Source organism: Triplophysa dalaica, chromosome 4 (genome assembly GCF_015846415.1).
Source record: "Triplophysa dalaica isolate WHDGS20190420 chromosome 4, ASM1584641v1, whole genome shotgun sequence".
Classification (NCBI taxonomy): domain Eukaryota; kingdom Metazoa; phylum Chordata; class Actinopteri; order Cypriniformes; family Nemacheilidae; genus Triplophysa; species Triplophysa dalaica.
This window is the reverse complement of record NC_079545.1, coordinates 10260884-10504676: the sequence shown is the minus strand read 5'-3', so window position 1 is coordinate 10504676 and position 243793 is coordinate 10260884. Positions and strand designations below refer to the sequence as shown.

Here is a 243793-nt window from a genome sequence, read left to right as displayed (position 1 = left end):
AACAGGAACAAGGGTAACAGGAACAACTTAATAAAGGTTTCACGCTACAAGAGAACAAAGACAAGATACAGGGTACAGCTACAATGAACACGAGGATGTTTTAAAGGGGACAAACACAGGATAATTAACGAGGGGTAGGTGTCGGTAATGAAACACTAATGGGAAGGCTAACGAGACTGAGGGGCGGGAAACACCGACGAGACACGAGAAAGCGGATGACAAGCAAATATATAAGGAAGGCCATGTCTTTCTCACACAAAACCCAAAAGCTATGCCATGACTCCACTGCAAGACAAGAATAAACATGACATGATAGTGGAATCATGACAAGTTGAGTACACTTAGATGGAAAATTAGTGCGCGAAAATAGAACACTAAGTATATTATGGAGTGCACTTTTTCACATGATCAATATTTACAGGATGTTAATAGACAAATATGAACTGCAGAACTATGAATTCGATTAAAATGATTAAAAGGGGACACATTCATTACTCTGTTAAAGAATCAAACAATAAAAAACAGTAATATGACTAAATCCTGTTGTGTAGTTTTCATCAGTGCGACTGAAGACTTCTAATGCAGTCCAAATATTAAGATCATTCTGACGTATTACAATTTAAACAGAATGAAAAAAAAACATGTAAAATTGATGTCTTCATGCGATTTCCTGAATTTTTACTAATATAAAGACAGACACTAACATTCAGTCAGTTTTGACCCCCCTTGTTTTTGTTCTTCTTCCTCGCTCTCCCGTGTGCTGTCACTAGCCAGGTTCCATTACAGATTTGCGCAAAATACATTTTTGATTAAAACAATATCGCGTAAATTTCCATTCAAGTCATTCTGGGCGTACTTCTTCTTTGTATATTTTATGGCAGGTTGCAAATAAACGTAGTGCAAAGTGCCACCTACTGTGATGAAAGAATGAAGAGAAATGTCTATATTTTCATATGACCTCACTGTTCCTAAAAAATCTCCATACTGCACTCTCTCGTTTTCCTGCATTTGAGCCATCATACAAGATGAATGTTCCTTACGTCCTATCTTTCCAAATGTTCTGCCAAAACAAACCACGAATGGTCATGTGACTTTTCTATACGCCACGTAAATTGTAAATATGACAAAAAGTAGCCAGGTTTCCATTACCCTTTAAAAATGTGCAAGTATTTTTGCGAAATATAGCTTCATAAAAAAACACCTCATACAAGCGTGACAACTTTTTTGCGATACATCATTGTTTTTGCAAGATTGACGTGTTTCCATTGAGTGAATTTTCAATGTGCCATTTCAATTTGCGCATTTTGAAGGGTAATGGCAACATGGCTACTGTCAGCGACACGTGGTACTTTGTTTCGGACCTGTCACCGCTCCCTCGTGCACGACATGAGATTAAATGCATATCATATAAAAACGTCAGAATTTGGATGTTTTACACAATTTGATGTCATGTAAGTGACAATATTACAACTATCACATCCATATGGATTTTCTTTATCACAGTGAAAACAACAATAAAAACCTTCCTTCACCTAACATGATAATTTTCTGTTGATATGAGAGTTTTTTAAAAGTATGTGAATGTTATTGCTGTGCGTTTGCTTCAACAAAAAGTATTTTATGTATATAAGTTTCATGTGTTTTTTTAACCACTTTATGGTGCGTTTTTAGTTTTAGTTTCCAGCACACTGAGGCAGCTTTCGTTGACACATCTTGCCCGCACTGCGGGCAGATGGTCATACAGAAGTTGCGGTCACGGGTGGCTGTCTTTTCGTTGTCTTTTTTTACCATTTCGTTGCTACCCGGGCCGTGACGTCGGTGGCTTAGGCCCCGATGCCCGCCAGTGTTAGCAGCGTTAGTGATGTGGGGACCTCTGTGAACGTAAACACATCAGCAAAGTGCTCACGGGCCGATCGCACACCGTTTCGCTCTTCAGAAACGTTCCCCGACCGGAGGTGGCATACCGTCCGGATCCTCAGGCACGCACTCGGAAATGATGCGTGACGTAGATGAGATGTCACTCGCAGCATGGGAGGGAGACTGGCATCCGAAGTGAACAGAAGTGATGTCAGCCATGCTAATCCGGGGATACGTGGTTCCTGGGGTCAGAGCGCGGTGCAAACCGCTCCCACCCCGAGTGCCATTTTTTTCCCGGAGGTGCCTGAGGAGCTGTGTAAGACCTGGAGCGCTCCAGTCACGGCCCGCTCCAGTCAAACCAGCTCCAGCTCCCTCAGTTCCCTCGATGGTGGGGCAGCCATAGGCTCCGTCGAGATCCCCCAGGTGGAACGTGCGGCTGCGGTGCACCTCTGCCCGCAGATGGCTGCCACCTGGGGGAATCGGCCACGCCTACCGTCCAAGGCTTGTGGGTCTCCGTCATCACTGGTGTCGTCAAGGCTTGCGCTGCCGCGGGCCAGGCTGTCTCCTCTCTCTAGGCCATGGCCATCCTGCAGGTCCGCCCGGCCAAGGCGTTGAGGGAGCTCCACGAGGGTAAGGCCGACCCGGGTATAATGCAGGCCACTGACAGCGCTCTACGGGCGCTCAGGGCCTGGCGCCCACTTACTAACCGAGTTTTTCCGTTCTCCCCGGGTGTACTTGCAGCCGATCGCACACTCCACTGGACTGTGCCCGGCAACCCAACCTCACGACCTGGCTCGGCTCGTTTTTTTCGATACTGGATTTAACTAAAGGATACTGGCAGATCCCCTCATCTCGCCTATCCAAAGACAAAACCGCCTTCACCACGCCGTTTGGATTACACCAATTCGTGACACTTCCATTCGGCTGATACGGAGCTCCAGCCACCTTCCAGCGGCTCATGGACCGCCTGCTGCGACCACATGCTGGATATGCGGCGGCATATATGGATGACATAGTCATTTACAGCAATGACTGGGAACGGCATATGCACCACCTGAGGGCGGTCCTGGGTTCGCTGACGGCTAACCCTAAGAAATGTGCAATTGGGCGTGTGGAGGAAAGGTATCTGGGCTTCCACTTGGGTCATGGTCAGGTGCTTCCCCAAATTAATAAGACCAGCAGTTGAAACCGCACCGAGACCCAAGACCAAAAAGGAGGTGAGGCAGTTCCTGGGGCTGGCGGGATACTATAGAAGGTTTGTACCTAATTATTCGGACCTCCCCAGACCGCTGACTGACCTTACTAGAAAGGAGGCACCGGATAAGGAGCCATTCCAGCAGGCTTTTACCCAGGTGAACCGTTATTGCACTCCCCTGACAGAGGCGTCGGATTGGGGCGTGGGGGCGGTTTTGTCCCAGGAGACGGGGGGTGAAGAATGGCCGGTGCTGTACCTCAGTTGGAAGCTATCTAGGAGAGAGCAACATCGAAAAAGAGTGCCTGGTGATCAGGTGGGCCATACTCACCCTCCGTTATTATCTCCTGTGGAGCGAATTCACGCTCCATTCGGACCACGCTCCCCTCCAGTGGCTCCACCGCATGAAAGATACCATCGTGCAGATCACCCGGTGGTATCTGGCGTTACAACCCTTTAAGTTTCAGGTGATCCACAGACCGGGGTATCAGATGGTCGTGGCCGACCATCCAGGAGGAGGGGGGAGCTTGCAGGCCAGATGGGGCCTCGGCCTGAGTCGGGTGGTGGGGGTATGGGCAAGGGGGTGTGGTTTAGTGACGTCTGTACCGGGGAGGAGAGACACGGGAAAGACGGTAAGCAAGTAGGTTGATTGCAGATTAAGATCACCTGCGTCTCATTACAGTGATTGGTGAGGAGACAGCTTAAAGGCTCACAGTTTCGGAGGAGAGTTGAGAGAGACGGACTGGGAGACCTGACCACTGCCAGCTGGGGATCGTATCCGGCTATCGGAAGTGGAGATTCTTACGGACCATGATCCGGAAAAGTCGAAGAAGTTTTTGTTTAATTTGTATACCAGAGCGTATTGGCGCCGTGTGTTATGCACAAAATGAAAATAAAGTGATTCTTGGCTCCCAGTCCTTGCTGACCCCGCGTCCTTCCTTCTACATTCTTACGAACTTGATTACACAAACAAATATGTTTTTTTGTTCTACCTAAACTTGCCATTAGTTATGAGGTGGTTTACCTGCCAAAACAGCAGATCCTTCCATTTTCCGTCTTTGCTCCACATTCCATCTTCTGTTTACCTGTGAACGGGTAGAATTGCAAGGTGAAAGTTACTATCCAATTACTAATCTATTATGAAACATTGAAATTAAGTTCTCTGTTAAAATGTCTGTTGATATCTCCATATGATTCACTGTAAGCAAATTTAGAAAACATTAACAACAGTGAAATTAAGGAGTTTAGTCATTTCACTTTTACGTCCAGTTCGTCCTTTTTTAATAAAAGTAAAACACTATAAAATGTATGTTACGTTGTTAGGCTTCTTCTTAAGCTCTTTAGATTTGTCAAATAAGCTTGCTTACAACAAAGCTGCACTTACCATCAGGAATGTGATGTGTGATGCTACTGCAACTGTTGCTGCTGCTACTGCTGTCACTACTGTTGCTACTTTTACAGCTACTTCTGCTCCTATTGCTGCTAATACTAGCAGTATAACCAATACTGCAGCTGTTGCTTTACACACCATGTGCTTATACCTGTACGAGAAGCTTTCTGTTGACAAAATGTTTCGTCAAAAAAATTAATATATATAAGCATTGAGAGTATAAATAACATTAGCATACAAATTCTGTTTTTCAGACATCATACTGATACTTGATTGATTTGAAATTGGGAGAATTTGTAAGGTAACACATTGAATATTCCTCAAACAACATGTTTGTTGAAAAATCGAATGTGCAGTGGTTTAGGCGACATTATCCTGATGAATATTCTGTGATCATTTACTCACCTTTGAGCTGTTCCAAATCTGTCTAAATGTCTTTGTTCTGATGAATACAGAGACAGATATTTGGAAGAATGTGTATAACCAGACAGATTTTGTCCTCCATTGACTGCCAAAGGAAAAACTAATATGGTAGTCAAAAGTGCCCCAGAACTGTTTTCTGTCCAACATTCTTCAAAATGTCTTCTTTTGTGTTCAACAGAACAAAAAGATATATAAAGTGTGACGAGCAGGCCAAGGGCCAATCAGCGTCGTCATGGAAACCAAGCAATTACGCCATACCTGTTGCACGTCGTCAGCAGCTGAGGCGCATCAAGGGCACGCTTTATAAGCAGCAGAGGAACAGGAAGAAAGGGGGACTTGTTATCCTGAGAACTTCTTGATGACTAACCGTGTGCATGTTTCTTTGCTACAGAATCCAGCGGCTGAAGACGAGCAGACTCTCTTGCACGATTGCCCACTCACGGATCACTCTGCACGCACGGGACTTCCACGGACCACACCACGGACGGAGATAGGAGCTAATTCCCTTTTGTTCACCAGCTTCATCAAATTCACTTTTGTCACTTTCAATAAATCTCCCTCCGGGACGTGTAAAATTACAGTACTGTGTCTGTTGTGCTTTCTGCCCGTCACAAAAGTATTTTTTTATCTACTATGGAAGTCAATGGGGGACCAAATCTGTCTGGTTATAAGCATTCTTCCAAATACATTTTTCTGTGTTCATCAGAACAAAAACATTTATACAGATTTGGAACAACTTGAAGGTGAGTAAATGATGACAGAATTTTCATTCTTGGGTGAAGTATTCCTTTAAAGCCTAAACTAAGGGTTTCTAAGAAGAATACATTTCCGATCATCACATTACCTGATGGTTTACTAAAATGCACATAATGTTGAGGCTCATCAGTGTGTACATTAGACATGAAAGACAGCAACAATATAGAAGACACAAACTATTTAGCCTATTTTATTCTAGAGTTCAAGAAGGTCATGACTATTTAATTATCACTGTTTTAGTTTTAGTGTTTACAAACTTCAGCAACATTAGACCTCATGGGTTGAAAGTATTACTTTAATTAATGATAAATTATGGATGTACAGGTGATTATTGCACCAATAAATTAAATTATAAAAAAGTAAGATTACATAATACTAACGTTTTTTTACTCTTACTGTTATCTCCTCTGTTCTTGTTCCATTGTTGACCTGACACATGTAATCTCCAGAATCAGACTTTGTGAAGTGTTGCAGTGTTAAGGACACATTACCTCTCTTTAGCTCCTTAGGTAACAGACTTGCTCTGGTCTCATAGCCCTTTCCCTTAATCACCTGTCCTTTCTTAAAAAGACAAACACAGTCTGTCTCCTTAAACCATCTGATCTCCATGTCCATAACACCATGTGGTGACCCAGGTGACAGGAAACATGGTACAGTGACATCAGACCCCAGCGTTATCTTATCTCTTTCCAGAGTTTTGAGGTGAAAAAAATCTATGATGTAAAAAAATAGAAAAATCATATCAACATACATTTTTTTTGACTATTTTGTTAGTTTGGAAACCGACTTCTGTTGACCAAGATTACTCCACATAATATTAATTTTCAGAGTTAATGATGCCAAAAGCTATTGCTTCATATGTGTCTTATGAGGATACAGAACTAAGTGTGAATGCTTCTTGAATGACACTTGACATGTATCCCACATAAATTATTTATAGATCATAATAATTTTATTATTTGAATCATTGTATAATTATATTTATATTTTATGAAAGACAACGATTTTAAGAGTCACAAACTTTTCTGGTCTGCCTAAAAATATATTTTATTAGAATAAAAAAATTTGCTTTGTAAATTGTATAAATCATTATATTTCTGCTACAAAGGTATTAGTAATAATTGAATACAATATAAAATGATGCAACATAGTGGTGTTGTCGCATGATCTAACTCAGTGTCTACACCGACAGTTGCGCCGTAAAATTATAATAAATTTCTGATGTATTTTGTTGTGTCGCGCGGGCTGCGCCAGGTGTACAAACGGTGTAGGAAATCAGTCTCACTGTGCCCCTTTTAAACAATTTTGTAAGAGCAAAGTATCCCACACACACACACTATGAAAACAAAGATTTGAATAATAATGACACACAAAAATATATTTTGAACATATATTTCTAAAAAAACTTCAATTGTTGTGCTGTTCCAATTTCCCATTTTAGTTCTTAAACAGAAAAAGAACATATTGACAAAAAAATCAGCTCATTTTTTTTCTCTAAATCTCTAAAACAACACTATAAAATTCCTACTACTGACGAATTTCGTTGTGTACCCGCTTACTGTAAGTCAGACCACAGCTTTGGGTCCAAACACTCAAATATGCTATATATATATATATATAATATATATATGTACACTCATGGCACGCACACTGTACAACTTTCAAAAAAACACTCTTTACCCAGTGTTCGAATTGTTGCTCTTGGGGGGCCCTAACCAGCCCTAAAAAAAAACCTCGAAGCTGCCAGTACAAGCATGCATCACATGATAGTTAAATGCATAAACGTCTTTAAAATGTTGATAATCCATTCAAAGATATTCACATGACAAAGAGGTGACATATTTTAAGTTCACTTAATGTATTTGTATGATGGCAGGGCCTGCTTTGTATACTTTGTATCACTCATCAAAGACAAAATAGATTTATAATGTCTCGTGGGAACTTTTTAAGTTTAAGTTTTTAAGAACATTTTTAAGCAAGTTTACTTAATTTATTTGTATGATGGCAGTGCCTGCTTTGTATAGTTAAATTCATCAAAGGTAAACTAGATTTATTATGTCTTGTGCTTATGTTTCATATTTGTCTGTTTAACTGGTAAGCTAGTTCATGGTTACACAACTGTAGGTTAGTTACAACACATAGACACACATACAAAAACACAAATATGCTGCATTATTCCGCTTTATTATTATGATGGTAATTCAATTGTTGATTGTTTATGCAACTGTTGCTCTTTCGTTTATTTTATTAAGTTTTGCTGAACACTCTCACACCAAGTATGTTGTCTGTGTTGATTTAGCTTATTCGCCTTACTTTACATACTTTTTTGTTTATTAGTAATGATAATAATAATAACAACTTTATTTTATATAGCACTTTTAAAAGAAGCATCTCAAATCTCTTTATATATTAAGTAAAAATAGAGGGACAGAAATGTAACATACACTAGAAATCAATAACAGCAAGATAAAAACAATCAGATAAAAACCAAAAGGGAAACAAGCAATTTCACTAAACAAATTATACAATGAGAAAATAAACAAAAACAAGGCACTAACATATCTCACATAAAAGCTGCCCTAAAAAAGTAAGTTTTAAGAGAGCTATAAAAGCTATAACTGAGACTTTTGTTTTGTAACTGACCAAGCAATTTCACCAAGAAAAATGGATTCTTGTCGCTATAAATAAAAGCATCTACTAAAACTTTAAATAAATGTAAACTTCTCTTACCTTTTTTGTCACACACCTGTATTTCCTGGTGCCTTGGATGGAAATGTTAAACAATTAAATAGTTGAGGAAAATTTGTGAAACCCTGCCCGGCTTCTGCTACCTGATCACCAAATCATAATTAGTCAAGCTGTCATGTCTCCGACCACACCCCTCCAATGACTCATTATTATTTTTATAGGGCGTGTTCGAAGCTATTGTAAATAACTCCAGAAACGAACACTAGACTTTGTTCCATTGACTTTCATCCATTTGTATATGAATGCATAGACCAGAAATGCAGGCTCATCTACAAAACGTTTGCATGTCGCTGCGTTCCAAAGGTCAACTTTGGTGAATTCTGGCTGCTTTCATGCGATTCTGTCATTACCGTTATAAAACATGAAAAAGCACTCACGTCCTCATACACGTCCTCAACTTGCAGTTACAGCTTTAGGCTGGGAGTTTTCTGTAAGTTATAACTTTATAGCTTGTACAAGAGCACACATTATTATTGACAGTCGAACAAAAAAAGTGATCAGATTTGGACAGCATTATAAACCTTCTCAACGTATGGAATCACATATTTCTTTATCTCTCAGAAACAAGCCTATACAGAAATGAAGGTTCCCCATTATGACATCACAACTTCATCACACTTGTAGTCGCCCCAAGGCGGTGAGAACCGTGTCGGTGAGATGCTTACTACGATGAAAGACCACACTTGAAGTTAACAGGATTTTTTTCATAAAAAAAATGTTTGGAAATGTTAAGATGGTCATAGATGCATTTGGATCTATGGATTTATTTAACAGGCACACTATATATTGCTTGATATGTTTCCAAGGCATACTTTAAAATCAATATCAATGTTAGGTTTGCAAAAAGGTATGTGTTCATGCCCATTTTTTATGTTTTTGCTATATAATTTAAGCATAGATATGGCTCTATTCTTCCGATAGACCTTGCTTAAATTATAATTTCACTCAGTTTGATTTTGATAAATATAATGCTTTATAATTTCATTTTTTGTGTGTCTGCCATAGTAGGCCTACATTCACACATCTTGAAGGTCAAGTTTAAAGTTTTACTCGCATTGAGATAGTCGCACTTGACAAGATTGCAGAAAACTTGGATGTTAATGAAATAAACCATTGTGGCCGTTGTGAAGAAAGCTCATCAGCGTCTTCCTGAGATGACTGAGAAAGTTTGGCATGAACCACCACATCCTCACAGGGTTCTACACCAGCACTATTGAGAGCATCCTAACTGGCTGCGTCACTGCCTGGTATGGCAATAGCACTGCTCTCAACCGCAAGCCCTGCGGAGAGTGGTACGAACTGCCAAACACATCTTCGGGAGTGAGCTTCCCTCCCTGCAAGACCTCTACAACAGATGATGTTTGAAAAAAGCAAAGAGGATCATCAGAGACTCCAGCCACCCTAGTCACAGCCTATTCTCACTGCTATATTGCTACCATGTAGTTACATGTATAGAGAATTGCTAAATGTGTCATATATTTTACGTACAGAACATGTCTTATTGTCAGAACTGTGTTTTTGTACAGATATGTTTATTGTATTTATTGTCCTGTAACTGTAAGAACTGCATTATTGGCTGAAATTGCACACAAGCTTTTCACCTAATATTGCACTTGTGCACTGTAGAGTGACAATAAAAGTGATTTGATAAACAGAATGTATATGTAGTGTTCTACTTTGTTTGTGTTGCATTACAGTAAATAACTATCTCTACTCCTGCCAGTTATAAGCTGTTATTCTTGATTTACAGTACAATACTGACTAAACTGTTGCCAGTTATAGTCACTGTAAAGTCTCAGTTAATGTTAAATACTGACAACACTGTTGTGTTTAACTGTAGAAATGCCTGGAAAGGTCTAGCAGTGTAAATAAAGTTGACATTTCAGCTTGGTATCAGGACGTCCAAGTTCCATTCTTCTATCTCCTGAATAGAATTATACATTATAACTAGCTGTTCCCTTTCTGTCGGTCTCTCGACGTTGTGTCGAGAACGACAGATGGGGTTCGCCCTTGAGAACCAATCAACTCTGACTACTATAGAAAAGGCCAATGAAATTTGGCGAATGCAATTTGCATGCCGGGCTCCGCCCCCGGAAATCCGGTATAAAAGGAAGCCGGCGTGCAGCATTCACTTACCTTTTGTTCTTCAGAGCCTTCGCTCATGACTACGAACAGAACGAATTCTATGAATTCTTCTTCTTCTACATTGCTGGATCTACGACGTGTAGCAGCGGATCGTCCCTACCTGCAGCGACCTTCCCCTGGGCGTCTCGGCGGTTCCTGAGGTGTTAGAGATTTTTTCTAAAAAGTCCTTTTCAGGACTTACTGAGCATTCTCCAGCGCGGCATGTCCCGCTGTTCTCTTGGGTGCGGCACTCTCATAGAGGAGGGGGATGGACACGATCGCTGCGTTAGGCGTCTGGGCATCCAGCACGCTGAAGCAGCGTTCGTTGACACATCTGCCCGCACTGCGGGCGGATTGTCATTCAGAAGTTGCGGTCACGGGTGGCTGTCTTCCTACGGGAACCAGCCACCATTTCGTCTGCTACCCGGGCTGTGACATCTGTGGCTACGGCCCTGATGACCACCCACGTTAGCAGCGTTAGTGATATGGGGAACTCTGCGAACGTAAACCCGCCAGCTAAGTGCTCACGGGCCGATCGCACCCCGATTCGCTCCTCTGAACGTTCCCCAACCGGCGGTGGCATACCGTCCGGATTCTCACGCACACACATCGGGTACGATGTGTGACGCAGATGAGATGTTGCTCGCAGAATCGGAGGGAGGCTAGCATCCGACTCTGACGAATCCGAGCTCCACCCCCAGCGGTCGAGTTAGGAGGAAGCAGAAGTGATGTCATTCATGCTAACCCGGGGATATGTGGTTCCTGAGGTCGGAGCGCAGTGCAAACCGCGCCCACCCCGGGTACCATTTTTTTCCCGGAGCTGCATGAGGAGCTGTGTAAAACTTGGAGCGCTCCACTCACGGATCGCTCCAGTGAAAACCAGCTCCGCCTCCCTTACTTCCCTCGCTGGTGGGGCAGCCAAGGATTGCGTCGAGATCCCCCGGGTGGAACGTCCGCCCGCGGCGCACCTGTGCCGCGGACGGCTACCACCTGGGGGGAATCGGCCACCCCTACGTTCCAAAGCACGTAAGACTTTGGCATCACTGATGTCGAAAGCTTGCGATGCTGCGGGCCAGGCTGCCTCCTCTCTACGCCATGGCCATCCTGTAGGTCCGCCTGGCCAGGGCGTTGAGAGTGCTCCACGAGGGTAAGGCCGACCTGGGTATAATGCAGGATCTCCGTGCCACCGCTGGCAGCGCTCTATGGGCGACCAAGGCGGTGGCACGGGCCCTGGGTCGGACGATGTCCACGGTAGTGGTCCAGGAGAGACACCCCCGGTTATACCTTGTGCAGAAGGGTGACACCAAGGAAGTCCGCTTTCTTGATGCACCCATCTCGCAGGGTGGGTTGTTGGTAACACCGTTGAGGACTGTGCCCAACAGTTTTTGGACGGTGAAGCAGACAGTGGCAATTAGCCACATTTTTTTCATGCCGCGACTCGGCCGCCCAGAGGCCTCCGAGATCCCGCGTGACGTCTGCTTCCCTTCAACCCAGGACCCCTTCGACATCGGCTCCGGTTCCTGTGCCCCCACAGGCGGCACCCCGGTATCAGAGGTTGAGGGGAAAACCTTCACCCCGTCAGCAACCTTCTCGCGAGAAGGGACACTGACGGGAAGACCCCAGGGTGGACAACATCGGGCCCGAACCTTCACAGCCATGGCTCTGATCGGTCGGTACGGGACGACTCCTGCCTCGTCACCAAAGCCGGGCCCTTGTCAGGGCCTGGCGCCCACTTACTCACAGAGTTTTTCTGTTCTCCCCGGGTTTACTTACAGCCGATCGCACACTCCACTGGACTGTGCTCGGCGAACCAACCTCACACCCTGGCGAGGTGTGAGGTCATACACACACGACAGCTGTCACCACTCTCAAACCGACAGTGCGTGCCGTTGTCCCGCCAGGCAGGTAAAAAGGGCGGAGCCAACCTTCCCTCCGCCAGCCGACGAACCACCCCCTGTGGGAATGATGAAGCAGACCGTCCCCTTGGTCACCCTGTCACAGTCCCTGGGAGCTCAAGAGCTGCCCACACTGTCTCGCTGGCCTTGCAGGCGGTCCGTCTTGGTTACTCGATCCAGTTCGCCAGAGACTCTCCCAAGTTTCAGGGCATCATCTCTCCCTCTGTCAGAGGCAGGGATGCCTCCGTACTTCGGGTAGAGGTCACCACCCTTCTGGCGAAACAGGCATAGAGTTCGTCCCTCAAAACCAAGATGTTCAGTGGGTCACCACCCGCACTTCATCATTTCCAAGAAAGACGGCGGGTTGCCATCGGTCTGCGTACCCTGAACAAGCACCTTCACAAGCTGCTGTTCAGATGCTCACGCAGAGGCACATCCTGACATCTAGCAGGTGTCAGGATTGGTTCGTGGCAATCGACCTGAAGGACGCTTACTTTCATATCTCAATCTCCTTGACACCGGCCGTCCCCACGGTTCGTGTTCGAGGGGTGGGCATATCAGTATAGAGTCCTCCCTTTCGGTCTGTCCCTGTCTCCACACGTCTTCACGAAGATTGTGGAAACCGCCCTTTCTCCCCTTCGGGAAAAAGGTGCGCGGGTACTAAACTATCTCGACGACTGGCTTATCCTGGCACACTCGTGAGATCTGTTGTGTACACAGAGGGACCTGGTGCTCCGGCATCTAGATCGATTGGGATTTCAGGTCAACCGAGGAAAAGAGCCCAGTGCAGAGCATCCTCTTCCTCTGTATGGAACTAAACTCTGTCACCATGACGGCGCAGCTGTCCGCAGCACGCGCCCAGTCAGTGTTGAACTGCCTGGAACACTTCAGGCAGTCGGCGGTCCCCCTGAAACAATTTCAGAGGCTCCTGGGACACATGGCGTCCTCCGCGGGGATAATACCCCTCGGATTGATGCACATGACACTGCTTCAACACTGGCTACAGAGTCGAGTTCCGAGGATAGCATGGCACACCAGCAGCAGACGCATGGTGTTGACCCTCTGCTGCCGACGCACCCTAACCCCATGGTCTTCCATGACCTTCCTCCGGGCGGGGGTTCCCCTCGGGCAGGTTACGAGAAACGTCGTGGTGACGACGGACGCCTCGCTGCAGGGGTAGGGTGCAGTGTGCAACGGGCACGCAATAGCGGGGCGCTGGACGGGCGCCCATCTGCGCTGGCATACAATTGCCTAGAGTTGTGGGCTGTGCTGCTTGCACTGAGAAGGCTCCGGCCTCTAGTACAGGTACAGCATGTGTTGGTCCTCCGGGACAGCATGACAGCCATAGCGTACATTGCCAGGGTGGCGTACGCTCACGGCAGCTAACACAAGTTGCCCGACGCCTCCTCCTGTAGAGTTAGCAGGTGATCCGCTCCCTGCGGGCCACACACATCCCAGGCAAACTGAATCAGACAGCCGACGCGCTCTCTCGTCAGTATATGCCTTGCGGAGAGTGGCGACTCCACCCCCGGTCAAGCTCATTTGGGTGCTGTTCGGTCAGGCACAGATAGACCTCTTTGCCTCCCACGACACCACCCATTGTCTGCTTTGGTACTCCCTGACCGAGGCCCCCTCGGCATGGATACCCCGGACACAGCTGACCACGGGACGGGCGAAGCACACCTTTCCCCCCAGGAGCCTCCTTGCACAGACACTGTGCAAGGTCAGGGAAGAGGAGCACCAAGTGTTATTGGTTACACCGCACTAGTTTAACCACACTTGGCTTCAGAGCTGATGCTCTGGACAGCGACTCCCCCTGAACCATTCCCCTGACAGAGGACCTGCTCTCTCAGGGGAAGGACACGTTCTGGCATCCCAGATCAGACCTCTGGAACACCCATGTCTGGTCTCTAGACGGGACGAGAAGATCCTAAGATGGCTACTCCCCCTATACGGCTGAGACCATCACCCAGGCTAGGGCCCCATCTACTAGGCGGTTACACGCCTCTAGGCGGTGCCTCTTCTCGTCCTGGTGTCTTTCTCAACGAGAAAGACCCACTGAGGTGCTGCTTCGTGCTGCTTGCTTCTCACGAGACTGGAGACTAACATCTCCCTTCCACACTGAAAGTGTATGTAGTCGCTATTGCCACTCATCACGAATCAGTTGATGGAAAGTTTCTAGAGCAACACGACCTGATCACCAGGTTCCTAACGAGCGCGAGCGGGCGGAATCCGCCTCACCTCCACTCCATACCCTCTTGGGACCCTAACGTGTGTCCAAGAGCCCCTCGGAGGCTCCGATCTTCCTCACCTGAGTAAGACGGCCCCCCTGTTGGCGCTTCCTTCAAGAGGGTAGAGGACCTCCAAGCATTCTTTGTGTCCCCGGATTGCCTTTAATTCGGCCCTGGTAACTCTCACGCTATCCTGAGACCCAGGCCCGGATACGTGCCCAAAGTTCCCACTTCTCCCTTCGGGGTCCAAGTGGTGGACTTGCAGGCGCTCCCCATCGGGGAGGAAGACCCAACCCCATCCGTGTTGTGTCCTGGACCGCACGCAGAGCTTCAATAGCTCTGACCAGCTCCTTGTTTGTGTTGGAGGACAGCAGAAGGGGAAGGCTGTCTCCAAGCAGAGGCTGGCGCACTGGGTCGTAGATGCCGTTCCGACGTCATTCCGATCTCAGAATCTCCCATGCCCTTTGACAGTGAGGGCTCACTCCACACGGAGTTTAGCCACCTCCTAGGCACTGGCAGAAGCGCCTCTCTAGCAGACATCTGTGGAGCTGCGGGTTGGGCTACGCCCAAACACCTTCGCAAAGGTTAACAGCCTTCGCGTAAACCCGGTGTCAGCCCACATCCTACGTGGTGACATGTAGGACTGGCATCCGGGAGGGCGTATGCCTGCGAAAGCACCATCCCACCCTCCAGCAGGTTGGGTCAGTGTGCTATATGCCTTTTTTTTTTTCTTACCCAATCACATGGCTAAGAAAATTGGTACCTCACCAGCCTTCATTCTTACCCAGACTCTGGTTAAAAACAGGCATTCCATCCATCACTAAGCAAAGCACCCCCTGGGGATTGGTTGGGCAGAGCAACCTTTCCCTTAGGCCGGGATACCATATGACCTATCACAGATAGTTCTAACCGGCCTGGTGCTATCAGACGCAGTAACACCCCCACCGTGGGCTGTTCCGTCTGCTATACCCTCATGACTATGGTTCTAATGAGACCATACTTTTATCCACCATATTCCTCCCTACGGGTAGGAGGTGGCCTCTGTAGCGCTTCTCTGATTAAGAGTCGCGCTTACCCGGTGTAAACTGATCCGGACGGCCTCTCGCCCATAGAGAGCTAAGGCCCCGTTCGTGAAGGTTACCGGTCAGGGGTGTACCCATCTTTCTCCAGGAAAGCTCTGGAACCCCCCGACCACCACACTGGAAGGTTACAGTTTCACGAAAGCTTCGAGATGACACGCCCAGGCTTGTTACCGTCGCTTCGCTGACATTGTGACGCGATACAGCGTTGTGGCGTTTTCCATAGGCAACCCCATCTGTCGTTCTCGACACAACGTCGAGAGACAGACAGAAAGGGAACGTCTTGGTTACGTAAGTAACCTCAGTTCCCTGATGGAGGGAACGAGACATTGTGTCCCTTATGCCACGAACACGTATCGTATTCTGCTGCAGTTTGAGAGGTCTCAGGCTATTCAGAACAAAAGGTAAGTGAATGCTGCACGCCGGCTTCGTTTTATACCGGATTTCCGGGGGCGGAGCCCGGCATGCAAATTGCATTCGCCAAATTTCATTGGCCTTTTCTATAGTAGTCAGAGTTGATCGGTTCTCAAGGGCGAACCCCATCTGTCGTTCTCGACACAACGTCTCGTTCCCTCCATCAGGGAACTGAGGTTACATACGTAACCAAGACGTTATTCTGCACCCTGTCAGTGGGAAAAAAAGAAAAGTGTCAGAAGCTGTGAATTCTAGGGCTCTAGTACAGAAAGTTATAAATAGCCTTAAAACTAAAAAAGTATTTATTTTTCCTACTATGGAAGTAAATGGGAGATGAGTTATGTTTAGTTACTGACATTCTTTAAATTTCTTCCTTTGGTTTTAGCAGAAGAAATACATTAATACAGGTTTTGAAAAATCTGAGTGTGAGTGAATGATGACAGAATTTTAGGGTGAACTGTCCCAGGCAGTAGACAGTAGAGTTTTTAATGTAACATTATAACTTGTTTAAATTAACAAGCTTTATTTTAGGTCTGGATATAGGTAAAATCTCTACTTCACTAATGTGACTTTATAGGCTAGTTCATTTGAGATTAACAAAGGGGTAAGAGAATATGAGAATAATCGTCACTAAACACAGTATGCCAATTACGTCCACATAGCCCATATAAGCTACATGTATATGAATAAGGCCTAGTTCTAAAAATGAAGTCAGACATTAGACAAAGCCTATTTATACGTGTTTCTTAAGAGCTAGTTGGTCCAGTCTGTGTGAAGTGCTGTAAATAACCCACAAAGTTAAAATAATCGGCTAATCATCATTGTATTTTGAACTGATATGTGTATTGCAGTTTGTCGCACTTGAATTTTTATGTGTAAAGATGTTTTAATTTATCGGTTAAAATCCCCACATTTTAGGTAATGTTTAGTATCATGATTATATTCTTAGCACAAACAAATAGGCTTAGAGAGTATGCGTGCTGCATCACAGGAAATATGTCCAAAAGATCTTCATTTTAGTTTGTATTTTTCATTAGTGCCATAGAAAAAAAGCATTACGTCATTTAGAAGCATTTGAAAGGATAGTGCATTCACTTTACAAAGTCTGCAATCAAAGTCTTGGGCAAGCCTAGTTATTTATAAAACTACAATGACCCCATGTATGAGGCACCGTATAGGGTTTAAATCAAACTGCGCTTATGAATAGCCTCATACCTCATGTGATCACTGTTTGCTACTTCTCGATGCTCCATATTTATGTGCGAATACGCATGTCAAAGCTCATCTACGTATACCGTCAAGAAGTCTTCAAATCAACACATGGAGAACATAAAATGCCAGTTATATATTTATTATCAGTTCTCCCAAGCCAGCAAAGTGCAAGTTTGGTGCCAAAAACATAAAAATTCAAAAAGAAAACGAAAGGAAAAACAACAACCTTGGATCAGGTATAACAATACAATCAGATTACTCAGCAGGTACTGCACTCACTATCACCAGTCATCTCCCCTGACCGCTTCCTTGTGTGAGAATTTATACACATGGGTACAACCATTAATCAGCAATCATAACATGGGAAAGTATTAAAGACCATGAAAATGTCTTGCAGATCAAGTAAAAGTATTAAGAGATCAAGTAACCACAATTCCTTCAACACACACATTTAAATAACACAACACGAAACTTCATTTCAACAATAATTATAAGTAGTAAACATCAATAATCTCATCCAAACAGTTCCACCCCTTACCCACCATACTTGGTATCTCCCATTCCCATGATGCAACACAGCACAGGTACAAAAAGCATGACAAAAGTCCATTCTGGTCTTTTACTCAAATCAAGATGGCCGCCACCATGTATGCTGATCCATATGAAGTCAACAGTTTGTGAAAACTTAAAATGTCCACTGGGTTAGTGCTCAGGTGGCCAGCCTGAGACACAACAGTCTAGTTGTATGTTTGAGTGTATGTGTGTGTGTGTGGGTGTGTGTGTAAGCCGTCTCTACCGTCGCTGGTACATCAAGGTAATAAAGATTCTTTTAAAACCCAAGTATGTGTTAATGAGTCTCTAGAAAGGGCTAACAAGGGAAACACAAGGAACAGAGGGCAGCTCTGTGACAACGCACAAGCGATATAATTTTACTCCAGGTCTCCATCTTAAACTGAAATGGTAATAAAGACCACATTTACATTTAGCAGCCGCTTTTATCCAAAGCAACTTACAAATATTCATGGAGCAATAAGCGATATGTCATACAGGAGCAATAATACAATAGGTGCCAATACAAAGTAACTAGTTTCAACAAAAGCTAGACCACTACCTTGAGAGAAAGTTTTTTTTTTCATTTGTCTTTCATGCATTCTCCAATGAGATGGTTTTCAAGTACTTTTTTGAATATTGTGAGAGATGTGGTTGACCAGACAGAGTTAGGAAGAATGTTCCACCAGGAAGGACTTATGAAGGATAATGAGTGGGAAAGCGATGTACGGCCCTTATGAGAGGAAAAGGGGTGTCACATGAGCCCATTTGGGCTGTTGGAAGACATGGGGTGCTGCTGCGTTCCTCTACCAGCTGGAGCGGTTTGATAGCCTTTGAAGGAAGACCAGCAAGGAGGGCACTGCAGTAGTCCAACATTGAGAACATCAGGGCCTGGACAAGGAGTTTTGCTGTTTGCTCAGTGAGATAGGTTCTAACCTGTCTAATGTTGAATAAGGCATATCGGCATTACTGCGTTGGCTTTGCGATGTGATCATTGAAGGAAAGCTAATTATCAAATATGACTCCGAGGTTCCTGGCTGTTTTGGAAGGAGTGATTGTGGTATTGCCAAGTTTGATGGTGAGATCGTGTTGCACGGTGAGGTCTGCCGGAAACACAAGTAGTTCTGTCTTTGGAAGGTTCAGCTGGAGGTGATTCTCTTTCATCCAAGCTGAGATGTCTTCTAGGCAGGCTTTAATGCGAACTGCTACAGTGGTATCGTCTGGGTGAAACGAGATGTAGATCTGGGTGTCGTCAGCATAATAGTGATACGAGAAGCCGTGTCCCATATGATGGGTCCCAAGGATGTCGTGTAGATGGAAAAAAGCAGCGATCCAAGCACCGATCCCTGAGGGACCCCAGTGATCATGTGATCATGAGTAGTGGACAGCGAGCCCCTCAAAGACACCCTGAAGGATCTGCCGGAGAGGTAAGATTGGAAACAGCAGAGAGGAGAGCCAGAGATTCCTAGACATGACAGGGTTACTAGCATTATCTAGTGATTGACAGTGTCAAATGCTGCAGATAGGTCTAGTAGAATCAGGACCGACGATTAAGATTCAGCCTTGGCTAGCCGCAGTGCTTCTGTGACTGATAGCAGTGCAGTCTCAGTGGAGTGAATTTATGCAAGAGGATACTTTTCATAAAACAGTATCACCTTTTATCTCCATGTATCTGCATCGTGGTTGAATAGATGTTAGATTCATAATTCACCCAAAAATGGAAAATTCTGTCATCATTTACTCACCCTTTTGTAAAACCCTAAAGAAGATATTTTGAAGAATGTTGGTAACCGAACAATAGCGATACCCATTGACTCTCATTGGTTTTGTGTACCTCCATACAATAGAAGTGCCTAGAAGTTTACACTCTGCCTAATGGTTCAAATTTATCATGGTTTACATGAACTGATTGACTAGTCCATGAGGTAAAGTCCCATCACTAAAACAAAACTGCATGAACTGTGAGAAAAGTGAGAGTCTGCTTTTCTGTTGATGCTTTGTGTGTCTTTAGAAAAGTTTTATAAACTAGCATTGTTTCTTTCTCTTTTTTCAGCTCATTAATGGAATTGTCCATGCACATGCAGGTAATAATGAAAATAACATCTGTAAGAGCTGTGTCTCTGTTGATGTATCAGTTTGCTTCTTCTCTCTGTTTCTCAGATTTCCCAGCACTGCCTCACAGAACCAGTCAGGATCTGTTCGAGAAACCAACATTTAAACTGATTCTCCTCTCTTCAAGAAAGAAAAAGGATTCCCCAGTGATTGATAAAAAGGTGTATAATTCAGTCCACATACTTCTATAATAATGCTGCAAATCTACTGTAATAAGGTTCATTAAAAGGAAGGAGATGGGAACCGGAAGACATTTAAACATTTAATAAAGCAATAACAGCCGGCGGCCCCTCACGGCCGACCTCCGGCGAACAAAACAATAAATACAAATACAAACATGTTCGGGCCCGGTCCTTTCTCTTTGACGCACCAGTCGCTCGTTCTCTTATATGCTCCCAATCTCCTACGTGATTCGGACATTAACAATTACTCACCGGTCTCGAACCACGGTCTCGCCCCGCCTACTCCATTACATACCCCCATCGCCACTCACAGTTCCCATGGTGGGTATGCAGCGACGAGACGAGACAACGGAGACGGGAGCCCTCGGAGCCACCGCAAAGAGAGAAGGGAGAAAAAAAATTATAGTCCGGTTCCCGGACATGCTGCGCTCGGTCCTCAACCAGCTGGGGTACTCTCCTTCGGGGTGCCTTGCGGTAGACCCTGGGGCTTCGGTGGACGGCTCGACCGTCCGCCCCCTGGCGGCCGGCGGTGGCTCCTCCTTTATCGGGGAGTCAGGGAAGTGATTCGTTCAGTCGCGCATGCGCATTGCGCAACTCGCTCCGGAGGTTTAACAAATGCAATCAGAGCCAGAAAGAGAATTGATTAGTTCACCTCTCGAGTCTTCGGGTTCGAGTCGTTCGTTCATCACGTGACAGCCCTGCACGCTAAACAAATGCAGTCTGAGCCGGAAAGAGAATTGATTAGTTCACCTCTCGAGTCTTCGGGTTCGAGTCGCTCGGTCTTTTGTAATGTGATGTGACAGATTTGGACAGGGAAATTAGCTAATTTACAACCTTCCTAACAAACGGGTGAATAGCCTAGCCCTAGTGTTTGTTTATTGATAGACAAAGACAGTGAAATGACAAATTAATCAAGATAAGAGGTGAGGTGAGCTAATCATAGACTAAATACCCAGGTAAACACGTTATTAATCTTTTCTGTTTATTATAGCATTATAGTTTTGTATTGGTTTTAATGTGATCAACGTTTGCATAAGTAGTAGATTTGTTAGGAAAGTGACATGTTGCATTTTAATTACACTTTGCTAAAATGAACGAAAGGAACGATATGACTCGAAAAAAGATTTGTTCATTTTGCTGAACTAAACTCAAAGGTCCGAGTCAATAAAATGATCCGAACTTCCCATCACTAGCGCTCATTAACAATTTATCACCAGTCTCGAACCACGGTCTCGCCCCGCTTACTCCACTACATTTACATTAAAGATGCTAAAATAAACTAAATTTTTATCCACTGTCATATTGACCATCTGAGGGGAAAATCTCTGATTCTAATCAGATTTAACATTTATTATTTACTATTCAGACACTCACCTTATTGTTGCTGTTTGTGCTCTAAGTATTTTCTCCTGAAGAGTGGATTTGGTATTCTGTTCATGCAGTTGCATCTTTATCTCCTGTAGTTCACTTCTCAGTGTCTCCAGTTGATGTTTACTGCACTCTAAAAAATGTTGGATATTTTCAACCTGCTTGTCTTTTGACCGTGGGATGAAAGCGGATTACTTGGAGTAAACCCACGCTGATACAATGAGATTTCATATTCGAAAATAATAAATGTACAGATGAATATGAGGGTGAATAAATGAAGACAAAAATTTTATTTTGGGGCAGACTATCTGTTTAACAACATTCGCTTTGTTACACTTTAGAATACTGTTTCTTGCTTAATGTGTAACTAAGAAGGAATAACTGCAGAACTAATAGGTAAATCCTCACTAATACAGACATCTGCTCTGTTAACTACTTAGGAATATGTGTTAATCAGTAGCTTTCAAATTTACTCATTCCTCATAAGAACTACTATTAGTTATCAACTAATTTAGATTCTACATAAATAACAATGAAGTAACTATTAATAAACTCTCATATACACAACTGACCATCACAATAATCAAGCAGTGGACATTTCTTCGGTCACATTTCAGTATAGGGGCAGTTCTCGCGATTAACAAACTATTAACTATGACTTTTCCCCCAATAAACTCTTATTTTCTTGAATATTAATAGTTAGTAGGGAAGTTGTTAGGTTTTGTTATTGGTTAAGGATGTAGAGTATGGTCATGCAGACTATGTGCTTTAGAAGTACTGATAAAAGGCCAATATGCCAACATTAGGCATGCTAAAAACAACTAGTTAATAGTGAGAATTGCCCCCTATACTGAAGTGTTACCCATTCTTCTTATTTACTATTGCTAGTACTACTATTATGGAAATGCACTACTATTGGCACTATTACTAATACTATTATAGAAATGCAATATTTATTTCATGGAAAATTCATAGGAATCCATTATTGATGTATAGAGGATTACTACAAAATTCTGGGAGAATTACTAAGAACCTGGAACAGTATTTCAAAGTGGAAAACTACGGAACATACATTGTTCCCTATATTTCCACTATTTCCAATAAAGTAATTCTCTCGGAATTATGTAATTCTTTAAACATTAATAATGGGTTCCTTGTATTTTCACTGCAGTAATTCCTTCTTAGTTACACATTAAGTAAGAAACAGTATTCTAAAGTGTTACCGAAATATTCAGTTAAAGGTTCTTTAAAGAACAATCTCTTTCTTAATTTTTTAACTTTTTTCTTAACTTTAAAGAACCATTTAGACAAAAAAGATTCTTCTATGGCTTTGTGAAGCACCTTTATTTTTAAGAGCGCATTACACCCTTCCACACCAATCAGATAACTGACTAAAGACACTTTCACTTTGACTGTTTTAGTCTTGTATCCAAACACACAAAGTAGAAAGGGCAGTGTGTAGTTTAAAGGTTCAATAAATATGAAAAAAATTCACATATATGTCAGTGAAGAACACTGAGCGCACACAATGAATGAGTTTACACATAAACAAGGCTGAACCTGAAACACCACACAACAACATTCAATGACGCTGGGGTACATAACACAAGTGACAGGGACAGAACTACAATACACTGTTTACTAGACATGACATGACATGACACATGAAAACTGTACTGCACCTACAGTTATGACATTGTCCTGTAGGAGGAGCCAAGAAGAAGGTTGTTAAATAGTTTCAAAACTCTGTTGTCGTGTTCATTTACTTTTCACTTTCTTGATTTTTGTTTCGTCATCCGATTTCATGTTTATACTCAGACATTCTGCATGCATCTGTTATGAATACTATTTTTTTTCAAACTAACATCCTGTGTACACCAGATGCGAGTGGCACGATGCTTGTGTCTGGTGTAGACAATATACAATACTTGAAAAATAAAAATAAAAATGAAAAAGATTTTCCAGCATATTTTTAAAACTAGTTTTAACATTTTGTTTTTTTAAATCTTAAATTAAGTTTTAAAATTAGTATGAAAAATAGTCGGGAAAATCTCGGCATACTAAACACTGTGAGAACATGCTTGTTTAATACAAAGTTTTATAATAAACCAAATAGAAATGTGCTGTATTAACTTACATATACACTTTTCATATACATAAATGTTCTTACATATACATTTTAGAGGGCTGTCAAAACACAATTAAGTGATTCCAAAAGAAATGTTTGTATTTGTATAATGTGTGTGTGTATATATATTTATACATTAATACACAAACATACAGGTATATATTTAAGAAATATATGTAATTTATTTCTATATTTAAATATACCATAAAATACATTTAAATTTACATCTATATTTATGTATTTAATATTTGTTATATACATGTATGTGTGTACATATGAATATAAACAACACACGCACACACTATATAAATACAAACATTAAATATTAATTTGACCGCATATTTTTGTATTATCATTTGAAATTGCTTCACTCTTGGTGCTTCATTTAATTACAGTTTTTCTTACCTTAAAATGCAGAAGGACTTATAAAGTAAGTAAATATATAGTTTATAAGAATTTTTATAGGGATATTTTAAGAGAATTTTAGGTTTTTCAGTGCTGATTCATGAAACTCAGACATTACTAAATAATGTTCATTGAGTTCAGAAAGATTCTTCTTCAGTGTCTCTGACTCTCTGTTCCTTTCCTCCATCTGTTTGATAATCTCCTCCTGCATCTTTAACCTTGTGTCCAAAATGTTTCTCTGAAGTTTAGACAAGATGACCTTCATGTGTTTTTTCTCTGCCTCAAACCTGATCTCTCCAAACTCCTGCATGATCTTCTCCTGTCTGTGTCTCTCCTCCATCTCATTTCTCTCCCTCTCTCTCTGATCTTTCAGTTGATCAATCTCTCTCTTGAGCTCTGTCCTCTTCTGCACCACTTCCTCCAACTCTCTCATTAGTTCTTTCTTTTTCTCTTCATCTCTTTCTTCTCTCATCTGTCTCTCTAGTTCAACAGTTCGCTCATTGAGTTGCTTAATATCTACTTCATGTACCCCAATCTTTCTCTTTATCTTCTTCAATGACTCTTGCACTTTTTCTATTTCTTCCTTCACTTCTCTATTCTCTCTCTCCTTGTTCTCCTCTCTGTCTCTTATGATGTTTTTTCTCCATTGCTCTGATCTGAGACTCTACCTCCAGGTAGATCTCACTTCTGTAGGATCTCTCTGTGTTTCCTTCCATCATCTTCTCAATCTTCTCTAGCAGCTCTGAGACCTGTGAACCATCTTCACTCTGATGAATGTTCAGACAGTGAAACCTGTTCCCACATTTCTCTACAAGTCTCTGGATCTCCTGATTCCCTGATTGAACAAAATCCTCAATGTTCTTCTCTTGTTCATTTTCAGTGACTGTAAAAAGAATCAAGGTGTTCTCCCACCATCTCTGCCCAAAAATCTCCTCAATTTTCTCCTTCATCTCTCTCACTACTCCAGTAGATTGATGCACTGGTATGACCAGGAGGAAGGCGTGAGGTCCTGGAGCAGACAGACGGATACAGCGTCTTACATCTTGTCTCACTTCCTCCAGAGAGAGTCCAGAACAGAACCAGTCAGAAGTTTCCACCACAGTCACCTGCTTCCCATCCACCTCCTCCTGTTTGATCTCACTCTGCTGTGTCTCTGCTGATGTATCAGTCTGATTCTTCTCTCTTCTCAGGATGATGTTTCCTGCTACACTTTTCTCAGATTCAGCACTGCCCAGCAGAACCAGCCTGAGCTCTGATCCAGAAACCATCACTGGAGCTGTTTCTCCACTAACTAGAAAACAGAAAAGTCACCTACTGATGGATTTAAAGCTATCATATAGTATGTACATGTCTCTATCATTTCATGTGCCCAAAATGAAATTTTCCTTAATAAAGTATTGTTTTCTTCCATAGTTAACTCACTCTTTGGAGGATTCCACTCCATGCTCTTACTTCTTCTTACTGGTGTTGTTAAGACCATTTCTTTACAAGAAATAAAGCAGCAGAACAATTAGAACTGATCAAATGTTATAGGCCTTTTTGTATAATTACATAAAGATCCTAAAAAATGTGTAATTGAGCTTAAATTGGAATTTTTGTTTCTCTTTTGACATGAAGTTGGACTGATATGACAGAACAACTAAAAATTGTTTTACAGTTAGTACACTGTACTAAACTTTATAGTATTTCCAGTACTCTCAAAGTATTGAATGAATAAGTTATTAAATAAATAAAATCTTATATTCAATTATTCATATTTAAATTTAAATTTAACAGTACGGTAATAATAAACCTATTTAACCATGGTTTATATAAACCCTGTCTGAGTTTCTCACCAGAACTCTTCAGTTGTTGTTTCTCCTCCAGCTGTACTTGTAGTAGGCTGTTCTTGTAGCCGGTTTCGTCCAGTTCCAGCTTCATTTCCTTTAGTTCATTTCTCAGTGTCTCCAGTTGATGTTTACTGGTTTCCAGCTCTTTGACTGCGTTCTCCAGCAGCGTCTCTTTCTCACTCATCAGTTTATTTTTCTCTTCAATCTCTCTTTGTTTTTCTTCGGCCTCTGTGGTTGTTTGTTTCAATTTATCAATGGCGTTGTACAGAAGTCTGTCCTTTTCCTCTAAAGCTGTTTCTTTGCTTTTCTCAAGATCATTAATCTGTATGTCTCTTACAGTTAAAGGTTTCTCTGTGTCTTCTAGACATTTACATTTTTCATTCAACTCTGTAAAAAAATACTTGATTGTAAGGTTGTTAACAATCACAGTTTATTAAATTGCCAGTATGATTGATAATCATATATTACCCTGTCTGTGAAATCCATGATATTGTCTCATAGATTATAGGGGAGTTTCATATCAGTCTCTCACATGGCATTACTCATGCAGTACTAAAGACATTTAGGTTATTATGTTTATAACATTATGTAGGATGATTTATATAAAAAAACTAAACCACAAAAAATGACTTTTCTGGGTTTTCACAGGTAGGGTCACATTAATGAGAATTTTTCCCTGTTAGTGTAGAGGTTTGTGTATTTGGTTGTGAATCATAAGCTCCCAATAGCTGTACTTACATTTGATTCTAAAACAAGTATTGATTGATGTACTGTATCTTAATGTTCCAGCAACAGATTAAGGTTGAAAAATGTTTGTTAGTTAAAATTCTGTGCATTGTACACAATCAAAGAAAATTACGGCAGAGTGTGGCACTACAGCTTTCATTCTGAAATTTCACATGTGAGTAAACGCATTTTTGTGCAAACACATTTTTTCCCAGGAAATATATGATGGCAGTGTTTTGGTTGTACATCAGGATACTACTAATAATGGTATAATAAAGACTTGACTTAGTAAGTGAATCAAATGCCAATTCACTAACTGCTCTAAATTATTTGAGTGAGTTGATCAACAAAACATTATCAGATCTTGATATAGCAAAAAAGTCGACTGTAAGTTGCTTTGGATAAAGCGTCTGCCAAATGACTAAATGTAAATGACTGGACCACTAGTGCAATTTATGATATTTCAAAATCTTAGTGTATTTTGCTATTTGTGTATTCTTAACACTTGTTATTATGTTTTAATTAAATCAACAGAAATCAATAGATTCTGGACTATAGAAATCAGAGCACAAAAGATCTACAGATTCCCTCTCAGTCTGCAGATCACAGACCATTTCAACAGCTCCCCAATATACTAATATAAATGATGGGACACATGGAGACTTACCAGCTAAATGCGTTGATGACACCTCTTTTAGTCTCTCTACTTCAGAATGAAGCCTTTTTATTGTTTCATCTGAAACGAATAATAACTTTAGATGTATAAACAATGTTCAAATAATGTTATCACATACTGGATTTTTTACTCTTAATATCAGATGTTGCAATTCTACATCAGAGATGTTAAATGAAACTGTCACTTACCATATTGTTGCTGCTGTTGTTTGTGTTCTTCTAGAAGTTTCTCCTGATTAGTGAATTTGTTTTTTTGTTCATCCAGTTGCAGTTTCACCTCATGTACTTCATTTCTCAGTGTCTCCAGTTGATGTTTACTTTTTTCCAGCTCTTTGTCCTTCATTTCAAGTGTCTGTTTGTTCTCTAGCAGAATAGTGTCTTTCTCCTGTATGAATTGGTCCTTTTCTAGAAGAGATCTTTCTTTGTGCTCCTCTAAATGTGTGATTTTTGTGTCTTTTTCAGTTATGAAGTTTTTCAAATCGCCAGGATTCTTCAACTCTGAAACATTATTAGTATTATTAGTACATTATTTAATATTAGATTTGTAGTCATTGGTCTAAAATTTTCATTTAATTATTTGTTTTGTATTTACAAGTGTTTTTTCTCAGTGTGACCAGTTTACTCACCTGCCATTAAAGCAGACTCCTCCATTTCTAATCTCTCCTCTTCAGTCCATGTTCTGTTAATCTGCTGATGAAAGGAATCACTCACAATCATTGGTGTAATTTAATGCGCTACATAACATGTTCTTTTAATAAATAATTTAAATGTAAGTGTAACACCCTGTCTACACCGGAAGCAAGCGGCACAACAAATGACAATCAAACCCATTATTAAAAATAATTCTGTCAATTTTTGTTACCCTCGTGTCCGCTGTAGACAAGGTGTGAATCTATGACTGGTAATATTTGTGATTTAAGATGAGTCAGGTTCATAAATTCCGTTTTTCAAACAACAGAAATATGTTATTGAGAAGTGCATGATTGCAAACAGAAGAGTGAGATGAGTTAAGAGAGATGCTGCATTATATACAGGTGGAGTAATTTTAATAATAATCTGAACAGGACATCTTTGAAAAAAGAGAAATATGAGAAGAGTAGAGAAATTATTTCCTTACGTCATCAATGTGAATTCTGAATATACCTTCCTGCATCTCCAACATTTCTTGCACGCGATCTAAGTGAAAATCGTTTAAAACAGCAGAAAACAACAAGAAGTGAATAGAAAGGTTCTTAATACCATAAATGTTTATTTAGGCTCACAAGTATACCAATGAGTAACAATAACTTTATAATGAACTTAAATAGTATCTGCTTAACATAAAAATGGGGTTTTGGGACATTTGGCACCCAGATGAATCCTTGTCACAGTTACCAGCAAGAGTGCCCTTATGCTTTACAAGAGGGCCCTCTCCTCAGCCCCAACTGCCACTTCACACAATGTCTTTTGTCTCATTAGTCGGTATTAGGTTCTTAAATTGTTGGAATGCCGTTTCCGGGTCCAAGCATTTATTAATTTCAAGCGGGGCTACAGCTTAAACAGCTGTTAATGAGCACTTTTAACTCTCATCGCTTATTTAAATGGAGCATTTATTAACTCACACACTACAGTCTCCATGCAGGTTTACAGAATCTCTGACATCAACATTTGAATATGTCTTCTCACAAGACCGGTCTTGTGAGGCAGCCTCGGAAGAAGGAACTTGCAGTGACTTCTGGGACTTCAAGTGGATTCTTTACACACACAAGGCTGCATTCGATGTGTCCATGATTTCGAGAACACATCCAGGTACTTTCACGCGTTTTCTGTTTTTGTGTTCTTGAGTTTTAAACCGGACTTAGACGGTTATTGATGACGTAGATTTAAGATAGCGAAAACACAAGACCGTTGAAGATTTTTTGAGAAACAGCCAATGATCCTCTACATCTACATTCTGTTTCTGATCATTTTCATTCTGACAATATTAATATTAACACTGAGCTCATGAAAAGTGTACAGATAGCTATTAAAAAATACTGACCCCAACTTGATTTAGTACTATGTCTTTTTACTTGAACTGTTATTTCTTCTGTTCTGTCTCCACTGGTGACCTGACACACATAATCTCCCACATCTGACTCTCTAAAGCGAGTCAACGATAAGGAAACATCTCCTTTCTCCAGCACATCTGTGAACTGTCGTGCGTTCCCCTTATAGCTTCTCCCCTCTATCATGTGTCTGTTCTTATAGAGACACACACAGTCCGTCTCCTTAAACCATCTGATCTCCATGTCAACAGCACTGATTTCAGGTGACAGGTGACATGGCACAGTAAATCCAGATGAATCAGCCTCAGCTCTTTTAGCTGTTTCAGGAACAACAAGCTGAAACCCATCTGTAACAAAAAGAATCAGAAATAATTTATGCTGTAAATAAAAACTCTGACTTACATGTATAAGAATGAGACACAATGTGTGTAACAGCACATGACAGACTGCCCTTATGTGAATCAAGTGATCAATAATCTTATTTTGAAACTTACTGCTGCTAGCAGTTGCCATCACTCTCTCCTAAACACAAAACACAATCAGTAAAAGAGAATAAAGATATTAGACTGACTTCACAACATCATCACATCCGTAATTTAAGCATCAACACTACCAGGGGTCAATGTAAAAAATGTAAAAAAATCTCAATTTTACTTTAGTAATGTAACCTGACATAGCTTCATTTGTTATTAACAAAAGGGGTAAGGGCGTACACAGGCAAGGAATACAGCATGACAATACCAGAGTTTCAAACACAGCTTTCCAGACTCACATATAGCCTATATAAAATAGGCATATATCTAAAAATAAAATCGGACATGAAATGTATTTAAACGTGTACAATATATTTATAATAATCAGCAATATAATATAATCAGCAGCTTTTTATCCTTTTTGCAACTGATATTGTATTTCATTGCACTTGAATTTTATGTTTATCGATTAGATTAACAATGTATCACGGTTATTTAATTTATCTGGTAAAAACAAAAATGCTTACTGTAGTATTGAATCCTGCTGAGTCACGGGAAATACATCCAAATGATTCTGTTTATTTTAGGTTCGACCTGCAATAAATAAAAGATGACTTTTCATTCTTGCACATTAAACAACGAAAAAAGAGCATAACGTTATAATGTTACTTTTAAAAGAGATTTCACTTTCACTTTAGCGTCAGCCTTAACGTCACGCCCCACGTGGTCACTGTTTGCTACTACACGATGATCCATGTTTAAAGGAATAGTTCACCCAAACATTTGGTTATCATTTACTCACCTTCCAGTTGTTACAAACCTGAATACATTTCGTTGTTGTGCTGAACATAATGTATATATTTCTATTTCATTTTTTTATATTATATTATATTTATTTACACTCAGAGCAGGGAATTGGTTGTGTATTTAATATAACAAGCAATAAATAACAAATCTTTAACAAGCATCAAAAGCTGTCATCTATTTTCCTTGATATCAAAATAATTAGGATTAGAATAATTTACCAGAATCATATTTAGATTTTTGTCTAACATTAAAATCTATAGGCTGGATGTGATTTTTTTTGTTTAATTCAGCCTTTGTCTCGAACACAATATTACAATACAAATCAATATAGCGTAATATAGTATTTCATATAAAGCAAACACATTTGTTGTGTGACAAGAATGTCAGACGGTGAAACCTGTTCCCACATTCATTTTTCAGTGTCTCCAGGTGATGTTTACTGGTTTCCAGCTCTTTGTCTGTGTTCTCCAGCAGTCTCTCTTTCTCACTCATCGGTTTATTTTTCTCTTTGTATTTCCTCAACAACTTTGGTTGATCGTAGTAGTTTATTACTGAAGTGATACAGAAGTCTGTCCTTTTCCTATAAAGCTATTTCTATAAAGCTGATGTGTTTTCAAGCAATGTGATCACTCACCAGCCCACTCCTCACAGCACAATCCTCAGATACTGTACTGTACATTTTTATTCTTATTAAATTGTCACTGGGGTAAATGTTTACAAAACAATTAAGGAAAAAACAAAGACATTTAACAAACTGTAAAACTCAAATTTTGGCTTTTCAAAAACATTTTCGTGCAAAAATAAAGTACATGTCCTGACGTTTTGGAACCACTAGGTGGCTCTATAATAAAGACGTGGACGTGCAGCCATATCTGTACCAACAGTTCCTGTCGGTGATAACAAAATAAAAATAACGGTGTACGTTACGATGCAAAGAAAGACGGGACTTTGACACAACACAAGAATCTGTAAATGTGTTCACATGCAACGGTAGGTTCAGCGTTTAAAACATGTTGTCCCCGATCGTTCTCGATATCTGTTTAACTTGATAGTTAAAATGCGATACAAGCACACATGAGAGAGTCTAAAGTTCAACTTCTTGAAGTAATCCACTGTAGTTACATGTTCTATAATGTAGAAACAATCGTTTTTCATGCAACACCCAAAGGTAGTTGTACTGTTCACCTCAACAAGTTTGTTTACAAGTTTGATGATTCACGTTTAAATTCAGGTCCTTAGTTTCTTAATATGGATGAAGCGACTCCGTTCAATACACGTGTTTGTCAGAAAGAAGCGGATGATGTTTCATGTGAAACGAATCTGTTTGGAGAAAGAGAGGATGATGCTGTTTCCAAGATGTCTCTTAACAGAGAGAAAGAGGAGGATGTTGATCTTCACTATCAGATCCAGAGACCAGAATCTCCCGTTCTGAGTCTTGTGTCTATGAAAAGTGACAGATCAATGGCTGAACCGCTTAAGTTCAGTGATACAGGAGAACCCTTTCATCCAATGTGAGTACATTCACATACCTGCACAATATATATGTATAATTATAACCAGGAATATACAAAGTTGTTTTTTTAGTATTTCAGAAAGTGTGAAGGAAGGTTTTGTTCACCAACAGTTCCGGAGAGCACCATCACCACAACCAAGCTGTTTGTCATTAAAGAGTGACAGATCAATGGCTGAACCTCTAAAATTCAGTTATACAACAGAGCTTTTTCACCCCAGGTGAGTACATTAACGCACCTTATGAGGATGTACAGTAGTAATAAATATAAAATTGTTGTCTTAAGACTTTGTGGAAATTGTGTTTATCTGTATTTTCAGTAATCTAGAGAGAGAGAAAGACAGTCCACCATCTCCACAACCAAGCTGTTTGTCATTAAAGAGTGACAGATCAATGGCTGAACCTCTTAAATTCAGTGATACATTAGAAGCGTTTCACCACAGGTGAGTCCATTACTAAGATGGGTACTTTATTTTATAACATATAAGATGAGAGTTTTAGGACTTTATGAAAAAGTCATAGAATACATTTATATTAATTTATCTGTACTTTTCAGTATTTCAGAAAGTGAGGAGGACAGAGTATCATCTCTACGACCATGCTCCGTGTCATTTAAGAGTGACAGATCAATGGCTGAACCTCTTAAATTTTGTGTTAATGAACCCTTTCACCCTAGGTGAGATATTAATATAGTTAACGTAGTTAAATCTCTTACCAAGCCGAATAAAAATGAAACACAAATATCAAATACCAAACATGTTTTTTTCATTTCTTGTATTTATTTAGCCAATTTTTTAATATTTGATTATCTGATTGTTCAAAATGTGCTTTTTATGTTTTGTCTTGCTTTTCAACTTGAAATAGAATTGAGTAAATTAAAGTAAATTAATATACAAAAAATTGAGCCCTCTCCCATATTCAAACAGTATTATTGCTAAAAATATGTAATAAACACTCTTTTCGCCTACAATAAAAAAGTTCATTAAATAGATTAATTTAACATAAGCCAAAAGTATGAATAAACAAAAACTGCTGGATTATTATAGGCTACACTGCAAAATGATTTAAAGAAAAGAACATCCATGCCAACAATGCACACTGAGCTGACAGACAACCATTTCAGTTCAGTTTTGCAGCAATAATAAATCATACGCTTTATCACATCATTCATGTTCGGTAAAATTTATTCAACCATATTTCACTTATTTGCCCAAACATGCTTTTTTGCTATTTTCGGCCAATTAATTTCAGTTGCGGAACATCCAGAAATAGAATATATTAATATATTATAAGAAGGGGGTCTTAAGATGGTATGCAAACTATATGGAGCATTTTGATTATCTGTGTAATTATATTATATATACTAGATTTTATATGCAACTTTTTTTCTATATTTTCAGAGCTGCTCTCTGCCAGTTCCAGGCAGCATCATCTCCACAACCAAGCTGTGTGTCATTTAAGAGTGACAGATCAATGGCTGAACCTCTTAAATTCAGTGTTAAAGCAGAACCCTTTCTCCCTATGTGAGTTATTAATACACATTAATAAATATAGATTAGACTGTATGGAAATGGTATTGAGGATTTTATTAATATGTAAAATTAGATTTACTGTATATATTTATTTATAATTTAGCCTTGTCTTGTCATTAAACTAGTACATATTTAGATATATGAATTACCCTTAGAAGCATAATGTTTTATTACACTGGGAAAAATTGCATGTATTTCACCAATTATCCAGAATAGTCAGCAAGCTGACTAGTAAAACTATAGATTAGGATGTACGGTTGACAACTATTACCTCATAACATTTTCAGTATAAAATGTGCAGAGATATTACAGTTTCTGGGATTTTTTTCTATTTTATCTAGTTTACATCTATTATTTTTTCCCAATACATTAACTAGCGGAATATAGAGGTCACAACATACTGTACATATATAACTTATTTCTACAAACTCCTTTACACACATTATTTTTCCCTAAACAATCTACCAATGACATATTGCTTTATATTTTCTCTTATTTCAGTATGGAGCAGGAGACCGAAGAGCTGCAGCAGAACTCTTACAAACCAGCAGATGACATCCTACAGCGAGTCAAAGAGAATCACAAAACCAGCATGAAGAAAAAGTACGAGACCCTACGTGAAGGAATCAACATACATGAGAACAAAACCCTCCTGAACAGGATTTACACACAGCTGTATATAGTAGAAGGAGAGATTGAAGGAGCGAATGAAGAACATGAGGTCGTGCAAATAGCGAAAGCCAAAACCGAGCGCTTACAAGGCACTCCGATCAACTGCAATGACATCTTTCAACCCATATCTGAACCAAGCTGTGAGGGAAAACACAGAAAAATAAAGACTGTGATTACCAAAGGCATCGCTGGAATCGGCAAAACAGTCTCTGTGCAGAAGTTCATTCTGGATTGGGCTGAGGGTGAATCGAATCAGGATCTTGATTTTCTGTTTGCACTCCCTTTCCGAGAGCTAAACTTGGTGAAGGATGTCCAATACAGCCTTCACAGCCTTTTGCTGGACTTTCATCCTGAGCTTCGTGGTTTAGATTCAAAGATATATGATCTGTGCATCTTGTTCATTTTTGATGGTCTAGATGAAAGTAGGATTACACTGAATTTTTCAGACAGCGAGAAAGTTTCCAATGCGTCTGTAACATCATCCATGTCCACACTGATGTCCAACCTCATCCAAGGAAAGCTGCTCCCTTCCGCTCGCATCTGGATAACATCCAGACCAGCAGCGGCCAATCAGATCCCTCCGTCGTACATCAGTCGTGAGACAGAAGTTCAGGGATTCGACGATCCCCAGAAAGAGGAATATTTCAGGAAGAAAATCACCGATCAGCAACAAGCAAGCAGAATTATTTCACACATAAGAGAAACGAGAAGTCTTCACATCATGTGTCACATACCAGTTTTCTGCTGGATTACAGCCACCGTGCTTCAATACATCCTGCAACATGATCACTGCGCAGAAATTCCTAGAACGTTAACCGAAATGTACATACATTTCCTGATCATTCAGTTCAGTATGAAAAGACAGAAGTATGATGAGAGTGATTTGCGAAATGGGGAAGATCCAAAATGGCTCTTGCAGTCAAACAGCGGTTTGATTCTCAAGCTCGCTGAACTGGCTTTCAAATCTCTGATAAAGGGTAACATCATATTTTACGAGGAGGACCTTAGAGACAGTGGCATAGATGTCAAGGAGGCCTCTGTGTATTCTGGGATTTGCAATGAGATCTTCCGAGTGGAATCTATGATCTATCAAGCGACGGTTTATTGCTTTGTACACTTGAGCTTTCAAGAGTTCTTTGCCGCACTTTATGTGTTTTCCAGCTACTTATGCAGAAATTTGGAGGTTCTGAAAATGTTTCAGAAGAAAAAAGGCAGAGCAAAGATCAGATTCCAGCCCGAAGGAGACATTGCGCTCGATATGTTTCTGAAAGGTGTGATGGAAGAAGCGCTAAAGAGCCAAAATGGCCACTTGGATCTTTTTCTTCGATTTCTTCACGGCATCTCTCTGGAGTCGAATCAGAAGCTTCTCCAAGGTGTGCTCACGTGTGAGGTGGACGACCCGGAAAGCTACAAGAAGGTGATCAAAAACCTCAGATTAAGTCTTAACTTGAATCAAAAGCAGAACGTTAGTCCCGAACGATGGATTAATCTGTCACACTGTTTGCTCGAAATGAAGGACAATTCGATCCTTGAGGAGATTCAAGCTTCTTTTAAATCTGAAGCGAGAGTAAAATATCTTTCTCCATCACACTGTTCAGCTTTAGCTGAAATGATCCTTATGTCAGAAGATGTGTTGGATGAGTTAAGCCTCAAAACATACAACACAACGTCCATGGAGGCTCAAAGGAGACTGATACCTGCTGTGAGGAACTGCCGAAGAGCACTGTGAGTTTATAAGAAGTTCTTTTCAGACGGAGAGCGCCATCTTAAATTGAATCTGTCGAAATCACTTCATGTTGTATTATTTTTTAGTTTGGCAGGCTTTAATCTCACAGACAAGTCGTATGAAACTGTGGCTTCAGCACTGCAGTCAGAAAACTCTCCTCTGAGAGAACTCGATATGAGTAATAATGAGATTCTGGATTTTGGAATGAAGCTGCTCGCTGTTGGACTGAAGAGTCAACACTGTAAACTAGAGATTCTGAGGTCAGTTATCACTTATATTCGGAAAATAATATTAGCATATATTATGTATAGAGTTCAAACAGGAAAGCACACTTTAGCGATGAACCATAGTTTGTAAACTGCATCTCAACCTTCTTAGTGACCGTGTTTGTACTGTTGTATAAAATGAAGCGAAGAGATTTTTGTTATGACCTTCAGCACAATAATGTTCTTCTCTGAACCATTTTCTATATAGATTGAAATGCTGTCAACTCAATTTACAGTCGTGTGAAAGTTTGTCATCTGCTCTGCTGACAGCACACACATGTGTGAGAGAGATCGACATGAGTAACAATGAGCTGCAGGATTCAGGAGTGAAGCTGCTCGCTGCTGGACTGAAGAATCCACACTGTAAACTGGAGACACTGAGGTCAGCTATATACAGTCACAAATTAGATATTGAAAATAAATGAAACTTATTGTTGAGGCGAAAATTAAAGCAATACACAACAGATCTTCCTGTGCCTGTAAAACTGTAGGTAGAGATGGTTCACACATTCTTAGGTCAGTTTTTGGCATAGAAAATGATGCACACATCCAAAGATTTGAAGAGTTCAGATGAAAAAGCCTCTGTGTGCCATCTGAAATATTCTCACATGAGCATGTTTATCAGGCTCGTACATTTTGGTTCAGTAATTTCACTTCAATAGCTTTGGATAAAAGTGTCTGCCAAATGCATATATGTCAATTTTTCTTTTCATTATCATACAAGTGAAATAACAGAACATCAACAAAGCAGCCTGATAAAAATGCATTTTTTTTTTAAAAAATGTAGATGTCACTTCATTTCTAAAATAAAAAGGTTTCTTACCATTACACCAAAGGTTTTCACCATACAGACAAGATCAGGTGTCAATAATGATGATTTAAATACCCATAATCATTTTTTTATTTTTAAAGCATGATTTTCTATAGATGGTTTCATCTTAACATAAATAAATATGACTGCGCAATGTGCACATGCACACTTTTGTGACCTCAACTTAACTTCCGGTACACATTCACAAACAATAGAGTTCCTGTAGATTATTTCTTATAACAATCAAAAGAAACCAAGAAGAACTGTTGCTTGGCTAAACTTGTCTCTCCAATATTTTGAATATAGACTCTCATATCAAGCTCAACCACTAGATTTCTTTGCACCATTTGGTTTCTTTAAAGGCGTTAAAACTTCAGGACCCATTCAAAACAATGTTTATTTAATGAAATGAACATACAACTAAATTCAACAAATCGTTTATTTAATACAAAGTAAAATAATAATATAAATTAATATTAACATATATTATATAGAATATAAATTGTTGTACCATTAGCCAATAGCAAAACACAAAACAGAAGATAACTGAGGGTCAGGCGAGTGCGCGAATGTCCGATGAAAAGGTCTATAGTCAGGTAAATCAGTCCCTTTCAGATTTGTCACATCCATAAAAGTCCATATTTTTTAAAAATGGGAACATAAAAAGTAAAATATAGTAAAAGTTTTATCATTAATGTCCTTATGAAACATCTGATATTCAAATTTCAGGAAATGGAAAAACACTAATACTTTTTAAATGATTAAATACTGTTCTTAGAGCTGACAATCTCTTTTTAATACTTTTTATTGGCTAGATATTTGCAAAACCCAGTGACAAACATAAAGGGTGACTAATAATAATAATGAAAAATTGATTGATAAAAATATAAAAATCACGAAATATGGATATTAGAAGGTATTAGAAGGACAGCAGTGTTGTTCTATAAAGAGCCATCCCTTCTACATTTGTTGAGGATTATTGCCTCTGGTTTGTGCATTTTAATTTTCAGAAGTCTTTTGATGTATGTTAAATTTACAAACCTATCCATTTTAAATACATCCATAAACATGTATATTTACCTCACATTTAATAAAAGACACATGTATAGACATACACTACTGGTCAAAAGTTGACAAAAATGTTTCTCATGATCTTAAAAATCGTTTAATCTGAAGGTGTATAACTTGATGTATACATTTTTTTAATATATATCTATAAAATGGATTTCTCAGAATAAATAATAAAGAGTCTCGCAAAAAAGGAATTTCCTTCAGTACTATTTAAAAAGCTTCCCAGGTTGAGACTCGAAGAAGCTGAATGATAAAAAGCCAACTGGAATATCCTAAAATATAACAGAGTTCATTTATTTTGGATACTTTTAGTCACAACATAAATCCCACATTTACAACAGATTTATTCAATGATTTTGATGGGTTAACTATTATTCTAAAATGTGGAAAATCATTGAAATAAAAAATGAGTAAATAATCCTAAACTTTTGACCCGTAGTATATATATTATTCTGATGTCTGGACTTGTTTAAGGAAAATATCAGCAGATGGTTTTCAATCAATATCTAATGTTTTGACTACAAATGCCAGTCATAACAGTTGACTGCCTGACAAATGTTTTTAAAAACACTTGGTGTATATAAAGATATTATTTTATGTCTTGTTTTGTTAGATTGTCTGGCTGTAAACTCAGTAATGAGTCCTGTGACACTGTGGCTACTGTTGTACAGTCATCAAACAGCATGAGAGAGATCGACATGAGTAACAATGACCTGCAGGATTCAGGACTGAAGCTGCTCGCAGATGGATTAAATAATTCACAAAGTAAACTGGAGATACTGAGGTTTGTGTTTTAGATCCTTTTTAGTATTGTCCTGATATACTATGATCCTGTTATACCATCATTTCTAGTTGATGCGTTTTGATGCGTTTTGTTGGTAGAGCACTGTGAAGATTCTTTGACATTGTGAGTAAAACTCAGGGTTTTTCCTGCCTCAAAATGAGGCGGAGGTGGTGCCATCCCGATCTTGTACACACACACACACCCGAAGGCCTACCGTACCTTTAAGTGGCTGAACCAAAGTGACTTTGACATATTAAAAGCTGTAATAAAATTAGATGAAAATGAAAATTATTTTGTTATTAGATACATGACTTTTATAAAAAACTGAAATGTTTGTTCAATCAAATAATGCTTTTTTATCATTTACAACTAACTTTTCAGCCCACAATAGCCAACTGAATTAACCAGTCTTACTAAATGAGCAAAGCTCATTCACATCTTGCATTCTCTGTGGTGTACTTGAGCGAATATAAGAGATCATTGAATCATTTAGTGACTGAAAAGTTCAATAGTTTATATGAATCGGTTCAAATGAGTCATTCGTGTGCGAGTCGTTCTAAACGCAAATGTGCGTTCGTACCGGCGAACTCGCTGTGTGCAGTATACGCTATCCCAACTAGACAGCTAGAGACGTTATAATGATGTACGTAATCTTAATTTTTAGTACAAACGTACTTTGATGCAAAACAAACAGCCTTGAAACATAGCTAGCTCTTGTTCTGCAACTCTTTTTAGAGCCTCAGTGTGCTGATAATGAAACAGCGCCTCCATTGTGGCGTAATGATGCAACTGCGGTTACAAATGACAGTCTGGTACATGCATGCCACATTTCTTGTGAAGACACCTAACATAATTGAGGACATTTGACGGAGGCGGCCTTCTCCAATTCCTCTATGCAGGAAAAACCCTGAAACTGTATTAATTGATGTGTTTCTGTTTAGATTGGGTAGCTGTAATCTCACATATGAGTCCTGCGAAACCCTGGCATCCATTCTTCAAACTGCAAACTGTCACCTTAAAGATCTTGACATTAGTAACAATGACATCCAGGATTCTGGAGTGATGCTGCTGTCCGCTGGACTGAAGAGTCCACACTGTAAACTGAAAATACTGAGGTTTGTGTTTCCGGTTTTGATACTGAACTCTACATCAAATAGGTCTCTTACAGTTCTCTTGATTTATGTTTTTGCAGAATGTCCATCTGTAATCTCACCCATCGGTCTTGTGAATCTGTGGCATCAGTTCTACAGTCAAAAGACTCAGTCCTGCGAGAGCTAAACCTGAACAAGAATGACCTGCAGGACTCAGGAATTGAGCTGCTTTCTAAGGGACTACAGAGTTCAAACTGTAAACTGGAGATACTGAGGTGCTTATGAACAATAAATTTCACTTCATCTGATTTTTAAAGTTGTAACATTTTGGATGCTTTAAAAAACGTCTGATGTGACAGTAAATACATAGTAAACATTTTTAACTGTCTGTCTATGCAGACTATATGGCTGTTTTTTGACAGAGAAAGGCTGTTCTTTTCTGGCATCGGCTCTGATGTCAAACCCCTCACACCTGAGAGACCTGAACCTGAGCTGTAATGACACAGGAGAGTCTGTCGGCCGGTTGCTCTTTGAGAGAAAGGAGGATCCAACCTGCAAATTAGAAACACTTAAGTATGTTATGACTATTAAGATTCATCTAGTTGTGTGTATTTAATCTTGAACACACTCTGCTTACAGTATAGCTACAAATATTAATATGCATACATACCAAAAATGAGGCTCTGCCTTTGAAAACCCAGCTCAAAATCAACATAATGTTAAAAAACATTGTGTAACATTATAACTTTGATATCTTTGATATGTCAAAGATTGAAATCATAGTGAAATTAAAGCTTGAAATCAAACTTTGATGCTCGTGATCTCATAAGCAGGGTCACAAATGGTTCTGGAGGAACTGCAGTACAAAAGAACACTGGAATTAAAATATGATTTGTGAGGGAAGTGACCATATGATGCCACTTATTCTTTTATTTTGAAATGTTAAAATGGCGAAAATATCACTCTAGTCAAATATGTATTTTGTTGCAATATTATGTTGTAATAGTCTGACAGTCACTGTTGAAGTAACACCAAAACTTTACTTAAATTGCTGCATGTATAGTAAACAGTACTTTGTTCCTTTGCTTAATAAGGTCACTTTCTCTTTAGCTCTACATGAATTTTTGACTATAGACGCTTTCAAAGCAACAACATAAGCAAGCGTTTTTGCGCATGCCCGCTTTTATGGCCTAAACTTAACTTCATGTAAACACCCGCAAAGAATAGAGTCCCTGCAGAATATTTCTGACAACGACCAAAATAAATAAGAAGTAAAATACATTAGCTAGCAAGGTAAAAGTAAGTGTAGCCAGTATTATTTTTTACCTGGTAGAAGAACCGTTACTTGGCTAATCTTTGCAGCCTGGAGTGCAGCCAGTGAGTTTCTACATAAAAATTCACCATCACAGTGCAAAAAATAGGCATTTTGAATCTGTTTATGTTTGTCTAAATCGATCAAACCACGAGGTGTTTTTATTGTGTAGCAAAAGTTGTTGTTAATGAAGGTAGAAATGCTAGTATTGACTGAAAAAAGGAGGGGCCGAGTAGGATAACCTGCTATAACTCTTAACGTGGTTTAATGTGCTTAAGCAACCACCAGGAAAAATGTGTCGCTGCCACAGGAGTTCAAAAATTTTTGGCGCCAGCCTTCTGATAGTTCCAGGAAGTTAATGTCTGTCTTTAAATGCTTTATTTATTTCATCTTTTTCTTTAACTGGGTTAAAAGTTTGTCACAATTAGTCGCAGCTCCATGTGTAACTAATAACTTCCGGGAACTATTGAGAGCCTCCATGAAAAGCCATTGCAGTGAAAAAACTGTTCCATGGGAGTCATCTCTTTCAATGGCTCTGATTTTAAGTTAAGCTGTTTCCTCATAATAGACTTTTCGGGGGTAGAAACGCTTAACAGGATTTTTTCACTTTATCCAGTACATAAGAAAATTTCCTTTTAACAGCAGCTACTGTACTGTTTATTACAAGTAAGGTTTGACAGAAATTTGGGCTTCCCTGGTCGTTGTTTAGGTACATTAAGCCACGTTAAGCATTTTAGGAATTCATCCTACTTTGCTCCTCCCGACCTCATTGCCAGGTGCTTTTATCTCACTTTTTCAGTCAATACCCACATTTCCCATCTTCATGACCAACAACTTTTACAACTCAATAAAAACAAATTTTTACGGTTTGATCATTTTGAACAACCATAAACAAGGCAAAAGATAGCTATTTTGAGTTTGTGATAGTGATAGTGAATTCCTATGCAGAAAAACCCTCCAGGTGTTGCCTTGTGGCCAATCAAACTAGCCTAAACTCAACAACTAAAATCATGCCACTCGTATACATCAAATACATATTTTAAAGCCAATGTTATGCATTAGACACTTCAATCAATGAAAATAATTGTATAGCAGTATTCACTGACAATATATTTACATAATCGAATCCTAAAGTCCTAAAGGAAAGGTGGTTATACTTTCTTTTTTACAGATTTTTTGTCTTGATTTAGTTTTATCATTGTTAGAATATACATTTGGTAGCGTAAATTAGTGTAATACACACATTTAGGTCAACTACTATTTATGAATATGTCACATGCTATTTTATAGAGGATTGTGTATGTGACAACATGCCTTTTGAGGTGGTTTGTGTACTTACTCATTTTGTGCATGCAAGTCTAGAGCAAATGTAATAACACAACACAATGAATCAAAAAATGACAAAACATGGAATTGTGACATTGTGTATTTTTTTTTCAAGAGTGGAATATGAGGGACATTTTAGGATTGCTGCTGGATTTCGAAGATGTAAGTTTTCTCACATATACCTAGCATCAGCCTCACTGTAAATAAATACATTTGATTTGTTTGCAAAAACGTTAAGCTTTACAAGAACATTCAGCTAGTTGTCACTGACTTCTATTCGTCTGTGATCCTCAAACCCCCACAGACGTTAATGTTTTGCTGTGTCATCATCACTTTGTTATAATTATTCATCATCAATGTTCTGTAATCTCCATTGCTATAAACAGATGCCTGCAAGCTCACAATGGACCCCATCACAGCACACAAACATCTTGTTCTGTCTGAGGAGGACACGCACGTGACACACGCAGAAGAGGAACAGTCATATCCTGATCATCCTGAGAGATTTGAGTTCTTTCCTCAGGTTCTGTGCAGAGAGAGTCTACCTACATGCTGTTCATGGGAGATTGAATGGAGTGGCAGGAGTAAGGTCTGTGTTTCAGTGTCATATAAGGCGATCAGGAGGAAAGGAAAGAGTAAGGAATGTGAGTTTGGACACAATGAACAGTCCTGGATGCTTCTGTGCGCTGAAAACAGCTTTGAGGCTTGGCATGATAATAAGAGAATTAAAATTCGTCCACCTTCATCCTCATTTCGTTCTAAAATAGTTGGTGTGTATCTGGACTGGACGGCTGGTGCTCTGTCTTTCTACAGTATGTCTGACATGCACAGACTGACACATTTACACACATTTTACTCCACATTCACTGAGCCTCTCTATGCAGGTTTTTGTCTCTATTCTGGCTCTTTAGTGGCTCTTCAGTCTGTATTAGATTAAAATGTCTTCTGTTGGAAAAAACACATGTCCACTAATATGGAGCGGTTATGAATATACTTATCTGTTTTTTTTTCACTTTATATCATTCCATGTATGCCTCTTTCGTTTTTTTCCATTTAGTTTTCACTTGGCAATGTATTTATTTCAAAACACCTTTAAGTGGAAAACATTAAATTGAGTTACAGTATTTTTAGCAAGTGACACTTTCAAGGGGCTGCACGCCCTACTCCACTGTTTTCACACAATTAAACCAAACTGAATGCTCATTTTTTCAGTTTTACCCAGTTTATTAAAAGTTTTAAGAAAATGTCTAGTTTTTTTCTTTACATTTATTTACACTCGTAGACAGGTTTATCCAAAGTGACTTACAAATAACATTTGTACAATTTTAACATTGTCAATTTAACATTTTGTTAAAACAAAATGTGTCATATGCACCAGACTTACATTTCAATATATAATATTGCAATTTATTTAACAATCCAAGCTGTCCTTGTTTGTCTTTTTTGATGCATGTGTTTTGCTTTACAAAAAACTTTAAAGGATTTTCGTAGCAATAAAGAGTGTCACATCTTTTATACAAGTGTTTAACATTTACTTGAAGTATATTTACAGTTGCAGTAATAACATATTTTTGCCCTCTTGAGAACGTTAAGTAAAACAAATAAACAATTATTAAAACGGGTCAAAGAATAAAACTGCCTAAAAATGGGCAGAACAATTATGCAGATATAAAAAATATAGTAAACATTTTTTACATATAAATGTATTTTAATAATGAAATGTATATACATTCAGCAAGTTTCTTTAGTAAGTCAATTTGAATTTTTTTGCATGATGATTTTTAATGATGCATCAGTGATTAGACTTGTACAACTGCTCAATGACTGTAGCTCAGCTATGCTATTATTCAGAATCTTTTGGTGTTCCAGCCACAATCTTCTCAATCTTCACATGCAGTCCATGACCCATCTCCACATGACAAAGAAGTCTACTGATAAAAAGACAGACTCACTGCCCACTGTCCTTCACCCTACCTTATCTGATATAACACACATAATAAAGCCAGTTTTTTCATTGTCAAATTATTAATGGAGGTGTATACAATTATTTGACAAGTGTTTTTTGGTTTTGTCAGAAAGTGCCCTTCTGCTCTTTGATTCTCTAACTCTCCAGGCTCTTTCCAATAGAATGATGCTTCCTGCTGCGAATTAATATTTATGCTGTGAATTGCCTCTGTAAACCAGAATAAATCAAGTGAATAGTATAATCAAGTATATTAGACTTGTAACCTGCTCTTTGGACGATCCAGCTCTATGCTGTTTCTTCTTTCTAGAAATGGGAGAAAAATAGTAGAATGGTTCATCATTTTTGAAAATAGAATATTCTTACTGTTGACCTTTTATTTAAAACAAATTAATATATTTTTTAATGGTTTTATGTTATGATTATTATTAGATGCTAACGTAGCTTTTTAAACTAATTGTAAAATTATTTGGTATGAAGATAGCTTCTATTGAAACAAGGTATTGAGATGTTTTGAGTGATCTTGGCCCGTATTCTAAAAACATTTTAAGGCTAAAAGTAGCTCCTAACTAGCTGATTTAGGAGGAACTATAATGGGCATGTCTGTCCTAATTTAAGATCTCCTACATTTTTGTGCTAAGAATATTTCACAAAGCGTTTTCGCACTAAAACTAGCTCCTAAACCTGTGAGATGCTAGGGATAGTGAAAAGGACTCCTAAGACCAACTCACAGAAATCCTAAAATGGCTTTAACATCGGCAGTCTACCTTGAAACGTAAACATTTTACTAACAAATAAAATTGTTATCTGTTTCTGTAAATTAACTCTTTACTTGTTGAATTAGTAAGTGTATATTTTATAATCTTCATTTGAATACGGCAATCATTGTATATTATATAATATTTTATTTGAATATGACTACATTTTTATTTCAAGATCTTATCTTAAATATGTTAACATGAGACCTCATTCCATAATATTTACAGGATTAAATGACTGACAGAGACCCATCCTCTATTAGCCAATCACATGTGGTCAGTAAATTTGCTGACCTCATCCATAGCAACAAGGTCAACCCCGACCCTTACTCTTAGATTAAGATTTCTTTTGTTCCTTTGTAAAAGTTGCTCTCAGCAGCGTTGTGAATAGGTTTTAAGTGGAAACTCTTCAGTAAAAACTTTTACTGCTGTTTAAGAGAGCTCTAAGTGTTAAGATATAATGTTTTGTGAATTCGGGCCCAGATTACTAATGGTCAGTATTTAGAAAAAGTTAATATACAGAGGTAAAAAACATGTGGCTATGTTACTTTTGAGGTCGAAAATGCACAATACTACATGCAACATTCTCCATAGATTATGTCTGAGCAGATTTGAATTTAAGGCAATACAGGTACTTGCAATATCTCTATATTCTGCTACATTATGTTTGTGTTTAGACAAAAGGCAAAACTTTAAGTCACGGATGCCAATGCCAAATGCTGGTAAGTTAGCTCTGAACTAATCATTAAAGTGGTACTGTAGTTACCTGTCAATCGTGCATATCTTTCCATTGCCTCTCTCTCCTGCACACTACAACTTCTAACTATGGAAATAAAGAAAGGGTGCAAGTTACAATCTACTCATGAAACTATTAAATTACACCAGAAAAACAAAATGTCTGTTAACGTGTCCATATAATCTATTGTAAACTAATCATTAACACTAACCTGGAAAGTACATATACATAAAAAATAGCTGCAAAACTTATTACAGAATTAAATGGTTCCCCTTGACACTCTTGTTGCTACCAAAACTGTTAATCGGCAACTCCACAGCCCTAAATCAGCCTGGGCCCTTAGAATCGTCCTAACCTTCCACCCCATTACGGCGCCCATGGATATGTGTGAAAACATGCATAAAACATACTTGTTCAAATGATTTAGACACAAGTTGGATGCTCTGAGATGATGTTTAAAAGCACAGCAATTATTAATGATAATACTCTTATGACTTCTCTCCATTAGGACTGTAGGTTGTTTTCTATTCATCAATATTAATTAAATTTATGGATGTATTTAATTCCTAGGCGGCTATATTTGAAATGTCACTCAGGCAGCCACAGTATTTCAGTTATACAACACTGCGCCCATATCTATTTGAATGGGTAAAGACCAATAGCAAAGGTCACAATAAAAAAAAACATCTGACCAGGAATTAAAATGTATACTAAATTTTGTTTGTATTTTCTTTTGATTAGCTCTTTTGTGACAACACATCACAGTTGCGTCATATTGATATAGGGAGTATATCCTAAAAAGGTTGCACTCATCTGAATCCGAGTTTATATCTGGATCAAACAGAGGTGTGTGCATTAAATTGCCAACAATCCAGGTCTTCACTTTTCAAGCTCTTCTAAACTACTGATAACAGCTATAAATTTGCATTTAACCTTCTGTTCTTCCCTGTCCAGCCTGATTTAATCTTCCTGGGTTTAATTAAATTCCTCTTTTTCCTTCACATGTCTTTCATTCTGCAAGAAGATCTCACTGCTGTTTCTTTTTATGTGTTTCCTTCCATCATCTTCTCCAGCAGCTCTGAGATTTGAGAACCATCTTCACTTCAAGCTGTTCCTCAAACATCTCTCCCCCAAATCTCCTCCATTTTCAGAATATCTTATTGATTATATGATGCAATCTAAAAAATACTAGGGTGTTTGGACCCATTGTTGGGACAAATGCAGACAAACCTGACTGCTAGGTTAAATTACTTAATAATTTTATAAATTATGTTTTTAGGGCTTTAAAAGTTACAAATTACTTGATCATTTTCTAGTTTAATTTCCCTTGGATTCAAACAACCTAGCATTTTTGTGTGTACTGTATCGGATTAATCGAATGTCAATAATTATGAATAAAATTAATGTCAAAACATTCCTGTATTTTGTCACTGTTATGTAATATTTACTGTGAAACATTTCCACTGGAGATTTTTGACTTCAATGACGTATAATGTAACTTACTTGAACTGAGTTTTTTTTGCACCATTCATGAATTAATATAAAGTTATTGATATACATTTATTCATTCATTTAGCAGACGCTTTTATCCAAAGCGACAAGTAGGAGAGCAAACATTTTGTCAACAAGCTAATCAGTATCCTGTTTGTTTACAAGGCCATGCTACTAGGAGGATTAAAGGTGGAGGAAGCAAAGGAGAGATTTTCTTTTTTGACTTAGAGAGTTATTGGTTAGTCAAATAAATGTGGACCAGAAATGTTTTGAGCAGTTTTTTTAAACTAGTGAAGGATGCTGCAGTTCGGGTGGAGGATGGTAGTTCATTCCAATAATGGGGAACCGAATATGTAAAGGTTTTTGCAAGCGATCTGGTTCCTCGCTGTGATGGAACAACCAAGCTTCATTCATTTTCAGACCGAAAATGACAGGAGGGGATGTAGACCTGGAGCAGTGAGTTAAGGTAAAGGTTATTGTTCTGAAGGCCAGTGTCAGAGATTCAAACTTGATGCGAGCGGCAACTGGCAGCCAGTGAAGTAAAATCAGGAGGGGTGTTACATGGGTTCTTTTAGGCTGTTTAAAAACGAGACGTGCAGATGCATTTGGATCATTTGCAAGGGCTTGAATGCTGGTTGGAAGGCCGGCCAGTAGAGAAATGCAGTAGTCCGGTCTTGATATGCCAGAGCTTGGACAAGCAGCTGAGAAACAGGCTCCTACAGGAACAGTCTGATTTCCTGATACCTGCAAATTTGAGAGGTTGCTGCGATGTGAGAGGTGAATTTCAGCTGAATTTCATTTTTTTCATATTTTATAGTTCTTTGTTGTTCTCCACAATTTGTTTTTGTTTCTCTCTGGTTGTTTGCGACAGTTTTTCTGGAGAAGTTTGTCTTGTTCCTGAATTTTCTTTTGTAGTTCATCTTTATCTTTAAGAAGTTCAATTTTGTCAGTCTCCAAATGTTTAGTCTTCTTGTCACTTTCTACGTCTCTCTGTCTTTTCAAAGTGATTCGATTTTTTTCCAACCCTAACTCGGAAAGATAAACAAAAATATTTGCCTTTATAATTTATGCACACCACATTATATTGTTAATAGAAAAAAAATCTATAATATACAGCTTGGTATTGTATATCATCCTATATTTACATAAAAGCAGAAGGTCTGATATGTTCAAATCCAGTAAATTAAACTGAACAACAAAAGGGACTTTAACCCTCTCTTACATGGACGTACATCGACACCAATTTTCTTTCCATGCCATAAAAAATATTAACATTTTAGTAGTAACATTTCAGAACAGTTTCAATTGTTTGTTTTGGATTGTTTTATTTAATACCTCCTCTATTAACCATTTAACAACTCTATCAATTGCATCATCATTCTTCTGACACTTCAGTAATCCTGTGTCTTCATAGAACAGACAGTCCACTGTCAGTATATCTGTCCTGTTGACACATCTGCTGCTGTCTGGTACACTTTTCTCTGGGTCAAAAGTGTGATGTAGCACCACTAGAACCTTCAGTTTAGAGGCTGTTTAAAGAAATACCGAGAATTATTTAGAGAACTTAGTCTAAAGTCTGATTAAATGTTTTACTTTCAAAAAAGTATAAAAAAAACATATTGACAATCAAAATAAATAACCTGTGCAGAATCGTTTCAGTGCTGCATCAATATCAGTTCCAGCTTGTGAAATGATAGGACAGATAACCAATCCATATCTACAGCAAAAAAAAATTCACTGCACACCTGTACTAGTTTTGGAGCTCACTTTGTCCATCCTATTTTGCTCCGATGATTCCGAGTTATTATCAGCCTGTTAACACACAGAAACTCAGTTTCAGTGTCAGGATGGAAACTTGTATTTGAAGCCACTACTAAAGTGTAACAATTTCTTCAAGCTTACCTCACTTCTCTTGTCTCTTTGATCCTGAACTTGAATTGAATCTGTGGTTTTGTGGTTAAAGCAGTCATTAGTAGTTAAATCATGACAATGCTTGTCACTAATTGACATATTCACATTTTGATTATAACTAATCAAGTATAAAGTAATTATATTTTAAGCTCTAGCTTTGTTCTTGGAGACTGACATACATTACTGCACAAAAGTTGGTAAAAGATTCAAATGGACCCATAAAAGCACAAAAGTAAAGCCTTTCAACAAGCGGTCAGTTTGTCCATCATAAGATGCACACACCTGAACAAGTTTTGGAGCTCTCTTTTTCCATCCTTGAGTTATCCTCAACTTTCAGACACAACTGTGTCGGGAGTTGTTTTGAGTCTCTGGTTTTGTATTTAATTCAGTCATTAATAGTTAAATCATGACACTAACAACTGTTTCGTGTCATCATCACTAATATTGACAAGCCATTTCGAATCATTTACACAAATGCATTATATTTTCCCATATCTTGACCTCAGAGACTGACAAACATCGAGCATTAAACGGCACAAAATCCAGATTTATGTGAAGTCAAGATTTCAATATGCATACTTTTACAAGCAGTTATTTTCTGATTGTCCTCATAATTGTACATACGTGCTATTGTACAGTCCGAAATGTACAATACCAGAAGTGTTAACCACGTGCTGTCCTTGAAAATTACGCCTTTTTTTACTTGTATAACTTACAATTTTCGTTTATCGTCACAATATGTTTTATGTACAGTTGCTTTGTTACAAATAAAATGGCAAAAGGCGCTATATAATTAAGGTATGGCTGTCAAAAGATTATAAAAATGTAATCGCATCCTTTTCGTGAACTTATGATTAATCGCACACGTATAGTGAAATTAAACATACACAATGTATTTTGTTTAACATTTTTATTTTTGTGCTGTTAATCGATTAAAACAATTAACTAACTAATCACAGCTTTGATGTTTATAAATATACTTTACATTATAATAATTTCACATTTTATCTCCAAATGAATGTAGAAATAACACATTTCTTTAACAGGATCATGTTATGAATGAAAGCCAACATTCTAATATTGTTGGCTTTGCAACTGATGTCTTTATTAAATATATATATACATTCTACTGAACAAACCCATTATTATAAGTGTGCCCTTCATCATATACAGAAAATCAAGATCTCAGACACTTTACAGTCTGTACTGCTAAATACATGAAATACAAAAGAATCCTCTTTAAATCTACAAAATCACGTTGAATTCTTCCTTTCTTTTGATATTTGATTAACATTAGTGAGATAAGTTACAGCAGCACGTTTAAGAACGCGGCCCCTTTAACAGCAGGGATTTGACTAGAAGGGATACGTCTACGTCCACTGGGCATGCGCATTTCAATACCATATTATTTTTGTCACGCTGAAAACAGTTGATTATTATTTTTTTATCGTAAAAAAGGTTCAGGGTTGGTGTAAGAGTATGTGTAAGCTAATGTAATTTATTGTAATTATATCGCGAGATTTTGCACCACGTTCGGCCGTAGCCGTATCCCTCCAGCTCTTAACAGGTCTAAGATGCGCTTCCTGTTTTCACTACTGTTTGCATTAATATTAGACTTTATTTAACTGGTTGAAGACTGCTTGATAAAATACTAGTCAACATGTGCTTTCTGGCATAATCCTGTGTGTTTTTGTAGATTCAAGCACGAAAGAGAAGTTAGTACTTGTGCGCTATCTGGCAGATTTTGACGCAGCATTTACAGTCAGAAGCTGTCAATCAATACTTGACGTGTCATTACAACCACTTCAAATCGCGCATAAATAGTTTAAAGGGCTTTATATGAATAAGAGCGTGATAATATAATGGAACGCTACACAATGATGACTGAAAAAAGCGAATGTTGCGTTGAGAAACCTGGGAGTGGTGATCGTCGATCAGCTTCACTTCACAGATCAGGTTGACAGCGCCACCCGGTCATGTAGATTAATCCTTTAGATAGAATATTAAGAAAATGAGTCCTTTCCTCTCCGAGCATGCTACAGCTTGCAAAGCCAAACCACTACGGATGATCCAGAATGCAGCGGCCAGAGTGGTCTTCAACGAACCGAAGGGGGCGCCATGGGCACGTTACTCCTCTCTTCATTACATTACATTGGACCCCTATAGTCGCTCGTATCAAATTGAAGACTCTGCTCCTGGCCTAAATACCTTCACTGAATTGGCACCCCATTTTCTTCACTCCCTTATGCGTTTTTTTTGCACTTATGCTTTTTTGCCCTTATGTCGTTCCAATTGCTTCTGTTATTTCCAGTGTTGTGTTTTACTAGTTACTAAGTAAGTAGTTGCTGTAATTGAATTACTTTTCCCATGAAAAGTAAAGTATGGGATTACTCATATTTTTTCTGAAATTTAACTACAGTTACTTTTGTTGTAATTAAACTAAACACTTGTGTAATATATGTGTGTGCAATGGTGGAATTGACATCAAAATTCATAGTCTAACTTTAAAATCTGTGCTTTAATGTATAATTCTCAAAATTGTTATACTTTGGTCAGTTAATAATACTTTATGTAGTTTTATATCATTTATTTGAATGAATTAAAAGAGCCGTTTCATGTCTATCATTGAATCACTTAACTAATCAAGGTTGATGTAGGATATAGAAAGTATTCAGTTATAAGTAATTAAATACTTTTTGGAGAGAGTCATTTGCACATCAATCTATTTACACTATTAAATATGTAATTAGTAACTAGTAATTAATTACTTCTTCATAGTAACTTACCCATCACTGGTTATTTCCCCATCTGTAAATCGCTTTGAATAAAAGCGACTGCTAAATGACTGAATGTAAATATTTTTTAAAAAATTATCGCATACGTTAATGTTGACAGCCCTAAATTAAAGTTGACTTGACTATTACTCAATTGTTTTAAGGAAACAAGATCATTCAATCAACTGTGCATTTAACTTTCAGTCTAAACACATGCCTACACTCGCACTCATGCTCCATCAACAATGTCACCAAGAATAACTATGCTAGCAACAACATATAACTTTACCAAGGGGCTATAGAAACAATCTTTATATTCTCCAGCATGTCTCTCTGACCAGGAGGAAAGCATGAGGTAACGAAGTAGACAAACTGTCAGTGTCACATCTTGTCTGATCTCCTTCAGAGAAAATCCAGAAAAAAACAGACTCCACTCACTATAAAAAAAAACAGAAAACCGGGCATATCTCACTGATTGTACAATGTGTTTGATTGATCAATTGATTGTTTGTTTATCACTGCATTATATGCTTATATACATACTGTATCATTTGTAGAGAAAGGTAAAATTGTTTTTTTGGGTGTAAATTATTTTAAGATGTTCAATCATGGCTGCTGCTCTTAAACTGACATTTTCCCACAATAAATAATCTTTCTTCAGTATCATCATTTAAATGTAAAAATACTATAAGGATAGACCAACAACTTTAAATATATAATACAATTAATATTTAAAAACATTTCATGGAATTCTTCTATTTATGTAGTCTATATTATAATATTACTCTCATTAAAATATTGGTATTTTGTGCATAATGTTCATGGCAAATGATAGTCTATGGAATATAACACCAAACTGAAAGTTATAATATAAAGGCGATCTTTAAACTTTGTTTAACTCACCAGGCAAGTGTGAAGATGGCTCCTTTTTGAGTCTCTCTATATCTCTTCTTATAGCTGTCTGAGCTTGTCTTTAAGTTTCAATTTTAGTGTATCCAGTTGTTCGTTCATCTTTAATTTGTCTCTTTCAGCTAGATAGCTCTGGGTTTCTTTAAGACAAGAGAGATGTATCTATTATATTTTTTATATACTATACTATAATACTACACATTAAACTCTAAGAGAACTATAACTCCCGTTTTACAATTTCAAGCATGGACCACAGCTCATGAATTTGTTTTGACTTTAAATTTCAGATTATGTCTTGAACAAGTATGATTAAGTAAGATTTTGTTGTACAGCCTTCAGTTACAATATAAAGTCGCTTAAAATTAAATAGAATCTGAAATTGTCGAAAAAAAAGTATTTTACAGGCTGTTTAATGAAAGCAAACATTAAAAGTGGAACTGTCAGTCACATTAAAATGTACTGTATAAGTTTACATTTATTTACATTTACATTTTATTTATTTACATTAACTTTGGATTTACATTACATTTATCCAAAGCGACTTACATTGCAATATCCTATACATTTATACTTGTGTACATTTATATTGGTGTATGCAATCCCCTGGGATTGAACCCACAACCTCGCAATGCTCTTACCACTGAGCCACAGGAAAGCACTCATTTCTTTTTAAAAAACAAAAGCAGGACACTTTTTAAAACACTTTTATAATGTAGTTACCTGCCAATAAAGCAGACATTTCCATTTTTATTCTCTCCAGCTCAGTCCATGTGCTGTCTTTCTGTGGAACTCAAGAAAGCACTATTCGCATGAAAACAGTAAACTACTCATGACTAATTCAAGTACTCATGAAAACAATAAATAACATTACTCGCTATGACTGTCGATGTGTCCGCATGAAACAATAAACAATAGTGATGAAATCGTTTTATCATTTACTTATATACAGTCCAGCATCTTTAAATGATAGCAAGAGATTCTAATTAAAATATTTGTATGTTAGATTCTTTATCTTAGGCCTGTAAGACTTACTAAGATTACAGTTACTTTATGTAAATTATGTAAATAATTATAAATGTCACATTCAATAAAAGAAGCAGTTTGAGTACAGTAAACCTGCTCTTACCTTCATGAAAGTGATGTTTGCTACTGCTGTTGCTGCTGCTGCAGCTGCTATTCCTGCTGCTGTTGCTGTTATTTCTACTCCCCTTGCCCCTATTACTTCTGACATCACAAGCAGTACTGCCAATGCTCCAACTGTTGCTTTATTTACCATGTGCTTATACCGGTACAGGATGTTTTCTGCAAGTGTTGTGACAAAGTGTGATAAATGAGCATTTAATCAACAGAATGTCAAAATTAAATATGTAAAAAAAATACATATAAAGATTGGGCAATTTGAATATAAATTATGCTGATTAAACCAATGTACCAATTTTTATTGTAATCCAAAAGATTTCAGACCATTTCATTCTTAAAGTCAAGAAAATATAAGGAAAAACTAAATGATCACTGTTTTGGTGTATAAAACTATTCACTGAAAAATATACAACTTCAAATTGTTCTCCCAACAAAGGTAATAAAGTAACTTGAACAAAGTTTTTTTTTATGTAGAAGAAGAATGTGTTATTTTGAGTATGCTGGACAAAATTAGTCTAAATGTGGTACCAACAAATATTATTTTGATAACTGTACTTAGATATCTTAGTGATTGTCCAAAGCGTCAAAAAGTTTGACCAACTCGCCAAATTGTGTAATCTCAAAAACAATTCTAGTGTTTTAAAGTTCCCAGCATGCATTGTAGAATTTTCAATTCACTAGTTAGATTATTAAAATGCTTACTATTTTAGGGTTTGCTGGCTATATTGTTTGTTTCTGTTGTCATTGTAAGTTATCTTTAGTATTTGAAGTTCCTTTTTTAACTATACAATGTTTTATGATGTTTGATGATTGTTACCATGATTGAGGCTCATGTGCTCAGTGTTTAGGTCTGAAGTAAATGGCGAAGAGAGGCCACTACAAAAATGTTTAAGGCCCAATCTCACAGACACATCTTAGTTTAAACTAGGACTATGATTTAGTTGAACTAAAATGCTTCTACAAAAATGTGTCAGAAGAATACATTACTGGTGTGTATCTTGAGAACATACCATAGCACTAACATAATTTAAAATATTTCGGGGCAAATTATGCTCAGTTATGACTGGGAAAACATTCATTTTAATCTGGGACTATCCTTAAACCTTGTCTCTGAAACAAGGCCTTAAACACAAACAGTTTAAGCAGTTGCTTAAGTAGAGTGTGTATATAATAAATCTATTAACTGGAGTGTGTATATAATAACAGAACAATTATAAATTAACGTTATATAAAACATAATCTGTTTAATCTGTCAACAAGTCCATAGTTGAGTTAACTCAGAAATTTGATTGTTGCATATTTATTTTAAATTGATTCGACAATTCTTTTCAATTGACAGTCATGTGACTTTACTCAGTTAACTGAGCTAAGAGAAATACTTGGCCAAAAGTTGAGTAAATTCAAAAAAGATGTGCAGCGAGTTGCCTTGAAATTTTAAATTAAATCAACTTTTCACTTTTTACAGTGCGAACATTATGACATCACAGTATTGCGAGTACGATTGGAAAGCTGTAGGCCTGCTAATGTCTCCTGATAAACACCAACAGATTCAGTGCTGCATTCAGTCGAATACATCTCACAGCAAAGATAAGATGTGAAAGTTGTAGTTGTGGTGTATAGCGTGATCAAACCACTCTGTTGGCTTCTGCTTTACAGTAAAGGTTAAAAAGCTTTATTTCATAATATTTATCATTTTTATAATATTTAATCAATATAATTGTATCAGTTTTAATCATTTAAATATAAATGTTCCTTAAGAATAGATTTTATCAAAATAATTGTATTATAATTATATGTTCAATTTAATTATTTATGTTCACAATTTTTTTAAGTAGATTGGTAACAATTTACGGCAAGTATCTACAGTTGTTGTTAACACATGGCTACACAACTTTTGTTTTCAAAAATGTATTAGTAAATGCTGAAATCAAGATCAATAGAAGTGTTGCTTATTTACAGTAAATGTTTCCTATGCATTAACCAATATTAACGAACAAGTGTAAAGGTATATCCTATAAATGATTAAAGTATTCTCACGTTTTTCTACTTTTACGGTTATCTCCTTTGTTCTGTCTCCACTGGTCACCTGACATACATAATCTCCAGCATCTGACCAGGTGAAGCAGTGTAGTTTTAGAGACACATTGTTGTACAGTCCTTCAGTAAACATGCTCACTTTGTTCTTGTAACCCATTCCCTCTATTAACTGTTTGTTCTTGTAAAGACAAATGCAGTCTGTATCCTTAAACCACCTGACCTCCATGTCTTTGGCACCGCTTGGTGACCCAGGTGACAGAAAACATGGTACGGAGACATCAGACCCCAGTATAACTATCTCAAGTCTTTCAAGGGTTATAAGGCGAAAATCCTCTATGAAGGAAATAAGAGAGGAGAACGTCAAATTAATTTCATCTTCGTAATTACTATTTGTTAAGAAAGCGTCTTATGTTAAACATTTAACAAACAATAAAATGTTTTGTCAATTAGTAACTCCAAAGACAATATTGTCAATGTGTTTATTATTTTTCTAAAAGACAATGACTATAGGGAATTAAATTTTCTAAAGAGGTATGTTTGAAAAGCCATACTTGATCCTTAAATCTTAAATTTTTTTAGAATCATTTTACAATTTTGATTGTGAAAAAATTAAATACTGTGCTAACTTAATAAATACGTTTCTAGTATATAATAACTTATGCTGGCACACAGTTAAAAATGAGTCCACTTATCATCTCATACACAACAAATGTTTAAAATATAAAAAGTTGTAAATTAATCCTAACCGTCGAAGGTTGGTTCATTACCAAAACATAAGACTTCAGCCAGAGTGAGCTTTTTTTAAATAATTTCACATAGTTTTGTCTAATGACAATCCACAAAGGAATATCTTGCAGGGATTCCTATTTCAAAATAGTGATAAAATTGATAAAAACATACCTTCAAAATTACTGCTGCTACTTGTAGCTCCCATTTTTTCCCTAAACAGAAACAAAACAGTAAGGCAGTCAGTGAGAAAGTTAAACTTTATCTTCATTCATATGAATATAAAATAACCTCCACCAAAGTCTGGCTACTTGTTTACTTAAATTAAACATTATGTACATCACCAAGCAATTTCAACTTGCCCCCGAGGCAGTTTTTAAATGAATTCAAAATCATTGCGTTTGAATTAAGATTTTGGTCAAATTTTTCTAATTTGATGCTATTACAACCAAGATCCAACATAGCCTATGGCGCAAGTCTGCAGTGCAGCATACCAGTTCACTGACTGCTGACATGAAAGAGCCTAAATTAGTAAAAAAAATAAGTGCAAAGAAGGTGCTATGTGTGATTTAATGATAATAATAATACATAATCTCATTCTAAAATTGAATGAGAGAAAAACTGAGGTTATGGTGTCCACCCCCTTGGACATATACTGTCCTTCAAATGTAAATCTTGGTGCTCCGGCACCTTAGTTTAAGTCACATGTGGAAAAAGCTGGCCGTGGTTTTGCCCTAAAGCTTGAAAGGCAGGTTAACCAAGTTGTTAAGTCAAGCTTTCACAAGCTTCCAACCCTGGTAAATATGTCCTTTCTTTCATTTGCAAATTTTGAAAGACTAATCCATGGTTTTATCACCACATGGGTCGTCTATTTCAACTTTAAGGGCTCTGCCCAAGCATTATGCAGTGGGGCATTCAGGGTTTCACTAAATAAAAAAGATATCAGTAACATAGTTGCTGTTTACTTCCACGAATGAAAAAATACTGACTTCCACTAATCTTACAGAGAACTAAACTCTGCTTTCTTGATTCCTTTGAATTTGAGAACTGAACATTCAAAACATATGTTTGATGGCTGTGATTTCTTTTAACTTATTCACAATCGACTTCACATCCATTTTTTCGCAGTAGTTTTGCGACCAGGGTGAGGTTAAACTAAGTCTAAAATCAAAGTTTATCTTTTCTAATCATTCCGTTGCACCACTGGAAACTAATAGAATATTAAAGTACATATGCCAGAATATTACATAAGTTTTATTTCACGTTCTTTTTGTTTTAACAAGCTCCTCTTACCTTTTGTTCCTCACACTCCTGCATTTGCTGATGACTCAGGTGAATGGATTTGAATGCTACGAAAGCCTTTCTACAAGTACAAAACATTTACTTTCATTTTCAGTCAAGTCGTTTTGAATAGCCTTGCTAATAATTAGGCTACGCTGTATTAATAGACTAATAAATTATATATATTTTTATAGATTGACAAAGTACTTAATACAGACATGTTAATGTATTACATTTGAAGAGTAATACACATCAAATACAACAAAGGTCACTGAATTAAATTGTAGGTCAATCCATATTAATTTTATTACATTTGGTCAGTCATTTGGCATGCAGGCTACTATATCACCACCAGAGGGCAACAGAGTACTTACAAATCAGCTTTTGTTCACTTGAACCTGAACTAAATAAAATAATAGTTTGTAATATTATATATATTATATTTGCACAATTACATTTTTTTTCTACGAAATATATATCAGAAATTTAAACATACACCTTTAGATATAAGCCTAGCAACATTTTTCCACAATAAGGCTAAGAACAGACCCATGCAGAACTGTACTCTATACTTTCATGCAAAAATGCTGTACAAACAAAATTTCCTACGATGGTTTGTATGTACATTATGGATGTAGGATGTAGTTGTACATTATTTGGTGTTTTTTCGGTCCTATCGATAGTGTTCCCCATGTGAACCACTGGAGTAGTGCAGCAGCTCACTTTTTTGATGAAATATGAAAGAGAAATGTGAAAATAATGTTAATAGTTTTGAGTGTTAACTTTTAGCACATTATTTAAGGGGTGTGATAAGAATAGCCACGTTCTCAAAATGAACCAAAATCTGAACTAAAATTGCTTGTATTGTCTGAATGTGTTGAAATGTATAAGAATATTTTGAGGCACAATTAGTTTTAAAAAGTTAAAATAGTGTTTAAGTTAAACTATCTTTACGCTATTTGTAACATTGAATTTTAAGTTTACTTAATAGCAAATCGCAAATGTTGCTGACATTTAATTCAAATAGTCCGCCAGTAGCAGAACTGAAGATATAGAGATATAGAAAAGGCACCTGAAGCTGATCCTGGAACAGCATGTATGAGGCACTTTGACCCAAAGCTTCTATTGAGGATGAGTGAAAGCCAGCCTTCTTTTACAGAGAGGTCACTTCCTGTGATGTCTATTTGTGTCTGTGTGTATGTGATAGAAACAGAGAGTCAGAATGGAGCATCTGGCAGAGTATCATGGGGAAATCAGTAAAAAAAGAGCGGAAGAGATCTTGGGTGAGGCAGGCAGAGACGGCAGCTATCTGATCAGAGACAGTGAACGTTTACCGAATTCATACTGCGCGTGTGTGCTGTGAGTAACATCTCAAACATCTGTGTGTAGAATCACTGTTTCTGTGTGCAGTGACTGACATCTTTATTTAGTAACTGAGAATGTCAATATACAGGTGTGGTGAATGGGTGTACACCTACAGAGTTTTCAAACAAAAGGATGGCTACTGGACGATAGAGGTATGAACAGATTCAAGAGGGGTTTAAATCTGCTAAATCTTTATTATGTTGAATGCAAAAACACACACATTTTAGATGTGAGGGGGACAGAATGTTTTATTGACTGACATATTTGTATTTTATAGGTGTATTACTTTTTTTAGAAGTGACCTGTCACACTTTTGCCTAGAGGTCACCAAAACAGCATACTTGACAAATTAGTTAAACTGGGCAATTTTAAGTGAGGAAACCACAATGAACTGAATAGCCACAACAACCCAAACTGTGTCTGTGAGAGAAGGTTGTTTTTTAAACATACTTTTGGGTGTCTCTTGAGCGGCGATACCTATAGTACATATACATTAATGTAGACATGAAATAAACCTCTATTGAATGTGGAATTAAATGTAAACAATTATGTGATCCTACAGTAACTTACAAGACGCAACATTGTTACTGTACAATCAGCTACTATTGGTCTAAAAGTATGAATAGTCAAAGCAAGAGGGTCACATGTCAATTGTTGCATGCAAACATGTTTTGAGCACAAATGTTTTGGACAAGGTTTGAGAAAAAAGTGAAAGGGGTTGTCAGTGACCTCTACTCAGAAGTTGAATGGTTCTATAGTGCAAAACTAGTGTTCTATTTTTTCTGTTAGTGGTCACTGTGTTTAAGTGTGTATATTGGTCTGTATTTATAGACACTCACCACACATCAGCTACAAATTTGCAATCTACTTCTGCTGTATGTGTTTAGTGCACTTTAGATTTCAAACGCTACAAGGAAGCGGTGAGCTGTGCAACAGCTCTGATCTGCTATTTTTAATGTTGATCAGGTGCTAACAAACATTTTCAATTAGTTCATGCTGAAACTTTACCCAAAGTATTTTACACTGAAAAAACTCTTTAAAGCAATGCAATAAAAACCAAACAGTCTTTGAATAGTTTCAGATCTCCTAAATGCAAAAGAGAATTTACTGAAACCAAGAAACTTTAAATTTTCTTCTTCACAGGGGTATAACAATCCATGTGTTATTGTAATCCATTTGAAAGTGTTAAAACAGCTGAACTGTTAATAAATTGCTGTGTATAAAACAGACCTAATAAACACTCCCTCATAACAGTGTTTCGTCACTTCTAACGACTTTTGGATTGTGAAGTAACATTTGTTTTTTAATACATATTAATGTGGAGGCTCAGAGATGACCTATTTTTGTAGGCTGACCTGGAAGTAAGCGCCACGCTGGTTCCCTCGAACAAAAGCCTATGTATTTCTCCCAAATACTTTTGGAAGATCGCAAATAATAAGCTCTGTGATTAACAATGGTTTGGGTTTAAATGAACACAACATTTGTTTCTTTTGAAGCTGAAATACAATAGGCATAAGTAAAAGGCTAACACAATGCTATAAACAGGTTACGGCCAGGCCACACATACTCCGTGTGCAGTGCGTATGCGATCGTATTTGTTAAATTAAGAAATAATGGCAGATTAAAATGCTGTGTAGTACAAATATTCTACTGTGTTTATATTGCGTAAGGAAGGTGCTTGTGTCTAGATAGTGACAAGCACATGTTCCAGAAAGTACAAGACGGAAGTGTGATGGATAACACTCAGCTAATTATTGAGGTAGAGAAATACAAAATGATTTATGACACCCAGGACTGCTTTTATAAAGACATGAATGTTAAAGAAAAGGCATGAGAGGCAGTTTTATCGGCCATTGGAATGGATGGTTAGTTATTCTGAAACTCTTTTAATAGGCTAGGATAACTTAACGTAAGCATCAAGTGTTTTTAAGCAGGCTACCACCCTGACATCAAACTTACAGATAGAATATCATTTAAATAGAACAGTCTTTTCAGCTTTTGTGTTTAGTCCTGAAAAGGTTTATAATTCTATTTCTGTGTTGTCCTACACTTAATTCAAACTTAATTCATCTACTCTACTAAACATAAAACAGAGAATCACAATGATGAAAATGGCGTGTTTCATAAATCCTTTTTAAAAACGTACATTTCTACCAATTATATATCGGAAATTCCCATACCCATTGTTGACTGAATCACACAGAAGACGCGCGGACCGCTAGAGCGCTACAAACGCAGTATGTGTGTAAGCACCAGCATAATGGATCTGTTCTGCATACGTTTTGCTCTACGCACCCCATACGTACTGCACACAGAGTATGTGTGGCCCTGCCGTTACACTTAAGGTCGCTCAATATCAACGTCACCACCACCAAGACTCCGACAACTCTTTCAAACTTTATTAAAAATGTGTTAGTCTGTGAATGAATCCGCATCTACGTTTTAAGAGATCTGTGCCCATGTTGCATTATTTGTGAGCTTTATATGCACGATGACGTCTAAAGGAAGAAGTAACTTTCAGGAATTTTTTAGCAACCGCCGTTTTTAAGACACAATAAGGCAAATCACAAGCGGGTTAATACGGATGTGTTTTATGTCACAGAATCAAACGTAAAAAAAAATGTAGAGGTTTTGTTTAGCACAGAGCTTATTTCGGGCTGTTTAACAAAAGCCCATAGAAAAAAAACTAATAGACCTTGGAGCGATGGAACCGGAAGTTGATATGCTATCTCGCTTCTGGGTTTTGCATACAAAAATACGATTTTCTCGGTTCCCTATGGTCCAAAAACGTATCTTTTATAAATGCAGAATCTTTTATCAGTTTTTCATTTTTTTCCAGACAGCTCCTGGGACAAAAGAAAGATTCTTTAGAAAAGTCAGTAATCTTATTTCTGCTTTCAAGATCCCGGACCAAGGAATCATTTGTCCGCTTCTCTATCCTGTGAATAAACCAAAACATCAACAACAACACAAAGATTAACACCTCACAACACACAATGTATAGTTTTGTATATTTTTGTAAATATCAATTCTGCATTTTTTGTTTTTTTGCCCGGAGTCCTTTCTGACCTTCATTACTCTTCTGCTTTTGTTTTGAAACTCATGAAAGCTTGTTTCCTCTTTAAAAATATCAACAATTTCTTCTGATGTCTGTTGTAAAGCCTCTTCATGAGATTTAAAGAAATTAACTTTGCTTTCTAAAGAATTGTGTGTGATGAAATTCAGAGATAACCAGATGTACACCCCTGGCTGTTGTTTTTTCAGTTTAACAGACAAAAAGGTAAATCCATTGAAAATAAAACAAAATAAAAAAAAAGTGTGTTTGTGTCCTAAACTTTGTTTACAGAATTCACTCCGTACAGTTGATATTAACATTCAGACCTTTGTCTGCTTCTAGCTGATAACTAAAAATAAAATCTCAAACCGAAGAGAGAATTAGCTTTTTAAATCTTTGTGATCCTTTAAAAAATTGCATCCTACAGAATCAGTTTATGTCTGAATCAAAACTAACTTGACACGACAAACACACACTCACCCAGACACACATCCAGAAACAAAGACAAACAGGGTTACATTTGCATTTTTATTCATAAAAAGGCCACTGCCCAAATTACTTTGTTTTTAAATAGGCATGTTTTACAAACGGCATTTATCTGTGTACATAAAGCCAATCAGCCAAATATACACCACAGGAACTTGTTTGGCCAAAGTGAGGACATTGAACTTCTTTAGTACTTTTGTGAGAGAATTTGATCATTAATCAAACTTTACTTTGTCAGTTCATCAATGATCGTGAATATGACAAAGATGCAAACTAATATAAAAAACAATAATTTCCCACCACATTTTTTTTCTTCGTGCAACGTAATCATACTTGGATTGATCATTTGCGAAACGTCTGAAACATGTTGTGCTTTGGGAGCACCTATCACGCAAATCCGTTAAATATTTGCACGTCCTAATGCATTTACCTCTTTTCAGTGCAAATATATATCTCATATTAAGGTTACAAAGCTCGATGGTACAGCATATCCACAGAATTCACAAGAAAATACATTTAGTCCTAATTCTCTTGAGTTTCATGTATAAATAGTCCATTATCTATAAACAGTCTACAGTAGTCCATTAATGATATACAGAAGTCCATATCGAGTGTCCTACACACAGAACGTCTACCCACAGTGCTGCAGACTTTTAATAGATTTGGAAAAGACCCAACTCCAAGACTAACACAAAAATAACCTTCTTCAGCAGGCGATCCTTTCATTTCCCTACGCATCTTCCTCCTCAGGTCTTCTGCTAGTTTCAACACGGATCAGAAACCGGGAAAATGACCTCTCAACGTACTGGAATACGAATCCAAAACTTGCTAGCTTTGACACTCATAGTGAAACCAAATGGCATGATGTGGGTTTCAGCAAAACAAACAATAAATCACATGAGAATAAATAAACAACAGGAGCAGCATATTGACTGTAAACTGGGACATGTTAATGTCATTGTGTGTTTGTATCCTGGAGTATGTTTACAAGAATTCACTTCGTACAGTAGGCATTAGCATTCACGTTTTTGGCTCCCGCTAGTTGATCCCCGCCCACCGACAAACAATAAATAAAATCAAAATAAATAGTTGCATCGAACTAAGGCAAGTGACTAATACAGAAACACAGGTCGAGTATGTACGATATGTCTAAGCCCATTTCATGTGATCGTTTCTAGCAGACCAGGAAGGCACAATTTCCACATACATACGATTTTTTTCTACATTTGAAAAAAGGTAACTGTACAGTTTTAGCAAAAAGAACGAATCTGTTTCCACAGCAGCGGTTTCGAACGGCCTAATTCTCTCAGCTTCTTCAACACTGATTAAGCATAAACAACACAAGATGGCGAAGAGCTCTTGCCAAGACTCCCAAACACTGCGAATCTCTCCCAGGAGTTCAGTTTCATGATAGCAATGTAAGAGACACACAGGCAGACCGGTGCGAACCGGGAGACTCCGGAAAGCTGTTCGATGTTGACAGTTCCAGAGGTCTGCGGAAATGTTCGGATCCTGGAAGGTCCTTTGAACCATTAAGATTCTGTAAGCTGTCTACGGGTAAATCCTGGAACGCGATCGGACTGTGAAAATTCGGCGAGAAACACTTAACACAGCGGCCAATGAATTCACCCTCCGGTTGCTTCGACTTGATGTTCCCCTAAAGTCAAACGATGACTGTACACGATAAAGTGAGAGAGCCAGGCATGGCTGCGTGTGTGTCTAGAAAAGTCATGGGTGGATTGTTCTCCGTGCCCTCTGGTTGGCAAGCAAGGCTTGTTCTTTAGTAAGAACGGTTAAGCCACAGTAAAACAAGAAACACTACCTTACCCGAACTTAAAAGTGCATAAACAAACACAAAGGCCTAAAAATAATACCATCATCTGTCAATTTTTAAAGGCAATAGTCTTTCGCGATTGGTTTGGTTGGGGTTCTAGAAAAAGCTGAACATATGTAGGAGCTTGGAGTGTAATAAAGGGGTGTGTAGGCATGTAAGGAGGTGTGTTTAAGTGCCGCTGTTACCTGCGACCTGTTTCCACATGTCTGATCAGGTGAATATTGAAGGGGCTGTCTGCTAGCTCGGGATGTTGTTCGATGGGTAGAGCATAGAACCCGTCGTACCCTGAGACACGCCCCTCTGCGATGAGCTCATCCTTTTCTTTCTCGGTCCAAACCAAACTTCCGCTTTCCCCTTCCAGGACCTTCTTCTGTTCCCGTAGCCACGCCCCCTGCACGGCTCTTATTCGTGCTGCCTCCAGCACCCTCGTGCGTTCTTCCTCCGGCGATGCTCCATAACGAATATTAAAGCTAAGCGCCCCCTGCTGGAGCACGATGTCGGCAAAACGGCGCATTTCCCCGCCGACCATAGCGCTGATTTGGGACACCGAAACGTTTACGCCATTCTCCAATACTCTGACTCCGCCTCCAGCTCCACCTCCTGCCACGCCCAGGTCTGCCTCCAGCGGACCCGCCTTGGTGAAATAGTGAGTGTCACGCCCTCCCACTGTGAAATGAAGGCCTCTCAGGTAAACGGCGCTGTTCAGAACAGCCGCAATCCGACGACTGTCCTCGCTTGCCACCCCGATGATCTCGGTCGCCACCACGCCATCGCGGATAGCGAATTTCACGCCTTTTCCGAAAATGGACGATAGGGCGGAGAATATAGGCCTACGCCCCTGCTGGCCTCCAATTTTGCCATTGGCCGGTGTCATGGGGAGGCGATCCAATGAGATGAAGTTTTTCAAATGCTTTTGAAGATCACACTGGATGCCGAGGACAATCTGAGAGAGGGGAATTTATGAAAAGCAAACATGAATGTTAAAATTTGATTTGTTGAGTAACTAGTGTAGATGAGAAAGAAAATGAAATGTGGAAAACATGAAAGTACCTTGCTGGTGTCCCAGGTCTGTGTGCGAAGCTGTGTAGCCATCATCTCGTAGGTTTGCTCTGTGTTCTCCACCTTTGGTTTGGGAAACCCTGGAACCACGTTATGAAGCTGGAACCCAAAGAGCTGCAGCCAGCTACTGATATCTGCACATAGAAAGATAATCTGCAGTGAAGCTGTGAGAATTCAATTTGATGTAATGTATTTGCCATAAACCCGGTCATCTTTTTTACACAGAAACTGATTACAATCTCCAGGCGATTAATTTTACAGTTGAAGATATGAATAAACTAACAAAAGCCATAAACACACAGCTAACTAGAACTATGAATGTAAATGTTAAAATAAAACCTTCTCAAACTTCAGTTAAGTTTCATAAATTGTAATAATACCATGGCTGTGTCTGAAACCGCTCCTTGTCTCCTATATAGTGCACTATATCGTCTTTCCGCCATTTTTTACTGGTGTCCGAAACCCTAGTGAACTACTCCAATCCCTAAATTCTTTCCCTCTTTTTTTACCTACAATGCACTCTGATTTTGAGTTTACATTCGATGTTTAGCAGGAGGAGAGTGACCGTTAATGCCACGAATGCACGTTTATACACTTGTGACAGTTACTGTCGTGTTTTTGAGAATAAACAGATTAAATGAATGTTATTAGCGGTGGTGCTTTATTTTAAATATATTAAATAATTGTATTTAACATATTATTATTAAAAGTAACTAAACGTGGCATAAAGTTTTGTTCTCTTTATTAAAAAAACAAAAACAAAAACATGACAAAAACGGTGAAAATTTATTTTACCATTTTATTAAGCAATTATATAGAATGTCGGCGACAGTATTATCAGACGAAGGTTCTATTACCTCAGTATCTGAAATCGTTCACTCATTTTCATTTACTTCTTCTCCATAGAGTGTACTCAAATGTCATTCACTATATAGGGAATAGTGAAGGAGTGAGCGAGGGAACGGTTTCAGACACAGCACATGTGTAATGTATTTTAATATCATATATTCTGTGTCTTTGTTTTTCATTATTATAGCTCTTTTATATAGTTATTACTGTCTATCAATGGTTCTCAAACTTTTTCATTGTAAGGCCCCTTTGTGTAGGGTGCATCGCTTTGTGCCCTTTTATGATCTTTGTGACTTATGATCTTAAACTTAGAATTTAAATTAAACCCAAAAAATATTTAGTTATACAATACTAGAACATCTATTCTTGTGGTTGGTGGCCTTATTTTGAGGTTTTCTGAATTTTGATTGCATACAATTTATGATAAATGTCTATATCAAAATTGTGAAAGCCCTTACGAATCAACAATATATTTGAACATACTGGAAAGTATAATGCAATATATTGAATGATACATTTCCATATATTGAAACTATGTTTAGATATATTTTTGTATTATTCAAAATATAAAAAAATACATACAATATTTAATAAACTGATCGATAATATATAGGAAAATATACAAATATTGATCATTCATTCCACACAACAAAAGATGTTTGTCCAATCAATTCTTCTCTAGAATAAGAATATACCTCCCCATAATACCAACAAAACATGGTACACTGTGACACAACAAAGGCCTATTTACTAATAAAAAGGAAATATTCTGGTGATATGTTCTTCCCCAACTTCCAGTTTTAATAGTAAATACATCAACACAGGAAAAAACTTCACTCATCAAGCCGGTTTATGGGGTCTTCAAAATAGTTTATGGGTTCTTCTTTTATAGTTAACTTTACTACCAGCTGTAAAAGACAACAACAGGAACTGCACATATGATTTCTGATTCTGATGAATGCCATGTCACTGAAACTATTGTCAGGTATATAGCAGGAGTCTTAAATTTGCCTGGATTCATTGACCGGAAGACTTGTACTCTTTGGTACACTTTTGTACATTAAACACGATGCTGGTAGTGTAATAGTTCACAGCTGTAGGGTCACTATTAAAGGGGTGATACGCCCGAAATGCGTGTTTTTTTTGTCTTTGCTGTATTATAAGTTGCCCATGCATGTATTAGACACGTAAAATTGCAAAAATGTAAGTGTGGCAGCAAAATATGTATTTTATCTAGAAGCGAATGCTCGCCCAGACTTGCCTGAAACGCTTCGAGCAAACACCACGGCAAATCTCTGTCAGTTCGTAACACGATTTGACTATGACCACCCAAATGTATACGTAAGTAAGATGGGAGTACCTGTCAGTACAATTGCTTTGGAACCTGATGTTCCAATATGTTAAGAGGCGTTACATTTACATGCAGTATTGGACCAATCACTACACACTAGTGAACTGGCCAATCATAGCACACCTCGCTATTCAGAGCGATGAGCTTTGTAAAATATCAGCGCGTTTCAGAGAGGCAGATCAAAGAGGAGATACAAACATACACGGTATTTGGAAAATACAACGTTTTTTAACCTTAAATCGTGAAATGCATTGAATTACATCTAAAGCAAACAATGGTATCCGTTTTAGCTGTGTCATAAGACCCCTTTAAATAAACATGACTGAGGGCCGAGGCTCTTGAGGTTATGAAGATTCCATTTTGACACCAATGTTGACTTCAAGCAAGTCACTTTCCTATTAATTTGGCCACAGTACATTGCTTTGGCTATAACTAACAAATCTCAGTTCCGTCATGTGCTATTTTTCAACGTATCATTTCCCCTTAGGGAACTGACACAAAACATAGCTCATAAACCCAAAGCATGACGATGGTTTCACCTCACTGTCAAACAGTCCCTGTTTCTCATTCTAGACAAAGTACAGTACAAGCACAACTCACTAAACTGGACAAAGCAAGTTTAAAAAGTTTTTAGAGTTGGATTCAAATTTTTAATTCAAAATGCCCCCTTAAAACAATTCCAGAGTGCATAAAGTGAACATTTCTGATGCTGTCAACCAACCAAGTGGATTAAAAATGGACACTTTATTATATGGGCTGGGATGAGGATTTAAACATTTAGACTGAACAACATGAGGGTAAATAGATAGTCCCTTTAAGACACTAAAATTACTCAAAACCTCACTCTTACCTGTTGTAAACTTGGTCACATCCTGTAGATCTCCCACCGGATAGTTGTTCTTAAATGCGTACAAATTAAACGGCTTGGGATTCACACTCAGCTCCGCCCACAATTCGTGATTTGGAGTTGTCCATCTTCCGGCCACCACATCGTAGTCGCGCCGACCGAGGTGCACCAACCGTGTGAAGGAGTCATAGAGACCACCTTGAAACCCAAAGACAAGAGGGAACGTTGGGTTTGAATCTCTGTAAACATCTCCGTACGGCGTGTACCACAGTTCTTTCACCACGTGACCCCGACTGCTGAAAACCGCCAGAGGTGTTCTGGCGTTGTCGCACGCTATGTAGAATTCCTCTCCGCTGCTCATCTCCATGGCGATGAGGTGACCCTGAAGGTCGTAGTAGAGGGAAGTGATCTCTGAACTGCTGTGGTTGTACAAATGCGTCACTCGCGTGGGTTCCATCAGATCGGCATAGAAAAACTGCAGCTGTGCCCCGTCGCTAGTGCGGCTGGCGACTCTCCTCCCGAGCCCGTCGTAGCGGTACCAAACCTTCTGTCCGCTGTCTCGGTCATAGGCGCCCAAAAGCAGTCCATTTGAACCGTAATCAAAGAGCAGGTTGCCACGGAGACGCAAGAATCCATCCTCATCGGTGCGGTATTGGATCTCTCCGAGGCGTGTTATGCGGTCGCGTAGATCGTAGCGTAGCGGTGTCAAGCGTGCGCTGTTACCGTGACTCAACAAGTTTATGTTTCCGTTGAGGTCGTAGCTGTAGCGCCACTGTGGCCGGTCATTTATGGCGACCGTTTGCAACTGTCCGTCTGCGTCATACTCATATGCGTACCTTGTGATGTTGTTGTCCACGCCAATTCGAATATCGCAGTTGGTGACACGTCCCATACTGTCATACTGCAGCGTCATCCAGTAGGCGATGGCTTTCAGAATCTCGTACTGAACTTCGATCACGTGTCCATTAGGGTTGAAGATCTTAGTGTGTTTCATGGCATGAGTAGTGATGACCTGGTTGAGATCATAATTGATGACGCTGAATTTCCCAAACTGCTCGATGCGTCCCGACACGTCCACGTAGCGGTAGAGGTCGATGGGCAGCGGCGTTTCGTTGATCATAGCCTGCATGCTGGTGACTCTGAAGTTGTTATAGCTGTAGTCGAAGCGAGCGTTAACCAATCCTTCCTCGCTGAAGCGATATATTTGTCTGCTCACCAGAGGACCTTAAACCGAGAGAGAGAGATGGAAGAGGAAAATAAACAAGACACGGAGAGAATTTAGCAGCAGAGCAGCGAGTCACACAAAGGTGAGGTAAAACATGAGTTAGCTTTGCCAGAGTGCGAGATGGGATGAACTCCCCGCTGATTGTGATTCAAGGGACTTTTACATCAGCCGAGCAGAAGGGAAAGCGAAGGAAGTGACAAAAGGAAGATTAAATGTCAACTTGTATGTTTCTTGGTGCAAGAATGCAACCACGTAAGCAGTTTCTCTGTCCAACAGCTACCTGTCTCTCTGTCTGAAGGTTTAATCATCTCACCTGTTTGTCTGTGTGAAGGTACAAACATTCTGCCAGCTTCTCTGATGACTGATTCAAGTATTTGGTGTGTTTTATAGAAAAACAATCATTTTACTTTAAATATTTTGCGTTTTGCTGGGGCGTTATGCAACGTGAAGTATCTGTGAAAATATTTACAATTTTTTTAATCCAACATAATGCAAAGAACAAAATAATCTTGAAATCTTTACTATTGGCCATTTCAAACATTCAATTTAAAGTAGAAGAGGCCAACTTCGTTTTCTTTTGCAAAAATGTCATGTCAATAAAATCATTGATTTCTGTATCTATTATAAAAAATAATTTCAGTATTTAAAAAAAAATCATTAATTACAGTATTCATCAATTAAAGCAGTCATTTCAGAATTGATCAATAAAATCATAAATGTCAGCATTTATAAAAAAAAGTATATATAGTATTTATAAAAACAATAATTTCAGTATTTATAAAAAAACGTTAATTTAGGTATTTATCAAAAAGTCATGCATTTTCAGTATTTATCAATGAAATAATTAATTTCAGTATTCATTAGTAAAGTGACGGCAGCCGCGCGGAAATAGGGGGCGACGCGCAGGCGGTAGTATTTTATTAGCGTCGGCGCCTCATCAAGATGACAAATCTCAACTTTTCAGAAAGGTCATGTGACAAGAACCAACCAGCTAATATAGACAAGCTCAACGAAAATGGAAACACAGATGATTTTTTTGGTTTTTGATGCGAAATATGAATCAGGCCAAATGCTCTCATTGGTTGAGACGCGTGATGACGTCCACCCCAAACCAGTACAGATAAACAATCCTCCCTTTTGTGACCCTTGGTTTGTCTAAATGTTTCAGAGCCAGTGAGCAACCGACTTTCGAAATAAAATTATACTTAAAAACTGTGTTAATGCATAGTAAAATAATTGTCGGCGTTAATTAATTATAACGTTTTAACTTGCCCAGCTCTAATTCCTTTTTTTCTCATTTTTATGGTTATAACTACTTCACAGACAGGGGATTTCTTTGGGCCAAACATGAAAGGACATATTTAGGTTCGCATTAGCCTAAATAAGAAAAATATTTTCCATAAATATTTAATGTAAAGATTTCAAATGTCTTTGAAAGTTTTTCTTTTTACATTTTCTGTCAAAAACTGTAAAACCATCATCATCATATCAACCATCACTAAAATAAAATTCTATAAATGAAAAGTCTGAATAGGACTCATACTGTGACATAAGACTCATGTCCCCCACCGATACTGCTAATATGTGTCTGTGTTCGTGTGAAAAAGCTGTCGATCTGTTGCTCTGTACCTGTCTGTCTGTAGCGAATGGTGCAGACGAATCCTTCGTGCATCAGGTGAATGGTTTTCACAGCACCTGTTGCCTCATCATAGGTGAAAGTAACGAGTGTTGAGTCATACAGGATCTCAGCCAGCCGGGCCACTCGGCTGTATTTGTAGATCACACGTCTCCCCGTGCCCAGGTACAGACTCTGCAGCAGACGCCCATCGTGGGAATAATCCTGCGTGAAGCTGGAGGCTGGCGAGTCTGGCGGCGTGTAGGTGTTCCGGTAGTAGCCCACAGACAGAGAGGTCTGAAGGCTGTGTCTCACCATGCTGGGGAGGGTGACAGACAGCAGACAGTCTGTCTGATCGTACTCAAACGTGTAGCGACGCTGACTGTGCAACAACAGCTGGACAGACTGAGAGAAGAAAGAGGTAATAAAAAAACCAGAAAGATGGTTTAGAGACTTTAACGTTTAGCTGTAGGCAAACTGAAAAAGATATATTGCTTAAAATAGTAACCAATTTTATGATCATTATGATATTTTTGCATTGCGATATTACTTTAATTACAAGTAGGCACATTTTTCCCAGAAATCTCATTAAGGAGTATCTTGGTGTATCATGATGTGGTTTTATTTGTAATTATTCTCAGTGTGATTCTCATTACAATCTCATGACTGTAACACACTTTTTATAGTAAAAACTACAGAAAAAGCCATTAAATCCTCAAAACTACTATAATAATAATTATTATTTAAATAATATATTATTGTATGTAATATATGTGTGAAATTTATATTTATATGCATATATATAAATACACAAACTTAAATGTATATATTTACAAAATATATATGTGTGTTTACATTTTATTTATACATATTTATACACAAATATGTAATATTATATTTAAAATAGGGCTGTCAGCGTTAATTACCTAACGCATTCAATAATTTTTTTCAGAGCAAGGCGTTAAAAACATTTAACGGCATTAATGCAATATCCGTTTTTTCTGTCATCATTGTGTAGCGTTACATTATATATCATGCTCTTATTCATATAAAGGCCTTTAAACTATTTATCCATTTTGAAATGGTTGTATTGACACGTCCAGTATATATTGACAATCTTTTTTTGCAGAACAAAAACACAGTATTATGCCAGAAAGCACATTTTGTTTAGTATATTCACAAGCATGGTTTTCAACGAGTTAAATTAAGTCTTAAATGAATGCAAAGAGTAGTGAAAATAGGAAGCACATTAGACCTGTTTAGAGTCGCAGCTCTTAAAGGGGCCGAGTTTTTAAACGTGTTGCTGTGACTCCTGTCACTAATATTAATAAGATAACAAAAGAAAAGAAAAAGAAGAAATCAATATGATTTTGTAGCTTTAATGAGGATTCTTCTGTATTTTATGTAATAGTAGTAAAGACTGTAAAGTGTTTGAGATCTTTATTTATTTTCTGTATATTTCCTACCTGCTAGAGAGAATGGCACACTTATAATAATGTATCTGATTATTAAATATTTATATATTTAATAAAGGCACAAGTTGGAAAGCCAACAATATTAGAATCTCGGCTTTCATTCATAAAATGATGCTGTTAAAGAAATGTGTTGTTTCCACATCAATTTGGAGACAAAATGTCAAATGTAAAAGTATAATTAAAAAAAAAAGCTGTGTGTGATTAGTTTGTGATTTTTTGATTATCGATTGACAGAACTAATATAAACATGTAAAATAATTGTGTATGTTTAATATCACTATACGTGTTAGATTAATAGCAGTTAATCGCATGGAAAGGGTATGATTAATCTCAAATATGAATGTATGTAAACGTTTGTCATAAATACTCATGTATGTGTGTGCATTTATATATGATAGTTGACACAGAATAAATGTCTCCAATGGTGACATCAAACATTTAGGAAAAAAACTAACATTAAAGATAAATCTGTATTATGCTATTCTATATTATAAAATAATATATTTACACTTTACAATAAGGTACTAACAGTTGGTCTATGCATAAGCTAACATGAACTAACAATGAGCAATACTTCCACAGCATTTATTAATATTAATTCCTATTAATGTCAGAATTTTTTAACACATTATTAAAATCAAATATTGTTGCAGTTAACATTAGTTAATGCACCAAGAACGAACATGAATGACATGAACTAGGATTAATAAATGCTGAAAAACTCAATTGTTCATTGTTAGCTGATGCATTTACTAATGTTAACTAATAGCACCTTATTATAAAGTGTTAACTTTAAAATATTAACAGTTTGCCTTTTTACTATTTTCGCTATGTTACATCATGGGACACATATACAGTATTTTTGTCAACGATATACATAAAGTATAAACACACACGCCACACACATATGTTAATAAACTCAAACATTATTTTGGAATCGATTAATCGCACAACACTTATTTATACAGGACATAAACTATAAATATACAACAAAAACTTTAAATAAACCTTCTCCAGAAAGGTGTAGCTCCAGATCTTCCCATTGGCCCATGTGCGGGTGATGATGCGTCCATTATCGTAATCTCTGCGCTCGGTCCAGTTGCCTCTCTGTATGCCGGTGACCAGGCCATCGTTGGAATACGACACTCGCACTTGATTATATTTACTGGGTGTCCAGAGCACCGGCCTGCCCTGGTCATCGTACTGCACACGCAGGGTGAACTTCCGATGGTCGTCATAAATCTTCCCCACTCGACTTTCCTGACTGTAGTCTACAGACAACACGTTCCTGTTGTGCGCCTGAGCACGAGAGAAGCGGGCATGAAAGAAGGGTAAAACTTATGATCTTATTATATCGGTGTACACAGAAAGCACGCTTGCAATAAAATTGGCAATAAAAGAACAAAATTTCTTTCTCGGGGGCGCGGAGGGAGACGGGGTTGCTGTTATGGCCGGCATTATTCAGCGTATACATCAGCGAATTGACAAGGAATCTGAACAGTTTGAAATTTCTGGTTTCGCTCTGCATGATTCAGAAATCTCATTTTTTCACTGCGCAGATGATAGGTTGCTCCTGCGGTCGAGTTACTGCAGAGCCTGGACCCGATATAAGCTTCCAGTGCCATAAAAATATAATGTCCTGTAGTGACGCCTGTTAGAATTTGGCTGAATATATTAGAATCACTAATTGAGCCAGCTGCCCTTTACGGCTGTGAGGTGTGGCGTCCACTAACAAATCACATATTAGGCAAATGGGAGAAACATCCAACTGAGACCTCGCACACAATATTCAGTAAAAAATATCTTACAAGCAAATGGGAACGCCTCGAATAATGTGTGCACGGCAGAATTAGGCCAATGAACATTCATTCGGCGATCCCTATATCATTATAAAACCTTGCGAAGAGAAGAGTAGAGCAAAGCAAACAGACCCCCTGACTGAGCCGGTCCTGAGCTTGACAATTAATTGTACTAACATCTACACATCTCCTGAGACCAGAACAATTCCAGGAACCTAATTAGAATCAACCAAATCACAAGCGCAACGTGATTATATCACATATTTGCTACAGCAAACAGTGTCACAAAGTAAAACGCAATTTAATCTGGCCTTAAAAATATGGCACGATGGCAGTCTACCGTTCCTGCTTCCTGAAGTAAGCATCTACAGGGACTAGTAAAAAAAGTTTCCAATATGACTTTTATACTATAAAAAATGAACAACTACAGGTCACTTTCTGCATTTTTACATCATCAAGAAAACACCATGTCCCCATAAGGTCGAAAATGACTGATATAACACAACATATGGTTTACTAGGACACACACACAAATATGGTAAAAAAATCAAAATATGTTGCTAAATCCAGCTATTTGAAGGGCAAGTAGAAATCTATTGTTGCCGGCGAAAAACAATCCTTATTGTTCAGCCCTGATATTGTTTTTCTTATTCATTATGATGTTCTTCTCATCTCTTAATTATTTATTGTGCTGTGATCTTCACAACATCCTTTGTCTGCAGATGCCCTTCAGCAGCTCTGCCAATGCAATTGTGCTGTTATTTGTAGTTCCAGCAAAGCACGCCGCAAAAGAAACGGAGGACAGAAAACGGATACAAAAAGAAAAACAGATCTGTGGAGTTCTGACACTGTGTGAGATGTAGGATGCAGTGTCTTGCGTCTATGGTGTGGTATAGTATATATAGCACAGATCAGAGAGTGTAGTGTATTATAGGGGTGGGGGGTGGTCTGCTTTTACTTTTTGCACCACAGCAAAGTCCCTTTAGGGCAAACCAGTTCACATGGAGGTCATGGAGATCTTTTAGTCATGTAAGTACAGCTTCTGTCTATCTTAATGGGGGGCAAGGTTGAAATCACTAAACTGTCTGTGTGAAGTATGTTTCAATAACACATGTAAGTAAAGTCATAAATCTTGCTCCTTTAGCTCAGATCACATCAGGTTGATGCTGCTAGAAAAAAAAACCAGGAGAGGTTTTTGCCAATACGGCAACTGGCTTCTGAATGGTGACCTCCTGGGTGTTATGATTTCTGGTATATATATGTACACATTTTACCCTTGCATGCTACAAACAGTGTCACCCCACCCTACACACCCATTCATAAGTGGTGCAGTATGTTACCCTCAATCGACGTTCATAAGCTGTGTGATTTCCTTTGGCCTGCTCGCGTCTCTGTCTCCACTCTATCAAGCTGTGAGCCGGTTCCCCCGGCAATGTGATGTTGCACCTTCCGACCGTGGGATGGACCAGGCCCGACAACGCCCCCAGCAACAGCCCCGACGACACGGTGGGTTCAGTGCTGAGAGTCACGTCCATTCCACTGGCATACGTCGCCCACAGAGATCCGTCATCTCTGACGCCATACACACTTACAGAATGAGCTTGACAGACACAGAGAGAGAAAACTGTCAATATATCTCTGTTGCATTTTCAGTAGTTGAAAAGACGTTTGCTAATTTAGATTTTAATTTTGATTAACACATATCCACACCCTCACATACACTCTCTCACCTTGTCGAAGTGTGTAGACGGTGTTATCCGCAGAATGGTTTGTGGTTATAATAAAGTTTTCTCTGTTCGAAGCGGTTGCTTCCACTTTGACAGCTTTCTCCATGTTACCGTGGAAACTGCTGACCTCTCCAGTCGGCAAGGTCATGTTGATGAGATGCCCGTCAGAGTTATACCTGCACATGAACATGTTCTCCATTAGCTTGCGTTTGTGTGAGTTTCTTTGAGAACAACAGAAAGATGACGTTAAGGTTTAGGAGCATTCAAGGGGTCGAATTATGTTTTGGATTATCTTCTTATTTTTCCCTCTGGCCAATGTATCAGTTTAGTTTACGGTTTTTGTACCCACAACAATAACATTTTAGTTTCTTAAGATCATTTCGCACCTACAGAGCTTTTTACCTGCTCTTTCACACACCAGGGGCCGGATTCACGAAACTGTTCTTAAGACAAAATCTAGGATTGGTTCTTAAGATAAATTATAGGAAGTTCTCAAACATTTCTTAAAACGTTCTCAAATATTTTCTTGAGAACATCTTCGTTTTTGTCATAAGAATAAAATAATTTGAATGCACTCGCTTGCTCATGTGGTAACTGTAGATGTTTATCTAATAACCTTGTATGTATGTATGGAACAAGCACATAGGAAACTTATATATCATATATATGTACTGTATTAGCATTAAACTGCATTTACGACCGCATAAAAGCTAATAAAGAAAGCGTTAAAAAAAAATATGTATTAAAATATATTTAAAAAAAAATATGTAACTACGGCATAATACTTGTGACCCTCTCCATTTCGAGTCACTTTGTCCCAGAAAGGGATCTAGACCTTATCATTATTATATCATAATAATATTCCTTTATGGCAAGTAAATGTCAAAATTGCGATTCTGGCTCAAAACAATAAGCCAACCAAATATATGTATTAAACATTTTACCTTTTGAGATTCAAGACAACCTTGAGGCTGTGGTAATTTTAAGATGATATTTACGACCGCTTTTGTTTTGGAGAATTTTGGCTTCTTCTTAATTTTTTGATAAGATCAATCTGACTGTCTTAAATAGTTTTTTTCCGGGGATATGTAACAATCCTAACATTTTTCTTGCATTTGAATATAAGATAAAACATGTCAGTTAAGAAGAATTTTCTTCTTAAGAATGTTTTGTGAATCCGGCCCCTTGACGTATGTAGGCCGGTTTATTATTTACACATAAAGACATAATATAGATATCTCACAATAGAACCACTGTTTTAAGCAAACAAAAGACAGTTTCATAGAGTTTTCTTTTGATGGACTGTTTAATTCACATCCAGTATTTTTAGTGTGTTTGTTTTTTCCCAAGTGTCCCCATAAGGATAGTAAACATGAAATCACCTAAACTGAAAGCTCCACAAGGAGAACAACTTAATAAACATACTAAATAAAAGAAACATAATTTGACTTCAACCCACATACATAAAGCAAGCTGCAATTTTATCAAACAGAAATGGCAATCAGATGCAAAAGTTCACTTGCATTGGTTTTGTGACCATACAACAGAAGTGAACGGGGGCCAGTGCGTTCTTCAAAATATCTTCTTTTGTTTTTTATTCGAAGAAAGTCATACAGGTTTGAAATAACAACAGGGTGAGTAAACGATGACAGTATTTTCATTTTTTGGGTGAACTATCACTCTAACTTTAAAATGGAAATATTGTACATGTTAGGTTCGGTGCAGGCTCGTTGTTTATGGAATGACTTGACAGTCGGGCAACGTTTGATGCCCAGTCTTTTCAGTAGACACAAAGCAAAAAAGTGTGTGATGCCTACTAATTTCACCCCTTTCTTTTTCAGATTTGAAAAGCCATTTAGTGTATTGCAGCCTTTGGATTCCTCACATCTATATTCTTCCCCACGGACGGCCACGTGACGCACGTAAAAAGTGAAGCGCTATCATATTTCAGGGATCGCATTATGAAATGTTTTGTTGGTTCTTCTCTCTCGCTCCATCATTTCTAGATTGAATAGCAATTAGAAACACCCAACCCCTGAGATCCTACATCTTCTCTACCCCTGTTTTATTTCCATCCAATCAATGTCAACGCTAATTTATATCATGTACTTGTGTCTGGCCACCCACACCGATGCCGAAGACAGAAAAAGCTTTTCATCTGATCAGATTGCAGGGATTTTCAAAGGCGTGCGCTTTAGATGCAAAGACATGAGGCTACCATGTCTTCGTTCACTTGAAATGTTTAATCTGCCTGAAATGGGCCGGAAGCTGCTAATCCACTCGCCTTCTGTTGGAATTTTGATGATTTTGCAAAGTTCTCATTAGAGCTCCTCTGCAATCGTATATTAAATGAGATTTTCGTTTTTTTTGCATTGCATGTGCTCAGCTCTCTTCCGCAAAGCAAGGATGTTGTGGGCGTTTGCAAGGGCACTGTTTTGCGTTCTGCTGTTATTTACTGATAGCAACAGTGACGCATGCCATAGCAAACACTAACTATAGCTGTGCATCAAAAGTAATCTATATGTATCTTTGAACATTTACATTTTGTCTCTCTCTCCTCACTGGTTGCTGCTCACATGGAGAGACTGAGCGCCTCGTACCTCCTTCCAAACACTTTTACAAATGTTCATTCCCTCCAGAAGCCTGCAGTCAGGTAGTCATCACCTTCCTTAACTTTCACTGTTTGTCGCTGGTGGAATTATCTTCCCGAGCCGTATCCGAGCAGCCGAGTCTGTTCTAAAGACACATCTCCTCTGTGAGCGCTTGACTCAATCCTGTTGATGCACTATGTCTTTCTAGCTTTTACTTTCATGAGGATTTGGGAACTTTGTTTGGCGGCGCTTTAAGCCTGATTTATACTTTGAAGAACCAAAATCAAAATGTAAGTACATTCCTTTATCATAAAAGAAGTCTATAAGGCAAGTTTGAAGTCTTTAGGATGAATCACTCATGTCGGACATTCAAGTGAGTGTTTCATGTAGGTAATGTAAGGAGTCTAAGTCAAGTGACTCTTTTCTTCTCTACTCTTTTCTTCTCTACTCTTAAAAAAAAAAAAAAAAAAAATATGAATGAATGGTTCCGTATACTGTGTTAGGTTATATGAGACTAGTCTTCTTTTTGATTGCACTTATGCTTTTGTTGTACTTATGCTGTCCTAATTGCTTCCATTATCTACCCCACTTGTAAGTCGCTTTGGATAAAAGCGTCTGCTAAATGACTAAATGTAAATGTAAGTGTTTGAGGAGTGTTAGTCAAGTATCAAATCATTTAATGTCAAGTCTTGTGCCACTCACAAAAATCTGAACTTTTAGAGAGGAATTTACTTCTTTTTAATTGGCAACAAAAGAACGTTCACCTGAAATAAATCAACTAAACAATCTGAAGGCAAGTGTCTCTTGCTCTTTCTGAATGCCCACTCAATAAGAAATGTCTGCATTCTTCTATCAGTAAATGAACAGGTAACCACATCTTTTCCCTGGTTGTTAACCATGCTATTTTTTTACTAAAATTTTTTAGGGAAAGCTCACACATCCCTTCATCATTACACAGTCATGTTATTCAAAACCTGAAAATGGCTTTTTCTACAGTGAAACACAAAAGAAATGCGAAATCAGTGGTTCTGTCCACACAATGGTAGTCAATGGGGACCGATGTTGTTTGGTTACTGACGTTCTACAAAATATCTCCCTTTGTGTTTTGCAGAAGAAAGAAAGTCATACAGGTTTGGAATAACAAGACAGTAAAATATTATAAACAAATTTTCAAGTTAAAGTCTCAGGCTTGGGTTTTCAGGGATGACAAATATATGATGTTATTTGTTTAAATTAAATCATGTATTAAATATGAATTATTGTAAAATACTATCTTAAATAGGCAGCTCATTCAGTTTTGAAACTCTGCAGGAATAAACAACAAAACAAACAAAACATCATTTATCTCAGCCCACTAAGGCGTGCAGAACAAATCTGAGAGTTTTCCCTGAACCACGCGAGGATGCAGTTTAGTGATGGAGTACAGTTTCTTCTATAGAGTACGTGCCAGCAGGGGGCAATGTCTCTCAACAGAACCAACCTGCATGTGATCTGCCTCGACACAACACCCCGAGCTGCATGAGAACGTGTAGGCTTATATGTGTGCGTGCAAGTGTGTACTTTATGTGTGTGTGTAAACACAGCGTGCGAAAGGTCACCGAGTTGATCAAACAAAAAGGAGAGAAAGAGCGCGAGCAAAAGAAGCCCCTGACATTTTCACACTAAATTAGAACTTGCAGCTCAGTCTCAAAAAATCCCTGAAAACGCCCATGCAAACAGAATGCACACACGCACGCTCGCAGGTACCCAGACTCTTTTATACTGAAATCCGAAGAGGATACAGAGTTCTTTCTTTACTGGTTTGATTAAGGCAGAGTGATTTTCACTGCAGCAGGGTATCACGCAGGGTAAGAAATCGAAGTGCTCCACAGTTCTAGACAACCTGAGGTAACGCTGTTGATCACAATCTATTAGATTATTTTCTTTATGATAAATTCTGATCAAGCGCTATTAGATTACAAAATGGTAAAGATTAATCTATGCTGGGATGGAATATTGTTTATATAAAAAAGAAACTCGCCACTATTCCCGCTAATAAAATTGGCAATCTGTGCGTGTGCATGTGTGAAAGTGTGTGTGCGTGACGGAGGGCCAAATAGACACTAAAAGAAGCGACGACAGGAGATGACACACAAAAAAACGAAGACAGATCGCGCTATAACATGCACCTATAAATCAAACAATGAAGCAAACTCTTGTGAAGACAAAAGCGATAGAGACAAGAACAGGGCATCACTTACTCGTAGACGGTGGTCCAGCCGTTTTCATTGCTGATGGTGGCGAGCAGTCCCGTGTTGCCGTAGTAACTGATCTGCGCCAGGTCGTGCGCCAAGGCAGAGATGCGTTTAAGCATTCCTGCATTGCTAATGGTCAGCCAGTACACCTGCCCGCCCGGGGCTACCAGCCACAGGGGCACGCCATTAGCATCCCGCCTTAACTGCGCTATCGTGCCCTCCCTGTTTGCAATGCTGCTCAGGTGGCCCTCAGGGGTGTACGTAAAGTTAAGCAGGTAGTCCCCCGTCACCAGGCTGCGGGTGAAGAGGTGAGTACCGTTTGGACTGAACAAGTAGAGCTCCTGGTCTGCTACCGATGTGAGCTCGTACAGACCCTCGGGAGACAGCTGCGGATGGTTAGCGGCGAGCCGGCGAATGCGCACGTTCCCGAGGTCGGCGATATATAGGGAGCCATTAGGAGAAACGACAAGAGAGGAGGGAGACTTTAGCTTGGCATCGCGAGCGTAACCTCCATCACCTATAGATCCAACAAAATAAAAACAAATTTGGTCCATTAGTCAATGGGGGTTGGGCTTTGTGCATAGGGGTCATGACCCTAATGGGGTCAGTGGCTTAGGAAAAATAATTATTGTATAACTTCAAACCAACTTTTTGTAGACAAATTGAAATGTGAATTAAATGTTGATATCTTACTAAGATAAAATGAGCAAGATAAAGTTTAGCTGACTGTATCGAATAGTCATTCTGTGTAGGATGTCAATATTATGTTGACAAAACGTCATTTGATCTTTTGAAAGAGTAAAGCATCAACAGATTCAAAAGCAATAAAATACTCAACAGTATGTTTTGTTTATCTTATGAATTTCTTTTGTTGCATAAAATGCTACCCACAATCCAGGTAAAAAAAAGAAAACTAAATATAATCTATATATATATATATATATATATACTATAACTAAGTAGTACATTTTATATATTTTAGGTTCATATTTTTTTTAAAGAAAATATTCAGAAATTTTTGTAAAAATCCTCAAAAATCTGGCACTTTTTTTTTAGACGCTGGCAGAGAAAGTGAAAATAATTCAACATGATTTATGAAGCCACCATGTAAAACACATATTTATCATGCGGGTACATGCTGTAATGCATTCTGACTTCTTTACACTATTAAACATTCTGGCTTCCCATGCTTAACATGGTCAACTTGTTAAAAAAGAAGTTGGAGGTATGAAGTAGTATTTCTGTCCTTGATACACTCCCCCAGCACTCCAACTTGAAAGTTTTTTTATAGTTCTCAATCCCTGTGTCGTCAAAGGAATACTCCTTTTATTGGCCATCCTCCCGGAAAAGAGCAGCAAGGCGAAAGAAAGAGCCCGCCCACGAGGCAACCGCCGAGCGAGACTAAATCAAGAGTATCTGCACTTAGTCAAGATGGAATGCGCTGCAGCTTGTTACTCTTGCGGTAGTGAAGTTGAGGTGTGTCTGTTTGTTCACGGCATTTCAGTGATGGATGTTATATTAGTGATGGATATAACGCTGGATTGGAGATCGTTTGAAACTGATAGATGCTGCGGTCCCAGTGCTAAAAGATACCGGACATGAACAGCCTGAGGTAAGTCAAACTAAGTCATACGTCTGTGTTTTGTTGGCAATCGGTGTGTACGCTCATAATGTACAAAACATGAAGGGATTAATGTGATGATGTGTTGTATTTCTCTTTTATAAATTTGATCAAAGTAAATACTCTTTGAAGATATGACGTATCCAACACTACTGTATAGGTACTCAACATTAAAATGAGATTGGCAGAAACAGCCTGTGATACGTGATCTTTAATGGTTTACTCCTCCTTTACAAAAAATGTTGACATCGAAAATATGCGCAGGCTCCTTTAAAGGAAGTGACCTGTCTCACCTGAGAAACACTCGCAGCTGGGGTCAATCTTACAATCACATTCACTGGTGGCCCCCGCGATTACAACCATTTCTCCATTCGTGGACACTTGCTGTACACGGCTGTGCTTCCTGTCGTCAGTTTCGGCGATGTACAGCGTCCCTTGTTGGCTGACAGCAATCGCCTTTGCCCCCTCCAGCACTGAACGTACCGCTGCTTTTCCCAGAAGCACAGGCTCGATACTGGCCATGGGGCAGTGGATGGGTCGCCCGGCAACCACGCGCACCTGCTGGGACTCGCTGACCTGAAGCACCAGGTTGTTATCAAGCACGTACAGAGAGTTATCTAATGGACTCACTGCCAGATCGGTGGGCCATTCTAAACGCACCTGTGAAAACACAAACGTATATTATTAGATTCTGACATGCTTTGGGGACGTAGATGCTACACTCGAAGCTGAAAAAGATCCACCAAATCTGGTCCAGTAAAGAATGTTTGGACTTTTTTTAAGTCTGAGTGTCACATAATGTCATGCAGCTGTCATTTTACAGATGAACAGACTTGTTTTTCATTTGCTGTCGTATCTTTTGCCCAATTTAGTTCTACGTAAAAAGCAAAAAATCCACTGGCCAATTTTCGTTTGTGAAGTACTGTATTTAATTCTTGCATTCATTTCCATGTTAATCTAAAACAGACACTACTTCATAGATACTACATTTAGCATTTATTCACTTAGCAGACACTTTTATCCAAAGTGACTCGTAAGAGCATTTGACATTTTGCCTGTATACAAATGGTATATATTGCCACATTACAAACATTGACACATACAGTACTAGACGGTAATAGGCTATCTATAAAAAATAGAAGAAATATAGTAAAATAAATATATAAAATTAGCTCTGTACACTGTAGTAGACTTTGTGAGACGTGTTTTTATTTCAAATATGCTTTATTTGTCCTAATGTTGACCCAATTGCTTTCATTGTTTACCCAACTTCTAAGTCGCTTTGGATAAAAGCGTCTGCTAAATGACTAAATGTAAATGTAGACGCTTTTATCTAAAGCGACTTACAGTGCATTCAAGATATACATTTAATACTAAACTATACATTATATAATTTCATGTCTACTTAATTTAATATAACTGCTACTGCATGTATATATTCTTTTGTAATTTCCATGAAAATGACAAAAGCAATGTATACCCTTTCTCATGATGTAAAATGACACGTATTGTGTTACAAAATGTTGGTTAAAACATCCACCTCAAATGTACAGCGAGGTAAATAAAAATGCATATGGGCTATGTGTGTGTGTCCACAGCTGCCCGACAGCCGGACAGTATTCAGTGTGAAGTGTGTCATATATCCCAGGCATGCAGGGAATTATGCAGATTTCAGAGCTTCTTTTACCCAGTGGCCTGCGGCACCTCATTTCCCTCTCTCGTTCTCTCTCTCCTCACTGTCTGATTCTTATTCACACACAACACACCCCACCGGATGAACTGTGGAGAAGCGTAGCGTGTGTGTGTGTGCATGAGTGAGAGAGAGACGTAGAGAGGAAGGAAATGAAATAGAAATCAAGAGACGGTCTGCCAAAAATTGATGCTATTCAGTAGTAGAAGGAATTGTGGCTGACTTTAAAGGGAGAGCAGTCCTGCAGTTTTAATGAGGACACACCGTGTTAAACTGCAGGGAGAGAGAGCAAGAGTGAGAGGGTAAGAGAGACGGAGAGAGAGAGAAAGAAGAAAAATAACTGTTTTAAGAGCACTTTTAAGCAAAGATGTTGAATTGCTAGGAAATGTTTAGAAAATGCTTGAAGAGTTTAGTGCTCAAAATGGAAGGTGCAGAAAAAGAAAGAAAGCCCCACGGAGAGAGGCAGAACGAGAGGCGGATAAAAGAAAAGTAAGGATGTTGCTGCAAGCCGTATAATGTAACTCAGAAGCACCAGAGAGACCTCCAGTATCAGCATTTTCTCACTCTTGAGGTGAACACCAGAAACTGTGTGTGTGGGAATCCTGTTGAGCTAAAAGAAAGGTTGAAAGAAAGAGACAGTGAAGGAGAGAGATGTCTTCCGGCTCCTGCTGTGTGGGGTGGGTATGTAGGGTTTTCTTCATCTTTAGCTTCAGTTCTGGGTCTTGTTCAGACCATTTCTATAAGTGTGTGATGGGAAAACTACACTGGCTCCTGAGACATGGGATAAAAAAGGTTACCGAAAAGAAATAATAGGACTTACAAAAAAAGAACAACATATGAACAATGTAACAAAAAATACCCACGATACACCCGTGTTACTTTGTCAAATTCATAGCAGGTACATTTTGGAGGGTCCTGATGATTAGTTTTATATTTATATAAGCTTTAATATTACTTACAAAAATATCTGACACTGGGGACACAGCTGTAAAACCTAAAAACATGTTTGAAATATATTTTTACTGTCAGTAATGTTTACTATGTATTTTTAATACGGTTGTCAAACGATTATTTGTGATTAATCGCATCCCAAAAAAAGTGATATTATGTTATATTATATTATTTAAAATGTATCTCTATGTATTGTGCATATTAGTTTTCTATCTATAAACACATACACATGTATGCTTATATTTAAGAAGAATAGAAAATATTAAAACGAAACATTTATTCTTATAATTTAAATGATTGGTAAATATAAATAAATACATGTAAATATTTCCTAAATATGTTTACATGTATGTGGTTATAAATACAAAATGAATATTGCACTGTACACATACATATATTATGTAAACAGTTTTTCTGTATGTGATTAATTGCAATTTTTTTCAAATATTCTATAGTTTATAAAAAAAAACTATATATATAATACAATTTTAATTGTATTTTATCAATTATGTCCCATGTAGAGTATTGAAAAGTGATGGTATTGAAATGACCAAATGTTAATGTGTCACTGTGAAATTGGAATTGACACAAAATTTTCTTTGGCAATTCTACATCTTTGCCTTAAAGTGCTTTTAAAACTGCTTACAAATGGTAGCATAAATAGTATACTGTAATGTTATGTTATATTTTGATCTAATGTAATGATATTAAATACATACATTAAGCATTCATGCATGTATGTTTACCTGGCTAATGTCCATTCTGGAGTCACAGCTGATTGGCTGGGAGGAGGTGAGTCCGTTTGACCCAATAATAGTTGTTATCACTCCTTTGTCATCAATCTTACGGATCGTTGATCCGTCAACAAAGTAAATGAACCCGTGCTTGTCCACCGCGATACCTGCAGGACAACAAGACACATACACCATCATTTTTCTCTCCTTCAGTTTCAATGCGTTTTATTGCCGTAACAAATAACGTTACATTTGCATCGTCAAAGCAGCAGCAGCCTACCGGCAGATGATGAGAAACAGTGTAATAAGGAGAGATCATTTATATCTCTCTCTTTCTCTGACTGTCTCAGGCAGTAATAATCTGTCTGTGATCACACTGCTCGCGTATGATCTTAAATATATGCAGATTTATTCTAAATGGCATTAGGTATGCAAAACACAACTGTATTTTTTCATCGTTCATTCGTGTTTTTTCTTCCGTTTCGTATGTCTTATTCTGTTGGAATGTCTGGAAATCACCTTGAGTTCTTCACAGCGTCTTGAGTTTGCGTTTAAAGCGTGCTGTCAACAAACATACATTATTACAATTTAATTAAAGCAGATCTTAAGCTCAAATACACCTCCAGGCCGTTATCCCTAGCACACAAACAGGAAGATGGGAAACGCCATCAGTTATTGTTATTGTTCCTTTTAAATAAGCCTGTTCCACCGATCTTTCTTTTGTATGGCTTAAATGGAGCAAATCACAAGCGCACCTTCAAAACACCGTACACACATGCACAAACACAAAGGTTATGAATGTTATTTGCGGCGTGTGGTTTAGTGATATTTTGGCTCTCCAGAGGGATTTCACTCTGAACTGAGGCTTATATAACAATCACTCTCACACACATCATAGATTGTTATGGCAAATGGCTGTGTGTGTGTGTGTGTTTGTTTGCGGCTTTTTTCTCCCTTCTCTAATTTGCTCTCTTTATTCGCTCGCTCTCTCTTTCTCTAATGAGAATCAAAGAGATAAGCAGACATATTGGTTTGTTTTCACCAAGCCGATTTATTCAGTTAAAGATGGAGTCACAAAGACACATTTAATCAGATACAGGATGTAAACGGGGAAATACCGTTGAATTCTACTGGTCTGTACATTAAAATGACTGTACATCAACACAAAAAAAAGGAAAACCATTTCTATTTTTAGAAAATATAAAAACTTGTTAAGTGTGTTTACCAAGGAGGACGTTCTTAGTGTCCTAAGAGGAAAAATAGGTTAGATTTAGCTTTTGACAAATTTGAGTTGAAAGTATTATGTAGATACACACACACATTTCAGTGCAATGACAGCTCACACTGATTACTATCGTTAAAGGTAAAAACCTCCATATGGATAAATCACCTATAATGACACACTGCGTACTTCACTAGTCGCAGCCTACTTTTCAGGCCAGCAATTTGCAAACTAAGTATGCATAATTTATAATATCTCCAAGCTTTCCAATATGAAAGAAGTTGTACATCTATAACCAAATCTATTCTGTTCTAAGGGCTTTATAAAAGTTGGTATTTTAATTACGAACCAGAAGAAATCCAGATTTTAAAACTTCTCGTTATTTCAATGTTTTTGGGGTATTGATGCCAACTTACTAATTTGTTTTCTGATTTAGCAACTTTTCATATTGCCCTGCCAACTTTTAAAAAAAAGCTATTTTTATTATATTTGTTTGCCAATACATTTATATAAAATTGTATTTTTAGTGACTTTAAAGATAAAAAGCACACACTTTTGATTTTAGTGACATTTCAAAGAAAGAAAAAAATTACACACTTTACAAGTTATAAATGTTCAATTTATTTTAGTTGCTTTTCTGAAATGAAACGAAAAGATTTTTTATAATAAATCTTTAACAATTTATTATTAAAAAACGTATGTGTGTCTTATATGTATGCATTTTTAATAGTAAATTAATTTCATTTAATTGTAATACATAGATGTAATCCCATTTGTAATCAATCAGATTTGCATAACTTTAATTTATTAATTGATTTATATTAATTATTATTAAGTAATAAAGCTAATATAAATTTGTAATTTATATGTAAACACTTTACAGTTACATTTATTTTGTCCCAGATAAGTAAAAATTACAATTCCTCATTTCATGAAATATTGTAGCGTTCATTGTAAATCAGTGTGGGTCAAATTCATGTACCATCATGAACTTCGGTTAAGATCTGAAAATGCACTCTAATCACATGACTATACATCTCAAATGACGTAAATTAGACGGCATGGGTGGAGTATCCGTTAACTCCTCCCCTTCAACTTTGCAGTTAGAAACGCAATGTTCTAAATTCTGTTTCACTCGTAAGTGTCAAAATCTTTGATAAAATCTTTTTTACAAAAAGTAAAATGATCCCAACTTTCGGTTCATAGGGACTTTATTAATATTGTAATTCATATTTTGTGTGTTGGGGAGTAACTAGTTAAATGTAACAGTGCTATATACCCAACATACGATGTCTTTTACCCACCTCAATAACAGTGGAAATGTATAACTGTTATTTTGTAGCCAGACCTTTAAGGTATATTGACTTTTAAAAATAAACCCACTCTGAGAAATATTCACTAGTGTAAAAAAGTATGACCTCCGCCCCTGATTTTCCCCCTTTTTTGGTTATTGATTCTGAAATGGTGCACAGTTCTCTGACCCAGCGATCTACTCTGTTGTCATGACAAGCACTGTACAGCCCTTCAAAAGCAATCTAAATCGCACGCTATTGACAGTATGGATCACGATGTGTCAGAAATCACACATACAGTTTATACATGAGTGAACACACCCTTTCTACCTCAGTAAGCCTGTTAACAAATGCATCTTGTTATGGGTGCTAATTACAAGGCATATTACCCACTTAATGAGCATAACAAGCTTCATTATTCCTGCTGCCGTTGGAGGGGTATATACATACCTCCCTCTGCCCTTCAAAGTGTCTGGAAGAATGACACAGAGACCCCAGGTCCAAAATCTCCATTTCTTACTCATCTGCAAGATGCCAAATCCAAGTGAAGAGTTCAAAATGATCAGAGGAGCAGATAGCCATGACACACACATACACACACATTAAAATTCAATAGCAGACTATGTAAATTTAGATTTCAGGATCACTTCTCTCTCTGACCCTTCTAGAAACAGGCAGAATAGTGAATCTCTTCATGTTCTCCTTTTTCTTTCCCTTTATTTCTCTTAAACTCGGCTTGGCATCAGACCAGACAGTCAGAAGCGTATCCTGCAGGGAGCTGTGAATTAATGTCCCCTTTTCTCCTTTTATCTCTCTCCACCCTGAATCAAAGATTTCATTGAATCATGAAGTGCAGCTCGCTTAAATTTTGGTGTTTGAGCTTCAACATCATATGTACCGACACACAGAAATGCACACATACAGTATAGATAAAAACTATAAATTGCTCAAAGGTTGCTCGTTCATATGTAATGGAGTTATCAAATTTGTCTCAGATGTATCTCATTGCTACCCCAGCTGCAAGTTATTATTATAACATCTTACATCTTGGATGGTTTTTCCTATGGATTGGAAAGCAACATATTGTCAAAGAGTGTTTTATGTATCTGTGAGCATGTGCTCCTTTAATGTAAGTATTGATTTGCATCTGATTCTAAATCCTTTAAGATGCTCATTAAACTTATTTAATGTAAGCCATTGACAAGCATACCATAGTTCAGCTACAGGTATGAGGGATTTTAGTGCCAATTCCGTTTGCCTGATAAAATCATGAAGCGGTGCAATAAATTCACTTCAATGCAGGAACTCAACTAATACAGAACTGTTTGACAAACCCAGTGTGTGGATTCGGGGTATGGAAAACCAACGAAGAAATAAACAGTTATTACAACATTATGAATTTTCTGTACTTTATTATATTTGCTTGTCAGATTGTACGCGTGACCCGCTTGAGATTTTACCAGATTTACTAAACAGGGCAAAATAGCGATAGAGCGCAGTTTAAAAAAAACGTTGATGGAAGTGGAAATTTCAGCTGGTGATTTACTAACAATGCGCACATTAAAAAACACAGACGCAATATCTCATTCCCATAATGTCCAACGCGATCAACCAAGAACAGCGCAAATTTGTACAGGGTTGAAGACATGCATTTTTGGGGCGTTATATTATGCAGCAAGCGCAAACCTTGCAACGTGATTAATTTAAATACTGTCCTCCCATAAAGCTTGCATCTGAAGAGGAAACTCTTACAAATATATATGCAATAAGTTTAGTCGCAAAAACAGCGGTGTCCATGGTTTTCAGCGCTAATTATAACACATATCACATACCTCACACTGTGCATACAAAAAGGCAATACAAAACCCAACAAACTTTATAGGTTTGCCAAGAACTTAATTTTTTTTTACTTATAACCTGAAGTGAACAGTAATTAAGAAGATATTTATGTTGCATATCATGTTGACCAGTTTACATAATCATTTTTAACTGAACGTCAATTCCCGACTCGAGATCCTTTGCGAATTCCATTCCCCTCTCTCCAACCTGTACTTTCTTGTCCTTTTCATATATACTCTCCTATCCAATAAAGGCATGAAAATGCCCCAAAATACAAAAAAAATTATATTCCTAACTTTACCCTTACACATACAGTATATGCCATCAATTGCCGTGCTCCTATTGGTTCCCTTATTAGACATCCTTTGTAGAAGAAGTCAAACATAATTTCTGGTTCAGAGTAATGGTGTCTGAAAATAAGCTTAATATAGATGCAAAATAGTATTGTTTAAAATACAGTTATATAATTGGAATAATTACATTTATCAATTTATGATTTACAGAGGCTGAAAGAGTCAATCCCACCGTATATTTTCCTGTAATTGTTTGTCAAAACCGCACCATTTCTCCCTTGAAAATACAATAACTTTTCAAAGAACCTTGTTATTTTATATTACCTTCACATTTAGCTTTTTATTTTGAGTTGTTTACTGGTTCGCTGCGTGAAGCCCTGGGCCTTTGGAGGTTGAAGCAACCTGAATGCCACACTAAAGAGATCATAGTCAAGGAAGATGCTGGTGTGCTGCAGGGATCAATACTGCATCACTCTGACTTTCTATGTGTATAAAAAGATATTGATTATAAAAACATTCTGTATATTGAGATTAATTGAATCAACAGCGAGCCAAAGTCTACTGCACAGAACTGTCAAGACTCATGTATGAATGACAAATATCAGCGTTACAGATACATTTAGCGGAATTAACAGAGAACCGTCACAGAGATGTTATAGGATTAGTTCTGTTCTTCGGAAATTCTGCTATTATTTATTCACTCTCGTGTTGTGGCAAACCTCTGCTTTCTTTCCACCGTGATGCACAACAGGAGGATTTTCTACTGGTCCTTATCCTCCATGCAATTACATTGAATGGGGATTAAAGTTTTCAAGTTTCAAAATGGTGCACGGAGAACATTATTAATATAGCGCTAGAATCTGAGATGTCTGAAGTCATGTGATAGGAGAGGCTGGAAAACACTGACTAAATTGTTAATTTTGGATTATCCATCCCTCTAACCACTTCGACCGGAACTTTGAATTAAAGATGGAGAAGAAGAATCGTTCAGTATTGTGAATTGGATTAACAGATTCAATCAATTTTCAACCCAGAAGAACAATTTGGAAAATGCTGCTTCTGTTATTCATTCACAAAGATTCACAACTCAAAAGAAAGCTTAAACTTACATTTAATTTTAGTTATTGTATGGCTATATATATATATATATATATACTGTATATATATGTTGAAAAAGGATTGGAATGCCATGAGTACATGAATTTTACATTTTGGGTAAACTATCCCTTTAATATTTTGAATTATATGACAGTTTTTGGGTGCGATCACACAGAACGTGCTTTTCATGTTTGAAAACGCGATGCTCTTTTGGTGACTCTTAGAAAAGCCACCGAAACAGCTGTCCTGTCAGTAAAGGATTATGGCCGGGCTCCGGGAAACAACCACAAGTTTCTCCTCCACGTCTCCAGGTGTTCCGAGCATCGGTAAACTTCCGTTGCCACAAGGGAAGCCCCGCCCCCTCCACTCATTGGACAATGATAAAAAGTGCACATGACCTCAAGCGCTTTTCTGCTCAGAGTTGAGCTTTTTTCAACTTCGGGTGCTCAGAGCGCTCCTCCTAAACGCGAGGCACAGCAGGCGGCAGAAACGCTCGGCGCGCATAATCAGCGCCAATTGAAAACAATTCAAAATAGGCGTGTCTCACACCAAAAGACGAGTTCTGTCTGATCAGGCCCTTATGGCTCTTTTGCGTCTGTTCCTAAGCTCGAAAGCCCCATTCAACGTAAATTGAATTAAAAAAGAGCAACCACCACAATACTTTGAAATCCTCATTTCCTGCTTTGCGGTAGAAAGAAAAGCGCACAGGTCCGGACGACGTGAGGACGAATAAATGATGACAGAGTTTTCATTTTTGGCCGAACTATCCCTTTAATCCTTTATTGCGGTGTATTTGTGTGGAGCCCCTCATAGCCTGAGAACACAGAAGGTCGGATTGCAGTTATTGAAGTGCTCAGCATTTCGGTCAGAGCCTCTTAAAGATAATAGACTTCAGTGGAAAAACTTTAACAAAGCGAGAAGGGATATTCTACACCCAGAAACACAAAGGAAGGCTTTTATCCGTCAGTTTCGTGAAAAAAAAATGCATATTGATCGTTGAAGTGTGTGTAAAAGGCTTAAATCAGTTTTAAATGCGATTTACTATAAAGACAGTGATCTGAAACTCTGCATTCGCTTCCTCTATCTAAGCAGAACAGTCCGGAATCAAAGCGCAAACACACATGCAACACACACAACACACACATTACTGCACTGGGATTCTTATGAATTCTATCCTCAGGGGTTTACAAGTAAGTGGAGGCTTTTAACTGCGACAGTTGAGTGACTGAGTTTCTGTGAGCGAGTGAATGAGTCAGTGAGAGAGAAAGACTGCACAATGAGCCTTGAAGGATAAGAGAACATACGTGTCTGTTAGCCACTCCCCCATCTGTCCATCAGGTTGACTGACAGATTTAAAGAGACACTGGCGGTGATGGATAGGCGGGACTAACAGCCGCTCCGCCTGATTTAGCAAAGAGGGAAGACATCTACCATTCGTGGTTCTGAAAAATGCCACTATTTTTCTCTTTCCGTCTCCAATAACCACTCTCACCTATCTCTCTTGTCACATTCTCTCTATGTGACTTCAGAAACTATGGCTTTTTCCAAAATGCGCAAAACCTCAAATCCGCTTAGCTGCGTGCACGTCAGCCCATTAGAACGAAAAGGAGGAGAGCTTTCAGGTCCCCAACCGCTTGGAGGCGGGGGGCAAGAGAGATAGATTGCTGCCACCACCGATCGCCAGAGGTCAGATAAATCCTTTCCTCAAAAATGGCTTGGTTTATGATGCTTCAAGAGATTTTTTTTCACCATTTACTCATTCTCTTGTCATTCCCAACCTGTATGACTTTCTTTCTTCCGCGGAACACAGAAGTAGATATTTTGAAGAATGTCGCTAACCAAACACCCATTGGCCCCCACTGACTTCCAACGTATGGAGACATTCCTCAAAATATCTTCTTTTGTGTTCCACAGAAAAACACTTTCTGATCTTGAATGACATGAGGGTTAATAAATGATGACAGATATGAGTTGTGTGAACTCTCCCTTTAAGTCATTCACAGGATGTTGGCCACGCATTCTGAACACACGATCAGATTTCACCGTTTGCAAAATGACAGTGCAAACAGTCAGTCCTAAAGATTGTATTTCTAAAACAAATCAAAGCTGTGTGAAAACAGCAAGTGCCCATATGTGCGTGTCGGAGTCTTACCCCTAGGGTTGCTGAGAGCCGCTTCAGTGGCTTTGCCTCCGTCTCCACACTGGTTCGGATGGAAGGGTGTGCACTGCTCCCCGCTGCCAGCCACCACCTCCACGTTCCTGCTGAGATCCTTGGGCTCAGTAAGAGTCTTTAGGCGGTACAGCTTCCCGCTGCTGGTGTCCGACAGGTAGAGCGACTCGCGCACGGGATCCATAGACAGGTAATACTTATGAGCAGGACTGGAGCTGTGGAGGGAGAGTCTGTATGACAAGGCTTGGCAACACATACTGGCAACTTCCTTGTGCTGAAAACACTCTATAGTCTAAATCCATACAAAAAATGAACCACACATACAAGGTTGGAGTAAAAACCTTCCAGGTGTCAGTGCCTTTCACACATCTCAATCATTCTGTACTCAAATCCTGATCAAACCTCCACCCCTCCGGCGCATTAGACCCCCGACAGTCCATAATCTTCTCTTCCTGCTTTCTGCTATTCTGTCCTGCCTTTAGAGCAAATCTACCTTGCTGCCTGTTTTTCATTTTTCCTGAGGCGGAACAAAACTAGAGTCTTCCCAAAAGAGTCCCGCCAAAAATATGCGAGTGCTTTTGTCTTCTGACATCAGAACAATGTTATTGGCAATTGTTTACAAAAAGGCGTGTGTCGCACTCGCTCAGACGGAGCACAACAAATCCTCTGGTGCATCACCTGTGGCTTATGAGTCGTGCTGGGCTTGGAAAAATATGAGTCAACTGCTCTGACATTTAGTACCGTATCGTTTTGGTAGGGGCTAGATATAGCTTTGGTTACCGATTACCAAGGTCATGAGATGTGCAAAATCTGTATCTTTAGACTGTGAATAAAACGTACAAAATGCAAATTCATGAATGTAAATGGGCTTATGAAGGTGATGCAGGTTCAAGAACTTTAAGATCACATTCACCATCTGTAAGTGCACTTATATCCCACATACTCTTCAGCGTATATCCAATAAGTGGCAAAAGTCCCACCCCAAACTCTCTGTGTTTACAGACGGATTGAGGAAATGGAAATGTTAATACAGCATGTTTTTTGAATCCGTTTAATCAGACCTCGGTTTGATCTGAAGCTTTATCTCCAAAAGTCGGCTGAAGGTAGGATTTCCCCCTTGCTGTGGGATGTAATACTGTGCGCAAACACGCGCACACAGACAAAGATAAAGGATTACAGTTTGCTTGTCTGTGTAGTCTGTGGGGCAGAGGTCTATACCGCACTCTAACTTCCTCTCTGCGGGGGGCGCCGTTTTTAAATTCACATGAAACGCGGAAGATCTAGCCGATAAGAGGGAGACTGCGGTGCGACGCTGACGGCGCTTTGCTGAGAAAAGCCGTGAGTGTTCAATCCATCGACCGGAAAAACACCTCGGATGGATTCCTGACCACACGCCAAAGATTACAAGTAATGGTAGCCACCGTGTGACACACGCACACACATTCACACATGAATTCAGACAATAGTACAAACGCAGAGGTAAATAAACATGAATGGTGAAAAAAGTAAAAAACTGTGATTTTAAAAACAAAGTATTGATTCGAATTTCAAAGAAATAAAAACAAGCAAATTATGAAATAAAGAATGTGAAAAGGGCAATTTAAAGGAGTAGTTCACCCAAAAATGAATATTCTGTCATCATTTACTCACCTTTTGGCATCTCAAACCTGCATGACTTTCTTTCTTCCGCAGAACACAAAAGAAGATATTTTGAATAATGCGTTAACAGCGCCCCATTCACTTGCATTGGTTACAAAGGAACTGAATCCGTTACAAACATTTTTCACACAATATATTTTTTGTATCCTGAAGAAGACAAAAGTCATACAGGTTTGATAAATGATGACAGAATTTTCATTTTGAAGGTGAACTACTCCTTTTAATCATTAGAGAAAATGCAAGTGAAGTTTAAGGAATCAGGGAACTGTTTTTAATCATATCACTCAAATACTCGTTGCATTAATTACAAAATGCTCAAATTTATTAGAAGATAAAGAACAGTTTTTGTCTTACTAACAGACTAAATTTAGAAAGATTAGACCGCATCTCAACAACGAAACCGGTCCAAGTTTACAGTACCTGAATTCCCTGTTCTGTAGCCTTTAGAAATATTTGTGTTTGGAGAACTAAAGTGATGCAACCTTGATGAGTAATGTTGCAATACGCTGAATACATTATCATTCTTTTAATGGAAAAAAGTTCTTTAAAAAGATCTGATTCAAATCACTTGTTCACAGCGACTTACTAAAGGGACTGCTGTCTTTAACCGTGTTCTTTTGCATTTCACACACTTGAGACCTGAGTCACATTAAACCTTTACTTCCTCCAAGGTTGATGCATGAATGGATAGGGATTCTAAATAAAAACGATGAATTCTAGCCTGGATACAACAGTGTATTGACAAATGACAGATTCTGATGGTATAGATGGTATAGATTCTGAAAAGGGACATACCTGTGTCTTATGTCACGATTTCTGGATGTGCAGGATGACAAAAGTGAACAATAAAAATATAAGTTAACATTGTGCATATTTAGGTATGAAAGCATTTTTGTCATTGTAAAGGTGCTGCAAGTACATTTTTACTGACAAATTACCATCAAAATTGTCTTTGTGGCAGCACTAGACTCTACAAACAGCAAAAAATATTTTTTAGCCAATCAGAAGACATTGAGGCCTATCAATCATTTTGTGCATGTACATTACAGCCCATATATGGAAATCAGGAGGTTGAGCCAGTCGGGCCATTCAAGTTAATACTATGTTCAGCTTCATAAGCAGTTGTCAATCATTAGTTTGCTATGTAAGATGGCAAATTTGTTAACATTGCACATGACAATTTTGACGCCACTGAGATGACACTTCTGCTTCATCTTTGTGTAGGGTGGGGTTTTGGGATGAGGGGTGTTTCTAATGCAGGACATTTTCTAATATTTCATAAAGATAAAATGATTCACTAGCACGCACTAAAGTCACACAAGGAAACTGTATTGATTCGTGATCAGAACCACCTTGAATCCATTAACTGAAAACAAAAATAAAACGTACATTAAATAGAAAATATTGTGTAAAAAATCTGTGTAATACACATAAAACGAAGACATTTCTTAAATGCATATCAATTGTTAGCCGACCTGAGCTCTAAGATGCTGATGGTGAATCCGTTGGACAGAATCCTGCGGATGTAGTTAAAATCGCCAACGTACACGCTTCCATCAGAACCGCAGGCGAGAGCGATAGGTGCAAACAATTTCTGCTCGGCGGCCGGGCCGTTGCAGTTTGGACACGGGATCGCACGGACCGCCCCTGTGCCCATCACTGTTGAGATGACAAGGGGCTGCTGGGAAATAAACACATTCTCTCCATTACCTTTATGAAGGATACCTGCAGGAGAGAAAAAGAGCGAGTATTAGATTGAAGCTTTTATTTATTGATAATGAAATGTGGCTGTGCTAAAGGACCTTGTAGAAACATAAACCGAGGAAAGAAATGACACAACCCGGCATCTAGCGAGCCCACGGGAACAACAATGATTCACTGATCGGGAAGAAGGATGTTAGATTTAAATGCGCTGGGCTTTTATCTTGTTGTTGACACTTTGAAGGTCATGGGTTCTAAGCCTATTTTTTAGACTGCATTTCAGTCAGCAATTCAGTAAATAAAAGGTTGTGATACAATGATCGTGAAGCTATAACATTTATGTGGATAGATTTGATCTTTGACCACAGTCACCAAAACGAGGTTGAGTTTAGGAGGGAAGTGGACAAAATAATGTTACGTTACCCAGTACAGTTCTTGAAAAATGTAATGTGTGTGTGAGATGTAATGACTCACCACTCTCCAGGTTAAGGATGTGGTGTTGATTCAGTGTCCATCCCCCCAGGTTGGATGGCATCAGCTCAAAGCCCTGCAGCTGAGCGGCTCTCTTCTCCCAAAGCACAACGTCTGGACAGGATTCATACTCGTATCCAACAGAGACTGTTATTAATCCACACACAAACACACACACAAAAGAGAAGAAATTACTTTATGGCTTTTAGAAACTATTAGGCATCACTACCATCAAAGTCCAAAGCAGGCAAACCATAATCGGATAAACAAACATATATTTAATTATAAAATCATTTCAGAGTAAAAGATTTTTCTTTAAACAACTGCAAGAAGTGCACAGTATGGCCAGTAATTACTCTCATTAAGCGAGTAAACCCCAGCAGATTAGCAATTTGCGTAATAGGACAATTGCGCTACATTAGAAAATATTTCAACATTATTCATCATTTAAAAGTATTTTGCTTATAAAATAAGGAACAAACAAGGACACTATATAATCATATGTAAATACAGGGTTACGTTTTTTAACCAAATTAATGGTGACCTTTACATTCTTTGTGATTACCGTATAAAGATCATACAGTACAAACGCATTGGAAAAACCCGAAAGCATCTTTGAGGTCTGAATGCACCTCAATGTGAGATCAGAAAGAAGCTTGATGTGATATATGAATGCGGCACAGTGTGGGATGTGAATGTGAGATCTGAATGCGGCTCAATGCTATATAGACTGATGTTATCATGCCGGCTCATTGTTTTAGCCTGTACAAGGCACACAATCACTTCTTGATGATCATTTCCAGGACTCCTTGAATCCTTTCTATGAGTGCGAGAACCTTTACCGTGTTGTTCAATGGGAGTTTCAGGATCTGAACACTTGTGAGAAGCGAGCAGAACGGCTTCTGTATATGCTGGTAAATGATTTGTGCTTCAGTTACAGTAGTGTTGTCGTGATGTTACAGTGAATTTAATTAGGTCATTTAAAATAGCAACGCTTGAGCTGTAGCCAACAAAAATATGGTTAAAGTAATGATATTAATTATTAACTGATATTATATTTGCCTATTCGCAGGGCAGAGATCATGAGTCATGCAAAAATTTGTATTAGTATGTAACTATCTTATTACGTCAAAATGTGGCAACCACTACATGAATGTGCAGATACATTCATTTCTAAAACGATAAACAACATTTACATCACACATTTCTTTATTATGGCAGTCAAATGTTATTGGTTAATTCGTTTAAATTACCACTTGAAAAACAGTGTTTATTTCAATCCTAATGCCCAGCATTGACTGATTTTTCTGGCTCTCTGCAGTGTCTGATTGCTGTCATAGTGATGGATCTCAATGTAATGGATAGAGAGAGACAAGAGACTGGAAACAATATAGTCAAATAAACATTCAAATGAAACCTCAGCCAGTGTATGGTATAATAACGTACTGTAGATTAAATTTCATGACTGCTCATGTGCAATCTGTATAATTGTGTGAAAGGTACGGCTGTGTTACACGAATAATTGACCTATCGCTAAGCCCCTTCCCTCAAATGCAGATGAGCCAATGCCAGCTGAGCATCAGTTGCACGGGGAACTGAACTCTGAGAAGCATTGTAGAATCCGAAGCTCTTATAGTTTTGACCTACATCTGTAAACCCTCACTTCCAAATTAATCTTGTTATCTACCATATTTATTGTAAAATCTTCATTTGTCCCTCCATGATATATTTAAGTCCCAATAGAATGTTCCCCAACGAGAGTGTGTGCAAAATGTGCGAAAAACCTCTTGGGACAATGCTTTCAAATTGACACAGCTCCATGTGTTTGTCCGAGTTATCTTAGGGGGGCAGGGCTTAAAATCGGAGCACTATCCACTATAAAGTCTTCTTCATATTTTCACACGAGCCATTGCAGCACTCACACAACACTCCGGAGACATGTATACTTCACACTCAATTCTTGTTACATTTTAAGTGCCGAAGAATTATGATTATCTCAGTATCCTCATTTTTTTAAAGGTCCAGTGTATTAAATTTAGGGCCATCTAATGGTGACGTTTTGAAGTGCAACCGATGCCTCACTCCACCCCTCACCCCTCCCTTTTGAAGCACTACTGGCTGACACAGGACTAAGATGTTGTAATGTTTTCGCTTCTTTGCAGAAGGAGAAAACTTATTTAGGAAATGCGCGTTATAGAGCAGTTTGTCCGTCTAGGGCAGGGGTTCTCAACCTTTTAGACTCCAGGCCCCCCCACTGTATTCAATAATATCAAATGCCACTCTCCCGCTCACAAAACTCAACATTTCTACCCAGTAAAATATTTCAGAGCTAAACATTAACTGGAAAGACTTTATTCAATATGAAAATGGACAAATGATAAAAAATATCTTAACTTTAAGTTGTTTTTAAATGTATTGCAATGCTATGCCTAATTTTAAATTCTAAGTCATCTTGAGAGGAAATCAGCTGGTGCCCCCTTTTGGGCCACATTCCCCCGTTAAGAACAACTGGTTTAGGGCTACAGTAGAAAAGGGACCCGTGGCCAATGTAAATAGAAAAAGCTCGTTATGATGTCATTTAAACATAACGATTCATTATGTAAAAGCTTTATACACTGCTGAAGACATAGTCATGTACTGTATATTATATTGCATTTCGGTCAATAGACCCTTCAAAAAATACAAACTGGCCATTTAGAACATATTTTATCAAAAAAATACTGCACTCTCTCTCGCTCTCTCTCTCTCTATCTATCTCTCTTTCACCAACAACACACACATACAAACGCACGCACACACACATACCGAAATGTCTGTTTTTTTCCACCCGTGGGGGAAAAAATAGGCAAAATGATTTTTATACTGTACTAACTGCATATTTTATCCCCTACCCCTAAGCCTAAAGATAATAGAAAACTCATAGCATTTTTAGATTTAAGAAAATATTGTTCTGTACGATTTATAAGCTTTTTTGCCCATGGAGACCTCAATTTTGGTCCCCACGGTGACACAAATCCCCAAGTCCCCACCGGGAAATAAAAACATGGCCACAACACACACACAAACCCTCACCCTGTGTCTGCACCAGCCCTGTGACCTGCTGTCCATAGATGTCGGTCTTATTCCAGGAGAAAACGTATATGAGATTTGGAGCTGCAGGAAATGATTTGAGAAGCTGTCGACCCTGGACTGCCACAGACAGATGGACTTTGGCCAGGCCCGGCGGGAGGGTGGAGTGGGTCAGAACCACCCTCAGGAGAGAGCGATAGCCCGGAGCTCTGGAAGAGAGGTAGCTTAACTTCAGAATTGTACCGGGGATAACCACCTCCTCTTGGACCGCCTAGAGAGAGAAAGAGAGAGAAATGCAGGAAAAAAAACGCGGATGATTTAGAAAAAGGAGGGGGGAAGTGTGAAAGCAGATTGTGAGAGAAATTAATTGTACTTTCATTTACAGTTTGCACTTTCGAAAAGAACAAAAACACAGCCAATGACGGCTTTAATGTTGCCAAATAAACAGCTCATGAACAATAATACGCGGTTTGCTTTGAAACTGAGCGAGCTGTCTCTCTATATACCGCTAATATTGGCAGCTACCTCCCAAGGAAGCAACCCAAACATAGGCAGACAATCTCTTAATGGTTTTGTGTGACAAACAGTAAAACATAGTGGACACACACACACAAGGCAAGAACAAAAACGTATAAAATACTGTTTATATTCGCTCATTCACTCGACTCATGGATGAACACTTTCACTGAGCTCACTGCAATCCATTCTGGGATTGCATTTAAACAAGCTCAATTAAGGACACATAGTGGAATCCCGTAGGACAACAAGATTTCTCCGTTTACACTCCAGAAAAGCCCACCGCGTCTGGAGTGTGTCTAAAATGCCAGAAAATGGGCGCTTAACTGGGCAGCTTCCAGTATTTTGGAACTAAGATAGTCCTTCTTGAAGAAATGGAGAATGCATCCTGTGTTTGTTGAGAAAAGATGCGGCAAGTACCTGCAACTCAGGTACGACACTCCCTCTGTCTTCGCAGTCGGCGGCGAATCGCGGCAGAGGGGCAGAGAGAACGATGGCGTGTGGGCTAATCAGGTTTTTCAGGTCACAGACAGGCAGTTTGGATTCAGTTCGTTCCATAAACACACGGTCCAGGACGATGAACTGGTTCCAGGGAAGCCAGACAGATCGAATCTGGGACAAAAATGGGGCTCGTTGGAACAATAGAGTGACAGAGATTCCGCCCATTGCCAGAAGATCGAAGCTAGAGGAAACACACACAAACACAAACACATTTAGAAAAGATTTACACATTGATATTACTTTTAAAAACAAATAAAAAACAATGAAAATACGCAATATATTTATATTATAAATAGAAACTAATAGCATATACATATAGTGTCTATGTCAGGGGTGCTCAAGTCTGTTTTACCTGCCGTCCTGTCGGCTAAGCGTGTATCCATATTCAGGGTTATGCTGGAATGTGACGTTCACGCCGACTAGAGGAGTTCCGTCGGAGGCCAAAACCTGACCTCGAATTACACACACTCGACTACACATAGGAGAGAGGTGAGGGAGAGCAAGCAGGATAGAGTGAGAACAAGGATCCAACAGGAGAGATCGAAGCAGTCTCTTTTCAGTAATCAGAGAAAGATACAATATATGCCTGAATCGATAGCAAACTTCCTCAAGCTAGATGGCAAAAATCATTTAGGGAGATTATTTCGGGAGCCAGGCACACTGTTCACAGCAGTTAGCTGTCTATCATTTTATTAGAGTCCTATTTACCGTTCATTAAACGTTGGTTTATTTGTGTATAGATACAGTAACACACTCTGCTTTAGTGCCATACGTTATTGTTTACTGTATCAGGGTCTGTCAATTGATCTTGTGCATTTAGTGTGATCAATTACTAAAGAAATAATAATGAGATAAATGGTGCCCTCTGACCCATATGTATTAAGGTATTTTACTACCATCAATTCAACAACAGACAGCATGTGTTCAAAAACAATAATCCGATATTAACACGATAAAACAATACTCGGATTAAGAATGGACCATCTAAACAGAGCTTTTTGGTTAGTTTAATCCGTCTAAACTCAATCGTAGTAAAAACAAATCAAATTAATTTAGTTTTTTAGTTAACTATGTTAGTCGCATTATCGATGAATAGTATAGACATGTACACGCCATAATCGCACTAATACCAGCGCGTAGGAACTTTGGCGGTACTTTGCGACAGATTACACACGTTCGGCAGTGAACAGCCATTTTGTTTAACAGCAAACAATATGGCTACAAGCAAGAAAGCACATTTTTGGTTCGAATGCGAAAAAAGATGCCAACAATTCTAGAAAATAATTGAAACAGCCAAACTAAATGCAGTACCATGGCAAAGACGAACTGTTTGTTGATACATGAAAGTATGGATGGAATGTCAAACGGGACGTAATGACATATGCCATTAATCGAACTATGTAGTGTAACGTGTAAAATGGGAACATGAAAGGTATATTCTTAAAGCAACACATGTTAACACGTTTATCGTAATATTAGTTTACTCAGAATAAGGCAAATAATTTGATAACTGATGTCCATGTAAACGTGGTCACTGAGATGGAGCGTAACAGAATAAAAATAAATGACAGATTTGCTCATGTACTTAAAAACAACGAAATGGAGCGTTACAGAATTAACAGCAAGAGGAGACACAGCAACCAAAGACGTGTAAGCATAGATCAACAACTGAAAAATATGTAAAACTTTAAAATGAACACAAAATATGGACCTAAACCTGACAATCATGACAATAAAGCTAGAATTTAAGGTCCTGTGTATGAAATTTAGCAGCATCTAGCGGTGAGGTCACGTATTGCAACCACCCCCCCTTTCGAAGCACTACGGTGGCTGACACAACACTAAGATGTCTTCACGTTTTTGCTTCTTGTGCTCTGTTTACGGCTACTGTGGAAACGGGTGTTTGTTTGTTCACTGCATTTGGGTGATGAATGATTTATAAACAGTGGACATAACGCTGGATTTGCAGATTGCTTGAAACTGATACATGAAGCCATCCCAGTGCTAAAAGATTCCGGACATGAACCGCATGCGGTGAGGAAACTGATGTCGGTGTTTTGTTGACAATGTGCTTTAGTTCAGCCTACCCCTCCCCCCTGCACGCACCGTACGATTTTGGAAGTAATCGTACAGCTGTATCAATCTTTTATAAATGTGATCAAATTAAATACTCTTCGAAGATACGACCTATGCAATAATACTCTATAGGTACTCAAGATTAATATGAGATCGGCAGAAACCCGTATGTAAGGGCCGCATTAACTGTGTGTGTGTGTTTTTTATCACCTGCTATCAAAAGGCAAGTCTCCCGGCAGTATATGTGTGCAGTCCCGTCCGATAAGGAACCGCACGCGGTCAAAAAACTGACGCAAAGGGCGTGGCTCGAAAGTGGCAGGGCTCTGCTGAATGATGTCACGGGGGTCAGGTGACCCTTGGCACAGCGGGGCGCTCAAACACACCTGCTGACCGCAACAGTCCGGGTCGACACAGTCCATGAGACCGTCTGAAACACACAAACACGCACACGCTTAACATGCAGAGACATGTAGTCTTGATGTAGTTTGCCCTTGCTCTGTGTGTGCCTGTAAAAGTGTGATCTCATTTGTTAGCTCCATTAAAGGGGACCTGTGTTTTTAACCTCCCAGAGGAGAACGTTTCGGCGAGAATAACCCAGAAACCTCATATACGTTCACACACTCATACGCAAACACACCCCTTGAAATGTAAGGATTGTGTTATCATTTGACAGATTTAGTTTAGCATTCACCCACATAAATAATGTCACCCTTGAAACAGTACATGTGTGTATGTGTTCTTAAACGTAAAGCATCATTCATCCTACGCGTGTCTGTCATCTTTTACCGTTGTCATTATCTTTACTGTCATTGCACTCGGTTTCCATGACGATGTTACAGCCTGGCCCGCTCCATCCCGCCTGGCAGACACAATGCCAACCGCTCTGCTCCAGCGTACAGCGTCCATTTCCGTTACACAGACCTGGACAAGCGTCTGAGAGGGAGTGAGATTGAACATAATTGAGATTTTTTCCTTTTCAAACCTTGAATAAAACAGTTTAAATAAAGACATCACAAAGTCACCATTCATACCTCCATTCTCTCTATCAGACACACGTATACATTTTTGTTCCTACCTTTATCAAAGAGATCCAGGTAATGTGCAGCTGAAAGAAATGAACGGGAAAGAATAAAGAGGAGAAATTACATTGCAGACATACTTTAGAGAATATCTGGCCTGGGTCTGTTTTTAAGTGTCCCTGTCATTTACTGCCTTAAGCGTATATGTGTCCCCTGAGTTTCACAGACTGTTCTCATCATGAGCTTTACAATTAAAGACTGTGCTGTGGCTTAGAGGAGGGAGAGAGAGAAATAGAGAGGAAGGGAGAGAGAGAGAGAGAGAGAGGGAGAGAGAGAGAGAGAGAGAGAGAGAAAGAAAGAGGGGCAAGAAACAGGCAGAAAGGAAAAGACATGTTTAGTTTACACATAATCTACAGTACAAGATGAAAACAGATGCGTTCATTTGGGTTCGGCGTTAGTTCATTTACATGTTTTATAAAAAATGAATGTCGGTTGTCGATAGACTGCTGTAAAATGGCTGAATCTGCAAAGAAACATCAAGACGTAATATTTACAATGTCTGAAGCATGGTTTCAAAAGCCTGCCAGTCAAAACAAAGTTGCTCTTTATGCTAACACGCTAATCAACCTTGACAACTGTAAGACTTTTGACAAAATGTTGAGTAAACATCAAGAATGAAACGGTGCCAAAAACGGGGATTAAGGCTATTCACATCAAGAAAAACATCGCAAAGTAAAATTAATCTGTTGTGAGCAGCATATTTTTGTCGCTCTCCATAAAATGTTTGTATGCCTGAATGAGCTCAGGATTGCCCACCGGACACATGTAAAATAAATTAAGATTCAATCCAAACAAAAGTATTCACGAATAAAATAAATATTTCCTTTGAAACCATCCCTATGACGGAGGGTGGCTAACATGACATGAATCTGTATATTCATTTATATCACAGGACTATTTCACTCCAACCTGTATATGCCTCTGTGCTCTTTGGAACACAAAATAATATATTTTGAGAAATGTCTCAATGGAGGTCAATGGAGGCTATTGTCTTTTGGTTACCAACGTTCTTCAAAATATCTTCTTTTGCGTCCTGCACAAGAAAGTTTTACAGGTTTAGGCAGGTAAATGATTTTAAAAAGTTAATTTTCTCAAAAATCTTACAGGAATAATTCACAGCAAAATTACAATTTTAATTAAAATAAAAATTTCACAGAACAAAGAAATGTGTACAGATTTGTAACATTTACGTTTTTGGGCGGTGTATCCATTTACCACAAAAAAGGTCCATGAGAATACATTCATAACCGATATAAATACATACCAATAGTGCAGTGTTCTCCCTCCCAACCCGGCTGACAGACACACTGCCCATCCCTGCACTCTCCATGCTCTTCGCAGATTGGATGACATGCCTGTCTGTCACAGGTGGGCCCCTCCCACCCATCCTCGCACTGGCACCGCCCAGCAACGCAGACGCTGTGGGCACTGCAGGGGAGAGGGCACATCTCTAGAATAAATGAGAGAGCAAGAAAAACAGAGAGAGTCATCTATCACCATCTACTCTTGACTTCACCACCATCCACTCTGACGTAAAAATCAAAAGCAAGAATCCTACAAGAATGGATCTCTTTAATTGTGATGAACGATTGTAACATCCTCTCTGTATGTCCTGCCTGTATCGATGGGCTGCTTTATTACAATCTAACTCTTTAGGGAACCAAAAGTCCAAGCGATACGATGTTCTTTTGAATTCAGATGGAGTTTATCACGGTTTAATGACAAAAACGATATCCCTGAACCACGGGGATATCTCTGCTCTCTGGCCCTCAGACAGGATGACTCTGTCTTCACACTTACTTACAGGATTAGTGACGGGTCAAAGCGAGACGACAGTTTTTCATATCTTAAAAGTTGCTTAAAACCAGCTGCCACATTTTTCCTCTGTAACCGCAATACTGAGCGCTCGGTTTGGACAGCTCCTTTTCTTTCGGAAGAGTGTCTCGTAACGCTCAAAACAAATTATCTTTGCTGTTCCATAAAGCACGTCGGACAAGATTTCTCCTTCTCAATGACACACGGGATATAAATGTCTGGAAATGACAGGAAGGCCATTAAGCCAAAATGTTTATTAATACAGACATTATCAACTTAACCGCTCTGCTGCGGAAATGGGCAGTTTCCAGCTGTAATATTCATGCATTTTGATAAATATTGCATTTTGATCATGTAATATTTAATAAATGCTTTCCTATTCTAGCCGGTGGCCCATACGCCGTGTTACAAAATCCTGTAGTCGTATCTCTGCAATAAAACAGTATTCTTATTTAAACATCATCGTAGTTAACCAGAAAATGTGGAAACTGGTGTATATATATATATATATATATATATGACGCATTTCCGCACTATCCTCCCCATTTATAAAACACCCTTAACAAAATTCTACAGTCCTGCAGCTTTCATTTACAAGATCAATCCGACAATAAGAACCAATCTGTTTTCTGAAGATTTCTCCCTATTAAAGAAAGTACTTTCTTTTTTTTGCAATATATATCACATTACAATTAATGGCTGATCTATACTATTGCACCTAGAACCCTGTTTTACTCTCTCAGAGAAGAGAGGAACTACATATGGAGTTTTTGGGGTCAATATTAACTGAATCAATCTAAAACTAGAAACTTTTGATTCGTTAAATGACGAAAAAGCACTATCGAGACTACGTAGAATTATGAGTGGGGAGTGGCTTTGTGCATATGTAACACGGCCTCAGAATGCATAAAGAGAATAAAAAACAGCTTTCTTGTAAAAGTGAAAGGTTTATTCGAAAACATTACTCATAAGACTATGATACGCCTTGAGATATCCATCGTCTCGAACATCCACAGACTCTACATTGCAAACAGAAAATGCGTCAGGCTGTGGTCCGTTGGTTTGTTTAGACGATCTGAACTTTTTCTGACATATATAGCAAGCAGGGAACATCAGTGTGTTGTGTGCAAACACTATTTTGCTGCTGTTGTGTTTGACAGCTAAAGCCATAGTACACACAAGAGGTCAGTGCAAACCTGAATTTCTACTCATTCTTTCATTATAACGGTCTCCAAGAGCTGGTTTGTGTCCATGTGCAGTATTTGGAGGGCAGAGTTTTGAAAAATGAGGAATGACCACTTAAGAAATTCTAGATTTTGCTAAAGGCACCTTTAACTGAATTACATTACAAATATATGAATAAATAAAATCAAGCACTGATATAACCCAAACGTGGGACAGTTCAACCAAAAATAGAAAACTGTCATCTTTTTATCATGATCATGTCGTATAAAACAGAGAAATGTCTCAGTGGATTTGGGTCCACACAATGGCAGTCAATGGTGCATTAGATTGGTCACCAGCAAAATATCTTCTTTTGTGTTCTGCTGAAGAAGGGCATACATGTTTGGAATGACATGAGGGTGAGTAAATGATGACAGAATTGTAATTTAGGCGTAAACTACTATCCTTTCAACTCAAGAACCAATGTATAACAGGACTTAAGTGAATATGCCGGGAAAGAAAACTAGAACATGAAGACTTAACATTTAAATGATGCATTAGGAAGACCCTATAAGCCAAAGGTATTCAAGCTATACATTTTATCACTATTTGCAGTGAAAATCTAACTCATTCTTGAACAACCATTCAACAGACATAAGACTCAAGCAAACACCCATCAAACCTATCACAGAACATTAGTATGTGTTAATGATAACTCACCCACAGAGCAGTCGTCTCCGGACCAGCCCTTTTCACACACGCACACCCCTGTCTGAGCTTGGTACGACCCGTGACCTGAACATTGTTCTTTACAGGCAGGAAGTGGTGTCTCGCAGCTCTCACCTCCCCAGCCTGCGGAACACACACACTCGCCCCGCACACACACACCTCGACCTGAGCACAACGGGTCTGCGCAATCCACTACAGACACACACAAGAAAATAAAAGACATGCTCAATAAAATGATGACATCATTCACTAGCCCTATAGTTATAATAAGCTTCATGTTCATTACCATATATTTTAAAGGCATATTTCACCCAAAAATAATATTCAATATTCTTATCATATTCAACTTGTATGACTTAAAAAAGATATTTTGAAGAATGTCGGTAACCAAAAGCGTTGGTCCCCATTCACTTCTATTGTGTGGACACAAAGCCAAGTCAATGGGGATCGACGGTTCCCTCTTACCAATGTTCTTCAAAAAGTCATACATGTTGAAAATGACAAGAGGGTGAATTTTGGGTTAACTACCCTTTCAAGATGATCTTTCACATCTGTGCCGCTGTCAGATATTTAAGAGGTCGCAGACGGTGAACACATTTTGCTTTTCCAAACTAATTCATTTATTAATCCAAGAGATTTGTTTTAGAAGAAGAATCTTAAAACGCAGAAGAATACAAAATAATGGATGAATTACGTTAACATGTATTCTATCAGTTCTGCAGCGTGCTTGGACCTAATACTAAAACTCAGTGACACGCTAAATTCAGTGGGTATGCATACTAAAAAAGACTCTGAAAAAAACACGCAGCTTTCAATTACACAAGCAACAATGTTCGGTGTGTGTGTGTAGATGGAGAAGGTGCTTGATGGAAAAGCTAATTTGGTGGATGGATCTACATGGGATTAAATTGAGTCTCTCTCTCACACGCTCTCTGTCTCTCTCTCTATCACTGAAATTGCGGCAATGAATTTTCAGCTTAATGGTTAGAGGAGAAAGTGTGTTTAAAATCCAATTACAGAACATTCATCATAAACAAGCTGTGGAGATGGACTAGGAGCTCGACACACTAGCACTTACGCTTAGTGATGGTCGTCTTGTAGATAATGGCTATTTCTGCTTGTAACTTTATCTTTCTATCTATAGGCGAATGAAGCACATCACCAAACTATTTTTTTTAATGAAAGATTTACGTGTGTACAATGTTTGGTGTTTCTAATCGTTTCATCTAAACCTTTTTTATAGGAGTTTTGTGTGTGTGATGGAAAAGGGTTTCTGAACCAATGTGTCAAATGCCAGGCATTTACAGAAACATTAAATATCTGAGGACGCAAGTGTTTCTTTTCTAAGTCTTGGTGTGTGAAACTCGTACCTTGCTCACAGTTATCACCCTTGAACGCAGGAGCACAAACACAGACTCCGCTGACACATTCTCCGTTGTTGGAACAGGTGGGATCGATACACTGGCCTTCCTCCACCTCACACTCCGCCCCCTTCCAGCCAGTGTGACACACGCATACGCCTTTTTCATAATCTCCATTACCACTACACAGTACTGGACAAGAGTCTGAAACACACAAACATACATCATGCCGACAGATCTTATGTTTGTTAGTTACGTTGTGAAACTATAAGACTGAATTAATATTGCACGTGTTACGTTTGTTAATCTGTGTATTATCGTGTGACCGTGATGCGTATTATTTTGCAAATGTAATTGTTTTGTATCACTTTATGATCATCTGTTTGTTATTATGCTGTATACCTTTGGAACAATCTGGGCCCAGGAAGCCGGTGAAACAATGACAGTGTCCGGCGACACACTCTCCATTCCCATTACAGTTAGTGGAACAACCGTCTAATGTTTCTGAACAAACAAACACATTTACATTCATTTAAAAATATCAATGACACTGCTGTCATATGCGGATCTATAGCTAACCTTTTCCTAAACCAAAAAAACCTGCAATCATTATGCAGTCCTTATGTTCATGTTAAAAGGAAAAACCATTAAAATCAATTAAAATGGAAATAATGAAATAAGCTTTAACAGCTGCGCTCTCCAGCACGGCCTTACCTATGGGGGTGCTGTACACCACCACCTGTTCCATCTTGCGGCCGTCATTGTAGAAGGCCAGGTACCAGGTGCCAACGTCTAGGTATTCCACAAAGCCCGTCTCCTGCAGGGCAGACATGAGCAGACTACGTGGTGGAGAGTTCGGGATTTTGGCAGTCCGGGAATCTTGCTTTATCAGCTGTCTCCCGTCCAGTAACTTCACAAAGTCAAACTAGAGAAAAGGAGAGCATTAGATACTTTGTGTATCTAATCTAATTTGTGTTAGCAAAAGAGCCGATAGTTGGCTCGTCTCCAGTGTAACACATCTTAACAACTCGTCTGCAATGCAAAACTGACTCGTTCTTCCGATAATTCATCACTTTTCTTTATCGCTTTATATTTTCGATTATAATTTCATTTTGGTGCACTTTTTTGACATGGCAGCAACTGTACCTGTATTGGAAAAGCATCTGCACTGTCTCATAGCAGCGTGCAGTGATGAATTGTGAGAATTTAAAGTTATAATAATAATAATAATTCATTACATTTATATAGCGCTTTTCTGCCTGGGCACTCAAAGTGCTTTTACATGAAAAGGGGGTCTCTCCTCAACCACCACCAATGTGCAGAATCCACCTGGATGATGCGACGGCAGCCAGATTGCGCTAGAATATCCACACACCAGCTTTAAAGCAATACTCCAGTATGAACTTAGAAAGTAGCAAGTTTAATACTGCAATTCATTAACGTTTGCTTTTCTATCGACATCGCCATCATGTTTTAAACATCGCAGCTTACTTTTTTAAGTTCATCAAACCAAGGTTATTTTAGTTTACTTAAATAAAAACTTTGAAAACATTTCTCTTCATTGATATCGTATTACATATTGACCTAAAACGTATTGGAAAAACTTAAACAGAAATAATATACTGAAGTTAGTTCAAAATTAGCCGAAAATTATAATAATAAACAAAAAATAAAATTATACTAAATTAAACTAAATTCTTAAATAGCAACATAAAAATGAACAAAAAATAATAAAATGACAAAAGTATATAACAAAATTGCAAAAACCCAAATTAACATAAAAAAATAAATAAACGAAACGCTTCTTACGAAACCTAACCCGACAGCTCAAATTATAAATCATTATTATAAGCATATCATTGTGAAAATGTAATGCCATATCAGCAACAAAGGCTATATTTATGGCTCATAAATAATATTATCTATTATATTGATACCTACAATACCAAAACACTATGAATATAAAACATAAAAAAACGCCCACAACCTTGCAAAAAATAAGATAATAGAGTATATATAAAATGTAACATTTTCCCAGGAAAGGTATTTTAAAACATGTCCATTAATGAAATTTCTGTGAAAGTTGTATTTTAAAAGACAGCTTTGAACCATCGTATTTATGTACTTGCTAAATAAGAGATTTTTATTTATTCATAATGAATAAAGGCTACAGATTACAGCTGAAACAAGATAGTAATTATGTAATGATAACTACACATCTAATGAAGCCAAAGAATGAGCCCAAATGTGTAGACGTCTAAAGATAAAAAATATCTTTCTCTTCGTAATTTCACCTCCCATTGTGACGCCGTTACCCATCAAAGCTGCCTAAACTAGAAGTGTTCACCTGTGCGCACTGCGACATGATAAAAACAAGCTTCCAGTTCGAGCAAACACAGCCAGACACCCTTAAAATCGCACAAATCTGGACCCTCTGCAGATATGAAATATGTTTGCATCCAGGAGTTTACAGCACACCATCTGCGTCTGTTCGAGTCCGTATATCTGCATTCAGTGCCTGTCTCATCAACCCCACACTACCGTGTCAATGTAACCGGAAAGCATCCATCTCCAAGGAAACTGGAAAAGATATGCACGTACTGTGTGTCTGTGTCTGTCTGAATTTTGTGGGGTGGGGGGATGCTGGTGTTTAGACAGAGCTGTTACAAACATCAGAAACATCAATGAGCTGCGTTCTCCAAGGCACTACAGAACCCTCTGGCTATAATGAGTCCCTCTCCACCCCCGAAGTCACTCTGGAAACTGTGGAGCCGCTGAAGCCCCATCGACTGTAATGACTCTTATTCTGACAGGCAGGAGCCAGCAGGGCAGCAGTCGCACCAGAGCCCCACTGCTTTTAATGACAGCCGGAGAAACCGAGGAACGATCGCCGGAGCCGCATCGGAGTTGACAGTGTCTGTGCAGTAGCGATCTGTCAGGAACACATACACGCCGAAGCAGACTCGCACGTAAACATCTCTATTCCAATGCGCGCGAGAAAAAACACACAATGGAAGCCTTTTCATTACGCTGGAACAATTAAGCACCCTTCTTGCTTTGCCTACGCCTACGTTTGTGAGCGCATATGCAAATGAGGCGCAAACGAGATGCCTTAAATTGAATTACACCGGGCTCTAATTTCTAGAGCAAAGTGAACAGTTAATCTTCGAAGATATCCTGAATAATGAGATGTAATTAGCATGTTGGGGTCGTCTGAAGCACCTCATTAGATACGCTGCCGATCCTCCTCTTCATCTGCCAGTCATAACAATATGCATTTAGACAACTTTTACCAACAACACCAATCACGACACCATCTGAGACTCACACATACAGAAGTACCTTTACACACGAATAAAGGGCTGGTTTACCACACTAAGTTGAATCTATGCACATTATACAGTATATAATATAGCACTGGCTATTTGCGCTAAGTGTAAATAGCGATAGATGCTACTTACACTAAGTTTAAATAGCAGGTGGTTCTGTTTGAAATAAGTGAAAATAGCAGTATTTCTTAGCGATATGCTACTAACAATGACCAAAAATAGCTGTATTTTCTTTGGATTAAGTAGAAATAGTAGTTAGATGCTATTGGAACGTCTAAATAGTGGCAGATAACGTTACTATTTGCACCTCAGTATTGTTGTCAATCATTATATTTTAAAAAATTATTCAAAAGAAACTTACTGAGACATTAAAGCCCTTCCCCTAACCTTACCCTAAACCTAAACTTTATGTAAAAAATGAGTGCAGGGTTTAAGACATGCTTTTCAGCACAAATTTTCAATGTGTCTCTTTAGTAAATACTGAAAGTCTGGGTTTTTTTACGCCAAGAGAGGCATTTGCGCTGCTGCAAACTATTGGTGAATCTGTTCCTTATTATCCTAACCATTACCCTATCCAACCAACAATAACCTGAACTTAACAGCCTACTAATAGTCCAATGAGTAAGTTGACATATTGATTAAAATCAATGCGTTTGTAGTTTTGTAATGAAATAAACAAATATGTTTGCACACTTAATTTTATTTTTTATTTACAACACTGATTTCAAACCTTTCAGCATACAACTACAGCTCAAAAGGTTTGAAACAATTCCCTCAAGTGATCCTAAACTTCTGAACAGTAGTGTATATTTGTAAGATCATCTCATGGGATGCAATGGTTTTTATGTGATATTTATCATATTTTATAATCCTAAATCTAACATGAAATATCAGCATACCTAAGGCAAAACATGATTTGGCTTACGTATAATCATTTTCAAAGGGTTCAAGAGACCTTACGTGTACTGTGTCTGTTTTTGACATTTTTTGGTATATTTGTGAGAGCATTTTAAAAAATGTGGCCCTAACAAGAACAGCTATAAACATAAATACATACACATACTTATAAGGCTATATTATTATGTAAGGGATTACAGTAGCCGTGTAATAAGCAGTATAATTTACAAGCAGCCGGTTGTTATCACAGAAATAAGCACCGACAGTGTGATCAGGACCCCACACGAAGTGGAGGGGCTTATTTCGCAATAACAGCCGGCTGCTTGTACATTATATTTTTTATTACACGGCTACTTGGCACATGAGAAAAAAACTGGAAGGAAAATGTGAATTTGAAATATTTGATTAGCTAATTTTACCGGATGCCTTCCGCGAGGAAAAGCCGTTTAGTTTTGGTTTTAAAGTAAGAAACAGCAGTCAAATTGGTTTAATCATTTCTTAATATAATATTGTATATGTTATTTAAATACATACTTATAATTATTTTTTGTGTAATATTAAACTGCCCCTGATTTGCAGCATCCGGGTTACAGGGTTTTATTAGTTTTGAGCGGTTGTTATTAGAAAATATCAACCCTTGGAATGTCACGAATGGCCAATCAAAATAAAGCATTCAAAGGAGCCATGTAATAAGAACTCACATATCAGATTTTATCACTGACTAACATGAGAATTTTTATATTATTCTTTACACTTATTGCTCCCCGTAAACTTAACCCTTAAATAGTGAGGACCACTTTAAATGTATCCACATGCTCGTTTAATTCCAAATCGAAATAAATCTGACCTTACTAGTAAAGCCAAACCTGAACACAAGTGCATGCACAATAACATTTTCAAATACAAGTTAATAAATATTTAAAGAATATAACCAGTCATGTGAATCTCTCTGTGTTGTTACCTGTGTATGAGTAGGTGGTATATTCCTCCTGCCGTAGATGCCCAGCAGGGCGTCCCGTGTGAGCGAGATGTTGAACTTGACATACTCAGGGTGGTGAACCGTGATGTGAAACCTCCAGAAGAGTCCAGGAGGAATGGCCTGTACCAGCTGTGTTCCGACGGCCACCTCTCCTCTCTCTATCACCCTGCCTCGCTGAATCACCTCTTTATCTGTCAAGAGAAACAAACGAACAAGATAACATTTGTTTTCTTTGACTTGTTCAGCTCTATTGTACCTCCAACAAACATACTTTTGTTAAATCTCTAAACTCACACAAATCTAAAAAACAACAAACATACTTTTGTTAAATCTCTAAACTCACACAAATCTAAAAAACAACAAATTATATAGTTTAATGTAGCATATACAATATTTTATACAGTATAATAATCATTAAGCGAACACTTTTTTGTACATATAAGAAGGATTTTAACTGGTCACTCTTTTCCATTTAAATCACAATAAATATACACAGAGACTTTCAAGCATTAAACAGACTGCACAAGCACTAAAAAAGCATTACAGACGACTCATACGGTATATTAAAGTATTACTATATTTATCAGATCCCATAGAAAATTTAAGCCAATTGACAGCATGTAAATCATGTCAGAACATCCACTTCGTTTGAACCAATTCTTCATTTTTTATACAGATTTTGGTTGTTGGTTAGACTGAAAATGACGCAACCAGGCTTGGGATCTCTGACGGACAGCCACGGAAAGGTTGTAGATGTAAAAAGTAAAAGAACTGTGCCTCCGGGCTGTTAGATGAATTTCACTTGTGATTCTATCAACACAGACGCCTCTGCGTCGTCTATAGTGTCAGAAAGAATCATGTATTTTTTACAGGTTCAGTCGATGTGAATCACAAGCGATCGTCTACAGGACTCTTTGAAGAGCTTTGCTGACTGGAGTCAAATTCGGGTGATGGCAACGATGAAACGACACCTGGTGCAGCAACACGCAACTTCAGTGCGCCAAATCCCCGCTAGACTTACATTAACATTCGCAGAACAAACACACCTGTGCATTGATGTCAACTGAAGCTTTGCAGACTTGTGGTCAAAGATCTAGGCTAGAAAACAAAAGAATGCTGGCTTAAAGTCTCTGAACTATCATCATTGTGCCCTTGAGTAAGTCACTTATCACCTGGAGGAACATCCTTGAAACATGAAGACATGAGGATGGCGGAAAAGAGACAAATAAGGTACAATAGGGCTAAATTTCCCCAATAGACCACTTCAGTAAACGTAAAAAACACTGCTGGTCCAGAAGAACTTCCTGTTTCTTTATATCTTTACGATTTAGTAAGATTTAAAAATAAAATAGATAAAAATGAAACAGGAAGTGCTTGCATCTGGTGGTCTATAGGGTAAAAGTTTACAACTAGTCTATAGAGTAAATGGTCCGAAAGTATAAAATGTACTTTTATTCTTAAAATAACATTGATTTTGACTATTTTAACTTTTTTATTTTTAAGTAAAAAATATTGTCTTTAAACACATACGCATCAACAAATTATTTAGAATTATTAAATAATTGAATTACTTAGAATAAATTCGATTAGATTTTAACCACGACACTGATGTAAAAAAAGATGAGAGGGCATTAAGAATGCGGCAAAATTTATTACCATAAGCCGTACAAACACATTTATAAAGCAATTTTTATTGAAGTACGTACTACGTAAATGACCACTTCATAAAACGTTGTACCAATTTTCCGCTAATTACTTTTGGCATTCCGGCCTAGTTAAAGTGTCGATAAATAACGATTTTTACTCTTTTATGTTATTAAATGGCAAATGCAGCCCTTTCTTTTATTTAAACCTCATCAAACAGGCCTCAAAACGGTTAGAAACGCATCTCACCCTTTTTTTTAAATGGCCCAAAGATCTCTGGGATCATCGGGGAGAGCGTAATTTACCGTCGTTTACCGCCATTAATTAAATGCTAATCAAACTCAGATAATGAAGACGCTCGCACGTTCTTAGCTCTCGCTGTATGCGAAGACTTGACATCTATGCAACTGTGTATGAATTATTGAGCTGGTGAGACACTAGATGGAATTCTTATGTTAGAGGACTTGAATAACACACACACCTTGCTGCGTCGTGTTGAATCCCGGCAGGTGGACGGGAGTGAAGGTGAAATCGGCTCCAGGTAGAGGCTGGTCATCTTTACTCATCCCATTCTCATAGAGCTCTCCTTCATCCCTCTTTAGATGCCACGGCAAACCTAATAGGTGAACGACTGTGGATAGATAGACGGAGAGAAAGTGCGAGAGAGAGAGAGAGTCAGACTACAAAAAATGTTCTGACATTTACATCAGTATAATTAGAAGACGTGTTGTCTGGCAAATTTTATTCTGATATTGCATAATAAAACAGATGAATGAAACCTGTCACAGACGTAATTACGCATTCATTTTACACTGAAAATGGGATTAGAGTGTTGTATTAGATCATTCTGTAACACATTATTCTTCCATCGCTCATCTCCAGTTCACATATATCAACATGTATGCCCGCACACTCACACGTTTATTTTCGTTTCCCATCATCCCCTTATCTCTTCAGTGTGTGTGGAAGGCTGCAGAGGATTCGCATCAATCGCTCAGGTGGCATTTTATGATCTCCCAGCAGTGAAAGGCCTTTGGCGCATGATAATGACCTCATCCTAATTACAGCCAATAAAAAGGACAAACTCTCATTCTGCTCACCTCAGGGCCCCAGATACCAACTATCTCATCACACAGCCCCCCTCTCCCTCTGTCATGTGTGTGTGGGATTTCAGTCGATCAGGGAAATGAGGTGGGAAGATATACTGACGATGAGTCCTAGAACGGCGAGTGAAAATCAGGTTATTCTCCCAGCTAGTTTCTATCTCTCATTCCCTCCCATTCCTCAGGCACAAAGGCAGTCGCGTGTGGGTCTGCACGCGCGTGCACATCGGGCTCTGCCGTGAGAAGGCGTCTTTACGAGCCATAAAGAGGGATTGGTGTCTCAGCAGGGAGCTGGATCTACACGATCCCCTCCTTTATCTCTTCCTCTTCGCCCTTTCTCCATCTCTTTATCACGCACACACAATGGCTGTCATTGGCTAAATAACAGATCACCCTAAATGCTCAGGTTCAGCTTCAACACAGAGTCCAGACTTTAGTCGAGGAATGGATACGTAAAGTATTGCTTTATGGCTCTGTACTGACACCTAGCAAGGCAACATTTTATACCGCTCTGTAAGGCAGGCAACTCAATTACGATAACACACTTTAGTCAGATTTGAAGACAAAATGTAATGTGCCCTTGCAGAGAAATGAAAAATGTATCCGAAATTTAGAGAGAAATGTGTTTTAAAAATATGTTTATTTCAACTAATACTGACACATACAGAAAAGATAAAAAACACGGATTCAAAATTATTGAAAATATTTCTCCTATAGACATCAATCAAATTAAATGGAACTCATATAGAAACGTGAATCTCCCGCATCTCAGCTACAAGATAAAAGACATAGAATCTCACAAGTGTCTCAATTAAAGCTCTTAACAATGACACAAACTGTGGTCAGATTTGAAAATTCTGCAGTCAAAAGTCAATATTATTGAAGATTTCAACATCAAGTCAAAATTTTCTCATCAAATTCAAATTACCCAAATCCAGTTAACACACCCATTCTTTCAACATTTATTTCAGTGTTCAATAATATTAATATATGAACAGTTTTCTCATTTGTTTCTATTTCAAGTTGAGTGTCTGGGACTAAATTGAAACTTTAATTTGAAACTAAAATGATACACTGCGATGACTTTCTTACTTAGTATTTTTTGTCTTGTTTTCCAGTACAAATGTTTTACGACCAAAAATATTATTTTTTTAGTGTATTTGTGCCAAAAAAAGGGAAAACAAATCTGCCAATGGGGTAAGAAACATAATCTTGAATTTAGTGACTAAGAAAAAGGTCATCCGTAATTTATTTTTGTTTGTTTTAAGATAATATTCATTGATATTTAGTCTTTTTTGTCTTAAAACAAGACTTATTTTCTTAGGTCATTTTGCTCATCAAGAAAATGTATCTTGATTTAATTTTTTTTTCGAACATTTGTACTGGCAAACAAGTCCCAACTAAAAAAGTATTTTTTTGCAGTGTATATTCAAACAACTGAGATCTCCGTCAAATCTCTTGAGCTATAAAATCTTTAAAGCAATCAAATGTTGGTTATTTTCTTCTGGTTGTTGATAAAAGTAATTTAAAGTAAAATATTTTAGAAACTATTTGTTTGCTATATATATTGTAAAGCTTACAGGGGAATCAGAAAGTAATTAAGCAATTAAATGAAACGTTCATCAAAGAATACGAGTTCTGTAATCATTTACTCAACCTCAAGTTCATCCAACCCGGTATACATTTATTCGCTATGTTTTACACAAAAGAATAAAGAAAGTTAACAGTAAACAGTTCTGGGACACGATTGACTACAATAGCAGATTTTTTTTCTAATATTGTAGTCAATAGTGCTGCAGAACAGTCTTGTTACAAACATTCTTCCAAAATATTTTTTGTGTGTTCAGCAGTACAACAAACTTTTTTAACTTGAGGGTGAGTGAATGATAACAAAAATATCATTTTGGGATGAAATACTCATTTAAAGGTGTCTCCTAAATTCTAAAACGGTATCAAATCCAATATACTGTATCTGTAAGATTACAAATGCAAAACAATGCCACAAATGCCACGTGTTGCAGAAACGTCATTGAAATATTATAAAATGTAATGCTGCATTCAATTAAAAAAATAAAATGACATAAAAAATAATAGATTTAAAAAGTACTTTTGAAGTCCTCAGCAGGTTTAAGAAGAGAACCAGTGTTTTCGTTTCACTAAAATATGATTAGATCTTCAGACAGCACAAAAGACAGGAAGAGAATGAGATTGACAGAGAGGAGAAATTGATAGACGAGCCAAACAGATCGATGACATCACAAAGCTTTTTATCGGTGTGTGCAACCACGATCCGCGGCGTGTGTATGTGCGCGCGGGATCACAAAGCGCTTTAAGGGTGTGCATCTAGAAGGTCTCATAAATTCCACGGAGGCCACATTTCTCTACCCCGCAGGACGTTTCTCAGAGCCTTGAACGGCAAACATCGATCCCTTAAAACCTCTAACCTCTCCGCTAGTTCTCTCTTTACAACCGCTAATGAAGAGAAACATCTCTCTCTCTCCCCTTCTCTCTCTCCCCCATTTGTCTCGCTGACCCTTTGCCTCCTCGTTTCCTCTCTCTCTCTCTTTCGACAAGATGGACCGCTGGGAAGGATTCAGCTCTCTTGAAAGGGAGCGAGAATAGAAAGCGGGCAGGACGCCATTCATCAAGGCTTTTGTTAAATCAACAGATTTAAACATGATTTGTGGAGTCCAGGATAGCCGGAAACATATAACATTGGCTACAGGATTTGTTGTGCACGCGTGTGCGCACGAGAGAGAGGCGGACAAAGGGTAGAGGGTCACTAAAGGAAAAGCATTTCACCGGGAAGGACTGAAAGCTGTACGATATAGACAAAAGTCCCACATACATCAAAGCTGGCTTTAACCTTGTGGCTGAATAGCGGACTGCTCGGAGACTGAGAAATGGTTAAGCTCTCTGAGTTTACTGTCACGCCACGGTTTGTTAATATCCCCGCTTCGGAAGCCAAGCTAAAAGAAATGGATTCGATTATTGTGTGTCCTGGGTATCGGTCAATGAGAACAATGATCTTTTCTGGCCTGGCCGTTGTGGCGTAGAGTCAAGAGGCTTGAGCAACGGATACAGGCCTGAAAAAACTAAATTAAAGGAGGTACCGTAACAGGCTGACGTTTTTCAAATCCAGCTGCTATTCTGAAATGATGAGAACGTTGTTTAGATGAGAGATGCTGCAGTCTAGCGGTTTGGGTTAAATTAATAGAGCAGTTATGAGGTTGACAGGAAGTGGGAAGGGCTTAGAAGGAAAGACAGGAGAGGAGAGGCCCGATGAATTGACTGCCGTTGGTTGAAATTATGTAAAAATGCTTCTCACGAACGTTCGGCGAGGTCGTATTTCCAGAGGACGGCATCGTTGCCTGACCTCGCCACTTTCCCGACTGAGATAACTGCTTGACTTTAATGAAGACGGAAGACGAATGTTTTCTCTTTTAGGGAGAAGATAAGCCTTTCTCTTCGAGGGAAGAGACGATAAACCCTCCCTTTTAGGGAGGGGAGAAGATAAGCACCTCCTCTTTCCAGGGAATCACTTTAAGGAGGTATATGATTGCCAGCATAAAACTGTCATTTTCTTGATATTTATAGAAAACGTAATATATTGGGATGACAGAATAAAGAAAAACCTGCAAGGAATGGACAGACTATGATGGCTGTTGACACAGTGAGTATATTTTTGTGTTTATAAATGCAAAATTAAAACACACAGTACACAGACATATGTTATGTAAACACAAACTTTTATTCTGGATGCGATTAATCGTTTGACATCCCTAAATATCATCTGAAATGGAAAATTGTGTGTTTGTGTTAGTGTGTGTGTGTGTGTGTGTGATTGAATATACAGACAGCAATAAATAAATGATGAAACTGAATAAAACTAAATAATAAAATATAAAAGAAAAGAAAATATAAAAGAAAAATACAAAATCGTATGTTTGAAAAACAAAATATAAATAGCACTGCTGTCAGATAATATTGGCGATTTAAATAATATATAAAAATGTTATCTAACTAACACTTATGAAAATGTCTGACATTCCTATTCAGACAGACTGTGGCGGTACCTGAGTGCTTATCGTATTTTAAACCTCTTCAGCCTTGTTTCCAGATTTGAGAGCACTTTTTTGGATTTGTCATCCAGTGTGTTTGTGTGATTACTGATTTTAAGCACAACACTCATGACTCCAGACTGAGCAACAGCTGCCAAACAATGAGAATAATGCGATTGCAGTAATAGAATGGATTTTGTACACCACAGTACAAGTGGCAACAGACTCTTCTGCTAACAAAAAGTGATGGTTTTACCAGGACTGGTGAAAGCTTTGTGTTTAATGATCCGAGACAGAAACCTAAAGGTTGAAACCCGAGGTGAGGACAAACTAAAGCACTGAGGTGATCCTGAACTCTGGGTTTCTCCAGCAGGACTGTTTGTGCACGCAGAGCATCTCTTTGGCTCAGAGACGCCTGCTACATAACAAATGACTGTTGCCGATAAAAGTCGAGTGTGAATTGGCAAGTGCAAATGAACTGAAATTAATCTTCCAGCGCATACATTCATCTATTTCCACACGCAACATGCAGAAAAAAGCAGAGAAAAACGAAACAATTCATTAAAAGTGAAGTGAAGAATTTTTTAACAGTATGTTAAAATACCGCTAAATATGCAGGGACAGCAAAAAAAAGCCGTTTAGGTTGTTTTTTAAACAGTATCAAAATGTGCTACATGAACGCTAAAAGCAACCATAAGTAAAGCACTTGAGTGGGGACAAGTGGTGTGTTCAGTTTTTTCGATGCTATTCAAAAAGAAAATACGTAGCTCTGTATACTGTGGTAGGCTTTGTGAGACCAGCTTTATTACACTTATGCTTTTTTCATTGTCCTTATGTTGTGCAAATTGCTTCCATTGTTAACCCTATTTGTAAGTAGTTTTGTATAAAAGCGTCTGCTAAATGACTAAATGTAAATGTAGTCAAGAAGAAATTACACAATGCACCTTTAAATAAATTTTCCTTATAAGAAAACTCAAGTTGAACAACTTGTCATTTCTAAATTAAACCGCTGCAACGTTCTCTTTGCCAATGTATCTCCATTAGCAACCAAACCTCTAAGGCACGTCTGGCCTTCAATGAACCCAGGAGAGCGGGCTTTACTCTACATTGTCTCCTCTGGATACCAGTTGCGGCCCACATCAAGTCACAAGGACTGAAGCTTGAGTAAAAAACAGTCCACCTGCATCCATCAACCTCCATTCACTTCTACATTTTCCCCCAAATTCTCTTTAGTTATTAGCTCGGTTACTAGCCTGACCACCTATTAAGAATTTTAGGGAATTAAAATGCTCCCAAAGCAGAAGCTGTTTTAAGAAAATAGGCAGCTTATTATACCATCTAAAATCCCTCGATCATCATGTGCATTTATCATGGAGGCGGAATCCCAGAATGCATTTTGATGAGCGCACTGAAAAAGCACAGTCAAGAGAAATGCTTTTATTAATAGTCTTAATCTAATTCAAAATACAATATTACATCCATTTTGTGAATTGTGCTTTTTATGTTTATTAGAATATCTGTTTTAGATGAGCAATATGATAACTCCAAACGCGCATTCAAATCAACTATGAGTCAAGTCTTATGTCCACTTCACGTGATGAGCACTATATCTATGACAAGATTACTGTCTATGAAGACAGCTCCTGAAATCGCTCACTTTTGAGATTCTGTGAAGGTTATTATGCCAGAGTGCTGCTGCCTTTGTAGACAGTACAAAGCAAAACAGCTATACAATTAACCTATTTAATATATATTTACTTTATAAAACTGTGGGTTGAAAGACATCGAACCTCCATGATGGAAAGATCATTCCAAATCCATAAAACAAATGAATCCCTCTCTACCTTCCCCAAAACTCTCACAACTGTAAAGTCACTTTCTTTTATTACTATTCACCCACACCGCTGTACTCATGTGTATTGTGCACTTTTAAAAGCAATTCCCGAATTCTGCATGGTGACACAAGTCGTGCACCTGTCTCCCTTGAATGAATAGCTTTTGTTGTATTCCTCATTTGCATTTGCTTCGGATAAAAGTGTCTGCTAAATTAGTTGATAAAAAACGTCACATCTCAATTCAATAATGGATCAAATGGATCCCCCTGCCAAGTGTTAAACATACGTGTCTTCTCTAAATTGTCATCTGGATCTCACCAATGTCTCACCCTGTGCTCGGATTTGCCTTAGAGTCTGCGAAAAGATTTTTCACAAATCATGCGAGATACAGTATATCTAAATTGTATTTTAGAGAGACAAGCAAAGATTTTTTTTATAAACAACTGAAATCCTCATCAGATCTCCCGAGCAATGAAAGAGCATCCTGCGAGCAATAAAAAAATCTTCAGAAATCTTTCAAAATTCAGAGGGAAATGCGTCTTGTTTTGTGTGAACATCTGCTTGTTAGATGAAATGCATAAAAGGCGTAAGGTATAAAAAAATCTGCAATAAATCTGACTGTTGAGATCCGAAAACATCCCAAAGCAGAAAAAAACATCGGACGTGATGCTTTAAAGCATAGATAAACCTCTGCTTTGTGTATGAAAGCCCTCTCGCGGGACAAACTAGCATGTTAATAAATTTGTCCTGAATGAGCTGTAACCAAAGACCTTAAGACAGCTTTCCCCCTCAGGCCTGGTTAATTGCCTTTATTGCAGACCTCAGAAACATTTACTGGATCTGCATACATCGCTGTCATTTCTCAGTGTTGCCAAAGAGAAAACTGTATACAAATACAAAGGCGTGTGTTTTCAGGACACGTCTCTCTATCCATCAGCCGAAAACAGCCTAATGCATAGCCGTAGGGTGTGTTTTCATCTTTTGGAAATAAACGCGGTAACGCACACAGACACGCACTTTGATTTCTTTCCTTTCAAGACACATGGCTTGAAGCGGCTTTGTTGAGTCAAGGCTTGCGGGCTTTGTGAAGTTTTTGCATTTATCTGGTTTTGATCATGAAAAGACACATTATGATCCATAAATACGCATTCATTTTCACCTTCGTATGAAGCAAACTCTTCTTCCCAACCTCAGAAATCCTATCCGAGTGTATACGTGTAAAAATGTGCACGTGTGCGCATACGTTTCACGTCCGTGGATGTATGTGTCAGTTAAACAAAACATGAGGATCAGCATGTGTGCATAAAATTGAAATGAATAATACAGTATGGCATGCCAGATTCACCAGAGAAAATCACACCCGTGTTCTCAACCATATGTCTAGTGTTTTCTGTTTCCATGCGTTTTTATTGCATGCCGGACACGTAAAAAAAGACGTTTCCAATAAATAAGGTTTTACGGTTCATCTCTCCAACCCCAAAAGCCCATCTATTACACACACTAAAGAGTAAAATTAGGAAATATTTAATCCAATCTGGCATATCCTTCTGCAGGATGTTAAAAACCAGCAGCTTAAATTACTTATACGTCCAGTGTGGGATTTTTTGGGGGGATCTATTGAAAGAACTCCAATATAATATATATATTCCGTCTGAATTGACACGATTTAGCAACAATCCCATGTGTACTCCTTAAAAGAGGGGTAAGGGGGAGTGCCATATATATATTTTGCCTTTAGTTTTCCTCACCATTCTCATATTATTTATCTCCATTTTCAGTATAATTAAAACTTGTCTGTTGTCCCTGGATATTTAGTCCTGACATTTTTGGCTACGCTGGATAAAAGTTCATCTCTCGGAAACCATCTTCCTTCCCTGGATTCTGTCAGCTATCTGGGTCATAGCACACATACACAACCATACCCCCCAATTCCATTTATTCTCTACAACAATACACACACACAGACAACAACTTTAAGATCCATTCACACACCCCAAAAACTGTTATTATCGGTCATCATATAACAATGTTTAGAAATATAAGACCATAATATCTAGAAGCTCTCTCTTTAAAACAAACACACACTCACTCACTCAGAGCCTTTGATACATTTTCATCAACAATTATTGATTGCCGCTCTCTTTCTGTCCCTGCCGAGTCCTTGAATCAATTAGGACACAACAAAAACACACACACACATTCACACCCCACTTAATGTCTTCATAGCGTGTGGAAGTCTGAAAGCTAATGTGTGCTTGTTAAAGTAAAAATTGTAGTGGCCAGACGATACTGGCTCATTTGGTTCATTAAATTAATTATACACACAGACCAATTAAATGCTTCTTTTGGAGACCCAAAGTCTAGTAAAACCTCTGACCTTAATCCAAACCGTGAACTTGATCCCCATTATAAAATCCGTCCATGTTTCGGGAGGATTCCAATTTGATCTAATTACACTTGACCCAACGAAATACATCTCCACCCTTTACGTGTTTGATATTATTACTAATTTGATAAATCTTTCAGCTGTCACCACAGTAAAGTCAATTCAGTGACATTTAACAAGCTGTACCATTATTAATATAGAAAATACAACTCAAGCTTTTTGTCATAGGTGATGACGATAACCAAGAACTGACTCTGCAGTTTTGATCACTGATCTTTATGTACTAGCCCAGTTACTCTTTGTTTGGTCTTAGTAGGGATGTGCGCTACGACTAATTTGATAGTCGTTTAAACTAAACTTAAGTCTAAAACTGAGAGTTGCCTAGAAGGCGATCCAAAAACTTTGTGTATAGGGCCTATGTAACACATTTTAAAGACTAAAGATTGTAGGTTATTAATCAAACTGTTCATTTCAATATTCAACAGCTATATGTGTTCCACTTTTCTTACGTTATGATCGTTCATATTTCTGCATTTGCTGATGCGCCAACCCTGACTGGATCGTTTTAGCGCCTGCAAGAAGCGACGCGATCAGCAAATGTTTGCTTTGGCTGGTCTGTGCCTGGGCTTAAAATATGTCGCCTATACAACCTTATAAAATCCATTTTATTTTCTCCTTTAAGTCTGTTTTTTCGGACTCTAAAAGTTCAATTACATTTTAGTAATCAAATTAAATTAAACTTAGGTAAAAGTATATCTATAACAATGTAATCATGATTTTTTTTATATTTCACAACAATTAATTAAAAGCTTAAAAACTAATTTTTCATTATTTGTTTTTTTAATTATGTCGCAATTTAAGTAGCCTACAAGTTATAATAAGGGTAGGCCAAATGCCTATCAACGAACAAGATAGCTTACATTATATCATGTTTTTATTACTGTAGTAGAGTAGGCGGGGCGAGACCGTGGTTCGAGTCCGGTGAGTAATTGTGAATTAGCGCCAGCTGTGCGCACACCGGCCTTGAATCACGTAGGAGATGGGAGCATATAAAAGGAACGAGCGACCGGACCGTTGAAGAGAGAGGACCGGGCCCGAATTTATGTTATGTTTGTATTTGTATTATGTTTTGTTCGCCGGCGGTCGTCCGTGAGGGGCCGCCGGCTGTTATATTACTTTATTAAATGTTTAAATGTTTGCCGGTTCCCGCCTCCTTCCTTCCATTTTATGGAGATATGTTACAATTACTTATAAAGCAAAGCAATGTGTGCAATGTGTGAGCAATATGCTCAGATGAAAGTCGGCTCAATGTTTGTGAACAATAACTCCATTTTAGGAATCTGGCCACCACTGCAATCGGCACAAAGAAAACGCATGCTAGATCTGACCTAAAATTAAAACATGTTGTTCCTGATCCTGATACACTTGAAAGACTATTAATAATTCTTTTTTTCAAACATATTTTTTAAGAATGTTATTAAAATATTTTTAAACAAAACATTAAAATCAAAGTCATATTATAACATTTTGTGTGTTTGACTGATGTTTTCAATGTCGACTATAAGAGCTGTACAGTTTAAACGACTAGTCGATAAGTCTCACACATCCTTACTTTTTAGGCAAAAAGGTCAAAAGTCTTAAATTCTTTACTCAGACATTCATAGCAAAAAATATGAAAAAGTCAGCAGATTATCTTTGGGCAAATCCTCAAGTTGTTCTGTAGCTGGTCCTAACCTTTACAATATCCTAACAATAAATCTCAAACAACAATGGAACGGGATATTGACGATAATACCCAAGGACCAATGAAAGCAGACCTCAGGGCAGCCACACATACAGTTACCTTTTGTAGTTAACGTGTTTTATGGGCCCCTTTCTTCTCATCTGTGACACCTTTACTCGACACGACTCAAGTTTTTGTTCGGCAAGTACAGATAATGTAGATTCATTCCTTCATTACTTCTTTACAATCTTCTTTATCTTTATTCGTTTATCTGCTTCCCTTCATTTGCCCAGAAAATTAAGCGAGAACACATTTAGATTGTTAGATAAGAATGAAAGCCGAGAGACAATGCGACGTATTGGATCTGTTTGGACAGGGTGCCACTAATAATAGGTGGAAATAGGGCCCTCAGATCATTAACTGCACATCTCTAAGACACACACACAAACAAACAGTAAACAATTTTTCCGATATTATTAAAATTATAGGACGGGCTAACAGATTCTACTTAAAATAGAATATAGCAGCAATATAGCAGCATCTAGTGGTGAGGTTGCGAATTGCAACCAACGGCTCATTCCACCCCACCCTTTTGAAGCACTACGGCGGCTGATACAGGTCAAAGATGTTGACGCGTTTTTGCTTCATTCCTGAAGGAGATAACATATTTGTACGTTTGTCCGTTAAAGGCTGACAGAAATAGCTAATTCTTTAAGGTAATAAGGTTTTTCTTTATACACCTCTGAAGACACAGTTATGCATATTATATTGCAGTTCTGTCAATACATCCTCCAAAATACACACGTTGGACCTTTAAGTGTAAGCTGATACCCCAAAATGTGTTAACACTGGTCTTGATAAAATAACCAATGAAAAACTGATATTGTTCTAGAAACCTTTTTTATTTCTCTTCGGTTCTCGAATTGGCACGGAAATGATAATGTCTATTGTAACACAAACTAACAAGTTGTTCTGCGAAAAGTCGTAATTCCAATTTGAACGTGTTCAGAACAGATATACGCATTGTAAAACAGAAATGAACACCGTGGACGTCAGACTATGAAAAATCATTAGAAAGAGTATGGGAATTGAGCAGGTCCTCGTTTCATTAATGAGAAAAAACACTCGCAGACACATGATTAGTGTTTAAGAGCCTGCCGCGTGAACTTCTGACCAGAAACTTTATTAACTGCAGCCTTTCAAGCGTTAATGGATGAAACCTTTTACCCTAATGTTTTTCTGTAAAACACATCATTTTTTAGCGGGATTTGCCCGTAAGATGGAGAAAGCCTTCGAAAATTAAGTCGGTACGCCGAGTGGCATAAGCACCTCTTTCTCACACACACACACACACACGGCGACTTGGCTAAACAAAACTTTAACACCATTAACCTCTGAACGGCCTTGTGGGATATTTACTCTTTCATCTCTCGTTCCCCCTCATCCCTCGTTCATAAATATTCATCCCTCTAATAGAGTTTTTCACAGTGTGAGTTCTGCTAATTCCATATGACCCCAACCAGCATGACAGCGCACACGGACGGAGAGAGAGAGAGACACATGGAGATAAGACACTCACCGATGATGTAGGTAAGCAGCAGGGCGAGAGTCAGCGTAATTGCGCTGGCGCTCAGAGCCGTACATTTCCAGTTACAGCATCGGTACGGTTTGCTGAAGGAGAAGAGGGGTCTGGAGAGGGTGGTTCTGGGTAGAGGCCGTGGAGGCGGGGAATACACCGTGCTGGATGTCAAAGGGTAGTTTTGACTGGCTGCGTTGAAAATGGCCGATGAGCCCGAGCCGTGTTTGAACAGGAAGTGCCTGTAAACAGAAAGCGACATTCATTTTTGTCAACTTGTTTATCAAATTTATTCAAACACAGACAGGTGAGAGAGAGAAAGAGAGAGAGAAAGAGAGAGAGAGAGAGAAGGTGTGAGAAAAATACAGAGGTGTAATCTGACTGTGTGATCACTCTTATTTGCTTCGGTTCCTAATTGGAGTCATTTGCTCTCACGTGTGTTTAATTACAGATATTTAACACCAGAGATTAATGAGCCAGTATTAATAGATAACATCCCTTAGATTAATTATGATATTAATTACACCGAGGAGTCCATTCTTGAGTAATTAAAAGGTGCCTACTTAAAAACAATTTACTCGCACATACACTCAAGTCAGTTGCAACCTGGATGAACAGTTTTGGTGAAACGGGATATTTAACAAAAAACGTCAACAAGAAATTGATTGGAACTTGAAATATGGGGATTTCATTTTCAAATGGATCCAGACCTGAGTGCAAGTTTTCACTTGTGGAAGTCACATTAACTATTTTAAGGAGGTTTAAAGGGATAGTTCACCCCAAAATCATCCTCTTGAAATTCAAACCTCTACGACTTTCTTTGTTCTGCGGAACACAAAAGAAGATATTTTTAAGAATGTTGGTTGGTAACTGAACAACAGCGGTACCCGTTCGCTTCTATTGTATGGACACTAATCCAATGTCAATGGGTACCGCAGTTGTTCGGTATTCTTCAGAAGAAAGAAACGTTTAAAATGATAATAGGGCGAGTAAATAATGACAGGATTTCCATTTTTGGGTGGACTTTCCCTCTAACGTTTCATAATGGCATTTCTTTATTTTCTAAATGACATATTGTCATTTGTTGTTATCGCTGAAACCTTTGTTATTTTATTTCCAATAATTATTGTGTTAACCATCGCCAAGACTTATTCATTACCAATAACGGGACTTAAACAAATGTGTAATTAGCTATTTGGCTATTGTTCAACATTACCACACAGCTGCTCAAATATATTCATTCATTCGAATAAAAGCATCTGCTAAATGATCAAATGCTAAAGCTCAAAGCGCTTGGTTACTTGAAATATCAAAGTTTGGTTTTTATGACCTTTAAATACACATGACACACACACATGCGGACACACGGCCCTGTGGCCATGTCATAAACAAGACAGACAGATAAGACGGATAGCCAAGGGGAGACCGGTTACAGCTTTTAGGTTAAAAGCCCAAAGGCGACACAAGCAAGACCTTCAAATTCCCAAGATACACATGTATTCTCCACGATAATTGATCTCTTTGCCACATCAGCGAGTCTGGATTTACAGGGTGACGGAAAATAACTGGGCAAATGTGTGCATAAGTCTTCTAAAGACACAAAGAGTCAATCAATAAAAAGCCCTAAAATCATTGAAAGGTAGATCAGTCTAAACACATTTACATCTTCATATGCTGATAAGGCGAAAAACATGATGGCATCGATATGGATTGAAGACAACAGGGAAAACTAAACTTGTACGTGCACAAACCACACAAGTTTGTTTTTCCATTATGGTGGAGACTTCCCATTGACTCGTATTGTTGAGTACAGTAGATTTTTTCTATTAATAAACCAAAAAATCACTTTATTACCTACAGAATGCTTTAATGAGTTAAAATGAGTTAATCTCTTTAGTTAACGCTTCAGTATATATGTATATGAAACGTACATTTATTAATAAAATCATATTTAAATCACACACTCCCCAACTAATGCATCTTTATGAGCAAAATAAGTGGATGCATGTAAAGAAAAAGTCAGAGCAGACGAAGTACTTTCAGTTAAGCACAAGAGGCGATGAGGAATCTGCGCAGATATTACAGGGATGCAGAACAAAGCCTTAAAAGGAGCGTTTAAATGAGCATGCAATGGTAAAATGAGGCTTGAGACTCAGAGAAAAATTACAGTGTATCTCAGCCATTAAAAAAAGGAGAAAGTCAATTTCACACTTAGACATGCAGAACTAATCCTATCTTTATTTACTGTAGAATAAATAAATATCAATTAACATTCGGCAAAACAAAGAGAAAGAGCAAAACGAAGGGAGAAGAAACACAGACGAGGAGACAAAGAAAAGAGCAGGTGAGAACACACAGGAGATTACAGTTTTTTCAATCAGATTTTTGTATTACTAAAATATTACTTTCAACACATCTGATTATTTTTTCTTTTTTTAGCAAACACACGAAAAACTATGAAATGTGGCATTTCTACAAAATAAATATAATACAGTGTTAAAATGAAACTGATTTATATAACTTTATTTAAAAATATGATGTATTTTTTTCACAAAAAAATTATAACTGCAGAAACAGGTCAATATGACATAAAAGATGCCCTGCATTTTTCAGACCTCAAAAGGGCAAAGAAAACAAGTTCACATTCACTTTAAAGAAATACATAATATTTGTACATGTGTTTAGGGACGTCTAAAATAAATGTTTTATGTGATAACCTCAAGTTGTCATGTGTCTACTGTCAGTCTTTCACATTGCTTTTAATGTCACTCCTGAGGTTTGAAATACGTTGATTAAAGGTTCTATAATCAAAAATAAATATATGTTTTAATAAAATTATATAAATCAGTTTAATTTTAACACTGTTCTTTAGTTTTTTTGCAGAAATGCCACATTTAGCAGTTATTCATGTGTTTGATTAAAAAATCAACACGCACATTTTCAGACATGTTGAAAGTATTGCGCTAGAATATTTATTTTGAGACAGCAGAAATCTGGTTTAAAACCTGTTATCTCATGTGTTTTCTCCTCAAATAAAGTTTTCTACGGCTGTATATACCAATATTTGCATTGTATTTATTTGCAAGAAAGATGCATAAGTTAAGTTTTTGAACAACACAAATGAAAGCGTTAAAAACAAAAAGACAATAAATATTGTTCTAAAAAATTACATATAAAAAGATATATTAAAATTATATATTTCCTATAAAAGTATAATATACTGTACATTTAGTGCATGGCAGCTGATTCGGCGATTGTCCAGAATGATATGCTGATGGGGATGATTCTCCTCTGTGCATTAATGTTACTCTATCGATCCAGATTTAATTGAGAAAGTTCATTTGAGAGAGAGCAACATGTCAGCAAGTATAGACATCACCGTGACAATGACACGTTCCCAATACAGCGGCAATGCCATCCCGCGTGTTTTCAAAACTGGCCAGAATCAACCCTTTAACCTGAGGCCTTTCCCGGGGCTGTTGGCTTGATATTCAAACCACTCTACAAAATTGGTAAATCTGCTTTTCTTTAACCTTTAAATCTCGATACAACATCTGAACGGGTGACATGCACTCTTACAAGCCGAGATAAGTGGGCATTTAAAAACCATAAGCAAGCGTGTTTAGGCCGCTCCGCTCGTGCGGTTTGCAACTTTTAGGAACTTCATTCTTCTTTAAATGGCAAAAATTGATATTTGGAAAAACATGATTTAAAGCTGATGGAAAAAATACATAAGGTCTAAATTACCCAGGATTTCTTTAATAGCCACCTGCACAAACATTCCATTGCTGCCTGCTGCTTGTGTTGAGTTTCTAAAGGTCCTGCAGTGCTCACTGCTCAGCATAGTTCAGAGGACTTTAAATCAGCTATTAGGTGTTGTGTGGAGAGTCATGTAGCTTTTATTTAATCACAATGTGTCAAGGAACCAAAAACACTTGTCCAATACAGCAAATCTTTATCAAACAATAAAACAATAATAAATCTCTACATGTATGTGACAGCTATCAGCGGTTGGGCAGGCATGCGGCTGTTTGTTTTATTTATTTTGGCAATTTTTTTTAAGTGGAAATAAAAAGTGGCCGCTTAAACCAAATTCACCTTGCTGGAAATCTAGATCACGCAGGCTGATATATGCACACACACAGCTTTCATTCTACCAATATCTTTGGGTTTTGTGTGTATAAGACAATCGCCTCCATCAGACAGCTTCGTTTCCACCAAAGCATACCTGTCTATCCTTCATCATTTATTTACTCTTCCATTTCTCTCTTTTAGAAGAGTAGGTCATCCCACAAGCTTCATCATCATCATCTTCATCATCATCCACCCAACTCATGCATATTCTTAGTTTTTCCTCAAAAACACATGGCTAGCCATTTGTATGCAGCATTCTATTATCCAGCTATTAAACTAAAATAGTTTTGCTTATGAAAGTTACTTAAACAGAACAAAATGTCGCCACAAGAATAGTGAGTTCACCTACATTCAGCTTACTAGACGTATTAAATAATGCACTTTTGAAAAGCTAAAAATGCAGAAAGATTTATCTGAGATTTACATTAAAGGTACAGTTCACCCAAGAAAATTCTGTAGGAATATAAGGAAAAAAATACTCTTTATGTATTTCTATGTTTTGTTGAACACAAAAGAAGATTTGAAACAACTAAAGGGTAAGTCAATTATTTTGGGGTGAACTGTGGACAAAGTCCCCACAATATTCAAGAAACAATGTGTGTGAACACGTTTGACTTTACAAACAGTAAAACTTCAAAAAGTGAATTTTAAGACATTTGACATTTAGGGTGGTCCCTACAGCCTCATAAACCTCAAGTTTTTTTAATTAAATTTTAGACGTAGAAAATGTAATTACCCTGGTTTGAAAACAATAGAAGTCAATACGATGTCCTCCCTAACAAAGTGAAACAAACCATGTGTATGTGATTGCGTCCTACCTGGTCTCTAGTGGAATGTTGCTGTTCAGTGCCCAGGTATTGTGCGCCTGCCCATTGTCATCCTGACCAGCTTTACCTCCGGAGTCCAGTGGCTGGCATCGAGCGGGCAGCGTGCTCCTCTGTACCAACTCTGGAAGGGGAGCCGGTGCAGGCCGGGCACAGGTGCAGGCGTGGGGCGGTGGAGGAGGAGGCGGCAGGGGTCGAAAAGAAAACTGGGCCACGGGGCTGGAAGGGAGATCTTAAATGAGAGAGATAATAAAGGAAGCAAAGAAAAAAATATTTTAATTGTAATATTTAATGATCATCTTCAAAGTGTCCATTTCCTGGAAGAGAAAACAATCCTTTATACAATACTTTTTACTCTGTTTCTATTGCAACCTTTCTTTTCTTGTCAGAGCACAGAGTGCCTTGTTAGTCACTTTAAGCCTGAATATATTCATAGAAATTCTTTATGCTTTATATTTTGCCCTTAAATAAACAGACATGTAATAAACTATGTTTCGCTTCGTGCCACAACGCCCTTAGCTGTTATAAAATGCACTATAACCCACTGTTTCTTGGGGCTTATTGATTTTATAAAAGACAAATCCATATGCGTAGCAAATTTTCGTAAATAAAGTGATATTTTATAACGGCTTAGAACTCTGCTCAACCAATCAGAATCAAGGACAAGAAATGACTGTTTTACAATCAGTGTTTACAATAACGTGTAAATAAATAAAGCACTATAAACAAGACCAACACTTAATTTAATTTGTGATCATGTGTTATAATTCATAATACTTGATAAAGGTGTACCCATGAAATTAAAGCTGAAATAAGACATTCATTCAGAGAGAAGGAAAACTATATATATGATAAATAACCTTTAACAAGATCAAAGACTTTTCCCTAGAGTGGTAATACATCCCTGTTGCTGAATGATTCACCTTCTTTGAATTGCTTTCTACAACACCAAAAAAAGTCATCTTTGTCAACCCTGTTACAGAAGTGATGAAAGAAAAGGCACAAACAAACACTCTTCTTTTATTCATGGCAAATACAATTATGCTTACTGATAGAAAAACACAAAATCGTACAATTTCTTAAATGTGTTTAAACTGTATTCAGCCATGTCTCAAGCATTCATAACAGGGTTGAATACACATACAAATAAGAGTAACACAACATTGATGTAGACCTGAGGTTTACATACATCGTTTACATACCTATATGGTAAAGGGATATATAACTAAAACCATAATATTATGTATTTACACTGTACAACTTTGCTGTAGTTACGCAGCAGGTTTGGAAGTGACTTACTGTAGATTTAATTGAAGCTTAATATTAAGTGAATATCAAGAAATTACTTTAATCAAAAACATTTTGACTTTTAAGATTCAAAATGAGCAAGAGACTGGAATTAGTACAGCAACACTGCAAAAAAGCATTTTGGTCTTGTTTTCTAGTAAAAACAATTAAAACTTCTTACATAACGATACATTAACATAACAAGAAAAGTGACCTCATATATTTAGTCTTGTTCTATGAAAGAAAAATATATAAACTAGGTAAGTAAATGCTTAAAACTAAATTGTAAATCTTCAGTAAGTTACCGTCAAACCTGCTGCGAAATTACAGCAAAGTGTTACACCGTCTCTAAACATCGTTCTTTGTGAACAGAACAAAGAAATGTATACAGATTTGGAACAACTTGAGGTTGAGTAATACATATCAGAATTATTCCTTAAAGCTTTTAACCAGCTTTCCTGTAGCTCAGTGGTAAGAGCATGACGCTAACAACGCCAAAGTCATGAGTTCGATCCCAGGGGATTGCACATACTCAGAAAGAAATTTATAGGATAATGCAATCTAAGTCGCTATGGAAAAAAAGCGTCTGGCAAATGCATAAATGTAAATGTAAAACTACACCAAGCTGAATGGACTGCAAAAGCATTCAAACGCATCAGGACTGAACCCCAGCGAGAGACACTGCAAGATCACAGAAACTCCGTCTGATCTTCCAGCACTTGCACGCTCTATGTTTTTCAGTAATTTTCTTCTCTCTCTCATTTAAAACAAAGCTTACAGGCTCATACCTACAGCTAAACCCAACAATCTGGAAAAAGCACCATACACACACACATGCACAAAAGCGCCTGATCCATCCCTACTAATTCCATTAGACTCTGATCGAGGTTATCTGTTTGAGTGAAGAAGCGATCCTCTCTCTATATTATTTTCATCTTTTCTTTCTCTATCTTCACTTTATGCCTTTCATCTAATCTTCTCTAAAAGCCAAAATTACTTCCTAATCTGAGAACACTTTCTATTTGGAGATTTGGAGAACACACACGTACACAAAAACCCACATGTGCACACAAAGCCTTCAATTTTAATCTCCGTGAATGGACAGAGCAGTCGGACAAATTCAATTAGGAAAGCTCTCTCTTAAACCTCTGGAATTGCATTACTCCTTCGCTCTCTTCATCACCTCGGAAACTAGATAAAATACTCAGGAATTAACACTCTTTAAAAACTATTTTTACACTATCAAATGGAACGCTCCAATGGAAAAAAGCTGATGTGATTGTGGCCACAAAACCTTGGAGGGAGATCTTTGGGAACGGCGACACACAATCCCTACGCTCGCTCGCTCGCACACAAAACAAAACCTAGCGTGCATTGCATTGGATTTAGATTCACCTTGCAAAAATACCTCTCCTTCTGAAATCACTTCTCCATTATCTAATGCACTTAAAAATACATTGTATTTCACTTGACTGCGGAGTTGAGAGCGAACAGCATTGATTTAGATTGGGTTTGCTGATTCAATTAGGCTGTCTCTGATCTATGAGAATGTATGATGTTTTAGACAGTGTAAATGCACAATGGTTTGAATGGGAATAGACCTCTGAAGATAATTTAATCAAAGCACCATCACTCATCGATCCAGCGGCGAATAAAAAACACAGACATTTTCCTTTCCGATAGATTAGCGCGTGCAGGTGCATTCACCTGTCTATCTATCCATATGCTTATAGAAATGTTAGATATTGCAATGGGGAAATGTTATAGCCAATAAACAATATAGTAGATAGTATAAATCAGCAACACTTTGTAAAGATTATTTTACTAAATACTAAAATAGTAACACTTCATAACAAGGTGCTATTAGTAAACATTAGTAAATGCATTAGCGAATATTAGCTAACAATTAGGGCTGTGCAATTAATAAAAAATGAATCATAATTGTTAACTTTGGCCTTCAACAATTACAAAAACGAACAATATAACAATTATTGTGCCGCATTCCATTTTTTCTTGTGGTATATATCCACCGGATTATATATATTTATATATTTTATGTAAAAGCATATAAATCGCACCCCTTTCCACGTGGTTCAACTGTGCTATTCTTTGCATTTATATATATTTTTCAGTTGAATTCACAGTTTAAAAGAGTTTCAGATTTTTTTCTCGTTTTCTATGTTGTTCTTAAAGGTAATGAGTAATCGTATTAAATAAACGGGATCTCAATATTGGCCAAAATAATATGGATTATGATTTTTGCCGTACTAACAATGAACAATTTCGTTTACATTTATTAATCGTTGTCAATGTAAGTTCATGTCAATACAGTTTTTCTTGTTAGTTCATGGTGCATTAACTAATGTCAACAGTGATAACGTTTGATTTTAATAATCTAGTAGTAAGTGCTGAAATGAACATCAATTATTATTAATAAATGATGTGTAAGTATTGTTCAATGATAACTCATGGTAGCTAATGCATTAACTAATTGTTAACAAATAACACCTTATTGTAAAGTGTTACCACTAAAATCAATGGCTTTAAATCAATATAATTATATCACATCATAACATGAATGCTTCTTTTAATGCTACTATACGGCTAAAAAAACATGCCGTGCTTACAAATGAAGAAAAGTCCTCATTTTAACACCGATCTGATCAAATGTTAAGGATATTACAAAGGTGCGTGTTTGTAATGACACATTTGAAAAAAAAGACTACAAAAATAATACATATACAACTGTAAACACATAAAGGTCCAGTGTACGAAATGTAGCGACAACTAGCGATGATGTTGCAAAATTCCAACCGACAGCTCCCCCCGTTTCGCGGTTCTACAGTGCCTGAAACAGAACTAGGATGTCAACACGTTTTCGCTTCTTTGCCGAAGGAGATAACGTATTTACGAAATGTTCTCTGTAGAGCCGCGCCGGATCTGGTGTAGATACGGTGTAAGGAAATTAAAACATAACGCTCCATTATGTAAGGTCTTAATACACCCCTGAACACATAATGATGTTTTATTAACAAAGTTCGGGAGGAGCACGTGCAGATAACTAACCCGGCTGGCTTGCTATGATCAATATAACTCGGCTTGTTTCCTATAACCAATCTCACCAATCATCCTTTTAGTGCGGTGGAAAAAAACCTACAAATAGACAAGACGCCTTACCCTCTCTACATTTTCGCAGCATCCCTCCTCCACCCTAACTCCTCACCATCAGCCCGTTTTTAGCGCAGTATAACGGGGGGGGCAAACCAAGTCCGGGCACATACTGGGCCCGGGGCCCTCTCTCCAGACAAGGGGCGGGCACTCTCAGTTCGGAGGAACTACCAACCCCTCTCAGAACGCCATACTATCCGTCCCATATCATCTGAACTTATTATCAGCGAAGCAAACTCATGAAGTAATGTATTAGATAGCATTTCTGTCAATAGATCCCCCCAAAAATACACACAGCACCTTTAAAGCCCTCAGATTAACAATGTTATACCATTTAATGTGAAAGTTATAACATTGTTTAGTATAGTGTCAACGACTTTCTCAGCTAATAGAAGGATGGAATTGAATTATTTCACCTAAAAACATTTACATTTACAAATACATTTTTAGTAACCTTTATGAAAGGTGGTCTTTTCACCATGTTATATTAAATACAGGACAGCCATCTTTACCTCACAGTATATACAGTACATCACAAAAACATATCGCAGGCACACATAAAGCACTTCGCATAAATTACATTTTGAATATATATGGAGATTTTAGGAGATCTTACAGTATCGATGTAAGATTGTACGTGTGTCTCTCACCCATTTCTAAAAACCTCTCAAGACACTTTATGGCATACACATCAACACCAAAACTGATCCAAAAAACACACACACAGCATAGGCATATAAACACTAACGCATGAGATCAAACACACACACGCTCACTCATGAATGCACACAGTAAAGGACCATTAACCTGGCTGGTCTCCATGGCAACAGAGCTTGGCCCTCATAATCCAGTGCAGAAACCTTTGACTGAAAGAGGCATGCATGCAAACACACACACACATCCATACACTTAAATGTGTGCCACTGATCGCACCGAAGATGAATACTAACTAGATGTGATTTCTACCTTTTTCTGCCTCTCTCTCTCTCTCTCTCTCTCTCTCTCTACTCTGTCTTTCTTAGTATGCATTGCTCTCTCCATACAGAGATAAAAACCGGATCAACTTATCAAAAAAATTATGAAGTTTGCATGTGTATGTGTTAGAGAGAGAGAGAGAGAGGGAGGGAGGGAGAGGGTGGAAACCTTATAGCCATAAAACCGTTATTAAATATCCTTCTTACTACAAAATTACTTTAGGAAAATCAATCTGTTTCACTTATGGAAATGTACAGTTCCATCTTGCCCACAGCCGTCTCCTCGGATACATGACACCCTCCACTGCCGCCAATACATCCTCAAATCTTCATCTGTCAGAGAGGAGACCTTATTATGACACCTGCTCGATAGATCCGAGGCAAATTCTGACAAACATCCCTCACCTCACTTTACGTGCAACAGGATGGATCGTTTGTTTGCAATTATTCTTCCATTTAAAACTCCTTCCTATGGCTTATTCCCAACATCCAGACATATATTTGAAGTAATATGTTAGTTGACTTTAGACATATATTTTTTGACTATTTGTTATTTTAACAGCAGAAGTCACTATTGGATTCTGAAGACAGAGCTTTAGTTCCGCACGTTCAATAAATATATGTCTTGTATATAAAATGCAATTTTATTTGTTGTTGACATCAGAGTGCAAATAAAACCACCATGACTATAAAAAGTTATGTTCCGATTTTAAATGATTTTAGGGATCTGGCCCCGTATCTCAAATGGTCTCGCAGATATTACCGGAGATGTTTCTAATATAGGAAGGTTAATGATAATAAAATTTGTGATATACCCAACATACCCAAACATTGCTGATTTGATTTTTTTCTTAATATCGCATTTTATATTTCCTATTTTTATATATTTTAACCTATATTTTCGCAGTTGGTAGACCAAATCTACTTGCATTCTGTAATAATACTTTAATATCCTATATTTGTATTTTTTGACCAGTACTTTGCGCATCCTTCTATTTACTGCAAAGCTGCTTTGACACAATGCAATATTGTGTAAAACGCTTCAGAAATAAATCTGAATTAAATTGAAAATGTCAATTTCTAATATAAATGGTCGTTTCTGCCCAACCGACCTTTTGTTCTGACCTCTTTTAAGAGCCGTAATTTCCAGTCGTATTTCCAGCCTCTATTATGAGGATTAAAAAACGTCAATAAAAGATTGTAAAAGAAGTCAGATAGATTATTTTGCATTATCTCTTTTTCTCAGTCAGACTCAACGGGGACACTTTTCAAGGGCGCACCGCTGGTTTTAACTGAGCTTTCATCTTTGTTTACCCTTACCAGCTGGTCTTTTTCACACACCATAAAACCCACACAAACACACATGCGCACACAACACACGTCTTACAAATTCAGGACCTCCCGGGAGAAATTATGATTGCTTTTGTCAAAGTAAATTCTCTTAGATAAAAAAAATCGGTTTAATTATTTTCAGATTGATTGACACCACTGATCTGCGCACACCGGCAAAAATGTCACACTTGCTGCTCTGGCATATTAGCGACTCGAGGAAAACTGCTAAACAAAGAAACATCTGCTGTGAATCCCAACGCAGAGCTACTGCGATAGTTTTCGGCGCCACATCTGCTGCCATGACTCATGCGGCAGAGCCTCTGCGATGGTCTTTGATTCTAGCTTCGCTGCTGTGACTCATGCTGCGAAACCTCAAGGATATTCTCCCACTCCACTGCCGCGACTCTGCCTGCGCACCGGCTCTGTGATTACGTCTGCCCCGCTTCTGCCTGTTGCATCATGCTCACTTAGCCGCCCTCTTCCAATTGTGCTTAGATTTCATCTGCCGTTTCATTTGTCCCTGCGGGCTGACGTCGGGCACCTGGAGCAGGAGGCCCCGCTGATGTCCTCTATCCCACAATAAAACTTTACAGCTGGACATCCCTCCTGTTTGATTTACATCAGCCTTCTCTTTTATCCGTCTCTGCTTCCTTTTTTTCTTGTTTTTCCTTCCTTAACCGTTGCCACCGTTTGTCCTTGTCTTATCAAAAAGCATGTGCGCTCCAATTATAGGCAGATCCCTTATTGAAAAACAATCCGAGGCTCAGGAGAGTAAATAAACGAAAGAAAGAATCAAACAGGGACAATGTGTGTGTCTATAAATTTCAGCCTAGATTCATTGCTCTGTTTTATAGCCCTCTATTCATTGAGCTTATCAGATACGACACAGTCTATTTACAACAGGCTTTATCACGCGCACACGTGCCCACGCGGTCTACAGTAAATCTTCTGCGGGTTATTCAGGCGATTGCCGTATGTAAAACTTGAAGAGAAACAAAAAAGCTTGTTAAAGGAGTACCTCACTTTCAAAATAAATTTTCATGATAATTTATCTCGCCCCATGTCATCCAAGATGTTTATGTCTTTGTTTAATTAGTCGAAAAGAAATTAAGGTTTTTGATGAAAATATTTTCTCCACATAGTGCACTTGAATGGACTCCAAACGGTTGAAGGTCAAATGGACAGTTTCAGTGCAGCTTCAAAGGGCTTTAAACGATACCAGACGATGAATAAAGGTCTTATTTAGTGAAAAGATCTGTCATTAAAAAAAAAAAAATGTATATGCTTTATAAACACAAATGCTCAACTAGCTCTGTTCTGCGATGCGCGTTCATGACTTCACGTAATATGTAATTACGTTGAAAACTTGCACGTTGAACTTGTAAACACTGACTCGGTACTTCAACCTACGTCAAGCGTGACCTTTTAAACCTAATTACGTATTACGTGAAATCATGAACGCGCATCGCAGAACAGAGCACGCCCTTTGAAGCTGCACTGAAACTGTAATTTTGACCTTCAACCGTTTGGAGTCAATTGAAGTCCACTGTATGGAGAAATATCCTGGAATGTTTTCATCAAAAACCTTCTTTTCGACGTGAGAAACAAATACATAAACATCTCGGATGACACGGGGGTGAAAATGATTTTGAAAGTGAACTACTCCTTTAAACTCACCTTCCCATGACTTCCACTATTCTCGCCTGTGTATATCTTGGTGCGCGCTTTCGCATATACACACCGGTCTGTCCAGCCTTTGGTCCACAAGCTAATCCATTAATTAGTTGCATGACTAACTCACCAACCTCGGGAGGCATCAATCAAACACAAACACACACATGCACACGTGGCCGGACGCAAACACCCAGAGGGATGAAAAATGAGAGGTGAAAAATGTATGTGGGAACACGCAGATCGATTCGCGGGGCTATTTACACATCTGCTTGAAAGAGACGAGTGTGTGTATGTGTGTGCGTGTGTTTGTGCGCTGTCCCGCAGTCATATTAAGTATTCCAAACAAACCATTGCAATCCCCTCCACCCACCCCATGAGATTTCCCATGGTGCTTGCGGGCAGACGTTTCCCCCCCCGGTTGAAGGACAGAATGTTGAGTGTGTGAGGATGGACAGGGAAGAATAGATAGGGTGATTAATTTCTCTCCTCTGTAAGGCAGATGTGAGAGGGTTTAGCTCATCCTCAGAGAGAAACTAACAGATGTGAACACACTGTACATAAGCAAGGAAGCCCTCACTTGTTGCACGCGGAGCGCTACTGATTCTTGACATATGCACCGTTACCCTGGTGACCTACATCTCGTTACCCAGGTAACATCTTTTCTGGGTTAGCGCTTCTCATCTCAGATGCTGTTTGTTTCGCGCCGCTTTATAAATCAGGTCCTTGGTGGCACTACAAAAACGCCACCTCAGAAATATCATCTGGGTACCTACAGAGTGAGTAATTCCCTATAAGTAGTGTCGGAAAACGAAGCCAGTGGCAGTTACCAATTCGAGCCGTCAGTTGTGAGACATACATATGCATCAGGTCTACCGCGGTGTCAAAACGGCATCACGATGACATCCAACAGGGCGACCCAGAAGAGTAGCGGAGAGAAATCTATGTGTGTGTGCGGTATCGGCGGTTAAAGTAACACACAATGATGACAGGACATTTAACGAGCTGACAGAAAAAAGACAAGCGTTAAAAAGACTGTCGCGCTAACAAAGACAGGAGGGATGCGCGCGTACACACTAACATACAAATGCACGCCGGGAGTTTTTCTGAACCTGAAAAGACAATCAAGTAAAAAAAGGCACTTTTACGTAATTGACAGAAGACAGACGGCGTGACTGAAAGAGGTGGTCTGGTTATTTCGTGTGATTTCCCTGTGACGAAAATGACCTTTAATGATTTGAAAGGAAGGAATCATGCAAATGGATAAAAATGCTTAAAAAAAAGTGAAATTACATGAAATCGCTCCATAATAACATAGAAAATCTGCATTTTCTGCGACTAAAATGGTTTTGATGGAAACTGATTTCTTTCTGGAGAGGTTTCTTTTTTTCAGGCGAGTTATGAAAGCAGGAAATAAAAGCATGCCGTCAAAGTGTTCTTATGCGCATTTTGCATATTTAAAACATTAAGATGCAAAACCGTTGAAGATGAGTCACTTGAGCTTGTCGAGCGAAGAAAATAGTTTACCAGTGTGTTGTGTAAAAGGTACATATGAAAGGAGTATTTTTAGATAATCCAAACTTCCTATAAGACGGTTCTTAAAAACCCAGGTTACACATTTTCTTTTACATTTATGCAGGCACTTTTATCCAAAGCGACTTACATTGCAATGTCCTATACATGTATACATGGGTATGTGCAATCCCCTGGGATCGAACCCATAACCTTGCATTGTTAACGCAATTCTCTTACCACTGAGCTACAGGAAAGCTTTTACGTTACAATCAAACATTCGACACTAAACACACACACACACACAGTATAAAAAGGTAAACACACACACGCAGTCACACACACTAATGTATTGGAGTGTAAATCTTATTAACAGCAGTGTAGTGTGAGCTAAAAAATGCACTTGATGATGAAAAAATGATGATGTAGTGCTCCATATTCCAACTTTAACACACAATTGCACATGTACATCAATTCTAAATAATTGATAAATGATTTACTTTGGTGCACATGAATACGTCTCTTTAATGCAAATGTTTTACTATGAACTTTGCTGATATTATAACATTAACAATAAAGTGAAGTTGATCAAATGAAAAATAAAACAGATTAAGAAATTAATCAGGAATATTGTTTGTTTCGCTCTGTTTATTTCTAAAAAAATATTCTTGCAGGCTGATGACACCAACTTGGTGAGATGTGCACACAACAGAGTTTAAATCTGTCCTTATAATAGCCTACATACAGTAAAAACACAGAATTATCAAAACAAAATGTGTTTGTTTTGATTTCAAAGATTTTACACTATCAGTCAAATGTTGGTGTATGCTTAAATGTCACAGAAATATAATTGTGCAAATACTTTCAATATAAAAAGTTTTTCAAATGGATGGCTTTGAATGAATAATAAAAAATGAGCACCCAATAAGAGCTCAGAATAGATGGGAACTTTAACATGTTTAAACATCATGATAAAATGCCAATAGAATATTTCTGCTAATTTTAGGCAGAAGATGACTACATTGAAGATGCTAATACAATATGTTACAAGTTTTATTTTACTGTTTAGATTTTTTAGGCGCAACATAGGCCTAATTCTCATTGTTGCCTTTATGATATTCCACAATTTTGATGAGTTTACAATTTTTCTCAAATGTGGGAGTGAATGCTCAAAAACGTTTGACCGGTAGTGTATATGTACTGTTATCTATTGCCATTTCAAAATAAAAAACTAGAATGTGCGCAAAGGGCTGGGTGATATATCAAATATTACATATTATCGAGATAATATCAATAAAATCTAAAAAAATCACTGAAAATATAAAATCACAGAATATTGTATTGTGTATTTTTGAAAAATTAGGATTATTGTGCCAAAAACGGCACCAGAAGGAAATTGCACTCCCCCTTTACATCTCACAAGTAGCGCAAAGTGTAACTCATCATTATCAAAATGCAACAACAAGCGACAGGTGTGGAGACGGGGGTGGATGATGAATCAGAACCACAAAAAATGTACAATCTGTAATATTGGGATGGTATCAGAAAACTGATTCTAAACAAAATACATTTGTAAGGTTTGCAGGTCAAAGAGACGTCAAAGGTTGTGGTCTCTTTCTTCACCTCAGGCACCAAAATGTTGTCGCTAGGTCTTTAAATTATTTTTTATTATTCTACAGCTTTAGCCAAAAAATTAAATAATTTAAAAATATCTTAATATTAGATATTACCTATATGACCCAGCCTTTCGTACTCACATTTTGATACAAGAATAACCTGACACACTGTGTGATTCCGCTTTCCCCTCTAAAATAACACGTCAGCCAAATACTTATTCCTGACATTAATTAATCAAACCATCAATCAATTAACACAATAGGATTAACAAGCCTAGGGAAGGGATTTACACATGAATATATAATGACTCTCTCTCCCTCTTGCTGGCTTTCTATCGAAAGCTGGGGTGGGTGTTCTCAAGACAAGCATGCGGAGGCTGTACGCTGGGATCGTCGAAATTTCTTTAATGCTAATGCCTGCTTTTCCTTCTTTTTATTTGCTTTCTACTCATCTGACGCTAAATATTAATACACTTTATTTCAGCAGTGAGTGGCACGCTGTGCCCTGCCAAGCACCTCGTAGATGTTATTCATGGAATCTGTCCCTGTGGGGAGATGCCACCTCTCCTCCCTGGTAACAGTTTGGGCTTGTGCTGTGGGCAGGTTTCGCGAGAGGACGTGGCCTCAGAACATGGATTTTGCATCAATTATGAAATTCACTGGGAGGACTTTTGAATTGAAGAAATGTTAACGCAATATCCGACAATATCAAACCCAGCCTGGCATTATTAGAGATGAAGCTGCTACGAGGCCGGGGTGATTTTGGAAAGGAGAGCAGTCAGAATGATTCATCTTCAGGCAGTAATTGCAGAAGGGCTTCCTTCAAACTTTTAACATTTTCAGGATATCAATGAAAATTGAGGCTTCTTGTAGGAGGGCACGTATGCAAAATAACAAAGATTTTACAAATACATGAGACCTGTTATACTCCCGTGTATTTAACAAATTCACAAAAACTAATAGACAGCTACTTCTTGCTTTATACCTTATTACCTTAACCCACTGAGCACAGCATGAGCTGAGATCTTTCATTATCATTTCATCCCAGAATATTTATATGATATGTAATAGAGAAGCATCATTATATCAGGTAATAATCGGTATCGGTCGATAAAAGCAATTTTTCACACTATCTGCCGATGGTAGGGCCATATGATTTCCGCGATGCGGAAAACACAGAAGGAATCGAAAATCAGAAAATTGCGCTGAACAGCTAATAAAATTCAATTTCTGCGTTAAATAACATAGTGATTCAGATGTGGTTTCATTTTGTAATCTACCTGTTCTGCGTGTCTCCGAATGAATGATTCGAGCGGTTTCATGTATTGCACGCCTGACATTTCTGTTTCCAGCATCTCATAAGATGAGAATGAGAACAGATCTCATTCAGAACTACTCTGAGAGTTTATTTCATGAGTATCAAAATAAAAGTCCAGTTAACTTAAATTAACTATGACTCACCCACATGAATAAACAATAGTATGTTATATTATTTCCTTTATTAAAGTAAATGTACTAGTAAAAACATTTAAGAAGGTGAAAAAAAAAAGTAAATGCACTGGAGAGATGCTGGGTTATACAAACATAGTTGTGCATTTCTTATTTCTTTATGGATTTTTTCCTGTAAGGATCAAAAACAATTTATTTTTCATGTGGGCAAAAATATTACTGATGTATCGTAAAAGAATTCAGAAAATGTTAACGGAAGAAACATTTCATAGGGCCCTACGATAGTTTAAAAACAGCCAATGGTCAGGGCCGATATGTGTAGGATGTAGTATTGGTGCATATCTAATATTAGCCTATTAGATTAAATAAACAAGAGTTGCCTAGAAAAAGGTTGACGTTTCCATCATCCTAAAAACAGATCTGACAAAGTTAAGTCAACATTCACTTGGTGTGGCAAGTGTGCACAGTATGTGTTAGGAACGTCTATCACATAGGGGGCATAAATAAGGCAGATACAATTCTTGAGTCGGCCATGTTGCACACTGAAGTTACATCATCCTGCAAGCATTGGCATATTCCATCCAGTGCAAAATCTGACACACGGAAACCTCCTCACGTGTCAACTGCCGATTATGACCTAAAGGAAGCACGCTTAATATTAGCAGATTTTCCGAACACAAGTCACGCGCCCTGGTTGTTCCTTTGCTGTCATTAGTATAGATCTCTAATATCTCCTGTTGCACCATTAAGGATGGTGAAAGAGAAATGATGATGATATTTAGAATAGTATCACCATTAGGGAATGCTCTGTTACATGCTTCATAACACCCTCAGGCTACATTTGCTAATGTTCAACAGCACAATGGTATTAGCAGTTACCAATAGGCGCGGTTTCATGAAACGCAAAGATAAAGGGCCTTTAGGAAAATGATGTTGGAGTTTGAAACGCACACGGGTGGGTGTGCCTGTGTTTGTGTGTGTTCCAGAAAAGACCACCTTGCCAAGCATCTGCTGTGGAATGAAGCCAGAGTAAAATCTGGGCCATGTTGAATCTCTCTCTCTCTCTCTCTCTCTCTCTCTCTCTCTCCCTTCTTCAAGTTTCAGCTGTATGTAGCAGGCACTGGCTGTGTTTTCTGTGATCAAAACAAAGGAAACACATGTTCTGTCTATCTTTCTGTCAAAGAAAGATATTCTCCGTCAGACGTCTCTTCCAAGTCAAGTGACAGACGGAGAGAGAGAAACGGAGAGAGGCCAAAGAAGAGAAGAAAGCGTGTGTGGTAAGCAGATAAGAAAGATTATGAAAGAAATTACAAGAAAGATTTCGAAAATTTTGCATGCAAATGTAAAAATTCTTGATTTGGTATAAAATATAAAGAATTTAGGGTAGTTAAGCTACCCTACTATATACAGCCACTCAACATTTCCATTTCAAATTTTCTTTAATCAGATGTATTGTGGCCATTCCAAAATTGAGGTTATCACATATATATATAAAATACAGTTTTAGTTTTTAATGCATTTTTATGGTAAATCTAGGAGAAATATTGTTAGTAGTTCACAGAATGAAACAAAACATATACTGTACCTATAAATAGTAATTTCTGAAAAACTGAAAATAATTTTAAAATGGTCTAATTTTTCTGTGGCTGTATAGACACAGTATATCTATAGAGTCAATTACTGTATAACTGAAGAGATTATTTCCAAAATGAGATAACTCCGTTATTTTTTTTATATCAATCAAACTGCAGTTGGTTTGTTTTGATTTTAGCCAAAATTACAAAAAAAAATACAGCTAACTAACATGATTTCCCCCCCAAAAATGATGAGTTATCTCATGTTGGAAACAAACTCTTCACCTTTTCCTGTATTTGAGATGGATACTTCAATCAGGACTAAAAAACGTTTTTACAATTTTTCCTTGATCACAAAATATTTTCATTTTTTAGCGGAGGTGGAGACCTGGCATACCTAAATCGACAACTTCTGACTCTTAAAACAAACAACAGAGCGACGCATACGTAAGCGTGAAGTGACTTGCCAAAGATGAGTTCTCAAGAGTGGAATAATATGAAGGGTTTTTCAAGAAAACAGGTACAGTGAAGTGCTAAAAAGAAAAGAGCGAGAAAATGAAGGAAATTAAAGTGTGACTGAAGAGAGAAGAAGAGGGCAAAGAGGGAGAGGGAGAGAGAGAGAGGGGAAGAGAGAGTGAGAGAGAGAGAGGCTCTACAGACCATTACACAAGAGCTGCATTAAGAAGGAAAACAAATGTAAAGACTTTCACACATACATATCCACACAAACACTACACGCCCGCTACATAATTGCATCACTTGTCTTACCAGTGTGGTCACAACCTTATTATTTACAATGTACAATACGGTCCTAAGTAACTTACATCCAAAAAAAGCGTTCTAATTTGCTTATGCATTCGAACAAATTGGGTGTGCACTTAGCGAATGATGTAGAAATCATTGTGTATATACACCATCTGCAAATAGTATCAAACTTGTGAGAGTATCACACTTACCGTGTTATAAAACCAAATGCTCACTTGCTGCTCTTTCTAAATAACTATTTCAAGCATGCATTTATATGATTTCGATTTGTCTTTTATGCCAAAAATCATCTCCAAAGATCAAGATATTTTGTACATTTCCAACTGTATATATATCAAATCTTTTGTGAGTGGATGCAGCAAAATCGCAAACAAAAATGGACGGAAACACACCAAAAAGCATCGCTCGCTGCTGCCCACTCCTTTAGAATTACCCACTCAAGAATGGTATTTCACGCATATTCATTATTTCAAATGTAGACGCGTGGCAGGCGCACGTAAATGGGGGCGACACGGTCACGATGCTCATCCGGTGCGCAAATTTTTCTATATTTTTTTGCACCCTAAGATTTTTCATTTTCAAATGGTTAAAGTATATCTCGGGCAAAATTTGGTCCAATCCGTACAAATCATGCTTCAATGGAGCTTGTTTATGAATAAATTTATTCATCTTTCAGATTATGTATACATTTTGATGTAAAGAAACAGACCCTTGTGACTGGTTTTGTGGTCCAGGGTCACATATATTAATGTCATTTACAGACTAGCCTTGGAGCTGTCTTGACTGTACAGTCTGTAAGTCGACCACTTAATTCCTCTGCGTACGTGTGCATAGCTGGTATGACAATAAACTTGACTTGACTTTAGAGAGAAAGAAAGAGAGAGAGAGGTAGAGCGGCCCCAAGAGCTGACAACTTGCCTAACAATGAAAAACTCCCACCTATTAGGGCTGTGCAGTAGCAGCTAGATTTGACCTGCCATTGTGAATAATATGCATCGTCTCTTCCTCTCGCTTTAACTTGACTCACATTCACTCTTATGTATAACTCACATTTACCATTGTTGCAATTTCTTGTAACGTTATTATTATTGTGGTATGTTATTTATTATTACTGCATTCATTCATATTATATTGCATGTATTTATTACCGTTATTATTGTGCCTTTTCCCCCTAATTATGCATTTTTGCACTTGTCTGTATCATAACTAGTACTTTGGTGAAACAAATACGCCATTTTTTGTCATGCCAATAAAACACATTGTAACACTAAAACATTGAAAGGCAGAGAGAGATAAAGAGAAAGTGAGTGAGGGTGCGAGAGAGAGCGAGAAGGAGCCTCAGGGAGCCTAAAAATGCAAATGTAAAAAGTACAAACTGTACAGGTAGCAGATGCTGAGTGAGAAACGATAGAATAATAGAAAGCGAGAGAGGGAGAGAGTGACAGAGTGAGAGTCGGAGATAACTAAGCGGCGCTTGAATAGAAATGGACAGAATGCAGAGCAGAGGAATGAGGTGAAGAGGAACGCAGATAAACAGATTGTGCGAGCGAAGAAGAGACTGTTTTTAAAATGGGTATCTTAAGAACGCTCTCACATATGCGATGGGGTTAAAAAAAGTTTGTGTTGGAAATTTGTGTTTCGGAATTCAATTTAAACTGGAAAACAAACCAAAAGTTTTCTAATTTCCAAAATGAAAAAGATAAAAAAGTCACTAGTTGCAAAATATTTAAGCATCTGATATTGTTTCTAGGTCACTATAATATGAAGTTCTTATTATTAATTCAATTGTGAAGTCTAACTGAACACAAATATGTCATCTGTAATTTATATACGACTCTTTCTTCTATGGAACACAAAAGAAGATATTTTGAGAAATGTCTTAAAATGTGTTTTGTGTTCATACGGAAGTCAATGTTTAGTTATCAACGTTCTTCAAACTATCTTCTGTTGTGTTTGGCAGAAGAAAGTCATACAAGTTTAAAATGACATGAAGGTTAGGTCATCATCAAAATCATGTTTAATTTTTTTATTTTTAAATGCCACATACACTTAAAGTAGTTTTAATAAATATGTTAATTCTAAAAAAACTATTTACAATATAAAAATACCTAGACAAAGAAAAATGTAATATACTGATAAGTGAATCTGAATATCTAATGTCCCACAATGCAGTGCTTACTGTAATAAATAAACCCAGCACACTGCGGTGAAAAATGTCACGTGAATTCAAAGCAATTGTTTTACACTCACTATACATGTGACAGAGGTTGAGGGGGAAAAATCCCCTTGTCCCTCCTCCCACCCTTATTACATTTCATCATTTTAAAAATGACAGGAGCAATTTTAAAACGTCTCATCGTGGCACCCTTCAACACACAGAAACTCCCACGCACGAGGAAGAGGAGTTCAATGGAGATTGTCTCAGAGTCCTCGCTCGAGATGAAAACAGCAGAAACCTCATTAAAACTGACACTAAATGAGACTTCAGGTAAATGCGTCGGCTTTGTAAACATCACACAAATTACACGGGGACCAAAGCCTTATTTCTAAAATAGTTTGCACCCTCATATCTCCTGGATAATAATAATGTTCTCGGCAGCAAATATGCTCCGCGTGAAAGTTTGCACAGCGAGCACGTTAAAAAAGATCATTACAAGTGCTAGATGATTAAAGACTGCGTCATTAGCAAAGATATCATTAAAACAGAGAGGACGGGCCGGTACGAGCCACATGTGTTCAATTATTGGTCTGAAGAGGTGCGGCACTACAAACAGACTCGCTTAGGGTTCAAGTCAATCTTGTGTTTTTAATCATTAAAGCTTCTGTTGAGCTCAGACAACCCTGGAGGCTGGAAAAACAGCTATCAAACTTTTACAATTCCACTTTTTCTCAAGGAGGTAATAAAGTCCTGATGTATATGTGTGAGAAATTGCATAAACCGTGGCCGGGCACCCCGGAGCAAATAAATGCCTGAGTATAACATGTTTGGACAGCTCGGACGCCATCTGATTGGACGAATTATGTGTTGCGGCTAAGAGGCGTCTCGTCTTCCACCTTCGCTGTGTATAAATACGCCTTCCTCTCGAGTGAGCCTCGCCAAATGAGAAATCTGCTTAGCGCAACCATTATCGCACAATAAATCATCTATTCTGTGTTTTTGGTTTATTAGATTGAGACGAGTCTATAAAACTAAAAGATAAAAAACTGAAATTTCCCTAACGTCAAAAGTGGAAAGGCATGGCGCTTTCAAACAGCGAGCCGATGATGATAGTCAAAAATTTGATTAGAAACAATTTTCATTTTTAAATCATTCTGCTTGCTCTTTTTTTTATTAGACTCGCTGGTAATTGTGTTACAAGCCCAGATGCTTAACTATAAGTACGCCACCATTTGTTATATTCTAAAATCCTTTTAATGGTTCTCAGACTTTAGCCCACTCATAAATCTCTGTGTGCCCAAGAGATTATTCTCCAAACTTGAGCGTTAGATTGTCTGCAGCAGGTCTCATCACTGCTCAAAAATGCCTACAAGGAAGATGTGATCCTGTTATTAAGCCCCTAAAAGACTCAAATGGCTGCTTCATTTTTTACACATCTAACATGTTTTATTAGTATTTTATTAATGTGCCTTTGACTTTAGCCGGTGTGGAGAAAGAGCTCTAAACAGAGATTTTACAGCTTAGTGTCGTCTTATAACCTACATCATCTCATCCGCTGCTTTTATGAGTGGTTTTGGGGCAAGTGACCCAGAACGTTCAGAGAGCGAAAAAAATGAACCATTTTCGGCTTATTTGGAGGCAGTATAGATTAATAATGTCAGTACGGTCAGATGGACCAGCTTAGACTTTCTTCTCAGCTATAGAGAAAAAATTATCAACATTTTATGCTGCATATTTTACACGTTTTTGACTGTCAAAAAGGTTCCAGGTGTTAAAATCTTCTGAAAGATGTTAGGGAGCTCTTATAAACTTGATCAGACTCATGAATATTAATTAGGTGAGGAAGCATTTGTAACTGATTTACTTAAAGGTCCAGTGCCACCTAGCGGTGATGCTGCGAATTGCAACCAGCGGCTCATTCCACGCCTCCTTTTCGAAGCACTACGATGGCTGACACAGGACTAAGATGTCGTCACGTTTTCACTTATTTGTCAAAGGAGATAACGTTTAAATGAAACGCTATCTGTAGAGCAGTTTGTCCATTTAGGGCTACTGTAGAAACAACATGGTGAATTCCATGTAAGGGGACAGATGGAGCTCATTCCAAGATCTACGCTTCATTCTGTAAGGTCTTTATACACCTCGGAAGACATAGTTGTGTTTATTATATTGGATTCTGCAAATAGATCATCCACAAAAATTACACATTGGACCTTTAAAGAGAGGTAAGGACCGAAAGAGTCTGAAATTTGCGTTCAAAATTTCGCAGCCGATTGACAAAGTTCTATAAGTTAACAGGGCTTCTGTTGTTTTCTATACACATCTAATATTGCGCATGATTATGACAACAAAGCAACTGTCGCCTTTAAAACACGGACCCAGAACCAACCGAGAATTTATTGCCCATCTCCCACAGGAGTGGAAAACCTCATGTCCTCTTTCCCTTCATCCACTCATCTTTCTCACGCTCGACTCCCATCTGCCTCGTTTGCTTCAAAACCGACGGAATGGGAATGACAGCTCTGATGCCTGAACTTTAAATGACAGAGATGAAATTAATTCATAGGTGAAAATCCATCATTTCAGATCCGGAATCTTTGCCACCTACAAGCATAAAGAATTAATAGAGTAATCTTACTGCGAGGCAGTGCGAGAGAGAGAGAGAGAGAGAGAGAGGAGGGAGAGAGAGAGGAAGGAAGGAAGAGATGCAGAGAGGGGGAGGTCATTTTATTCTAATTTGTACCTCTGACAATTTCCTGTCAGAGGATAAAGAAACACAAATAAATAAATAAACGAACAAAAAAACGGATGGAACAAATAAAAGAGTATTTCAGTCTGAATAGGAAATGAGGGCCCGTTCCACTGCTATTAAATGAGAAGATGAAGGGAGGGAGATAGAAAAATACAAATAGAAAGACAAGTTAGATTAGATATTTTTTCTATCTCAGTCTTTTCTGTATTCATATGAGTTTGTGGGAGTCATAATTCAATTCAGGGGGAGGTGTGACTGTGGCGTGGGGGGCATGGCTACGTGGGCAGAGTGTAGATACACATATTCTGCTGAGTTGTGTGGCAGAAAAAAATGCCTTTTTATAGTGCAGTGAAAAATAATGCCCTTTAAAAATACATATAACACACACGGGCGTGCCTGTAATCCAGCAAGTTTAAAATGATAGTTCACCTAAAGATGAAAATCTTTTTGTCGTTTACTCATCCTCATATCATTCCAGTCCCGTATCACTTTCTTTCTTCTGCAGAACACAACAGAAGATATTTTAAAGAACGTTGGTAAGCTAACAACATTGGCTTCCATTGTGTGGACACGAAACCACCGTTTCTCAAAATATCTTCCTTTGTGTTTCACGGAAGGGTTCGATGTCAAATGCATTTCCACACTCCTGTCTTGAAGAATGACGCTTACACAGTGGAATCTATTTCACACACACATCATGTGAAGTGTGTTAAATGGCTGCTCCCTCATGCTCAATTTGTACAGCAGATATATAGTTTTTCAATTCCCGCCGACAGTCATTGGATTAATTGTATTACCGTCTGATCATCGTACATCCTGTTTTCACCGCTGCGCGTCTGTCTCAATTCCATCACCTTTGACTTTCAGCATAATCTCATTTTACCTTTTCAGGATTTAGTAAATTAAAAACCTTTAGTATGATAATACATTTACTGCGGCTGTGTAATCTGCAGTCCGCCATTGTTTGAAGAACAAACTGCGGCATTTATCGACTCAGGTGGTGTCACGCCGACTGAACTATGAAAGTCGGTGCCTGGGCGTCGGGTCTGGGGGACGAGAATGTCTCCCGACAGGAAAATGCTCTTTTAGCACCTGCGATGGCTGCGGTGACCGCCGATCTCAGGAGACAGAGAAACACAGGAGATTTTAAAGAGCAGTCAGGAATCGATACTCCAAAGTGGCATGTGGCCGTCACAGGCCATTGTAATTAAGATAAGGGTCATGTTGCACAGAAATGTATTAAGAGCGTCGGTGTGTCTTGCTCTCATTTTTATGAATGACATTTTTCTAGCTTGTTGTTCTTTAAGCAAAAACTTAAAATATAAATATAATAAAAGTTAAGTAATGCCTCAAAGATAACAGACATGGACACACAGCCACAGAGCTCCAGTCGTGATCAGTGGGGTCTTACACGCAGCTACCTCATTGTTTTGCCTCAATGAACACAAACATCCACAATGTGTAACTGGCATTATGTTCTCTGTATGAACAGTAACCTTATATTTTAGAGACAGAGTTTCGTATCAGTTCAGTAAAGAAGCTCTTGTTACTAAAAGAACCTCTGAACCGACTCCAAATGTTAAAATGTTTAAGTGAAGAAGGCTCACTTCTCTTACCTGAACACACACGCGCACAGACAATAGAGTCTGGGCTTAATGCCTCTGCCCAGCCTTTATAATTAATTTTAATTTGGATCTATTGAATCAAGAGAAATAAATTAGATCGCTGGACACAAAGATGGTCCCTATACATCATCCATCTTTATATGAGAGAGAAAAGAGAGAGAGAGAGACAGCGAGCACTTTCACTGCTTCCTCAGAAGGATGCAAAACACATTGTACCTAGAGATCTTTATGGTCCTTTGAGTCGAGATGACACAAAGTTTTGTCAAGATTTTCATCACACTCTCCTAAGGGACCACACTTCCTAGCATTTCATTTATATCTAGGAATCCATTTCTAATGTTTGTCAAGATTCCCTGCACTTTCACTGCATTTAGTTTTACAAGACTCCTCTTTGAGATGCTTGCATTTTTTTGCGCCTACTGTACATTTATGAACAGAGAAACCTCTTTTAAGATGGGAAAAACAAATATATTTATAATATACAATATACAAATTATGTTTATAATGTTGTTAATTCCTGCACCGATCCGTCTGTCAATCTCCCGTTCCATCCTTCCCTCACTCGAGAACAAGACCCCCAGATACTTGAACTCCTCCACTTGAGGCAGGAACTCTCCACCTATCTGAAGTGAGCAAGCCACTTTTTTCCGGCTGAGAACCATGGCCTCAGATTTGGAGGTGCTGATTCTCATCCCAGCCGCTTCACACTCGGCTGCAAACCGTCCCAGTGCATGCTGAAGGTCCTGGTCTGATGGGGCCAGCACGATGACATCATCCGCAATGTTCATGAGTGAGGGAAGGATGGAACGGGAGATTGACTGACGGATCGGTGCAGCTTCTGCAGTAATGGTCTGTCGTGGTCTGTCGTGGTGAAGAAGGAGCTGAGCCGCAAGCCGAAGCTCTCGATTTACCGGTCAATCTACGTTCCTACTCTCACCTATGGTCATGAGCTGTGGGTCATGACCGAAAGGACAAGATACCGGATACAGGCGGCCGAAATGAGCTTTCTCCACAGGGTGGTTGGGCGATCCCTTAGAGATAGGGTGAGAAGCTCGGTCACTGGGGAGGAGATCAGAGTAGATCCACTGCTCCTCCACATCGAGAGGGGCCAGCTGAGGTGGCTAGGGGCTTCTTTTTTCCGGATGCCCCCTGGACGCCTTCCCGGGAAGGTGTTCCGGGCATGTCCCACCGGGAGAAAACCCCGGGGAAGACCTAGGACACGTTGGAGGGACTATGCCTCCCGGCTGGCCTGGGAACGCCTCGGTGTCCCCCCGGAAGAGCTGGAGGAAGTGTCTAGGGAGAGGGAAGTCTGGGCATCCCTGCTTAGACTGCTGCCCCCGCGACCCGGCCCCGGATAAGCGGAAGAAAATGGATGGATGGAATGGATGTTGTTAATTGTTTATTTAAAATATGTGTATAGTTTCATGGTCACTAATATTCTTTCCGTAGAATTTATAAACCCGACCAGCAAACTCGGAAGGGGCAAAAAATGTGATAGCAATTTATCACTTTCTTCATTCTTTTGGCCTGCACAAGTTTTTTGGATTTTGGTCGAATTTGAAAAAATATGTTGCCCTCATCACACGTTCACAATGCTCCAAGTCGTAATTAAACATCTAAAAGGATCTTTATTTTTCAACGTTTTCTGAGAGGTGCACACTACAAAGTCTCTACTAATACGAAGAGTATTAGGAGAAAGTCTCTCCAAATAAATACGCGTGTCCTTTGGATTTAAAACATGTAGGATTGAGCAAATAAACTGTGGGACTGATGTTACAAGAGTAATTAAGAGAGATAAAGTGCAGGACCTGATTAATGCGAGTTATAAGAGCTCTAAAAGGGTAAAAAAAAAAAGAGTTATTAAGAGCTTTCATAAAAAAGAAAGTTCAAAAAGCAGATCACATACAAGCAATTCAAAAGTAATCGGCGCGGCTCCTGATGACATAATGTCACTCGGTCACTGAAACCAAACTTTTCTGAAAACTTCTGCCAGGGTGAAGATTTTTAGAAACTCCGGATTCAGTGTTGTCGTGTAGACGGTGAAACCAGAGATTTGGGCCTATGACGTTGGAATGTGTGCCGTAATCTCCTTTGTCTGGCGTCTGACGTCAGATTCCAGACTTCTGATTTGCCAACTCTGCTTTATGGTTAGGGTTTTAAATCCACTTGTTGGTTTGGCAATCATTTGACAGCGCTTTATAGCATGTTTTTGCGTTTTCTTGTTGATGCGGGGTTTAAAACAAAGAAAGCAAAAACTATATAACATTATGATCACATGGGTGAACTGAGTAATACATATAAACGCCATTTCTCTTGATTCAAGACCATACTTGGCTCGTCCCTTTGAGCAATGCTTTTCATGGGTGCAAACATTACGTTTAGAACACGTGACTTTGGTTGGCCCAGAGACCCAAAAAGACAATGCTGTTAGCTGCTATCTTTATTCTGACTGGCTAAACGAATCCAGGTGCTGGAACAAAGACGTTTCAGACACTCGAGAGTAGACGCCTAAGACCCCCCCCCCATGGAAAAAAATTATTCAGATTTACACGATTCATAACAATGACCTATTTTTGATTCAAAACGGCAAATTTCGACAAAAAGCAGCTAGTTTGCAGGTATGATAAACATACTATGGAAAGGTATTTTATCATTATCAGTTTGAAGTCTCACCCTGGTGTAGCCATTTATTTTGGGTTCCCTTAAAGACTTGGCCTAGACAAAAGAAATGTTATGGGTGCCAAAACTGAAAACAGATTGCACTCACATATTTTACAATAGGCTTTTTATTTTATAAACTTCTGATTAGATCATTTTAGTCAAGTGATTCTAAAAATTTAAAGGGGAGTTTTTTCTACTTTAGCACAATGTAATATAAATCATAGGGATCCACAGAATGTGTCTGTGAAGTTTCAGCTCAAAATACACCACAGATCTTTTATTATACCATGCACTAATTGCCCAGTTTTGCATGTGACGAGAAACGCGCTGTTTTGGTGTGTGTGTATTTAAGTGTAAATGAGGTGCTAGTCTCCGCCCCCTTTTCAGCAGAAAAAGCAGCCAGGGGTGTGAGCCTCTGCTTCCAACGACAAAACAAGAAAGAAGGGTCACATAAAGCGAATGAGAAACAAGGTCTTGTCTTTAAACACGCTTTTTCTCTATAAGCAAACAGACTCCCAATATGATATACAAATTATTTTCTCTCCCTTTGTCTCTCTATGAAAGTGTACTGTATATGTTTGTGTAATATAATTAAAAATATATATATTGAAAAATTACAAAAAAGCCTTAACATTTAAAAAGAATCGGCTGATGGATTTCTAGGGTTTTGCGTATTTATGTATTAAACACATAAGTATTTATGAATATTTTAAATGAATTTTTTATGAATTTGTTTTATTTATAAACAAAAATATTTATGTAAAATTATTAGTGGTGGGCATAGATTATTATTTTTTAATCTAGATTAATCTTGGAATTAATCTAGATTAATCTAGAATAAAATGGCTCATTTGAATTCTGCCGAAGGCATTCAGAATATGTGTGCTACCCAAATAATGACTAAAAGTAAGTCTTTGAGAACGGGTGTCTGAAGCCAGGTGGCGCATTAGACCAGGGCCTCATCTCCTGTTTCCAAAATGCATCACAAACTGCTTGAGAAAGCTGTTCTATTATGATAATTGGTGATGAAAATAAATTATGTTCAATAAGATGTACTTGTGTTTACTTCCGCATTAGCTAAGGGATGCTTTGCTTTTAGGTGGTACTTGAGACTGGAAGAGCTCCTACAGTACATATACATTTAGTAATTTAGCAGACACTTTTATCCAAAGCAATTTACAAAGAGTTTAGGGAGCAACAAGCGATATGTCATACAGGAGCCATAATGCATTAGATCTCAATACAAAGTTACTGGTTTCAACTAAAGCTAGACCACTACCTGTTGAGAGAAAGTTTTTTTTTTTTAAACCAATTCCGCATTGCACAAGGTGCAAACAACCTTAGTCTTGTCGATGTTTCCATTGGGAAGCTTCTTAAAAATACATTTTCCCTGAAGCAACCCGGCGGCTTCAAAGCTGCATCCATGTTAGCACGTCACGTTTGATGTAGTAATTTCACAGTAACGTTCTGTTGTGTTCGGACCAAATGCGAATGGCGCGTAACGCGAGAGTGATTTACATGTTAAGTCAATGCAAAGACGCGATAGACCTACTTGCGGCGCGAATGAAGCCCTGGTCATGAGATGATGAGGTGGCGCGAATGATGCGAATGACGCGAATCACGCGAGTTGAAAAATCTCGTTCTCGCCCCGTACAGTGCAATTAAGCTAGGTATACATCCGCACTAAAATATTAAGGTGAAAGTCATCATAGCTTGCATAGTTAGACCCAGCCCCCAACCCAACTTTGAGAATAGATTAACGGCTACATTTTTTTTATCGCGCGATAAGAGTCTCACGTTAATTCAGCACGTTAACGCCGTTAACGGCCCACCACTAAAAATTATATATATATATATATATATATATATACACACAAGTGGTAGCATTTTAGGCTCCTGTCATCGTTTATATTTAATGTTTATACTCAGCAGACACTTTTACATCAAAGTAACTCAGTAAGGGCGTACATTATGAAAGGGGATAAAAAATGCAAAGCAGATAGCAAATACGAGTCAAGTGCTAAAGTTAAAACACGAAAACACTACAAGTGCCAACACAAATCTAGTGCAGATAAAGTGCTTAACGGAAAGTACATGAACGACTCTTAGGGTTCAAATGTGACTCTTTGTAGTTGAAGGGAAGTTATGATTTTGTCAGCAGGAAAGGTCAAAAGATTTCCGTAGTAAGTCAGTCAGCTGTAGTCAACAGTAGTGCAGGAATCAAATCTTAAAGGAGTTCACACAAAGATGAAAATATTGTCATTATTTACACACCCTCACGCAGTTCCATACCAGCACGGTATGATGAATTAACTTGAAAATATTGAAATACCTAAGGGTGAGTAAATGAAGGGTGAATCATGTTTTATTGGTGAGCTGTACCTTTAAGACAGGAGAAAATTCAAAATCCTTAATTTATGAAGGAAGAAGGAAGAGGGCAGGACACGACCAGATGTATCCAATAATTACCAAGACGATGCCCGCAGGGGTCAATAAAATAAAACCTTATGTATGTGTGTTTAACAATAATATAACCTTAATGTGTGTGTGTGAGTATGTGCATGGGATAATGGAGTGTAGTTTACACGTCAAATGTAGTTATTAGAGCTCCACATAAATATTGCATCAGTGAGTAGCGTAGAGGAAATTGTGTGTGTGTGTGTGCGTGTAGATAGATTGGTAGGTCTGGAGATACTGCATGTGCATCTCCCTCTGCGGCAACTCTCATTAAAATTGTAAAGTCATACACTGATGAGGGCACTTTAGAGTAACCCTCATGCACGCGCACACACACATATGAAAATATAAAATGAAATATCATTTATACAACATCATTATCACAATCTGGTTGACCTATAAAAATCTCTCCAACGTCTTGTATCTCATACCGTTCTCTGGCTCAGACTTGCGCTCCTGTTCCGTATCGGTGAGGGACAGAACCGAGTTCGCCCGGCTCGACAGGCAAGAACTGTGTTCCGACTTGACTTCCTGCATCCATAACCGCAAGGCGTGGTCGGGAGAGGCACCGCCCTCTGATTCAGGATCTGAGGCAACACCTGAAGACAAGCCCCCCGGGTATGCAAGCTCCTGATTGGCTGCGTGAAGCTCCGTCTGGAAATCAGGAAATGCAGTCTGGCAGGGGTCCTTAAAATCTAAGAAACCGAAAAGAAAGAGGTATACAGACATTTATTTTATCGAACACGCAAATCAAAGTTTTACAGATGCAAGCTAGTGGAATAGAGTTCAAAGCTGAACTTTCTGCAGAGATTTCCCGAGCCATACTGAGAAACCATTTTCTTCTCCCTTCAGAGATGAGGAATAGCTTGGAAAACAACTAATAAATATTTGACAAAAGGTATTTTGCTGTTAACAGCACAAAATGTGAAAACCATTTTAATTCCTTCAAGAATATCAGAGAGAGAAAGAGAAATGAGGGCTTACACACACTTGACGGTGTGCACTTGCGCTACTTCCCTCATTTGCACACTGATGAGCATAGATACTTTAAAAATCATGATTAGATTGGTAAATTTAGTCCCTAGATTTCTTTTGTTTGACTTATTAGTGATCCTTATTAGATCCATACCGATTACCTTTCATCTCATACAAGCACATATCTACATATGAATATACATTTTCTTGCTTTTCTTGTGTGTGAGACAGAAAGAGAAAGCAGCAAGCTCTTTACTTGAGTGTCCTCAAGCATTCTCTACTCCACCTCTCTGACTTCTGTCTCTGTGACGACCCCTCTCACCGCTCTCCCTGCTCTAATCATCTCAGTACTAATTGCCCACGATGCACTTCTCCGTCCTTCACTGAGAACATGACCCCCACGCTTCTTGGCCTGACCCACACACACATACGCACACTCAAACACACATCGTCTATGCGCAGACATAGATGGAAAAGTCAGGGTAGTAGGCTTGGGTGTCTGTTTTCATCTTTCTCTCTCTCTCCCCTCTACCAGTCGTTCCTTGTAAAGCTGTTTCCGTGGTAACAGGAATAGAATGTTTTGTTCAGCATGTAGCATTTGAATGATTCCATAGAGGAAACGAAAATCCTCACTGTAACCTGTTCGAAACGCTGGCGTGCGTTAATCACACGATGCATTAACATTACTCTCGTACCACACCAAACAGACAAAACACACAACAGGCATATGACAACTAATAAGTCAAACACAACAAACCTATAGAATAAAAACATACCAACTAATCAATACATATCCATTTATCTGGCTATCTATCAATCTATCCGCTAACAATAACATGAATGTTTTTAAAGGCAGGTGCAGAAGGTACAGCTATGCTCATCGGCGTGCTGTATGTGCTTGTTTATGTCGTTTAGATATGGGGAATTTCTTAATTAATGGAAATATTTTTCCCTCGAGACAAGTGGAGGGGCCTCCATGAATGTGGAATATCAAAGAGAGCAGAAAAAAGGGTGAAATACAAACAATATTTTACAATTTAAATTGTGTATCATTATTCAAAAGTGAAACACACAAAGAGCCCTTAATTATTTAATGGAAAAGTAGTGTTATAGTGTTTGATGTTCGGTGTGTGTGCGTGTGTGCATGTGTGTTGATGGATAATGTAAATTTTCAAAGTTTTCAAATAATTCTGTTTCTTATTAAATCACATCCCATATTTAATTAAGCAACTATCAAAGCAACAAACAAAATGTGCTGTCTCTAAAACTGTGATCTTTATTTCGTTATTTTACTTTTTATTTTACCTATTCATGGAATGTTTGCTTACAGCATGCTTACAATAACATGATTTTTCCTCATTCTCACAATCTGGTATAGATTTATGATTTTGCCCATCCATTGCTTGTTACTTATGCTAATTTAAATGTAGAAATGAAACAATAGAATAGGTAACACTTTAGAATGAGAGTTCATTTAAATCAAATCACTTTTATTGTCACTTCACCACGTGTGGTGAGTGAAAGTCTTGGGTGCGTACTCTATACAAAGTAGAATGCAGTTGGACAGACAACTGTATGACAAACAACTGTATGACTATAAAAACGCAAGTGAAAAAAGACAAAAAAGACAATATACATTATACACTTATGCACAGTACATACACAATATACACAAGATATACACATTAGACACTGAATATACAAATTAAATATGCACGTGTACACATGAACGTGTATGTATAAGGGATCAACCACATAGTGCACATAGTGCAAATATAGTTATTAATTAACATTAGTTAATACATAAACTAACATTTAACATTAATTTCAACATTAAAGGTCCAATGTGTCATTTTTGCAGGATCTATTGACAGAAATGCAATATAATATACATAACTATGTCTTCAGAGTGAATAAGACCTTTTTTATTACATTAGAGGGAGCTATTTCTATCTACATACACCGAGGCCCACGGGTCCTCTTGCATGGAATTCACCATGTTGTTTAGTAGCCCTAAACGGACAAACTGCTCTGCAAAGCGCATTTCTTTCGTATACGTTATCTCAATCAGCAAAGTAACAAAAACGTAACAATATCTTAGCCATAGGTTTTTTTAGTTAATTAAAAAAAACGACATAATTGTTTTTCTATCTTTTCTCTATCTTCTTTATCCATCAAATAGACTCTATTATGCATTATCAAATTTGTATTAAAACATTGTTTAGTCCCTTTCTTTTAATTAGTTCTAGAATATATAATTGAACACATCTTGATAATATCTTTATACATTTGTGATTGTTATTCTTATAATCCAGAATGAATTGTGCCCACTGATGACATTTGCCTGCCTGTGCAAACTGTGTGTTTTACCACTCAACTCACTAAAGGGCTTATGCAATTAAAAAAGCGGCACAGACAAAAAAATTCAATTTCTGTCTTGAATTAATGCGTGTCTTGTATGTGCGTAATTGTGAAGGACACAAGCTTCGATTTACAACTGTAATCCAGACACTTGAATCAACTTTTAATAATGCAAAAATTGTGTTTGACCAAACCGGACATCAGGAAACATGCATGGTGCTTTTCCATCCATTCATCGTCTATTGATGAATTTGTGTTGCATTGATCACTAGGAAGTTAACTAAACGTTTATCTTTATAAAAAAGCATGGCCAGTAATAGTGCAACGGTAGTTTGGTGAGTGAAGGGCAATCTACAACCTAATTTACATAGATAAGAGCTTTCACTGAAATTAAAACACAACATGTTAACCCAAATGCTTAAAATAATCAAACAGATCAAGTTATGTAAACTTAATTTGATAGAAAAAGGTCTACTTACTTAAAGAATTTAAGTTCCTGAAACACATTTTTACTTTTGAGTAAAGTATAATGATTATTTTTTATTAGCATTAATCTTTTATTTAAACTCAAACATGTTAAATTTATGTAATTAAAACATGTTAATTCAACATAATTGGTCGAGAACGATGTCCAATTCCCAGAATACTTTGCGTCAGACTGTATTAAGAGAGTATATTTGAAAATATGATTACTTCATGTATTTTCAGTAAAGTTAAAGACTTGTTACTCTTTAATGTTCACTTATTATGGATATTTTGAAGAGTTTGACATATTTTTCATTTTTGTTGTTACAGTTGTTTTGAAGAGTGGTGAATGTGAATTTAGGATGTGGGAGTCTACATGTAACCGGTAATCTCTAACATGTGACGTGTTACCAGTGGGCAATAACAGTGCAAATGCCAGTTTTTAGATCAGTCTCTTCTTCCTCATTTTGGGTTGCATAGGTCAAGGTGTATGATTTATGCACATTAAGACTAATAAAACTGTAAAATAAAGAAACTGAAAGAATTGAGTTTGGTTAACTTAAAAATACTTATTTGTACACTTAGAAAAGGAGTTGTGTGTACATAATTTCATGAGAAGGAAAAATGAAATATTTATGTCACAATTACAAAGATTTCTTAATTTCTTTAGTTTAACAGTAATCAAAATGTAAAAGTTTTGCTTACTTAAAACAAAGAACCAGTTTTAATGCTAAGATACAAAGTCTATTAAAACGGTTTAGGTCATACCTTTCTTTGGCAGCTCCAGGGGTTTCCTTCGGACTTTGTGGCTGTTGTAGGTGAACCTGCGGTCAGGCTCGTAATCTGTACGGATGTGCGGCTCTCTGTAGTGTTTATGATGAAGGTTTGTGCCATCCTCATCCTCATCCTCGGATGAGCTGGAGTAACTGAGCTCCAGGCCGGGGTGGGGCCGCGCCAAAGACTGGTACAGCTTCTCGTCCATCTCTGCTTTCTTTCACAATATCACACACTCTCACTAAACCGAAATACTCACTCAAAGCACACTGCACACACACGCAAAGAACAAAACAAAGAATAAAACGATGAAGTCGATGAAATGGAAAATAAACAACAGTAGTTCAAATCTACTCTAACTTTCATTTCATGGGGGCAATTTTTTAACACGATAGATGAAATAGCTTGAGAACAAACGGCTGCTTTGTAGAAATACACTTAAAGAGAGGCATAAAGGATGAATCAAAAACACTTTTTAAAACCTTGCCTTGTTTTACTGAAAGATTCATCGACCACCAAGAAAAGAGAGAAGGTCTCCGAGGACGAATGAAAGAGAAGATGGAGGGATAGATAGAACGATAGATGGAGAGTGTGATTAAGAGATAAAGAGATGCTGAGATAGAGGAAAAGGGAGGAGATAGAAGGGCGAATGACTAGGGGAAAAGGTAACAAACTCAAAAAAGTAAAGAGTGTTAATCAACTGTCCAGCAATGGAGCCAAACAAATAATGGAATTAACTTGCCGTCGATACACACTAGTCAATAGACATAAATACTTAATGTTGAATCTTTGCTTGCTGTAGTTTACACAAACAATCTTTACACGGACCACATGTTTTAATAAAATTATAATTTTTGTTGTTTGACTCTGTGAACTAGTGACAACATTTCTCCCAAATTCCAAATGAATATATAGTTTGTTATTTGCATTTATTTGCAGAAATTTGAAATGGAACAAATTGGTCAAAATAACATAAAAGATACCATGTTTACAGATCTTATATACTGCAAAGAAAGCATTTCATATTCATTTTCAAACTACACAATACTAATATTTTACTTGTATTTTAGGATTAGTTGAAAAATGAATATGATGGAATAGACTTGATTTTTCCTTTGCATTCTCTCAGTCTCATTGCTGTTGGGTCTTAATTAACTAATAAGGTTTGTTTCTGTTGTTTAATCAAGGCCCTTGAGGACAATCATTTTTTAATTAAATAAAAAGTTTCTTTGCGTTTAGTACTTTATAAAATAAATATACATTTAAAATAAGTAAACAAATATTCATTCTTATGTCAAGTGGTGGGTCTCAAATATTGTTGTAGACAATTGGGGGGGCCTTGGAAATTGTACATTTTACAAAAGCATCTGAGCGTCGATGGCTTTAAAGATGCAATTCCAGCCAGCTTTAGCATGACAGTCTCAATCAGTGTCTACACCCCAAGTGTAGCAAACATAGCATGCTTGCTGTGTAAACAGCATCGTTGATTATAATAGCACCCGTCTAGTTTTGTCACCCCATGATGCTTCCAGTAGACAAGGTGCAACAGTTACTGTGAAACTATTAACATGCAACAGAACAGCACACTGTCAGCAGGCCAAAACCCTCTCTGAAAGACCATGTCTTTAAATGTAAATCCATTTAAATAAAAAAGAGCTCCGGTAGCACTTAACTTGGTGTTTAGCCTTTTGCACTTAAAATGGAGTGAAGAAAACAACATGTTCTGCGCTTTTCTGTTCACTTCTGATCATGCAGAGTAATACTGAAACGCTATAATTCCCTATAAATGTCTTTAACTGTTAACATTCAAATAAGGCTTAATCCGTACATTAACTTTCTCTGTTAAGTCTGTATTGAACACAGACCTGAAATTGAATTGCGTCTTTAGTAATCACACATATCACTATAATGTTTATGTCAAATTAAAGGTGTTAAGTGTGTTAAACCAGCTTAATAGCGAAAACAAATTGATGTGTTTTTGTAGTATCACAATCCACATAAAAAAACTCTTACTTACTGTTTTCTGCACTTGGATTATGTGTAGTGATTAATAGGAAAATAATATTTAAGTCAGATAAGATAATGCTTAAATTGCCCTGTATCCTCTTAATCTTATTTACTGCTCCGGCATTGAGATCATCTCTCGCTCTCTCCAGAGAGCCCAGCTCCCTTTCAGTTCCCAGAATCTAAACGCTGACCGTGACCTTTCCATGACCCTTGTGCCTGAAAAGAACATTCAGCTTTCTGCAGAGCAGAGCACAGGTGGGGGAGAAAGAGGAGCGGAAAATGAGACGAGGTTAGATGGAAGTAAAAAAGAACGAGAAAAGATGCCGCTAAATCGAGATAAAAGGAATGAAAGAAGAGATGCCCATGCCCACAGACCGCCCACAGTCCCTGATGCTTATTGCACATAAAAACCGAAAACACTTTCTCGATCCATGTGCCAATCTGACTCTCATAAATAAGGACATATGGGTTTTTAACATACTGTACAGTCTCTACATATTGTTCACTAATTTAATAAACAGAATTATTTCCAAGACAGTCTATTATAATCACTGTAAGAAAATACACCAGACCTCTATAAATGCACCAGACCTTCTGCCGCAGTCAAAGGTCCGGCTACACAAGACTGGATGAAAGAGAACCAACAGACCGTACTGGGTGGAAAAGGAGTCAAACGAAGATGAAGACAGGGAGGGATGAGATATGAGAGGAGAAGGTTGTGAGCGGCGAGATGAAGAAATGAAGAAAGATAGAACGAGCTTGAGAAATGACCAGACAGGTTAAAGACGTCAGCAAGGTGGACAGGAGAGAGAGAAAAAGACACAAGTCGCCATCGTCTTGACGTTGATTAAACGGAAGTTAAATATTACCATCAAATGCTCATTACCCTGTATACTTCGTATTGCTCTGGTAATGAGTTACTAATTAGCTGACGCGGAAATGCGTGACATGACTAAGTGATGTGGGTGGGGAATGAGAGTTAAATCCCTGTCAGTCTCTGGCTGGCTGCCCACCTATTGGACGTCGTGCCAGAGCGTGTGCAAATTGGAGGCGACGGCGATTTGTAGACTGGAGGCACCGTCTTCGCGCGCAGACACAATTAATAGTCCATTAGTTAACAGTGGCGGCGATGAACTTTTATCAGTCTCTCTTGTTCTGTTTAGACTCCGCTTTGCCCTCTTGAGGCTGCAGAGATGTAAAGTCCAGCAATGAGATCCAACAGTGTCGCTTTCGGTTTTGATCAGAACTCATCTTATACGCCATCTAAAGAGGGCTCAGGGCCACTTAGGAAATCTGTGCAGGAATGAAAATACACACACGCACACACTTGAACCAGGCAGATGGGAAGAGTTCTTATGGGAGTGCTGAATAAGTCTTTGTAATCAGACGATTATGATGATTACAGTGTAGGAGAACAAACCGCCGAGAGGGGACACAAACATGGGCGCGAGCCCAAGCACGTGTGCATTGTGCTCTTAATTGGGTTTGCGCTCCCGACTACACAGTTTATATTCCGAGACGCTCTTCTCTTATCATTGGGCAACAAGCAATATTAAAGGTGCACTCGGTAAATTTTTCCTCATCAAAAAGGTTAAACACGTAATGAAATGATTATTACTTTGGAAGAATGTGTTTAAAATCATGTTCGCTCATGTGATATGCAGACTCGAGTCACATTGGTGGCACAATAAACGATTTTTATTTTAGATTAAGGAAGAGGATCCTCTTGTGTATAAGTCAAGAATACTCCAGGGTGAAAGTGTTTATTGATAATTGACTTTCTGACCCCCTTGTGATAAAAAAAGTTATATTTCTGCCCACTTTTTATGGCTCAGGATCAGACACGGGAAAAAAGTGAGGGAGGAAGAGGATCTGCGACCCGTTCGTTAGCTGTAAAACACGTCTTGTGTGTATCAGATTAAAGGGCAGAAAGATGGTTTCAGCTTGTTGAATAAATGCTCATATTTGACTTTGACACTCAGGGCGGCGGAGCTAACTGGGTCTGGATTGATTTTCATACCCGTGTTGATACACAACCGTGCATCTATGCGTCAAGCAGTCAATTTAGACGTATAGTCAGATTGGTTTATGTGTTGATGTTTCGACAGCTCAATGTACGGACGGATCGATGTATGGACAGTATTAACACTTGGTGTCGCTGAACTTTCCCCAACTAAACAAAGAGAAAATCGAAGGGATCTTAGTCAGGGATAAAGGGCAGAGAGAGAAACTGTCTACAATGCGGAAATCCTCACCTGAATACTAAGACCCGCATTAAAATCCTCCGTGTGTCATTGGACACAAACGTGTATTTTGAGGTCCGCATCAGGCGGCCACTTTTTATCAGCTGAGAAACGCAGTCAAAGGCTTTTTCTTTTCAGCAGATGCTGAGAGATTGATGTGTGTCTGGACCGCTGCGACGCTCTCCTGTCTGCTCTTCCCGAGAATGCCCGGCTAGACTACAAATTAATGCTGCGGCACGGCCGCTGACAGGAAGCAGAATGAAAGCACACATTACGGAGGTCTTAAAGTCCCTTCATTGGCCTCTCGTAAATTTTAGAATTGATTTCAAATTTCTGTTACCGGTGTTCGGATCCCTTAATGGCTTTCCACCTAAATCCATATCTAAAAGGCTTGTGAGGTTTCTTTCTAACGGGACTCCGTGGTCTTCTAACGCTGGTATCCCAGCAGTCTCTACCAAGACTATTGTGGCTGCCTGTAGCAAGGACTGCTACATACAGTGTGTTTAAACAAAATTGAATACAAAACTGTTTCTCCATTCAGACGGTTTATTACTAATTTATCATTTCTATTCATTCGCATTTGATCTAGCAATATTTCATATTTCCTTTGATCTATGCTCACATCTTCCTTTTCAACTGAATTTAAATCAGTCAATCACTAATTTTTACAAATAAGGTACTAATACAATTTTGACTGAATCTGAATTATGCTGTATTGAGTTAAATGCAAAATAGGCAGGTAGGGGCCACACCAATCACGTGCCACGCTAATGTCTCAAGATTTTAAAATATTGCCTTCCAAATATTGTCAACAATAACATTAGCATGATTTGACTGCTGGGAATCGTACAATATTACAGGCAGCCCATAGAGACATATCATATTCGCTCTCTCTCACACACACACATATTTGATGCCTCTACACACAGCAGATAATATTCATTCATCCATCTTCAGATTATCAGCGCAGACTTCCTGTGTGATTCTCTAAAATAGTCCCCCCCCCCCACACACACACAGCAAGACTTGACATTCTCCTATCCATCTCTCTCTAATGCCAGAGCCACTTCCTGCACTGAACGTTTCTGTCCCCCAACACACACGCACAAACACGCAAATTCTTTTGAGAAGAATCAGATCTGCAGCAGGAGAAAGCTCTTGCCCTGAGCAACTGCAAAGACGTGTCAAAAGTCCTGATACCACGAGAAATAAAAGCTGACAGCCCAACAGACAAACAAACAAACAAACGTATAGGCATGTACACACATGTACACACACTCGCAGTCCGTAAACATGAAAGTCAAGCACATGTCAGCTAAGAATATTTCTTGCTGGTGGCATTTCTCAGTGTTCCCAAAAAAGCAAACACACACACACATCTGCTCGTTTCTTTTTTCCTATGTAAACCTGAAGCTAGTCAGACATCTCTGGGGGTCATTTCTTACAAAGATCATCGCCATGGAGACCCGGGAGGGGTTAAGGAAAGGACGAAGATAATGCTCTTTTACAAAACATATATTCACATCAACATCACTTTTCACATTACTTTTTCTCGCTATCTCAACATATCACTGTAATTTCTCCTAGACTGTCCTCTTCTATTTATTTGGCTTGCCTGTAAATAACAACTCCTATAGACCACTTCACAAGATGTAACAACTAAACACTGGTCCAAAAGCTCTTCTGGTTACATTCATATTGATTAAATCTTAGAGATATTCGCTTAACATTTTGATTTGGTTATAAAGGTTATGTTGGTTGTATTTTGTTGCATTGTGGTAAAAAACAGAAACAGGAAGTTCTGGACCAAGCACTAATTAGTACCAAAGATCAGTAAGCACTAATCTGACAGGTTGACTTCAACTCAGTTTGTTTGAGTAAGGATTTGCCTTTTTATTGAACTGTACTTGGAACTCCAACACTAAAAAATAAACAAAACATAGTGTGATTGATAGCTCCAATAGTGAGTGGTTCTCCAACACTTTAAAGTGAAATAAAAATGTTTTTTTTTCAAGAAATATTGCAGCATTGATTGTAAATAGTTTTTCCCTGTGAGTCATTCTCTTTTCAAAATTTGTGTACCCTCATAATCATCTGTTAAATCGAAATCCTTTAGTGACAGTCCACCCTAAATTACGTATGTTAGACAGCTTGGGCAGAGCATCCGCTAACTCCTCCCTTTCAACTGTCTTTCTGCTTCCAGTTCCATTTAAAATGCAATAGCTGTTTTGATACATCCGATCAAATCACATAGAAGGACCAAAGCCACGACCACTACTTTTCAAATTCACAATTCCATTTCACCTGGAAATCCATCACACTACGGAAGTAAAATTGATCGCAACTTCCGGTTCACAGGGACTTTAAAACTTCTAGCTACGGGAGGCTAATCTTAAAACCTCAGACAGCACAAACCAGATCCATAAACCATGTACAGACTGTCTGATACTTGTCTACATTTCTAACTTCAATCTGATGGCTGGCTTTATACAATTTCCTCGAGTCAGAGTGCACAGGTTTATTGTCTGCCAGAACATGTCACGTTTACAACGTACCAGACTGCTTACTTTTAAACATAGAACCAGCAGTCGGATCTGCCAAAATGTGTGAGGATTATCAAATCTTTAATCTATATTAAGAATCTTTTTTTAGGCACATTATCTGTTTGAGGTAACTGGTAAACAGAATAACCCTGAGCACAACTGTGTATTCTACATTGCTTTAAAAGATAAGTTCATGTAAAAATGGCTATCTAATCATTATATTCCTCAGAACAAAGACATTTATAGAGATTTGGATCAACTCGAGGGTGAGTAAATGATTACAGAATTGTTATTTTTTTGTTATCTGTCCCTTAAATCATCAACTATATTGCCATCTCTGTTTAAAACATAAAACAGCAGGTCACTTTTTGTACTACATGGGTTGAAGTCGACTGGTGTCAAACTGACATTTCCTGCAAAATCATACATAACAGCTTTAAATATATATCACTGTTATAGGCTTAAAGTTGGAAGTCACGGTAAGGTAACGGAAAATTTGGAACCAATTTTTTTGTTTAAGATTACAGCTTCCAAAAAAAATCTACTAACATGTCATTCAGACATCAACTTCCAGTCTAACTGGGCATAAAGTACAAGAATTCATGGCGACATTTAAAAGTCTGGCCGTATGAAACTTAGGTATAATTTGAGCTTTTGGCAGGCAAAAAACAAACAAACACAGAAATGTGTGAAGTGGCTGAAACTCTAAGAGAAAGAAAGAAGAGAGAAGCAGGGACTCATTACAGGAGATGGCACTTGCAGTGTATTGTTGGGGATTGTCACTACACTATATTAGCACCCCTCTTATTAATTTGTTTGGTAAGAACGCATCGACCAAGAATACAGTGCAATTGAAAGTGGATGGCTACACACAGAGGGTGAAGAAAGCCATCGTATAAAATTTTAAATGTATTCATTCCATTTTTTTCTCAGAGCTGTCACAAGTTACCACATGAAAAAAATTAATTCAGTGATTTCACATGAAATAAAGACTTAACAACAGGCCCACGGCTTATACTGTATATAATATTTAGCAATTTGTGTGGATGACAGTTGTCAAGTTTAGAAACGGTGCTTTACCTGTGTCATACACACAGAATCTATAGGCAAATCTGTAATATTGTATTAACAGACGTCACACTTTATGAACACACTTTAACATGTATAAAGAGATGGTCCTCCACTAGTGATCACATTAATGTTTCTATGAAAGATGATATTACTTAGCTTCAATGATAATTACAATGCACTATACAGACAGTGCAAATGACTTTACTTTTGTTAAACGTCCCATCTGGGTTTGATTTATAAATAAATTACCCGTAAAAAGAGGGTCTTTCCCCATCATTTCATGATAAACGGGTGCTTCACTAGGGACTTTCTATGTGTGCGTGTTAGACAAAGTAATGTATTGTTTTTAAAACAAATATTTTATCATTTTGAATTTTTTACGATGCGTAAATGTTTCATTAAAATAAAGATTGCAGCATGCAGATAACTAATGTATGAGAAAATATCTTCCTTTTCTCTGATCTTTCAGCATTGTGACTTGGCAGATGTTGTCTATGCTTAAGAGCTAAACTGCTCACTAACCAAATTTAAAAAGTGAAATTCCATCACACCTCCCCTTTTAATATGACATATTACATACTTAAACCGCATCTGAATATTTCTAACGATATTCATACCACAATTTGAATTTTGCTAGTTCAGTGCGATTTTCAGTGCTATTTTCTGATCTGGTCTGCGTTTTCTGCATCGCAGAAGTTCTGCAAGTAGAAAGTCCCACAGCAGCAGCATTATATTTTCTTATTAATGACCTATTAATGAACCCTTTAATAAAGTGTTACCAGCATTGTTTTATTGAATAAATGTAGCAAAGCTTAAAGATTGGTTTCACCACAAAACAGCTGAAGATAAATTACAGTCATAAATGCCTCCGAGATAAATGCCGCAAACCCACTTCACACTTCAGAACTCCAACGACAGCCAAACATTTCTGAACTGCTTCAGGGAAACCTCAACAACATTTTGGCAGAAATTGTCAGAATTACACATATTTTTCTTATTGTTTGTATTGTGTTGTAAGATGCCACAGAATATGGAAATATGCTACTCTTATATGAAAAGCTGGACAGAAGGGACAGAGGTGAAATCAAATGACTGTGATGTCAAAATAGTCCTCTCTTATCTATGTAAACATATGTTTTATCTAACCATCTATTCTCCTCTCTCTCTGTTCCTATCTTTCTCTCTCTATCTCTCTCTCTTTCTTATGGTACTCTATACTCTTGTGTATTTAAATGGTTTTTGTCACCTCACCTCACCACCCCTTTTCTCTCTCTCTCTCCTGTTAGGATAAAGTATCTATCTGGGTGTGCTCATTCTGGAGGGCTTTTCTGAAGTGTTGCTAATTCTGGCCTGTGACAAGTGAAAACACTCCGACACACACACACATACACACTGCAGTGGCTCACAGTCCCATTTAGCTGATGTGCATGTGTGTGTGTGTGTGAGAGAGAGAGAGAGAGTGATATGAGAGCTAAAAGCTTGTCCTTCAAAAACTGTCAGCTCTGCTCAAGCTCAAAACAAATGTTTCTGTGTGTGTGTGTGTGTGTGTGTGTGTGTGTGTGTGTGTGTGTGTGTGTGAGAGAGAGAGAGAGAGAGAGAGTCTACAGCTCATTATGCATTTCCTTATTCTCTATTCTTTAAGTATAACTAAATTGTCGGATATTAATTGTTATTGCTATGCTGTTATTGTAGCAAAAAAACTAATCCAGTGATCCAATAACATGACTGTGATGTTCAATAAAGCTTGAACAAAAATAAATTGATATCGAGTGGAGAGAGTGAGTTGAACACATATGGGGAGTGTAGGTGTTGAGGGTTAATCGGGAACGTAGGAAGAAAGAGAGAGGGAGGAGGAATATAGGGAAGAAATGAAAGGAATGAACGTTAGAAAGCAAATGAGGGAGAAGAGAAAAAAGAAAAGAGATGGAGATGGACTGAGAGGGAGAGAGGGAAAAACAGTAAGGGATGAAGGAAGCAAAACAGGTTTTCAAATGGAAAAGGTCCCATCACAGTCAGTAATGCCGCCAACCAAAATGATGAAATATGAATTCCATAACCTCACGAAAGCTTCGAACAGAAGCACACACACAACTAACACAGAAGAAATTAGAAAAAATTACTCACATTTATAGAAGGAATCCACCGTGTTCTTTCTACAGTAGCCCTTAATGAACAAACTTCTCTACAGAGCGCATTTCATAAATACGTTATCTCAAGAAAAAAGTGATAACATGAGGACATCTTAGTCCTCTGATATCAGCTGTAGTGCTTCCAAAGAGGGGCTGTGGAGTTAGCCGTTAGTTGCAATTCTCAACCTCACGGCTAGATGCTGCTAAATTTCATACACTGGACTTTTAAGATCTATTACAATTTTTATTAATGAATCAATATTCATTAGAAATTGTAACAATTTTACTTTTTGACTTCTTGATTTTAATTGTCAAATAACATCAATATCACAAAGACAAGACACATGTGGGCTTCCGTATGTTCTGCTATTGATTTAATATGCTGTTCTAGTATGCAGCCCTTATCTCACAAATTATTTCTGATATCTCACAGCTTCAGTTTTATAAAGAAAATCAATGACCTGCAGTTGAAACGCTGGCAATTCAATTACTTGAGATTCCAAAAATCTCTAGCTTTTTCCCTTAATATTTTTGAGTCTGCTATCAAATGTTTTTCTGCCTGTGCTGTGCGTATGCACAATTCAGAGGGAACACTGCCTTGGGTGAGAAGAAATCTTATTAGTTTTGCCCATATAAAGTGCAGAAACAGATTTAAGGTGTGACAGAGGTAAATCCCCCTTGTATTAAGACCCGCCCACTAATAGCCATGTCTTCAAAAAAGTAGAGGTAAAAATACAACAGTTCCAGAAGGTGGACTAAGGCAGGTTGACCTTCCTCACCATTAAAAAGGCATGTTGTGTTCTATTGTTATGTTCTACTGACAGACCTCCCTTTTCCTCATAAGAGAAGGAGCAGGTGTTCCCGTTAGGATTAGGGGTATGCCCTGAATCTATCATTTAAATTTAAAGGCATAGTTCCCCCAAAATGTTAATTATTTGATCGTTTAGTCACCCTCAAATTGCTTCAAACCTGTATAAATGTCGTTCTTCAGCTGAACAAAAACATATTTGGAAGATTTTTTGTTATCAAATGGTTCTGAGGCACTATTGACTACTACCGTAGGAAAAATCTACTATTATAGTCAATGGTGACCCAGAGCTGTGTAGTTTCCCACATTCTTTAGAATGTCTTCTGTCATGTTCAAAAGAACAAAGAAATCTATAAAGTTTTAAAAAATATTCATTATAAAATAAATTGCCTTTTTCGGTGAACTATGCCTTTAAGCATATGCAAGCAGTGACTGAAGAACTGGGCAGCAGGTCTGTTCCGAAGACAAAAAATCCACCTTAACAAACCATTTTGATGTGTGCCTCACACAATGCTTGAAATATTAAATGTTACATAAAACGCTTTTATAGTACTTTTATTGTGTGTGGTGCTAGACAGCCACTGGCATGGCCATATTCGATGGCTGTACAGAAAAGAACAACTTTCTAGATAACAGATAATTCTTTAACATTGGAAGCCGACAAATAATATATGGCGGATATAACGTATCTAAATATTAATAATACAAAGTTCCCTAAGACTGAAACAAAAGGCAAAAAGTGGACAACTGCTTTTATTTGAAAACATTGACTACAGAAAACAAGATATCCATTAGTTCTCTTTTTTCCCCCTGAAAATCATGTACCAAGCATACTTTAAACTAATTAACGATTATTTATCCTTCAAAATTTTCTATTATATTTTTTATTTAATAAACAAATTAAAGATGTTCTTCAAGAGCAACCCAGATTTTTTAATAGCCATTTATCGGAAATTTACCATGCATCTTTAGTTTATACACACACACTATCCACCTGCTGAGCCCAGAGGAGGCACATCTAAGAGCACCTGTTAAAACACTGAGTGATCTAACACTGAAACACATCCACATCAAACACACACACATAGTGATGCATGCACAAAATCACACACACACTCGCACACACTGAGGTATATACACAATCCCCCTGCGGGACTAATCCTGTACACATACAATTCAGAATTCATCACCAGCCAAATATCTGCGATCAGAACTAGGCCAAGGCATGATGTGTGAGTGTGTGTGTATCCGTTATAATATATGCTGGCATCATTATTTTTGAATTACAATAAATAATGACTGGGGGGTACACTTTCACTGTCTTAGGGGTGCGTGTGTGTTTCTGAGTGTGTGTGAGGCAGTGGGAGAGAGCAGAAAAAGATTAAAATATGTCTCAAAGGTATATACATTTATTTGTGTGTGTGAGAAGTTTACTGATGTTGTTTGACTCTCTTTCATTTCTGGCCAGAGGAAAACATGGGCTCCGTTCACCCCACAATCACCTTCAATCGCTTTACATAAGTCGCAGATCATTCTGTCAGCAGACACACATGAAAGAAGGTAACGTATGTCACAAACACAGTTCCCTGATAGACAAACAGGATTTCAGTTTTATTAAGTAAAATGCAGAAAAATGTGCACAAGCACACACGGTGCTCAGGTTCATATAGACGTAAAAAGAAACACATCTACAGAAGGGCTAGCAAAGAAAGGCATTGCACGAAATGACATGACGTAGAGAGAGAGTGTGTGTGAGTCATTCACACTGGAGACAGTCAAACACTTTCTGATTACTGAGAGACTTAATTAGACTGTTCTTGTTGTCTGTCTCTCAGCGGACACAACGTAGCACTTCACTGCTGATAAGAAGGGTGAGGAGAAAATCTGTCTGTCTTCCTCTTCAGCACAAGAACTGAAAGTGTTTTCGCAGGTGTCGGGACTAATGACATGTAAACCGCTGAAATAATAAAAAGCCAATTTCTTTCATTGGCCCGCTGATAATTTTCCGGAGTAAATAACCGCAAAACATGCAAATCTCGTTTTCACCCGAGAACCGAGCGCGACGATCGTGCCAATCTGATACCACGCGATATGCAAATGGCTCACGCAACCCGAGCCTAGAATTTCCAACGCACCGGACTAATGAGGTAACAGTGCTTTATTTTGCCTCGTTTGCAATTGAATGGACTCGTATTTAAAAGGTAGGCAGGGACGCACACCTGTGGTCAGGGAGCCCTGGGAGGAAACTCCTGCCCCCTGGGACAGATGTTTGCTCATTATTTTTGAAAGTCACCGAGTTTTGATTTCCATCTTTACATGCTTCTCTCATCCAGCTGGTCGTTACATCCACAGAATGAGTTAACAACCCTCACAGGATACGAAAGCAAATGCGCTCTGATTGGTTAGAAAATAGAACAAACACACTCAGTTCTCATAAACTGGCACAGTAAAAAATAAACACACTATAAAATAAAACTGAATAATACATAATATGATAATACAACTGTCATAAAACATAACTCAATAAAAAGGTTGATGTGTCTGTGTATATAATAAATCAAAATGCCATATAATGATTTATTACAAAATGCAATTTTAATGAATTATAAATTCTCACAGTACCATATTTAAGATTTCATTAAAAAGCAATAAAACTCATGATAATATTATATAAAAAAAATACGAGAACCGTATCTTTGTTTTTACTATTTTACGGTCTAAAATATTTGAATTTATCGTTGCTGTCCATCTGAACCCTCTGACGTCCAAGTTCACTGTTTTTCAGGAAATGAAGAAAACACTGTACTTTTTAAATGATTAAATATTGTGTTGTGAATGTTGACATACACATTGTGTATAATATTGGTTAGATATTTGCAAAAGCAAACATTATGGGTGACATATAGTTAGGATTTATGGCTAAAAAAATTAAATCAAGAAATAATATAAGGTTTCAGAAGTACAGCAGTGATATACATCTGATAATACAGCAGAATGAACGCAAACTAATAATTGCTGGTGAATTTTATATATATATATATATATATCTTGATATTTTTCAGCATTTTGACAATATTTGATATTAATTCTCATAATCTATATTCAAATTTATATTTGAAGATCTAAATTTTCCATGTTTGCACTAAAATGTATTTCTTATTTATGCAAATAAACATATTTTCTAAACTGAACAAGTACAGCTAAGAAAGAAGTGATTTACATAAATATCAATCCATCCATCCATTTTCTACCGCTTATCCGAACTACCTCGGGTCACGGGGAGCCTGCGCCTATCTCAGGAGTCATCGGGCATCAAGGCAGGATAAACCCTGGATGGAGTGCCAACCCATCGCAGGGCACACACACTCACTCATTCACTCACGCACTCACACCCTACGGACAATTTTTCCAGAGATGCCAATCAACCTACCATGCATGTCTTTGGACCAGGGGAGGAAACGGGAGTACCCGGAGGAAACCCCCGAGGCACGGGGAGAACATGCAAACTCCACACACACAAGTCGGAAGCGGGAATCGAACCCCCAACCCTGGAGGTGTGAGGCGAACGTGCTAACCACTAAGCCACCGTGCCCCCCTATTTACATAAATATAACATCCACAAATCTATAATTTTTAAATAGCTGGTGACAGAGATTTAAACTAAAGACTTAAATAAAAATAGATCCGTCTATGCATTCTCATACCAAAAGTCATGACACAAAGTGCAGACGTGGAACCAGTCTTTCGAGATCTTAATGACCAAATAAAAAGTACATTAAATTTACTGCAATATTCATGATGTTAGTTTGTTTATTTCGGCAACAAAAAATATTGAACATATCATAAGTAGCCTAATTATAATGCATCAAGAATTCCCTCACAATGCATGACATCCAGAAGCTCGAAGTCAAGTACTAAAGTTACTAAGAAGGCAAATATGCAAAGATCTCTTAAGATTAAATGGCTGATGATTTAATCAGACGTGCTTATCTGAGTGAGTTTAAATACTGTTTAAGCTTTGACCCAGAGCACTATCCTCCATTCCCTCTATATTCAGCGTCTCTCTGCAGTAAGCTCCTTTCCCTCGCATGAGCGAACACATGACACTGCCATAATCGACAACCATAACAGCCCAAAAACACCAGAAAACAGTCGGCATGTGTGTGTGCGGTGAGACATTGACCTGTGACCCATATGCTTTGCCCTTACACTTTCCTCAGAGGGATGCGTTTCACTGGGAGCCTTCAAGACAATGGAGTGACTAAAGTCATACACACCTGACCCGTCATGATGAATATCAGCCCCAACACCACACACACACACACACAATTCTCTCTAGGGTTTGGATTCTATCATTATCTCTCACCTTGTCACGGTCAACCTGAAATGCGTCTCCCTCTCCTACTTTATCCCTACCTCTCTCTCTTTCACTCTGATTGTCTGTTCCTGCCATTTCTGTCCCAATGCCTTTTCATTTCTTTCTCAATTGTTCCTTCATTACTTGTTTTGAATTGACTCTCGCCAAGTCTAGAGAGGTGAGAATGGAGGAGTGCTGCGATAATGCGTTTGTCTTTACAGACTAATTAAAGGACGGGGTCTCTCTCTCCCTCTTCTCTGCTTCAGGTATTTCTGTGCAATTCATCCTTCAAAACTCCAGTCTCCTTCATGAGATGAGGAATCGGAGGTGACCGTTATGCTTGAGGATGGAGTGAGGGAGAAACGCAAGAAATAGAGAGACTCTTAGGCTGCGGCATTTATTCAGCTATGAACTTGAAATTGTGCTCCGCGCTTCAAAATACTTGATCAAACCCCCTAATGAAACCCCGCAACAAAACGGCACCTTTCGAAAATCCCAATGAAACGCACCTCTGAATCACTCTGACACAGAGCAGTGAATTTCTTAAACCGGGGTAAACAAAGCAACCGACTGTGGAGAGATTTTTCGTGCTGAAACAAAAAACAGCTCCTCGGCCCAGGGGATGTCGGCTTTTGTAAAACTTTCAATGCATCAATAAAGAAAAGGTATCGAGGTCTCGGCGGCGTATGAAGGTCACTCTCATTACCAGATGTCTCCATTTTACTGATCTCAGACCAGCGTTTATCCCCTCTCCCTGAGAAGCCGTTTCTCCCTCCCACACACTCGCTCTGACAGAACGAAAGAACGACGGAGAGAATAAATTAGCATTTCAGAGAGAGAGAGAGAAAGCGAGAGATAGGGAACAGAAACGATCAAGTAATTCTCAGGAGATTGGTTAAGACGAGCAAAAACAGTGGGGGGGCTGCGTATACCTACGCAAACAAACAATCCGAACCACCAAATGTACAAACGACGTCGACACGAGAATACAGAGGTACAAAATTACGAGTCTTTAGCGGAGAAAGCAGAACACAGGTAGTGCATACCACCTACGGGTTCGAAGAGAAAAAATGCGATTCAGCACGCCCTCACGCACACACCTTCAACGGTAACTCGCTCTATTGTTTTGTTCGGTTTAAGATACCGAGAACTGGACAATCGGTTACAAGGTGAAAGAAGAGAGAGACTTATGTTTTCATGTCGGACCGGCTACCCGGATTGTGTTACTTACTAGCCATTAAGTAGAGATTTTTCTATCCAAAGTGACAGTACACTAATTGCAGGCACAATGCCTGTGGAGTATCCTGGGGTTTGGTGTCTCGCTCAAGGGCTCGATAGTAATAGAGGAGCACAGTGATTTCAGTAACCCACCAGTTCATAGATCGCGCTCACCTGGGACTGAACATCCATTCGCCACATTACCGGTGCAGATCGGTACCCACTAAGCCCTCACCACCTTGATCGTGCTGGACGTGCATACTAATATCAGAGAGTCACAACCAGAGCACCTCCTCTGACCTCTGTATCTCAACGTGCTGGTGGACAGGAATAAATAAACTCAACAGCAGCTGAGTCCGTTTATCTGAGCGCGACAGCATCCGGAATGTTTAGAATCCAGAGCCCGTGGGGACGTTCCGATTCAAATTCCGAATGCGTTTATTAATTCCGCTCATAAATGAAGTTCCCCTCCTCGCGGCGTATCGCAAATGAGATCCCTTTCCATAATTTGTCTTTGTTGAGTTTCACAGTTCCGCATTGATCTAAAAGGCCCCGCCATGAAAGTCGGTGACAGAGGCGTGAGGATGAGGGACCTAATATTTCTAATTCGTAAATGGCCACAAGAAACGTTCCAGTTTGACACCTTGAACATTTTCAAATGTTTGAACACAAGCTGCATTTGCCAGCGCCTTTAGCAAATGCCACGTTTCTTTACACATGCATTTCTATGATGGACTGGAAACCATCCACAACCTCTACAAATCACAGGCTTAGACATTTTGCTCGAGAAGTATGGCAGTAAATGCTTTCATAAATTCAGCAATTCATGTGTTACAGAGATGCCAGAGGCTTTTGAGTGAGGCCGGTTCAAGTTTGAGAGTTTTTAACCTCCTAAACATTTATAAGCTGTGGGCACCCTTTAAATATTTGGGTACATTTGAGCAAGTATTTTGTGCTTTCACAGTCTTCAGAGAACTGAATGTGACGTAGCCGAGTTTCCAATAATGAGCCAACTGAATTAACATTGAATTCAGATTTAAGTGCTAGTCCTCTCATGCTTGATCTCCGGAGGTTTGGAAAAATACATCAATACTACATCAGTACATGATGCAATCTAGTCGTGCTTTGTGTCATTTTTGGAAATGAAATCCAATTTTCATCCTGATTTCCCAGTTTCTGTTTCAGTGGAAATACTGTGGGAAAAATTCCGCCGTACAATAATATGAATAAACATATTTAAGCCAAACAATCTCTCTTTAAAAAAAGAAATGTTTAGATTTGTTTCGTTACATTATCACAGCTTAAAAGCGCACACACTCTGAGGGAATTCTGTGATGGCGAGCTCCAGTGGCAAGCACATGCACATACTTCGTTAGCACCTAGGACAGTAGCAAAACACACAACCCGTGGTGAAGACCGGAGACATGGCACAGCTGGAGCCGACTCAAGCTCAACAAGGCACGGCAACACAAAACGCCAGATAATTCCGCTGGAGGCAGAAACGAAGGAGGTTTAGCCAAAACATCCAAATAGAACGTCTCTCCAAGACACTCCAAATTCACGCACCACCTCCTCAACCTTCATCTCTTCGAGATCTCAAGATGAACGGGCACGCACACGAGGAGCTCACGCAGAGTACCGTCATGCACTCCAGCACGAGAGAAACTGACCCCATCCTCTACTCTAAAACCTCTTCAGTCTGATCGCCTCTTAATACTAAATAAACACCTCTCCGCATTGTATCAACGTGACCCCCACGTGCTTCTTTTCATTCCGGGCACACATCCGTAATAATCTCTAGAACAACAAAAACACTTAGCGTCAGGCATGCTAACGGCTCCGGCAAAAATTCATAGGCTAATAGAATTTCACGACGTGATATTTCAATGCTGAGACATCCCTCCAATATAATCATGCTGGATGAAGACAAAAAGAGCCGCGTTTCATTAAATATGCAGCAGAATGTGTAAATATATATCTATTAAATAATATTAAATTTAAATGAGCAGCTTTATGAGAACACTAATAATATCAAGTGAACAATGTTTCAGCGAGATGGTTTTACAGAGAGGAATCTAGATTTTTCCTTCAAACCCGTCCGATTCAGCGTGGTGAGATGACTTGTTGAATTATTCAGCTCTTCGCATTTTCTCGGTTTCATCGCTGTGACATCGCTACTGATGTCATTGTCACAGAAACCCAGCGTGTCACTTTGTGATGTCACATAAACTCAACGTGACCCGGTAGAGGAGTGCTCATTTAAAACACGGATTTCGCATTAGGCATACATTAGTAATGAACGGCTTTTAAAATTTGTGGCGAAAAAACTAAAATTTGTATTTAATTTAGATTCTAACCAATGCATTGGGAGGACTGACTCTTGCTCGGGGAAAAGAGAAAAACTATAATAAAATATTTCATGATAGTCCACAAGGCTTTATTTCTGATAGGCCAACGTTAACAGAATCTGTGTTGGGGGCATCAGAGGGAAAATAACAGCCCTGAAATCGGATCAGCTCTACAGGGTTTTGGATCTCACACACAAATCAGTCATAGATAAATGGCTTGAGGAGGCTGGGTAAGCAGTTACAGGTGATTAGGTGAGGGTTTACAGGCCTAAGGTTTTTTATACGCACACATACACACAATTACCCCTAATCATTCCACAACAGGTGGCCGGTTTGAGTCCGGCCTAGAGGTGAGCCGTTCAAGTGCCCCTATTACAGGTTAACAAAGCACCTGCAGTGTCACAGATGAGAGCCTGTCAGGCACTGTTTTAAGGCTGTCTCACTGCTAGCAAACTCTTACCCGAACGCCTAATCATCTCGACGCACTAAAACCCAATCATACTTAAATTACAGCTTGGCTCAAGAACCTCAGATTGGAGAACTGTGCAATGACTAAAATCTGTCCGTGTGCTTGATTAATCACTCGATGGGCTTTATTAATGTAGGCCGAGAGCTTTTTAAAGATTTGCATCATCAAAGATGGGTAGATTCATAATCACAGTGCAATTAATTACTGCAATATATCACTTTAGTCACGCACACTTGTGACATCCGCCACTTCTCTCTATGATTCCTGTCACCTTTCCACTGTTCTCTGAAAAGAAATGGCAAAAAAACAATCTGGACTGACATCCTAGGTTGCACATTCACACACCAGCGGGGATCCACGCACTGGAAAGTTACCGTGTCAAAGTTACATTAGATTTTGTGCCCTTGAGCAAGACACTCGACCTCAGGTTGCTCCTGAAATTAGCGTACTGTATGTTGCTTTGGTTGAAAGTGTCTGCTAAATGACAGGCAACCCACCCTGGCACCCTGCTGTATGATGTTTCATAGCTTGCAAATGAGACTGCTGATTAGAATAAGAATATATTCTGAAAAGTCTAATCAGTATGTTAATTACTCTAAACCTGCAATGTATGACGTGTCATTAAATCAATCCACACCGCCATATCTGCTGGGCACTGTTATGGGTCCTCAAGCTGGACAATGCGTCTTCTTCCTCCATTGTGTGCAAAGGCAGCATACCCTTTTTAAAATGGATGGAAATGTGTGGCGGCCTGACCTACAGAGTGAGGGAAGTCTTTTCAGATTTTGTCAACTTGTAATGCGTTTTCTGTTCTTTTAAATGTGTGATTTCGCACCGGTTGATAGAGAGAGATATGATAGGCATAAGGAAAATTGAGTTACCAAAAACAAAGCAAGCATAGAAAAGGTTAAACCAATATGAGAACAATTTAACAGTCTGCTGTGACATATGCTAAATATTATTCACACGTAATATGTTTGTGCTGGTGGATTGCGCTGCTGAGACAGACATTATTTGCTTTCTATCACTTATAATAAAATGTGTTGCCGGTTTTCATGCATGTCAAATATCTAGGAGCGAAAATCTAAAAACATGAATATAATCATTCAACTGACTGTAGCCGCTCGGTCAATCTGGTCATCGCTGAAACATGTTCCACATGCTCAATCTCGTTCACATTATTACACCGGAGGAAGTCAATGAGAGTGATGAGAGTCTGTCCTTCTCAAACACACATATCTGAGACTTAATGAGTGTTCCTCAGAAACCCATTTATCACACATTTCTAGAACTTATTTTTAGAGCAAGACACTTCCTATAATGAATTAGTCTCAGTGAACAAGAACTGTAATGTTCTTAATTTTTTTTATGTTCTAGACGGAAGAAAACAAGGGCTGTTTTTCACTGCACGATCATCATGGTCCAATCAATTGCCATATATAATATAATACCGCGATACCAAACATCTTCAATTGTGTTTATTTTGTTTTAAATTTTTTGGCTAACGAATCATGTGTAAGGAGCTTATAACCACTGTAGTTCTAAGTCAAAAGTTGGTGCTGAATTATTTGTGATATTATCCTGGTTATAGTTATGGTCAATAAAGTATAGACCACTTCAGAAAACACTTCAGCAACGCTGATCCTACGCTGGTCCAGAAGAACTTCCTGTTTCCGTTTTTTAACACTACACACCTTTGAACAAAATACGACTAACAGAACATTTAAAACTGAATCGAAATGTTAGACTAATATTTGTACGATTTGAAAAATAAAATAAAAGGTAAACCGCAAGTGATTCTGAACTACTGTATCTGGTCTATATATTGAGACCACATAGAAAAAAAGTTGTTTAATGGGCCTTTAGAGTTCAAAACTGCAACAAAGTTTCTGTTAAAGAATAGAGGATTCTTCATCTATTATGACCTCACAGATTTCTCAAAACTGTGTTCCAATTCACAGGAAACCTACAGTGTTAACTACTACTGCCTATACACTGAGCAGAATCTGTAGAGTTAACAGCATTTTCCCCAAATCTTTCTCGTCTCACTCAAAGCCCTAGATGTGATTTTGTTGATTTAGAATTTGATTCACTATAACCCATTTCCATCATAACTGCATTTTAACAATTACATATCTGGCACATTTCACAAATGCAGCCTGGTAAAACAACTCCTGAGATGAAGCAAGCAGAATAAAAAGACTGCTCCCTCAACCCCTTTTTACCACATTTAGTTCAGCCTTTATTTCTTATATTACTAAGGTTGTGAACAGTGACTGATGGCTAAAATTCCCTGTCCACATCCTGTGAAGTGATATATCATTGTGCACTTCCTCGTCATGCCATCTGCAGTGTTCGTCAGACTGAGCATAATAATTTGGAGTCTCACATAATATCACATCTGAAGGCCAAGTATAGTAGGACTGCAATTACAACAATATATAACTTGTAAAATATGCTGATCACATAGTTCAATTTAAGTAAACTAAATATTTTATTTAGGGATGCACAATAAATTATTGGCCATATCGGTATCGGCCGATAAATGGTCACTTCTAATGTTATCGGTATCGCCGATAATAAAATGTATGCCGATATATTAAAGCTGATAAATCATAAATAATTTTCTCTGGTTAAACTACTTCATCTGCACGCTGCTCTCAGTTAAAATACCACATGCTCTTATACAGTACAGTACCGTCTTTCTGTCGTGATCATTCACTTACTGCTATTAGCAAAACATTTCTAACAGTATGTAGATACAGTATTTATGAATGTGTAAATTATCAAATGCATATTGTTTGAATCAGACTGCTGTCTGAACGCTTTCTGTCTTGAGACCAGTTAGACATGAGTCTCTTGAAAACATTTTCTGGAAGAACATCTATAATTTGTTTATTAAATATATCAGAAAAGTTTGAAGGTTAAAGAATCGTTAACAAGTTTAAAGTAGGCTTGGTGCATGATTTAAAAAAAAAGCAAACTTATGGTTACTTTGTTTTCCGCTGTGAAGGTTTTCAAATAAAAGCAGGTTTCTGCTTTTTGTCTTTTGTTTCTGACTTAGGGAATTTTATATTAATATTTAAAAAAATTATGTCGGCCAATATATCGGTAATCGGCGTCCAATGTTTAAGAATTATCGGTTATCGTTATTGGCCAAAATTGACATATCGGTGCATCCCTAATTTTATTAACAGCATGTCTTTTGACGCAACTGAGGACTGTTTCCAGACATGTCTATTGCATTTGAGAGTATACAAAAACGATAATGTAAATTCTATTAAGTGAAATTTATATTGATGCCAATGTAAACAATCAACAATTATGTGGGGCATACGACGAGTAAATGTAGCCTGTGATTAACAATACCGACTCATGCCAAGCTTTAAAACCGCAACGAAGAATGAAGACAACAGAATAGAAGGCATTCTCTGTTCTGAAGTCCTATTATGATATCACAGCCTTCTCTGGAACCTCAGGGCTCTAGTATGCGTGTATCAGTCTCCACCCAAGCCAAACTACAATACTGAGAACTATAATGAAGAATCAGATGCAAGGGTAAACAAGAAAGAGGAAACAGGAAAAAAGCATAACGAAAGAACTGAAAAATACGGTTGAGACAGAGAGGTGTAGGCTGACTTAGCTCACTGTTACTAAAGAGAGTGTGCCAGGGTGGTGAGGTTGGGGGGGGTCAAGACTGCGAAAATTACTACCTTTCTTAGAAAGACTACAATCTATCTGAATGGCATATAAGCCGGGGGGCTTCCAAACTGAAGGGGGTAAGAAAAAGGGAGTGAGGGAGAATAACACGCATTGGGGGTCTGATAAGAGGATAGGAGAAGAAGAATGGGGGAGAGAAATATAATTAACCAAGAGCTCGGGGGCCCAGCATGCATCCGTATTAAAAGTAAAAGTTCTACTGTACCTACTGTGCTGCATTTTCCCTAATATCAGCTGTAATTACTGTATTTCTGAATGCTGATGATTTAACACATTATTTTTCAAATACAATTCAGCCCCCAAAAAACGTCCTAAAAGCCCTACAACATCATTGAAGAGAAACTGATTTCACATAAAATCTTGATTTATTGTTCTACCTTTAAACAGTAATAGGAAACTTATAAGCATGCGCTTGCAGATATTTCCTGTTAAAAAGACCCATTAGCATAATTATAGAAGAAAAATAATAACCTCGAACTCCGCACCGCTGCGTTGAACATATTACATTTTCTAACCTTAATAAAGCCCAAATAACCTTCAAGTATTTATAAGTGGAAAAACAACACTGTGTCATTGCACGGTGATTGGTCCCCTGGTTATTGCTCATCAATGCTTAAAAACACAGAAGCATTAGCAAAAGACACTTTGCTAGTATAATTACGGCTGTGTGACTGGCAGATCTGGGTTGGGTAAATGCTGCTTAATCCCCTGTTTCCAGTGCAGTATTAATCCAGACATAAGGGAGTAGCGTTAACATGCTAATGTCAAAGCTGAGGCCAGTTGACAACGGTGGCTAATCTGTAATGAGGTCCAATATATTCCCCCTTGTGACACCCCAGTGCCTGATAAACCCTTGTGTGGGTTTCTGTTGGTCAGAGGGCAGGATGAAAACATTTTCTGCAATAATTACAAAGTCGCCGGAATAAAAACAAACTGTTAGTTGATGCTTAAACAAACCGACCTATATCCAAAAATGCACTGTAAGTGGGTTCATGTTGAAAAATATATATAAAGGGGTCGTATGACAGGGCTAAAAGAAAAATTATCATTTGTTTTAGATGTAATGCAATGTGTATACATGATTTAAGGTTCAAAAGCGCTGTATTTTTCACATACCGTGCATGTTTGTATCTTCTCTTTGCCTCGCCTATTTGAAACGCATGGATTTTTTACAAAGCTCATCGCTCTGAAAAGCGAGGTGAGCTATGATTGGCCAGATAACCAGTGTGTAGTGATTGGTTGAATACTGCAAGCCTGTGATGGAAATGTGACGGCTCTTACCATGTTTGGAACATCGGGTTCCAAAGCAATTGTACTGACAGGTACGCCCACCTCACTTGCGTATACATTTTGCCTGTCTTTGTCAAATCATACCACCAACTGATGCTGATTTGTGGGGATGTGGTTACACGAGGCATTTTAGGCAAGTCTAGGTGAGCATTCGCTTTAAGATAGAATGTATCTTTTGAGCCAACACTTAACTATTTTTAATTTTACATGTCTAATACATGCTTGGGCAATTTATAACACACCACAGACCCTTTAAACATTGCTGATATAATGGTTATTTTCAACTATAAAACAATTGATTGCTATTTCAACAAGTGCTTTTTTCTAAAAAGAAATACATAAGTAAAACAGGAACGTCCGTTAATAAATGTTAAACATCGAACAATAGTACCCCATGGGCTGCACTAGCTGCAAGCTTTTGATGTATTAGCCTCCCAAGCCGGTGGAGCCTGTCAAAAAGCTAAGAACTCTCTGTATTCGCTCTCTCCCTCTCCGAGTGTGGTGTTAATGAAAGCTGAACGCAGTACTGTTGCGTTCGCTGAGAGCAGGCTGGAGCCCCTCCGGGTCTTTACCTCCATTGTTAGGAGAGGGTGAGGCATAGCATGGGGTTAATGCCAGCGTGGGCAGCCAAACCTCAACATTACAGAGAAAGACAAAAGCACTACGTTCAGGTCTAAATGAGAGTCATAAACACACATGCCGATAATCTAATGTTCTGTACTGATGTTCTCAACTGTTCGCACATAATGAAGAAATCAGCACCTGGTACAGAACGCAATGCCTTCAAAGGAAAAAACGTAATGGTCGAGTCTACCTTTATTTCGTGTCTTTCGTAATGGAACATCTAAAAAAATACACACAGCAACACAGATTAATAAATATTGTCAGGGCCATTTTTTTTTACAAATAATTAGGCAATTGTAAGACAAATGCCTTTTGTGTTTCATATTGCAGCATAAAAGATTTATATAAAGCAGTTGCCATTTAGAGATTTCTTTTTACAATTTATCATTAACAACTTGCGTTTATGTCCCCAGGTTAGGTCTGTAGCTACTCTGTTCCTCGCTGAAGGGCAAAGGAGGACTGTGATTTTAGTAAAACAAACTTGTGATTGAACCTGCAACCTATGGCATTAAAAAAGCTTTATCGCTGTGGTACCATCACCGACAAAAAAAATGATATGCATTAGTGCACACACACAAATACACAGGCCATTTCGCAATACCTAAAAATGTGAGGTTCATATGTCTAGAATTCTGAATTGTTTATTTAGCATTGTAAAGTGTGTACGTAGAATTCTCTCACACTGCCCGAACGCACAATGAAAATAAATAAAACGATGCATTTGCAAGTGACACACGTCCGTTATCTTAACTGTTTCTCGACTAACTTTCTATAGGTTTCCAGTGGTTTCCCTCTAAGGGAAATAATGCACAGATGTGTCGCACATCGGTCACACACACCACTGACGGAGAACGCGCGGCGGCATTATACATTCGAGCGGCCGGTGGACACGTCCGCCCTCGTCGGTAAAGCCGAGAACATGACGTTAAATGTAAATGTTTACCTGTTTAAATACCATGACATGCAGGTGACCCAGTCGCGGTCATTTTGTCCCATCATATCGTCCGTGAAATCACTTAACACACATTACACGCCGCCTACTGTATTACCCAACATAACTCGTGTAAATATATCGCAAGTGTAAAAGAGCGTAACGGTCGGGTCCAGTCAGTCAAGTTCGCATGCCGCGGTAATTGGTGTCTTTCGTCCAGTCGATACTGTCAAGAATGAGTTGCGCCCGGTAAAGGTGGAAAACCTCGTATCCGAGAAAGTCTCGCGCTGGATGGACGGGGATTCGTTTAAAAGGCTGTCTGTGTGCGGGGATGTCTGTCTTTACAGATGTGCTGCGCAGGAGAAATTTACCGAGCTTCTTTCCGCCGCCTTATAACGGGTTCTCTGTATTTCGTCGTTATATTTAAGAATAAGCGAATATTCAAACCCTTTGTTTGCCAACTGACAGGGATGCCGAACCCGGAGCTATCTATTTAAGAGTATCCACGTCTGTATTCAGTGTATACAAGTAAACAACCCCAAATACATGCAGGTTCTGATAACGGGGGATGTTTACCGGGGCTCTGCCTCTTACCTTTCTTAACGCTGACCATGATTCAGTCGAAAATCCCGGGATTGCTGGTTTAATCTCTGGCGGATATGCGGAAAGGGTCGTTTTGTGAATTCCGGCACTGAATCCTGGTGTTTATCCTTCTGAGAGCTCACGGAGACACGGTGGCTCCGGTTAGGCGGCGGGAGCGCGGTGCTCGGTTACCGGGTAACGCGCAAGAGCGGATGCTGAGCGAAACGGGATGCGGCAGCTCGCATACACACGCGCATTCGCACGCGGAGTGAGCGTCGTATTCTGAACGGTTAAGATTCAAGTCTTCACGGATTTTTCACTGTCTGACACGTTCGGCATCACCGGGACGTACCATTCAGCGCTCGCGAGAAAGGGGGTGTGGCGGCGTGAGAAGGGAGCGGGAGGCGCGCGTCTGCCGGCGCGAGGGAGGCCGCTGCTCGCAGAATCTCAGAACGCGCGTTGAGGAAACGTCCAGAGAGTATGACCGATTTCCTAATAACACTGCTGCTGTCCCGGATAAACATTGCCAATAAATGTTAAGGAATATGTTTTGCGGGCGAGATAAACATTTCCAATTATATACACGTTATTGGAAATGTACCCTGGTCGTAAAAAACATGTTGCAGTTGTTTGTTGAGAGAGATTTTTTCGTGTCTCATGTGATTCTGCACAAAGTCATTAGTGTGTGTGTACAGAATTTTATACAGAATCTGTATAGGAGTTATTTCAATTTGATGATGCAAGTGTGTGTGTTAGCATCGGCACATCAATATGAGACTTAATAGAAACAAATCTGTTTTGTTTGGCATCAATATGTATATCAATGAATCGAGATTGGAAGCCTACCTGTGATCAGCCAAGGTCAACGAAAGCCATTAACCAATGTGCGCTGTCTTCTCAAGGTTGTAAATGCATGAGTTCACAAGCAATGAATCGGGCAGTAATGTGCTGTATATCCCTCATTCCAGCATATGTTGCTGTACATAAATGTAGCAGAGCACAGATAGGCCTACATACACACCAATGTACACATATACAGTACATATGCACCTTGAAAAAACCCCTGAACCATCCCAAACAGCCATACCCTTTGCTTCAGGCGAGTGTTAAGAAAAGTGAGTGTTTTGAGCTCCAGATGCACCATAAAATACCTACATTAGATAATGTCGAGCATGTCTGTAAAGCTGACTCTTATATTGTGCGGGTGGGTGAGTCAAGGTACTCACTATATTACCGTCTATCTGCATGTCTGAGTTTTTTTTTAAACGAGCACTTCGGGAACCTCTCAGAGCATTTCCTGTGATTTTCGGGTTGTTAAGCAGCGTGTGATGCCTTTTGCTTGCCTCTTATTTGTGACTGGGTTCCTCCGACCACTTTTGTGGAATCTGGAAGGTAATTTCATGCAGAGCAAGACATTTTATATACAAAGCAAGAAAGAGTGCTTAAACTTGGGTTTAATGCATTTAGCAGTGCATCAACCTGAATATGTGTGTGCGCTTCAAAATGGCCCCTGAAGTGAAGGCGCGAGGTTGTGTTGTATGATTTTTTACAGCGTTGCTCACTGTGTCCCTTTGATGTGTATCAGTGAGTGTTTGTTTGACAAAATGGCCCAGTGGGAATAAGTTAACATTAGCATCTAAAAGAGGGAATCTGTGGCTGTCTGAACACTTAGATCCGTTATTTATGACAGGAAAATAACAGATGATTAGACTTCAGATTGAGGATTAGAAGGGTGTGTCTGTGCTATAGTTTGCAACATGTTGGTCTCTTAACTTATGGTATGTATCTCCCAACATACACCTGTTCCTCTCTGATCTGTCAGTTGGCTTCTGTGGAGTATTTATTTGTGAATACTTTGTTTCATTTTTTTTGTTCCATTCCTTAGTCTAATATGGGGTGTGCATTAGCATCTCTGCAGTGGTCAGAACAATCCAAATTGCGGAATCAACAGATATGTTCAGAGGGATACAAACCAATGAGAGAGCTAAAAGGTGAAAGTCACAGCATAAGTTTATGAGGTATGCTTTGTACACTGATTGTAAATTGTTTTAAAATATTTTCTCATAATCATCCTCAGCTGTCACACATTTTGCTGAATAACATACATTTATCATAAAAGTATTCCAAGTAATCCACTAAATAAAATCAAAATATGAATTGTTTTCCTGAACCATTGAGATCATTTCACCTATTGAAATCATCAAGTACTTTAATGATTGATGCATGGTTTTTCTAGAGCTTCAGATGTTGGGACCTATATAAAAATAAAGTGACAGATGAATTTATGTAATGTAGAAAAAATTAAACATGGGTATATTAAGAGAAATTTTCATTTTCGGTTGAACTATTCATGTTACAAACAATTTAGATGAAAAGGTAGGCTAAGTAGTTGCATCTTTGCATATAACTGTTTAGTACCATGTTGTATACTGTGCACAACCGCCTACCAGCAAATTCCTTGTGTTTTTTTTCTTCCCCGTTTACTGTGGAAAGAAAATGTGATTTGTATTGCTGTTCTAGAAGTATCTAAGAAATTATTTTGAAAAGGCCTCTTCCTCAAGGCTCAGTGTGCAGAGACAATGGTCACATTAAGTAATTTTGCCATGATCTGCCTTGTGGTTTATTGCCAAAAGTCATGAGGTTTTCACTCCTCCAAATGCTTTCGGAGCAGTTCAGCATGAATATGGGAAAAGTCCAAGGGTCCAAGGGCCCCCAAAACTAAAAGGCCCCCAAAACTAACTGTACTCAGACCCCCTCTGGAGGTGGTCTGAGTACGGTTCATTTGTGGGTCCGTTTGTGGTTCGATATCTTCGTGACACGTGAAAGCAGTGAAGTCTCAGTCCACTTTTTTCTTCGTTTTCACATGTGTACCAGGACACTTGCTGTACCTACAGCTGTGTGCTTCGCAATGCACGCAAAACGAAAGTAAAAACAGACGTCATTTGTTAACGTACCAAAAAATACATATTCACCCAAGTCAGCATATAAGTGTGATGTTTAAATGTTCTTGAAGAGAAAATCAAGCATACGTCCGTATATAATAAAACCGGAGAAACGCTGCATGTGCCACAGACACTGCAGCTTCAGATAAACACTACGCGGACCAACGAATCTCACAAAGTCCCAAAACAGTTATCTAACTGTTATCACTCACAGTTTTATTTGAGCACCTGGAAAGAGATAAAAAGATCAAAGCAAATAGTGGTTCATAAACTGATATTTAGTTTTACATCATTTCATCAATATTTATCACACATCTAGTTCTGTTTAGTATATTTCCTGTTCATTTCAATAATGGTGATGTTAAAATATATATTTTTTGTTGGTCTATCTGAGTTGTGAGTATTTTTGGGGGGAAGATCAGCCAGTTTCATTTTAAACATTAGTTTGCTACATTCATTAATATGACCTATTGCTGAGCATCACATTATCAATATAATCTTGATTAATATTGACATTTACTAACCAATTCTTTTTATATTATTACATTGTAAAATTAGCGTTTGTAATATGAACTAACAAGTTGTACAGTTTTTCATTAATTAACAATCAATATATACATGTATAAATGCTATTAATTCATAATACTTGAAATAATAACCAATGGTAATTATAGTAACCTTATTATAATATAATCCACTGTTGTACAGAAAACTGTCTGTACGAGTCTAATGTCGTTATGGTGTGAATACAAAAAGGAAAGAGGTCAATTTCGGCTAGTTCCCATTTTGGTTCACTTTAAGTGAACTGGGTTTGCTTCTTTTAAAAGGAAATTTGTGAAAACCCTCATAATCTTTTTAAAGCCTAATTTGCATCAGAAATGTGGTCTAGTTCAAATGCTCCAGAGATAAAGCCGTTTAAACCGTGCAGGAATGAGTTTGATATATTATTGGATACCTGTATTTCTTGCATTTTCTTTTAAACATTTAAAGCCACTGAGAAACAGTACACAAAAGACCATTTTTTTGTTGGCCACAACAATCTGATAAGCACTGAATAAATGTTTTGTTGTCGTCAAGGTAACAATCTGATTCAAAGTAAATTGTCAGTGATGTATGTCTTTCGCCACTAGCTTTGTAGTTAATAAGAGAATAGCTGTCTTCCAGCTCTTAAAGTTCACACTTCAAGTGCTCTGGCTTACAGAGTGAGGAGGGCATAGTGATGCTCACTTTCAAACAGAATTGGCTTTATATTGACCAAAAGGTACAACTCAAGCATACTGCGCTTTCCAGGGCTCCAGAATAACTTTTTTGCTAGGAGCACTGTAGCCCCTGACTGAAAATGTTAGGAGTCCAAGCAGAACATTTAGGGGTACACCTTAAATCACCCTGCAATGCAATTATTGACATTTCCCCCAATAGCTGTATTACTGACAAATCCTTTAATAATAAATAGACTCAACTCACAGAAATTACAATGTGCAGTTTTATTCTCATTTCAGAGGGATATGACATTACTCAATACCAGGGTCATACGGAAATTGAAGACTTTTTTGTCAATTCTGTGCTAAAATGTTGGAAAAATCTGCAGAATTCTTTGGAACAGCTAAAATGCGCTTACATATGTTCGGACATGTAAATATGTGTAAATGTGTTAAAAAAGTTTTAAAATACTACCTGTCTATGCATTTAACTGCAGGTGACAGTGGTTTGGTTCTGCTCATCATTTAAAAAGAGATAAAGCTTACAAAGCAGCTTTAAGGGCTAAGTAAAGAGTCTGATTACAACGGTCCAAATTAGTACAGAATTCATTTGAACCAACAAAATGTCATTTTGAATGAAAATGTATATGTTTTATTGTTTATTGTGTTAAAGCAAACGGAATGGCTTGTCTTAATACGTTCTTCGTCTGTCGCTCATTCTTGTTGTGACAGATTGGAAATGATTCAGCGCTGTCTCAAGTAATCAACAGATAAATGAAGTATTCGGGAACTCCTCCACGGTTAGTTTAGTTTTAAACATCTCAAATATCAAATCGTTCGTCCTCAGGCTCAAAAAATCTGTGAAAGCAAACAGCAAATTGTAGTTATGCGCTCATGTTGTGTCTGCAAACTTGTCAATGATGACAGCGAGAAACATCATCTGGATTTCCCCTTCTCACACACATAGGCCTACACTGATGGGCTTGCCATCTACTCGTCTTTTCACATTAGACATAACAACTACAAAAAAATACAAATTGGCAGGTCGCAGGACGCACATGCGTGATACTAGGGCTGGCCGATATGACCAAAAATTCATAGAACTGTTTTTTCCAGATTTATACCGGTTTCCCGGTACATAGCGGTATTATTTTAACTGATTTAAAGAGAGGAAGTAGTGCTGTTGATTGACTTAAAATGCCCTTTTATACTGTCATGGGGACAGTATCCCCTATAATAACTATTAAATATTTAAATATTTCAGAAGCGCAGAATAGTACATTTTTTACAATTAAAACATGCATGTGATGTCTGGTGTGTTTTACATAGTCACGATGGCTTCATGATTTCGTGAAATCATAATTTTTTATCATGAAACAAAAGCTTAGATTAGATATTTGAGAGGAAAACAATCGCATCACGCCGTCAATCCACCTTCCTGACCCTTATTACTCATCATAGCATATAGAGAAGCAGTTCAAACTAAAAACACATCATATTATATATGCTTATGTTGAGCAGATATGAGGGGAACACGATTGTTTTTTGAAAATGTTTGTTCGTGAGTATATTTATTATAACGTAATGCAAACTTACAATTGCTACAATTGTGCTGCTGATCAGCCGCGAGGTGCGCGCTCCCATTGCGACGGGAAATAAATATTTAACGTTACCACTCATGCGCGAGATAAACGCAAACATCCAAATGCCTCCGTTTAGGGCATCTATATAGAAAAATGATGATAAAGTAGTGACAAAGACAAAATACGGTATATAAAAAATACATATCATAACAAAAATACACACCGGTATTCGGAATGAACCGGTATATCGCCCAGCCCTAGTGAGTACTCGTAAAAAAATGCTCAAGCTGTCTCAAAAACTGGTTGCAAAATGCCATTTAGTTGCAGTCTGTAGCCCTGCTTTCATCACTGGTCTGTTGAATCAACCAATGATGTAAGGTTAGCCTAAGACTATCCAATAAGTAGCAGATAGGGGACGCATGACACTCTTTTAAACTAGCTTTCCTGCAGCTCAGGGTTTTAGCATGGCACTAGCAATCCCAAGGTCATGGGTCCGATGACAGGGGATTGCAATTATTCAAAAAGTAATGTATGATCCAATCCAATGCAAGTCGATTTGGATAAAAGCGTATGTCAAATGCATAAATGTAATGTACAACAATTCTCTTATTTCATTTGTTGCAGATAAAGTGTAGAAATTACACACCGTCTCTTAAAAAAACGGGTCGTATGCATTACATTTGTATTAAATTCTGGACGTAACATGTGCGTTCATGTGTGTGCGTTTATATCTGCTAAATGAAGCCAAGTAGCAGGGCTGATCTGGGGTCAGATATTGCCACGTGGTCTGAACTCTGTAAGTGCATTAGAGCAGAAGACTTGATCTGTGGTCAGATATTCCCCCTGAGTCTGAACCCTGTAAGTGCATTAAAGCAGCAGAGCTGATCAGGGACAGATAGTCCCTCTCCACTCACATGTATGGTGAACTGAGACATATTTGTAACGCTGGTATGACTTTCCTGTACAAAGATGTTCCACAGACTCAGATCGTAGACTTAAAGGGCAACACACACATACACCAACGACACACAGCCGAATGTGTCTGTGTGTGTTTGTTCTCCACTGAGAACGAGAATATGCAGTATAAAAGGGTTATAGGATAGATTCTCGCTGTAGCATGGCTCTAGGTCAAAAACAGATCATCTTAAAGCCCCGAAATCTCCCCCCTCCCTCACCTGTGAAAGTTACTCTTATAATTTAAGACACACACAAAGTAGGCTTACTGGAGTCTCCAGAGAGCAGTCCAGCGAGAGGAAAGGCTCTTCCTATTCTGCAGCTTGTTAAGAATGAATGACACCTTGTCTCACTGACACTGCTAGTGTGTGTGTGTGTGTGTGTGTGTGTGTGTGTGCATGTGTGTGTGCGCGCGTACGAGTGTGTGTATGGGTCTGACATCACGCCCCACTACCTCTGAAATGAGGGGCTGCATTTTCTGATCCAATGAAGCTTGTGATTAGAATGAAAGTTTATGACAACGAGAATCTCTTTTACCTATCACAAGCAATCTCTCTCTCTCTCTCCACCCTCTTTCCTTCTCACCATCAGTCTCTCTCGCCCCTCTCTATCTTTCTGTGGGTCTCAATCTCAATAAACGAAACAAAGTTGCAGGCTTGAAGAGAACGAGTCTCCTTAGCAGTATCAGAATTTAATGGACTGAATGAGGTCATGTTGGCCCCATTGTTAAGAACTGCTCAACCACTCAGCGTCAATTACAGGTTGTTATATTACATTAATCTTTGTGTACATGATTTCAGCTGTAGGCTTTGTTTACACAGCGTTCAGAATCTCAGAGTATGAATCACAAAATAATAACATATTAGAAACAGAACGTGAATCTTTATATGGAGTTTTTTATGTTTTGAATTTTAAACCTAATTATTGAAAATATCAACTGCTGACAAGACTAACAACAATGATGGATACAATTATTTTAATTGTATATTAAACACAACTTGATCATACATACAACAATGATGTAAAAGATTTTAAATTTAAAGTAAATAAATTGATATACTGAAGCACCCTCTGTTCAGATCATGCACTTCATTAAAAAACAAATATGAAACACATTATTATGACATGATGTAACCTAGTCTAATCAAATATTAAAGCCTGTGCAGGAGGATTCGTTCTCGTGAATTATTAATTTTTGGATGTGGTATGTGTATTGTCTGTACATTAAAGCAATAAGCCACAAGAGGCCGTGCGATACAGTGATTTTGTTTTACCAGAGATACTGTAACAGGTTTCATTATTATCCGACACATTACAGCATGTGTAGCGTGTAGTCAACACACATTATTTACACAAAACTACACAGCTGGATTAAATAGTATGCTTTTGGACACCGAAAAAGCATGAATGTGTGAAAACAAGAGAGAGTATCGCATCAAGTGGCATTTACAAACAAAAGATGCGGGAGCTTTTCTCAGATTGATGACACCAGTTAGGCTTTTGGCCAACTGATGTCAAGGTGATTTACTGTATAAGCCCCCTGTGCACTTCATAAAACTGACTCTGTTGTTTCACACAGGCAGAAAGTGTCTGCGATTTTTTCCTAAATTTTAAAAACGTTTTTATATCAATTGAAAATGTGGTATGTGTCAAATAGTCTTTTCAATTGCATAATACTTTTTTAATCCAATGACAATTTCAAGTATAATTTAACCTTTCAAAACCCAAAGCTGTCTTGCATTACCTGACACCGTACAACAGTTTTGAGCATGTTTCAACCAATCAGAATCAAGACTATCCATTATGGTTGTTAAAGGAGTAGTTCACTAGCAAAATAAATGTTCATGATTATTTACTCACCCCCATGTCATCCAAGATGTTTATGTATTTGTTTCTTTAATCAAAAAGAAATTAAGGTTTTTGATGAAAACTGATGAAAGGTTCAACATAAAGGAAGGAAGGAGGCGGGAACCGGCAGACATTTAAATAAAGTTTTAATATAAATAATAACAGCCGGCGGCCCCTCACGGCCGACCGCCGTGAACAAAACAAATCACAAAACAAAAACATACATACAACCATAAAACATGTTCAGGCCCGGTCCTCTCTCATCGACGGTCCGGTCGCTCGTTCTCTTATATGCTCTCGATCTCCATGATACGAGACCGGTGCGCGCACAGCTGGCGCTCTTTAACAATTATTCATCGGTGTCGAGCCAAGGTCTCGCCCCGTTCCAGGATTTTTCTACATAAAGAGGCCTTCAATAAAAGAAAAAAAAGATCTTGGATGACATGGGGGCGAGTAAATTATAATGAAAATTTATTTTGAAAGTGAACTGCTCCTTTAAGGAAAATGACATTGTAAAAAAATGTTTTGAGTGTTTCCCAGGAAACTTTTGTTAAAACACTGTAAAAAGTTCATTCTTAGAATCAGTAGTTTTAAAGAAGATTTTTTTGGGGAATTTTGGTTCCCAATTAACTTCTATTAAATGGATACAAAACCAATGTCTATGAGTATCGACGTTGCTCGGTTACCAGCGTACTTTCAATTATCTTCTTTTGTGTTCTGCATAAAAAGAAAGTCATACAGATTTGACAAGAGGCGGGTGAGTAAATGATGACATAATTTTCATTTTTGTTTGAACTATCTCTTTAAATAAAGTAATTAAATGTAAGTAAGCAAAAAAACTCATTGTAATGTTTTTAATGTAATTCTACACACACACTCAAGATTTTCTGAAATGACAGGAAAGCAGCAGAGAAAGAGAAGGTCTGCTTTAAATACATGAGTTTTATGTGATCCCATTGCTATCATTGCCCTTAAATGTGCATGCTGCTGTGTTTGTGGGATTTTCATCACAAACACGTCTGCACCCAAACCAGTTTTCATTATGTAGCCAGGAGAGATGTTCAATGCCACCTCCTGGTGTGTGTGTGTGTCTGTGTGTGTAAGGATTGATCTGAGCATGATCCCAGGAGGATATTACACAGAGAATGTTTGTTAATCTCAATTCAAAGACATGCTTTTCCTTATGCGGGACCAAGACTCTCAACTCCAGAAAGACTACTCAGCTCCGGTGAGATTTTCAGCATATCACAACCGGAACACGTAAGGATGACTGTCTTTGCTTTGCAATGTTCTACTGATGTGAACAAGGAACTCTGAAAGAATATGTATAGCGTGCGTATGGGTGTCTTTTGTAAGAGATAGCCTTTCTCAACAATAGTATGATGCCCTTGAAGAGTTCATTCTTTCAAAAGAACACGAGCCCGGCAACAGATAAAGACATGCCTCTCTTTCTGCATTATATTCTCTCTCTCTCCCTCATTTTCCACAGTCTCTATCTGTCCCTGTTGTACACTGTGTATGTGAAATTGTAAAAAAGGAAGATCAGACTAAACATCAAAGCATTCAGATTACGTTCCTGTTTTCACCGGCAGCCTAACACACACAAACACACGCACACACAGACACACGTGAACACACACACACACAAGCATCCATCAGAAATCTGTTCCCAAATCTCTCAAATGCTCTTTCTGCCTTTCATTTCTCTTTCTCCTCTTCCTCTGCGCATCGCTGTGTGTTTGATTGCAGACTGAACATCAAGGCGTTCAGATTATGTTTCTGCTTCATCACTGCCTGTCAAACACACACACGAACCTTCCAAACTGTATATTTATACGCACACCAAATCGACATCATAAAAGAGCCCCCAAATGTCAAAGGCACACGAGTGTTTGAGAGCGACTCAGTGTAATTCTCTATCTTTCTCTGACTCTTGCACTTCCTTCGTTTCATTTTTATCCCGAGGTGCATTTCATTGAATTTCAAACAGCAGCTTGTCACTGTACCATATCAGAGTCAAAAGAACAGGTGCATATGTGCGTGGGACTTTAAAATTTCAATTGCTTTTTCATTTTGTTTGTTTCTCTCCCCACTGTGATGCTGCGTCTGAATAGCCGCATGCGGCACATCGCTCCGGTTCGTACCCTTTAGAGAGAGCCCCGTGCGAGCACTCTGCTCTGTATTCTGCCGTTGTGTCCCCTGCTCCCCCGTGCTCCATCGAGAGAGATGGATCATTAATGTCCGGCCAAGGAAATCTCATTTATGAGAAGACACGGCTTCTTTGATCTGCACGTGCACACGCCGACGTGCGCGGCTTGGTATTCACAGGCGGATGCAAATGTGTTTATCAAATGTCACAGGTACCACATTAGTGGCCTGGATTGGTTTTAAAACCTTACAATAACCCAAAGTTAGCTAAATGATGCTAAACCTTATGTTATTTCAAGGAATATGCCCAAAATAGCAAAATTTTTGCTCATTTGCTGTCTCTCTGTTGTTATTAACCCACATGACCTTCCTGCTTCCATGGAACACAAAAAGATAAAGTAAATCATATTAACGCCAGAGGACGTCAAGCTCTCCATTCTCATTCACACAGGTATTTAATTCTCTACTTTCTGTTACGAAATTGCTGCCGCGGATGTCAAACCTGTTGCCAAGTTTGATCTGTTGAAGCAAAAATTTTGAAAGTAATCAAGCGGCTTCAGATTATTTTGAATAAAGCAGAAGAGCCATACGAACTACTTTTGGGAAGTGTTTCGTTTTTGAAGCTGGACAGCGTTCATCCCAGTTAACTTTCATTTTATGAAATGGATCAGCCTAAACCACCTTCAAAATTGATCCTGTGTTCAAATAAAGAAAGTAAATTATAGGGATGCATCGAATGTTCGGCAACCGAAAATATGGCCGAAAATAGCAAAAAAGCATGTAATGCCGAATAAGTGAAATGGCGGAATAAATTTTACCGAACACGCTGGATGATATTATCAAGCAGCAGCCAGGTATTAATGCAGAAATGGTTTTAAAGTGTCTGAGAAAGACAAAGCACGGATCTTGTCCTGCCGGGGTAAATTTCTGAATGAAAGCATCTCATCAGTCGGTAACTTGTGTAGGGCTATTTCAGACTGGAGGTCTGACTGTAGCCCAGCCATCATGCGGTGGTCGCGTACACACAGTTCCTAAGCAACTTGTCAAAGTATGTTCTGTGCATCCCGACCCCGAGTCCACCTTCTGAGAGAACAGTCTGCTTTTGTGAGTTTGGAGGAGAGAGGACTAAAATGGTTGTCAGAATTGCTTGCATGGATGTTTTTTTTCTTTAAATCATTTTGCAGTGAAGCCTATAATTATCCAATAGTTTTCGTTTATTCACATTTTTATCTTATAATGTTGAATGACACTTTTTAATGAAGTGTTTTGTTGTGCAGTACATTATTTCAGCAGTCAGTTATAGGCCTAATATAGGCTATTTTTTTGTTTTAATTTAGCCTACTTATTTTGCTCAATTTTATTTTTAAGTTATATTATGTTATATTGAAAAGCAAGACAAAATATAAAAAGCACATTTTGACCATTCAGTTTATGCAATAGTGAAAAAAATGTCAAGATAAATAGAAGAAATACAAAAAGCCATGTTCAGTGTTCAGTATTCGGCCTTCAGCCAAGTGTTTCAGTTTTTTTCGGCGTCGGCCAAGAATTTCCATTTCAGTGCATCCCTAGTAAATTGTGTTCATGTTTGGTACCAATGAGGGAAAGTAAAAGTATCTAATGGACAATTATGATTTGTTTAAAGAAACAGTTCACCCAACAATGAAAATGCTGTTCTCGTTTACTCACCCAAGTCGTTCCAAATCTGTATAAGGTTCTTTGTTCTGTTGAACACAAAAAATAATCTTTTTAAAATAATGTAGGAAAGGAAACAGTTCTTGGGCACTTTTGACTGCCATTGTCATTTTCCTTACTAAAGTAGTCAATGGTGGAAAAGACTGTTTGGTTACAAGCATTTAAATATCTTTCACTGTTTATTTTATCATTTATTTATACAGATTTGGAACAACTCAAATGTGAGTTAATGATGACAGAATTTTATTTTTGGGTGAACTGTTTCTTGAAGATCTTTTTTTGATGACAAGCGGGTATGTGCACAAGTTTATGTGTACTATGTGTGCAACTCGGTGTGTAAAAAAGGGTTAAAAAATGTGAAACATTATGAAAATGCTTTGCTATAGCATTGTGCGTTTCATAATTATCGCGCTCACGGATTATGGCTGAAATGCTAAAAGGATATTTTAAACAAGCAGCGAGCCAGAAACAGAGTCAGAAAAAATAGGAGAGAGAGGCAGAACTCTGGGTTCATTTTAACACCGAATGACAGTGAAAAAACAAAGATCCAATAGTGGCAGAATATTTGGAGAGCAGCAGACTGTAGATAATGAAGGAAGGCAAGTTTATCTCAGTTTTGTTTTGCTTGAAACTCCAAACTTGGTTTGCCTGTGACTTTATAGAGAATGAGGAGGTTTTATGGCACAGAGAAGAGTGACATTACAGTGTCACAATTCTCATGTGCGGAGGACTGCCGCTCATCCATCTCTCTCACTCTCTCTCTTTTTCACCTTTCGTGTCAACACAATTTCCTCTCACGCAATCCTCCTTCAGGCTTTCCTCTTTTGAGAGAATGAGAAATCTCTCCTCTCCTCTCTTAATGATTATCTCGCAGCAATTTTAAGCTTAATAGTTTTCTGTCAGAATAAGGAGAATTCATGACTTTTAACCATAACAAGTTTCAGGTTGTGTCATGATTATTCATAAACCAGCCATCCCGCTTTTCATTTGCATTTCAGATTGGCTCTGAGAATCAGGGACGCATCAGAGGCAATTTTTACAGTCTATTAGTTATTTATAGTCCATTTGTCTTACGTCTATTTAAAGACATACATGGTCCATGTATGTTGGATCTTACAACAGCACTCTTCACCACGGCATGAAAAAGGTCTCCTGGCAGCACAAATTCAGACATGGCATTCAGAGAAAGACCTCCAGAGGCTAATTTTGTGCACTTCTATCAACTTTTCGATTGTTAATTCCCACACAGGCCTCATTAAAAATAAGAAAACATACAGTCTTTTTAAAGAATCATTGACTTAAAATACTTTAAAAAGTAATTTCCTTTTTCCACATTAAAATTACATTATATTAAATATTAATATATTCATATACATTATACATGTGACCCTGGACCATGATACAAGCTGAACAAATAAGAAAACCATGATATATGGTTTGTTAAGATAGGACAATATTTGGCCGAGATACAACCATTTGAAATTCTGGAATCTGAGGGTGCAAAAAAATCCAAATATTGAGGAAATCGATTTAAAAGTTGTCTATCAAAGGCGATGTAGCAGGACGTTTTAATGCTCTCTATTGGCTCACCGCTGTTATGACGTTGTGGGAACTAGATGGACCCAAAAGTAACATCATTGAGGCCCAAAACCTTTACATAGATACCAAACTTGAGTTAGTAATTCCCAAATAGAGGGCAGCAGCCAAAAAGGATTTGCGAGGTATCATGTTTCCCGGATGCGCTACAACTAGGTATTCGCTTATTTAAAGGGACCACGCACTATTTTTATTCAGTCAGTTTGACGCTGCAGTATTTATCCAATCATGACTGTTGACACCGCAAATATGCAAATAAGTATTTAAAAAAATGGTTCTAGTGTGAAACATCAGGTTATGAATACCCAGGGTTGTCTCTTAACCCCTGGTCAATTATAAGCGTCGTATCATTCTACCCCAGCTTCACACGTTTGACACCGTTCAAAATTACAAGTGTGAAACGTGCGTTTACCCCGGGTTAAAAGCAGAGTATGGAATGAAGATAACCCGGGGTTAAGCGCAGAGTAAAATGCCCTGTTGTAAAATCATATGGTGACACATTACATTAATAACAATGATGTTACAATGCTGCGAATGCTGCCCTATGGACCTGCAAAAAATAACTGTAACGTCAATAGTAAAACTTCAGCCAATGCTATATGCTAGTTAATGTTTAGGCTGAAGTTTTACTATTGACGTTACAGTTATGTTTTGCAGGTCCATAATGAAAAAACCCAAATAAACTTACCACTCAGAAACGTCCATTTTCAATCTCCAAACAACTGGTTGTTCCTCAACATCTGTTTTCTCGTCTGATACAGGCTCAAACATTTAAGATCGGTTGACTAATCTTTCCATCGTTTACGCCGGAAAACAGTAGCGATCTGTTTGCTGTCCCTGTGTGAGCAAATGAATTGAGCCACGCTGTAAAACAGCCAATCAGAGCAGAGCTGGACATTATTATTCATGACCCTTCCGTAATAATAGACAATTTCATTCTAGGTACAAGTACTAGTGTTGTAAATGGACATGTAAAACCGTTTCTGGATCATTTTTGCAATTACCAAGGCAACATATCTTCTATATAGATATCAATAAACAATTTAACATAGTGTATCAACACATTCTTTGGCACCTTTAATATCCTAATGATTGTTGCCATAAAATAAAAATCGATAATTTTGACCCAATGTATTGTTGGCTATTGCTACAGATATACCCGTTCGACGACCACAACCTGCAGTTAATTAGAAGCACAATAAAAAAACATGATTTTTGGAGTTATCTCATTTTGCAACCAAACTCTTCATATGCATCTACATCTGTCATATCTAACATATTGACGTCCCTAACTAAAAATAAAAATCCCCTTTTCATGCAATGTACCAAACAACTCAGCATTTGAAATGCACAACGTAATCTTGTGATGCCTACATCCATTGTGCATCAAGTCCATTTATTCTTTCTTTCATTTCTCTCATCCTTCCATGCTATATCTCCATGTAGAGTGCATAAGTTCATTACGCATTCACCTCACGCTCACACTCACAAAATTCAATGTTTCAAAATTCCTGCAAATGACCAAAACTATTCAGTTAATGCAACGTTTGTTTCCATTTATTCCTGTGGTGAGTGTCGGAAGAGAATATACATCCTCCTGGCCATCAAAGTTCCCTGCAGTCTTCATTTTTTACAGAATATCAATCTAAACGCTGACCAACACAAGCAAAATGAAATCATATCTGCTTTCTAACCACTTGACATGCACGCAAATAAATTTGACACATGCACGTGCTGTTCTGCTGTCATGTCAGGCGGGTAATCTCAGACTCCTCTATCTAATTAAAGACCATTAAAACTGCTGCAGTTTGTGTTTCAGCTCATATACATACGCACACACTCTCACTCACTCAGAACTGATGATTCTGTGTGTGTGAGGACATTACAAGGATTGTTCAACAGTAGAGCTAGGCTAAGGTCTAATGGATAAAGGACACTGGGCTTTAAATTTAACAGTAACAGCTTAACAGCATCACGCCTTCTGCCTATATGACATGTACAGAACATATTAAGAGATTTATCACCTGTGTGTGTGTGTATGTGCAGGGACAAAACTGTTCCCAAAAGAGAGACAAACCTGACAGAACCTCCATTTGGGGATATTCATGAACATCTTCATTTGTACAAATAATTCAATTTTTCAAATTATTTTGTGTATTTTTATTCACAATGTTTTATCTAAGGGTTAATCTGCATTAATGAAAAACTTGCGTTCTATCAAAACAGTTATAAGTGCATTTAATGTTCTCTTTCCAAAAGATACATATCTGTAAGTGAATGTGTGTGACGTGTGTACAAACTATATAATGTTTGTGGAGTGAAAAATCTAAAATATCTTTCTGAGGCCATTTTGCTCACTGAATAAATAATCTCATTTTAAATGTCACAACGTGTTCAAATCTCATGTGCCAAAGCATGAAAAGAGGGCGAGAATCTAAAGCGATAAAAGATAGGGTACAGATATGCAAATACAGCACTAAGGGCCAAAAAAACATGTGAGCACAACACATATAACTGCTAAGCTTTACATTAACATTTATACATTTGACAGCTATTAGCCAAAATGAGCCACAGTGCATTTATGCATACCCTGGGAATAGAACCCATGACCTTGTTGTTCTGTAAGTGGTAGAGCACAATGCTCTATCACTTACAGAAACATGATCTCACAAATTATCGGAGAGAATGTATGTAAGGTAGGTAAGTCAGTTGTTTGTGAAGCTGGAATGACTAAAAATATCTCAACCAATGATCTACCTTGACTACCATAGTGGGATAAATGACAACGGTGGTCATAAGTGCTCCAGAACAGTTTTTTTCTACATTCTTCAAAATATCTTCTTTTGTGTTCAACAGAACAAATAAATTTATAAAGTTTCCTACTATTGTAATCGGCATACTCCCTTGCGCTTTGGAAAGAAGGAGAAAACGGCGCGACCAGTGTTTTCCACTTCTTTTAGACATAAAAAGGGAATAATCACCTAATCAATATAAATCTTGAATAAGCGATAAATAATGTTTGTATTTTGCTCTTGCATAGCAGATTGGATTCAAATCTGTTTAGCTAAGACACATTTATGTGGCCAAGTGCCCGCTTTGGATTTTAGTCCTGGCTGGTGGAAAGCAAATGAAACGCCCTTTCAGAGGCGTTTTCATTCTCTAATTTTGCCGGGACATCCGTGGCATCTGAAATGGTGTTTTCTGCCACGAGCTAACCGACGAGCGAGACCCGCTTACCATCAAGGTTATCTGCACTGCGTCAAGATGGGTTACTCTTGAGATAATGAAGATTAGGTGTGTCTGTTTGTTCATGGCATTTCAGTGATAGATGTTATATAAATGGTGGATAGAACGCTGGATTGGAAATGATTTGAAACTGACAGATGGCGCGGTCCCAGCGCTAAAAGATGCCGGACATGACTGCACGCGGTAAGTGAAACTAAGTCATATGTCTGTGTTTTGTTGGCAATCAGCCTGTACGTGCATAATGTACAAAACATGAAAGGATTATGTGTTGATTGCTCATGCTATATTTCCATCCCACTCTCACCACTAGCAGCTCGGGTTTTTCTGCAAATAATCATACAGCTGTATCTCTCTTTTATAAATGTAATCAAACTAAATACTTTTCGAAGATACAACGTATGTAATACTACTGTATAGGCACTCAAGATTAATATGACATTGGCAGAAACTGAGTGTGTTACCCGATCTTAAATTAAAATGAAAACCCCTAGTTACAAGTATTCTTCCAAATATCTTTATCTGTGTTCATCAAAACAGAAATCGATAGAGATTTGGAACAACTTGAGGGTAAGTAAAGACAGAATTTACATTTTTGGGTGAACTGTTCCTTTAAATATAGAAAGTCAAACATGGATTGATAACATAAGCACCACATATATAAACTGTAAGTGACCCACATTTGGTCGTCAACCATTAAAAATCTGTAAAATTCTTCAATTTGCACATGAAGTCTTATTGACATCCTCATATATATATTTCGGGCCCATATAGGGCATTATAATGTTGTTAAGAACCATAAGCTATTGGTAAAGATAGACTTTAAAAGATTTTACTAAAATGTACTTTTGATCCCCCTCTACAAAATAGTTGAGTTAAATTGAATGTTTGGCTTATCCCCTTATTTATGTCCGCCCTTCTTCAAACAAAGAAGTTTCCAAATTTAGATGCTGTGACCAAAATGACCCCCCATATAGTACATTATAATTTAAACATGACACGTCCACTGCGCAGTAAATGCACATTTCAATGCCCTGCACTGCCATGGCTGGCCAACCAACCACGAAGTATAAAATAATTATACAGCACATCACTAGTTCTGCATATAAATGTGAGTTTTAAATGTAGATTCAAGTTACAAAAAAACACTGTCGCAGTCATTGCCCCATGGCAATATAAATATAACATATAAATGCTGAGGCCACTATATTCGTGGTTAATATTTTGCTGTCGTAGAGAAAACAGGTTGGAATTCTAACAGGCCACCCTAAAAATTGGTGACAGGTGTCAGGCTTCAGACTTGTTAATGTTCATGCTCCAAACAATGGTGTAGTACAGACTTCAGGCAGATCCCTAGCACATGTGCCACCATGCACAGACCTGCCAAAGTCAAGGACTCTGCAAGCAAAAGCCCACAGCAATTCTCTTTGGACTGAGCACCAGGTTTTGATGACTTGCCAGGTGAATCTTACAGGAATTTTAGGATAACAACAAGGCCTGACCTATACAAGGGTTTAATGGTTTATGTAAGCTTGCAAAAGCCACAAAACGGCTGCACTCAAGCTGTTCCGTCTGCTAAAGAAAACCAATCTTGAGCACTTGGAAAAACGGAGGTCGAGGTTTTACTCTGTCTTGATTATACAATACTTTGAAAACATCTCGCCTATGGTTTGGAACCTTCTATGAAGGCTGACAAAAGGGGTGGGGTTTTAGTCAGTGGTTAAAGTGCATAAAGCGACCGTCTAGACAACTATAGAGTTTGACTATAGAGCTTCTATTATGTGGGCGGTTTGATTGATCTGTACAGCCAGGGCAAGGCTTTCTGATCACTGTCTGCTCAGCAGCTCTTTAACAGACAGATACAGATATGGAAGGTGACAGCAGGGACCTTCCTGCGAATGGTGAACAACTTTGGCTACAATGAACGTTAGCTGTTGTTATATAGACGAGTGATGTTAAATGATCTGCTACATCATGTGTAGCAAAGGGTGAGGGGAGGTGGTTGTTGGTCTGCCGACACCTGACAACTTTAACACTTTAATAATGCATCAAATAAACTTTTGTGCATGCATTGCAAACTCAAAACCAGCTGAGCTATTCCACTTGATAAAGCATTAAGATTAGAGAAGTGTATTTTTTTCCAAGAAGTTCAACGAATGATTATTCCCATAAAACAGATGAGATCTCTTTTATTTTCCGTTAACATTAACTAAACTCAACTTTTATTTATATAATGCTTTTAACCGTTTTCATTGTAACTAAGAAACTGTACATGTAAACATGTTAACTATAAACAAAACATTAAATGTATTAAATAGAAAAGGTATCAAGAGTGAATAGATACACTCTCTTTCACACAAGACACATCAATCCAATTAATTTATATAGCGCTTTGCACAATGTGGATTGTTTCGAAGCAGCTTTACAGGAATAAAACAGAACAACACAGAGAATGTGAAACACAGTGTATGGTGTTTATAGAACAAGAAAGATAATTCTAGTCAATATATCTAATAATATCTTATAATAAATATAAAAATAGAATTTAAGAGAAAACATGGCAGTTAACAATAATTTTCTTCTTAAGAATGTTTTGTTAATCCGGCCCCAGATTTCTAGCTAACGACAAGGGTTTTATTGAGGATCTGTCAATAGTTAAGAAGTATTCTTGGTGTTAACGTAAGGCGTTTTCAGTCCAATAAGAAACACTTCTGATTTCCCGAGTTCAACAATAAATACTTGCTACTCATCCAGTTTTTTATATCAACTATGCATTTAATTATTCTGGTGAACTGCTGTGTTTCGTGAGGCCTCGAGGAAATGTAGAGTTGAGTATCAACTACTCTTAAGAACATGGAGAGCAAACAAAAACTTTTGCTTAAAGGTCCATTGTGTTTTGGAGGATCTATTGACAGAAATGCAATATCATATACATAACTATGTCTTCAGAGGTGTATAAAGAGCTTACACAATGAAGCGTCATGTTTTTATTCCCTATTATTACTATCAAAATTGCACAATTCACAATTCAAGTTTAGAGCAAATCCATTTGTGGGGGTTTAGGGGAGAACACCTACATACATAACAACCCGAATAGAAAATTGTATGTGCACCAACTGTTTGGTTCTCATCTCAGGTAAAATTGTATTTTAACAATTATCTTTCTTATAAACAAGCATGTATTATATTCTTAATTTAAAAATCATTTATCCAGACCAGATGTTTGATGTCTCTGATGCGTCTCTGATACGTTTAAGTAAAAAAATCATTTTGGGGTCCACAAAGAGAAACCACAACCCAATCCATACAAACAGTGTTCTCTGATGATCACCTATGATGTGCAATCGTTGTGAAACTGCTAATAGAAATTACTCCCATTGCATTCTGGGAGAAACATTTAAGCACCACAGACATCTCTTAAAGCCTGTATTGAGAAAAATGTTATCTGATATTTAAATAATAACTACGAAGTCTCAGGATCTAAAAATATTGAGCAAATGTGGTAGAAAGTAAAATGCAGCATAAGATAGCGAGAGAGGGAGAATGAAAGACAGAGATGAATGGGCCAAGTGGCCATTAAGGTCCCTGACATATAATTAGCTCTCTTATCACAACCAGTTGGCCTGTTTTTGACTGAGTGTGTGCGTCTGTGTCTGGATGTCGTCTTTTCAGAATATGCTGTCCTTTCTGCCTTCAGCCCCGTCACGGCCTTCATCTTGATTATAATGATGGTTCTGTCTTGTAGGATCTCATTAACAAATTGTGAAGCCCAATGTTCACATTGTTTGCCATTCCATTAAGACACGTTCTTCCCATACAATGTGGCCAGGTTCATTTTGATCACCCGCATTCATACAACTTCGAAATTCTTTTCTTTTCAGCGTAAAATCGGAAACGTAGCGTTTTTCTTAAATGGCAGGAACAGTGTGTTTATGTCCGACTGTTTCTTTTCTGTATGCTAATTAAATGATTGGAGATTTCACCGTTGCTATGGCTAACTAAATTAGCATTTTATTCTTTGCATAAACAAAGCGTCCGTTCAAAAAGCCTGGCTTAACATAAAAAGAACATAAAAAAATGTATGTCAACGACGTTCACTTCCAAGCTGGTCTTTTAGACGCAAGACTAAAATGTGTGTGGAAATGTTTTGACCTCACTAGTGAGAACCTGTACTTAACATAAAGCCCTCAAAACACGAATGCTCATTATTGCGATATAGAGCAAGCCCACGTTTCCGTCTTTAGATCCACTCACACACAGAGCTCACTAATTCTGTTTCCTTGTCCCTATATTCCATCTTAAGGGCACTGATGTAAAAAATATCATGTTTATCTTTTGCCAATAACAAAGTGCATTACGATACACCAGATGCTTCCGTATCTGCCTACTGTACCTTCTGGACAGTGGCCATCTAAATAAAAAAAAAGTAAACGTGAAATACCGAGAGTCATATGTATTATATATTCAAGCATTTTTTCAAGCTATTAGTTCAGGGAAAAACATATCAGTTTGCTCAAGAGTCACTGTGGTCTCGGCAGACCAGCTTTCATTGATCTTTTCTTTTCTCAACAGCATCGCAGCCAACTTTGCTGTCCCATAAAGAAAGTTTAAAGAAAGTACATTTATTTGATTTCTAATGAACTTGTGTTTGGGACCATTAATAAATCACACTAATGTGAAAACATCACCTAGTCCCAATTCACACCTCCCATTTAACAACTGAAACATGTGTTTTGATCTGCCATGTTATTAGATAGAAACCGCTGCTTGGACGCACTTTGTGTCTCTGTTTGCCACTTTTCATCAAAATTTTCCCGCTAAAACAAACAACTTGAAGGGACAGTTCACCAAAAATGTCATCATTTACTCACCCTTGAGTTGTTCCAAACCTGCACAAATTTCTTTGTTCTGATGAACACAGAGAATCTTTTTGGACGAATGCTTGTAACCAAACAGATCATGACCACCAATGTAGCCCCAGAACTGTTTGCTTTCCCACATTCTTCAAAATATCTTCTTTTGTGTTCAGGAGAACAAAGACATTTACAAAGAAATTTGTCCTATGGTGGCCAATAACTGTTTGGTTACAACAAGCATTCATCCAACTATCTTTCTCTGTGTTCATCAGAACAAAGACATTTATACAGAGATGGTGCAACCTGAGGATGAGTAAATAAAGATCGAATTTGTATTTTTGGGTGAATTGTTCCTTTTAACAAGAATAAGCAGGTTTAAGCTGGTTAACTCAAATGTGACCCAAACCAGCCAAGAGACTGATCTCCCCATCCTTTAAGATGCAAGTTACAGCACCAAATCAGGAAAGGATGATAGGAGCTTTTTTATCAGCAGGGCATAACGTTGAAGATCATCTGCCTTTTTCTTACTAGAAGACCTTTTTTGAATGGGTACAAAGCTATCCAATTCCTGACATCCTGCAACCTTAAATAACAGGGGTGCAGCATGTCTACACAGATATAATACGTGTCATTTCTATTAAACTTGTAAGTGCTTTCATGTTTCCTGATGCTGAGCCTCCTGCAAGTTTTAACATAGCAGTTATTTTTCGACTAAAGTTTGTTTTGAACACTCAGGGGCAAACACATCCAGACCAGAGACCCAGTACAACACTTTTCCGAGCGGATTTAAATATTTATGTTGAACATTAGTTAGCTTTGAGACTTGCTAGAACATTTCAACTGTATTGTTGGTCTGATTCATCAACAGTATACAGGTCAAAATAATATTCTACAGCGAGCTTGTGCGCAGCAGATGGAGATGACAACACCTTCATTATTCTTCAGGCACAGCATCTGCTTCTCCTGACTACTGCCGCATTCCAAATGAAAGAAAAATGTTGTTGGCCTATCAGTGTCTTGAACGTGGGTGAAACATGCCCCAACTGCGACCCATTTCACTACACGTTCCAATCCACAGCTTAGCTGATGCTTTTTCGGCAAGAGCGGTCGGAAAAACTTGCACACTCTTCAACAGCTTTTTGCCCTTGACTACAGAAATGTCATTCTACTGATTCTTTATATTCATTTGGATACTTCTCGTTTAATGAGATCCTGCAGACAAAACACCTAGATATGGGCTTTCTCACTGTCATAGCTTATTTTCTCCTGTAGAATTTTTGCATTAAAATGCCAAAAGGAGATTTTATTACCCTGCATAGATAATGCATAATCAGGGGTGATCTCCTTATGATCCAAGAGAGAATCAGGAGTTATAGCGGAGCCGCACACTTTATTTCTTGTGCTATATGAGGTATAAAATCTGTCAAACCTTGCAGCTCTGCCCTCTGAGACTTTCACTGAGGTGGACCGCTTAAATGATTGTGTTATCCCTTGAAAAAGTCGAGAATTCTAACAATGCTGGACAAAACAGATGTCCTCTGTTTTTCTATTAGCGGTACAAATCCACAGTACAAGTCCAGTCCGCTCACATTAGAATCATTTCCTCTGATTGAGAGGAATCAACCTAAATAAAGCGAACATGGCAAATTCAGTCATTAAACGCCTTGCTTATACATATTGTTAGACAAGATTTTCAACCACAATGCAGTACCGGAAAAAAACAATGCTATACCTGCACTAATATAACAGCTTTGACTGAAAATGCCCCCCCCCCCCTTCCACCACAATCCCCAGTAAACCTCATTACTCTGATCACTGTGGGTTTTTTGTCGAAAAACTACTCCAACTCGCAGAAAAAAGTATTCCATTTTAAATTAATGAGCTCTGAAACCAGAGCTCATTTGCTTCTGTCTCTGAGCCCATTTACGACTGGAGATCCTCTAAGTAAAATCTCCATCAGAAAGGGAATCGTGGCATAAGAACAAAGAAAAGAAACTGAGAAACCACAAAGCCAAAGTTAAGAATTAAAGCCGCAGTGAATTTATTTGGTCTTTTACTTGCTTCTCCTTTATGACGGCTTATGTTTTTTTTCTGATCAGTCGGTTCATTTTCATGGACAGCGGAATGCAGCTTATTGTGAGAAAGCGGTGTATTATATATAGCTTACAGGTGAGCCCAGTGTAGCTGGTATATGCATAAACCGATATGCATAAAATGTACACAAATATGGAGAATTTTAATTCATTCCAATTCGTTCCAATATATAAAGTGTAAAACTACTATGTTTAGCAAAGCTGAATTTTATATCGGAAACTATTTTTCTTGTCTGTATACATGCATTTACATACATCCATATTTGCTGTTTACATACTGTTCACTGCATACTTCAGCAAACACCTACACTACCGGTCAAAAGTTAAGAATCACTTACTCATATAATATTTTCTATATTTCCACATTTTATAATGATAGTAAACTCATTAAAACCATGGAATAACAGAACTGTTATATTTTAGCGTCACCCTTTGTCTAGAATTTCCAAAATCATTACATTTACATTTAGCAGACGCTTTTATCCAAAGCGACTTACATTGTTTTATCCTATACATTTTACATAGGTATTTGCAAACCCCTGGGATCGAACCCACAACCTTGCATTGTTAACGCAATGCTCTTACGACTGAGCTACAGGAAATCATACCCTTGTCATATTATCATTCAGTTTCTTAAAGGAACAGTTCAGTCAAAAATGAAAATTCTGTATTCATTTACTCACCATCAAGTTGTTCCTTTTTTGTTCTGATGAACACAGAGAAAGATATTTGCTTGGCTACCATTGACTACCATAGTGGGAAAAACGTTGTTCTTCTGTTGAACACAAAAGAAGATATTTTGAATGTAGGAATGCAAACAGTTCCGGGGCACTTTTGACTACCAGTGGAATTTTTCCTACTTTTCTTATACAGATTTGGAGCAACTAAAGGTAAATACATTTCTTATTTTTGGGTGAAGCTTTTTAAACAGTGTTTAAGGAATTTCCATCCATGTTGTACTCTTGGTGACTGCTTTCATTATTTTATTCAAATTAATTAATTTAAAAAATATTTTAAAAAAGCAGCTTTCTAATGAAATATATTAATGTGTTTAATATTAGGTTATTTGAAACATTGAAATAGGGATGCTCGATTATTAGTTACAGTACATTATATATATATATATATATATATATATATATGTATGTAACAAATCTCAATAAAAGGCAAGGAAGGAGTCGGGAACCGGAAGACATTTAAACAAACATTTAATAAAGTAATAATAGCCGGCGGCCCCTCACGGACGACCGCCGGCGCAATAACATTAACATAAACATAAATACAAATACAAACACAAGTTCGGGCCCGGTCCTCTCTCTTCGACGGTCCGGTCGCTCGTTCCTTTTATGCTCCCATCTCCTACGTGATTCGAGCCCGGTGTGCGCACAGCTGGCGCCAATTCACAATTACTCACCGGACTCGAACCACGGTCTCGCCCCGCCTACTCTACTACATACCCCCATCACCCCTCACAGGCCGGGGGGTACCCCCGCGACTGTGCAAGCTCCCTCCCCCTCCCTCGGGGGGGGTGGGGTGGGGGGTATGCAGCGACGAGACGAGACAATGGAGACGGGAGCCCTCGGAGCGACCGGAAAGAGAGAGGGGAGAGAGGAAAAAAAAAAAAAATCCGGTTCCCCGACATGCTGCCGCTCGGTCCTCAACCAGCCGGAGTACTCTCCTTCGCGGTGCCTTGCGGTGGCCCTGGGGCTTCGGTGGACGGCTCGACCGTCCGCCCCCTGGCGGCCGGCGGTGGCTCCTCCTTTATCCGGGAGTCGGGGCGGGTTCCCCGTCCCCTGTTCCTCCCCCTTGGGCGGACGGACGCAGGCTCCGGCCTCTGGCAGGCGGTGGCTCACCCGGCACTTCCGCCCCCTGCTCCTCCCCCTCGGGGGACGGACACAGGCTCCGGCCTCTGGCGGACGGCGGCAACCCCCCCGCTCCCACTTGGACGAAAGCCACCCCACCTCGACCCAGGGGCGCGGCAGCAAAGGTCGCCGTTCCACCGAAGTTTTGACGGTGGCCGCACTGTGCACTTCCGTTTCCCCAGAGCCACCGCTTCGGGCAGCCACTGGCGGACGCCCTTCGTCCGCGCTGCCCGAACTCTCCGGCACCGCGAGGCCACTCGGCGGCGAGGACTCTCCGACAGCATGTCTCTCCTTCCTCCCGGGTTTCGGCACCAATGTAACAAATCTCAATAAAAGGGAAGGAAGGAGTCGGGAACCGGAAGACATTTAAACAAACATTTAATAAAGTAATAATAGCCGGCGGCCCCTCACGGACGACCGCCGGCGCAATAACATTAACATAAACATAAATACAAATACAAATACAAACACAAGTTCGGGCCCGGTCCTCTCTCTTCGACGGTCCGGTCGCTCGTTCCTTTTATGCTCCCATCTCCTACGTGATTCGAGCCCGGTGTGCGCACAGCTGGCGCCAATTCACAATTACTCACCGGACTCGAACCACGGTCTCGCCCCGCCTACTCTACTACAATGTATATAAACTTTGCAATGCAAAAACATGAAATTAATCACATGTTTGTAAGAAAAACAAGTTAACACTTTAAATGTGGCTTTTTTAAAAAGCCTTTTTTTCTTTTTTTTCTTAAAGCGTAATTTATAGGGATGTAACAATATTAAAATCTCACTGTATTATAATATATCGGTATAAAGCCCACGGTACGGTAATTATTACGCCATTTAAAATGTCAATTGATGACTTGGGAATGTGCCATAAGCATCCTCTATTCTTTATCCTCTAATCTGTTGCTTAGAGGTATGAGTTATAGTAAGAGATGGGTCAAATGACCTAAAATCCCTTTTATAAAGAAAAATAATAGCACCACATGACCTTGCCAAAGGTAACATCTATTATTTGTTCGAACATTCTCTATGTTAGGCTGGAAGACTTATTGTTTTATACAGTCATGTGACCACGATAATGTTGAGACAATTTTGCTATTGAGATAACATTATCGATAATATTGTTACATCCCTTTATATATATATATTTCTGTATGCTTTTGCTAAAAAAAGCATCAGTCTCATTCACACAGATTCAATAAGTTTCTTGACCCAGAAACTTGACACATCATACTAATGTTCATAATCTCCACATCAGGCTCCTGTAACAGTGTGTCAATACAACAACTTCTCTCACCCCGCATTACACTCTTTACATCACTATAACCCGCCTGCTCATCATCTCTTAAATCCAGTCATGGAACAGACATGCTCACCTCTTCCTGGCTGTATTTCCACCTACCACATTGATACAGTATGTGGAACACAAACTACATAACCACATGGTCCTTTAAACCTTGCGTAGCTTCTGGCTTAAACATCGCCATGGTTCATTTGAGATGACACCTCTGGTTGGCTGTTTTCTGAGAGCAAACCCAAACACCAGTGATATAAAAAAGAGGGAAACTGTACAGATATGTCTCTGGATGTGTTCTGCCAAACTTTGTTAAAACAGATAATACATGAAAAGGACAGAAAGTTTAGACATATTAATTGGGTCTCCCAAAACAGAAGTTTGTGGCGTGTCACGTCAAGCATCATTGTGCATTTCAACGCAGGTTTCGCCTCGGCTAGCCTAAAGTTGAACTTTATAAAAACTATTAAAGCTTTACAAAACAATCTGACTTCTGAAATACGTGAGAATGAGCTTTTTTACTATGCACCCCTGCACGAGCACTGTAGGTGATAGAGAAAGCGCCGGACTGGAGCGAATCACAAAACTACAACCTGAAAGAAGGTCAAAAGAGTATTCCCAACTTGCAGAGTGCTGATTTAACTACGCCTACTAATTTACATTCACTACGAAATTCAAACTGCGCCCAAACTTTTGTTTTAAAAGACGCTTCTCTAATTTGTTGTTGGTCCGCCATTATGCTCGTATTTCTTCTCCACTGTGAATCACAATTTCCGTTCATCTGACCATCCGTAATATGGGAGCGTCACCACAAGAAATATTTGCTTACTGCCATTCTGGTAAGCACGGTGTAGGTATGAATTTAGATATTTTGTATTTGAAAAAAAATCAATACTTTGTGCCAGAGTATCGATAACATCTCGCGGGCTGAAATGTTGCGATAAATCGCCATATAGATTTTTCCCCCACCCCAAGTATTTAGCACTTAAAGAGCCACGAAACACTGAACAGCATTTATTGTTTTAAAATATGCAAGCAAAGTTGGTTGTGTTACACACCATAGAAAAGAAAGTTAGCAACTGTAAATTGAGTTAATTTCTAGCTTTTTGCGCTATTTTTGCCTTCCGGGTTTAAAATCCTCATCTGGCCAACGTCAAAGGATGTGACTTGGCAATTTAGTATAGTACATCGAATACGCGGCGGTGTGTCATTATTATTCATGAGACTGTGTTTTCTTAACCAATGAGAAGAGACACTTTCCTAATTATTCATAAGAACGCCTTGTGATTGGCGCCTTGTGATATTATCAGTGTCGTGAGCCCTGTATCGCATATTGAATCGTATCGCGAGTTACCCTGAGATTCCCACCCCTACTAAATAGAGTATCAGCGCACGATTTGTTGACAGAGCTTGAATAAATCCAGAACATTCCTTTAACAGTTGTGTAGCACATTTCAGCACAGCTTGTATTGTGCACCTGTCACAACGTAATGCAAGCTTTGCACTGACTCTGTTAGGGACGAGGCAATTTGCTCAAGACAGGATTTGTCCAATAAAATGTTACCCAGGTCAAGAATATGCCTACCAGAATAACACCCTCCTAGCCATAGCAAGAAGTAACATATCACGGTTCACTTACGCAGACAAAACACTACTGGCAAAAAAATAGAAAAATGAAAATAGAAATCTCTCATTTGATCGAAGGTAAGTTTTTGTTTAAGGGGAATACATCAACACAGGAAGGAAAAGTAATAAAGCCTTTTCATTGGGATGTTTAGCTCTCCAACCAAAAGCAGTTACCGGTGAAGCATTTTTGGGAGTGTAAATTACTTGTCTTGGTTAAAGGGATAGTTCACGCAAATTTTTAAATGATTTGATCAAATGATGACTTTCTTTCTTTCTTTTTCAAAACATAATAGAAGATATTTTGAAGAATGCTGGTATCCATGTTGATGCCCATTGACTTCTATTGTGATACCAATCAATTGGGAACCCACGGTTTTCAAAATATCCTCTTTTGTGTTTTGCAGATGGTTTGAAATGACATGAGGGTCAGAGAATGACAGAATTATTATTTTGGGTGAATTATCACTATAAAGAAAAACCTGCAAAAAACTAAACACAGTTAAAAATGCTAATGAAAATTATGTTTTTCAACCTCAGTGTTTAAATTTACAATATAAGAAAAAAAATTGCATAAAAGGCCAAACTGCTGTTCTGTGGCAACAATCAAAGGCAGAGATGTGTCATTCCTCCCATGCGATCAGACGCCATGCCTAAATGATACACCACTCACCAAATTGTCACAGAAAGTCAATTATGAAAAAGTGCAGGTCAGGTGAAGAACAAAAGACTGAAAGTCTCTGAGCTCAGCAGGTAGAAAGCTCTTACACACCCCTACGCAGCGTGAGCTCTGTCACTAGAAAGAGTGAGTCGCTCAGTGGACACTCAGCAGGGTGGAATGATAACAAAGTTCATTTTTAACGACGCTTTATTTCCTAATCAATTAACGTCTTTAATTAATGTGTTTACAACAGTGAGGAAAATTTAAGAGGCGGCAACATCCCGGCAGCTGGACAGAGAAAGAATGGTTTGTTTGTGTGTGCGTTTCGCTAGCAGGTGTTGGGGCTGTGTGTCTGTTTGAAAGCGAGCGATGAAAAAATTCCCTCCTAAATTCTCGCCTGCTGTTCCTCTTTTCATCATTTGATTCTTTATGAAGAGAAAATGTTTTTAATGGAACCAAGACTGACAGTTAGACTCTTTTAGAACATAACATGCAAACCCATTAAAACTTCCTCTTAGCAAAAATAATTCTCTCTCTCCCCCTCCTCTCTCTCATTCTCTCTCTCTTTGAAGTTCAGTTTTATTCAGTTCAATTGAATTATAGAGAGCTGTTCTGGTGTGAATACCACAATCACATTTCCTGTAAGCCACACTGTAACTATTAAGTCAAGTACATGCTCATCTACAAAAAGCCAGAGAAACAGGTGAGCCAGTCCACGTCCTCTTGAGCTTTTTAAATCACTAACCACGGCTGCTTCGAGTGCCGAGTGTGTTAAATGTTGACGTGGAGGCCGCGGATGAGCTCGTCCGACGTTTGCTGGGTGAGAATGTCTTTTGTGCCTTTAGAGAATCTTATTCTCACATTTCCACCTGCAGCCTGAGCAGCTGCTCCAAAACACGATTTAGGAATAAATAAACCACTGCCTTCATCCTTTGCGTACATATTAAGGACGAACAACTGGGTGTTATTATATTTTTGTGCTATGCTCCTTTAATGTGTGCTTAAATTTAAGCAGAAATATGGCAATTGATACAGTTTCAGAAATGTAAAACTGTGTAAAGCACAGATACAAATAGAGCTCTAACTGCTATAAAACGTTCAAATGATGCACGAATGTTTGCTTCAGCGTTAGATTAAAAAAGGCATTTACAGTATTACCATCCATTAATTAATGCCAAAAGATTCTGTCTCTATTTTTTCTTTCCTTTCCTTTCTTCCAGCCCAGGAGAGATAAATGAACATTCAACGTCATTAAACTTCTTTTTTCTGTTTAGAATTGGGCCATATGTAAATGACCACTTCCTAAGAGAGAGAGAGAGAGAGTGAGAGAGGGAGAGAGAGAGAGAGAGAGAGCGAGAGAGTGAGCGAGAGAGTGAAAGAGAGAGAATAGGGAAGCTGGAAAGAAAGGTCAAACCATGTAGCTTAACTAAAATTAAAAAGTCTTTATTAAAGATACTGATACTGTAATTTAAGGAATCACACAGACGGTAAACATGATACTGTAACTCAAGGAAAAAAACACGCTGTAAACATATCAAATGTGTGTGCGGGGAAGAGAGTTTGTGTAAACAGAGATCTACATGTCCTTATTGATCATGTATTGGTTGACATTGACCACTGTACTGGGTGGAAAAGACACTCTGGTGGCCGCCGGACTTCAGATGGAGAGATATTTGAGAGGTATGCAGAGATAGGTGTAGAGGAGAATAAAATAACAGAGCATAAGAAATAAATAAAGTAATGCAGAGATATTTTAACGCTACTCTTTTCTCCTTTGCGAAATGTAAAGTTCAGATTCAAGCCACTAAGCTGCTGAAGCGTTGCATTTTTTTCTAATAATACCATAATATACTGCAGTTTCCTGTCTGCAATATATTAGTTTTCCACTGCCAAGGCAAATTGTAAACTTTATATTGTCAAACAGGGTTTATTGCAGCTCAGGTATACTTGTCATAAATTGGATACAGTACAGCGTGAATAAACAGCAGTAAAAGCCAGATGCATATGCCAAATAAAACAACAACAAAAACACCAAAGTGTGGACTAAACTAAAAGCCAAATGAAACGATCAGCAAATTAAACAAGACAAGACTGATCTGTGTTCAGCTGAAATGGATGTGAGACACTAAACAGAAATGATTATGTTGTTGTCAAGAGTTTGTCTGCTTAAAGGGATAGCTCATCCAAAATTAAAATTCGGTCATCATTTTCAAAATCTCATGCTGTTCAAAAACCATATGACAGCAGAAAAGTGACTGAAACAGCCTCTGTTTCCATTTACTTTCATTAAAAATCATCAGCATCAGCATTGTTCAAAATGACATGCAAGAAAGTCATAAAGGAAATTATTCAAGAATTTTAAGTGAACTATCCCTTTTATGAAACAACGTGTGTGCGTTTTTGTCTTTCATTTCCATCTGGCTTTCTCAGTTTCTCTCTAATTCTCCTTTTCTTTCCTTTCTCTTCCTTTGCCTATCGGGGCTCGCTGAAACAGAGCCAAGGCAGGCCAGCCACAGTGGCTCACAAGAAAGCAACATTACCCCTCCCTCCTCTTTTTCACCCATATGAATATTTTCAGACTTCATCATCTATTTATCCTAAGATTCTCCTCTATTTCTCTCGGAATCATTTCGTTTGCCAAAACCTGGAGCAAAACCCCCAACCAGGAAAACAACAACAGCTAAAAACCTGGAACCCTCATTTGTTTGGCCGTTTCATGTTTGATGTAGAACCTGGAGAGGTTTTCCTGTCTCGTTATCTTTCCCATGCCTCTATTGTAGGATTCTGCGCGGTTAGGTTTTCCTTCGCTTATTGGGAGCTAAAATACCTACTGCAAAGTAATTACTGCAGAGATCTGGGACAGCATTCTCTGTGTAACAGTAAAAAGTGTGGCCCACAGCACTGACATAAACATCTCAGCATGTTAGAGGAAGCATCTCTTCCACTAAATAAAGCTGACGCAAGCTAAAGAAGGAAAAACGCATCCGGCAAACAGCCAGGTGTAAAAGTCCACGCATTAATGAGACATGATTCTGTCCATTATACACCACGCTGCAAAATTCTTAACTTCGGGCTTCAAGTTAAAATATTGTACTGTTCTCTCAATGCATTGGCAGATGCTTTCACTAAATTAGGCTTTTGAGTAAAACTCACTTGAATACAAGAGAACACAATAAAAGAAAACTTGCAAAAGTAACGTACTCCTAAAAACATTCAAACCTCTCAATTAAGCTTCTCGGGTATCTATTTTAAGCAATTTCATTTATTTTATACTGTGAAAATAAGACTAATGCTATAATAGCTTACTCTGTTTTTGCAAAACGTACACAGTCAATGTATTGTATGTAAATTCTGTTCCCACAACACACCTTTATGACCCACAACATTTGCAGTATACAACAATGTGCATAATATTAGATTCCTCAAGGAAATACATTTAACCTCACCTCCTATTTCCAAATAAAATCTAAGTATCAGATTTCTCTTTCTTGACTCATGGTTAATTGATCTGCCAAGAGTTAATAGTTTCCTGTGATGCAGTACTTTTTGAACTCTGGCACTTTAAAGAAATTAAATTACACGTTTTAAATTGAAGAAATCATATTTTAAAACGTTATACTTTAATAGAATTTGATTATTTTTCTTAAGCAAGAAAACTTGAAAGGATGTCTAACTGAACTCTAACAGGTGGAATAAAGAACTAAACTTAGTGATGTTAGCAACTGACTGACCTCAATGAAGACGTCTAACTTACTTCAATATGACTTCAATATTTGTTTACGTTTATAATGTATTCTGTTACTGATAGGCTAACACCAAACAGCACATACTCTAAATAAAGTTTTGTTAATAGTCAAGGTTTCTGCGGATTTTCCCTCGAAAAATATGTCATTTCCTGAAGAACGAACATTTTACGAGCAAGCAGTATATAAAAGTCTTTGTCACTTGCGGCACCCAACGGAATTGCAAATAATAATGATTTGCAAATTTATCCAAATACCACGTCTACTAAACGCGACACTTACCTGGTTAATAAACCTTTATAATCGTTCCCGCTCCCCTTTTTGAACTAAAAACGAAATTTGGCCGAATTAAATGGCAGTATTTCATCGGAATTCATCAACAAAAGACAAACGACTCAGGACTCGACGTGGACTCGGAAAAATGAGTTGAACTCAAAATCATACACTCATGAACAGCGCAATTTAGTAAGATGTTTAAATGCATTTGTGTGTAATGTTTAACTTTTGAGTTAAGAAGCGCACTTCTTTCTCACGGTCTATTGTTTACTACATGATCGCACAAACCAATTTGTGAACGAATCATTCAGACGAATTTGATTCAATCCGAATCATTCGACTGATTCAAAAGAAAAGTTCTCTTTCTGTCGGTCTCTCGACGTTGTGTCGAGAACGACAGATGGGGTTCGCCCTTGAGAACCAATCAGCTCTGACTACTATAGAAAAGGCCAATGAAATTTGGCGAATTAAATTTGCATGCCGGTCTCCGCCCCCGGATGTCTGGTATAAAAGAAGCCGGCGTGCTGCGTTCATTTACCTCTTGTTCTGAAGAGCCTGAGAGCATCTCACGACTGCAGCAGAATACGATACGTGTTTTGTGGCATAAGGGACTCAACGTCTCGTTCCCTCCATCAGGGAACTGAGGTTACATACGTAACCAAGACGATTTGTTCGTGAATCCATCGCAACAGAATGGCAGTCTAGATTTCTTTTATTATTATAAATAGTCGGTTTTGGAAAAATTCACCTGTAAAATATATAGTTCATGTATTATTTAGTCTGTAACAAATCATCATTAAAATATAAGGTGTTCTTTATGGCCAGGCTTGATTTAATCGTGGTTTTATTATAGCAAGAAGTATAGTAGGCCTAACCATGTTTTTGGTAGATATATTTATATTTGAATTACCATAGGTTTACTACAAATGCCATGGTAAAACTGTGGTTATTATGAGAAATGGTACATTTGTGATTACTGGTTAAAAGTGTAGTTACATTTTATGAGGATAATATTAAGCCTAATGTTTGACAGGGCTTACTAAACTAACCAGCAGCAAACAGTGCTAAATATATTTCATTTTAGACTCGAGAAAAAGAATCAAGACTTGCTGTAGATTTGCCACTCAGATTAAAATGATTTGAACTCCATCTCACGAGGGAGCTTGTGAACATGTCTGGGTGTTTGTCATTATAGTTACCTCTACACATAAAAAATATGAACAAAATACACAACATGAACAATAAATACATAACAGCAGCTTGAATAAATAATAGCAGACTATGCTGTTGATAAATATTTTTTCTGCAATGTGACCTTGAATAGTAAATTAATAATTCTTGATCATACATCATGCATTTTTATTCATATGTCTTTTAAGCATGATGGTTTGAAGACGTTCTGCACATAAATAACTCTGTGGTCCCACTCTGCACAGGATTAGGGATGTGGTTATCCCCAGTTAGGATTCCAGCTGTCAGGAGAAAGACAAGAGAAGAATCTCACTCAGAGCGAACCAACCAAAGACCATTCAGGGAACGCTCCAGTGGAGCCACTCCGGTACGTGACTAATTCAGCTTATCCACTGAATAACCGGAATAAACTCCCCAGATTGTTCCATATGCAGGTCTTAAACACACATGGAGGAAAGAGAGAGACAGAGAGCCTGTTTGAAAGAGAGACCGACTCGCTTTATAGATTTCCGTGTGTGCGTAAATCGTTTGTTTAGAGTTGGATTAGAAGAGCTTTCTTGACGTAAAAATCATTTAATTCTCAACTCGCACGGCCTGTTTGCAAATGGCACATGCATGTATGTTTTTTTTTTAAAGGAAAACTGTCGTTTGCTGTAATTCAGAAGTGGCAGAAAGACACTACAAATGCATTAGTCCTCCTCAAATATACATGACAGTAGAGAGAGGAACGTCTGGGTCATATCTCTGTATTTTTTAAGTATATTTAATGCATTTTTTTGAAGCCACAATGTGTGTGCGTTGAATTTTGGATCAGAAAATATCATATGTTGTGCCCTGGTGGGGAGGATGGGTACACGTAAGCACAGCCCATTGGGAGTCTGTTTTTCTAGTTACCCTGTAGCTATGCAATATTTATTGCACATATTAAATATGTATTGTATCTTTTGCCACCTAAACTAGAAGACAGGGAGTTCATTCATACCCTTAAACACACATTTGTTCAAGGATATCCATCGTCGGTAATCGCAATCATCACAGTATTTTATCTGAATTATTTCATTTGAATTCAGATCATGTCTGATGGTTTTCCTTGACCTGGTTACTGTGTTTAGAAGCCAAAGGCTATACTGTATATACATAGTACACAGTTGTAGACAATGTAACACTTGGTGGGTTTATTCCAAGAGATACCGTGGCTACATTCCAGGGGCAGAATACGCCCTTTTCACAATGACGTAACTTAACTTCCGCCTTTTTGCAAAGCAGTGTATCATAACATCCGTCTTGCAACAAACAAGGAAGAAGAAGAACTTCCGTTTTGCCGTCACGCTGGAATTTAACAACGGTGAAAAAAAACTGACAGAACACGTATTCAAGTACTTATTTTAGCACCTTCGCTAACAAAAAAAGAAAACAAAACACTAACCTTCATAATCAAACATGTACTGTTCAACGAAGAATTTGTATTCTTTGTATATCTTTGATCTTGCTGTAAGCGAAAATTTGTCTGCAAGATGTTGTACATCATCTAGCCGTTTATGTGGCAGCTGGGACTTGGTAAAGCCCATTCTGAGGCGCTAGCTGAAGTAACGATACACTGCTTTGCGGCTGAACGGAATATGCGTGACGTCATGTGAAAAGGGCCTATACAGTTGTGTTCACACACAGTTTGGTTTTGAAAGAGAGTGACAGGAGAATTCCATCACCGAAGCACCTAAAACTTCAGGACTAATTACCAAATTTTAGACGCAAGGTTTTTTGAAAGGTGCTATATTAAGGAAACAGCAGTAGACTAACTAGTCTGTCAGGTTTTGACGTGAAACAAGGCATGCACTTATTCTTTCTTGTCAATCTCCAATGTTGGGGTTATTAACCTCGCTCAGGTTATGATAAATGGAACAGAGAGAGGGAGAGAGGGTGAGAGTCAAACCTCATCTTAAGTGTTTGGGTGTTAGAAAAAGAGAAAACGGCACTAGATGGAACCTATAGCATTTTAGGCTGCATACCTCAGAGCTTAAAGGTCTTGTGTATGGAATTTAGTGGCATCCAATGGCTCACTCCACCCCTCCCTTTCGAAAGACTTTGGTCGTTGACACAGGACAGAGATGATGTCACGTTTGACTCTTATTTGCTGAAGGAGATAGTTAAGGGCTACTGTAGAAACAACATGTTGAATTCTGTGCAAGGGGACCCACAGTGTATGTAGAGAGAAATAGCTCATTCTAAGTTAATAAAAACATAACGCTTCAGTACATGAGGTCTTTATACACCTCTGAAGACATAGTTATGTATATTATATTACATGTCTGTCAATAGATCCTCAAAGAAATGACACACTGCTGGACCTTTAAAACAATGGGGGAGTTTAAAATAGAAATTAGAATAACACGAAAATCCTTAAACACACATGATGAAGTCTTGATATTTACTGTTATCTGTATCCATGGTTACAGGCATTACTCAAGGCTCCTGCGAAGGGGATTGACTTTAGTTACCTGTTCATACAGACATTATTCAATCCGCTCCCGTCTGATCTGGTCTTCTGCTGAGGGAAGCATAAAAGATCTTATTTAAAGTGTTACTTGACCCCTGAAATAATATGCTATGCATATTTTCCACACATGCACACCAAAGAGACAGGTATTTCTCCCCATTCTCCTCATGTGTAACAGGATGATCTGAGGCTCTCAGGATGAAATTTTTAATGATTTGAGTTATTCACGCTCCAGCACATCGACTACACCAGTGAATGTGTGTGTGTGTGTGTGTGCCTTTGCGTGATTCACGCGTCAATACCTCAATGCACTCAGTCTGCATTACCCACTGAACGTAAGGAAGCCAATTATGTGGATATCAGTCTGCGTCTATGAGATAGGGGGAAAGAGAGGCAATGTTTTAAAGCATATGTCATAGAGAGTGACTCATTGCGTGTCTAAAGGTGTCTGCATTTGTATACTAAGGAAGTCAGAAACCATGCCAGAATGCATTATGATCTCTCACGGGAGTAAGTGTGAAAATGAAAACTCTCTCATAATTTACTCTACCTCAGGCCATTCCAGATGTATATGACTTCCTTTCTTCAGCTCAACACAAATAAATAATTGTATATTCAAAATGTAATTCATAATAAATATACAGCCTCAGTCCAGTCTCTGTTGAATTTTAACAAAATCAAACCTCAGGAGTGACAAAGTCATCCAACAGCAATGTGAAAGACTGACAGCATGACAAGACACATGAAAACTGTGATAAAAATCAAGTTTTTTTTACTTTTTCTAAATACAGTATTGCAGCTGTAACTTCATTACCATAACCTCTCTGTTATTTTGTTTCTTCAGTTATCATTTTCTGAAAATAAATGCAAATGAAATTTGGGAGAAATATTGTTAGTAGTTAACAGATAACAAAAATCTTCGTTTTACATAAGCGCATACCTATTAATAGAAAATTCAGAAAAAACAATATGATTTGAAGTTAGAGCATTCATAGATTTCAATCCTGTTAAATATCGAAAATATATTTTTATGAACTTTAATTTATATTTATTAACTCACTTCACTCGACTAATTTGAATTACTATCTGTGTACTGTGTGACGCTTACTTTTTGGACCTTCAACAAGTTAGGAGATAGCATGAGAGCATTTAAACAAATATACATTTGTTAGATGTGTTTAACTTAAGAAAGGAAGTGAAACACATCTGGGGCCTGTACCATGAAGCCGGTTTAGGTGGCTAGCCAGGTAAGTTTAGGATTACTTTATGCCAACCCTGGGTTTTAGGTACCATGAAAGTAACTTAGCTTTAATCGGTGTTCATCGCCATGGTTACTTACGCTGCACGGCTAACCTGCTTCGGAGCAGGCTATGATCTAGATTAGAGATCTCACACCAAATATAAACCAATCAGCGGCGAGCAAATTTACATATATATGAGGGAAAAAACTCACAGTGCGTCTTACAATGGCTAGTTATTTTTAATAATGTTTAATAAAATAAAAATACGAACATAAAAAGATGTTAATATATAATACAAATATAAAATCAATTAATGGTTGCTATGTTGGTAAAATCTGATTTTAGAGAAGACATTTGCTGGCTTTCCCTTACACATGAAATTAAATGTATTAATATTCCATTCTTTTATTGTACTACATACAATATATATTTCTTTGCATTGCATTTTTACATTCTTGTCTGTGGTGCAGAACATCTAGGAACACTTCCAGTTTCACTTTTATCTTCTTTGTCCACTGAAGAAACTTTCTATTAAACAGCAACGGTAAGATATAGACAAAACCATAAATTGACAGGTGACATCACATATTTTTTAACACTGCTATTTTAATCTTTTTGTTATCAAGTTACACTTACAATTAACCTAAATAATGTATCATACAGTAAACCTACATTTTTAAATGTATAAGACGTTTTTTATACTTATAATGCCTACAACATTCCCTATGCATCTGTGTTTTTGTCAGTGCTTTAAGGAAGGTAAAGCAAATGGGGAACAGTACAAAACCTTTTAAATGAATTAAATACAAACTTCACTACAATCTTCTCTTCTTTGTTCTATGACAGGGCTGTTTGATAGCCTGTTGGTGGGAGACGGGGGTCCCTATGTATGCCAGAGGATTTTGTTATCCTGACTGCAGAAGCACTTCAACATGGCCCTCAATCAAACCAGAGTCAGGATTGAGATGACCATCGGATTTTTAAATGAACACTTCAACTGACTACTAAGTTTACATACTGGTATTTTTTTATTTAACCTTCTTTATTAAGAGTAAGCTTCTCTAGTGTATTTTGTTTACATTTCTTCTTTAACCTATGAAGGTAAACACTTCAGTTTCTGGGGAAGGTTGTGAAATGTCCTACAATAACAGAGACACCAGTAACATAAAATATAAATCCTCACATTCACACTTGTGCCATAATGAATAGTTCAATACATTTATCTCTTTAACTTTGTCAGCACACAGATCGTTTCACTTCATCATGTGCTTCATCCTCATTAATAAAGGTAAACTAAATGATAACTAATGTTAGCAGGATATGTTCATCCACTGTTGGGGCACATACACACATAACACACATCATATTACATTACTGTAATATTTACCTTACTACAGTATACTACAGTAAATGTGTGTACTATATAGTCGTTCAACTTGTGCATTAACTCAATCAGCAGTGTTTCTGAAACCGTTCTCTCTTGCGTATACAGCAGAATCAGTATTACTTCGTGGCAGAAATAATTTTTTGTGTTACTAATATTTGCGCATAATTATTTCCTAAGAAACCTACGGAACTCCCTCTATCCATGTTGAACGCGATTGGTTTAGCGATCCCGAAGTCACTCGTTCATGTGCACGCGCGCACAAACTAATCTTAGCTTCAGGATCAAAGCTTGAGTTGACAAAGAAACTCCTGGAGCTGCTTCATGGTACCAACAAAGCTTGATCATGTTGGTTTGGTTTTGGCAACCCAAAACTAATCCTGTAACCCTGAGTTTGTTCTGCAAAATTCATGGTACAGGCCCCTGGGATGACCTGAGGATGAGTACATTTTGAGGTCATTTTAATTTTGAACATAAACCAAAATCATTTTTGCAAGAGTGGAATTGGGTTCCGTTTGTCTACATATTATCATCAAATGAGCGAACTGTGGCTGTTATCAGGAATATTTGATTAAAGCTTGTGTAAAATCAAGTCTTCTGTGTATCAGTCAACAACATTCTGGTTCTAAAGCCGTGTACGGCTCAGCACCTTGGACAGCGGCACAACAGAGGCACGTGGGAAGCTGGTGACGTGGAGGAAAAACACATGTGACACCGTTTTGAGCTCATCAGCAAAAAAAAAGATGCTGTTGCCCCAGTTTTGTGAGGAAACCTCTGAAGTGTCTCTCTTCCTCTCCTAAGTTCCCCAGACACTAGCTAAGCAGACTCGGGCCACACAGCAACCCTCGGCCTCCATCAGCCTTACCCCCATGCAATCCACACTCTCATAACAACTGCCATTTTAAAAAGAAAGGCACAAAAAATAGTTTATTTTCAAATGAAATAGTTTTCAGCACACATTCATCGATTTCACATTTATAAAATGTTTCCCAAGGTCGGGTTGTCACTCTTCTAGACACCTGGGATGCTGTCTAGCAAGCGTTATTGAAAGGACTTGCATTCTGCCATGTGTCAAACTTAACCAGTCAGCTGCACCAAAAATTGGCTCCAAGGGGAGGTGGATGAGAAGCTCCGGGCTAGTGGCCATTTCGAATTCAAAGTGTGGCTGTAAAAGTTCTGTAACCTCGGGCGTATTGATTGGCTTAATGTTATCTTGCCAGCTAGCTATGAAGGGAAAGTTGGAAAGGCAGGCGTGAGATTATGTTCATATCTTGATGTCAGTGACTTTAAACTGATTCTGTAGAACAGCGTTGGCAGTAACGTGTTGCGATTGAAAGCAATATGTTGGGTTTATGAGCTCATTCTTGGGTGTCTACAGTAAACAGATACAGTAGTGCAAGAAATAAATGATTCAGATGATGAATTTGCTGTATGTATGGTGAAACTAGGCTGGCTTGTCAAGCTTTATTGGTTGCGTCTATGATATGCTGCTAAACTCCACAAACTTCATTTTGGTCCATTACACATTTTTCAAAACGAGCAGAAATTGGATTTACAGTCATGCATTTTTTTAAGTTTGTTGGGCAAAAAAAGCTACAAATATTCAGTTCATTGTTTTGTTAAAAGGCTTAATGTGTGCTCTTTTTGCTGAAAAGTGTGCTGGCGCACCTGTTGTATGTAATTAGTCCATACAACTTGTGCGCTATACTCCAAAATACAAATATTAAAATAAAAACATGGTTTATTTACCTGCTTCATTAAATGATTGTTTGCAAGTTCATTATCACGCCACCTTGTGGATAAACATTGCCCCCAATGCCTGGAGTTATTTACAGTGCTTACATTTACATAACTTAACAAGCTTCTTCACAATTACCTGTCACACTCATTAAAATAAGGAAATACTTTATCCTAAAAGAATTCACCTAGGACCACGCTCAACACATCTATGGAGTTGATGCACAAGTACTCAAAGAACAGAAGTTTCCACAGGCAAGACAACAAGAGGCATTCTGACAGTTTCTGACTCGCACGGTGGGCAGCAATGCTTTCCGGAAACATCTGTTCCGATCTCAGAGAAGCTTCACTATTTTCACAGCAAAGATTCTTGGTAATAATCCAGGCTATACAGTTCCACTGCAGACTAGCTGGAGAAATGCATTAAGAATGATTTTTTTAATATTATTCTGCGTGGATATTTAAAAGGGATAGTTCACCCAAATACACAATTCTGACATCACATATTTATCCTCATGTCGTTGAAAACCTGTGTATGATGACTTCTTCTTTGGAACACAAAAGAAGATATTTTGGGTTTTGTGCATACAATGGAAGTTAATAAGGACCAATATTGTTTGGTTATCGTTTGGTTATTGGTAATGTTCTTCAAAACATCTTCTTTTGTGTTCTGCTGAAGAAAGAAAGTCATTTAGATTTGGAATGTTATAAACTACTGTAACTATTGTAATTCACTTTATTATGGTATAAGTCAGTTCTCTATAATGCGTTTACAGATTGTCCAAAATGCTGCTGCAAGGATGCTGACAGGCAGACAGAGGTTTGATCATATCTCGCCCATTCTTATTTCATTAAATTGCCTACCAATCAAACATAGAGTTACATTTAAAATTCAAAGTTTTGTTTATAAATCTTTGCATACTAAAGCCCCATCGTATCTCTCTAATTATAAACCAAAATGGTGACTAAGAGGTGCTAGTCCTAGTCTATTGAATATCTAAAGCTGCGCATTCTTTGCCTGTATTTAAATACCTGCTTAAAAATATATTTTTTCAATAGCTTTTATCTACCCTTGTCAATTGTTCTGTCTATTGTGCTTTGTTGTTAAGTGGTTTTCTTTTTTTCTTTATGTTTTTGTTTTGAGCTGTATTGTACAGAATTTTGGGTTAACTGGTAGTTTTGTGAAAGTGCCTTACAAAGAAAGAAAGAAAAAAAGAAAGAAAGAAAGAAGAAAAGAAAAGAAAGAAAGAAAGAAAGAAAGAAAGAAAGAAGGAAAGAAAGAAAAATAAAGAAATAAGCCAGGCTACACCTCCAATGCAGACTAGCTGGAGAAATGCATTAGAAAGAAAGAAAGAAAGAAAGAAAGAAAGAAAGAAAGAAAAAGAAAGAAAAAACAGAAAGTGCGAAAGGTGAGTCAAAAAAGAAAGAATTTTTATGTTTGGTTGAACAATCCCTTTCAAGTATCCCCCCCTCAAAAAAATGAATACAAAAACGTATTTTAAATCTGTATGCATTTCTTCAGTGGTATACAAAATTCGAATACATGGATGTACATCTTTTATAAAATGAAAGTAACTATAAAATCTGGGACTATTAAGCTAAGAAAAAGCATCAGAAAAATGGTACAATGATTTGAGCATTATATCCAAGTTGCCTACAGTCATATGATAGCAGACTGATCATAAAGTTGTTATTTGCTCCTTTGTAAATAAATTATTCATACTGGTTTTGTAAACTGCATAACAATTTTATTTTAAAGCTCAGACTAAATGTGTCATTTGTTCACAATTTGGACACCTCTACTGAATATTTTGCCAAATTAGTTTTTCACACAAGATCAAAAGTAATGTGAATTTGGAATGACATAAGGCTGAAAATCAATGACAGTTTGTTTATTTTAACATGAACTGTCCGTTTAACATTCGAGCAGCCATTCACATGAAATAAACATTGCAGCACAGTCGCAAGAAATAAACAGATGAGTGATATCTTTGTTAGGTAGTCAAATTTAATTTGAGATCGTTTAAATGGTTTTAGAGATAAGATGTAGATATTTTTGCACTGTTTTGGTCCAGATCTGTCATTTTAACAGTGCACAGCTGCCATTTCTGTTTGGCAGCGAGGTGTGATTGACAAGGTGTAGTCTGAACCCCTGCTGTGGATCTCTATTATTAGTGTGTGTGTGTGTGTGTGTCTGCGGTGTGATGTATTTATGTACAGTATTTGTGGCTGGAAGTTATGCCCTGACCATTATGTCTTTTTTAGGGGTTATGGCATGTCCGTGTATTTTTGAATGTCTTTTAAAGATGTGTTTAGGGGTGTGGGCGGCCTGTTAGAAGCATGTTGAAGTGTTTCAAGTACAACACTGTTTATCTGTTGTGGGTTTTATCTATGAATGTTTTTGTGTTAAAGGGATAATTCACACAAAAATGAAAATTGTGTCATGTTGTTCCAGATCTGAATACATTTTGTTGGATAAATGCTTGTAACCAAACAGTTCCTGGACCCCTTTGACTAACAAACAAAAAAAATGTGGTGATCATTAGGATCCAATAACTGTTTGGTTACAAGCATTCTTTCTAATATCTTTCTCTATATACAATTTATACAGATATGGAACCATTTAAAGGCGAGTAAGTGATGACAGAAGTTTTATTTTGGGGTGGACTATCCTTTTAAGTGTTTGTTTATGGTGCACTTTGTATTTGTTGGTGTAAAGGTAATGTGTTGTATTTGTAAATGTATATGCGTGTTTGAATCTCTGTGTTGTGTTTGCAAATATACAGAAGTTTTGTAGGTGTGTGGTGTTCATAACGAATATGAGTGTTTTAAATGTGCGGTATGGTGTTATATTTGTAAAAACAAAGATGTTTGGTAAATGTCTTGTGGTATTTGTTTTTGTTGTGTGTTCCTGTTTAGACATCAGCAGCAGGAGATCCCAAATGGCCCAACATTTGTGTGGTCCAGTCAAAATGACTTGGAAAATGCACAGGAAAAGAAAAACATTTAGCAAGGCTGTGAAAGATGCCGTGTGTGTGCGCGAGTGTCATTTTTGAAAATGATAGTTTGTCCTTGTGTCTTTGTCTAGAGCCCTGTCATATAAGACGCAATGTCTCATCATCTTTCAGACATAAAACAAACTTTTTCATTCTCTGCTTCACACAAAAACAAAATTTCTGCTCTGCCTTCTTTCCACTAGACAACATCATTTTCAATTCCAAGCAGTTCTGTTATCACACTATTACAGTAATAATTAGAAAGAGAATAGGTTAACATCTTACAGTAGGACACAACATTTCTCTTAACACATTTAGTTCCATCAGCTTAACCAATTTTAACACACTTTCATAAAGAGAGAATGTCATCGTGCACTCAGCCCCTCACTGAGATTCTATTCAATGAAGTCTCCTAACGCACATTTCATAAGCAGTGATTTTGTACAGACAGTTATATAAGACACACATACACTCTCACTCTCTCCATTATAACAATAGGCATTGAGACTGTTTCCCGTAGCAACGTGGCACAGACGTGAGAATAGTCTGTACTCTTTAGAGACTAGTACGCCCTCTCTCTCTCTCTCTCTCTCTCTCTCTCTCACACACACACATTAACCATCAAATATTTGCACACCATCTGAATCAGCTCTAAATCCAGGGTAAATGTGTTTCTTTATAACACAATCTCTCTCTCTGTCTTTCTACCTCGGCCTCTCTTTCACTTTCATCACGATTATATAGTTTGGATATTTATGGCAGCGACAAGTAAATTCACTGTGAAAAAAAACCACATCACGTGAGAAGAAAACACTCAACAACTAGCTTTTGGAATTTTATATTGTTCTTATAAATCTTTGCTAGCTCATAACATTTAATAGAGTTCTCAGTCTTGTTTCATTTAAGTAATTTAAGTTGGATGAGTATGGAGCTGTATGAAAACGTAAACTAATGTAGATTTTAGAATGTAGATTTTAAACATTAAATCTGATGAGAAATGTTTGAGATTATATTAAAACCTTCAATAATAATGGACCATCCATTTTTGAGATTCTCGAGATCTCCTTGAAACTATTTGAGACGTTTGTGAGATACTTTTGGCCGAATAAACAATCGAAACGCATTTTCGCAAGGAAAAAAGTGGCATAGATGTGTGTTAACCCTGGTGCAAAGGTAATGGCGATGGATGGCAGTGATGGGGTTTTTGAAAAACGTCTTGAAATAATTTCAATCCATCATAAACCGTATGTTATGGTCCAGAGAGAGAGTGCCGTTTAAAAGCAGCAGCTTGATGAGCATAAACAAAACAAGGTGTCTGCCGACGACGGTTTTCGAATAATTGCCAGACATTAATAAGTCTCCACTGGCAATATTTCATAAGACAAAAATAACGAACACCAAACAAGTTTAATTGCCAGCGTACACTATAGTCGTTTCTCACTTACAGCTACAAGATGTCAAAATGTTGCTATGGTTATCACATGTCAGATGTTGCATGTTCAGGTGTGACACGTGTATTCCATACACACACAGATAACTTCAGTTCAGATGTGGTTGTCACTCTTTAAACTTGTATGTCTGGAGAAAGAGTCTTTTGGGTGCACTTTATTTTACATTAAGTGTACCTATAGTGTACTTACAGTGTACTAACCTAAGAAAGTACTGGATAATTTAAAGTAACTACATGGGATACGGTTAGATTTAGGGGTAGGTTCAGGTTTATTACCTAGTTATTACCCATATTATATTATATTATATTATATTATAATATTTACTATAAAAAGGACACAATGTACATGGGAAACAGGACTGTCACATAAAGTGCTAGTCTTTTCCACTTTCAAATTGTGTGTGTGTGTGTGTGTGTGTGTGAGAGAGAGAGAGTCTGATTCTATCTGCATCAGTCTGGGAATGTTAACATAAAACAGCACATCTCTGAGTCAAATGAAAGAGGGGAACCCTCCTTCAGACAGACAAGTGGGGTGCAGATAAAGGCGAAGGACAGATGAAAGAGTTCGGCTGACAGAAAGGATCAGAGACGACGAGAAACCGTGGAAGGAAAAGAAAGGGGCGGGGGTGCTGGGGCCATTAAAAGGGACCGATGGATTGAGGTATTCTGTGGAAGAGTTTCTGTGCAGGTGAGAGAGCGGGAGAAAGACATGAAGGGATAGAGAGATAAACCCGAAGAAAGAAGGAGACGTTGAATGAAATCAGCGCGAAAATAGAGAGAATTCCCAAGGCGGGTGGAGAAAGACAAGAGGAAGATTGTGAAATAAAGATGAGTGATTTAAAGAAAGAAAGAGGAGGGTTGATGGATTCGTTGAAGGGGAGAGAGGGGTGAGAGCAGGTAAACAGACCCAGGGCACCCCCTACTTGTAGCTCATATTTGTAGTTGCTGATGTTAAAATAAACATCATTTAAAGGTCCAATGTTTCTTTTTTCAGAGGATCTATTGACAGCAATGCAATATAATATACATAACTATGTGTTCAGAGCTGTATGAAGACCTTACATAATGAAGCGTAATTATCCTAGAATGAGCAATTTCTATCTACATACATCACGGGTCCCCTTGCATGGAATTCACCATGTTGTTTCTACAGTAACCCCAAACGAACAAACTGATCTACAGAACGTGTTTCCTAAATACATTGTCTCCATCGGCAAAGAAGCGAAAATGTGACGGCATCTTTGTTCTGTGTCAGCTTTCAAAGTGCTTCGAAAGGGAGGGGGTGGTGTGAGCCGTTGGTTGCAATTCGCAACCTCACCACTAGATGCTGCTAAATTTCAAACACTGGACCTTTAAATCCATTTTGAAAAGTACATTACAAATTAAGTAAACCAACACATACACAACAAAAGCACAAATGTATTATTATTTTTTATTTAATGACACAAATTAGACCTTATATAGTATATATAAAAAAGAAAAAGTCAAGCTGGCTTGATATTGCATGTCATTATCTACCCAAGAGAACTTTATATTAATGTGAGCTTCGTTCTCTGCATGGCAATGTGAAACCCGCCCATCTCCCCACCCCTTGATCTGCATCACGTTCTGGCACAGCTGAACAGGGCCCATTACTGTGGTAATGTAAGACGACACTTGGAGGCACACACACAGGGGACATGTCTGAGAACACACAAACAAGACATCTGTCCAGAAAGTTAATCTCTTCCCTCCCTCTCTCTGATCATTGCTGGTTTAGACTGATGAACATTAGCTCTCATTGAGCGACTCTTACACACACACGCATACACACACACACGAAAAGAGTGTAGCAATCCAATGTGTGTTTAACTGCCAGTGCTCCAGTATTAAATCTGTAACTACAGTAACCCAAGCAGCTGTTAAGCCACACCTGTGCTATGTTTGCTGTTTACTGTTTATGTGTTTGTGTTGTTCCGCGCCATTGCAGGTAAAACTGATCTCTGTCCAAACGGAAGGCAAAATACACACACTGACACGAGGCAGAGCTCTGAGCCACACACACAGTGGCTCACAGATCACTGGAGCATGTCCAGCGTGGCCCTCATTATGACAGGTGTTTCAGAGTCGCTGGAGCACGGCCACTTGAGGGGACACGGTAACTTTTCTGAATTTCCTCTCCTCTCTCTCTGTCTAACAATCTTTGAAAAACTATCTGTTAACCCTGTTGAAAAGACGGTATATGCTGGTTAGGTTTGTTTTGATTAATGGTAGCTGGTTTGAGCTGGTTTAAGCTGGTCCTGAGCAGGAGCTACAGTTGTTTAGGACCCATGTAACTGATTATACTCTCACGGCATTGCACAGGCCTCGAAACGGATGGGAGCTAGAGCGTCTCTGTTGGTTTGGAGAGTGAGGTTTACACCAGCACATGACCAACTACCATGCTTTAAAACATACCTAGACAGCATATACAGTTTTTTTTCACCGGAGAAGAATGATAATTGGTTACAGGCAGAGCCACATGGTATTGAATAAAAACAAATATAGCTCATATTCTGCTGTTCAAAGGCTAGTGAGCAATATTAGAGGTAAAAGCATGCAAGCAGTAAAAGCATGCACTTCCAAAACACATTCAAAAAGATACCATTCATGCTCAAATTTGGGATGTGCTTATTCTTACAAGCTGGGGTTTGCAAATTGGGAGGCAATCCATGTCTGCACTATAAATGAGGTGATGCAACAAAACTAACACACAGTACCATGGCTCCCCATGCACGTGCTGCCAGAGACGTGCTGTAAAAATAACCTTTCACAAAACAAAGACCCGATAAAGACCTTTCTTTTTGTATGCAAAGACGGACTCCTCACAAAGATATACTAACCGGTTTAATTACCCTAATGATCTCATGGGTGAGCGAGGTCGCAAAGACCTGTTTAACCGAGCAGATAAAGTGCTGATCGGCTGTTATAAAAACCCTAATCACAGCGCTGCTTTAAGACAAGGAATCAAACGTGATATTACAGATCTTATGAAAACTTTGCCTTGGTTAATAATTCGTAACGTTGCGCTTGTGTATATTTGTGCTACATTGCTTTAACGCAGCCAGACGGGATTGTCAACCGAATGGCAGAATATCCCACAGTGCTGCAGTTTAAATTGAGCATACGTGCGAATCTCTTTCCCGATTAATTCGCTTGCTAGGACCGCACTTCAAAAAGAGTGACAGCTCATCAAACCAAGGGGAGAACTGAGATTTCTCTTTATCTCATGGTTTTCATTTGCAGCCGTGAGGTCATAATGGCACAATCCTCCAGAGTCATGTCATCACAGCAGGGCTAACACTCTTTCATTCACACATTCCTTTCTAGTGGTCTATCCATCCGTCTTCCTCCTTCACTCACAATACTTTCACTAATTCATCTCTTTTCACTCTCTCAATCCGTGTGTTTCACTCTTACTCGCTCTCTAATTCATTCACCAATGACAGAGAGAGAGAGACTTTGCTGATGCTTCAGAAACGCTTGATGTCTTTTCTCCTCATTTTTTTGGGCTCTGCTTTTTTCAGCTCTCTGTCCTTTCATTTGTCCTTTATATTCTTTCTTATTTTTAATATTCTTTAACCCCTCTTCTCTATCTCTCTCCCTCACTCTAGTTGTTCTTTATGCACAGCTGAGCATATTTAAGCAGTATGAGTTAATAGTCTGTGACTCTGGGGTTTAGATTTGGTAATATAAGCTCTGAGGATGACTGAGAAAAGAGGATGAGTCTTTTAAAGAGACAGGGACTTACGCAAATTCTGCAGTCAAAATGTGTTCTGAAATATAACGTCACATTCATCATTTGGGCAATTCCAGTGTTATGGACATGACATTTTGCATTATGGACGCGACGGTTGAATGCTCAGTGAATGAATTTGTTACGATTGTATTGAACCATCTGTTTTTATTTTACTGAACCCTTGTTGATAGAGTCTAAACATCGGTTTTTGGGAGACGATAAACTTTGTAGGATTTATATAAAATAAAATTCACAATCCTGAAGCATTAATACCCAATTAATGGAGAAGGGATGCCTCTTTTTAGAACATCAAATAGTTACTTTATATAAATTTTTATGTGTCCATTTATGACGAATATGTAGCCTTATGGATGTGACGATTCTGAAAATGGCACTCACCTGACTATGAAAAATCATGCACTTAAAATAAAACAAATGCTTTATAAAATTTAAAGAGAGATCTCACATGGCTATTTGAACCACCAAATGTTAAAATCTGTGCTGTTACCGTAGTAAAAACCGCTGATAAAA

General features: G+C 38.3%; 4 protein-coding genes across 9 annotated transcripts; 2 read left to right on the top strand and 2 right to left on the bottom strand.

Annotated features, from left to right (window-relative positions):
• Positions 1–24649: 24649 nt before the first annotated feature.
• Positions 24650–30462, bottom strand: LOC130419512 (unconventional myosin-XVIIIa-like). 3 transcript variants are annotated; one of them, XM_056746318.1, is made up of 10 exons: positions 30323–30462; positions 29817–29844; positions 29316–29669; positions 28413–28471; positions 27922–27985; positions 27485–27793; positions 27288–27356; positions 25901–26281; positions 25488–25547; positions 24650–25356 (listed from the first exon to the last, which is right to left on the bottom strand). In XM_056746318.1, the coding sequence occupies exons 2-10, from the start codon at positions 29833–29835 to the stop codon at positions 24659–24661; spliced, it is 2013 nt and encodes a 670-aa protein (XP_056602296.1). In that variant the 5' UTR covers positions 29836–29844; positions 30323–30462; the 3' UTR covers positions 24650–24658. The 3 variants fall into 3 exon arrangements, with proteins under 3 accessions (XP_056602296.1, XP_056602297.1, XP_056602298.1); XM_056746319.1 differs by having other exon boundaries at positions 27922–27982; XM_056746320.1 differs by lacking the exons at positions 29817–29844; positions 30323–30462 and having other exon boundaries at positions 27922–27982; positions 28897–29424.
• A 993-nt stretch (positions 30463–31455) lies between these two features.
• si:dkey-13n15.11 (NACHT, LRR and PYD domains-containing protein 12) lies at positions 31456–43949 on the top strand. 2 transcript variants are annotated; one of them, XM_056746352.1, is made up of 15 exons: positions 31456–31592; positions 31834–32113; positions 32187–32333; positions 32433–32555; positions 32669–32788; positions 33513–33635; positions 34146–36041; positions 36129–36302; positions 36517–36690; positions 38804–38974; positions 39916–40089; positions 40167–40340; positions 40465–40638; positions 42819–42865; positions 43090–43949. In XM_056746352.1, exons 2-15 carry the CDS (start codon positions 31851–31853, stop codon positions 43638–43640), a joined length of 4311 nt encoding a protein of 1436 aa, XP_056602330.1. In that variant the 5' UTR covers positions 31456–31592; positions 31834–31850; the 3' UTR covers positions 43641–43949. The 2 variants fall into 2 exon arrangements, with proteins under 2 accessions (XP_056602330.1, XP_056602331.1); XM_056746353.1 differs by lacking the exon at positions 32669–32788.
• A 15696-nt stretch (positions 43950–59645) lies between these two features.
• Positions 59646–63058, top strand: sh2d1aa (SH2 domain containing 1A duplicate a). Of its 2 annotated transcripts, none has more exons than XM_056746848.1 (3): positions 59646–59788; positions 59883–59946; positions 62638–63058. In XM_056746848.1, the coding sequence occupies exons 1-3, from the start codon at positions 59652–59654 to the stop codon at positions 62737–62739; spliced, it is 303 nt and encodes a 100-aa protein (XP_056602826.1). In that variant the 5' UTR covers positions 59646–59651; the 3' UTR covers positions 62740–63058. The 2 variants fall into 2 exon arrangements, with proteins under 2 accessions (XP_056602826.1, XP_056602825.1); XM_056746847.1 differs by having other exon boundaries at positions 62634–63058.
• A 305-nt stretch (positions 63059–63363) lies between these two features.
• Positions 63364–193722, bottom strand: tenm1 (teneurin transmembrane protein 1). Of its 2 annotated transcripts, XM_056745641.1 has the most exons (32): positions 193412–193722; positions 167054–167328; positions 162916–163179; positions 135478–135715; positions 130529–130767; positions 118323–118472; positions 116180–116388; positions 111707–111917; positions 111395–111496; positions 111002–111196; positions 109623–109823; positions 107188–107373; positions 105920–105949; positions 105631–105777; positions 105055–105271; positions 103121–103240; positions 102688–102949; positions 101755–102022; positions 98686–98829; positions 97986–98235; positions 97306–97326; positions 94834–95066; positions 86950–87104; positions 83856–84222; positions 81948–82458; positions 77120–77292; positions 76730–76989; positions 74599–74889; positions 72130–72520; positions 69279–70499; positions 66220–66362; positions 63364–66112 (listed from the first exon to the last, which is right to left on the bottom strand). In XM_056745641.1, the coding sequence occupies exons 2-32, from the start codon at positions 167265–167267 to the stop codon at positions 65351–65353; spliced, it is 8175 nt and encodes a 2724-aa protein (XP_056601619.1). In that variant the 5' UTR covers positions 167268–167328; positions 193412–193722; the 3' UTR covers positions 63364–65350. The 2 variants fall into 2 exon arrangements, with proteins under 2 accessions (XP_056601619.1, XP_056601620.1); XM_056745642.1 differs by lacking the exons at positions 162916–163179; positions 167054–167328; positions 193412–193722 and adding an exon at positions 149489–149570.
• Positions 193723–243793: the final 50071 nt, after the last annotated feature.

Excerpts from the sequence above, each read along its gene's own strand:
- si:dkey-13n15.11 (XM_056746352.1), top strand. The coding sequence starts at position 31,851 with ATGGATGAAGCGACTCCGTTCAATACACGTGTTTGTCAGAAAGAAGCG. Across the intron at positions 32,556-32,668 it reads TTAGAAGCGTTTCACCACAG|TATTTCAGAAAGTGAGGAGG; the intron begins GTGAGTCCATTA and ends TGTACTTTTCAG. Across the intron at positions 32,789-33,512 it reads AATGAACCCTTTCACCCTAG|AGCTGCTCTCTGCCAGTTCC; the intron begins GTGAGATATTAA and ends CTATATTTTCAG.
- tenm1 (XM_056745641.1), bottom strand. The coding sequence starts at position 167,267 with ATGGACGAGAAGCTGTACCAGTCTTTGGCGCGGCCCCACCCCGGCCTG. Across the intron at positions 82,459-83,855 it reads CAGCTGCGAGTGTTTCTCAG|GTGATGGAGGTTACGCTCGC; the intron begins GTGAGACAGGTC and ends TTGGATCTATAG. Across the intron at positions 66,363-69,278 it reads TGTGACCAAGTTTACAACAG|ATATCAGTAGCTGGCTGCAG; the intron begins GTAAGAGTGAGG and ends TTCTATGTGCAG.
- LOC130419512 (XM_056746318.1), bottom strand. Across the intron at positions 28,472-29,315 it reads TAGTACTAAATCAAGTTGGG|ATCGCGTGCAAGAAATGTTG; the intron begins GTCAGTATTTTT and ends ATTTTCACTTAG. Across the intron at positions 26,282-27,287 it reads GTCATCAACGCATTTAGCTG|AGTTGAATGAAAAATGTAAA; the intron begins GTAAGTCTCCAT and ends ATTTTTTTACAG.
- sh2d1aa (XM_056746847.1), top strand. The coding sequence starts at position 59,652 with ATGGAGCATCTGGCAGAGTATCATGGGGAAATCAGTAAAAAAAGAGCG. Across the intron at positions 59,789-59,882 it reads TCATACTGCGCGTGTGTGCT|GTGTGGTGAATGGGTGTACA; the intron begins GTGAGTAACATC and ends GTCAATATACAG. Across the intron at positions 59,947-62,633 it reads ATGGCTACTGGACGATAGAG|ACAGCTCCTGGGACAAAAGA; the intron begins GTATGAACAGAT and ends ATTTTTTTCCAG.